The sequence below is a fragment of the Peromyscus maniculatus genome, chromosome 11, assembly GCF_049852395.1.
Source record: "Peromyscus maniculatus bairdii isolate BWxNUB_F1_BW_parent chromosome 11, HU_Pman_BW_mat_3.1, whole genome shotgun sequence".
NCBI lineage: Eukaryota > Metazoa > Chordata > Mammalia > Rodentia > Cricetidae > Peromyscus > Peromyscus maniculatus.
In genome coordinates this window covers 65,753,584-66,019,437 of record NC_134862.1, presented here as the reverse complement: position 1 = coordinate 66,019,437, position 265,854 = coordinate 65,753,584, and the positions used below count along the sequence as shown (strand labels likewise).

The following is a 265,854-nucleotide window of genomic DNA, read 5'->3' as shown; positions in this document are numbered from 1 at the left end:
CTCTCTGTGTCTCTCTCTGTGTCTCTCTGTTTCTGTCTCTCTCTCTGTCTCTCTCTCTGTCTCTCTGTCTCTGTCTCTCTCTCTGTCTCTCTCTGTCTCTCTCTGTCTCTCTCTCTCTCTTTCTCTCTCTCCCTGTTGCTGTCAGGCTCTCATACAGGCCTTCTCCCGGGGAGAAGATCTAGCTGCTGGTGGATGCACATCCTTGCAGCTTCCTAAGGAAGAAGGAAAGAAGGTGGGAAGGGGAAAGAATGGAGGAAGGGAGGGAGAAGAGAGAGAAAGAGGGAAATAAAGAGAAAGAAAGGAGGACAGGAAGGAAAAGAAGAAGGTGGGTGGGATGGGAAGCAGAGAAAAGCAAAAAGCAGAAGACCTGTCTTTCTCCAGCTGAAGTTGGACACTTCCTGGCAAAAGGACAGCTGGTCCTGGCTGGAACCTTGAGCCTGAAAGGACTGGTGGGTGTGTCCCAGGAAACGGAGGGCAGGGCTGGACTCTGCTCGGGCCATGTGTCTTTCCTCTGGAGCACTGCATGATTAGTATCTCCCTCCCCACAGCACGCCTGCTCGAGGAAAGTGTCTGTTTAGACAAACCAGATGCCAACTGCTCCATAGAGTCACATCAACCCTGACTCCTCCCGGGGCTGCTTTAGGCAGTAGTTATTCCTTAAGTACAGAGACTCATGGTTCAGTCAACGCTACCATGCAGGAGGCATTGCTGGGTTCTGGAAACACCCATTTATTAAGCCTCTCTCTTAGGTTCATGCTGAATCATCCAGACACAACAGTGAGGAAGACAGATGGGGTCAGATAAACTTTGTCACATAAGAACACAGAGATAAATAAAATGAGCCCAGGTTGTAAAAGGTTCCATTCCATGGTAAGAGAATAATGAGGGACAGGCATGGGAACTTAACAAGGTGAAGGTCGGACTCTCTGAAGGACTGACTATAGAACAGCCACCCAGCCTACTGGGATCTGCTTGGGGTTCTCCCATGGGCCCTAGCATAGAGGTTGAGCACACGATGATTTGCTAAATGAAAAGGAATATCCGGCTTAGTTTTTTGTTTGTTTTAAAGAATCAAGATTTTTAATTTTTAACTGAGGACTCTTGGTTAAAAGAGTCCATACTCTGTCAGGAGTTTCTGGTTGTTTGGGATTTTGTCTTTTTGGGTTTTTTTTGTTTTTTGTTTTTTTGTTTTGTTTTTTGTCTTTTGCAGAGAGGGATATTATTTAGCAGTCATTAAGAAAAAATGTGTCCACAGGCACTCACTGCCAAGCTCACGAGGTCTCAGTCCTCCTTTGACACGAGCTTCAGAAATAACAACCAAGTGTGTCACATATGGACAACCCGCTCAAACGCAGATCCACAACGACAGGAAAGAGCAAGGCTGCTGTGTGGCCCGTGAGCTGAGCTGTTGCTTTGGGTAATTTTCTCCCCAGGTAATTTTGTGCTAACTTATGAACAACAAATGAGAAACGTTTGTATTTCAGGACTGCTCTGAGCATGTGCATGCTGTCTAACCACACAGGATCACAAGCATGCTCTCTCGCGATGAGTGTACGCATGCAAACACACTTACAAATGTGAAGGCAGGAATGTGTAGGAGGGAGTATGGGTTTGGCTGGTTAGAACTGGCCCTCCATTCTCCTTCTACAATTCTCCTCGGCTGTGTGATTCTGAACAAGCTTATTTAGCCACTCAAGATCTCAATTTCCACCAGTAAAATGGAGATAACATTTTCATGAAATGGGATGTGTTGAATGCTAAGTGGTATGTAAAACAAACACACACTAAAGTGTATTTATTACAGCTGAGTATATTAGGCGTGGATCAGACATGATGGCTTGATTACGTTTATAGTCAATGAAATGGCAAATTTGGGATTTGTGTGTCTGTGTGATTCTGATACTAGAAATGTTTATGGGAAAGCAGCCTGTTCATAAATTGAAGCAGGCCCAGCTGTAAAATCGCCTGAAAGAGTTAGGTCAGACTCATGTGTAAACAGAGTCCTCCAAAGAGCGCTCTGTCACTCAGCCTTTCAGCACATTGGCACGTTGGGGAGTCGCTGTTGCTCCCTGTGTGTTCTGTTCTTTCTCATGTCCATGTTCTGGTTCAAGTGCTCTTTCACAGGCCTGGCCTCCACCTCCACCCATCTCAACCACATCCTTCTTAGATTCCTACTTACTACCTCTGCCATGATTGCTCTGTTTTTAAGAGAGAGGGGACTTGGATAGTTTTATTACTATTATTATTCTATAGTGAATAACAGTTACTTTTTTGTTTGTTTTTGTGAGGCAAGGTACCTGGCTGATCTGGAATTTGCTATGTAAGATCAGGCTGGCCTCAAACTTAGGGCAGTCTTCTGCCTCCGTCTCTTAAGTACTGGGATTATAAGTGTGTATCATCACCACCACCACCCCACCTTAGTCTTGAATGTCTTAACTTTTTCTAATCCTTCCTAAGGTACCTTCCACACTTGGTCACTTGGTTCAATCAGAGTACTGGCATCTTACAGTTGTTTAGGTCATATTCATAAAATAGAATTAGAAATAAAAATAGAAATCTTAAAACATCTTGCTTAAAGAGATGGAGTATCAGTTCTTTAAGAAACAGACATGTCCTCATTGAAAGGTATTTATTTTTGAATTTTGAAGGCGGCGTACAATCTCACATAACTTGAACCAGTTAGAGTCCTGGTTCTCCTGCCTGCCTTCCCCAAATGCTGGGATTTATAGGCACGTGCCACCATGCCCAACAGGTAGTTCTAGTCTTCAGAAAGCTTTTCATCAAACTATTCCCTGAGAGTAACTCCAGATGGTTCCGTTAGAGGGACATGAGAAGCTGGAAAGAACGTGAGAGGAAATTTCACATTTCAGTGTATACCTGTCTGTCTTGATTGTTGCTGTTCATTTGTTTTCTTTTGTGGGTGAATTGCTTAAATTTAATACAATTCTGATTGTTGGTGAGCTTTAACCACCGGGCATGGGGTTTCACAGATAAACTAATGCTTCTTCTAAACACCTCCAAACATTCAAAGAAAAATCCCTTAGCCTTTTCGTGTCTCTTCTTCCTCAAGGCAGGGAACTAACTCTCCTGGTTTTTAATGTTCTTCCTATAAGGAGGAGGTTGCTCTTCTTGGTTACTTCTGCATCCTCCATTTCTCCTTTTTTCTCCCCAAAAGTACTGATTTCCACGTGAGGCTCCAAGTGGACTGGAGGGCTGGGGGGACAGAACGTGTTGCCTGGACTAGTATTTCATTGTCTTGGATACAGTGATATCTTAAGGAATGCACAGTTGGTAAGTCAACCCAGGAAGAAAAAAAAATCTCAGGACCTCCTCTAGAAATGCTAGCTCTAAAGTATGAGATGAGGATGAAGATGGATAGAGTCTTGGGACCTGCTGACAGTCACCATAGACCATAAAGGAAGAGTCTATCTGAAGTCACCAATATTCAAAAGCAAGTGGAGATGAGGGAAAGTCTGAGTTTATCACAGCATGGGAACTCTCAGAGAAGCTCTGGGTGTGTGTTTGGGAATTTTTGCTTTGATTGTTTTTGTTTTTGTGATGGAGTCTGATTCTGTAGCCTAGCGTGGCCTAGAACTCACCATGTTGTTTAGACTAACTTCGAACTCTTAGTAATCCTTCTGGTTCAGCCTCCTAAGTGATGGGGTACAAGTATGAACCACCACATCTTGCTCCAGAAAAGCCTTGTTTAAAGATAGTTCTAGCCTGGACCTGGTGGTGTCCACCTGTGATCTCAGCATTGGGAGGGAGAGGCAAGGTGATTCAGAGTTCAAGGCCAGCCTCAGCCATATAGGGAGTTTGAGGCTAGCCTGGGCTACATGAGACCCAATAATAATAATAACAATAACAATAATAATAATTCAGAAATGTGTAGTTTAAATTATAGGTACATAAGGTTATTTCACTTGGCCCTAGCATTTAATCTTAATGCTTTGTTATTCACAATTTAAACTATCCTTACTGGCATAGAGAGCTGGTTCTTTCCCACGGTTGCCTTGATTTAAACAAACTCCAGTTTGTCGTGACCCCCTTCTCCTGTTCTCAAACAGAGCCCACGGTTAAGGACAGTGACAGGCCAGCACAGGGAATGAGCTTCTTTATGATCCCGGACTAGAATGCACTGTCCCACTGTACCGGGGGCTGCACACGGATCTTGAGTATCTCAATTCTAATGGCCCTCTCTGAAAACCACCTCAGTTTCCAAACTGTTGTGAACCCCAACACTAAACCCCTAGGAGCTTGAAGGAGAAAGTTATGTTTTAGAATATACTTACAGCCGGCCCCGTCCTTGTGAAAGGGCTCCGTGGCCCTTCGGGTTTTGCACTAGCTTTCAAAAGCAAATCCACAGCTCCTTCCTTGACTCAATTTTGTCACATGTATTTAACAAACTGAGCTTTTTCAAATGTAAATTTACTCTACATAAACACTACGTTTAAAAAAAGAACATTTTAGCCGGGCGTTGGTGGCGCACGCCTTTAATCCCAGCACTTGGGAGGCAGAGGCAAGTGGATCTCTGCGAGTTTGAGACCAGCCTGGGCTACAGAGTGAATTCCAGGAAAGGTGCAAAGCTACACAGAGAAACCCTGTCTCAAACAAACAAACAAACAACAAAACAAAACAAAAACATTTTGCTAAATAAATTGACCATGTTTTGCAAACATGTTGAATGGTCTCCACTCACAATGGAGTAATAACATCAGGGCTCTTTCATGCTGCTTGGCCCCCAGATGGCTCTGAGGTGAACTGTCCTTGGTAACTTTACCAAGGTGCAAGTTTTAGACCTCAGTTGGGCGTACTTGTAAAGTAGGCTTTGAGACTATATCTAGACATGCAGACTCAGTGGTCACCCCTCCCCTGCAACAGTGGATACACAAACCAAATACCACTGCATTTACTTTCTGGGAGGGGACAGACATCCTGCATCTCATTCAGAACACAGGTATCTGGAAGCTGGGTTAGTAATCAAGGGAGTTGCCTAATGAGCATGGAACTAAGCAGGGAATAGGTTGTCTGGAGGACTGCTTCCTCTGGGCCTTTGTGACAGTCTGATAAAAACAGATCTTCATGTACGGGAACTTGTGGCATGGTCCACAATGCCAAAGTTTTCTTTGCAGAATAATTAATATTTACATATGACAGTGCTTACCATGTGGCCAGTTGCTGTTCCAGACACCTTAACTATTAACCAACTTTATTTTATAATGACCCTTTGCAACTTGGGATATCACCCCCCCACACTCCACACCCCCACACATATTTTATAGATAGTAGTAGCACTGAGACATCAAGAGGATAAGTCAGTTGCCCAAAGCTGCATGGTGAGTTCAGGAGTGAGGTGGAGATTCCCAGGTGTCCTGGGGTCTGGACTCTATGATGTAAGCTGCCGTGCTAGCCTGCCGCTTGGATGTTGTGTTCAGCGTTGAAAAGCGAGATCTCTTGCTGTATTATACAGTGCATGTCAGTTGATGAATATCCTTGACATCACCTTCCAACAGGTCTAATTTCTTATGACATTATGTCTCTGAACTATTTTCCCTTTAAAATGTTATGTATAGATCCTGGAGATGCAGCGAAGTTGGCAGAGTGCTTGACCAGCACGCAGGAAACCCTGAGTTGGGCGCTACATAAAAGGTATGATGGCACCTGCCTGTGCTTCTGTCCGAGGCCAGCCTGAACCACATGAGACCTTTTCTCAAAAATGTGTGTGTGTGCGTGTACGTGTGCATGTGCGTGTGTGTGTGTGTGTGTGTGTGTGTGTGTGTGTGTGTAAGTAATAAATATGTCTATAATTATGATACAACTTTGTGGCCATAGACAATCCTTTACTGTTGCCTTCAGATGTCTCAACACAGCCCGGGAAATCGGAGCAAAATCAAGCTAGTGTGGGCTGTTGGCCAAGACAGGAACTTTGTTATGTTGAACTGGACAGCGTGATGATAGCTGTTAAAAACAGGCCGGTACCATACTTAGTCCTTCTCCAAAAAAGGAACTGCTTTGTCTCAGACAGCTAGTTAGTAGTCGCCACAAGAAATATTAGAGGGGAATGAGAAGCATGCGTTGGCTGGATGCTCCGGTGAGGGCCAACTGCTCCCACACAGCTGCTCCTGGCAGCACACCCTTGGCCATTCTGTCCTCAGATCTCTGCAAAAGGTTCAGGTTAGTTCTAGATCTTATTAAACTGGTTAGATCTGCTTGACAAGGATTGTATTTTAAAAGACCATAATCTTAAAGAGTACTTCATTATTTTCCTTTGTTTTTTGAGACAGGGTTTCTCTGCGTAGCTTTGCGCCTTTCCTGGAGCTCACTTGGTAGCCCAGGCTGGCCTCGAACTCACAGAGATCCGCCTGGCTCTGCCTCCCGAGTGCTGGGATTAAAGGCGTGCACCACCACCGCCCAGCTCATTATTTTCCTTTTTTTAAAAATTAATTTAAAATGAAACAGACGAAGCTTCATGATTCAAATGCCTCAATGTACAGAAAGAAGGTCCTGCAGTTTGGGAGTCTTCCCACGGAGCCCTCAGCCTGTGGTTCCCTCCTGGGAGGCAATTACCAGTTCCTTTTTTATCCTTTGGGGTGGCCTGTTACATTCTCTTCTAGTCGTGAATTTCACCCCTGGAGAGATGAATTTATGCCTTTTAATCTGAGTTTGCCATGTTTTCTTGACTTTCCCATCCAACAAAGACAAGGTCGGCCTTCTCTGGAGACTTTCCTTTCAGACGCCAATGTGTTGAAAGTTGATTTTGATCTTATTTCACTTTCAACTCTCATTTCTGTTCTAGCTGGGTATACATTTTTATATGACAGCTGGTGGCCCCAGTCACCTTCTGATGCATGATGGATGGGACCAAGAGGAACAAGTGTTCTCTGATATCATTAATTGCAAGATTTTTGCAAATTCAAAATCAAAGGAAGGACAGTTGTCTCCAACTGTTACCAGCTGTTCATTTGGCTGAGGTGGTAGGGACCAGAATGCCCTTCTGCAAACACTTTGGGGGCAGGCAGCTGCTGGCTCACTATGCATCTCTGTCATGCTCCATTCTGATTTAAAAAACACATCTTAAACCCATCCCATAGTCCCACTGTCTATTACCTAACACAAGACCTCGGAGGAGTAACTTAACCTTGGTACAATGCTCTTGTCTATGAAATGACGTCATAGCTGCAATGACCTTGCCGCCTCCACACAGAAGACTTCCATAGGAATGGGATCTAAGACTGTTAATTGCTGAATGTAATCCCAGTCCTTTACTCTTTACCTCAGAGAACTGTAAGCCTGAAGGACTGGAGAATTTGATCTTGACACCTAGCTGATACACCCCTGGGCAATTTGAGAGCAACCACTAAAGGGTTTGCTGTCATTTGTCTTAAAACTGAGTCTCCGTACTTACAAAAAAAGATTCCTGTCCTCATGCTATGGCTTGAATTTCCCCATGTTGAATTGAAATTCATGTTGAACTGTCAGCCCCATTGTGAGGTTTTAGGATATGGAAGTAAGTTGTTGTACCATAGGGATCTGCCCTTATGAATGGTTTGACTCGTTCATCAATCACCAGGTTATCCTGATAGTGAATCTGATATAAAAGCCCTTTGTGGGGCAGGGAGATAGTTCAATCAGTAGAGTGCTGGCCTTGTGGACATGAGGACCTGAGTTTGCTCCCCAGAACCCATGTAAAAGAGACAAGCTTGATGATACAGTGCAGGAGAGGTGGAGATAGGGAATCCCGGGGCTCATAGGTCGGCCAGCCTAAACTACTCAGCAATTTTCTGGCCCATAAGAGACCCCATCTCAAAAAGCAAAGTGGATGACTTCTGATGAAAGACACCGAAGTTGACTTCTGTCTCCAAATGTAAACACACACACACACACACACACACACACACACACACACACACCACTTCAGTTCTGTCTCTTGGTTTTCCCCTCACTGTGTGATATCTTTTTGGCCACCTGGATCCCAACAGCAAGCAAAGTTCAGTGGATGTGCCCCTTGACCTGGGAACTCCCAGTCTCCAGAACCTTGAACAACCCTTCATTCATTAATTAACGCTTTATTGATTATGTGTGCACTTATTTATTTTGTGTGTCGTGTATGTGATATGAACTTTTGGTATGGCTGTGTGCGTGTGTGGGTGCGTGCAGAGGCCAGAGGTTGATGTCTGGTGTCTTTCTTGGGCTGCTTCCCACCTTTGTTTTTTGAGACACAGGTTCTCACTGAACCGGAAGCTCATTGATTCACCTAGACTGGCTGGCCAGGGAGCTTCATAATCCATCTCTCTCTCCCCACCCCCCAGGCCTGAGGTTATAGGCATGTGTCACTGTGCACAGCTGTTTACATGGGTCTGGGCATCCAAACCCAGATGCTCTTTACCAGACGAACATCTTCCCAGCCCAGCCTTTGTTTTAATAAGTTACCCAGGGAAGGAAGTGAGAACATGACCCCTCCAAGGTATGGCTGAGTGGAAGGTTTTTATTGTAGATATGAGGGAGAGTACATCCTGCGGCATCTGGAAGAGTCCAGAGCAGGAAGAGAAAGTGGTACACTGAACATAGCCAGCGGACTGAACTGGGCCATGGCGGGAGGGGGGGGGGCGGGGGTTGTGGGGGTAGGAAGGGGAGGAGACAAGAGAGGAAGGAGCCAAGAAAGCGCATGGCTGAAATGGCAAGATTGTTATAGGAATGAGAAGGGGGGAGGGGGAGCCAGCCCTGTACTGGAGAGGTTTAGTGTGGGGGTAGGGTGAGAAGAGCTGAGAGGAGCCAGCCAGGCAGCATGAGACGCTGTAACAGGTATTTTGTGATACTGAGAGAGCCTAGAGGCCAGCACGTGCTTTGGTATGTTAATAGGCATCACAGTTAGCCCTTTGTCCTGAGTTTCTTTTGGATCTGGCAACCAGCCTGTGCCAGAGAAAATGAACTGACACCTGACATACTGGTAGATAATAAACATTTTTCGTAATTTTAAGTTATGAAAATGCTAACTTTTTTTTAAAGCTGTAACAAGGCAAGAGAAAAAAATTCATCTGTATAATGTCCAATTAATCTAAAATTTTTGCCCAACTTGAACATTATTCTGAGTTATCAGAGTCACAACTTGGGGGTACGTTTTCTGCATTAGATGCAACTCTGTGGGAAAGCGTATGCGGCTACCTCCACAGCGCCTGTGGGTGTTAGGTATTTCTGTAAGAATGGGCATTGGTGTCACATGTTCTGAAACACAGTTCTGTCGGGACACACTGAAGTATCAAGTTTTGGGATCCAGCTACACAAAGCAAACTCCCAAGAGTTTCAAACTGGATGAACAACGTATCTTTCTTCAGTGGGAGGAACCCTGGGTCTGCTGTGCGGTCGTGATCCTCTGTGAAGAGGAGCTTTCGGGGAATCGTCTGATCCCGAAGATATGATGAGACTGGAATCAGAAAAAGGAATTATACCAGGCGCTGGTAGAGAGAATGGACAATCCCTTTTGTACCAAAGAGAAGCCCAGACAATAGTGTCTCTCACGAGGCGTTTGTTCATTCAGCAAACACTTGTCAAGCCCGTGAGTAGATTTATTAAGTTTGGTTTGGCTTTTTTTTTTTCTTTTTTCTTTTTCTGAGACAGGGTTCCTTTGTGTAGCCCAGGCTGTCTTCAAACTCAGAGATTGGCTTGCCTCAGCCTCCCAAGTGCTGGGATTAAAGGCATGTGCCACCACTGCCTGGCTAGATTTACCGAGGTTTATAAAGCTTAAATTTTGGCCACACGTGGAGGCACATGCCCGGAATCTCAGTGTTTAGGAGGTGGAGGCAGGAGAACTGTGAGTTCGAGGCCAGTGTGGGCTACAGAACAAGAACCAGTCTCCAAATTCTACAGGCTGGGGACATGGCCGAAGGGTAGAGCGCTTTTCAGTGTGTACAAGGCCGTTGGTTCTATCCCATACATCACACACAGCAAAAGCTTAAGTTTCAAGACCCCTTACTACCGTCCCTTCCACACCATCGGTGGGACCTTGGTAATATGGTCACACATTTATGCATTTTTAAAGAATTTGCATAAAGCTGCTCTAAGTGCAACCTGTTAAGACTCTCACGCACATCCCTTTTAGTAGGGTGGAATTGAAGTGGTCTCGGGGCATCCGAGGATCTAGGAAAGGAGGAGTTGAGTTCAGGATACTTTTTTCTGGAGTTTGGTGGTTCACAAACACTTCTGTAAATAAACAAGTCACTTGTGGCCAGTCTATAGTCAACGGCTTCTGGAATGCTTCTACTGCCCACCGGGCAGCCTCTCCAGGTACTGAGGTTCTGGACCAGGCGCATGTTACAATATGAATGTGTCCTGGCACATTATGGTAGTAGTTTACATTTTCCTGTTGCACTAAAGTTAGGCATCTTTTCATGTGCTCACTGAGCATTTGGGCTTCTTTTGTAAAAGCTCTTTCTAAGGTGGCTTCGTTTCCGTATCTCTGATTTGCTTTGGAGATTTTCTTAATATTCTGGTTGTGAAGTAGTTGCCAGTTATGTTTTATAAATATCTTCCCCAAGTTTGTGGCCTTGGCCTTAATAATCAGGGATTTCGTTTCGACCAGGAAATTTTTTTGTGTGGTTAAACATTAATCATTTTCTTTCTTTCTTTCTTTCTTTTTTTTTTTTTTTGGTTTTTCGAGACAGGGTTTCTCTGTGTAGCTTTGGTGCCTTTCCTGGAACTCACTTGGTAGTCCAGGCTGGCCTTGAACTCACAGAGATCCACCTGCCTCTGCCTCCCGAGTGCTGGGATTAAAGGTGTGCGCCACCACTGCCCGGCAATCATTTTCTTTTTAGTTCGTGTTTTTCAAGACTTGTTCAAGCCAAGCTTGGTGGCAAATTATGTCTAAGCCCTGTACTTGAGAAGCTGAGGCAGGAGGATTGAAGGCTAGAGACCAGCCTAGGATACACAGCGAGATTCTGTCTCAAAAATAAGAAACAAACCAAAAAACCCGGTCTTACTCAAGAAATCCTTCTGTAGGCGGGCTCCTCTTAGTACTCTGCCTGCTGCTCTCTCTCTAGCCTGCCTACCACACAAACTTGCTTTCTCTCTCAAATAAAAAATAAGGTGGAGTAGGGAGAGGAGGAGGAGGAGGAGGAGGAGAGAACCCTTTGTCTACCCAGAAATCCTAAAGGCATTGATTGCCCTGAGTTATTTTCTAAACGTTCTGTAGTTGAGGCAGAGGACAAAGAAGCTGGAAGTAGAACTCAGTTGGTGAAGGGCTTGCCACGCCCTGAAATTCAGTCCCCAGCAGTCAATTAAAAAACAAAGAAACAATCCCAGCCCCAGCCGGGTGAGGCGTGTACCTGGGATCCCAGTGTTGGTGAAGCAGAGACTGGAGGATTTCTGGGGTTTGGCCAGCCAGTCTAGCCAAACCTATGAGCGCCCACTTCAATGAAACCTTCTCTCCGAGATCTACTGTTTCGACTTTTATCATTATTTGGAGTTTGTTTGGGTGTGTGGCAAAACAATGACTTCCAAATTAGCTCTTCTCTTATGGACAGATTGCCCTGTACCATTGCCTGCACTTACTGAATTCAACTCTGTATATCTGTGTGGTCTTTTTATGGGCTCTTCATTCCATTTTATGGGTCAATTTGTCTATTCTTGAGCTAAAACTATACTCTTAATTACTCCAGCTTTACAGGAAGTTCTGCTAATTTACAAGGGGACCTGTGCCTAGTCTAAAAATAGCTTATCAAATTCCAAGGAAACAAAACATGCCAAAATTTTGGTTGAACTCACACACATTGAATCTTGCACACGCAAGGTTCTGGGTTCAATTCCCAATACCACCACCACCACCACCCAAAAACAAAAACAAAAATAAAAACCCCAGCACGGTTCAAGTCTCATTTGACAGCCTAGCATGGCAATTAAGAGGGAGTGTCTGGAGTCTGAGTGTCTACTTGTCTGCATACCAAAGCCACCTGGATGGGAGAAGCAGCTGCCCCTGGGATGAGACACCCGTTCTCCAGTTGCCCTAAGAACCTCAGTATCCCAGGCCAGGGCTGACTCATTTATCATCACGCTGATGCTGTTGCCTTTCTTGATGTTTTTTGGTGCCTTTCTGTGAGAAATAGCAGCAATTTCTTTTTCTTGTCTTTGTTTTTGTTTTTTGTTTTTCTTTGCTTTGCTTTGTTTTTCAAGATAGGGTTTCTCTGTATAGTCTATATGACCCTGGCTGTCCTGGAACTTTCTTTGTAGACCAGGCTGGCTTCCCACTCAGAGATTTCCCTGCCTCTGCCTCCCGAGTCTGGGATGAAGGATGTTGGACACAGTGTCCAGCTCAACCGTTTCTTATATCTGTTTCTGTGCCGAAGCTGGGATGGGAAAGGTAGAGTGAAAGGATTAAGGTAATCAGAAGGTAATATGTGCCTTTAATCCCAGCACTCAGGAAGCAGAGAAGAGCAGATCTCTGTGAGGTCTGTGCAGTGAGTTACAGGCCAGCCAGAACTACATAGTGAAAAAACAAAAAAAAAAAAAAAAAAAAAAAAAACAAAAACAAAAACAAAAACAAAAAAAACAACCCGGAAAGAACGCTCCCCACCCCAGCTTGGCTGGAAGAGCATCCTCACATGTGCCTGTGGGAAGGAATGCAATCTAAAATACCATGGTGAACTGCATCTCACCTAACTATGCCTTGTAAACCTTTGACTTTTCCACCCAGGCCTGATGGCTGCCTAGCCCAGATTATCTTTTGGAAGCTACATAAATAGTTTCCCTTTCTCTTTGATGTTACCTGAACTAGAGAGATTCCTTCAGCTTAAGAAGCATTCCACTTTCAAGGTGCAGATCCTCTGGAAACGTTAGAATGAGGCCGTAGGGTCAGTCTCAGATTCACATCCCATCTCCATAAACTGAACACAGTGTAAAGGCGTAGGTCATTTAACTGATGCTTCCTGGTTTCATCTGAGATGCAGGTACTGATAGCTCGTCTCTCACTGGCTTGTTGAGGATCTAAAGAGTTGAGGCATGCTTGGAATAACTCCGGACACCCAAGACGCTCTCACTGAGCTTAGTGTTCGCAGATCATTTAAACCAGATTTCCTTCCTCACTAATCAGCTAAGGGCAACTCCACTTCGGGATGTTTGATGGGAAGACAGCCTAGGGGTAAGGTAGGGCAAGGACCAGAGAGGAGAGAGATGGAGAGATGGAGAAGGGAAGGAGGTGGGTGGAGGGTGAGAACTAAGAACTTTGCAGACTGAGAAAGGTCTGAATGGGATGCTATGATTGGAGCCCTCGGGTCCCTCCAGGAAAGGACGTTAATAAGATGGGGTGGGGGATGGGACAGGAAGTGGAAGAGTGCCCAGATGAGCAGCACACATGTTTCAAAGCTTTGTCTAGTATTCACTAGAATCCAGAATAGGAGGAAGAAGGTCTTTTCTCCCCTCTTGCTCTTAGACTAGTCTCATAATTTAACTACTCTATAAATGAAATAAATTGCTGTGGACAAAACCGAGGTCCCTGCCATCATTTATAATGGTACTCCAGTAGGGACGATTTTCTGAACTCTGAACAGCACGCAACTGTAGTCTTTTTGAACAGAACCTGTTTGTGAGTTGGGGCCTTCCTGTTTGCTGAGCGGGGAGGGTGCAGCTGGACAGGCCAGAGAGAGCTGGTGTTTCCCAATCAGATACTGGAGCTGTAGTGTAGACTTGTTTGGACAAGTGAGACAGGCAGAACTAGAGTCCTAGTCCCCAAATCCCTGTGTTTCCAGCTGGTGGCTTTACCTTCAGAACCAATGTTATTCCGTGAAATAAGAACAGTGCTGGGAGGCCGGGGGGTGGTGGCGCACGCCTTTAATCCCAGCACTCGGGAGGCAGAGCCAGGTGGATCTCTGTGAGTTCGAGGCCAGCCTGGGCTACCAAGTGAGTCCCAGGAAAGGCGCAAAGCTACACAGGGAAACCCTGTCTCGAAAAACCAAAAAAAAAAAAAAAAAAAAAAAAAAAAGAACAGTGAACAGTGCTGGGAATTTAACAAACCATACAGTACACACAGCAATACAGCCCAATAGATATAATATATACAGTACACACAGCAATACAGCTCAATAAATATAATATATATAGTACACACAGCATATACAGCTCAATAAATATAATATATACAGTACACACAGCACATATAGCCCAATAGATATGATATATACATTACATAAAGCACGGTAATACGGTATATATAGCTCAGGATATATAGCACAGGATACATAAAGTACATACAGCATAGTACATATAGCACTGTATACACAGTACATACAGCAGGTATAAACACTACACAACACAGTACATCTAGGACATACAGCACATTACATAGTACAGTACTTACGGCATAGTATACACAGTGCATGCCACACAGTGTGCTCTGAAATGCTAAACACTTTCAAAGGCAACTGAGTCTGAGTTCGGGGACACGATTGCTCAGCTAGAGACTGGTAATCGGAAACCGCCCTGTCTGTCTTCACACGAGCTGCTTAGCTGGGGGGTTGGAGGAAAGCAAAACCTGGATGGCATTTTGCTGTGCACCGTGGAATAATCCAGCATCAGGTGGGAGGAGGTAGAAGAAAGGGGGAGAATGGGGAGCCCCTCAAGTCTCCTCCAATGCAGGACTCTTTATTCTGTTCTTCCTAACTGTAGAACACAGCATAGTAAGTGTCAATCACATGGTCTTTTCCCCTTGAGAACTGCGACAACCCGCATCAGAGGAACTCCTCGGTGACAGGTCTGGCCCTGTGATCAGACCTGGTTTGTTAGGATAGGTAGTTATAAATGACTTTGCATCAGGAAATGATAGAGAAATTATACGTTCTTGACGTGTAAGAGGTATCCAAGGTCAATATTGTGACTGTTTTCTTTACGTAATAGCCGTGGGGCCATCACACAGCAGACTCTCTGGAGACACTGGGGGTTACAACAAAGATATGTGGCTCCATCAGAGGACCATCTTGACTTATTAACAGGGCACAGCCATTGTGATGATTTATAGTCTGATAAGTTTTAGCAACAGCCCTCCCCCCCCCACACACACACAATGACAAACCTATGAGTACCTCTATGTTGCAGAAATAACCATATGACCAAATGAACTAAAAGAATAACAGCAGCTACTATTAGTTGAGCACCTACTATGTTTCAGACATCATGGCAGCCACCTTGTCTACATCGTCTCTGAACTTCGTAGCAGCACCACACTTTCTGTGTGTTTTGTTTTGGGGGTTGAAACCAGGGTCTTGTGCATGCTAGGCAAGTACCACTCTGCTCTATTCCCATCCTCATTCTGATGGAGGTTTTATTATCCCTTGTCTTTCTGATGAAGGACTGAAGCTGGGAGAATTTCAGCGGCTTGCCTTCGTCCTACATCGGATGAGAGGCGGAGCCTGGGGTAACCTCCAGTAAATGCGTCCTTGCTGTCCTCTGGGATCAGCAGCAGCAGGGGGCCCTAGGATGGCATTCTGAGGTGTCTGCTACAGTCAAGAACAAAGCGTGACAAGATTGTGGTATCAGGGATAACCCAGTGATAGTATAATATTTCTATAAAGACGGAATGCCGTGATAACAGCGAGGACGCTGCTTTAGGTTACATTTGAAGCCTCTCAGGTGCCATAGAGTGGAGTCCTGAGCCCGTGACTCTGGAGCACAAGTGCCTCAAACCCAGATGCCGCCATCTTAGCAAAGCAGCCTTGATCTCCTGACTGGTCTGGTCCCTATCACGGAGGGTTGCGATGGCGGCTATATGATTAGATGCCGGTGATGTGTCCAGTAAGGGAAGAGAAATGTTTAGACAAGTGTATAAAACCGAAGGCTTGGTTCTCCACTTTCAAGGAGTTAAAAAAAAAAATCAGCTGTGAGAGAAAGCACCTGTTTATAATGTCACTTCTCAGCCTTTTGGCTAAGAGAAAAGGTCTTAGAAATGGGTACAGTACTAAAACCAGCTCCTTTAGTCAAGATGTAACTACAGTATCCCTACCTCCCCTCCAAAAAATTTGGGAAATAATAATCAAGGATACAAACAAGAAAGGTTTCTGGAGAGAGTGAGCTGTGGTGTACATTTTGAAGAAGCTGCGATTCATCACAATAGAGAGTTAAATGCAAGGAGACCACTAAGAGCATCCACTAATGCTGAGTCTTAGACAGGAAACGAAAGCCTCCTTTGTGCCGGACAGTGAGATGGGGCAGAGAGAATATCAACTGAAGACCTTTATGTTCAAGGAACTTAGAGTCTGTTATAAGAAGTTATATGTAGTCGAGTATGGTAGTGCATGCCTATAATCCCCGAGTTCTGAGACAGCGGGAACAGACGTCAGCCTGTAATAATGGGCAGAGGGGTGTGTGTTCTGTTTGGAAGGGCTCCTGGGACTTGGTCTTCCTTTTTTTTTTTTTTTCCTTCCTTGACTTTTCAGGATGAGAAATTACATCAGGTTGCTCAGAGCCTGGTGAGACCATTAGATGAGCAAGGGATGAATCAGAAGGAGAATTTATTAGACTGTCTAGTTGAACAGAACTGACCACCAATATGTCTCCTGATCCTCTTCCCTCCACCTTTCCTGATAGATCACTCAGAAAACAAATTTTATACCAAGAGATTGACATTGTCCACACTAAGAATATTTCAGTGCATGACCACTTTGTGTCTAGGGCTTCTCCCTTTGTGCTCTCTATTATGACACATTTTTTTTCATTTGAGGAAAGATGTCTTGCACGCTATAATCTCCAGGTTGCTGACTCATTTCACACTGGCTATAAATTTAGTTTCTTCCTGGTGACATTCATAGGAAACACTGAGTTTCTTATGGATGTATCTGAAATCTTGCTGTAGGAAGAAACATGTCGGAAGGCTTTCTGCAGAAAATGAATACTGTCCTAGCAGTTGAACCTTTGCTTTTCCTGGTCAGCATAGAGCCCAATGGCGGAACACTTGCCTAGCATGCACAGGGCTCTGAGTCCAATTCCCAGGACCTCAAACAAAATAATGATTTCTCTTCCTAAGGATTCCAACCTCAGGCTGACTTCGTCTCCGTTTCTTGTCCTGGCTCCTAAAGACTGTTTTTAGATGTAGACTTTTATTTGCTGGTTATAAATTTTATATGGTTAATTGAATAGGATTCATACCTCACTTAAAATCATAGCTGAGCACCCATGGGCTGTCCCTAGGGGGTTTATGAAACCTCAGAAAATCGTACTAGTGCCCCTGCCGAATGGAAACAATGTACTGCCCATCAAATTGAAATAATAAGCAAAGGAAAGGAAATAAAAAAGTTCTCATGGAAGAAGGGTGGGCTACAGCTTTGTCCTCGATGAAAGGGAATGGGTACTGAAAGATGGTTTTCCTGACACCCTTGCATGGCTGGTCTCCCTAAGACACCGAGGAGATGTGGCAGGAAATGTCGCAATATAAATTTGGAACCTAATGTGGGTTTCTCAAATGCATGGCTCTGGGAAGGATGAAGTGTGTTGACTAAATGCACCCAAGTAAGTGCATCTGGCTCTTTTTGCTAAGCAATGTGGGCCCATTCCCGTCTCCAGCAATCTGGCTTGGATGTGGGCATGACAGGGAGGGCCAGGGGTTGGGGATGCGGAGAACTGGATGTCCGAAAGGCAGTGTCCCCAGCTGAACCTGGGACAAGGCAAGAGCAACCTGGTCCAAACAGCTACCCAGTGGTCCGAGGCAGCAACGTGGAACCAACAGGAAGAAGATGGAGACATAGACCATGCAGGCTTGGTAACTTCGGGGTAGTGTCCAACATCCAAATTAACTTCAGCAATTGAAGGAGATGCTCAGAAATCAGCATGATGGCACACAACAAATAATAGTACCTGACGTCTGAAAATGCTGCTCCAAGTTAACGTTGCTTCTGTGCTATTATCTGATCATTGGAATGAAGAATAGGGAGAATGTTATCTAAATGTGAAAGTAAAAGAAGCTGGCTGGGGGAAGGAGGGTTGTTTACTGTGGTTTTCTGGGGGAACGATGACTAACTCCAAACTCACCAGGTTTCTACCATAATATTATTTCTACTGGGATAAACAATGGGGTTATTAACAAATAAAAGATCAGTTCTTAATGTGGGGGCTCAGAAGCAAGCATGTGCATCCTCGTTGATATTCTAGCTAGGGAACAGTTTAGTCAACCGAGTCACACCAGCTTGAGGTACAGGCATGGCGGACAGTGGCCAGGAATAAAGACAAGCCAGGCCGTGGGCCCAGGAGCTGTCTCCCACGCAGCTTTTCCGTCTTTGTATTCTTCGCTGGAGACAGACTTCCTTCCCCCTGCTAATTGATATCATTTCTCCCATATATTAAGAGGTTTGGCTCCCAGAGTTGGAGGACTGCTTCTTGTGACCCTGTGATTCCATACCCTGGGGAAAGTAGAAAGGTTGAGAGTATAGCCTAGCCTCTCTACTGGGAGCAGGGGAGGGATGTTTAGGGGTTCACAGTCACCTGGAGCCACCATTTTAGCCAAGACTACAGTGGTGGCCAAAGTAGAATTAGGAAACTTGTTATCGGACTGTGGGTGTAGGTCAGTGATATGGTGCTTGCTTAGCATTTGTGAGACCCCGGGTTCTGTCCTTAGCACTGGAAAATGTGTACACACACACACACACACACACACACACACACACACACACACACACGCATAACAAGATCCAACCAATAATTGACTACATTGGATGGCCTCCATTTACAATGGCTGTGACCTGGTTCCCTCCCCTCCCCTCCCCTCCCCTCCCCTTTCCTCCCTCACAGCTTAGTTTTAGTTTTTATTCTCAGTGGTGTTTGGTTATACACGGTAAGAAAGTGTTTGATGAATCATTTTTGCAAAGCAGGAGCCCCAATGCTCTAGAGCTATGGTGGGAATTTGGGTTAGTTCGCCCATTCTAGGTTGTTGGTTGCTGGATTCTTCTGAGGCAGTGGTTCTCAGCCTTCCTTATGCTTCGACCCTTTAATACACACAGTTCCTTGTGTGGTCGGTCGTGACCCCCAGTCACAAAACTGTTTTTGTTGCTACTTCATAACTATAATTATGCTATTATTACAAATTGTAATATAAATATCTGATATTCGATCCTCGTGAAAGGTTCGTTAGACCACAAAGGGGTTGCGCCCCACAGGTTGAGAACCACTCTTCTGAGGCCCCCTGGGTTTTCCTTTCACGTCTCTCAGAACTTTAGCAGAAAGGATGTGACGAAGATCCCGTCTAACTCTTGGACCAGTCTCTTCCGGTCAGCAGTCTAGACAGCAACACTGGGTTGCCCACATTTTCAGCTCAGTGTAGTGATATTGACTGCTCAGCTTTTAGTCCCTGAGAAACGTTTAGCAGTCTGCTAAGGTCTGCATGTTGGCTACTGTATCTTACGTTTATCGTTTTTTGTTGTTCCTTGTAACATTTTCACAGTATTCCTAGTCTAGTTAATGAATGCAACGTTACGTTCTGTAGATATTAGACTTTAAAATTTTCTCTTTTTTCCTGCATTCATTTTTACCTTTACTTTTAAGGGAGATGGAAGTTGAAGTGGGGGGGGGGGGCTCTGCCTATCATGTTAGGAAATTTCCCACAATGCCTGGTGGTCCTTAACTGCTTGCTAGTGCTTGAGAGTCAGTTCATCCTTCCTCAATCTCTTTGCTTCTCCGCAGAGAAAAGGTCCCTTTTACCTTTGGAGTAGGAGTAGGGTAGTACCTTGAGGTGGCACAGAGGTGGCATGGCCAACTCTTCTTTACTAATACTTAAAAAGAAAACCTAATGAACATGTAGGTGTGGAAATCCAATCTATGCAGGATTTTGTCATAATTATGAGAATCTCATGCTGAGTCTTTACTTAAATACAGTAAAAATGACAAAAGACACAATGGCTGATCTAACAGAGATACTTTAAAATGCTTTTGCTACTAATTTCTAGAAGGATTAAGAACATTTCATTCTGGAATATGAAACCACAGAGAAATTGCATCCCTAGAGAGATGGCCCAGTGGTTTTGCACTTAGTCCTTCCTATGAGCAACGCAATAACCAGCTTCATTAGTTTGGTAGAGAATTATCTTCTGCAACGTATTTTTTGAGGCGATTTGAGCTGAATTTTGTTTTTGAAATTAAAATATTACATAATTTCCCCCTTCCATTTCTTCTCTCCAACTCCTGCCATGTAACCCCCTTGCTCTCTAATTCTTGGCCTTTTTTCCTTTGTCGATGGTGTGTGTGTGTGTGTGTGTGTGTGTGTGTGTGTGTGTGTGTGTGTGTGTTTATAGACCTAATACATAACTACAACCAGCTCAGTGGGTAAGTTACTTGTATGTGACTTCTGGGCTGACGACCCGACACTGGATCACCACCTGGGGACCTCTTCCCTGTTTCTCCCACTCTCAGCAAAGCCTTATTGCCTGTGTTCCTTGTCTATGGCTGAGGACCTCTGAGATTTCCCTCTTCCATGTTAACATGTTCATTGGTGGTGTTCTTGTTCAGGTCTTGTTTGAGCAGCCACGCTGTTGAGACTTCATTTAGGTAGCTTTCCAGACACTTCTGGAAGGCACAGTCTTTCAGCAGACATCCTGTTCCTCTGGCTCTTAGTCTTTCTGCCCATTCTTCCTGGATGTCGCCTGAGCCTTAGGGGAAGGAATTGTTATAGATGTATCAGTTGTTGCTGGACACCAGCTGTTCACCTGCTCTCTGCATTTTGATTGGCTGTGGTTTTCTATAATGCTCCTCTTTTCCAAGGTTTTTTTTATTGAGGAGTGAGAGCTAACTTATCCTGCAACATTGTTTAAATACACTTGGGTGGACAAAATGAGAAGCTGGACCTAATCTCACTTTCTCCATTTTAATTGTGTGTGGGAATGGTGTGAGAATATGCATGAGTGTGCATCGGTATACCTGCATGTAGAGGCCGGAGCAGGACTTTGGACATCCCCCTCTACCACCCTCCTCTTTATTACCTCAAGACAAGGTTTCTTTCTTTTTGTTTTCTGAAACAGGGCTTCTCTGTGTATCCCTGGCTATCCTGGAATTCCATCTGTAGACCAGGCTGGCCTTGAACTCAGAGATCTGCCTGCCTCTGTCTCCTGAGTGCTGGAATTAAAGGCGTGTGCTGCCACTGCCCAGCCGAGACAGAACTGAACCGGAAGCTTTCTTTTTCATGTTTCTGGCCAACATGCTCTTGGGATCTGTTTGTCTCTGTTCTCCAATGTTGGGGTTACAAGGAGTTCAGCCATGTGGGTGCTGGAGATTCAAAGTTGGGGCTTTGTGTATACAGGGAAAGGAAGGGCGCTTATCCATGTAGCCATCTTTCTAATGCCCCATTTTATTTTTTTCTTTTATTCAAAAGGATTTTGAAGGCAATTCTACTCTTTTGAATTCTTAAGCTTTCATAACATAAGTAAATTATAGAAATTACTTTTTAAATTAAACATATGTTGGGTCTCTCTCATACATAGGACTGTTCATTGTGAGCATTCAGTATATTATATTCAGTATTTTCTAAGCCTCATCAACACATGTGACATTGTGCTATGATTGATAAAAACACATGTGAAGCAATTTTACTGGGAACAATAGACTATGGAGACATGAGTCACCATGCCTAGATCTGATGCCAGCTTTGCCATTTCCCACTGGCATGACCCTGAGCAAGCCATTCGACATTTTTAAGCTTTATTATGAAGACATATTTTTAAAAGACCGACTTTCCAGGGTCATCATGAGAATTAAACAAGGTGACATTAAGTAAAGCATTTGCTGTAATGCCTGTCTATTGTAAAAAGTGCTTCCAAAGAGAGACGTGGATAATGCTGTCCAGGAATTTATAGTCTATTGGGGGACTCAAGCTACAGTTAGTTTTCCCATTAACCCACTAACACCCTTCATTTTTTGCTTCCTTTAGGAAAAGACCCAGCCCAGTATCTCCTGTAACACTTAGTGTCACCCTCTGCCACTTTACAGCTTTTGTCTCTTATGGCATTAACATACCCAAAGACTCTGCACCCACCCCTTCACAGCCAAACATTGCTCGCTGGGGACTGAGCTGTCATTTCCCCGCTTAGATGTCACATCTCCAGAGAATCCTATCTGAAGGCAAATGATGTCTGTCTGTCTGTCCCTCATCTGTGATCCAACTGTGATTGATTGATTTTGCCCTTGTAGCTAATAAAGTGGATAATCTCACTAAGACGATGCAAGCATCTGGCTCCTCATCTACACTTCTTCCTAAATATTCACTGATGATTTTTCCCCACTCTACATATTCTACCTATGACGATTTGTTTCTATTTCTCCTTAATTAGTTCTTTTATCAGTGGTGGGGGATAAACGCAGGGCCCCATTTATGCTCTGTGAGTACTCTACCACTGACCTATATCCTTAGCCAATTTATTTCAGAATGGATGAATGAATTCCTTTTAAAAACTTGAACCTAGCCGGGTGGTAGTGGCACATGCCTTTAATCCCAGCACTCGGGAGGCAGAACCGGGCAAATCTCTGTGATTTTGAGGCCAGCCTGGTCTAGAGAGTGAGATCCAGGATAGGCACCAAAACTACACAGAGAAACCCTGTCTCGAAAAACCAAAAACCAAACCAAAACAAAACAAAAAACCTTGAATCTATTTGATACTTAGAAAGGAAACTGATGTGACATTGGACAAGGAATCTTTCTTTCCATTACATCTGAAAAGTTATACTTAAATTTCCCATAAGGGAACTAGAATGTAATTCACTTACTTGGAAAAAAAACCCTATCAGATAAATGCAATCATCCAAACTTAGAGGAAGACATGAAAATACACAAAAGGACTCTCTGTTAAATAAATGGTCCCAAAGTCAGAGCTGTTTTAGTATTTGGTTTTGTTTAAAATACTGTTTATTTGGTTTCCCAGGCTACTCTAACATGCTACACGGCAACTCAGGGTGTGTGTGTGTACATGACTAGAGTAGTGGGGACATAACAGGACAGCCGAAAACTCAGTTCTCAGTGCCAGAGCTGCGAGAAGCCCACAGGAACAGAAGGCTGCAAGAAGCCTACAGGAACAGAAGGCCGAGACTGTCCCCAGAATGGTTACAAGAGTAAGCATTGTAAGTTCCTGAGGCCATCTTGTGTCACAGCTTTTGATTTTAATCACATTACCGCAGCTGGGTCATCAGGAAAAGGTTCAGCTACACTGTGCTGTTTTCTTGTGATACCATAGATCAAACCCAGGGCCTAGAACATGCTAGGCAAGCACTGTACTTCTGAGTTACAAGCTGTATTATATTGTATTAGTTTAAAGCAAAATGTGGTGAAATTTCTAAGGAAAAACAAATCAATAAAAATGGTTTAAACCGTTTCTAGTACTTCAAGATGAAAACCCAGTTTATCTAGAATAACTAATTATAATCAACCTTCAATGACTCCTTCAATAACCATGTCAGACGGAGGAGGCGTTGCTGAAACTGCCTTTGATAGTGAAAACAATTTAGTTTTTTTTTTTTTTTTTTTTTTTTTTTGGTTTTTTCGAGACAGGGTTTCTCTGTGTAGCTTTGCGCCTTTCCTGGAGCTCACTTGGTAGCCCAGGCTGGCCTCGAACTCACAGAGATCCGCCTGGCTCTGCCTCCCGAGTGCTGGGATTAAAGGCGTGCGCCACCACGCCCGGCGTGAAAACAATTTAAAACACATTTATTTACACATAAACTTGCCCTAAAGGGACTTCCAGGGAAATATTAATCATTGAGTAAATAAATCTCTGCTGACGCATGCCCGACACAGAACTGCTCCTGTAGGGACCAAATAAGTTGTAAGTTCCTTAGTATGGCGCTCAATTAGAATGCTCTGTTTAGCCTTGTCCTTAGTACCCTGACTATGGCATGTCTTTCTCCACTGGGAGTCCGGCAGACTCTCTTCTATCTGTGCGTTCATTTTCTGCAGAACTACCTCTTCAAAGTCCTTTCTCCTATCTGCCCCTCATGGGAATTATGGATATTCTGTTTTGTCTATATTTTATATCAGAACGTTGGAAAAATAACTGATATGTCTCTTCAAGATGCCCGCCTGATTTGGTGTTGACAATGAGATGAATTGTTTGTTGATATGTTTTTTTGCTCTAACGGTGTCTTGCCTTTGGAGCACTCATTTTCTAGCTAAATGGGTCCCTTGGCTTACCCCTTGGACGTAATGTAATGCATAGTAATAAAACTGTTACACAATGGACACTCCCCCGAAATGACTTTTAAGCATATTGAATTCTTATCGATTTCTATTTTATATAATAGCATTTCTGTTGTCTCCATTAGCATTTTTTGTTCTAAGACTGTGCATATTTCCTCTTTTGGCAAAAGCAAATGGGACTCATAAAGCAACTTACAGAACTGTAAAAAAATAGTGCTCTGGTAAAGAAAATTTGTTGCAAGTAGTCACTGCTTTATTTACATATAAAAGGATGGGGAACACATTTTGAAATAACTCAGTTTATAAACAACAACAAAAACATAAAGCTTTTTCTTTCTTTTCTTTTCTTTTTTTTCTTTTTTCTTTTTTTTTTTTTTTTTATCGTTTTGGCTTTTGGAGTTGGGGTCTTGACTGTAGCCCAGGCTGGCCTGGAATTGAAGCCGTCCTCCCACCTCAGCCACCTGAGCCCTGGGATTACAGAGCAAGTACCACACCCAGCTTTCTTGTTTTATCATTTTCTGTGTGCACAGGTGGGCAGAGGGCCGCTCTCACCTTCCGCCTGGTTGAGGCAGGGTCTCTCATGTGCACAGCTGCATATTCCAGGCTGACTGGCCAAGAGCTTCCAGGCAAAAGTCTCCCGTTTCCACCTCATTTCCCTGCAGGAGTTCAGGGATTCCGAAAGTCTGTCAAGTTTTGGCTTTTGACTTGCCATCCAGGGATTGAACTCAGGTCCCCAGGCCTGCACGGTTAACAGTGCCTTTGCCTCCTTACTCATCTCCCCAGCGTCCACAGCTTTTTATTCATACAGGAATTCTCAACTTTATCAAGTTCAGAAAAATTTTTACCGAACTCTTAAGGTTAATAAAGTGTGACTTATGCAGGCTGTCAACAGGAGCAACAAACACACTGTGAGTGATGATTGCAAATCCAGACATTTTGTAGACACAGGCATCTACCAATGTACATGATGGACGAACTCTTGGGGTTTTCTCTTCAAAGCCTGAGCTATTGCTTTTACAGTAAACTGTGAAAATTACTGGCAGATGCAGACACATGGGCTCATTTGTTTTTATGAAGCCCCAGTTCAAGTTTAAACTAAGTGCAAGACATTTATACCAAAGAGAATTCCCAGATTTCCCCCAGTTTACTATTTTAAAAGCAGTTAATAACTTGGGATAATGGTGTATGTATATATAAAATTATATGTATTGTTGTTGGCACATAGCCAACCATTTTTTCCTTAATCTCTTTTTAAATCGGAAATTAGAACCTTTACTCAATAACTGAAAGGTCTTCCCCCCTCCAACAGTTACTTCAGTCTGCCCACTGTTTCTTGGGGACTGGAGGGAAATAGCATCCAGGGGGAAACTCCTGCATCCTCATGCACTTGAAGCATTCTTGCCAATCACTTGGTTCTGCTCCCCTCCGTGCCCCTTTCTTTAGTCTATTCTCAGCAGACATTTTCTGACAGTTTGTTTTTCTTCTTCTTTTCTGGTTTCTGAACTTCTCAGTGATTTCATCACTACTGGAGAGACTTTCAAAGTAAAATGGAATAAAATCCAACTCCAGGCTTTATTGCTTTTTCTTGCATTGTTTTTATCTTAACACCTACTTTTGCACGGGGAGGGGGGGGTGATTTAACCAAGGGGTAGAAGGAGGATTCTACCTTCTCCAACTTCATAAGACCTTCAGGAGGCAGTCAAAGGGGCAGTCGTTAGCTTTCTCCTGCATGAAAGAGCAATCCCTTCGGTTTTAGTTATTATATGGAGGAAGGAACAATTCTGGTCCCTTCACAATCTAGTCAGTGCTGCTACAGAATTGTAATCCCCCCCCCCCATTCTATTGCACGTTGCCTGGAAGAGGCCTGCATCTGTTCCAGAATGACCTAATGATACACCTAGGTGGCTCACTGAAAACCTTCCACTAAGTCACACTGCATCAGATGGTGCTAATTTTAAGTAGGCCACCTAGGTGCACCCTGCGAAACAACACCCTTCCCATCCCCTTTCATTCGCAGGAAAGAATTCACAAGGTCCACCTGGAACTCATCAGTCTGGGACGGGGGCGCGGGGGTGGGGGTGGGGGGGTGGGATGCCAAATTTCTATTGTTTTGTTCATTCAACCAAGGGCAGTCACCCCGCTTAGCACCTACAGAGGCCTACCCAACACTTCCGGCATGTTAATGTGCGAGAGTACTGACTCCATCATTTACGATCTCCTCCTCGCTGTGGGGTGGTGACTCTTCCCATCTGCAGCCCCTTCACTCGTCCTGCCGCGACAACTGAGGACGCCGCCTGCGTGGGCTGGGGTATCTGATCCCGGGACCCAGCAAACGTTTCCTGACTTTTTTTTTGTTGCTGTTGTGGTTGTTCTCGGGCCTCCTTAAAGGTGAGCTGCAAAAGCGCCCCCGAGACCCCGTGCGGGAGCGGCCGTGGGGGCCCCCCACCTGTCCGTCCTGAGCCCTGCGGCTCTTCCCTGCGGCCCCGCGCTGCGGCTGCGGTGGCTGCGGCGGCGGCGGCGCGCGCCGCGGACGCACCGGTACGGGCGGCGGTTGGGCAGGGCGGCCTGGGCCACAAGCCGGGCGTCCGCGGCGCGCGCCGAGACCCCGGCGACCCGGAGCTCCCGGCCGGCCGCGCGAGCGCGCTCGGTTGGTGCGCGCGCGCCGCGCCGCGCCGCCCCGCCCCGCCCGCCCGCCCGGCGCGCGCCCCCTGCGCGGCCCGGGGTGGATCCGGCGCACTCCCCTCCCCCGAGCGCCGGCGGCGGGCGCTGAATGAGAGACGCCGACTGCTCGGCTGGGCGAGCGCGCTGCCTCCCTCGGAGCTGCTGCGGGCGAAGCGGAGGCGACGGCCGCGGCTACACAGGTCGGCGTGGCGGGCGGGCGGGCGGGCGGGCGAGCGTGCGGGGAGGCGCGGGCAATGGCGGCGGCCGCGGTGCGCGGCACGGGAGGGAGAGAGGGCGGGCGGGCGGGCGGGCTGCGGGGCGCTCACGGTCCCGCGGTGGCGGAGGAGGCCCCGGCGTCGCCGCCGCCTCTCAGGTGAGCCGGACCGGGCCCCCCCCCTCCGTGCCAGCCACACCCCCCTCCCGGGCCGGGTGCAGGCTGCACCCCCGCAGCGGGCCGAGGCGGGGTGACCTGTTGCGGGGCCGAACCGCCCGCGGAGCGCGGGGTGAGCGGCGCTGCCGCCGAGGCTGCGCGCGGACACGGAGGTGGGGGTGGGTGGGTGTGGGATCCCGCACCGCCGCGCCATCGGCCCGCAGCGTCCGGAATTCCTGTGCAGTGTGGGCTTAGGCGGGCTCGTCAACACCGGGCTTGGGAGGTGATGGGGAGCTGACCTGGAAGGGAGCCCGGACCTGTGCTCTGCCGCGGCTCCCCGCCCCCCTCGAAGCGCTTTTCCTGCCGCCGTGTGCGGTGTAGACGCAGGCGGGTTTCAGGGTGCGTGGGCGTGTTTGGGAAGAAGCTGCGAGCTGATAGGAGGTACCTTAGTACGAATGTTAATTTGTTTGAGCTGGGAGGGGTGAGGGAGGAGGAAGAAAGGGCCCTGATGCTAGCTGTGGAGGAGGGGCGTTTGCAACCCGAAATCTCCCTGCAGAAAGCGCTCCACAGAAGCATCCCGTGCCTATTGTTTAAGATCGGAGGATGAAAACACGCGCAGCAGTTAATTGAGCCTTTCCCCGTAGGTGCTCTGTATTTTCTTTCTCTCCTAACGCTCAGGTAGCTGTAGAGCTTTGTTTCTGTACCAGTGTTTGTTTATGAGTTGACTTTGGTGGTGTGTGTGTGTTTAATGTTGACCATCCGGTGGACTCGGGTTCCTGTGTCTTTGAAGATGACCATTAGAATCTCGAACTTTTCGTTCCCTGCGTGTCGGAGTAACGAAGTGCCACAGTTGGTAACTTGCAAAGTATAAAGCCTGTCCCACCCAGATATGGTTGTTCCGGCTGTGGCATCACAAATACAGTAAGTGTAGTGCTGTTACTGCTGATGTAGGGTTTATAACCAAACAGAGTTGTTTTAATAGTAATAGCCTCTAGTGAACATGTGTAGCCATGAAGCTTCGAAATGTGGAAAATGACTTGTCTTAGCCACATCTGTAGATTGGATGTGTTTATTGAGTTCCTTGAATAACTTAAGTGTAGTTATTTTAAGCTTTAAATTCTGCCATAGTAATTTTGAAATACTAAGACCTATCTTCCTCCCCACCCCATTATATTCTACCTTTTCCTGATTTTAGGAACTACACTTTTTTTCAGTAATACTGTTCACCTTGTCGTTTCACGCCAGATGCATTAGAAGCTGAAAGATCTGTTTGTGTGTCAAGATCACAGTCTATTTTTCTGATATTACAGTATCAGGAAGGATACACCCAAAAATTCTGAGAGAAAAATACAATTTAAAAGTCAGCTGTGAATCAGATACGAGTGAGTAATGCAGTTTGTGTGCATTTAAATCCTTTTTAGTGTATCCTTTTTAGTTTATTGTGGCCTTACGTTGGGACAGTGGTTGTGTTGTGGTGAAAGGTGGCTTTGTTGGTGAAATTAATTTGCTTGCAATTTGAACCTTTTGTTTTGTTTTTGGAGACAGGGTCTCATTATGTAGCCCCAGCTGTCCTGGAATTCACTATGTAGACTAGGCTGGCCTCTAAACTCCCCGAGAACCGCCTGTCTGTGCCTTCTGAGTGCTAGGATTAAAGATGTGGACATCCCGACCAGGCTGCTTTCAAGCCTTTGTCCAGAGACTAGTTTATTCTATACACATTGAGTACCTGATGGGTGCTGTAGTATGAAAGACGTGGAGGGAACTCTGCAGGAAAAAAAATAGGTGTGTGCCCTGATGGAGATAAAGTGGTAAGTGGGCAGGTCTATTAGTTTAAAAATTGAAGAAGTAAAGATTCATGATGCCTTTTGAGTTAGGATAGTATTTGCATTTTTCCTTCTGAGAATAGAAGGAACTGTTAGGGAACAAAAGCACCAAGACAGTTGTCTTAAACTATGCTTATGTTTATACACATTGGGTATCTGGTTTCCAGACAAACTCAAAATACATCCTCTACTTGGAGTCAGGGGGTGTGTGGTTTATGTGTGGCTAAACAATTATGGTTTATATACTTAGATGAAATATTTGCTGATATTCTCTCGGTATTTATTTGTTTATAAGAGTCTTTAAGAAAAGTAAAACATCCCCCTTCCCCCAGTGAAGCAGCACTCTATTGTTCTTCTGTTGCTAAAAGAAAAATCTTACTGGAAGTGAAAAATCTGATGAGACATTATTAATAATCAATGTGGCACACATTGGTGTAGATCTTTCAAAGCTTTGAAAGTTTTATAAATATGTTGTTACTTCTTAGGACAGTCAGTAACTAACCTTTACCTTATGTAAGCATTATTCTCTCCATTTCAGAGTGGGAAATGAGCCACCAGTAATCACTCAGTGACCCCCCCCCCCCAAATCCAGACGGTAGCTCTTAGTGGAATGTGATGTTCCACCTCCGGAGTGCAGAGTATTTGTGAAGATGCACACCTGAACATTTAGTGCACTACTGGTCTCCAGGAAGCTTTTTGTTTGTTTGGTTTGGTTTGGTTTTTCAAGATAGGGTTTCTCTGTGTAGCCCTGGCTGTTCTGGAACTCTGTAGACCAGGCTGGTCTCGAATTCACAGAGATCTGCCTGCCTCTGCCTCCAGAGTGCTAGATTAAAGGTGTTCACCACCACCTCCAATCTCTAAGAAGCTTTTAAATGCTAATCTGTTAGTTGAAATTGACTGTTTTCTCTGAAAATCCTGTTTTTGTTTGGTATGTAAAATGAACACATACAAACTTTTGAGAATAAAATGCATTAAAATGGACCCTGTTTTCTGAATACAAGGTTTTTGCTGTCTAATGTTTGCTTTTGAAATAGTTACTTCTGTCTGGATTTCACACTTTTTAATAGTTATTTGGTTTTTAATAAAAATATAATTCAGATAGCTTGAAGTTATCTTAGTGTTAGTAGGTCCCTTGGAAAAGAGTGAGTTTATTGCATTACCCTATAATTACTTCCTTAAGTGTGGTTTAAATTCCCATTAGTTCCTCCTTAGTGAGAGAATGAAGATTGGATATGATAAAATTCCAGTATTTTTAAATCAATCCGCACTCATTCCTTTTTCATGCTTTATGGTTTTATTTCCTTTGGTTCCCAAGTTTTATTCAAGAACTCATTTTAAATAGTACAGATGGGTTTTAATCACCAACCCCCTCCCTCTTCCCCATTTCCCCTTCTCCCTCTTCCCTCTCCCTCATCCCTCTCCCTCTTCCCTCTCCCTCATCCCTCTCCCTCTTCCCTCTCCCTCATTCCTCTCCCTCCTCCCTCTCCTCCCTTCTCTTCCCTGATTCTTAGGAAAGTACCCGACACTTAGACAGTGTTCAGTTGTTGGTCAGAGAGTAAAGTAATTGATATTAAGTGATATGACCACTTTGTTCTTTTTTAAAAGTTGGTACTGGAATGCAGCGTACATGTAAGAAGTTACACCACATGACTTCAGATCTTTAGTCCCCTCCCTCGTCTCTGTGACCTTCCTCCTAGGTCCTGCCTAGCAGCAGGTTTTGACACCATAGCTGATACTCGAGTGCTTCTATTTTCTCGGGCGTGAGTGCATGCTGCTGCAGTTTTGTCTTTCAACTTTAGACTGCTCACAGGGGTTTTGCTTTAGGATTCCTATGCCACCCTGAACTTCCTCTGTTGTCTGCCCTGTATTGTGACAACACAGTTTTGATTACAAGTTCATTGTTTGTATTATCAGTTAAACCTTGCAGCATACTACGATTACATTTCTTGGGGTTAGATTGTTTTCTTTTGTATTTTTCCTTTTATTTGTCTTTCTTTTTTTTCTCTAGTCTGTCCAGATCTACAGACACATAAGATGGTAGGTGTTCAAACTTGTTAAGAATTGGGAATGTCTGGGAAGCCTCTGTTTTGCTCAGCTCTGCAGTGCCGCCCTGCACTTGGGACGCACTGCCTGAGTGTGGCCTCCCATCACTGTGCTCCTGACAGTGTGCTGTTCACGTGGGCCCTGTGCTCTCCGGACTCCCGTCCTCCTCCTTTTTCAGCTTACTTTCTTATTTGAGTAAGTTGCATCTTTCGTTGAAGAAAAAGATAGCTCACACTTATAATCCCAGCACTTGAAAGCTGAGGCAGGAGTTCCAGGTTGGTCTGGGCCAAAGTGTGAAACTGTCTTATAACAAACAAAATACGTATGGCAGGGTGAACTTTTTGAATTGTTGACGTAGCTGAAAATACTTTTTTCTGCCTTGATCATTGTCTGGGCTAGATTACAAATTAAGATGATAATTTCCACTTGAAATAGAAGGGAGCACTGTGAAATAGAAAGAAGGGAGCACTTTGAAATAGAAAGAAAGGAGCACTGTGAAATAGAAAGAAGGGAGCACTGTGAAATAGAAGGGAACACAGTGAAATAGAAAGAAGGGAGCACAGTGAAATAGAAAGAAGGGAGCACAGTGAAATAGAAAGAAGGGAGCACTGTGCAATAGAAAGAAGGGAGCACTGTGAAATAGAAAGAAGGGAGCACAGTGAAATAGAAAGAAGGGAGCACTGTGAAATAGAAAGAAGGGAGCACTGTGAAATAGAAAGAAGGGAGCACTGTGCAATAGAAAGAAGGGAGCACTGTGCAATAGAAAGAAGGGAGCACAGTGAAATAGAAAGAAGGGAGCACAGTGAAATAGAAAGAAGGGAGCACTGTGAAATAGAAAGAAGGGAGCACTGTGCAATAGAAAGAAGGGAGCACTGTGAAATAGAAAGAAGGGAGCACTGTGAAATAGAAGGGAGCACAGTGAAATAGAAGGGAGCACTGTGAAATAGAAGGGAGCACTGTGAAATAGAAGGGAGCATTGTGAAATAGAAGGGAATACTGAAGTAGAAAGTAGGGAGCTCTGTGAAATAGAAGGGATTGCTGTATGATTTCCTACCTTCAAGTTGTTGAAGTGTCTTAGTGCCATTCAGAGTTTTCTTCCTTTACCTGTGACATGGTCTTAAGATTTTTTTCCTTTGTCATTCGTCTGTCTGATGTAACCTTGGTATGTTATATGTGTCCTGTGAGTCTTCATTTCTTTTTTTGTTGGTTTTTGTTTTTTTTTTGTTTTTTGTTTGTTTGATTGATTGATTGATTGGTTGGTTTTTGGAGACAGGGTTTCTCTGTGTAGCTTTGCACCTTTCCTGGATCTCGCTCTGTAGACCAGGCTGTCCTCGAACTCACAGAGATCCGCCTGGCTCTGCCTCCCGAGTGCTGGGATTAAAGGCGTGCACCACCACTGCCCAGCAAGTCTTCATTTCTTATGCACAGAATTTAGTGGGTCATGTAGCCGGTGTGCTTTAAAGAGCTAAATTGTAAGTGGTGCAGGTAGAGTGAGCCATACAGTCTCTGTTCAGTGACACAGTTTGCTCTTGTGTGGAGTGTGAACGGAGCTGCGGGTGACATGCAGGTGGCGTGCCTTGTAGTGTGTAAGTCCTTGGTCTGGCCTTACCATTGCCTTACCAGTAGAGCATGTTCCAGAAATGGGAGAGAAGGCAGAACATGGGTAGAGACATGCTGGTGATGTCTCATCTGAGTGTTTCTGTTTACTTTATGGTGATTGGTCATCAGTGGACAGAAAGGAGGGGTCAGAGTGTGTAGCAGAGACTTGAGAAGACAATAAATGGCGTCGTCCGAGTGAAGGAAGAATATAGTAGCGCCTGTATGTAGTAGGATTGCCAGGCCCACCTGAAGAGAGAATTTCTTAATTTTATAAGTTCTTTGTGTGTGTGTGTGTGTGTGTGTGTGTGTGTGTGTGTGTGTGTGTGTATGTGTGTATGATGTATGTGCATGGCATGCACATGCCACAGCACGTGTGTGGAGGTCTTTGTTCCAGCCTTCTCCCAGGATTAAGACAGTATCTGTTTGTTGGCTGGTGCCTACCCCAGGCTAGCTGGCCTGCTTTTAGGGACTCTCCTGTCTCTGCCCCCATCTTTCCCTGCTCTGTGATCACAGATGTGCACTGCTGTGTTCAGCTTTCCATGGGTTCTGAGGATTTGAACTCAGGTCTTCACACTAGTGCTGCACGTTTTCCCATTGAGCCGTCTCTGCCACTCCATGGATTTCATGTTCAGAACTTAACAGGAACACTTGGTCAAGGTGTCTTCTTACTATTGATTTCTAACACGTAAGGTAGAAGACCCTTGCTTCCCAGGTCCTGCTGTGTCGTCCTGGATGACCTGGAACTTGCTGTGTAGACCAGGCCAACTTCACACTTCTGGCAGTCCCCCTGCCTCTTGAACACTGGGGTTCCAGGAGTGCTCCATCATGCCTGTAAGCATCTTTTTTTTTAAAAGTCTGACAGGAAGGATTGAGAAGCACTTCCTGGTGTCAGTGTTTGAAGTTTCTGAAGTCTGGTGTTGAGCTCACGAGTCTGTCTGTATCGCTGTAGGTAGTGAGACATCTTCTTGACTAGTTCCGGGATGTGTTGGGCTAGTGCTGCTTTCTGTTGAGTTTCCCGTGTTCCTGACTTCAGCCTCCACTGTAACTGGGACGCATCCCCAACCCTCCGCTGAATTTGCTCTGCCAGTGTCTTAGAGGTTTTTTCCTAAACCTACATCTATAAGATTATATGTGTGCATTTTGGTTTTCTTCAGAGTTTTGCTAAGTTCATAAACTAAATTGTAAAGCCTTCTCTTTTTTTCTGTTCTCTGAAATAGTTCCATAGGGGGTGTGTTCTCTGCCCAGAATGTGAAAGGTGAGCAGGAACTTTCTAGGACTGAGGGTGTGTGCTCGTGATGGGGTGCCCAAATGCACCTAGCATGGGCACAGCTCCGGGTGTGTTCTCCCTCATCCCCACTTCAAACCTGGAAGAAAAAATATTTACATGACTATAGTGATGAAAGTGGTTTTCTTATTTTTGTTTGTTTTTGTTTTTTATTTTATTTTATTTTTTTTAATAGAGCATGAAAAGTACTAGCCAGGAAAGTAAAGATTGATAGTGTGTCTTAACGGTATCTTGTAGCATGAATCTTAGCGAGTCTTATGAATTAAACAAACCCAGAGCCAGGTATGGGGGTGAACTAGAAGATCAGAGAACCAGAACAAGCCACAGCTACCTCACCTCTCCGGATCCTCAGCTGGTCTTGTTTCCTCAGACTGGAGGCCTCTGTGTCCTCATATCTGAATGGCTCTCAGCTGAACTGTGCTGCTCAAAACCTAAAAGCTTAACCAGCCAAATGCTTCTAGCTCCTGGTCTTCACGCCTTATATATCTTTCCTTTCTACCATCACTCCCTGGGATTAAAGACTCGCTTTCTGGGATTAAAGGCGTGAGTCACCATGCTTGACTGTATCCTTGAACAGATGGATCTCTGCCTCCGGAATGCTCGGATTAAAGGCATGAGTGCCACCATTTTCTAGCCTCTGTATCTAGTGGCTGTCTGTTCTCTGACCCCAGATAAATTTATTAGGGTGCACAATATTTTGGGGAACAATACCACCACAGTATCTACTCATCAAGTAATAGGATTAAGGGACCAAAAGGGCAAATGACAAATTAGAAATGTGTTTATAGCACTTGTCTCTGCCAGAGGGCTTGTTGGAGTGTGTTTTAAAGATAGGTCGTTGCTGCGTGAATGAATAGATGAACAATCTGAATAGGCATTTACAAAACAAAACATCCTAATGGCCAAGGCAACAGAGTGCTTGTCTGTCAAGTTCAGAGACACAGGTGAGTTTGAAATGATGATGCAGTACTGCCCACCAGAGTGGCATTGGTGAAAATGCCTGAAATGCAGTGTTGACCCGCCCAGAGAGAGGTGGAGACTCCGGTGGTGGCTTTGACTTGGGAGAGCCCCTTGGTGGCATCTGCTAAAACTCTGCCTCTGGGTTCTTTGGTCAGCTGTTTCACTGCAGAGTGTCTGCAACCTGGCAAAGCTAGAGCCCTTTGACTGCAGGTAGAAATCATGAGGAGGTGAGAAACTGTTAGAGTCGGACAAAGTCTGCTTGAGTGCCCAAGGCCTAGGAGCCGGAGTGGTAGACACGGAGGCCTTATAGCTCCAGTCTGAGCATTGCGTGCCCGTCACTCCATAAGCAGATGCATCTTTGGCTTCAAGCAATAGCAAGCGGCAGTGAGTGGCCACACTGGCTGCTGCTTCATTTACAGCTCCCGTCTAAGCTGTGGCCGTGCTTTGGGTACCGGGCCCCACAGTCCCTACAGTGGCTGGTGCCAACAGCGCTTGGTCCTACCTGGGCTGTCAGGACCCTTGGCCCTTAAGACTTGGCAGGTCCCTGAGCTCTAGCAACTGTGCCCTGCAGTTTCTGTCTCTGCTGTGCCCCCCCCCCCCCCGCCCCCCGCCCCCAGTCTGTGTGCCTTCCGTTGTTTCTGATGGTTGTGGCCCCCTCTGTTGCCTTGGCTGCTGCCGTGGCTCTGCTGCATTTTCTGCTGAGTCCTCTTGGTGTGACCAGCTCACCATGCTGAAAGAGTGATAATCATTATCAAAAGTAGCAAGGGAAGACCCCCTCTGGGCCTAATGCTGCGCACCAAAGGGTCCGCACAGGAGGGTGGCTCGTGGTTGACCCTACCGGGCAGTAGTCAGCTTCTGCCCGGAGGGAGTGTTTCCTCCAGTCACAGGCCTTCTGCTGAAGCGCTTCCACCTCCTCCCTCTGTGAGAATGGCTGCTAGGGCTCACTGGGACTTCCGGGGCAGCGTTGGGTAGAATAGTGCTCTAGAGGTCCAGAACTGTGTCTGGACAGCCACTGTTGCTGTGGCGGAGACTGCAAGGCAAACGTGCCTGAAGCAGCTAGGTTCTGTGAGAGCAGCCCCATGGCTGCCCAAGGGCTGATTGGCTGGCGGTCACCTGCTGCAGCAGGGCTCTAAGAACCGTCAGGGCATCAGATCGTCAGCCCTTCTGAACTTGTGTAAGAGACTAAGTATTCAGGGGGTGCTTACAGCAGAGTCCACCACTGGCTTCGGTGGTGCTTTACTGGTATTTACCTGTGCTCTAGTCGGAGCCAAGTGGAAATTGTATCGTTTTGTTGTCTCATAGACACAGTAGAAACCAGCCAGATTGTGTCTGTTAGTACAGGACAGTGAAAAGCACACACCCACACTCGGTGTTCTCGAGTGTTTAATTTGTCTTTAAAAATCAAGATGATTTGGGGGCTAGAGAGATTCTCAGTGGTTAAGAGCACCAGCTGCTCTTCCAGAAGACCCAGGTTCAGTTCCCAGCACACACGTGGCAGCTCACAACTGTCTATAACTCCAGTTCCAGGGGATCTGACACCTTCACACCAATGCACATAAAATAAGAAATCAGAATGATTTAACTTCTCTTAAAGAAGGAAAAAACGTTAGCTTAAGCTTAATGTTTTTACTTTCTTTTGCTGCTTTTATGCTTTGCCTCTTCAATTCACTCTCCATTTTTAGTAGACTTCTGGTGTCGTGTTTCTGGGTGCGTTTTTTGCTGGTTTTATTTAAGCTAACTTCGAACTTGATATCTGTCCTCTTGCCTCTGCCTCCCAAGTGCTGAGCTTGTGACTAGGCTCTGGGTTTTTCATGAGCATTAAGTGTACACATTACTGGATCTCAGTGCAGTACCACAGTGCTTGTATACATCATGCACTAATCAATCGAACCCCGTCTAGTTCCCCTGCCAACCTCTAGTAACGACTGTGGACGTTCAAGGGGACTTGGTATGTGTATGGGTTTTTTTTTTTTTTTTTGGTTTTTCGAGACAGGGTTTCTCTGTGTAGCTTTGCGCCTTTCCTGGAGCTCACTTGGTAGCCCAGGCTGGCCTCGAACTCACAGAGATCCGCCCGGCTCTGCCTCCCGAGTGCTGGGATTAAAGGCGTGCGCCACCAACGCCCGGCGTGTATGGGTTTTTTAAATTTTTTAATTACATCTTATCTATCGTGTGTGCATGAGTGTGTGTGCTGCTTTGTGTGTGCGCCATGGCAAGTGTGTGGCGGCGGTCAGAGGGCGTCTTCGGAGTCAGTTCTCTCCGACCGTTACGTGGATTCATTCCAGGGATTGAACTCAGGTTGCCCGTCTTGTGTGCCAAGCGTCCTTTTTTGTTGAGCTACCTCACCAGCCTTAATTTCCCTATTATCTTTTGTCACATGGCTTACTATATTTTATTGACCCTAAGTTGGCCTCTATTGTATGATTCACTGTTTAATGTACATTTAGGAATAAAAATGACAGCATCCTGACTAGAGATCTTAAAAGGTGAAAAAATGGATACCTTGAAATCAATGAAACCTGTTTTATTGTGTCTTAGGTTTTCTTTAGTCGTATCTTTTTGTTGTCGTTACTAATGTACATTGTAAAACAGATTTGCCTGGGCCTGGAGAGAGGCTCAGTGATTAAGAGCACTTGTTGCTCCTGTGGAGGACCCAGGTTCAGTTCCCAGCCTTCACGTGGCAGGTAACGACTGTGATTCCAGTTCCCGGGGATATGAGACCAGCTTGTGCACACACATACATGCAGGTAAAGCATTCATGAACATAAAATAAAAATAAATAGATCTAAAAAAAAAAAAGGCTTTTCTGTGTCAAAATGTATTACTGAGCCACATCTCAGTCCTAGTCTCTTTTTTTTGTAAAGTGAGCATAATAGTACCGCAATAGACTCACTGTAGAGCTAAATGAAACTGTGTTAGTGAAGTGTGTAAGACTGCTTCTCTCTGAATTTCCGAGATTTGATGTAGCCACAGCATAGTGTCTGAGATCACTCTGGATTTCTGGATTACTCTTCCAGTTCTGATATAGAGGAATAGTTAGAATTGTTTAGAGCTTTCCTGGCCTGGGATTAGAAAATCCCTGAATAGTCTGTGGCACCTCTGTGCATGTGCCAACACCTTTATAGACATTGTGGGGTTTGTAGGTGGGTGATCTCCAGTTTGATTGACAGAGCTCTTAGTCTGTGAGCGTCCAGAAGTTGTTTAGGAATGACTTCCGCTGCCTTTCTCTCACAGTTTGGCGTTTTTTATAGGGTTGTGAGGTTTGTGCCCTTACTCTTAAGTCAGGATGTGAGGGAGGGTGCTGAACAAATATCCTGAGGGTTTTACAGATAAGCAACTAACTTTAGCTCCTTTTAAGCAATGGTGTTTTTTGTTTTCTGTGTGAATAGTACTTGAGAATGTTATACAGGTATCTTTGTTTACAACTTGGTGAAAGACCGACTCTTACATGTGAAACCATAGTCCATAACATCAGATAATACATAATTATCCGTCAACTTGAAGAGTGCTGACATTTCACAGGGGGCGCGCACCGGAGGGGGTGTGGTCCTTAATGAAAGACGTACTGAGTACGCACTGAAGATAAGGCAGGAGGACTCAGTCCTCTTGGCACACTGTGTTGAAGGGCTTATTTGGGATGGGGCGGAAAGTGTGGTTGCGTTGGACGGGGTAGGGCTAGGTTTTGAAGCCCTGGAAAATGAAGCAGGACAGATGAGCACCGAGATAATATGTATTGTTAGCCTCTGACATGAGCTGCGTGCTCCATTTCCTTCTCAAGGCTGAAGAGAGTTAGTGATTGAAGACTGGAGAAATCTAATCTGCTTAGAATGAGTCTAAAAGAAAGATGTCTCATGAGTATGTTAGACAGCCTTCCTCAGAGAAGTGCTTTAAAAACCATTGTTAGAAAGGAGCCTTGCTGCGTTTGGGGCCGACTTTTTTCTTCTACTCCTGTTAACCAAGTCTATCAGAGAAAGGGGTAAATTCTTACTGCTAGTAAGAGAGCAGACGGTGGTTCAAGAATTCATATGCCAAAGTTTCCTTCCGTCCGTCCGTCTGTCCCTCCCTCCCTCTCTCCCTCCCTCCTTCCGTCCTTCCCTCCCTCCCTGCCTTCCTTCCTTCCTGGTCCTGGAACTCAAACTCAGTACTCTCACAAGTACTCTACAACTGAACTATAAGGCATGCCAGAGGCTTTTAAAGATCCCTCTCCGCGGTGTGAACTTGAGGGACTTCCTAACACCGCGGAACCTTCTTTTGCTCTATTTTGCTTCTCTAGCCAGGGCACAGAGAATTACCTGTAGTACCGAGTCTCATGGGGCCCGACAGCTGAGCTGTGGGAATGGAAATTTCATCCAGTTAGAGGAGAAATGGTAGTTGACAGGAAGTGTTCCTCCTTTTATTCCCTGGATAAGCATAGAAACTCAGAGTCAACAGTGGCTGCAGCAGAGACAGCGAGGTGGCCTGCCATCAGCCACGGACCCACGGCCCCGTGTGGTAGGAAGAGAGAGAACTGGTTCCCGCTTCTGCCAGGTGTCCTCTGACCTTCACATCGTCCACACTGTGCTTTGTGCGCCTACAAAACACACGAGTACAGATGAACGGTAAATACATAAAATGTAATTTTTAAAGACTGAAAAAGTACTAACTGTACCCCTGACCCATGTCTTAACTATGTGATGCTGCTGTGCATGATATGATCTCCTTAGTAACCACCAATGTGTATTTATAGCTGCTTAGTTACTGTAACTAAACAGATTAGAAAGACTGGCAGGTCGTTTGAGCTCCCGATTAGCAGTGGTTTATCTGACTCAGTGTCCCAGACATGCCGATTATAATTCTGGCCTGTCAGTAGTTCCTTTGAAGGAGATCTGCTTTTTCCACAGTACACAACAGACCTCCACAGCTGTGTGTTATGCCATATAAAACTGTGTTGCAACAGCTGGTTCAGCAGTGGACGTTTGATCCAGGGCCACTAAAAATGGCTAAAGCTATCTAACGATGTGGGGTTATTTGATTAGGAAAAGTGTAGTCCGTTATAACAAACATGGCGTTAACTTGCTGTTAGCCTAAGTGGACTGAAGCTGGAAGGCTGTGTTACGTCCGAGTCCTGTGAAACCTACTTTAAGGGGTGGAAGGTAGTTCTAATCAGAAGCTCTGAGTCACAGCACATTTAAAGGGCATGGGGAAACCGTTTGATAAGCAGAAAAGAATCGGGCCTGTTTGCCTAGACAAGACAAGTTCCACAGTCGGAGAGACAAGGTACAGAGCATGCGATGCGGTGTTCTGGCTTTATGTTACTATTCTTCACTGGAATGAACCAGTCTTGACTGCTTTTCTGTTGTTGTGATAGAACACTGTGACCAACAGCAGCTTGGGAAGGAAAGGTTGTAGTTCATTTACACTTCCAGCATCAGTCCCTCACTAAGGGAGGTCAGGACAGGAACCTGGAGGCAGGAACCTGGAGGCAGGAGCCTGGAGGCAGGAGCAGATGCAGAGGCCCTGGAGGAGTGCTGCTTACTGGCTTGTTCCTCAGCCTGTTTTCTTACACACACACAGGACCACCAGCCCAGGGACGGCACCACCCTCAGTGGCCTGGGCTTTCCTCCATAAGTCACTAGTTAAGAAAATGTCCTGCAAGCTTGCCTACAGACATATTTCATGGAGGCATTGTCTCAGTTGAGAGCCCCTCTTCTCAAAATGACTGCCTTGTGGCCGGCACACCTCTGTTCTTGAGACCACTTCAACTTCCTACCACCGCCCCCCCCCAAGATTTCAACTTTAATATCAGTTTTCGCTGTAAAATTCTGGTGCTGTCTTTTAACAACTATATTAAATGGGTAAAACGTTGGTTTAACTTTGTGAGTGACGGGGTCTTACTGTAGCTGAGGTTGGCCTAGAACTCACTGTATAGCACAAGCTGACCTTGGATTCAGGGAATTCTCCTGCCTCAGCTTTCCAAGTGGTGGGATTACAGGCATGAGCCACTCGCTAGTCTAGGCTCAGGTTATGAACTTCTGTCTCATTTCACACCTGCAGAACAAGCGTCCTTCTAATACTCCACTTCACACAGGTGACGTGAGGGTGGGGGGAAATATATATATATATGTAAAGCTCTTACAACAGTGCTGTGCACAAAGCAGTGTCTAGTAAAACAATGTGTATGTTTATATAATGCTGTTTGAGGTCATAGATCTCTCTTTTTTTGTGATCACCTAAAAGATTCTCAACTAGAGCTAATTTACCTGCAGTCACTTATTTCCCTCTAAGCCCACAGTGGGGCTGCTAAGATAAGTAGTATATACTATATGAAAAAGTAGGGTAAAATGTGACCACCAGTGGTTGATATTTATCGATAACTTAATAGATACATGGTTGTGGTCTAAGTGTTTAATTGATATTAGCTCATTGGGTCTTCATAGTAACTTGGTGACGTGTACTATTAGCTTTATTGGTGAAATTGAGGTATAGGATGAGAAGTCAGCTTGCCCAAAGTTATATAGCATGTAAATGGTACTGTGGTAAATTAGTTCTGTCAGCTTAAAAAGTATGTGGTCTTTTAGCCGGGCGGTGGTAGCGCACGCCTTTAATCCCAGCACTCGGGAGGCAGAGCCAGGCGGATCTCGATGAGTTCGAGGCCAGCCTGGTCTCCAAAGTGAGTTCCAGGAAAGGTGCAAAGCTACACAGAGAAACCCTGTCTTGAAAAACAAAAACAAAACAAAACAAAAAAAAAAAAAAAAAAAAAAAAAGGTGTGTGGTCTTTTGTTTCATGAATGAAAGACATATTGCAGAATGGGAGAGATTAAGAATCTAATTAAGGAGTTGTATCTATGTGTATGTAGAGATGCACAGCCTTTATATTAATGGGATTATTATTAAGCACTAGAAAAATGAAGATTGAAATCACAGTAAGCTACCACTGCGGAGCAAAAGGACCTTCATACCAAGTATGTGAAAGAAAACTAGGATCCTGTACATTGCCATTGGGACTAACATGGTACAACCCATAGGAGACAGTTATTTCATCCCCGGGTAGTTGTTGAAGATCCAGGGCCTTCACACTCCCGTCCGTGGCAGCCTTATTTATGGCAGCCCCACGTACCCGTGTGTGTGTGTAGATGAATGAGTGTACTACCAAAAAGCCTACAGTGCGCAGCAAAGTCCCCAGCAAAGAGCTAACCAGTCCCAGCTGCTAGTGCTACCACAGTTGAGGAGCCTAAGAAGGTGTCTGAAGTCGGTTTGGCTGCTTACCATCGGGCTCCTGCTGTCACCATTCCTGACCGAGTGTGTTAATTGTCGGAACAAGTCACAAAGTCTTTGGAGAAGCTTGTGTCTTAGGTCTGTGGGAGCGGATGAATAATGAGTGTGTGAGACCTGGAGTCATAGACTAGCCAGTGTCGGGCAGCTTGGCCGGATTGCAGTGTTTTCCTGTCTTGTGAGAAGCCTTAATGTCAGCCCTCACACATGCAGTTCCCCAGCCTTGGCCTACAGAGGCCCTCAGTACAGCTCCATCTTCAGCTATAGGCTGAGGGTTAATTGTTGTCTATGAAATAATTAATGACTGTGTCAAGTAGGAAACTTGTATTTGACACTGGTGAATTTAAAAGGCCTCTTTGGTCAAGTTTTTGCTGATATTTCATAAATAGGCCAAGACCTCATTCTCAGACCAGACGCTTTAGTAGTTTTACATGATAATACTTGGATCTTAGTAGTTGTTTTCTTTTCCATTTAAAAACTCCCAAGTTTATTTTTAACTGATCTTTAAAAACAAAAACTTGTACATATTTGTTGAGGTATCCTGGCATTTCAGTACATGTACACATTTGTATAAATCTGGTTACATCTATCATTTCTCTGTGGTAAAAATACCCAGACTCCTTTGCTCTAGCTTTTTGAAATGTAGAGTGCACTGCCATCCTTTTCCATTTTAAAAGAGCAAGGTAGTCTGAAGGGAAGATTGGGGAGGGCGATGCCATGGCGGAGGTTGAAAACATGGCAGTACGGAGTCTGTAGGTTCAGTTCGGCTGGGATCTAAATAGCTTGCTGCTGCTGCTGCGGCAGACTCAGCCGGCGCTCACACGGCAGGACTTGGCGCACCTGTGGGATAGTGCGTGTGGCCGTGCTCTGCCTGTTCCTCTCTTCTGTCACGTTCAGGCGGCGTTTGTTCAGACAGACCTTGCTGTAGCCCAGGAGTTGGCAGACTTTCTGTCAAGGTGCAGAGGTTACTGTGGACCTTGAAGACTGCACAGTCTCTGTGTGCTGTTGGGTTTTGCCTGTAGGGGAAAAGCTCTAAGGACAGTGTGGATGGGTGACCGTGACCGTGGCTGTGTTCCAGTCAGGTTTCGGGGCAGAACTGGGACTGGCTTAGGCCTGTCGGTTCCGGTTCTGTCGGGAGCGTTTCTTCTCTGTGGGTATTTCTGGCTAGTTCCCTTGAGGTGGACGTTTACAAATGGACTAGTTCCTTCACTCTAGCTGCTCTCGCTCTTAATGATGGGGATGTGGAGTGAGCAAATGGCATGGACTCTAAGGAGCATAACTGAGAACAGCCGTAGTTCCTTCATTTCCCACACAACCCACAATCAGATAGCAAATTCTGGCAAGTTTACCTTTGGAAATAGGCTTCCCTCAAAAATCATCTGTTGGCTTCCTTCCTCTGCCTTTGAGGTGCTCTCTCTCATTCATCAGCCACAAACGTTGCTTTCTAAAATAAAAGTACTATGGCATACTTCTCTCCCTCAGAATGCAAATCTTAGCTGATTTTTAACTCCTTATCCCCTTTAGGAAACCATTCTATAGCTGTGTATGCACTAACATAAAGCATTTTTTAAAATATGCATTTAGTACACGTTTTTTTTTTACATACTGGGTGATCCATGTCCTGGGCTCCCCTTGGTCTTTCAGTTAGGATGTGCTGGCTCGGAGAAGAGCGGGTTTCTTCCCATGATATCAGGAGCCTGTGTACATATGTGTGTCCTCATTCCCCTCTCCCCAAAGACTTACACATGCCGCTTCTACCCATTCTCAAGGCTTGGTCAAAAGTACTTCTCCTGCTGGCTGAGTGAAAAGAGGAGGAGGAGGAGGACTTGATGGCTCCTACTGGGGTGGAGGAGAAAGTTTATTGTAGATGTGAGGGAGAGCACCGCCAGAGGCAGACATCCGGGAGAGTCCGGAGTGAACAGGACCCTGAGCCGGGCCTAGGAAGACAGAGGGGAAGGAGGAGGGAGAGCCAGGAGACCAAGAGTCCAGAAGGGGAAAAGGACCAGTGTAGCTAAAATGGCTGGATTATACAGGGAAGAGCAGCTGGGGGAAGGGAAGCCCACCCCTGGGCTGGAGAAGTTTAGGGTAAGGGGTGGGGTTTGCCAGCCAGGAGGATCCTGTAACAGGTGAGACCTGAGGGATGCTGGGAGAACCTGGCAGCCAGTGTCCGCTTAGCTATGTTAATAGGCACCTCAGTTGGCCATCTGTCCCAGGTTTGAGACCAACACTGGGGTTCCCTTAAGCACAGATTTCTAGTTTGCACAGTTTCTCCTTGCCGAGACTCATCTAAGATGTAAGATTCTCTGTGAGTACCCTGACATTTTCTCTTTGGTGGACAAATCTGAAGGAGCTCTAGCAAATGGAATGTGAAAGAAAAGATGAAAAGTAGGAACTTTCTAGAGAATGTGTCTTTGCTCTTGAGAGAGCTCCTCCCCCTCTAAGCCCTGCAATCTCCACTTTCTCATTTGCTTGTTAGTATTTACCTTGGAGGGCTGTTACAGCCCATGAAGGACAGTGTTCCAGGGTCCAGAACACTTCGTTGCGTGGCCAGGAAGTTACTCAGGAGTAAACGCATCATCTGAGAACAGATTCTCAGTTCTCAGTAAAGTCAGTCTGGTGGAAAACAGGCTGAATTTGCTAGAGCATCATCTTGAAAAAGTTATAAACACCTAATGTGCTTGTAGTAGTATCAAGTGTGGTTTAATTTACATCTTCCTAATGAGTAATTGATAAACACTGTGGGTGGGTGTGTGCGTGCATACATGTGCTTATGTGGTGCATGTCGAGGCTGGCGTCAACTTTGTGTCTTCCCCACTTTCTCTCTTATTTTTTAAAGTGAGGTTCTCTCTCTGGCCAGGAACTCACTGGAGAAGCTGGGCTGGCTGACCAGTGAGCTCCGAGATCTGCCTGTCTCTGCCTTTCCTGTACTGTGTTAGAAGCATGCCTGGCTTTTGTGTGGGTGCCAGAGATCAGAACTTAGGTCCTCATGCTTGTGTGACAAGTGTGTTACCCCCCGAGCCAACTGTCCGTCCCTAGGACAAATCCCTCGGCTGAAATTATTTCCAGGGGCTTCTTTGTGCATGTGCATGCTTGCATTCATCTGTGTACACATGCATATGTGTACTGGGATTGTCCTTATGTAAACATAGTGATTCATTCCCTTAGTATTCACAGGATATTGGTTACCAAAATCTCCAGATCTTCAGGTACCTGTTTTAATTAGTGCAGTGGCTGGGCATGATGGTACAGGCAGTCCTGTAATCTCAGGTTAAAAAGTGAAGGTGGGAAGATCGTAAAGTCAGAGTGAATCTGGCAACATGGGAAGACTATTGATAGATAGATAAATAAATAAATAAAGTGTTAGAGTATTTTCATATAGCCTGTGCATATCTTCCTAATCTCTAGATTATTTATAATATTAGCCCAATGTAGATGCTACGTAAAATAGTGTTTTATTTGTTTTGTTTAGGGAGCGTATGTTTAGGGAATGATGAGAAAAATTACATGTCCAGTGCAATTTAATTCTTTTCTCAAATATTTTATAGCTGGTTGACTCTGGGCCATAGAAGCCACATTTATTTGGCAAACCAGTCACTTCCTCTGCCCCCCCCCCCCCCTTCCTTTTTTGAGACAGGTTTCCTACTTGAGCCTCTTACATAGCCAAGACTAGCTTTGGGACTCCTGTCTCCTGCCTGCCTCCCAAGTACTGGGATGATGGGCCTGGGCCAACACACCCCGTTTGAGTTGTTAATTTCAAATTAGTGGGGGGCGGTGGCTGTAGCCCAGTGGTAGAGTGCTCGCTTTGCATACCCGATGGATGCCGCAGGTTCAATCCCAGTACTGCCAGGAAACAAACACCCACCCCTAGTTAATGGGATGTTTCACGTTAGAGAATGTGATGTTTTGGCTAGTTAGATCCTGATGGAGTAGATCCCTGGCTTTCACAAATTAAGGCTGTGGTTTTCACTATTCTGCGAATGACCGGGAGAGTTTGTAATGTATGATAATTTGTAGTGAGTAGAGATTTGATACTAGTCTCCTACCCAGTAGGCACATTCCAGTGTGATTTATTAATATGTATGCTGTGTAATGACCTTTGTTACCAGCTGTTAGAGCTAATTCATAGTGACTGAAAAGAAATCTAGAAATATCTGTCATTTTAGACTTCTTAGAATCATTAACTGTTTGTAGTACTAAAAAGAAAATTAATTATGTCTTTATGTTTTGTGTGCCATAGTAGTATTTTCAAATGTGTGTGTATGGGGGTCTTTCAAGCTATTTTGGGGACAGATCCCTCATGGTGTCAAGGATTTATTGTACTTGAAGTTATCACAAAGGCATCCATTTGTTGAAATGTCTGAATTCTGTAGCTGACAATGTTCTCAGCCTTTTTAGCTCTGTATTTTATTTAACTCTCAAAGTCAAATTTGCAGAGCCTTCTCATTTAGCAATCCATTTATAAGCACCCGTCCTTTACTTGGGTGCAGGATAAGTCTGGCCTTTGTCTCACTGTGACAAACCTCACCCTTCATACCTACTTCTCCACACTTAGTTCGTGATAGTTGCAGTTCCTTTCTTGAATTCTGCTCTCTGCTCTGCTCAGACTCTTGGCAGTCTTCTAACAGGAAGGACTTTGCTCTCTCGGCCTTTGTTTATACATTGACTGCATTGCTTTGTTATTGTAATGAACTGCCATTAAAAGCTAGTTAGGTGTCTCCTGCCACTCCTCCGTTTTCACAGCAGCTGAACATTTGAGAAAGGATTGGTAAGACAAGATGGTCTGGCTATGCAGAATGCGCCAGAGATTAGCAAACAGATGCACAGTTAAAACCTGCCTGTCAGTAACCAGTTACAGGTTGGCTCCCGTGACTCCCGTGATCTCTTACCAGATTGATGCTCTCTTATCTAAAACTGCCAAGTGGAGTGGAGCATGGGGTTAGCAAATGTGCTTTTTTTCTCTACTATACTTTCTCATCACTTTACAGCAAGTTTCTGTAGCCATGATTCTCCATGGGGAGCAGGGGGAGGATTGAAGGGCCTTGGAGTGAGGGGGTATCAAAATGAGGAAAGATCTGGGATTTGAAATGCATCCAAAGATGAGATCTTTAAAATGCCTCCACCTTTTCAGTAATATTCATCTGATATTCTTTCTTTTAGCTTGAGGCAAAAATACACGTAGCTTAATCCAAAACACCATTTATGAACACATTTGGCTGTGGTTGTTACTGAACAAGTGACCTCTATCGCCATCTGTTGGTAAGAATTGGGATTTTTATTAGGCACGTAGCTGGTTTAGATAACTGAATTTTGCAAGTTAAAGAGCTTTGTAATTCAGAATTTAATTTCTCTTCATAATTGGTATTTTCAAATAGTTTCAAGTTAGCAGTGAGGTGGTAAGAATAGCATACCAGGATTCGCCATATATATAATACATTTAATGTGTGAACATGTATATGCATATATCCCTTGATAATTATACATGTATATATTTTAATATATGATTTCTTACAGATAGGAAAAGCCATTTTATACCTATATACACAATATGTATGCATGTATACACATTAACTAGAAAGTTGGCTCTGTAGTCACAGAGACTGAGAAGTCCCAAGATACTGTGCGCGTTTGGCAAGCTGGAGAACCTAGGAGTAATTCAGCTTTCCTCCCACGCCATTCTGTTCTCTCATCATTCCACAATAGCACACTTTTGCCACATAGTTAAATCTATTTCTGATTCATTGGGTTGTTTTCATGCTTCAACTGCTAATAGTATATAAGTATGTTTTTAAAAGTTACAAGTACATAGTATTGTGAGTTAAATGGACTTTTAAGAGTCAGTCTTGAGTAGAATGTAGAAACTCCCAGCAAAATGACATAAAACAAAATGTTTAGAGCACATTTAGTTAACCTATATGCGTATTTTGGTATAGAAGGTCAGAGTTCTTCTTTTTAATTATTTCCTTTTTTTGAGATTATAATTTCATTATTTTCCTTTCCTTTTACCCCTTCCAAGTCCTCCCATTATCCCTTCTTATTCTCTTTCATATTCATGGCCTCTTTTTTCATTCATAGTTGTTACGTGTGTAACATGTTACGTGTGTGTGTGTGTGTGTGTGTGTGTGTGTAAATTTCTAAATACACAAATGCAGTCTACTCAGTCTGTATATATTTTTTAAAAGTTTTACTTTTTTTGTTTGATTTTTGTTGTTTGTTGTTTTTGGTTTTTTGAGACAGGGTTTCTCTGTGTCCTGGAACTAGCTCTGTAGGCCAGACTGATCTTGAACTCACAGATTCTCCTGCCTCTGCCTCTTGAGTGCTGGAATTAAAGACGTGCGCCACCACCACTCTGGTTTGTTTTACTATTTTAAATTACATGTGGGTATGGGGTAGGTGCTTTTGGAAGCCAGAGGTGGCAAGTCCCCTAGAGCAGTGGTTCTCAACCTGTGGGTTGCGACTTCTTTGACAAACTGCTGTCTCCAAAAAAAAATTTACATTACAGTTCATAACAATAGCATAATTACAGCTAGGAAGTAGCAATGAAATAATTTTATGGTTGGGGGGGGGGGTCACTACAACTAAGGACCTGTGTTAAAGAGTCACAGCATTAGGAAAGTTGAGAACCACTGCCCTAGAGCTAGTTAGAGGTGGTTGTGAGCACTCCTCTTTGGGGCTGGCAACTTCTGGAAGACCAGCAGTAAGTGCTCATAACTGCTCATTCATCTCTTCAGCCCTGTCATCGATCTTTATAATTACTTAACTTGTTATCTTCCTGAATTTTCTACACTTAACCTTGACATACTCTATTTTGTAGTCCTGTATCCCCCTTGAGAGTTAAACATTTGAAAACTCCTCCTCGACACGTTAAATGGCACCTCCTGTGTACAGGCAGCTCAAGCTGGTTTGGAACACAGCATCTTCTTTCTTGTGCGTTCTCAGAGCTGTGTGCAGGCATACTGGACTGATGGAGCAGTGTTCCCACCCCCTTGCCTTTAATACGTACGCTCTTCTAGTTCAGTGAAGGCGGTAAATGGCTGCAGGGTAAATGAAATCCTTTGCTGCTGTCTTTATCACCTGATTCCTTCTACCTGAAGATGCTGAGTTAGTTTGTTTTGAAAATCTTCTTTCTCACACTTCTTAAATGTGTGCCTCAAGCATTTAGAAATGATAGAAAGTATAAATTGATGTTTTAGCTTAAACAACAGTTCAGTGAGTGAGTAAAGCTTCCTGGGAAATGATTTATTTAGATGTTTGATGCTCTAGACATCTAGCAGAGTCACTTAACATTACCAGTGTTTTTCCCTTTTCCATCTTGGGTGGTGTGTGAAATTGCTAACCCTGTCATTATGGTTGGCTTCAAGCTTTGGGAGTTTTTCCAGAACTCGTTTTCTCACAGTTTCAGGGTGTGTTCATGTCCATGTGAACTACTGCTGTTGTTTGAAATTCTTGCTACTCTCAGGTTTGAAATTAAGTATAGCTTATATTTTTACATCTTATGCTAAGGATAAGTGACCTTTTAGTTCTGAACTGAGGATACATTATATATATTTGAATAAGCAGTTAATGTTTGTTTAATTTATAGATACTAGATATCCTTAGAAAATTTGATATGCTTCAAAACAGGAAAGTTTTAAAGTTATTTAACTGGGAAGTTATTCAACCAGTATAGACTGCATAAATATTCCAAAATTTGAAAACCTGATATTTGGACTGTTTCTAATCCCCAGGCATTAGGGCTGAGGGAGTTCAGCCAGCACTTAGAAGTCGGTTGTCAACAGTAGAGGTTAGCACCCCAAGGGATCCTCATTAAAGCCATTGGTTTAGAATTGCAGATAGGTGTACTACATACTGAAGACTTAGTGTTTTTATTAATATGGAAATCATTTGCATTTATTAAATATGTAAATTCATATCAATGTGAATATTTAATGTAACACACTTGTCTAGACCTGTATTTGAGGTTCCACATCCCATGCTTTACACTGTATCATTTTATTCGCCCCTTAAGCAAGGAGGGCAATGGGAATTGTTCATGGATTCATGTGAATTGCATTTTTTTCTTTGTAATATCTATCAGAGACCGTTTTCTGTGTGACCAAGACTTTTGCACCAGGCTGGGTGATAATGGTTGAAGAGGATTGAAGTTAAAAGGCTAGAGTGTGAGCAGCGTGGTTTATAGGAAAAGCGTCTAAATGAGGGGCCCGGAGAGAAAAGGCCAGAGAGCTGGCCTGGGAAGGGCCTGCCTGTCATTTCAGATGCTCTGCTGGTTTGGTAGGAGGTGGGAAATGCCCCGTGTGTCAGGTAGTTTAAAGACAGGCACTGGTTACCTAAGATCATTTCCATATGGAAGCTGTTAGTGATTTCCAGTACCTGTCCCTTCTGGTCTGCCTTTCTCTGCCTGACTGTTGGGACTTCCGTGGTCCTGCTGCTTGGAGCTCTGCTACAGCTCATGGGTGTCTCTGTCTGGCAGGCCTGTGTGCTGAGTTGCATCTTCTCTTCACAGTGCCCTTCCTTTTAAATTTGTGTGTTTGTTTGTATCGTCTAGGACCTCATGGCTGTGCTTTTCTTCTTACTCTGCGGCTCTTTCTATTCCTAGATACCGACTTCTATAGAAACCACCTGATTCTTGAAGCAGAATCACATCCATCCCTGGATCTTTCATGGTTTGCTCCTTTCATTCCTAGCCATATTTTAAGTTTGACCAGAGTAGGAACACCTTTGAGGCTTCCTTCTATCTGTCCTCTCTTTGTTCTTCTCTTCAGGCTGTCCATCTCTACAGTGTAAACTTGGACAAGCTGTCCTCTTTAAAATGGTGTTGGATAACCAGTTATGTGCTCTGCCCTGGAGAAGACAGTTCTCCCACTCCCATCTCTCCTCAGCTGCCTCTAGTAGTCCCAGTGTAGGATGGACCCTCATGGTTCCCCACCCCCTTTGATTTCGGAGTCTGTTGTGGGTGTAGCTTCCGACATTTCCTAGAGACACAGTCTCACAGCCAGCTCTGACGCTCTGGCTCTTACAGTCTTCCTGACCCCTCTTCCACAAGTTCCCTGAGCCTTAGGTGCTGTAGTTGTGTTGTAGATGGATCCATTGGCACTGGGCTCCACAGCTCTGCATTTTGATTGGTGGTTGTTTTCTGAAATGCTCACCATCTGTGGCAAAGAGAAGTTTCCTTGATGTTAGGGTGGGGACTAAACCTCTCTGTAGGTGTAAGGACAAATTGGTTAGCCCTGGAAACATACATGCAAGTTACATTATATAGATTGAACAGGTTGTATTTGTGTATTTAGAACTATGTATGTATAGACATATACATTGTATGCAGCAACAGTTAATGAGGAAAGAGGCCATCAGCTTGAAAGTTAGCAAGGAGAGGTGTGAGGGGGTTTGGGGAGAGGAAAGGGGGGGTGCAATTATTGCACAATAAAATACATGATTAAAAACAGACTACTTCTCAAGTTGATTGAATATATTAGGGACAAGATACTCAGTGCGTGGCTTTCCTGGGAGAAAGCACCGCATAAATGTTGGCCTCATTTTTATAATGTGTGTTATACCACTGTATATGATGTTATACCACTGTATATGATGTGATCTGACACGGTATGATAAAAGAGTTGCTTATTCCTTCTTTATAAAAGCAGAATGTTGCTTATGAAAGGCTTGCACTAGGAGTTGATTGTGAATTTCTAAAACACTTTGGCAAAGCTCCGAAAATAGTAGTCATCTTAACAGTCATGGTTATGGTAGTTATTTCCATTCTTAAGTTTTCTCTCAGTTTGTATAAACTTAAATGGGAATGAGGATAGGTTTTTCTACTTTGGAAATTAATAGTTACTCATATTTTCCTACTATATGGACTATTTTCTCGTCCATGAATTTTTTGGAAATGTTTTTGCCCTCTCCCCCTCCAGCTGATGACCAAACCCAGGGCCTCGTGCTTGCTAGGCGAGCGATCTACCACTTAGTTAAATCCACAGCCCTTGTTCTCCCCCTTAAAAAAGTGTTTGGTTTTTAATTGTGTTTTTGTGTTTTTAATTGTGTGTATACCTGTGTGGTGGCAGGGGGCGGTATGTGTGTGTGAGTACAGATGTCTGGCAGCTGGAAGAGGAAGTGTGGGATCTGCTGAAGCTATAGTTAGAGGTGGTTGGGAGCTGTTCATGGTGGATGCTGGGAACCAGAACTCCTCACTGCCCAGCCAGCTCTTTGGGGGAGCGCTCCCTCCCTCCCTCCCTCCCTCCCTCCCTCCCTCCCTCCCTCCCTCCCTCCCTCCCTCCCTCCCTCCCTCCCTCCCTCTCCCTCCTTTTGATTGAGAAGCTAACTGGAGAGTTCTAAATTGATGGTGGTTTTCTCTTAGCACATTGAAGACCTTACTTTCGTGTTGGTGCTGTTGAGAAATTGTCAGGGTTGGGTTGTTTTCCCTAGATAAGTAATTTACCTCTACTTCACTCTTTTGTGAAAGAATTACTTGCCAGTTTAAAGTGATCCATGAGAAATGTGGTTCTTTTTGTGTGTCCTGGTAAGAAGAGGCACAGCTCTGAAGTTCTGGAGACTCTCCAGCCCTTATCTTTCCTCATCTCTCCTTTTGAACTGCTCTTAGGACTGTTGGGGTGTGCTCTGTTTTCCACTTCTTACATGCTCTTCATACTTCCCATCGGTGTGATACTTTGCTCTTTAGTTACTTCATGAATTCCCTCTTGAGTAGAGTTGATACGATGCTTCTGTAATGAATTTAATTTTGTTTAAAAGTTTTGTTTCTCTTTATGCTTTTCTTTCCTTTTTTTTGGGGGGGGGGGTACTGATTTCAGTCCTTTCCGTGATGTAGGCTGTATCTGGTAGTTTTCCGTGAGAAGTAATCCTAGTCATTGTTTCTTTAACTTACAGTAGACTGTGTTATGCTTACACAGCTGACAGAATTTGTGTATTGCGTTGTTGGTGGGGCTTTGTTTGACTGTCACATTACCTGTTCCTTGTTCAGATTTTGTTTCCACTGTCTGTCTTGGGTTGAAGGATTGTGACAGGTGTGGATTTTATTTTATTTTTAAGGCAGGGTCTATGTAGTCTTGACTGGCCTAGAGCCCTCTTTGTAGACCCGGGTGACTACACAGTCATGGAGATGTGCCTGGCCACATGAACATATTTTAATGTGGACTTCTTAGGTTGAGGATCTTGGGCCATGGTGTTAATATAAATTCAGATTCTGTGTCTCTGTGGTATTACCTGGAATAAGGATTGCAGGGGTAGATATTGTCTTCTAACCCCAAGCCCAGGCCAACAGAGATAAGTTTATTCATTTTCCTATGCCAAGACACATTTTCCCAGAGCATCTTCCCACTCTTGGGCCAGGCTTTGACCTCTCTGAGTCTACGTCAAATGGAGATGGGTGGGGATGGGGTTGGAAGGAGACAGTGATTGCCTACTCTGTTCTCTAGTGGCCCCGTCTCTGGGATGGGGTTGGAAGGAGACAGTGATTGCCTACTCTGTTCTCTAGTGGCCCCATCTCTGGGATGGGGCTGGGAGGAGACAGTGATTGCCTACTCTGTTCTCTAGTGGCCCCGTCTCTCCTCTTCTACTGGGATTAGAATTCAAGCTCTTATTCTAAGTTTCTCATGGATCGCAACGAGTTTTGAGACTATTTTTGTCAACTCTGTTGCTGAAATGGCCATCATACTGTGCTAACTAAATGACCTACCATCTTGTGATCTTATGTGTAATATTTGATCACCATTTTTATTAAGTAGATAATTGAGGTAAAATATACTATATGTACATGAATGCAAAAATGAAGAATAATAGTTTTTTATTTTCTTTTCAAAAATGTACGTCTTTAACATAAAAAAACTTAAAATTATCATTAAGGAATGATAATATAAACACTGTGAAAAGCCACTTTGTGGGAGATATTGGGCAGGAAACTTTCTATAATCCAGATATCTTCAGAACCATTCTTTTGAAATTTCTATCATAATAAATTGAGCGTTTTGTGAACTATAAATAGCAAAGATAATCACCTAGTACTGGACCAGAAATGGTTTTAAGAGGCCACTGCTTTTTTGTTAAACTTTTGCCATAAACAGTTCAGTATCAATTGTACTCAGCATTTTTAATGAATGACTAATCCTAAAAGCAAAGTATTGGAATCTGGAACTAATCTCATTTTCTTAGATTGAAAAAAGTCAAGTCACGTGGTAAGAGGAGACTTGGTTTAGTGCCTGAGCACATTCTGCTCACACCTTTGGGATTCCCACGAGTAGCTGGAAGTGTAGCTTTAAACATTATTTAACATAAATGTTGAAGGAAAACTAGCTGTCTGTCATAACTTAAGTACTAAAGAGTCTAAGAATGTCACCCTAAGGATTTGATTTCTCTTACTGAACTTGTCACTGCTGCCGTCATTTCTTTTTTCCTTTTTATTATTTGTGTGTGTGTGTGTGTGTGTGTGTGTGTGTGTCTGTGTGTCTGTGTGTCTGTGTGTCTGTGTGTGTCTGCCACAGAGCGAGTGAAGGTTGGAGGACAATCTTGAGGAGTTTGTTTCTCTCCTTCTACCTTTGCGTGGGTTCCTGGGATGGAACTTAAATTACTAGGTTTGTGTGGCGATTGCCTTTCCATCTAACCAGCCTCATTAAATTTTTTTTTTTTTTTTTTTTTTTACTTATAATGATCCATTTGAATGTTTAAAATGTAGGGTTTATTTTTCTGAAGCAAATACAATATTTTCTGAATCACGAGACATCATTTTACATAAATCCCATTAAAAGCTGCAGCCAGTTTGCCCAACCCCAGATGGCCTAACAAGTATTTGAGTCACACTGGGAATCACGGGACTTGCAGACTTCCATGAAGATAATGCACATGTGCCGCCACAGAGCGGTCATAATTATGGGAGAGATCATCCTGTAAAAAGAGCGACCCATATTTTTGTGATTCACAGATGCACAACATTTTAGTTGGTCAATGAATATAGTATGCACATGTTATTAACCACATGAGTAAGGGGTGAGGCTGACAGTTAATGGTGTTGAAGAATAAACATTGCCCCAGGCAATGGTGGTGGATGCCTTTAACCCCAGCACTTGGGAGGCAGAGGCAGGCAGATCTCTGAGTTCAAGGCCAACCTGACCTACAGAGCAAGTTCCAGGACACCCAGGGCTACACAGAGAAACCTTGTCTCAAAAAAGGGAAGAAAATTTAAAAAAAAACCAACAGTATAAACCAAAAGTCTTCTGTATAAAACTCCATACTAGAATCAAAATGTATCAACTTCAGCCAGAATAGCGATGGAAAAGGTAACAGAAGCCCCGTTAGATTGGAGTCTGGAGGCTTGTCTACTCAGAGTGTCAAAGCTTGACTTGGAGTAGGTGGTTCAAGAAGTAACCCCACAGTGGCTGTCCAGCAAACCCACAATGACATCCCGCTAGTCCTGTTCCCTAAGGAGAGTATTACAGTACAGCATTCAGCACAGAAGGGTGTGTATATAGCTTGGGTGCTAAAGGAAATAGAGTTTAGTTATATGCAAAGGCTATACAGTTACTTGTGGTTTTTACAGTTATCAGTGATATTTGGTTGTCCAAATAGTTCCAATGAAACCACACCAGTGAGTTGCATATCACGCCTAGTTTCCTTGTTACAGGAAGTTGAGTGACACCAGTACTATCTGTTTTGTGAAACAGTTAAGATGTCTGTAGGACTCGGCATAGGTCATCTCAGGAAAGAGCAAGCAGCTGTTCACTGAGATCAATTAGTAGTGAATTTTCCCAGCAACTTTAGTCCTTATTTGTTTATTAAAGGAAAAAAGGAAAAAAAAAAAAACAACTTGGTGTAGTTTTGGAAGTACTCTTGAAAAGATGGGCAGTTGGAGGCTAAATGCTTGATTGTCTGCAATTTGATGATACAATTTGTGAACTCAAGCAAGGATCTTAAGTCTGCACATTTCAGGGTTTCCTGGTTGGGGGCTTATATTGCTGATTGGAAAGAACCCGGCAGATAGCCAGAATAAATATCTTCAGAACTAGAAAAGAGAGTAAGTTGAAATTAGTGAACTTAACTAAGAAAATAGTTATTGTGATATTTGTAGTCATGAATGAGTGCGCCACTTTATTTTATTTTATTTTATTTTTTTTTTTGGTTTTTCAAGACAGGGTTTCTCTGTGTAGCTTTGCGCCTTTCCTGGGACTCACTTGGTAGCCCAGGCTGGCCTCGAACTCACAGAGATCCGCCTGGCTCTGCCTCCCAAGTGCTGGGATTAAAGGCGTGCGCCACCACCGCCCGGCCAGAGTGCGCCACTTTATATCCCTAGTAAAATGAAATTAACTAATATATATTTGTCTCATTTAATTTGTCTTGAGATGCATACCGAAAGAATAAATCATGTTTCTTCTAGTTCCCACATAATGGATTTTAATATAACTTGTTTTTATGAAATATTTTAATAACAAAAATTGGCAAAGCCAGGCAGGAGGCAGGAGACTTGCTATGAGTTTGAGGCCAGCCTAGGTTCTATAGGAAGTTCTAGACCAATCTGGATTATGAAAAGAATCTGTTTCAAAGTGTGTGTGCACACACACAGAGATTGAAAGCAAGCAAAGAAAACCTGATTCAAATGTATTAACCTTTATTCCTAGTTTGTATTTCCTTTATTTAGTAAATAGTAAAATTTATATATATTTAACATGTCAAATACGTCAATTGGACGATTTGATAATTAAGTCAAATTTTTTCTTAACACTAGGGGGCTCTCTAGACTTATAAATTCTTGTTACCTGCTACACACAGGATATGAAATGATTTGAAAACATTTTGTTACAAAATGTGCATTACCGACAGAGAAAATTAGAGGCCAGCTTAGGCTCTGTAGCCAGTTCTAGACCAGTCTGGTTTGCAGAGTAAGATTCTGATTCACCCCCCCCCCCCCCAGTAAAACTGAAAGTAAGCCAAGAAAACCTGATTCAAATGTATTACTGTATAATTACTTATAATCTGGGTTTTAAAATTTATTTATTTATTAGGATTGGATCTCACTATGTAGCCCAGGCTGTGAACTTACTGTGTAGCTCAGGCTGGTCTTGGGCTGTGATCTCTTTGACCTCACAGGGTTGGGGTTACAGGTGTGTATCACCATGTCCAGCACAAGCTGATTTTTAGTATAGCAGGGCAAATGGCAGCCTCGCCTTAGCAGTGTATTGTAAGGATAATGGAGCCCGTGCAGTGAGATAGTGTGAGCTAGAAGGAATTTCCGTGCTCTTGATTTTCATATTGATTTTGTAAATGGTTTCTACGTCCAATTAATTCAAATATATTTAAATAATTGTAGTATGATGTTCTGTTCCTAGAAGGTGATAAGGCTGATCTGAAGCAATGGAAATAATTTAACATGTGCTTGAAAGCTGCTGTCATTAGTTGTAATTTTGAAGCATTTGAAACCCCAGGGGCATGTTTGGGTCCATCTAAGAAGCAGATTCTTACCCCTGCATCTTAGGATTTTCATGGTGCTCACCAGATAGATGCTGATACCTAGCAGTGTATTTAAAGTTTCTGTCTTTATTTCTTTATTTAGAAAACTGCTACATTTAAACTTTATATTCATTAAGTAGATAGTGAAAAATTTTGCTTCCTCATTGCATTGTTGTTGGAGCATATTTACCATATGTAAATGCATATTGACTCAGTTTTCTCCACCACAGCTCTGTGAGTAGACACTTACTGTTGCCCGTTTTATATATGAGGAAACTACAGAAAAGTTGATGTGTTGCATTCATATGTAGCCTATAAGCTCATGATTTGCTGGGGAGGTGGTGGGGAGTCTGTACTGGGAACTGACCCTAGGTCCTTACACATGCATGTTCTACCACTGAGCTGTATCCCACCCACCTGCCAGCCTCACCTCTCCCTCTAGTCGGTGCCTGGTCTGCCCTTGGGCTGGTGGTCGTCCTGCTTAGACCCTGCCTCGCTGAGCGTGCAGGCTTATGTCCCCAGGTCCAGCGGAGCCTGCGCTTGTTACAGAAAGGAGACAGAATTGGTGGATTACCGTGGACATTGCAGACTTGTTTGTGTGGCAAATAGTGTAGAATACCTATCTTACAGTTTCTTCTGTGAAGAAAGATGCTTAAGTTTGGAAAGGGACGCGAAGTCTGTTTACCCCTGTCAATTTATGGAAAAGAAGGGATTGTTTGGGAAAACAGTAAAATCTCAAGTGAATATTCTGACTTTAGTAAAGTGGAAAGAAATAATGGTGTCATTGCGAAGACTGTTTGGCTGGAGTTTTAGATGTCTTGAGTCACGTTCCTCACTTACCTGCTGGTGTCCTGGAGACTGTCCTTTGTGTTGTGTGGGAATATAATGGCTCTGTCATCACTGCAGGTGCGGGGTTTCCTCTTCCCGTGTTCTCAGTGGGATAAGAGGACTGCGGATACTCACAGCCCTTAAAGCCCTGCACAGATGAGCAAGCATGTGCTGTGGTTTTGTGCCGTGTCCTCCCTCTTTATTCTGAAGTGTTGGTGCTGTCTTTTTTTTTTTTTTTTTTTTTGGTTTTTTCAAGACAGGGTTTCTCTGTGTAGCTTTGCGCCTTTCCTGGAGCTCACTTGGTAGCCCAGGCTGGCCTCGAACTCACAGAGATCCGCCTGGCTCTGCCTCCCGAGTGCTGGGATTAAAGGCGTGCGCCACCAACGCCCGGCGTGTTGGTGCTGTCTTAGTAGAGCAGTAATGGCAGGCCTCTTCAGTGCTGTTATCTAGAGGGGGCATCTGAACCTTGAATGTCACAGAGTTGGGGGTGTTTACTTTGCCACATTTCAAATACCTGTTATTTAGTTAAAACTAAAAATACAATGCAGTTCAGTTCTTTTCCCTCACAGTATTCACTTAATGAGTGAAGAAGCACTTTTATTTATTGACACACTTGGTATTTCTGATCCTTGGAACTCAGTGGCTTACTGAAAACAAGGCTCTTGGCAGACTGGCAGCCTTTCCCCAGCGTGGCCGGGGCATGGTTGTCTTTGTGAACTTAGCGGAAGACACACATTTTGATTTTTTTCTTTCTTTTTTTCCTAACAGGAATAATGTATTTGTGGCCTTGGACATGAAGTAGTCAGACCTGTTGCTGTTGCTATAGGACCAGGGACTGATGAGGGAAGCATGGACCTAATGAACGGGCAGGCAAGCAGTGTTAATATCGCAGCGACCGTTTCCGAGGTAAGACGTAACAACCTCAATGTAAAGTTCCTTGTCTGGCTTTCTAAAGTTCCAAGCATTGAGGTTGGGTACATTTTAAAATCAGTGCGAGCAAAAGACTAGCCAGCTTCTACAGCTTGTCTTTCCAATTCCTCTTCCTTAGTTATCGTACAGAATGATAGATTTTATTGTTATTATCTTTGTACCTCCCTCCTGTTTGTCCCTTCCCTCCTCTCCTGCTTGCTGGTCTCCTTCCTCCTTACAAACAGTCCCCTCTGCTTCGATCTCTCTCTGTCTCTGTGTGTGTCTCTCTTTGTGTCTCTGTCTCTGTCTCTCTCTCTCTCTCTCATACACACACCCACACCCACACACACCCTAGGTTCTATATATGAGAAAGGGTTTGTCTTTCTTCCTTCCCATTACCTTCTCTTACTTTCTCCTCCCTTCTCTTTATAGACATCTTATTCTCACTTAATAATCCCCATTCTACTTTCCTGTTGTACATAGATACATGTATATTTATATTTAAATACAGATTCTTCATAATCTGAGAAAAGCATGCAGTATTTGTTTTTCTGAGAACTATCATTTGTCTATGTGTGTGGGGCGTATGCACATGAGTGTACAGGTTCATATGTTCTGTCTGCCTGTGTATGATGTATGCACGTGAGTGCACACGTTATGTGCCTGAGCATGCCCGTGTGGAGGCTGGTACCCAACATTGGGTGTCTTAGCCTGCCACCCTTTGCCTGACTGCTGTGAGACAGTGCTGGGCTTGCAGGCATGTTGGGCCCTGCCCAGCTTTGTATGTGCTTTGTATGTGCTCCTTGGCAGTCTCCTCAGGGCCTCATGCCTGGAGAGCAAGCTCTCTTCCTTTCTGAGTTATTTCTAAGGGTGTGTGTGTATATGTGTGTGTTTGTTTTGAAACAGGGTCTCACTATGTAGACCAGGCTTGCTCAAACTCACTGTGTAGATCAGGCTGGAACTCACAGAGATCTGCCTGTTTCTACCTCCCAAGTGCTGGGATTAAAGTACATGAGTCACCATGCCCGACTTTAAAAAAACAAACAAACAAAAAAACTACTAAGTTTTGTCATTAACATGTTAATTGCATCATGCAAGTACTTTATCTACTTAAGATACTTTAAAAATAATAAATAATGATTACTGAGAACTCTTAGGATTCGTATTGAAACTGCATGGGGATATTCTTCTATGACATGACCCTTTAGGGTACTTTCTAGACCATGACTTTAAACCTCTTGGTGACCAGACCAGCTCAGTATAGGACAAGCTTGCTTTGCTGACGGAGCTTAGAGCTGAAATGGCCGTTAAGCCTGAACTAGGAAGCCAGTTCTTGCTTTCATGGGTTGCGACTTTATTTTTTCTCACCATTTTTTTTGCTATGTTTACAAATATTGAATACTTTCCTTAATAATTTTAGCATTTCCTACTTTTTGGGCCTAAGAGATCTGTAACACTCCTTACCCTTTCCTGGCTTCTGTGAATATGGACGGTCTCCTAGCTTCCTGTTGAAAGATGCAGATGTTTTTGCTGCTGCTGTTTTGTTTACTTGAGTTGCTTTGGGCACCACACCCTTTGGTCACAAGAGTCCAAGTCTGCCAACCAGCCCAGAATGACAACCTTCTGGGATGTGACCATGGAGGTCGGATCCCTTTTCCTGCATAGTCTCTTCGTTAGAAGCAAGTCATAGACCCTGCCATGCCGAGGAGCTGAAAATTGCTCAAGAATGTTTTTTATTTTAAAATGCCAGGTCTCATGAAGCCCAGGCTCATCTCTAGCCCACCTCCTGCCTTTGTTTCCCAAATGCTGGGATTATAGGCATGTACTGCCAGCCTGCCTCACTTTGTCTTTGTTTCTGGTCCATTTAACTGAAATTCAATAGCAATTAGCACTCTTTTCATTTCGTTTTGTTTTGTTTTTGTTTTTGTTTTTGTTTTTCTACACAGGGTTTCTCTCTGTAGCTCTGGAGCCTGTCCTGGATCTCGCTCTGTAGACCAGGCTGGCCTCGAACTCACAGAGATCCACCTGTCTCTGACTCCTGAGTGCTGGGATTAAAGGCGTGTGCCACCAACTACTCGAGGTGTATTCTTTTCTTTTATGAGCTATTATTATTATTATTATTATTATTATTATTATTATTATTATTATTAGTGTGTGTGTATGAATTCCATATGAGTGCAAATACCTTTGGAGGACAGAAGAGGGTGTCAGGTTGCCTGGAGCTACCATTATTATTATTATTATTATTACTTTGTGTGTGTGTGTGTGTGTGTGTGTGTGTGTGTGTGTGTGTGTGTGTATGAATTCCATATGAGTGCAAATACCCTTGGAGGACAGAAGAGGGTGTCATGTTGCCTGTAGCTGGAATTATGGGTGGTGTGAGCTACCCCAATTGGGTGCGGGAGCTGAACTCTGGAAGAGCAGAAAGTACTCTTTAACGGCTGAACTAGCTCTCCAGTCCCTAACTAATATTGTTTAAATACAACCTTTAAACTTTCCATTGTTGCCTACTAATTAACTTTAGATGCTCCCATCGCCAGCCTTTCATCCAGGACTTGCCTCATCCCTCCTTGGTCTATTGTGGACCTGTTTGTGTGTACACTGGTGCTCGTGGTATAGACCAAGGACAGTGTTGGCTGTTGTCCTGTGTCATGCTCTGTGTTTTCAGACAGGCTCTGTCCTGGTTTGCTTCCTGTCACTGTGTGAAGCCTCTTAACTAACTTGGGATAGAGAGGGTTTCTTTGGTTTACATGTCACAGTCCATCATTGAGGGAAGTAAAGACAGGAGCTTAAAGTAGAAACTGTGGAAGAAGGCTGCTTACTGGCTTGCTCCCTTGGCATTGCCCAGTTTGCTTTGGTCAGCTCAGGCCCACCTGTTGAGGGCTGATGCCAGTCTCGGTGGACTGGGCCCTCCCCCATAAATCCTCAGTCAAGACAATCCCTCACAGACATGCCCATATCTGACGTGGCAATTCCTCAGCTGACATTCCCTCTTCCCAAGTGACTCTAGCTTGTTTCTAGTTGGACATTAAGAGCTAACCAGCGGGCGGTGGTGGCGCACGCCTTGAATCCCAGCACTTGGGAGGCAGAGGCAGGCGGATCTTTGTGAGTTCGAGGCCAGCCTGGGCTACCAAGTGAGTTCCAGGAAAGGCGCAAAGCTACACAGAGAAATCCTGTCTCGAAAAACCAAAAAAAAAAAAAAATGTTTGGCCGGGCAGTGGTGGCGCACGCCTTTAATCCCAGCACTCGGGAGGCAGAGGCAGGCGGATCTCTGTGAGTTCAAGGCCAGCCTGGTCTCCAAAGCGAGTTCCAGGAAAGGCGCAAAGCTACACAGAGAAACCCTGCCTCGAAAAACCAAAAAAAAAAAAAAGAGCTAACCAGCATAGGGTCTTTCGCTGAGCCCTGAGCTCACAAATTCAGCTCAACTAGCTGGCCAGCAAGCTCCAGGACTCCTCTGGTCTCCATGGCCCCTGTGGCGGCTCCTGGGATCCGAGCTCAGTCTCATGCTGGCACAGCTGCCTCAACCTGCTGAGCCCTCCAGGTTTCCTTTCTAACGGACTCCACTCCCATTAGTACTCTATTTGAAATGTAGCGTTCTGTTCAGAGAGTATCATGTTTTGTTGATGTTTCCTAAGCATTTGGCTTTTCCCTCTTCTGTTACAACTTGCCTATATCAGTTTTCCCACGTGGGATTTTTCTTCCCTTCCAGAGCTTTCTTTTCTCACTGCACAGAAAAGAAATTTTGTCTTTCCAGATACATTTCAAATACTGTATTTTTAACAAGTTCTTTTCTAGTCCTATAAACAGATGGGAGTTAGTTTTGAAATAGTAACTTCAAAAAACTTATATTTTCTTGTGTAAATTTGTTCATTGCTTTTCTTCCTTGAGGCAGATTGTTTGTGTATTTACTTGGCATGTTGTAGCTGTATTTCTACATATGTCATGGGTATGTGGTTAGTGTGTTTGTAACTGTATCTAGAGACACCTGCTCTAGTTCACAGGAAGCACTGTAGAAGTATGTGTCAAGTAACATAGATATTTCCCTTGCACAAAAAATTGTTCTTCTCCTAAAAGTAAGTGAATTATGTTAGGCTTCAGAGTAATGTACTCTACTCTAAGAGAAGGAAGGTTAAAAAGGTCTGCCTTTTAAATAGTTCTGCTTTGGCAAGACAGAATTAAAAGCATGTTTCTCCACTTCATTTTAAGCTTTAGACTTGTTAACATATCAATGTAGATTTCCTTTAAAAATGATGTTTGTGGATAAAATACTTAACTTGAACCAACTGACTTCTTCCTTAATACCTCCTGTGGCTTTTAGTTCACCAGTTTGTTAACCAGGTCAGTCCATTATCTTTGAATTCTTTATTCAAGTTCTCAGGACGCAGGCAGAGCGCAGCCATGCTGTCCCCCACACTGCTAGCCCAGGTCTCCGCGGAGCGCTGCTCCCCTCCTGGCCTCGTGATCTGGGCCTCCACTGCTGTCTCCCCCAGGGTTCTTCCCTAGTCAGCCTGCGCTTGAGCAACCCACTCAGTTCTTCACGTTCCTCCCACAAAACAGTTACAGAGTCCTAATAGCCACAGTCGGAATCACAACATCGTACTCTTCTGGTGCTGTCTTCCACCTTAGTTCGTTTCCTGTCACCGTGATAAATACCTGGACAAAAGCAGCTTTAGGAGAAAGAGTTGACTCACGGTTCCAGATGACAGTCTGCCACTGTGGGGAAGTCAGGGCTGCAGGAGCCTGGAGCAGCTGATCACACTATGTCTCTAGCAAGAGCAGAGAGCAGTGAATTAACACACTCGTGCTCAACTCCTCCTCCATCTCACACTCAGGCTGTGCTCAGCTCCTCCTCCATCTCACACTCACCCTGTGCTCAGCTCCCCCTCCATCTCACACTCAGGCTGCGCTCAGCTCCTCCTCCATCTCACACTCAGGCTGCGCTCAGCTCCTCCTCCATCTCACACTCACCCTGCACTCAGCTCCTCCTCCATCTCACAGTCACCCTGTGCTCAGCTCCTCCTCCATCCCACACTCAGGCTGTGCTCAGCTCCTCCTCCATCTCACACTCACCCTGTCCTCAGCTCCTCCTCCATCTCACACTCACCCTGTGCTCAGCTCCTCCTCCATCTCACACTCACCCTGTGCTCAGCTCTTCTCCACTCTCCCACAGTCCAGAATTTTCTGCCCCAATGGCTTTTCCTGGCCTCTCCTCAGGGAATCCAGCCCTTCTCCACAGTGCCAAGCCTGGGATTCTCTGAGACTCTTTGGTCCCGGGGCTTCCACCGCAGTGAGGCTGCACCCTTACTAAAGGCCACTCCAGGCCTCTGCAAGAACTCCAGTCTGCCATCATGCCTTCAACCCCAGTTCCATGAGGCACTCTTACAGACTGTCATGTTCAGCTTCCAGCGTGAATTCAGCCTTGCCACACGCACTGTGTGCTGGCCTCAGGGAAATACTTCCCAGAAGATTTTGCCTGAATGATGTTATAATCACAGATGGTTCTTCAGCACAGGTTTATTTCCATAGATTCTTAATCCAGAATAGCACATGAGCAGCCCTGAAACGTCGTTAGCCAGACCTCCATCGTCTGCATTTTTGAAATCTCAGCATTCTTATCTTTTAAGCTCCTAGAGAACAGCCCTGACCTGTCGGTGGCCGGCCTGTGAGAACCACAGCCCCACCCTCTGACACCAGTTCTGCTGCACTGCTTTCTGTTGTGTGATGAACCCCGTGACCAAAAGCCACTGGGGGGGGCGCGCGGGGGCGGGGGGGGGGAGGCTTTATTTCATTTGACAGACTGAGTGAGCAGGAACTCACGGAAGCAAACTGGAGGCAGGAACTAAAGTGGACTCCTTGGAAAGCTGCTGCTTCCTGGCTTGTCCCAGGCTCTCCCTGTCAGCTTTCTCCTACAGCCCAGATCATCTCCCTAAGGGTGTTGCTTCCCTCAGTGTCTGGGCCCTCCCACCGTCAATTAGCAGTCAAGGAAATGCCCCGCAGACATGCCTGCAGCAGCAGTCTGGTGGGGCAGTTCCTCCTAAGTTCTCTCTTACTAGGTGTGGTAAGTTGACAACCGGACCAGCCATTAACATATACTAGCAAGTATGAATGGTTTATGCCACTGTTTAATACATGGAATTCTGAATATTTTCTTGGGGTTTATGTTACAAGAGTATTTTCTATTCTCCTAGTTTTAAAAGTTAACAAATGCAGTCACGCCTTGCATAATGGCATTTGGTCAATAGCAGCTTCATGTATAGTTATGGTGCCATGATCATGTCGTAGCCGTGGTAGATTGTGTGAGTAAACTGTGATAATAATTGACAGGATTGTTTAACAACACATTGACAGTGTCTGAATTGTTAAGTGATGCATGACTGTGGATGTACAGTGTTCTCTTTTCTTTAGCTCATACTAGAACTAGGTGAAGCCAGAATGTTGGTTTGAAGAAACATACAAAAGAGTGACTTACATAGGAACCTAAAAAAGTCAAAACTCAACATTAGCTTTAACATTTTCTGACTCTTTATATAGTACTCCTCCAGCTAAGCACCATGCTCTACCAGCTTTTCTGCGTCTTTTCTTACACAGTGCGCGTGCGCATGTGTGTGCGTGTGTGTGTGTGTGTGTGTGTGTGTGTGCGTGTGTGTGTGTGTGTGTGTGTGTGTTCGTGTTCATGTGGACACCAGCGGTCTTCATTCACTCTCCAGTTTATTGAGAGTGTCTGGCACTGAACCCAGAGCTTGTGATTCGGCTGGTCTCCTGGCCCCCACCCTCCATGGATCCGCTCGTCTCTGCGCTCTGCCCAGCACCGGGGCTATAGAGGAAGCATACTTTGCCAAGATTTTGCATGGGTGTTGGAGACTCCAACTTAGGTCCTCATGTTTATATAGCAGCCCCTTTACCAACTGTCCATGCCCTCCGCCCCAGGACTGTCTACTTGCTGTGACACAGGCGGAGGCCGTGTTTAAAGGCTGTGTTTTCTTCCCTGACAGAAAAGTAGCAGCTCTGAGTCGTTAAGTGAGAAGGGCTCTGAATTGAAGAAAAGTTTTGATGCTGTGGTATTTGATGTTCTTAAAGTTACGCCAGAAGAATACGCGGTAAGCTTTCTGCCTCTAGATTTCCAGTTTTTGCATGTAATTTATATACTTGTGTTGTTATTACTGAGTTAGAATTCCTGGCCTCAGTGGAGGAGGTGTTTTGTTTTTCAAGCTGGATCTAGGAATTGGAGGTTAACACAAGTATGGAGCAAGAGAAGGATGAGGTGAGAGGGAAGGACAACTTTTTTTAAAGGACAGTTTCTTTCTTTCTTTTTTTTTTTTTAATTTTTTTAAAGGTTTATTTATTTATTATGTATAGTGTTCTGCCTGCATGTATGTCTGCAGGCCAGAAGAGGGCACCAGATCTCATTACAGATGGTTGTGAGCCACCAAGTGGTTGCTGGGAATCGAACTCAGGACCTCTGGAAGAGCAGCCAGTGCTCTTAACCTCTGAACCATCTCTTCAGCTCCCCAGAAGGGCAGTTTCTTGTTACCCCTTCTGTTTGGTAAAAAAACTTGATCGCTGCCTTTGCTGACTCAAGCCACCTTATTATGTTCCAAAGTATTTTTTGCTGTTTTGTAAATTTCAAGGTAGGGAAATGTGATTTCCCAGTCATTGGAATATCAAGAATTTTCTAACACATCTTTTTAACGGGCATAAATGTTCATTTACTTAGGTCTTCGGGTTCCTTTTGTTAACTGAATAAACTGCCGGTTTGGTCTTGAACCACTCTTGTGGTCCAGGATAAAGTGCTCTGGTTTGTGCCGTGTGTTTACCCTTCCCTGATTGCTTCTCTTGTAAGTTTTGTTTGTTTGTTTTTTAATTCCATGCATTTGTTTATTTGTATGAGAAGGGGGCACGTGCACCATGGTGTGTGTGTGCTCAGAGGGCAACTTCAGAGTTGCTTCTCTGCCATGTGGGGACCAGGGATTGAACTCAGGTCCTGAATTTAGGTAATCAGTCTTGGCGCTGAGAGACCTTCTGATCCATCTAATGGATACCGTACCAAAATGTTTTCCTTTTCCAGGACTGAGATAACTAGGAGTAATGGCTCAAAGACTAAACTTTCTATTTTCTTGAAGTTCATGAAGACTGTGTATTCGGTAATTTAGTATGGAGTAGAAATTTTATTTATTTTACTTTGAATAAATTTTGTATCATAGGGTTCCAAAGAACTAGGCATTCAAAACAAAACAAAACCCCCTTTGTCTTTCAGGGTCAGATAACGCTAATGGATGTTCCAGTGTTTAAAGCTATTCAGCCAGATGTAAGTAGTTTTAAGAATATTTCTTGTAAATATAGAGAACAATTAACCATAGTATCTTAAGATGTTTAAGAAATTCAAATCATATTTCATATTAATCATTAAATGTCTAAAGCTTATAACTTATGTTTATTCAGTTCTTAGAGACTCAGATGGCATTCATCATAATACATTCTTTAATCATAAATGTGATGTTTGAATCCTTTGGGCTAATTTGATTTCATTGCTGAAGGAAATAATAGACTTACAGAAGTTAAATGATTTACTTGGGGCATTGAAGCTTTTTAATGGGGAGGTGAAAATTAGATATAATGTAGTAATTAATCTTTCCTTCTACCTTAATTTTATGTAATATGATGACTGTTATTTTATTTTAGCTTATTTAATTTTTAAAAATTATCGTGTGTGTTCACGTGATGTAAGTGATGGGGGGGGTGTGCAGAGTCAGAGAACAGCTTTTATGAAATCAGTTTTCTCTCTCCACTTTGTTGTGGAGCTTGACCTCAGGTGGCTAGGCTGGGCAGCCCTGTATGGACACTGTAGAGGATGATCAAGAAACACATTTTCCCCTTAAAATAAAGGGACGAATAGTACATGTCTACCCACTCGAAGTCTGTGTGTGTACGCATGTGTGTTATAGTTTATCTTTTTTGGGGGGGTTTTGAGACAGAGTTTCTCTGTGTAACAGCCCTGGCTGTCCTGGAACTTGCTCTATAGACCAGACTGGCCTCAAACTCACAGAGATCCCCCTGGCTCTGCCTTGTGAGTGCTAGGATTAAAGGCGTGTGCCACCATACCCAGAATATATTGTCATTTTTAAGGGCCTGTGTATAATACTTTTGCTTTATTGATGAGGGAATAGTAACAGTTATCTTTTATCTACAACTGTCTTAGTCTGTTTTATATTGCTGTAACAAAATGCCTGATGCTGGGTGCTTTATATAGAAGAGGTTTATTTAAATAATAGCTTTAGAGGCAGAAAGTCCAGGGCCAGGATGTATTATGTGTTGGGCCTTAAGTGAAAGAAAGCCCCATGGGCTGTCTCACAATGTGGCAGAAAAGTAGAAAGCAGAGTGGCCACGTGCACCAGGGGCCAAGCGTGGCTGTCTTTCTGACAGCCCACTTTTGGAGAGCGGCCTCACTCCTGTGTGCTCCTGTGTGCTGACTACTTCACACAAGGCTCCACCTCTTAATGGTTCGCCCATCTCCTTGCACTGGAGACTCGGCCTTAGCACATGTGCCTTTGGGAATACACTCCAGTTGGGTCTAAACTATAACAATAGGTCAGGGTGGACACTGGCTTAGATTCTGAGAAGATAGTTTTTACTCTGAGTGAGTAAGAATATAAACTTAATTTTTGTCTCCCAAACAAAGCCATTTTGATAATTCATGGTTGGTTCTTTTGGGAATAACAAGCAGTGTTTGTTGTGTTGTATATAAATCTATAGGGACCCAGAACACTATAATAACTAATAAATCCATTACAGCTGAGGTGTAAACAGGCTACTGTGATTTTTTTCCCTAAGTAGGCTACTTAGTGTGCTAATATCTCAAGTTTGCTGCCTGTCGAGGGAAGTGAGAGCTGCCTGCATGTCCTCTGGGCCCGTCACTTCCCACAATCCTGTGCTTGTCTTTCTCTACACTGCAGAGGGCTTCAGAAGGAGAGCCATTGGGTTAATAGTAGACAGAGAAGACTGTGTACTCTATAAATAATGGGCAAACAGAGAATGGCTTCTGTATTTCAATGATCAAAACAAAAAACCCTAGAGTGTTCATTTCTGTTATTTGTAGTCAGAAGTTTCTTGGTCCTGCCCAGCCCTGTGGTCCCATAGCCATTTATAAAATAAAATATTAATTATAAATTGTATGGCCTACGGCTTTAGTTTCTTGTTAGCTAGCTCTTTCATCTTAAATTAACCCATTCTTACCAATCTAGATGTTGTCACGTGGCTGTGGTGATACGGATCTGTTGGCATCTTGTCCTTCTTTTGGTGGTGGGCTGGCATCTCTCCTGACTCTGCCCTTCTTTTATCTGTATTTTTGTTTGGGTTTCCTGCCTGGCTGTAAACTTTCTTGCCATAGGCCAAAACAGTTTTATTTATTATCCAATGGGAGCCACATATATTCACAGCACATAGAAAGACATCCCATAGCATTTCCCCTTTTCTGTCTAATCAAAAAGGAAGGTTTTAACTTTAACATAGTAAAATTATATATATATATATAATATATATATACTTATATATATATAAAACAAAAGTTATCAAGCAGAAATTATAGTTACAATATCTAGTTTATTTGTATGTGGCAAAATTAAAGAAAATACTTGATCATCTATCCTATATTTGTGAGTCTAAAGTTTCATATCTAATTTACCTTTTATCATGACTAAGGAAAACTATAATTATATCTATCTAGTCTTCAACTCCATCATAGACCCCAGAAGGATATAATATTACCTGAGTAAACAGGAAGTGCATAGCAAGCAACTTCCATAATTCTAGGAAGAACAGAGACAGCTGGCTATGTGGACAGTCATCCAAAGTTCCTAGAGTCTCTGGCATAGCTTTTAGTGAAGTAGAAAATTTTAAGGACTGTTCCACCCATTCTGGCAAAGTTCATCAACTGCTTCTCCCCATGTCCTATAGAATGTCTGGCAGTTCGTTCTGCAAAGCAGGAACCTGAAGGACCATCTTGCCTTGCAAAGTTCAGTGGTCATCTTCCTATGGGTCCTGCATGTCCAGTTTATATAACGTCCTGTCAAGCAGTCGAGGCAAGGGCATTTTTCTGCCTAGTGGCTAACTTTTGCCACAAAGAAAACAAACTCCATAATGAATTTTTTGATGCCCATCATCCTCTTTGAAGTAATTGGTGCTGCCAGAAGCAGACGTGTCTCACTGTCCAGAAAAGTCTTCAGTTCTTAAAACATTTTAAATGCCATATTCTGTAGGTCTTTGAAGTGTTTGAAGATTAACTATCTAATTGAAATATATCTTTATATACCTAAAAAACTCACTAACATGACTATAAGTTTGATTATCATAGATGACTATTAATCTGTATTTCTTACTTATATCTTACAATTTTAAATGAATTACATAAACATAATAGCCTTAAACAAGAATAGAAATAAACATACAGTATAACAAAATTGATCTTAAATTTGTATTAATAAACCAAAATCTATACTAAAGTATTTTGAGATTTAACAGTTGTTTTTTGGATTAAAGTAGATTCAGTAATCTTCGTTTTTTCTCATCATTTTTTTGTTTTGTTTTTCGAGACAGGGTTTCTCTGTGTAGCTTTGCGCCTTTCCTGGCTTTGTAGACCAGGCCAGCCTTGAACTCACAGAGATCTGCCTGCCCCTGCCTCCCGAGTGCTGGGATTAAAGGCGTGTGCCACTACTGCCGGCTCTCATCATTTTTATATCTTATCTTCTTTTCTTTTTTTAGAAAGAACTTGACTGTGACCATTAACAATTTGTAATCAACCTCCTTAACAAAGACAAACATCCATAATCCATTTTTTTGGGAATGTGGGCATAGTGTTCTAATCCTGCTGATTGGGGGTGCTGTTAATCTGTCCTGACTGGAGTAGTCTGTGAGGCTGGATTATCTCAGCCAGTTGTCTTGAAGCTGATTTGAATGTTGGATCATCTGGAGACCTCTTAGGAGGTTTTCCTTGATGGAACCATATTAACCTGGAAGTCAAGGTACCTTTAAAAAAAAAATATATATATATATAGCTTTAACTCAGCAGCCTTTATAATCAAATGTCTGTCTTCAGTTAAAAATTCCAAAGACAACATAATCCAGATTCTCTGTGTAATTTCCATCTTTATGTGGTTTATTACATTTTTTATTATATAAAGTCTTAAAAATTAAATAATGTATTATTTTTTAAGACTTTATTTTTATGACTATCAGTATCCTTTTCTTCTCTCTCTCTCAAGCCTATGTATCTTTTACACACATTGTAAACCGTTTGGAGGTTTATTCCATCTGAACCTGTCTTATTGTGTCTCTAGTCCTCTTCCGACCAGAAGAGATTTTAAACTGTTGAGCTGCGTGGCTAGGGCGAAAGCCGCAGCCTTGCCTGCAGACTCCGCCCTCCTCAGCTTCCCAGCATGGCGGAGGTATGTTTATCCCTAGCTCTGGGAGCCATGCTCACCGCCAACTTAGGGAGGCAGTGGGTTTGTGCCTCCATCAAGCGCCTGTAGCCCAGAAGGCTTTTTTTTTTTTTTTTTTTTGTCTGTACTAGCAAAAGCTAAATCCACCATGCAGTGCGCTACGCAGCTTGGAGACACCTCTGTATACCTCTGTGGGAATCTGCCATGCTGTGCTCAAGCTCAGATGCCAGAGGTCTCTGTACCACAGCCTCTCTGTACTGCGGCTCCATGAGACATATGGACTAGGAAGCTGCTCTTAGCTCCGTTTTAGTAAGTTCTGTCAGGTTTTAGATGGATACTCTTGCCATCGTGTTTGGGCGCCAAATTGACAAAAATTACCCCCCCCCTCCAGTTTAAGTCTTCTAAGAATCATTTTTCTTTTGACTAAAATACATTTATTATTGCTGTTTCACCTGACTAGTGATAAGCCGTGGAAATCTAGTATCATTTATTTAACTGCATTATAAAGTAAAAAGGAATAGGTGAAATCAATAGGTGATTTTACTTAACCTACAACATCCAAAGTATTTCAGCTTGTAATCAGCGTAAGATTTTTATTGAGATATTTTATACTTTTTCCTTATGCTGTTTTCTGATCCCAGAGTTGCCTTTAGATTACTGCATGTTTTTACCTGGAGTAGCTCCCTTTGAGGTGTTCTGTAGGATTTATGACTAAGACTTAGACATTGTACACTAGGTTGTTTCTTGAAGACGTAGATTTACGTTCTGAGAGGATTTATTTCCCTTTGGACATTGACAGTACTTTGGAACCTTCACATTTCCCTTGACTTCATTTCTTTAGTAACTTGAGCACAGTCCCCTTGACTCCCACTCCCCCACTCTTTTTGAGACAAGGTCTTAGGTAGCCCAGGCTAGCCTCGAACTTGTATATAGCTGAAGACACAGACCGGGAACTCCTGGTAGCCTTTCTCCGCCTCCTAAGAGCTGGGGTTATAGGGTCCACTACCGCACCCAGCTCTGCCAATCTTCTGCCTTCATAAATACCTAGTTTTTCTATGGTCAGCACCCCGGTCTGAGAAACCATCCTTCCTCCTGAATCACAGCAGTGCCTACTCACTTGATCTATGTTTTCTTGTTCCTGTGCCCAAATACCCAGCAGAACCACTTCCTGGAGGAAATATTTGAGTGCGTGGTTGCGTGGTGGGGAAGGCATGGCGGGACAGAGTAGTTGATACCTTGTAGGCCTTAGAGCAGAGAAAGGGGAATGCAGCACTCCGCTGGCCCCTCCGCCCATGGTATGGTGCTCCCTCATTCCGAGTGGGTGGGTCTTTTAATCATTGTTAGAAACCCCTCATAGCCACACCTGGACATGTGCTCCGCCATCTTCTGAGTGACTTGAAATCCATTCTGCTGACGGTACAGATAGACCCTCACAGTGAGCTTCTGCTCTGTTCTGACCACTGCGGTCTGTTCTCTGTCAGGTAGCCATGGCAAGTAACATTGAAAATGTGCTCACGTGACTCCTGCTCAGACCACCTCAGTGGTTTCACTTGCTTTGAGGATGAAGGAAAACCAGGCCAACAGGACCTGTGAATCTCTTCATCCTGTTGCCTTTTTCTTGCTTCTGAACATGTTTTCTACTCTTTTCTGGTCTAGGAAAAGGACCTCCTTTTAATCCTTCATCACCGAGCCTGTGCCTCTCATGCTTAACTGCCTCTTCCCCCTTGAGCTGTCAGGTGAAGGTAGACGTTTTTGCTTTTCCACAGGCTCTCCTAACATCTTTTACTTGTCATCAAACAAGTGTTTATGGTGTAATGCAGTAAGTGTACCGAGTGCCTGGTGCGTGTTAGGACTGTTCAGTTGCTGGAGAACCAGCAGTAAACACTCACTGATATTTGTCCCCACAGATTGTACGTTCCAGTGAGGTGAGCTAAACGGTATTATGTGAAAAATAAAGGGAGAGAAGAGCAGAGGACATGAGGTAGAGGGGTTCCAGTTCTAGATTGGATCATCAAGAAGGCTTCATTGAGAAGCAAAATTCTTTTTTTGTTTGTTTTTTGCTTTTTTTCGAAACAGGGTTTCTCTGTGTAGTTTTGCGCCTTTCCTGGAACTCGCTTTGTAGACCAGGCTGGCCTCGAACTCACAGAGATCCACCTGTCTCTACCTCCCAAGTGCTGGGATTAAAGGCGTGTGCCACCACCGCCCGGCTGAGAAACAAAATTCTTAAGGAGGTGAGACTGCATACCTTGAGGACAGTGGATCATGACATCTTTTGGGGTTGAATGACCCTTTCATAGGGGTTGCCTAAGACCATTGGAAAACACAGATATGTACATTCATAACAGAAGCAAAATTACAATTAAGAAGTAGCAATTAAAATGATTTTGTGGTTGGGGGTCACCACAGCATGGGGAACTGTATTCAAGGGTTGTAGCATTAGGAAGGTTGAAATTAGGGTGTTTTAGGGAAATGTGTTCTAGTCCAGAACAGGTGAGCATTGGGTAGTGGATTGTGTTCTAAGCTAGGTGAAAGGGCTGTGTGCAAGAGACGGCAGTTGAGTGAGGAGATGGGTATGTTACCTTGGAGACGCTTACTCTGATGAAGGTGGTAAGCCATTGGGGGAGTTGTTTGTTTTAGTTGTGTGTGTTGATGTAGGTGCCCATGGAGTTCAGAAGAAGGTGTCAGGTCCACTAGTGTCGGAGTTAACAAGTGTCTGTGAGGTGTCTGACGTGGACGCGAGGAATCAGACTCGGGTCCTCGGCAGCAAGAGTCGTCCATACCCTTGACCACCGAGTCCTCTCCAGCCCGTCATTGGAGCGTTCTGAGCAGAAGATAACGTTTTCTGATTTAGACTTCAAGTAGCTCCAGCTGTTGGTAGGGAGGTGAGCGCAGCTGGGGAGGAGGGGCAGTAAGTAAGGAGGATGAGTCAAGGAGAAACTTGAGATGACATGTGCTTGCATTGGTGTGTGAGTGGAAAGGTAGGGAAAACTCGTCACACTGTGTATGCAAAGGGAGTCGGGGACACAGAGATTTTGTCTAACATCAGATTCGAGTAGCTGGTATTCTCTGGAGTGAGAAATTATAATGATGTCAGAATCATACCGTAGCTGGTATTCTCTGGAGTGAGAAATTGTAGTGTCAGTATCATACCGTAGCTGGTATTCTCTGGAGTGAGAAATTGTAGTGTCAGAATCATACCACTGCCGCATACAGAGTATACTGTGCAGTGCTGGACCAGGCGGGAGCAGCAGATTGCGCGGTAAGGGCAAGAGTTGAACTGTGGACATTATTAATTTTCGTGCCTCTGAAACTTTTCCAAGGAGACAGTTCAGCCAGGCAGTGTATACTGGCATGTGTTTGTAGTCTGAGCAGGAAGTGTAAATTTGAAAGGTATCAGTGTAGAGCTGCTATTTGTGGTGCACGTAAGGGCTGAGGATAGTTGTAGAATATGTGCTTACCGCCGGGCCTTGGGTTCAATCCCCTGTGCCCAAGTAAATAAAATATGGATAGGATTGCCAGGAAGTACATAAAAAAGAGCCCTGTGTAAGATGTGTGGGAACTGCCAAAAAGAGATGGCAGGGCAGCAGGCATCCCTCTGGGAGGGAAACTGGTGTGGTGTGGATACTGGTGTGTCTCGGGGTGGGCAGTCGCACACGCTGGTCTTGATCTTACGCCACTTGGCTGGGCTTCCCTCCCTTGACTTGAAGCTCCATCCAGGTGGAGACTGACAGTTGTTGTTTACTGTTTTGTCTGGATTTTAGTAAGAACTCAATGTCTAGAATAAAAAACTGAATGTAGTGTTTAGGGAAGATTCAAAGAGCGGAAGTTTGAACAGATTGATAGAAATAACTATTGGGAGAAATGTAACACTGAAATATTCTTGTTGGAGATTGGTTTTGCTGAATCACAAGATTACTTCAATCTGCCAGCATATATAGGATGTGTTGTGTGGCAGAAGAATGTTTGTTATTTTATTATGAAATATAAAAGACATATAACAAGGCTGCAAGAGCGGTAAGATAAGTTTCTGTGTGCCAGCCTATCCTGTTAAAGCCTTTCTGTACTTCCCACCCAGATGAACACGGTCCAGTGACAGACTGTATTATTCCTATCTAGTTGCTCGTGTTTTCCCGAGTATAGCTATTGCTTAAGAACAAGTTGTTTCAGGTGTCAGGTTTCCACACGTGGACGTCACGGCACTGCGTTGCTTTTGTTTGGCTTGCTTTGTACGCTCAGCGTTGTTGGCTAGCAGCATCTGCGTATGTGACTGATGTGTATGGGTCACTGGGCTGTTGTAGAGCACTAACATCTTTACAGTTATTGAATACCACTGATAGTTTCTGAAATATTACTACATTTCAGAAAACTTGAAGCTATGAGATCAGCTAATGTAATCTACTGGCTTTTTTATTAGCCTAAAGTGATATGTATTACTTAGATATGGAGTTAGAATACTAATCTCACTAAGGAGTGAAGAGCTTTCTTGTTAAACTTAAGCTAGTGGTTATCTCTGAGCTTAAACAACTGTATTTATTTTCCTTTGTCTGTTCGAAATTTGAATTCTACATATAGTGCTATACAAATTCTGCACATACTTATTTTCATGTGAAAGTTCATCTTTTGACTATAGCTGGCCCTTGTTGTAACCCCACCTTGTGCATGCCAAGCAAGCATTTTGACATTAGCTGCTAATTTGTAGGCTCAACCAAAGTTGGATAAAAAATACCTGGGGAAAAAAATGGGTCTAGAAACCATTGACATGACATGTATATTGTATTATAAGTAATCTAGGCATTGTTTAAAGTATATGGATGACATTTGTGAATTATATGCAGATATTGCCTCATTATATAAAGGGCTGGTATGCAGGGCCGCCTGTGGGTAATGTTATATGATTTATTTACATTCCCTCACCACTGTGATCTCTGTCATACAGAGTCAGGATTTTACTGTTCTCCCTGCTAGGTCATACCCCTTAGTGATGGTGAACGTTGTGACGTGGTGACCAGAGCTGTGAGGGAGGTTGTAACTCATCCATCTTCTGCCCCCCGTGTTAGCAGGGCCTTCTCTTCATCACAGTGGTTCTCTTCTCCCTCAGCACTTCCACTGCCAGCTGCCCCATGCTCTGCACTAACATCTTTACAGTTATTGAATACCACTGATAGTTTCTGAAATATTACTACATTTCAGAAAACTTGAAGCTATGAGATCAGCTAATGTAATCTACTGGCTTTTTTATTAGCCTAAAGTGATATGTATTACTTAGATATGGAGTAAAACCAAAATTTGGGCTGGAGAGATGGCTCAGAGGTTAAGAGCACTGGTTGCTCTTTCAGAGGTCCTGAGTTCAATTCCCAGCAACCACATAGTGGCTCACAACCATCTCTAATGGGATCTGGTGCCCTTTTCTGGCCTGCAGGGATACTGTATACATAATAAATAAATCTTAAAAAAAAAAAAGTTAGCTAGAGGGCTTTATATATTCATTAATTTCTGGTGCTCAGCTATTATTAAAGTTCCTCTCATATACATGGATCTCATTTCAAGGTCTGATTTCTCTTTGGATCATGAAGAAAGCTCTTACACATTCATAGGGCCTCCCTCCATGAGTGTTCTCATGTTGAAGAGCACTAACTGTGTTCTGAAAGTTTCCCATCAGATTCATTATTGTTTGTTGCTATGATAAAACTCTGTGACTAAAGAATTACAGAAGGAATTTATCTAGACTTACGGTTCCAGAGGGTTGAGAGTCTGTCTGGAGGGAGAAGCATTGGCAGCAAGCTGCAGGTGTGACTGTTGGAGTGGGAAGCTGAGGGCTCAGATCTTGAACTGTAAGCTCAAAGCAGAGAGAGCAGATTAGCAGTAGGTGAGCCTTTATTCTCAAAGCTTACCCCCTACCCCCATGGCACACTTCTATACCCATCCCACTCCATTATAGGATTGGAGTAGTTTTGTCTATTGTGGGCTCTCTGGTGTTCTACAAAGCTCGTATTCTTCTGAGGTCATCACTGCATTTATTGTGCTAGTGGAATTTGAGGGTGAGTTTTGTGTCATTCAGTGCAGGGTAAGTTATGCCAGAAAGCTAACTTAGAATCCGGTAGTGACTCTCTAATATGTCTGGAAGCCTTAATTAACGGTTGAATTGTATTTGAAATCTGCATTATAGTCATTTCTCGAGATAATGGTTCCTCTTACGAGGTGTCTGTTGCTCTGATAAAGCATTATCAAGGCCGCTTACAGAAGGGGGGGTTTTATTGAGACTTTGGGTTCCAGAGGAATAGGAGTCCACCACCAGCATGGCAGAAAGCCAGGTGGAAGCTGGCATTTGGAGTAGCTGCAGCTGAGAGCTCACATTGTGATGCACAGACGAAACAGAACACTCACTGGGAATAGCTGGAAGCTTTTGGAACCATAAGCCCTTCCCCAGTGACACACCCCAACAAGGCCACACCCCCAGTCCTTACCAGCCGAGGACCTAGCATTCAAATGCTTTATGGGCGACAGCTCATTCGAACTACCACATGGGGTTCTCAAGTATTCTTAAGGACAAGGTCTACCTAAAACTTTACTAACAAACATTCCACACTTTAATTCCAGCCAATCACAGAGCAGAAATATTCAGAAAAACAGATCTGTCTGTACTGTGCACATACAGACTTCTTTCCCTGACTTTGCTCAGTGCCACAGCTCAGTAGTCTGAACCTGAGATCTTAAGGAGTTTTGAGGTTTGTTTTTGGTTTTGTTTTTTTATATTTTCTGTTGGCAGATTAGATTCCTTCCAGAATCGGAAAACCAAATGTAAAACACTTGTTGCCTAAGCCTTTCATATAAGGCATATGATTAACCTGTATAAGTTGAAGCATGATCCATTGGTAACACCTCACTGTCACTGGGAATGTAAGTTTATTTAAGACTTTTGTAGTAGATTTAATACTATTTATCATTAATACTTATGCATTTCAGTATGGCATAAGGCTGAACAGACCTGCAGGTGCATTGTGTTAGGTGTTATAAGTACACTAGAGGTGGTTGGAAGTATAATGGAGGACATGCAGAGGTTGTACACAAGTCTCATAGTTTTTGTGATTTTGTTTTTAATCTGAGGGAGCTCCTAGAACTAGTCTCCCGGTGGGTACTCCAAACTATCAGTGAACACACATTATCTGCTAGGAATAAGGAACCTCATCTGTGTGACTGACACACTAAAAATTGTGGGAGAATGCTGGCCAAGTTAGCGGAAACACTTACTAGCTAATTATCAGTCTTACTAAAATATTTCTGAAAAATTTATCTTTTGACATATTTCTTTCTGGATGTATGAAAGGCTTTCTGTGCAGATATTTTTGTGACTGCCCAAAGACTATAATTCTAGCAACATACAAAATTCTAACAGAAATATCTCGTTTCAATAAAAATAATCATTGCATTAAAACGTGAGCAAATTGTGGACTTGGTGAGAGAAGGGAAGCTGGGACAAGCCTTGTACACTAGAGTAATGGACGCGTTCTGATAGAAGCAGGACACAGCCATGTGTGTATCACTGCTGTTCCTCACCTGGAGCTTCTTAGACTGGTCAGGGCAGGCTTCAGTCAGGACAGAAGGCATCTGTGGAAGTAGAAAGTAGCATCTGTCTTCATCCCTGATCTCATTAGAGGGGCAGCGCCCACATACTGGGAAGAGGGAAGTAAGAAAGCCTTGAGTACTTTAGGGGGGGGGGGCAGCAATTTTAACTTGCCCTGTTGCATAGTTTCAGTTTTGTCTTTTTGTTTTTATTACAAATGTAAGCATGAGTGGCATTTCATCTGTAGTAGTGACTTCTTTATAGCCATGTAAACTGGGTTCAGAGGGGTGCCGTTATCTCTTTAAAGCTTCCACTCTGAACACAAGCTACCTCAGCAGCATCAACCTTCTCCTGGACACCCTCTGTCCTAGTTGCTTCCCTCACCCCGTCTTTGGGATTCCACTGTTTCCTTTTCTCCCCCAGTCTCTGTCTACATGCTGGTCTATATTGGCCTTTTCTCTTCTTCTATCTATAGGTATCCCTACATCATCACCCTTAGAACAGTCCTTTTAAGAGTGTTGGAACCTCCAAGAGGAAATTTAGATCAAACCTACAAGACGTAAGAGAAGCTGTGACTCCTGTGAATTGAGTCATTCTCTCCTAGGGTAGGTAGTCATCAGTTGTGGGGGTTTTGTCTTCCCTGTGCTTCTGAAATAAATGCAACTGAAAATTGGTCTTCATAGTTAATGATTCCCAGTGAATCCATGCGTATTCTGAAATGCATTTTAGCAACTCTTAAGGTTGGTTTATATGTTTGAGGCATTATTTGAATATTCTCTTTACCTGCTGAGCTTAAAATTGCAAGTTTAGCATGTTAAAAGAAATGTTAGTGTTAGGGCTGCAGGATTTCATTGAGAAATCTTTGCTGAGAAGGAGTTTTACTTACTTATCACAGCCAAACAGCCCTGTCTGCCTTAAATTAGGCCTTACAAAGCATTGTTGGAGTCACTAAGTCACTTCAACGTTATGGTGTGCGAGTGAGATGCTTTAGTGTAGGCTCCTGTGGGACCAAGGTGTGCTGCAGTATAAAGAGGACAGTTAGAGCAAAACACATTTCTTGCATGATACTATAGTGTTTTTGTAGGAAGATCCTAGAGCTGAAACAAAAAGAGAAAAGAAGGTAGAGGGAAGTTTTAAATTTTCTGCTTTGCTCCGAAGAGGTCAGATAATTATAGTTTGTAAAATGACCTGACAGTATCCAGATTAAAAAGAGAACAGCCGAATAAATTGTTGCATGCAGAGTAACAGGCCCTTGCTGTACTGACTGAGCTCTCCTCAGCCACCAAATAGTCTTCTTTGGTACACCAGGTTGTTAACTCAGAGAGACTGTAGACTTGTACGTCAGAGAATGGTTCTGAAAGCTGTTTTTTGGAAGGAAGGGAGAGAAGAGAAAGAAAGGAAGAAAAGAGAAGAAAGAAAGCATTTGCAGGGTATGGTGGTGCCTGCCTATAATCCTAGCACTTGGGAGGCTGAGGCAGGGGAATTGTAGTGAGTTCAAGGCTATTTTTTTTTTTTTTTTTTACTTGAGAGCTAGCCTGGGCTGTGTAGCAAGATTTCCTCTCACAAATAATTTTTCAAATTGATCTATATTAGTGAAGTAAGTTAGGAGATGCTGTTGGCGTCTCCTACCTAAGATCCCTGTACTGCCTAAGTGTGCGAGCGGATGGAGGCCAGAGGTCAACGGCAGATGGCCTCTGCTTTGCTCTGCACTTTGTTTTTATGTGTATGGGTGTTTTGTCTGTACACCATGTGCATGCAGTGCCAGTAAAGGCCAGAAGAGGGTGTCCGGTCCCCTGGAACTGTAGTTACAGAAGGTTGTTAGCTGACATGTTGGTGCTGGGAACTGAACCCAGGTCCTCTGCAAGACCAGGAAGTGCTCTTAACCTCCGTGTCATCTCTAGCCCGCTGCACTCTATTGTTTTGACATAGGTGCCTGCTGCAGTGCCTGCCTGAAGCTGGCATTGAACTTGGGTCTTCATGTTGGCATGGCAGGTACTTTTCCAGCTGAGCCGTCTCCCCAGCCTCGTGTGGCGTATTATTGTCCCTCAAGATGGGGATTTTGCTCTCACATAGAAATTAAGGGGCTGATGGGAGGTAAGGTAGAGCATGTCAAAATTCCTTAGAGCCTGGGCAGCGGCTATACATGCAGGTCAGGATTAAGAAGAGAGTGGTGAGTTCTCATGCAGTTCTAGCTTTGTAATCTATTAAGTGGGTTTTTAATCTCAGTTTTTAAATACAGTGCTTTTAAGGTAACTATAGCACATAGGAAGTTGTAACAAAGTAATACAAATGTTAAAGATTTATGGGAAGTTGCACAACCTGTACAGAGAATCCCTGTACTTTCCCGAGTTTTCCCGTGGGTGCATCTTGATGGTACCTCATAGGAAGGTGCTGTCTGTGCTGTGCATGTCCGTGTGGTCCCGTGGTATTCTGTTGTGCCCGCAGACCTGTACTGACTCACACTCCAGAAACAGCTCTTCCTCGTGGAGCTTCCCTCCTGCTGTCTGTCCCATTCGGTCACCCTGCTCCTACTGCCAGCATCCTGCCCTCCTGACTGCTCCCTCCTCTCACGGACTCGCTGACCTCTGCTCCTGACTCTTCTAAGATCCCAGGATTACCCTTTACAGTTAATCGGGGGTTCCCAATTACATTTCTCCTGTGGTGGTTGCTCAGTTTGAAGATCTTACATCTTCTGTTTTCTTTATTGGTGTTGAGAACTGAACCCAGGGCCTCACGTGTGCTGGGCATAGGCTCTACCACCAAGCTACGTCCCCAGCTGCCCCCTTTGACTTTACTCTGTCCCTCCTTCCTTTCTCCCCACTTTCTGTCTTTAAAAAAATTATATTGTGTGTGTGTATGTGTGTGTGCACACTGGAGTATAAGTGTGTGTATACTCGTGTGCATACACACACTTAGGTGTGTGCATGCCACAAGCACTTGTGGAAATCAAAAGACAACATGCGGGCTTTTCTACCGTGTGAGATTGAACTCGGGGCAGCCAGTAAGCAGTGTTACCTGCCGAGGCCTCCACCTCCAGCTTGACCTACTAAAACCTCTCACCCCACTCTGAAGTTGTTGCTCTCAGTTGCCTAATATCATTCTCTCAAGGTATTTTGTACTTGAGTTTTTGTTGTTGGTTTTAATCTTTGTCTCCAGGGTCCTCTCTTTTTGGAAGCCTTGCTTTTCTCTCCCCCCGCCCCCCACTTCATCTATGTACTGAGCCATAGGAAGGCCAATTGTTATCTTTAAGCCATTTTCTTGAATTGCTATTTTCTTGGATCTCTTAATGTTCCTGTTATTTAGATGTTAACACATGGATTCTTAGTTAATGTCAAATTAGTATCTTGGTGAGTTTTGCCAAGTGGGTGTTGTATTAGTCAGAGTTCTCTAGAGGAAAAGATTGAATGAATCAATTTATCCGTCCGTCCATCCATCCATCCATCTCTGTCTAGAAAGGGTATGTATTAGAGTGTCTTACAGGCTGTGGTCCAGCTAGGCCCACAGTGGCTGTCTACCAGTGGAAAGTTCAAGAATTCAGGAATTGTTCTGTTCACACAGCTGGATGTCTTGGCTGGTCTTCAGTATAAGTTGAATCCCAAAGAAATAGCCTTTAATGCCGGTGAAGGACTGGACTTGCCATTGAGAGTGAGGGCAAGCAGGCAAAGAGCCAAAGCTTCCTTCTTCATGTTCTTTACATAGGCTGCCAGCAGAAGGTGGGGCCCAGATTCAAGTGGCTCTTCCCACCTCAGATTTGGACTAAAGGTAGATCTTTCCATGTCAAGTGATTTAATTGAGAAAAATCCCTCGCTTGTATACCTAGTTGCCTAGATTTTAGTTCATTACAGATGTAGTCAAGTTGACACAAAGAATAGCCATCACAAGTCCACCCCTTGTCAGCTTCACACAAAATAGATCTCCTCATATCATGCTTAATTTCCAAATAAAAATAACAACCAGGTAATAATTACACCTAACATGATACAGCTATCCCACATACAACTGCAAATGCGTTATAAATTTTAGAACAGGTGGCAATGTCCCTTGAGGAACATTCTTTTAGTATCTCAGAAATTAAAATCAATAACCACTGATACTCTCTTAATTGATGTTATACTATTTGATAAAGAAATCAACCAAAAAAAAAAAAAAAAAGCCAGGCGGTGGTGGCGCATGCCTTTAACTCGGGAGGCAGAGGCAGGCGGATCTCTGAGTTCGAGGCCAGCCTGGGCTACCAAGTGAGTTCTAGGAAAGGCACAAAGCTACACAGAGAAACCCTGTCTCGAAAAACCAAAAGAAAAAAAAAAAAAAAGAAAGAAAGAAATCAAGGAAATACACAGTTATCTGCACAAACATATTCTTAACAAAATATGACAGAGAAAATAGCTTTCCTCATCTATCTGGAGTACTGATGACATCTTTTTCTTTCTCAGGTTCCTTTTGTTGCCTACCCAAAGGGTTCTTTTCCTTTTTTTCTGTGGCTCCTTTCTTGGATGGCTTTTGCTGTATTGTAGAACCCTCTGATGGACTTGAAATCTGTGGACAGAAACTCTCCTTTAAATTCAGAGGAATTTGGTTCTATTAACATACAGTTAGTTATCAGAATATTTTTAAAGGTGATATTCATTAGCCATGTGTGTGCTTCATTAACATTCAGTAAGATATGAAGGTAATCATCATTTTGAAGCAGCGAGGCAGAAGTATTTTTAAACTATCAGTTGTAAAGTGATAGAAAAGTGTGATTTCTTTTGTATCACAAAGAGTACATCTATTGTACTGTACTTTGCAGCCTGTATTTGTAATTATAAAGGACTCAAATATTTTGTTTTTATTTTTATTTTTTTATTTTATGTGGAAAGATGTTTTGCCTGAATCCACATCTATATACCACTTGAGTGCCTGGTGCCCAAAGAGGCCAGAAGAGGGCATTGGGTCTCTTGGAACTAGCTTTACAGACAGTTATGAGTACCATATGGGTGCTGGTTATCAAACCTAGGTCCTTTTTAAGACCTGCAAATGTTCATAACTGCTGAGCCATCTCTCCAACACAGAATGGTTCATTTCAAGTAGAGGGCACTAGTATAAATTTTTTTTTAAAAAAAGTTTAATACAAGATCTTGAGCCATTTGAATTCTATTCTTAAACCATTGGTGTGATCAAGAACTTCTTTATTATTGGTATCTTCAAATACCTGAAGTCAACAACTGTCAGGTCAAAGGATAAGATTTTTAAAACCTTAATTGTGGGGCTGGGAGTTGGTTCATGGGACCTGACTTTGAATCCCCTCCACTGGTGTGAAAAATCAGACCAGTAACACCTGTCTGTAAACCTGAGCACTTGGTAGTGGGAAAAGGGACAGATGGAATCTGGGGTTGGGAATGGCTGGCTGTGGCCAGGCCAGTCTGGCTAAAATGGGAGCTCCAGGTTCAGTGAGAGACCATCTCAAAAAATGAGGTGTAGAATGATTGAGAAACACACCCAATGTCGGCCTCTGGCCTATATATCCACATTCTCATTAGCAAGCCCATAAACACATGCACACACATATACCACACCATACAAGTGTAAAAAGGAAGAAAGAAAAAGCTAATTGTGGGCCTCTGAGTGATTGAATGGGTTTGACAGTCAGTAGTATTTATTATGTGTTATGGCATAGTCAACTTTATCTCTCAGAAAACATTCCTTCATATTCTGCCTGTGAAATTCAAGTTTGCCCATATTCTTTTAGACAGTAATTTTATGCATATAATCTAATAAAATTTGTTTTTAGTTTTTACAGAATAATTAGTATTTATTAGATATTCTTATTGGTTGTTCCAGAACAGAACATACATAGTCTTTAATGTTTCAATTCCCTAATATAAGAAAACTGAGCTATTTCTTACATTTAATTTATGCTTAATTTTTATTTTAATCTTCTAGGAGCTTTCAAGTTGTGGATGGAATAAAAAAGAAAAATATAGTTCTGCACCAAATGCAGTTGCTTTCACAAGAAGATTTAATCATGTAAGTTTTGTTTATCGGGTGAGGAGGGGCGAGGCTGTGCCTGATTGTCCATACCCTGTGGAAGCCAGAGATTAACGTCTAGTGTCTCCTTGTATTGAATGTCATCAGCACCCCGTTTTTAAGACGGTCTGTCACTGAACTTGGAACACAGCAGTAGAACAGTGACTCAGACACTTGGGGTTGGTGTTTTTTGTACCTGTAGTTTGTTTACCGAGACACCCATTTTAAAGGAAGCAGGAAAGGTCTGAGGTCATCATCATCATGATTTAGTAGTTCTGAAGATAGTGAGTTGGAGTTCCATCATCATCAGATAGTAACCAGGCGGTTTTCTGTTTATGCCCTGTTCCTCTCTCCCCTTGGTTGTCACACTGTCCCATTTCAGCTGACAGGTGTGTTACAGCTGTCTCGTTGAAATCTCAGGAACTTACTGATACCTCAGGTTCTTGGGACTGGTTTTTCCTTTGTCTCTTCTGTAATATATCTGCATGTCCTTTCTTCTGTACCCTTGGTGTTCAAGAAACACAGTCCTGTAGCCCACCACTTGTTTCATCCCGTGTACTGGTTTGGTAACCAGTCTTAAGAATAGAATAGTAATAGCTGAATATTCCTAATCTGAAAGTCTAAGCCTGAAATGCTCAAAAACCCAAAACACACCAGTGTGACACCATGAGTTGACTTTTGTTCCTGACTTCACGTGTGATAGGTCACAGTAAGATGTAGGTGCATTCACAACTATTGAGTTTAATAAGTGAATTTAGTGTTTAGACTTGGGTCTCATTCCCAGTACATCTCATGTTAATACAAATACTCCAAAAGCTTAAAAATGATTTTGAATAAGGCATATTCAGCCTACACTGACAGCCAGCCACCACCATGACTGGAAAACAGTAGGCTTGCAGGTGCTCTCTCTGTCCTCACTGCCCGTTTTGATAGCCGAGCTCTGCACTGTCGGAGTGTGTTGTAGAGAGTGCTCTCTATTTTTATCTTAGTTCTGTGAAAAAGTATTCAGAGCTTATTCACACTGATGTTGATGCCTATCATCATTTTTATTGTTCAAAACTTGCTCTCAGGTAGCTCATTAGACAACAGTGCCTCAGTTGAGGCATGAAAGCAGATTTGCTTGTGTTCTTTATAGGTGAAAGCCAGCTTTATTGGACACAAGATCCTCGATTCCGTTTTCTTTCCTTTTTCTTTTTTTTTTTCTGGCTTATAGTGTTTGTTGCTGTTAGAAAGTTGGATGATAATCTTTTTCTTGAAAAATAATTTTCTCAGTTTTGTTTAGATGACCAGAGTCGTTTTTTAAGTCTAATTGTATCGAACTGTTTCTTATCCCTGGGTATTTTGTCAGTATCCTCAGAAATGATCAGCTTTAACTGGGACCATTGTAGTCTTCTTAGCATGGGATCCCAGTGTGCTGGGACTTCTGTAGCTCAGGGTCTCCAGGGAGAATATTCCAGCAATTGAGGCAGACACTCAGTGATCTGTTCAGACTTCATTCTGGAAGTCAGAACCGGCTTTGCTAATAACCTTTTCATGAAAGCCTCCCAGATTCATCAAGGTGTGTGATGGACAGCACAACTTTTGATAGAAGTGACAAATAATTTGGATTTTTAAAATCATATTTGTCTTAAAATGTGTCTAATATGAAATTTAATTAAGTCATTGATTATGGAGCTTAGATTTGAATTAATTGCTTATATTTGCTCAAGTTCCTATTTCAATATATTTAAATTGGTATTATAATGACTTTGTAAAATACATAATTTTTTATTAACCTAAATTCACAAAATACATGTAATTATACACACATGATGACAGCCATTTACAGGTGGGAATTCCAAGGAAAATCTAAGCTATTTGTCCTTTTTTCAAGTGAAAAAATACAAGCTATGGCATCATGACGACCCTTTCATTAAGACTCTTAGCCACATCTTGTTTTGAGATTAAAGTTTGAACTATATATCTAAATACTTAGATTCTATTTTTGCGGTACATGAATTAAAATGAATGTTGGTGTATAATTGTGTGTGTGTGTGCGCGCGCGCGTGCGCATTCCTATTTGAGTGCACACATGCTGTCCTGAATACCTGGGGGTGAGAGGAGGACCCGAGTTGACTCCCACCATGAGGTCTAGGGATCAAGCTCAGGTCGCCAGCCTTGCAGTGATAAGCCATCGTGTCAGCCTCTGGCAGTGTTTTTTGTTTTGTTTTGTTTGTTTTGTTTTTGTTTTTGTTTTTTAGTTAACGCTTCATTGAAATATAAAGCAGCACGAAACTTTTTAAGTGAGGCCTTTATTTTATATTTCATGGAATTTTCCTTTAGTCATAAGAAAACCATAGTCAAGGGCAGGAGAAAGTGCACTTTAAAAAATAACCATGGGAAACAGCATCAAGTAGCATTTAATGTCAGTTTTAATCTTGGTAAACCTGGCCCTTTGGTTATTTTCTAGTTTCTCTTTTCAGGTGAGCTTTTGGGTTGTCAGAGAGATCCTCCACGCGCAGACACTGAAGATAAGAGCGGAGGTCCTGAGCCACTACATCAAGACTGCTAAGGTGAGTGCGGTCTGTCCTGACACCCGCCCGCCTGCCCGCACTCAGAAATGGTTCGGGTGGCTTGACTGAGTCAGGAAACAGGGCCTGTTGAGTATATCGCATGCCTCTTTTCTCCGCCTTTTCCTTTGTTCTTGAACAGCCCTGCTTTTACAGATGGGTTAGTGTATGGTAAATTACAGAATTTGTAAAATACCCGACTGTGTTGAAGGTGATGGAGAAAGCCGTGTAGGATTAAGTTGGAAAATACATAGTAATTTTTGTTACTTTTTTGTTATATTTATTTATTTTTAATTATGAAATAAACCACCATCTATCTAGAAAATAAGACTTCACAGGCTGGAGAGATGACTTGGTGGCTAAGAGCTCGTGCTCTCTTCCAGAGGACCCAGGTTCACTTCCTAGGACCCATTGGTAACTTGATGCCTCCTTCTGACTTTCATGGGCACACAGACACACTTGTGTGTAAAACACTTACATACATAAAATAAAACTATAAATCTTAAGAAAAGACTTTAGTTTTGAAACAGTCTTTCAGTAGACAGGGCTGACCTTGAACTTACGCCCCCTACTTCTGACTCCTGAGTACTAAGATTGTAGGTGTGAGCCACCACACTCTCCTCGACTGTAGTTTAAATGCACAGTCCATGTGCTGCTGACAGGGCATGAAGAGTGACCGAGAGGCAGCGACAAGAAGTGTAATAGGAAGAGCAGCGTGGACTGACTGCGAGGGTAATCAGAATTCCAGAGAGAGCAGCAGGCTCTCCACAAGAAGATACTGAGATCAACCTGTAACAACTCCAAATTTAGGTTCACGTCACTAAATGTGATGATACATCCATGTTCATTCTTCATGATCCTTATAATAAACAGGTCTTATCTCACCTGTGCATTGAAAGATGGTGGAATAAAGAAAGCAGAGGTGTTCTGCTTATGATTGCAGTTGGAGTTCTTCCTGCATTTCCCTGAACATATGGACACAGTCTTGTTCTAACACTGTGGCACTAGGTGGCAGGACTGACCTTCCACATATGTGAGCTTTTACAGAAATGGTATAGGGGAGAGTTAGGTAAGCACTAGTTTTTAACTGAAGAAAGTAATGACTTTTCTCACAGATTCTGAATTTCTACTTTTTCCCGATATCTTTGGTAGTTTTTTTTTTATTTGTATGTTTTTGTCCATACAGTTTTAACCATTTTGCTTACCAGATAAATTAATTTCTGTCCACACTCTTACATTTCACAGCTTTTGCTTCTGTCACAAGCCCCAGTTCCCTAATATTTTCCTTATTACTGTTAAATCCTTATTCTGACACTCTGCTTTTTGTACTCAGAGGCTCGAATTGGTCTTTTCTTTAGTGCCTGTTTCAATCAGCGTTCTCTAGAGGGACTGAACCCACAGCATTCTGTATGAACATGTGTAAAGATTCAGACGTAAGATGTCTGACGAGACACATTGTTGCCGGGGCTTGCCATCCGGAAACGTGAGGCAATCATGCCCACAAGCTGCTGCAGACTCAGGCAGGCGTGGAGTGTCTAGATGCAGTTGCTTTTCCTTCTAGGTCCTCTGCATGCTTTAGCATGTCAATCTCAGGTGGTATTCAGTCCCTAATAAACATCTAATGCACACCCATGTAATGACTAGATTGTATAATCGCCTGTGAGAGTTTATAGCCTGTTTCATGCTCTTTTGTTTTTATTGGCTTCCTTTGGATTTTCAGTTAAATGTCCACCATAGGGCTTATCTGGTTGCTTGGGACAACTGTAAAGTGGCTTACATTTAGATAGCACTTTTAGGGTAGAAAAAGTATGACAAAATTTTGAGAAATTAGCCCCAGCAAATGTAAAGTTGGTTTCTTGGGAAATGAGTGGAACCTGCTATTCAATGTGTGCATACAAAAGAGCGACATCCCAGAATGGAGGGGAGCACCAAAGATGGCGAGTTTGAACTCTGACCCTGGGATAACGGGAGCACTGGGCAGGAAGCCAGCGTAGGGAGGCCCTTTCATGTGACTTGGACCACAAAGCAGACAACCAGTAACACTGCGCTGCAGAGGACGCAGCCGCTTCCAGAGCCGAGGGCATGGCCATTACGGACATGCCAGTTAACCCTGACGCCAACCCGTAACTCAGCTTGGAAAATATATTGCCCGTTTAGAGCTGGGTTTATTCCCAGAGCTTGGGTGAAAATACCAAGGTAGAATGTGGACGTTATATTGTGGGCCAAAAATAATGTATTGAGTATCCTAGAAGACAGTTCTCAATGATGGCAGTAATTAATTCCGGGATTCTACCAGTTGCCTAAATTGTGTTAATCTATATTTTCCTTCATTTATTTTCTTAAAAAAATTCTTCTCCCCCCTTTTCTTAAATCCTCAGAAACTGTATGAACTTAATAACCTTCATGCACTTATGGCTGTGGTTTCCGGCTTACAGAGTGCACCGATTTTCAGGTTGACTAAGACATGGGCGGTGAGTAACCCTTGGCAGTTTACTGAGAGAATTGACTTCTGTGCAAAGTAGAGATTTGATTAGTTTCTGTTGTAAGGCTTAGTGAGATGAATATTATGGGAATTATAGATAAGAATTCTGAAATGTCTTGCACTTTGTTATTTGAAGCTTACATTTAAGACTCCTTAAGCTTTGCACTGAGCTTAGGAGGTAATTTGTGGGTAGACTGAGGCCGATCCTTGGTTTTTGTGCTTTAGAAAATCATTTTGAATGCTGCTTTAGGCATGTCCGATGACTTCCTGTGTCATACTCACCTGATAATTTACACTTAACATTGTATATTTTATACTTTTGGTAAATTTGAAGATCTGAATCACAACCTTTAAAATTTGTATTAATTTCAACTTCTGTTATTTTAGCCATAAAACTTAAAAGTAGAAAAATCTCATGGCAAACATGGAATTATATGATATTGGTGACATTCTGTTGCAACAGTCATGAAATTGGGCTCTATTACTTTAACAAGGTTAGGGTATGATTTCTGGCATCTACCAGTGTATACTTTTATTTTTGAGTAGCACGATAACCATACTCAGTCTTTCTAGGTTGTCTTTCTTCTTTTCCTTTTGTTTTTTATTATGACACTAAGGCCTCCCCCCACAAGCACCATGTCTCTGAGCCACATCCCCAGACCACTTTTCATTGTCTTGACTTGTTGAGTCAGTGTCTTGCTGAGTCACTCAGGATGGCCTTGAACTTGGGGTCTTCCTGCCTTAGCCTATCAAGTAGCTGGAGTTACTGTCATACCAGCCTCTATGCAGGGTGCACACACACACACACACACACGCACGCACGCACGCACGCACGCACGCACGCACGCACGCACGCACGCACGTGCACACGCACACGCACATGCTTGTTTGCCCATGTTCATGTGTTAATGCATGTGTATTTGGAAACCAGAGGACAACCCCCAGGCCTGGGATTGTTCAGCTCAGGGCCTGGTGCTGCCAATGCAAGCACATTACTAAAGGAGCTTCCTCCCTGGCCCCTCACTTTGTTCATAATTAATCCAGAAAATGCTGCTCTTGCTTTTCCTGGTGTATAAGGGATAGGTTTTATCTGGAAACTATAGAGTTTTGATATTGGAAAATTATTAGTGTGAATAGCTTATATTCTTTATTTTCCCATTATAAATACCAGGTAAAGGATTTTCTATCTTAAAAAAAAATTTTTTTTAATTATGATGATCTCACTCTTTAAAATCTGAATTTCATGGAGGGGGCTGGAAATGACCCAAGTACAGTTCTGAACTCTGTCTTTAAAATTCCAAGGAAAGGCATATACTTTGGTTTATTTATTTATATATATATATATATATTTTATACTTTGGTTTATATTGTGATTTAGAAGTGAGATATATTTCCTTAAAATTAATTGTTATTTTCCTTGAAAATATTTTTGTTACCCCTATCTAGTTCTGTGAAAACAAGTTTTTTGTTTGGTAACAGTTCTACTAATTTATAATAAACTTAATAAGCTTAAAAAATTTCATTTGATAATCTACAATAAATAAATTGTATAGTAACAAATATCAGAAGAAAAATAGGATGAAAAGGAAAATAGGGCAGCATTTTTTTCAGTAGCATGAGGAGAGGATATCTCAGAGTTGGATGGTGTCAGCTTTCCAACACTAGCTAGATACCTAAGATAATCAATAAGGGAGGAAGTCATGGATAGGAGAAACAAGTGTTATAGGAAAACACATCATCTTTGCAAAACATTTCTGTAGGCTGAGTACAGGGAGAACTTTGAGGTGACGGTTGGATCTAAGAGTTGGAGAAGATGGATGATGTTGGCAGGGGTCTTGTTGGTGTAGTGGTGATGTTGGCAGGGGTCTTGTTGGTGTAGTGGTGATGTTGGCAGGGGTCTTGTTGGTGTAGTGGTGGTGTTGGCAGGGGTCTTGTTGGGGTAGTGGTGATGTTGGCAGGGGTCTTGTTGGTGTAGTGGTGGTGTTGGCAGGGGTCTTGTTGGGGTAGTGGTGGTGTTGGCAGGGTCTTGTTGGTGTAGTGGTGATGTTGGCAGGGGTCTTGTTGGTGTAGTGGTGATGTTGGCAGGGGTCTTGTTGGTGTAGTGGTGATGTTGGCAGGGGTCTTGTTGGTGTAGTGGTGGTGTTGGCAGGGGTCTTTTTGGTGTAGTGGTGATGTTGGCAGGGGTCTTGTTGGTGTAGTGGTGATGTTGGCAGGGGTCTTGTTGGTGTAGTGGTGATGTTGGCAGGGTCTTGTTGGTGTAGTGGTGATGTTGGCAGGGTCTTGTTGGTGTAGTGGTGATGTTGGCAGGGGTCTTGTTGGTGTAGTGGTGATGTTGGCAGGGTCTTGTTGGTGTAGTGGTGATGTTGGCAGGGGTCTTGTTGGTGTCGTGGTGGGCTGAAAAACTGATTGGAATTGAGAGTGGTGGCAGAGGGAGGACGAGGCCAGTAAGTGTAGACTGTGCCTGTGAGAAAGTCTGCTGTAGAAGGTTGAGGACCTGGCTACTGTCAGGAGAGGAATAGGAGACTGAAAGTTTGTGGCACAATGCTTTTGATTTTAGAGATGGGGTCTGTGACCAGGAAGGTTTGTGCTGGTAAAAATGATGTAATAGACTCGGGGAGCTGGTGAGAAAAAGAATAACTACTTCAGGTATATCTTTAGTTAGACAGAAAGGAATTAGTTCACTGTTTTGATTCATTAGAAACAAAGTCTTTGGTTGAGAATTTTGAAAGCTTTTGGAAGTTTGAAGAAAGAAAGACAGACATGTCATCCAGGAGAGTATGAAAGCACCATGTCTTGGGAGGCATGAAAGGTCGCTGAGCTTTAGAAAGATTTTTGCTCATAAATTTAAAGTGAAAGCAACCATCAATTACATACTTTCAGGCCCAGGCTCAGTATAAGTGTGGTATACTGTCGAGAATTATATTTAACCAAATGAGGTTTTTTACTCATGTTTGGACTAGAGTGATCTAGAGTAAGTAGCATGAGAGGTGAAAGAGAGAATGTAGGAGTTGTCTCATTGTACAATGAGGAAGCTAAGCCAAGCAAACAAAGGTGAGAAAAGGTGGGTGGTGAAAAGGAAGGAACACATGACAGGGACCATGAAAGTCCACTAGGCCATGCTATTTTAAGATGAGAGCAGTGGGAGAAGATGGCGGAAGTGGGATGGATAACTGGGAAAGAAGTGAGGAGAAGAGACTGGCGAGTGTTGCCACACATGGAGAACGTAAGCAGTGAGACCCATGATAAAGTAAGTGATGATAAAGTAAGTGATGGTTCATGGGCTCTTTTTTCCTGCTTCTAAAATCGCAAAGATATAGGGGGAAGTTACTGGTCGACCATAAATGACAGTAACCTAGAGTGTTCTCTGTCTCACACAGTGACACTGTTACTCAGTGTTCTCTTGTCTCACACAGTGACACTGTTACTCAGTGTTCTCTTGTCTAATATAGTAGCCGTGGGTAGCTATTAATTTTAAATCTAAGCCGGGCGGTGGTGGCGCACGCTTTTAATCCCAGCACTTGGGAGGCAGAGCCAGGCGGATCTCTGTGAGTTCAAGGCCAGCCTGGGCTGCCAAGTGAGTTCCAGGAAAGGCGCAAAGCTACGCAGAGAAACCCTGTCTCAAAAAAAAAAAAAAAAAAAAAAATTTAAATCTAACTCCAGTTCCTCAGCCATACTAACCACATTGCAAGTGCTCAGGAATGTTGGCTAGCAGCCATTGTTTGGACAGCACAGACATAGACCCCCATCATCACACAAAGTCTGCTGGACAGTGAATCAGTGTTAGAACATCATATATACTGAGGACTTGGAGGAGGAAAATGGAGTGATAAGCTTGGAGAGATTGTGAAGCTTGAAGAACAAGAATTATATCTAAGCCCCTCCCAGGCTTAAATTGAAAGGTTTATAATAAGAAAGGAAAAGATATTTGCTGAGGTCGATGGGGAAAGCTAAGGATGGAAGTTTTGTGAACGACCCTGAGTCACACTGGGTATAGATGGGAAGAGTAGGCTATTGCATCTGAACTTACGGGGTAGTGTAAGATCACAGATGTTTCATACCCATTTGTATTATGTTTTAGTGACTACAGTCTTGAGGGGTTTTGTTTGTTTTGAGGTTTTTAATTGATAAAAGGGACATGTTACAAAGCATTTACTATCCTATAATAGGTAAAACATTAGGAACATTCTCTCAATATGAAAGAAAAGGATGCCACTTTCACGTTACTGTTCAACACAGGGCACTTAGCTGCCATAACCAAATCAGAAAAGGATATTTTTTTTCTATAAGAAATGGGGTGGGGAGCTGGAGAGATGGCTCAGAGGTTAAGAACATTGACTACTCTTCCAGAGGTCCTGAGTTCAATTCCCAGCACCCACATGGTGGCTCACAACCATCTGTAATGAGGTCTGGTGCCCTCTTCTGTGTACATAATAAATAAATAAATCTTTAAAAAAAAAGAAATGGGGGGAGGATAATTTAGATTAATTTGCTTGTCTATAAGGGAAGCTTTAAATTATTTAAAAAGAAAGAAGTTATTAAAAACAATGAAAATGCCTCTAAGAATTAAGCAGAATTGCCATGCAGTGCAATAAGTTCCTCCTCTGGACATATGCCCAAAAGAATTGAAAGCTGAGTTATAAACATATTTTTGCATAAATGTTTATCGGAGCCAAAAAGTAGAAACAACCCAGGTGTCTGTACAGAGATGAATGGCGGATAAGTGTGATGTACTATACACATAAGAGTGCATTATTATTCAGCCCCACATGGGATACTCTGCAACATGTTATACCACAGACGAGCCTTACAGATGCACTGTGTGAAGTGAAGAGGCATAAAAGGACAAATAGGATCCATTTATTTGAGCTTCCTGGAGTGGTCAGACTCATAGAGATGGTAGAACAGTGGTAGCCAGAAACTGAGAGAGATGAAAATGAGGGGTTATTGGATAGTAGTATAGAGTTGTTACATGTAATAAGTTACCTTTTCCTGTTGCTGTGACAACATCTGATTTTGAAATAGCTTAAGAGAGAATTTGGCTCACAATCACAGATGGGGTGTGTCCACCATACAGAACAGTTCCCTGACTGCAGTAGTAGACAGCTGGAACTCCTTTGGAGCCTAAGTCAATACCAAAAGCAGGTCTAACCTTTAAGACTTGCTCCCAGCAACTTATTTCTGGCCAAGACATATGTCCCAAAGGTTCCACAACCTCCCCAAGTAGTACCAGTTGCTGGAGACCAGATGTTCAAACGAATTAGCCCATGAATGGGACATTTCAGACTTAACCTAAAGTGTTTTAGATTTTCAGTGTCTCCTGAAGGATCCTGTGGTAGAGGTCTTTTAGGAAGTAGTGACACCTTCTAGTGGCAGGAAGTTACATCCCTGCGGTAGTCTCTCATGGTCACATGTATCTCTAGACTTCCATGAGGTAAGCAGCCTGGCCTTGCCACATGTGCTCTGCAAGATGTTCTACCTCATCACAGACCAAAGCAACAGGACCACAGTTAAGTCTTTTCTTCCTTGTAAGTAGATTTATCCCAGGTCTTTGTCACAGTGATAGAAAACTGTACCTAAGGGTGGTCCCAAGAATCAAGATTGTTGCTGTAACTGTACCTGCTGATGTGGTTCGGAAAGCCTGTGGAATTAGTTTGTGGAGGAGTTTGGGAAATTGGAGGTGCATTGTAAACCTGTTCAGAAACCTGTGAGCAGAGCTTAGTGAGGCAGTTCTGGTTGCAGCGTAGAAGACGAGGGTAGAGATGCACGTTTGGACATAGGAGGAAAGCGTCTTGACAGGTCTGCACAGTTACGTTTGAATGTGACTCCCAAAGTGTAGGCAACAAAAATGAAAATAGACAAATGAAAGCAGTCTGTCAAAGCAGAACTCATAGAAGACAGTCGGCAGAGTGAGGGACGGTCTGTGGATGAGAAAGTATCTGCAGACTCCATCCGTGAAGAGGCGAATGCCCAAATACACAAGACATTCATTCAGTGCAGTAGCAAGAAAGTAATTCGCTTAAACATGATCAAAATACCTGTACAGACATTTTTCAAAAGAATGCACGCAAATAGCCAATAGGTATGTGGGGGATATTTAACCCCCCCTAATGATCAGGGTAGTGCAAATCCTGCTAGACTGGTTGCTACCAAAAAGATAAGAAGTCAAAAATGTTGGTGAGGGTATAGACATGAAAAGGAATTTGCTTACCAGTGGTGGGAATGAAATGGTGCAGTCATGATAGAGATAGAATAGGAGTTGAAAGCTCTGGTGTGGTCCAGCAGGTCATATGAGTCCATTTCCAAAGGAACTGACATGAGAAGGTTCAGGAGCTACCTGTGCTTCCCATGTTAGCAGTCACTCACCATCCCCGGGGTGTAGACCGTTCGCACCCACATAGATGAACCTGAAGACTCGAAGCCAGAGACAGAAATGTTGAATCAGATGTGTAGCATCCAAAGTTGAATTTGTAGATGTAGAGAATAGAATGAGCATTTTTCAAGGTGAGGGTAACTGGAAGATATCTGTAGTTCAATGGGTAGATACAAAGTCTAGTTTTATAGAATAAATTTTGAGATCTAAGGTACAAGCATAGTAACTACAGGTAATAATTTTATACTTGGAATTTGCTGAGAAAACCCATCTAAAATGTTGTTAGCTTAGGATCATATAGTGTGTGTGTGTGTGTGTGTGTGTGTTTGTGTGTGTGTGTATACCTTAAATACAGACAATTTTATCTTAGCATTTATTTATGTGCCAATACTATGGGGGTAAAGATCAGCTATAAAATTTTTAAGAAAATGCTAGGTTTAAGAAGGCAGAATATTAGCTGGGTGGTGGTGGCTCACGCCTGTAATCCTAGCACTCAGGAGGTAGAGGCAGGTGGATCTCTGTGAGTTTTGAGGCCAGCCTGGTCTACAGAGCTAGTCCAAGACAGGCACCAAAACTACAGAGAAACCAAACCTTGTCTCAAAAAAAAAAAACCCCAAAAAAACAAACAAACAAACAAACAAACAAAAAAAGAAGGCAGAATATGCCTGTAGGAGAAAGTGGGGTTTGAAGACACCAGCCTTTGCCTTCACATAAGATTATTGTATAATTTTGGCAATGTAATAGCAGATATATATGTATGTGTGTGAATATATCAAACTGTGATATATATCAAACTGAATAGAACTCAGAAATAGATCTTTGCCTTGGATCCCTGACATAGGACAGGGAAAGTATTATAAATTGGTATCTTACTTAGGGTTTCTGTTATTGTGATAAAACACCATGACCAGAAGTAACTTGGGGAGGAAAGAGTTTATTTCATCTTACAGCAGAGAAGTCAGGGCAGGAAGCCGAGGCGGGAACCTGGTGGAGGCAGGCACTGAAGCAAGGCCGTGGAGGAACACTGCTTACCATAGTCTTGCCCGGTTTATTTTCATAACAACTGAGGACTGCCTGCTGCATCCCACCGCATCCCACCGCACCCACCACACTCACCGCACCCACCGTGAGCTGGGTCCACCCACATCAACCATTAATCAAGAAAATGTACCACAGACTTGCCTACAGGCCAGGAAAGACTAGTGGATTAGGTGTCAGAATGTTCTGTTATCAGAACCAGTCTTTGAGACCCTGAGAAACAGAAGCACACAGCTGTGTAAGTGGGTGGCTGAGAGTGTTAGTACATTCTTCTACTTGCTAACCCTGTGACTGACTCTCATTCTCTGTCATCTCTAATAAAATACACAAGCTTTCTTGTTTACCTTAGAGCAGAATTAGATGACAATTTTGTAAGTGAAATGTTTGCATGCTGTACAAAGAGCCAGTATTTTAACATGTAATAAAGTCAAGTCTTGCTGTGTTGTGAGGAAATCGTAACCTCAGAGGTTTTAATCCACAGTCTTTGGAATGCTAACAGAACAGCACATCCAGGAGCTTTCACTTAGTATGGTGGGTACTAACCTTATTGTCTTTACCATCCTTGATTATTTGTAGTAATCTCAAAGGGCATGTACTAAAACTGTCTCTTCAAGCCACTTGAAACAGTCTTTTGGTAATGGTCTGTATGATAAAGCGCTGTTCAAGAAGAAAATTTGTTATCAGAAGTAAAAACTACGGGCGGTGGGAGTCTTCCCAGCTATTGTTAAGACCAGCCACAACTGGGCTTGTCAGAAAAGTTGTTACTTACATCACTTAAAATTGAGTGTTTCTTAGAGATTATGAAGGAATGATTTTTGAGGAGGCAGTCTTGGGCATTTGAGCTGAATGTATACATGTCATTATTTTAAGTTAGAAAAAAACAATAAAAATGGCTTAATTACATAAAGTAGTAAAGATTGTGTTATAGTTTACCACTTAGTAGGTTCATTTATGTGCATATAAAGGTGGTTTTATAAATACTTTGAGTTATTAATGCATGTGTCTGGTTTTGTTTTATTTATTTCCTACCATAATGAAATTAAGGAAAGTATCACTTTGAAATTAAAGTCCAGATTTGTGGTAAATACATCTCCCATTCAGTTCTTTGCTAAAGTAAGATGGCACTTGTAAATAACTTAGGCTTTTCTGTTTGTTTTTTAGTTATTAAGTCGAAAAGACAAAACTACCTTTGAAAAATTAGAATATGTAATGAGTAAAGAAGATAACTACAAAAGACTCAGAGACTATATAAGTAGCTTAAAGATGACACCTTGCATTCCCTATTTAGGTGAGTTACGCCACTGTGTGTTTGTCGTTCCCAGCTGTTGCTCTTTTGAATCTGTCGTGTTTTTTTTTTTTTTGTTTGTTTGTTTGTTTGTTTTATGAAACGCAAAGTAATTTTTAAAGTGCATGTGTAAGATTCTAAGCTGAAAAAAATTAGGTAAAGATGTGTTTGCCTTATTACTTGAAATGCTTTTCATATTAAATTAGCCCTTTGTCCTCAGGTTTTCCATAGAGTGTAACATGAACTTAGAAATGGGCCATGAGTAAATGATATGTTTTAGCTATATTAGTAATGGTTTTAATGACTGAAACAATGCCTTGTAGTGAAGCTTTATATATTAACTGAAGACATTGGTCCAAGCCTGATGTAGTAGACAGTTGGTGTGTGTGAATTCTGAGGAGTGGATTCAATCAGTTATCAGTATTACTGTTTGCCTAAATGAATTGAATTGTTTCACTGTGAAAATTAAGGTTAGTGCATGACAGTTTTGTATTTTAACATTTGATAAGAACTTAGATCTTTATATAAAATATCTTACAGTATTAATAAGTTCCAAAAATAATAAAATTGTAGATTTTTTTCACCAAAATATGAATAATGTTTTGTTGACTGTCTGAGATTTAAAAGGCCCCAAATAAGCTATCCTTTTAAATTTGTATGTAAATAAAGATACAGGAAATGCTGTAGATGATGCATATCCAAGGTGCATCAAAACAAGTTGGTTTGACTCTGTAGAAATGTATTAGATGATAAGCGATTGTTTCTCATCCTGCTGCCCATCTGCTCTCTACCTTTTAAGTAGTTATCTATAGTGGAATTACAGAGAGAAATTTCTGAGAGTAATTACAAGTGTGTTATTTGTTTTGGATATTTCAATGTCACCTTTAAAGTTTTTACATTATTAGTGACTAAAAGGCAGACTCAAAGGCTGTTTCGTAAACTTCCTTCTGTCATAGAGAACATCAGTCTTAGTTCACAGAGAAAACTTGACTAATAACATTGTCCTAAGACTCCTACGGTGGAATAGAGATATAGTCATACCCTATTGAAGGCATAGTAACCTAAAATGGAGTGTAGTTAATAGCCACTACTTTTTTTTAGATCGTAGCTTAGCTGTGCCCATATTTAGAAATGTAATTTGGGAAAAGAAAGAATAAAGGAGCTTTTAAAACTGTTGTCCTTGTGCTCATACAGAGCACAAATAAGCCTTTTGTTGTATAGGCTCATTGGACTGAGAATTGGTGGTCTTTGGTTCTAATGGGGCTTTTCTATGCTGAGCTTTCAATCAGTTTATTTCAATCTTCTATGCTTAGATTTCAGTCTATTTCCTTTGAAGTCCAGTGACATCCTTGCTCCACCTCCTTCAAAATTGAGAACCAAGCACATAGAGATGGAAATCTGACTTTGTCCTCTAAGAACTCATTTATAATATATCCACAGTCTAATGGGTCTATCTAGCTTGCTCCAATTATACCCACTAAACTCTCGAATTCAAAAATTTATGGATTCTATGATTGCCTTCTCACTGAATTACTTTTCTATATTAAATGCCATAATTTGTTATCTTCTTGGAAAAGTTGATTTTTTAATTAGCAATGAGAAAAACGACAAATGAATCATTATGCTGTGATTTCTAGTTCAGGGATCATTGTTCTACATTGTTTCATAGAGGAAACTTGGTACATAAGTTGAAACTGTGTATGCACATATGTACTTGTGTGTGCACAGAGTCGTGTATATATTCACGAACCTCTGTGCATACAGAGAAAAAGAAGGGAAGTTATTGAGTAGGATCTGGAAGGTTTTCTGTTGGAGACTGCCCCTTCTCTCCAAGCCTTGGGAACGGAAGCAGACAAGGCAAGCTCTGATGTGAAGATGTTAACTTGTAGAAAATACCAGGACCATTATCTTCACTGTGTGTTCTGGTTGGTCTTGAATGACCCCAGATTCCCTTTCCTTATACATGTTACTGTGTCTTGGAGCCTAACCTTTCACTGTCACCATGTACTTGAGGAGAAGAAACCCTGTTGTTGCCATCTGTCACTCAGTGTGTGATGGCTCTCGTCACCTACTTGGCCATGTCCCATAGCTTTCTTTTGTGTGCTTCTCAGACTTCATCTTAATTTTGTGGTTAAGGTGCTAATTACTTCTGCTCTTGGAGAGTCTTCCTGGACTCCCTTGGCCACCCCCTAAACTCCTGGGCCTCGTTTAATTGTCTGCTTTTTCTCTTAAATATGTAGTCATATAAAGATGTCTGTCTGCTTTTTTATACTATATGTCAGGTTTGACATACAGTATTTAATAACCTCAGCTCTAGGCTGGGCCTGTATGTCTGTCTACTTAATTTTCTGAAACTGAACTATCAAATCAGTTGACTTGAGATACTTCTGTTGACTTGTAGTTGAACATGTGCTTACATGAGCTCTTCCCCCTCTTGCAGATCTGATCTCCATCTCAGCTTCTATTTAGTTCACCTCTAATCTTATCTGTATCCCATTGTGTACTTTTGAACATTGCAAAGTAAGCACTTGAGTAGATCCTTTGTTTTGTTGAGACAGGTCTCACCATGTGTCTCTGGCTGGCCTGGAACCCACAGAGATCTATCTGCTGCTGCTTGATATTAAAGGTGTGCGCCATCACATCCTGCTGGAAGACACTTGCTTATTGCACTGGTTGCACTGCCCTTTCTGCCTTTCCCCGTTGTTCAGCAGTGCTGTTTTACTTGTGTTTGAATGTAATAATATACTTGTGTAGAATATTTGCATGACTCAGCTCTATAGCCTGCAGTTTTCTTTCAGTGCCTCAGCTGACACCAACATTTACTGAGCCAAAATGGACTCTGTCCCTCCCTTGTGGATTTAATATGGCTTGAATACAAACCTGTAATCTGAAGGTTTCTCCAGTCCTGCCCGGCTCCCCACAGTCCAGACAGATCTCTCTCACCCACAGTCCCGCAGCCGCTCAGACCCAAGTAAACACATAGAAGCTTATATTAGTTACGAACTGTATGGTCTATGGCAGACCTCTTGCTAGCTAGCTCTTATATCTTAAATTAACCCATTTCTATTAATCCATGTTTTGCCACATGTTCAGTGGCTTACCAGTCTGCTAACATGTTGTTCCTTGGGTGGCAGGCTGGCATTTCTTCCCTTCTCCTTTTTTCTTCCTGTCTGTCTGCTTGTATTTCCTGCCTGTCTATACCCTGACTCACCATAGGCCAGAGCAGCTTCTTTATTAACCAATCATAGCAGCACATATTCACAGCATACAGAAAGACATCCCACAGCACAGACCTGTGGTTTGCTACATTTCATCTCCTCCCCCTTCCTCTGCTTCTCATATAGTGTAAGCGAATGAGATGCATGTGTCTAAGAATTAAAAACCAAAGGAAGTCGGTTGTAGTGATAATACATATAATCTCAGCAGTCTGGAGGTGGACACAGGAGGATCATGAGTTAGAGGCTACCTTGGGTTATAGATCAGGGCCTGCTTCTAAAAAAAAATGTAGTTGGCAAAGAATTTAAAATGATTCTGTTGAGACCATATATTTCAGCAGCTATATGATTTAGTGTTGGTAAGTCCTCATGTGGCTCATCCTTACTTTGTTCTGTGAAGAACATCTATTCTAGAATGAGAAAGATATGGCATAAATACTTGGTAGACTTGACAGATGAAACTAGCCACATAAGTAATTATGATTCAGTTTCGTTTCCAGCTTAAAAATTGTCCTTTTCCTGAACTGACAGTTTGGTTTAGTAGCAAACCTTTTCAGTAAGCCTAATCTGTTCAAGCATGCCTCTTTTTTTTTTAAGTTGATTTGTGTGTACACGTGCACTCTACTTGAGTATACAGGTATGTGTGTTCAGAATGGTGTCAGATCCCTTGGAACTAGAGTCGCAGACGTTTTCAGATGCCAGCTCATCACGTAGATGCGGCATCCAGATTTCCATCCTCAGGTAGCACAGCAAACACACTAACCACTGAGCCGCCTCTCCAGCCTTCATACTTGATTTTCTTAAGAGAACAGGAAGTAAATCTCATATGACTACTGATTATTAGTTTACATGATAGACAAATGGCTCCGTGTTTGTTTTTTTTTTTCATTCCTGAGCTTTAGTACTGAAATGTGTTGAGAAGATTTGTTGCTAATTTACATCCTATACTGGCTTTTTCACATTTTATTTTCATTTGAAATTCATTAGGTCTTGAGCTTTCAAAATTTAACTTTCCTTGATTTTAAAATCCTTTTCTATTCATGTGAAAATAGGCCAGTTTCCAGAACCGCAAGCTCTTATAAGATACTGTACATTCGATGGGCAGAACTCAGCTGAGGGTGTTTGAACGCTAACACTCAATTCACTGTTCTTTTCATACTCAGTTTTCATACTGCTCCCCAGTCTCCATTTTGTCTGTAGATGTTCTTAGAGAAAGGATCTGTAGTGCATAGAGAAAGGGTAATTCCCAAACAGCTGTTCCCAACAGATGCTCTAAACTAGTAATGTTTTCAGTGCTGAAATAATCATCAAGGGCTCTCAGTGGCTCAGCAGACACATTCCTGTCACACAGTCCTGACAGTTCACTCTCCAGAACCCATGGCGAGGTGGAAAGGAGAACCACATCCTGACTTCTACAGACACACATGACACACACGTGTACACACACACACACACACACACACACACACACACACACACACACACACACACACACGTCATGCATTTTTAAAACTAAAAAACATTAAAAGTTAGTAATTAAAGCCAACCATTCATTGTAAAGATTTTCTGAAAGGGTCTTAGGGATTTATATATCAGTGCAGTTCTTCCATATTGTCAAAAAGTATCCGTACTTGAGTGTGGGTTCACTGTGAGGAAGTAGGAGCCCCTTTCTTGGCAGTCCACTCACCCTCTCTTGGAATGGTTTTCTGGGGTTGCACTCAAGGTCAAAAGTGGTCAGCTTAGACAGTGCAGTCAAAGCTCTTGAGACAAGGATGCACTTTGTCCAGGGAGGAGTAGTTTGGCAAATGTCAAGGACACGTTGTTGTGTGTGAGCTGTTGCTTTAGATCTGAAGCCCGTTAGCAGCGTCCGTTTGTCCTGCCCCTGCAGAGCGCTCTTGAAGGGCTGTGGACGAGATTGGCGGGGAAGTTCTGCTGTGCTGCAGAGGGAAACTAGAACATGGCTCAAAAGTAATTGAATTTGATGAAACATGGTAAATACTTCTCCATGTGTGCTTTCTGAACCTCATTTCTACTTAACTCACGTCATGGAAAAATGCAGTAGCGCGACCGAATTAGAATATGTCCTGAGAAAGGCTTACTGTGAGCACTGAAACTAAGTGAACCGTGATGCTGCTGAGGGAAGCAGAGAGACGTTTTTGTGAATTGCCCAGCCCTTTTGCAGACATCAAGTAACTGTCTTGATGTATGGAGATATAATTCCCTCAGTCTTCAAGAGATAGCTTTTTCCATGTTCTCCTTTATATTTCAACTGAAATATCACGTTTCCATGTGGGGAGTTTTTTTTTTTTTTGAAAAAGAATAAGAATGCTCTTACGATCTTTTGCAATGCAGTGTTCCATTCCCCTCCACTCCCTGCTCTCCAAAAAAAACCACCCTCTCTTATTTCTGTAATACATTCCCTTCTGACCAAATGTATAAGCCCGTGTCTTTGGGTTTCTTTGTTGTTGTTCGGCTGGTTGGGTTTGGTTTGGAGGTTTTTAGGATGTAAATAAAGGAAACATTTAACACATACTTGCTGATGCAGCTAACTAATCAAAGGATCCATTTCTGGGCCTTCCAGTTCTGGAAACTTTGTTTTAATCTCTTTTGTGAGATAGTACTATGTTCATGTAGTATGTTTACAGTTCCTTAGGCACCTGGTAGATCCTGTGCACGCACGCGCTCGCGCGCGCGCGCACACACACACACACACCATTTGTTTCTGGTGCTTCAGCTGACAGCTATAGTGACTCTGCACCATACTTAGGGCTCCTACAAGACACAGCTCGGAACGCAGTAGCTCTATCCCAGGGTACATGGTACTGAACATGGCCTTAACAACAAGGAATCTGGTTGATAGCCATACTTCACAAATGGCTTCGTTTCCTGTGTTAGAGGAGATGTGTATCATTTCTCACAATAGATTTGTAATCCATCATCACAGTTCATGAAAATTTTAAGGCATGCGTAAGTTTAAAAGAATCCTTAAACTATCTTTTTTTTTTTTTTTTGGGCCAGGAATTGATCTCAGAACATAGTTTTCAGTATGATGTTGGTTTTAAAAATGTCTGCTGTTTTAAAATTTTTAAAATTATTGTTCTGAATAATTTCTATTAAAGTAATTTCAGCAAGGTCCCAGGCTTTTTACAGTTACTTTTGCTGTTGTTTTGGGCTTTTGGAAGACATGGTCTTGGGTGTGTATGCTAGCAGCCTTGAGTTACACCATCTTCCTATCTGTTAATGCCATCTGTCTGTGTCCAGTCTCCCTCATCCCCTGTCCCCATGCCGAGATTACAGCTACACACCAATGGCTAATTGTCTCCCCTCCTGGTGTTGGGGATTGAACCCAGGTCTTCATAAGTGCTAGACAGTCTAACACTGAGCAGCCCACACTGCCAGTCCTGCCCTACACTTCTTTCTGTGAGGAACTAAAGAAAACTTGCCTTTTCCCTTTGGTGAAATACTACATAAAAGTCATTGACAGGGATATCAAAATCCCTAAGGGAGATTTTGAAAATATCAAAATAAAAAATATTTGATAATGAAAAATATAGGCATTTATATCTTAAGAATTTGATTCCATTTTCATTTTTTGGTTTAATAGATAATACACACTGGATTAATTTTACTTCCTAACTTTTTATATTTACTCATTTCTATTGGGAGGACATACAGAGGCTAGTGGACAGCTTGCAGGAGTCAGTTCTCTCCTTGTACTGTGTGGGTTCTGGAGAACAGACGCAGGTCATCAGGCTTGGCAGCAAGTACCTTTAGCCACTGGGCCACCTTGCCGGCTCTGTTATTTTGATTATATATTTTATTCTAAACAGCAGTAGAACACATTCAAGTCCTTTCCTTTTGGATTCTGAAAATGAACTCGGAGCAGATGGTACCTAGCTGTAGGTCTTTCCTTACCAGTATTTCAGCCTTGTTCTCCATTTCCTCGCATCCTTTTTACCCTCATTCTTTTGAAATATAAAGTTCCACTGATGTTCTTTTATTCTGTTGTGAGAGTTGGTTACTTTCAAAGACTTATGGCATAAATCAGTTGGATTAATATCATTCTTGTGCTTGTGGTTTTTTAAGAGCTTATTAATCTTTAAAAAAATAAAGCAGATAGTCTGAAGTAAATGCTGGCCACAAGTAGGATTTTCAGTTGTTGATACTTCCATAATTTGTTTTAGCATTTTTGCATGGCGTCAACAGAGAAATAATGTTAATAACTGCCAGCATGTAATCCTTTGTTCCTGTAAAACGTATGTCATCTTTAATACAGAACAGTAAGAACTATTCATGTGTGACAGATAAAGGGACCAAACACAAGGAAGAACAGGTTGCCTGGCTATGGATGGCCGCACTGTAACTGTATTGGTGTTGTGTATTACCTCCATATTTATGGAATCTGTGATCCGGTGGTTTGTCAACTATCCTGCCACTTTCTGTAGGAGCACGGCTTGCTAACAGTTACCCTCACGGTTAACCTGGGGAAAGAGCTTATTTTTAACTGATCTTTCAGTTTTCTTGTGGGTGGTCCTCGCTTTTTAAGTGGAATCATTTCTTTTTCCACTTATATCATGACTCAGTTAAGTGAACATGAATGAAAATTCATTTCAAGCTGTATTAGGGTTGCAGTCTATCCTGGAGTTTATTTTTTTATTACAAAATTTCAATCTTTTGTCTAATTTTGGAGTTATCTAAAATCTCAAATTTCAAATATCTCTTCAGAGAAGCCAAGCATTCCTGACATTGATGGCCTTCCATTGAGTGCTGGCAAAACTTAAAACTTAGATAAACTTCATTGCATATCTTAACAATAAGAAATAGTTTGGATTTGTTTTATGGTCCAAACCCAATCTGTATGTAGGCCAAATAACTCTTTTCTGAGTTAAGAGGGAGTTATAAGGCAGGATCTGGCCTTGAAGGTAGGATTATCTTGCCTCAGCCTCCTAAATGCTAGAATTGCAGATGTGTGCCTCTACAGCCTACTTATTAATAATACCTGCACATAATACCTGCACTCCTTTTGCCGTCTAAAGCTAACTTGAAGGCAGGTTTATAGAGTCCATTCTTACTGCAGGAAAGGCAGCCTTAGTTTTGGGTGTGTTTGTTTTAACTTTTTGAGACATCGCCTACCTCAATAGGTGGCCTGGGCCAGCCTTGAATTCTTGATCCTTCTGCCCCCACCGCCCAAATGCTAAGATTACAGGTGTGTGCCACCATGCCTACGTTGATGATTCCTAGACCTCCCACTAGTAACCTAACCTATTCTTCCTCAAGATTCTCTGTACTATTGCTGTTTATGCCTAACCTCTTTATTACTTTTAAAATTACTGCCTGACTCACTGTAAATTCATGCTTGAAAATACGGATATTTTCCAGTTGAAGACATCATTCACCCACCCACATACCCACACACCCACACACCCAGTCTGCACGGTGTCGCTGACAGTATAGACAGTATTCCGGCCACCTTTCTGGGAGCAGATCTGCACCAGCTGTGTGACAGTAGAATGCATTCATTCGTTAAGGGTTTGGGAGTTCATTCCGTTTGCTAGTTTGTATGTTCCTTTCTCCTTAGTCACTTCTAACTCTGTGAAGATTCTGTAGGATTTGTCTCTGGTGTCAGGTTTGGTAAAGTGAAGTGCTGGTGCATGGCAAAGCCGATGCCTGCACTGAGCTGTACTTTGACCGGAAGTTTTAAACTGCTCTGTGATACGGGAGAAGCGATGCTCTGGCTTGCGTTGTCTGAGTGGCCGTCCATGGTAAACCGCCTCTGTCTGTGGACAGCTTGCCTTGCTCAGTTTTAGTTCTTGTCGCATTTCCTTTTTAATTAAGCGTAAATCTCACATCTTTAAAATATTAGCTTCATGAGTGAGTCAAGGGTTAATCAGCTGTAAGAAGTGAATGTGTTATTGGGAGGAAGTTGCTAGAAGGCCAGTGATAAAGGTGTTGATTGAGAAGGATGAATTGGACGAAGGAGGACTGTGGTCTAGTGGCAGGTGCTGTAAAGTGGAATTTTCAGTGCGGACCTGCCAAGACCCTATGGATTTTGCTCTAAGGCTGTGTTGTAGCCTCACTGTTAGTAAAATGTCTTTAACCAAAGTATACAGTGGTACTTAGAAAGCTATCCAGTCTCTTTCACAAGTAAAAGGCAGACCCTATTTGTTTGTTTATTTATTGCCGCTGTCATGCATCAAGCTCAGGCCTTCATAAATACCAGGCACACATTGTACCACTGAGCTATACCCCTAGCATGTAGGTAGGTGTTTTCTATTAAGGTAAAGTTTAATAAATGGGACAGGGTGGTAATTGATACATTTAGAATCATAATTCAGATGTATATTAAAAGTGGTATACTGTCTGTTCTGTTTGGTGGTATCAGTATCCCACAGCTTTTGTCGTTATGACATGTGTATCAGGTGATTTTGGTAGTAGCATATCATGAATGTCAAGAAATTAATCTGTTTTTATGCATTTCCCATTTAAGTAATGAGGGTGTTAGTTATGCATTTTAAAGTGATTCATATTGTATTTTGTGTCCTAAATTACTGGTAGAAAATAATTACAAGTGAAAAACATAATTCAATTTAAAATTTTATTTTAAATTTTTATTCAATGGAAAAACATATTTTCAGTGGCAAAACTAGAGATCTTTCTCTAATTTCCTGTCTATATTTTCATAAATAAAATGAACTGCATGGCTGAAGTCTTAAAATTATTTTTTCATTGAACATTAGAGCAGTGTTACATTTTTTTAAATAAATCATTAAGTATCTTGATCATGTATTTGGATTTGATTCAAAATAAAGCTTTGTTTTACATCATGGCAGATATTTACATTTACCTGTATTCGGTCAATATAATTTTTAAAATAACAGATTTGCATACAAATAATCTTCTGTAGCATATTAAAGGAAAATGGAGCTATATTCACAGATACATTCTTATAGTCACAGTACAATTTATTTTACAAACTGGACTTGTAAAAACAAATTGTGCCAAGTAGCATGTAATGTTTACATTTGGGGAACTGAAAAGTGAAGTTCTGTGTAATTTATTTGGAGACTATCTGTCTTCAGTCAATACGCTTGATCATCATCTGAACGGCCCGCAAGGAGTATGACCCGCCTCTGTACTCAGCCCAGAAAATTCCATCTTGGTGCTTGCTTCTATAATGGCCTCCTCTGTACCATACTCCATTGAGGTTCGAGTGTGCACAGGCGTTGTACCACCAGCCTCCTTTATGAAAGTGCGCACAGTTTCCTGCAGAAGAAATACAGACACTGAAGTAAAGTTTTTCTGCATATGACACTTTGCAAGCTGTCGAGAACGTGTGCTTCCTTCCTTTAGAGCGATTTGAGTGACGCACCCCTGACTGACTCCAGTCATGTTCATCTTGGTCACTCACATCACTGGAACTACCTTATTCATTTCAGTTTTTGCCTACTTTACATTTATGCACATTCCATTTTCTGCCTAGTAGAGTAAATAAAATGCAGTGTTTGTGTGTAAGAAGTATACGAAGAGAAAGGAGAGAGAAACAGATTGACTAAGGAAGATGGTAGAGCTTGAGAGAAAATTGAAATCTAAAAATAGCCTAACTCGTAATTAAATGAGTTATGAGCAGAAAGGTGGATTTTCCTTCCTGTCTCTCTTCTTCTGCTAGTAGGGAATAAGTTAAAATAGTGCCCAGTGTGCTACTGGATGAGGTAATAACTGTTTAATAAGCTGTTCAGGAAAGGTTCTTATGAGATGTCATCATCTGAATCTCATTTTTAAACAACACTCATCCAAGGGTTTGATGACCGCCATACTCTGTTCCCTACTGCCAACTTGACATAATCTACATCACCTGGGAAGGGAGTCTCATTGGGGATTGTGTAGGTTAGTTTGGCCTGTGGACATGCTTAATTAAGACATGGATTGTCTTAATTAAGGTAATTGGGGTAGGAAGATCTGCCTGCTGTGGGTGGTTATCATTCCCTAGGCAGAGATCTGAACTGTCTTAAGAGTGAAGAAAGCAAGTTGAGCACTAGCGTGCATACTTTGATTGCTCAGTTTCCTGATTATGGGTGTGATGTCACTGACTCCCTCACGCTCTTGCCACATGACTTCCTTGTTACAGTGAACTGTGCCTTGGAACTGTGAGCTGAAATGAACCCCTTCAGCCTTTCCCTACGCCTTGGCTGTTTTTGTCACTGTTTTATCACAGCAAAGAACACGAAACCAAGAAGCATTACTTGGTTTCAGTTTTCTAAGAATATCTAGCAGCACCTAATAAATTATTTTGGCTCCTCTTGGAGGCAACCTCCAAAGGGCAGAAATTTAGTTCCTTGCTAAATCTCCAGATCTACATTTTCTGACATATGATAAGGGTTCAGCTAGTATATGAATGTTAGGCAGAGTTTCGTTTCCAAGCAGATGCAGCTTGGTTCTCTCAGATCATGTTCTTCCCGAAGAACATTGGGGTTGCCTTAGAAATCCTAAATATTCCCTTTGACTGTGTCCAAAATAACCTTTCTGAGATTTGGAAGCATATAATACACTTTAGTAACTTGACTCTTAATGCATACATAGAAGGTGGTAATTGTACAGCCATGCTTGTTTGTTTGTTTTACCTGTATACATATCTTTATCTCTGTCCAGTGTGGTGAATTGTTTACCATTATGCCACATCATAGAATCCCCTGCATTCCCCTGGTAAGTTCCCAAGCGCAGTCTGTAAGATTCACTTTCGGGTTCCAGACGAAAACTACTATACTCTGCATAGACCTTCTTATCACTCCAGTCTTCTAATTCAATCAGCAGCTTATAATTGTCTTGATTACTGAGCTTATAGATATTGTCCAGTCCAAGCCAATACTCTCCATCAATGTTTCCAAACCCTTTCTGTTAAAAAACACGGAAACAGAACGCATATAGATAAGTACAGAGATAGTAAATGTTACTACGGCTACAAGTTAAGTTTAGACCCTGAGTAGAATGAGGCTTTTGTTCATTCAGGGTAATTTGACTTCTGTGGTTTTAGGGAAGTCTTTTTGTTTTGCTTCTTTATCTTACTGTCAATACTAATTTACGTAGCTTCAAATGCTACAAAGAGTAAAAGCAGAAAACCACAGAATGTGTTGATAGCTACTAAAAACATTGACTGAACTCCCTCAGTCTTGATCACACCCTCATCCAAAGTTGTCAGTTCTCAAAGTATGTGTATAGAGAGAGTACATAAAATCACGACCATTGTTCAATCAAAATGATGGTGTGTTAAGACAAATAATTGTTTATTTTATTGTAAGTAAAAAAATAAGTATTGTAGTAATCTTTAAAGTTCACCCTTTGAAAATTATAAATTACTATCTGAAAGAATTGGGCTACTGTATTTTAATAAACATTTGACATGACATTGGAGATTTGCAGCAGAATAGATTTAGTAAACTTCATCTTAACACTGAAAGTTTGTCTTAAAAAAAAAACTGCAAGGAAGGTGTTGTGTGTGTGCATGTGTGTGTCCATTTGAAGCAGTTACTTGTTTAGAAATTTCCATCATTTATGACCGGATATATTAATGTTTCATCCTTAACTGGCAGTCAAATTTTCCTAATAATGAGTAAGCATGTGGTTACTTCACAGTTTTAAACAAGGAGTCAGCGCTCTAGAAAACCTTTTCTTCCCTGTCTAGTACCCTTAACTGATGACAGACATGTGTATATCTCACTCACAAATTACCATTATGAACATCAGAATTATCAACATACCAGTTGTTACTTCCACAAATTGATATCACATGATTTGGTTCAATCTAGGAATCTTATTGTGTTCCCTATGACCCATGTCATGATACAAACTTAAAGCATGGTTATTAAAAATAGTCCAAGAAGGGGGTCATTTTTTTAAAAGTTGTATACTTTGTTATTGCTTAAATACTACAATATTATAAACAAACAAGTAGTTGCATTCAGATGTGGAATTGAAGTGCTGGAGAGATGCTTAGTGGTTTGGATTCCCAGCACTCACACGGCAGCTCAGACACCTGGAACTCCAGTTCCAAGGGATCCAGTTCCTCTTCTGACCTCCATGGGCACTGTCTGTACATTGTGTACATAATAAATGCAAGCTAAACACACTCATACAAATAAATAAATAGATTTAAAATTATTAAAGTAGAATTAAGTTATCTTTGTAAAATGTGCATGTGTGTATAAGTTATCCATACTCAAAGGAGCATTTAAAAGGATATCTTACATTTTATTTTCACATTTTAATTTTAGCTGTACAACTAGAGGTGAGCATAAACCTTTTGCTAGATAAAGAAAATCATATGGATAGTTATGTTTTCAACTGCATGCCTTGTTTATTGCCTAGCATGGTCACTATTGCAAGACCTGCTTGGGTCCACCTTCCCTTGATGTGAACTCACTCGTTTACCTTATAATTTTCCCAGTTTCTGAAGAAGTTGACAGAGCCATCTGTCCTTTTCTGAATGACAGTCCAGCCCCCAGGATCCACACTGTTCTCACACCATAACTGCATCGGTCCATTGCTGTTCTCTGGTCTGATCATGTAGATCCCACTGGCTGAGTGCCCAGCTTCTTTTGCTTGCTGACAGTCTTTGAATGGCCCTGTAATTTAAATAGTCATGTTTGAGAAATGTAAAAGATAAGTATTAAAATAGTGTTTAAATTAAGATTCTTACCTTCATGTCTATCTTTACAAATGACCATACTTTATCTGCTGTGTACATAATGCTCTACAAAAGTTAAAGAAACTAAATTTAAAATATGTATTCAAACTAAAGGGGTGAAATCAGTCCCACTAGTCAGAGCATTCACTTGTTTCATCTCCCATTCTTCTCTGCTTTGTACTTTATAAATTTGCACTCGTAAAACACACAGAGCATCGTGTTGTCTTTTGTATTGGACAGATGTTTCCTTGAAGCCGTGATCTTCATTCTGACACTAGAGTAGCCACTGGTACTTCGGTTTTCTTCCTCTCTCATATGGACATTAAAGTTTTTTCTGATTTTGCTATAATTAATACTGTGCTAAATGACATCATCCTTACTAACCTTACCCTTTTTTTCATACTTAAAAAATGCTGAGGATTGATCTACTGGTATTACCAAACATATTTTCCTAGTGCCAGACTTATACAGTGTCTGACCTTTTATTTCAGTGGAACACACAGAGTTTGTATGTGTAGAGCACTCCAGTCTAGTAAGCTTTGTCAGGATTAAGTATTGTGTTTCCGTTTTGGAAACTTAGTCATGTTCATTCACTCATTCATTAAATGCTAAAAAGCCCTAAAATAAAGAAAATGGAATCTTCCCAAAATACGTAATCTTCACTTTCCTTCATATAAAAAAATACCCGTCAGGCCAGGTGTTGAGTCCAGTACCTTTAATCCCAGTACTCAGGAGGCTAAGGCCAGATGCTGGCCACAAGTGTAAGGTGAACACACTGAGTTCTGGACCAGTGTGGCTTCAGTGAAGACGCTGTCTTAAGGGTCTTCCTAAGATACTGAATTACGGCTAAAAATGATTTTCTTACCAAAGCTGCCCAGTGGCCCTGTGATGGCTTTCAGTGTTGTGCAGATAGTAGTTAGTTAAGGTCATGTGAGGTGGTGGTAAGCCCTTGCTCATGTGCTCCCTGGTAAATGTTTGAGTTGCTGGGAAATGTTTGTCTTTTTCTTTCATAGCACCAGCCGTTCGGTATTTTTAAATTTATTCTGTGCACACATGTCAGAGGACAGCCTGCAGGAGCAAGGTCTCTCCTTCCATCATGTAGGTCCTGGGAACTGATCTCAGGTTGTCAAGGTTGCTCACGTGGGCTCTTGCCTCCTAGACATTGTATCTTTAGCCAGTAAGATTTCAGCTTTTAAAAATGACAAAACCATGATGTTAAGTCATTTGGAATCTGATTTGTACATTGTGGGATCTGGAGAAAACACCCTCTAGTTCTGCTGAACATCCTTGAGTTCCATCCTACACCAGTGTTTCGGGCCTTTCATTTTAAGCATGCACAAATTATGACTCAGAAGAAAACACTTATGCTAAAATGAAGATACAGTTGAATAAGAGAAAGTTTTAAATCCATTTGTCGGTGTTTTTTTTTTTTTTTTTACTAAATACTTTTAAATTCTGGCATAATTTTTAAATATCTGAAAATAGTCAAAGTTCTTAAAAGAATTTCTGTTCTATAATTATAATAGGATTACTGGAATTTTGAGAAATGTGTTACATACATTGTGCTAAGAACATAGTGTTGCCCCATTGGATCTTACTAAGATAAGTTCATTTTATTATGTAAATACTGCAGCTTTTCTGTCATTGGAGGGGCTCCTGGGGAGTGTGAGCTCTTCCTTCTGGGTTGCCCGTGAGGGTGGAGACGCATGTGTTGTATGAACTTCACTTCTTCTGTTGTAACTGTTCGTCAGTCAAGTTTGTTAGTAAATGAACCAGTCTGTTCACTTTAAATAAAAGGAAATGGAAAGCTATAGGCAAAAAATGAGAGCGCCAGATTCTTTACTCCATATTTTTGTAGTTCATATATAACTTACAATTTTTTTTGTCAGTATCTATACCACAGATTACTAGTAAAAATAAGATAACCTGGAAAAAAACGTTCACAATGTTTAAACGTAAAAGTAAATATGTTTTAAAATAACATTAGGTATTGCTTTTCTTCTTCTTTTTTTTTTTTACTCTCAAAGTTTCATTGGCTTCTTTTTTCTTTTCTGGGATTTTCTCATCTTTGCATCTGTTAATGAAGGCCTCAGAGACAATTGCTTTAATTTTTTATTTTTTTTTTTAATTTTTGTTCTTTGCCTCCCTAGTTTGCCGAAGTCGTTTGTTTTTTATCTTGACGTGGGATTTCACCATGTAACCCAGGTGGGCCTGGGAGTGGTGGTGTGGTGCAAGCTTCTCTTAAACCACAGTCATCCTGTCTCAATCTCCCAGGTGCTGGAGGTCCAGCCCTTGTGGTCATAACTGGCTCAGTCATCTCTTTTCAAGTCATGAGTGGATTTGGGGGTCTCAGTCAAAGTATCCAGACATTTCCCTCCTTCTTCCCTTTTTTGAGACAGGCCTTGATTTCCAGATCCTCCTGCCTCAGCCTGCAGGGCTGGAGTTGGAATGTACGCAGTGTGCTGCCCTCTCCTCAAAGCCATTGTTAGCTCAGTGCTTAACTGAACTATCGTCAGAGTACCTGTCAGTAGTCCCTTTTTCTCTTCGTTCTGATCCTCACATGCAGAAGTAACGTCCTAAATTACTTCAGTACTTTATTTATTAATTCATACATGCTCATGAAGACATATTGAATGTCATTTCTACCACAGAGAGATAAGACATTACTGAAAACCCTCAAGTTATAAAAATTCATAAACTAAAAATAACACCTGATTTTAGCCATACACATACTCTGCATTCTGCTGAATTACATGTGGTGCAAAGCACTGCTACGCTTGTGGAAAATCCACGAATACTGATGTTACTTTTTCTCTTCCTAAATCACATAACAATTTCTCGGGCTAGTGAGATTGCTTAGTGGTTAAGAGCACTGACTGCTCTTCCATAGGACCCAGGTTTAATTCCCAGCACCCACATGGCAGCTCAAAACTGTCTGTAACTCCAGTTCCAGGAGATCTGGCAGCCTCACACATACATACAAGCAAAACACCAATGCACCAAGATAAAAACAAAAGTTGAAAAGAGGAACAATTGCATGATACAGGAGCGTATGTTGTAGTCAGGCCGGAGAAGAAGAATTACATTTCAGATAGAATGAAAACTTTAATTTCCAATCAGGGAGAGAAGTGTAAGGAAAAGTGAGGACTCCCAGCCCCATGCTTTGATTAGACTGCATGACACATGGTAATGTATTTGTTTATTCATAGACAGGGGTTTATCTTTGGCTGGGTATCCATGGTTTGAGCCCATTTGGGGACTCTCCTATATTTGTACCACATCATTTCTGATGGTAGTCATTTTCAGAATTTCATCGATTTTATATTTGTTTTAAGAAGTGTCTTTTCTGGAGGATGGAGGGAAGCTTTAGTCTGTAACTTCTTCCTGTCCGAAAACCTGAGTTTTCGGGGATCCAAATCCCCAGTGTTCCCATAAAAGCTGGGCATGTCTGTAATCCCAGCGCTGGCTTGGAGGTCAGAGACAGGAAGATCCTTTAGCTCATTGGCCAGCCAGTCTAACCAAATCAGTGAACTACAAATGTAATGGAAGACCTTATCTCAGAAAGGTGTACATCAGTCAAAGAGGACGCCCAGTGTCAACCTTTGGCCACATGCACACAAATGAAAAAAAGTTTTTAATTTAAAAGAATGGTCTTTTCTGAATCTAGTACAGGCTAGACTATTTCTAGGTCCAGAGATAACTAAACAACCTTGTGGTTAAGTGGGAGGTGAGAGACAATGGTAAGGAAAGGTTAGTTCCCTGCAGTGTGGTGAGCTTGGGATGAAGTGGTAAGGAAAGGTTAGTTCCCTGCAGTGTGGTGAGCGTGTGATGACGTTTCAGGCAGAACGTGTTGTAAGGATGTGAAGTGACAGCTGACGTTGAGCAGGAGTGTGTTGTCTTCCTGTGTCTCCGCCAAGCCGAAGAAATGAAAGTTGGGCTCATTGGGACTTTGGTGGCCTCACTAAGCCACATGCAGACAACATGCCAAAGTGTGTTTACTCTTACACAGCTCTTAGAGGTTTGTGTGTCTGAAATATAGATGACAGGATGCTGTTTACAGCCTGTCAGGTGGGCCAGAGACTTGGCTCAGTCATGTGCTTGATCGTTTTACTTGAAAAGTCCAGTCATGGTGGAACTTCTAGAGTTAGTCACATATTGTTCCTGAATTGTGCCTTTTAGGGAAGTTAGGGTGTCTAGGAGTGTATTTTATTATATTTTAAATTCTTATTTAAGGCCTGGTAGTATTTCTTTTACTGACACGGGGTGCTTTGTGGGCAGTGCACTTAGATACTGTTCCTGTCTAAGCAGGTTCCAGGTTCCCTTCCGGTTCCTGCTGCTTCTCCAACTTCGCCTCTCAGTGTTTACAGCATGCTCGCTTGAGTGCAGTGTGACCGTTCACATTCTGTTACAAACATATACTTAAAAGTGGCCCTTTTGATTAATGTAAGTTGTTGTAAAATATTTAGAAATGTCACAGTGTGGGATGGTGACAAATGCCAGGCTGAGTAGCCTCTGACTTCTGCCGGGACAGGAGGGTTCTGCACTGTGTCAGACTTGGGACTCAACTTGGCCATGGAAACCTTACTGCCAGCACTCAAACATTTCAGATTTCTAGGCAACTTAAAGATGGATAGATTTTTTTTTTTCTGCTGCTTAAAAGGTGCTTAAATGTTTAAACAAATTGAAGAATTCTAGGTTGTCTGAATCCAGTTTCCATTTGATAAAACTTCCAATACATGCAAATTTAAATTTCCCTTCAACTTTACTAATCCAACCTGTTTTTGACAGTGAACCTTGTGTTTACAGTTTAAGTATCTGTTTGGCTTAATTGATAGAAACCTCAGGAAATGGGAGCGCTGATTACTTTGTGGAAGACAAGGATAAGATAAGCAGTGCTTTTGCTCCTCCTTAGTAAAGACAGTAAATGTCAGAATTCAGTGCTTGCTTTTTATAAATACACTGTTAGCCCATTGTGTACTGTTGATCTTGACAGAAACATTTTCTCCTTGTTGCTTTACATGCCTTTTAAAATTGTTGTTCTAGAATTAGATGATAGTTTTTAAAGAAATTAACTTCTTTTTCTGGATCATATTTAACACTAATAAAAATTCTTAAAACTACTAGTAGAAAATTATCAGTTTTATTTTTTGAAAATCCAAATTAACTTAATGCTTTGCATATTATCAAACAAATTTACCCTGATTCAGAAATTTAGGGCTTCAAAGGTTATAGACAGGAAGACTATATACCTTCAAAGGGTATGGACAGGAAAACTGTATACCTTCAAAGGGTATAGACAGGAAAACTGTATACCTTCAAAGGGTATAGACAAGAAAACTGTATACCTTCAAAGGGTATAGACAGGAAAACTGTATACCTTCAAAGGGTATAGACAGGAAAACTGTATACCTTCAAAGGGTATAGACAAGAAAACTGTATACCTTCAAAGGGTAGGGACAGGAAAACTGTATACCTTCAAAGGGTATAGACAGGAAAACTGTATACCTTCAAAGGGTGTAGACAAGAAAACTGTATACCTTCAAAGGGTAGGGACAAGAAAACTTATACCTTCAAAGGGTATAGACAGGAAGACTGTATACCTTCAAAGGGTATGGACAGGAAGGCTATATATCTTCAAATAATTTCAAAGGGTATAGCCATTCCTCTAAAATCAAACTTGTATTAACCCTTTTCTTGCATGCAGTAATCTTGAAATAGGCTTCATTCATCTCCTATGATACACATTTTAATTTTTCTCAAAGCAGAAAAGATTTTGTGTGGTGAGTTTGACTCTTTGAGTTCCTCATGTAAGTGGAGTCACAGTCTTTGTCATTTTGTAGCTGAATGAATGCCCTTTAAGTAGTACAGGCTTTTGTGTCTCTTGCACTGTGCATGTAGAGACTCCAGCATAACTCCCTACATGTATAGTATAGTAATGATTCTCTTGGAGCCAGAACATGTGTGAGCATAATAGCCGTCTGTTGTTAATAATTTTGTATAACTGTCCAAACAGTATTAAACACTTTTCTCTAGAGTTGTAAAAATAATTTTATCATATTATATAAAGAGATAAAATAGTAGCCTTAGTAACTGTTGCTTGTAATAATGTATATTTGTTAAGAATGAGGCTATTAGAACTGTAAGGCACATGACAGGCATCTAGTCCATTCAGCACTAGTGTTACTCAAGGCATATAAAACAGGCCAAGTCACTTACCCAAGATCGGGAATGAGGGAAGTGGCACTTGTTATAATATAGCTGAGTGTATTCATAACTTTGTTTATATAGTAAAACAGAAGTAATGTTTACTGAAACTAATAGTGAAAAGGTTATCTCTGTGCTTTAATTTTTACATTAAAGACTGATTTCTTAGGACTGCTAGGTACACCATTGTTTTTGTGAACATGAACCACACATTAGGGATTGAGCATGTCAGATCCCTGGCATGGATTTAATTCCATGAGTTTTCTTGTACTGAAGTTCTGTGTATGAAAAGCCTACAAAATGATGCTTTCATTTTGTAAAGCATTTTCTTGGCTTGTTATATAAATAAATAAATATACACATCTTCATTTCTTCTAAAATTGATGATGCCATTGACTTAAATTTCAGGATCTACTTAGAAAACTCGACAGCAGTTGTTTCCAAACTTCTATAATTGTACCTCCCATAGCTTGATAAAATACACCTCAGTTATCTTTCTACAAATAACATATGAACTACTGTACTGATAAATCATATACTTTAAAAGCTTCATAAAACTTGTTTTGAAAAGGATAGGAAAGATGAATGTTTTTTCTTTTCTAAGTCCAGTGGATAATTTTGTACATGTTTTTGAAAATTAAGGGGCATGGGTTACTAATTAATGATCATCATTTACCTAATTTAATGATACCCTGATGGTTGCTGCTCTTAACACTTGTTTTCATGAAGACCCTTAGATTAACCACTTTAAGAGGCTCTGTGTTATCAAATCATCCAATGTTTTAGCACCAGCAATTGAGACATAGTATCCATCTGCCAGAAAGGAGCTTATATTTTAGAATGCATGTGGTGATATATTGTGTACCCTAATAAAATTTGTCTGAAGATCAGAGAACAGAACAGCCACTAGAATAAACATAAGACCAAGCAGTGGTGGTGTATACCTTTAATCCAAGCAGACAGGAGGCAAAGATCTGTTTGGATCTCTGTGAGTTCAAAGCCACCCTGGACTACATGAGATTGACTCAGTCTACGAGAGAAACAGAGCCAGGCAGTGGTGGCACACACCTTTAATCCCAGTATTTGGGAAGCCATACGCCTTTAATCCCAGCACTAAAAAGGAAGTAATACAGCTGGGTGGAGAAAGGTATATAAGGCGTGAATACATGGGAACTGAAAGCCTTTTCAGGCTGAGGCATCCTAGAGGTAAGACATGGCAGTGGCTTGTTCCTTTGTCTCTCTGGGGTTTTTATTAAAAGACTATTTAGCAATTTGAGCAACAAACGCATTTCTCTTAGATGTGCTGTGGGTTCTTGTAAAGGTAATATAATTCAAGAAATGTATGCAACACAGACAGTAGAGGTATTTGTGGAAATAAACAATAACTTGAGGCCCGTGGAAGTTTGACAAAATAATTATTTGGGGGCTTACTTATTCATTCCTCAAATACAGTTCTACAAGATGACATGCCAAACTTGGTCCAGCAGGGAGACAAACAAATCTCAGTAATTACATTGTAGTGTGGAGTAGAAGACAGATTCAAGAAATAGCCCAGGACTCGGAGAAAGAGCCGTTTAGTAATGTCTGTCTGAGTCTTGGAAGGCATAGCATTAGTCTTTAAAGCCTTGATGTAAACCTTGATCACCCATATTTCAGTAGAGGAAGCCTTGGCATAGGAAGTAATAGACTGTCCTAATGCAGGCGGCCAGCGTCTCTTAAACCAAAAGCCCAGGTGATCTTTGATATCTTGAGATGTGGGGGACCTCTAAAATACAGTGTCTTGAAGACAGCTCGTTCACATTGTGAACAAAGAAGATGTCAGTGGAAGACCAGGGAAGTTAGAAGACTCTAATGTGACAGTGTGACTCTTAAGGCTGAAGCAGAGGTCCCCACTGCTGCAGACAGCCACCTTGTGCTGTTTCTCTGGAGCCCTTCCTATCTCCTGCCTTTTCAGTTAGTAAATGGCTACTGTTTTCCTTCCGGGCGTCTGAGTTTTCCCTCCACCATAAGGAAGAAGTCATCTTATAAAAGGTTCAGGAGACGGCTCATGGGAAAATGGATGCACATGTGAACGTACTAAGTGAGACAAAGGAGTCTGCTTGTTTACTGGTCCCCCCAGAGTCCGGACTCAGAAAGTGAGAAGAGGAATTCAGACATTGAGGCCGAGCTCTCAGTATCAGTGTAGGAATTTTTAACGTTGACAAAACATCAGCCTTGGAAAATAGAACCGCTCTTTCTCCTGAGGTAACAGAGCTCGGTTATGTATAGATGTTTTGAAGTTGGAAAGAACAGGAGCCCAGGATCTGATTAGTCACAGAGCAGTGTTAGGGATCAGACTCTTGAGTCTGCGCAGGCTGGAGAAGGAGAGCAAAATTGTAAGTGTTCTTTTTGAAGAGGATGCGGGCAAGAGGAAGCAGAAAGGATTCTGAAGGGTGGGGAGGAGGTGGAGCTGGGGCTGCAGGCTCAGGGTGCAGAGCGAGTCTTCATAGTGTGTCTGTCAGTGGTCATCCCTCTCACTGACAGCAGCCTCCGTCATAAGAGTGTGGATGGAAGAGTGCTGTCTCACAGGGAAAAAACCCAAACTTTATATAAGCACCTAGAAACTTAGAGCAGGGAGAAGAGAGAGATTGTATATCAAATCCTACTACTACCTTTTAAAATTGAAATTTTAATTGGACGTGTGTAATGACATCCCCACACAAGAACAAAGGCTTATTAAGAGTATTGTTGCCTGAATTGTATAGCATGCTAACTCCTTTCTTCCATTGACCAGTAAGAGCTAACTCACCTTCATTGATGAAAGTTACTGCTGGAATCTTGAAAGGACTTTTGGTGGGAGCTGTTGCCAGGTCCGGTGGTGGCATTAAGTCTCTGGGATAGCCTGGATCCCTCTGTATCTCATTGCCTCCCAGCAGACCCGGTGTGTACTGGGGGCTGTTAGGAATGTGTCGGGGCACAACCTGGACAAGAGGGGGAGACACGTGGGTGTCTTGTCGGGAGAATATCCTCAAGCACTGTTCTTCCAACACCGTGATCATCACAGACTGGTTATTGACGAGGTCAGTCAGGGATGCATACTTCACCTCTAGTTCCCTGTACCTTGTCGCCATCTTCAGCATTTCCGTGGTGACATTGAGGATTTTGTTTTCCAGCTGAGAAAGCTCGAGTGAGTTATCTCTTTTCCGGATAATCTCGTGTAGTAGTTGCATATAGAGTTGGGTGACTCGAGAGTTCATGTTGCGGCTTTCCTTTCTCAGCAGCTTCACCTCGTTCACAATGTTCCCGTCTACATCCACCACCAGTTGCAGAACGTCAATCTCGCGTTTCTGCCTGGAGAGCACATCCTTGAGGTTCTCAAGGTCCATCCTGGTGACCATGTCTTTAATAGTGCCTGTATCTTGACCTTTGGTGTTGACACAGATGGGCCCTGTTATTTTTTGTTCAGGGACCAAGAATGTATAGGAACATTTCTTTGCTTCCTCCTTACCATCTGTGGCTCGGGGATACCTCCTTTGGGTTACTTTTTTCACTTTGAACTGTCCTCCTTTGCAATGACCAGTGCCCAGTAGAAAGAGCAGCACACCTAGGGTCCAAACAAAAGCCTTCATTTTGAAATGAAGTTGTACCACAGCGTCTTTTGGAAAGCAATTGAGTGAGGAGAAAACGTAGAAAGAATTAATGTCAATTTACATGCAGATCAAAATCACATTGAGATTTCATCTTATCCCTGCTAAAATGGCTATTATTAAAAACCTAACAGATGCTGGCAAGGGTGAGGGTGGAGGCCCTTTATCCACAAGTAGTGGGGATATAAACTAGTAAGGCCACTGTGGGAATCAATGTAGAGGGTCCTCAAACAGGAAGTAGAACTGCCAAGCCAGGTATTGGTGACACACGCCTTTAATCCCAGCACTCTGGAGGTAGAGGCAGGCTGGTCTCTGAGTTCGAAGCCAGCCTGGTCTAGAGAGCTAGTTCCAGGACAACCAAGGCTATACAGAGAGACCTTGTCTCGAAAAACACAGTAACAGAAAGAAAAGCAAGAACTAGAACTGCCCTATGCTTGGGCTGTTTCACTCCTGGAAATCTATCCGAAGGACACTTACGTCAACATACTTCAGAGGTGTTTGCTCACAGAGCTGAGTGATGGAATCAGCCTAGGTATCCATCAAGAGAAGAATGGATGAAGAAAATGTGGTATATATGCACAATGGTTCAACCATAAAGAACAAAATCAAGTCGTTTGCAGAAAAATAGATGGAATTGGAGTCTTCTTACTAAGGAAAATAGGCCAGACTCTAAAAAGCAAATATATGGAACCTAGATTCTTTATAGACATACATGATACTCACACCTGACTTGAAAATATGGAATTAGGAAAATAGGAACTTACTTGAGGAAAGGACAAGGAGAGATATTGGTGTATGAATATGGTCAAAATACATGATACACTTGAACAAAAATATTGTGAAGCCTGTTGCTTTCTACAGTGAATTTAAGCTAATCATTCTTAGATCAGTAATATTTTTTTAAATTTCTGTGTTAGTTACTTTTTTGTTGTTATGATATTACACCATGACCAAAATCTACGTATGGGAGAACCAAAGTATTCTGGTTTACCCCTCCAGAGAGATGAGAATCTCTCATGACGGGGAGGCGTGGTGGCAGGAGTCCATGAGGAGGGAAATCTCCAACAAGGACACCTCCTAAACCTCCCCCAACAGCGCCACCCACTGGGCCAAGTGTCTAAGTACGTGAGCCCGTGGGGGACAGTTCTCACTCTGCCCACCGCAGCATGTACAGGAACACTGAGGGGTCAGGACTAGTAAATTAGATTTGACTTGAATTCTTAAGTTCATTATTAAGTTAGAATTTTGATACTTGTTTAAAGATTAGATCCGCAGCTCTTGCAGCTGCCACCTTATATTGCATTTTTTTGTCCCAAGCTCATTAAATAGATTTGATCAGTGCCCATCCTGTGAAAGGCACACTTCAAGGTGCTATGAGAGCTTTTAAGACCAAAAAAGTACCTTCCTTTAGAAAGCTCACTCTCCAAAGACCGAAAACAGTACATAATGTGTCTAAGATAGTAGTTAAGGCATTGCTTGGTTAGTACTGCAGTCTAGGTAGTCTTACTGGTCAGTGTTGCAGAGTAGAATGATATCGTATAAGACCAGTTAAGTTGGTCTTCACTAAACACCATGACTTTTTTTGAACCTACCAAGTCAAACAGTTTTGCCATGACGTGTTTTGGCAGCATCTGCTTTTGAGACTGGAGACAGGCTTAAGAATGACAGGATGCTCACAGTCCTCGTGGGCAACTGTGTTCCCTGCACTGCAGGCACGCATGCGCTCCACGCCTACAGGCGATCCCCGGGTGTCTTCTGTTAGGAAAGTCTAGTGGGTTGTATTTAGGTAAAAAAAAAAAAAATCCTAATTTTCAACAGCATTACCAAATTGGCTATTGTGCAAAAGAACCTTTTTGTGCTCATGGTGTGTGGGAGGACAGAGACACTAATATTAGAACCAGGTCTAGATCTTGGGTTCCCTGGCCCTCAGTCAGTATCAGTGGCGGCAAGACTTAAGTCAGAATGTGTGCTTGGACTGTGTCCTGTTGGCTGTGGCCGAGGAGAAGTACCTGTTCTTTAGAGTCCAACACCGTAACTCTTTGCAGAGCCCAGAGCTCTCCCTTTCTCTTAGTGAATCCCAGCCGAGCAGTGCAGTGGAGTGAGGAAGTGTATTCATGTGATCAGGTTCGTGAGCAAGCCGGACGCATAGCAGCTTGATGCTGTCTGCTGTTGGTACGGCTAGCTGTGGGCACTCTGGGAGCTTTTCTTACCTGCTCCTCTGCCTGAGCCCTTGCTTCTTGAAGAGGTTAGACCCCACGTGGTGCACACAGGACTGACAGCCCAGCAGTGACACCCTGGGTCCCTGGTGGGTGCTCTTAGGGAGAGACCACTGTCTTTAGCCCCTTACCAAACCAGTGTAGTCACAACCCAGTGAGGCAGATGATTCTGATACTCCTTTTCACATGAACTGGCACCCCAGAGTGCCCATTATCACTGGTCACACAGCTGTTAAAAGGTAGAGCCAAGCTGGTGGTAGTGACCACGCCTTTAATCTCAGCACTCAGGAGGCAGAGGCAGGTGGATCTCTGAGTTCAAGGCCAGCCTGGTCTACAGAGTTCCAGGACAGTCAGGGCTACACAGAGAAACCCTGTCTCGAGGTAGAGCCAGAATTCGCACCCAGGCAAAAGACACTAGAGTTGATGCTTTTATTAACCACGCCATCATATGGCTCTGCTCTCCAAACTGCTCTCTGTCAGGAAACTAAAAGCAGTGTCTCACTTACGGAGAAGTCCCGGAGAAGAAAACACTCGGGTGGGATTCAAACACTAGACCTGCACTGTCGTGTCTGTCGTAACAAAAGGCACCTTGGCGGGTGTGGCTTGTGGCTTTCCCCGTCCTGTTCCTTTTTGTACAAAGCCCGTGCGGGTCATCCTGTGCCATCGCTGTCATTGTTTTTACACCCACACTTTGTCACTGACATTCCTCTGCCTGTGTGCACTCTGCCAGTTGGTGTTTGTGATTCACTAGAACGCACACACACACACACACACACACACACACACACACCACACACACACACACACCACACACACTCACTACACACACACACACACACTCACTACACACACACACACACACACACACACACACACACACACACACACACACACACAGGTTTCTTAGTGAAACATGGACTTGGAGCTGCTGTGAAGACTGCTGCCACCTGCTCTCAGAAAGCAAGTCTCCTCAGTTTGGGTATTTTTGGTTTAGTGCTGTGTTCAAAGAGGATAGATAATGAAAATAAGCAAAGAAGAGAAGAATGTGGGGAGAAGTTCTTTGGTGAAATCCTGACATTTACATCAAAGTCCTCTGTGCAGACTGGTGCAGAAGCACAGCACACAACTGTGTCCTGCTTCGCACTGTGACTTCTGACGCTGGGAAATACAATTCAGAGTCATCGTTTTCTCACAGAGCATCCTTTACGCTCCAAGAGTTACCTATACGAAAACTGATGGCAGATTTGGAGTTAGATTTACAGGAAATTCTTGGAATCGAAATGTAACTTTATTTAAAAAAGCAAACAAACAAACAGGGAACAATAAAAATAAATAGAAGCCATTAGCCTCTCATCAGAGATATACCCCTTTTCCTAAATCTCCTTTTATCATTTTAATAATAGAAAAGAAACTCTTGACTCAAAAATATTTAAATACTTTCTAGAATGAAATAAGCTACTGAGACAAGGAAATTTTAAATTTAAACATGAGGATTTTTGGTGTTTTGGTCAATTATCTGCCTTGCATCACTATGATTCAGAAAATCAGTCTTAAGATGATTAAAAAAAAAGTGGCAATTAAAAGCTCATTATGGTTATGGTGTTTGTTTTATGCTTCCTTTTTACAGCAGTGATGATCTCATTGTCCCTTAAAGCAGAGTTAGGCCCATTCTTAAGGAGTAGACTAGATACGTCATGAGCAAAGAACTGATTTTTAAAACTTGTTTACTATTACATTTTCTAAAAATATTCTCTTATATAATGTTTCCCCCATATGTTCAGTTTTAAAAGTGAAAGATCCATAAATCTGCATTACCTCGTAAAACCTTTCTATTTATGTTAAGTTTTTCCTAGGTCCCAAAAGAATGTTATAAATTAGTTAGAGCACACTGAAGCGTAAATCTGCGCCTTTGCCTGTAGTGGTTTTTAGAAAGAAAGAAAAAAAAATCTGTGCAGTTGTATTCATTTTCTTAGTTGTATTTCTCTTCGTGGTTGCTGTATTGCCAGCTGTAATAAGAAATAAATGCCTGGATCACTTCCTTTAGCTGTGCCTGAGATCTGAGGTTAGCTGTAAGAAGTACTAACCAGGGAGGTGAAGACTTTCCCGGTTGTCAGATGTGTTTGAGGAACTAACCTGAGAAAGCCCTAGAAATGGACCCCAAACAGACAAATCATTACCTGTGATTTGTGCGCGCAGACACACACACACACACACACACACACACACACACACACACACACACACACACACACACACACACACCCTACCTAAATGCCTACCTAAGGCATTGGAAGACCTGATGTTGAATGAAGTCCTGCTTTTATCTTGGCAAGCAGTAACAGAGATGATAGTGTTTCAAAATTGTGTATGACTTGGAAATTTTATCAGACGCTCCTGTAAAATATGTATTTAACAGAACTCTCAGAATTGAGAGTTTTAATGTTGAAGTAAAGTTGGAAAAAGTAGAGCTGAACATTATCATTATTTGTTAAAAATTCTTACCGCTAAAGATTAAAGGTCCAGGAATCTCTCATCGTAACAAACTTGGCTGTCTTTGGTGTTAAAGCTTGCTTTTGGTAAGCAGTAATTTCATAATTCTCAGGATTAACAGAGCTCCCAATAGAATATTGAAGGACACCTACGTCTTAGGTCTAGTTAAAACAGACTATTGACCTTTCCATTGCTTTTCAGTAGTTAAATCTTCTGAATTCTTATTGTTAATCCTTGTGACCCTAATACTTCTCAGTCCTGACCTTAGGTTTCATTGTTTGTTTGTATCAATAATTACTTTTGCAACTAATTCCAGTTAGAAGCAGTTTTAATCCAAAATGAAAATTTCCATTGTAGGTAAATTTAGGAAACTCTTTAAAATGATTAATTGTAACAAGAAATACCATAGATTAACTTAGTCTCCTAAAAGTTTTGTTCTGTTGTAATTGAGTTTTGTTGGAAACATTCAGCTAACCGGTTCTTAGCTTTGTTTTGTAGCCACACTTTGAGAGTCCCAATAGTTGATATACATCTTTACACATGCGCACGCACATGCACACGCACACGCACCCCATCGCCCAGAGGAGAAACTCGGCACGCGCACAATGGTTCTCTGTGGTTTACATCCTTTGTTGTTGACTGCTGTGCCGTAAGAGCTTAGGCATCGAGTGAGTGACTGTCACCTCTCCAGTGTCACTAGAGCGTTATTTTCAGAAACCCAGCATGTGTGGATAGTCGAGTCACTCTAGCTTGAACTTCAAGTAATACATTAATCATCCTGAAGAACTTCATGACTAGTTTTTACAGAAAGACACAAAACAAAACCTTCAGATTCAATCAGTAGCATCTGCTAAAACTCTTTGGTAGGTCTCTTAATTTCTAGTACAAAGGAAAATTACGCATTTGACAGAATTTTGAGTAAATATAAGAGAAACATTAAAGTACCTTTTGTGTCTGTTGAAAAATCAATCCAGAAACTTCGTCCTTCCCTGCTCTCTAAAAGATCAGTGTAGAAGTCTGTTCGTCTCTGACTTCAGGGGCAACTGCATTTTTGTTTCTGACCGTTGAGTCCAAGCAGTAAGGAACTTGTTTTTATAGCACTGTCGACTGAGTTTGACAGGCCACCTATGGAATTTGGGGCTGTCTGCGGACTTTCTCTACTCCAGCAGCGAATGCATTGTGGCTGTGCTGTCTGCTTCATGGAGAAGGGCTGTAACCAGCCGCAGCTGACAAACTGTCCGCAGCACAGTACTCCAAGAGTGATTCCCTCTCCTCCTCGGTAGACTCAAGTTCAGCCCACGTATTACGTCATTAGAAGACGGATGGAGCCTGGGGAGGGGGTGGAAATCTCCTCCTTAGGATTTCCTCTGTAGCCCTAAGTGGGGAGGGGGGGCTGGAGCTGCGGGAGGTTGAATAGCTCTGAACAAGGAGAGATTGTGTGCAGGTTGAAGGAAGGGCACCATCTGGAAACAGACTATCGTAGTTCAGCAAGCAATTATAAAATAAACATTGTAGTCTGCCGGCCACAGAGCTTTTGAGTTGAAAAAAACAGTACTCCGCTTTAGAAGTAGCGTCGCGCTGTAAGGAGCTAGACTTTCCCGGGAAGCAGCACCTAACATTCAACTCTGTACAGCCTCGGGAACATCTAAACATTTATTCTGGTGTCGCTGTTTCAGAACATTTTAAACCTTCAAGAAAATGTAACAGACTATTGTCAAGTTTCTTAAAACTGCTTTTATAGCTGAACCTTTAATCCCAGCACTTGGAAGGCAGAGGCAGTCGGATCCTTATGAATCTGAGGCCAGCCTAGAATGCACACAGTGAGCTCCAGGCCAGCCAGGGCTAGTGAGTGAAAACCTGACTCAAAAAAAAAAAAAAAAGAAAGAAAGAAAGAGAGAGAGAGAGAGAGAGAGAGAGAGAGAGAGAGAGAGAGAAAGAAAGAAAGAAAGAAAGAAAGAAAGAAAAATACACACACACACACACACAACTTGCTTTTATATGTAATCACTTAAAACAAGTGAAATTGAAGATAAATCTAGTGGGGTTTTTTTTTTTAATCTTAAATTCTGTGTTACATAATTAGTGCTTCTTTCCATCTCAAGTTCTGTGTTATGTAATGTGATTGTTTACAGAATTATCCCTGTCCTAGTTAGGGTTATTATTGCTGTGAAGAAACACCATAACCAAAACAACTTAGGGAGGAAGGGGTTTATTTGGCTTACACTTCCACGTCACAGTCCTTCATCAAAGGAAGTCAGACTGATGCAGAATCCGTGGAAGAGCGCTACTTACTGACTTGCTCCTTTTGTCTTGCTCAGCCTGCTTTCATAGCACTCACCAGCCCAGGGGGGCTAGACCCTCCCACATCAATCACTGATTAAGAAAATGTCCTACAAATCTGCTTACACCAGATCTTATGGAGGCATTTTCTCAATTGAGGCTCTCTCCTCTCAAATGACTCTAGCTTGTGCCAAGTTGACTTAAAACTAGCCAATATAATGCCTATTATTGTCTCTTATAATGCCTTATATTGTCTATACAAGGCAGTAACGAGGCAAAATGGATAAAACATTGAGTCAAACAAATGAAATACCATTTTATACCTATAAATTGGCACAAATTAAAATAGCGACTGTGAACACAGTGCATCAGTAGAAACTTGCACACTGTCAGTGTAAGTACGGATCGGTAGAGCTGCCAACCCTGCCGAGCTGTTGAGTCCCATCCCCAAGACTACTCACGTGGTAGGAGGAGAAGCCACTCCGCAAGCTGCCATCTGACCTGCATGTGTGCCACATAGCCTGTGCATGTATACGTACATACCCACATACGTACATACACACATGCATGCATGCATACATACATGAAAATAAATGTTTATTTAAATCTTCAAATATATAAAAGAATCAGGAAGATAACCATTTCAGTAGGTAATTCAAAGAAATACACATATAGGTAAAGAATACTGAAATGAGTGTACAAATAATTGCAAAATTAGTCAACAGTCACAGGGCATTAATCATTTACATATAATTCATCTGCATTGTTGTGGCCAAGAATGTCAGCAACTTAAGAGTATATAAAACAGCTTAGTCTCTAAAAGTATGCTCTGGAGATAGGTACCTAGGAGTGTTTCTTCCCCTCATTCGAAGTCTACCAGAATTTTTCCTGACCTATACAAACTGTGTGTGCATCAAATATTCCTTCAGAACAGACTAGATTACAGGATAAAATACCTGCACTGTTCTTTGCTCCCTTTGGGGATGTTTGTTGAAGGGGATTTGTTAAAGCAGGCAGCAAGGGCTCTTTCCGAGGAGGGCAGCAGATTGAGAGGAAAGGCTGCTTAGATTTCACATAGGGAGAGACAGGAGTGGGTATTGTGTCGGGGCAGGCTTCTTCAGAGAGGAAGTGATAGACAAGGCAGTGGAGGGATCTGGAAGGACACCGTAATAACTCCACCAAGAAACATCATTTGGACTTGGAAAGGAGAAGGGAGGGTCGTTTCCTGTAGGTAGGTAAGGTTTTTCTTGGATAGTAATTTTGATTAGATGGGCTCAGCTCAGTAGACATAGTCCAGTGCTTGTTTGAGATGACTGCTCACTCGCAAATGTAATGCAGTTTGAGCAACACTGCATTGTTATAACTCGAGGAGAAAGACCATTACATGCTAAGTTTATTTGTTTTAAAACTGCATATAAAGAATTTTCATCAGAGGTACACAATTATAGTACTTGTTTTTTTGCTAATTTTAAGGCATCATTAAGTTTAATGGTAAATACATATAAGAATATGCTAGCCGGGCGGTGGTGGCGCACGCCTTTAATCCCAGCACTCGGGAGGCAGAGCCAGGAGGATCTCTGTGAGTTCGAGGCCAGCCTGGGCTACCAAGTGAGTCCCAGGAAAGGCGCAAAGCTACGCAGAGAAACCCTGTCTCGAAAAACCACAAAAAAAAAAAAAAAAGAATATGCTTTGATTTATACTTTAACACTGTTTTCAAATACTTATTTACCTTTTATGTATTGGCATTCATATAAAAGAGCACATAATGACCCAAATGCAAGTCAGAACAATGAATTCTAGACTCTAAAACACTGTGCACAATTAAAAACAAGACAAAGTCAATGATGGCTTACTCAGTTTTAGCATAATTGAGAAAGTAGCATCAAAAGACTCATGATGCAGATAGTGCACATTCAAAAGTTAACATTTTGTTCTTTATAAATTTTACTTTTTTATGGTTAATACCTATAAACATGGTTCTTACGTCTCTTTTTAATTTTGTATATAAAAATAAAGTATCCTTAGCATTTCTGAGTTAACTTGTTTTGCAGATTATTAAGAGAATTACTAGTCATAGACTTACAGTCAGTCCCCAAATCACATGTGCACAGGGTGATGGACCGAATGCAGTGTTAGGTAAGGAATTAGAGGACAGTGCACTGAGCTGTATCTAAGAGGTAGAACCCTAGTCATTGTGTTAGAGAAAGATGAGGAAGACTGTAGGTGGACCTGCTCTGTCAGTGATGGTGCACGTGCATGTCTCATGAGCCTCAGAGAAGGTGCAGAAGGTGCCTGGTCTTTAGGCAATGGTCTTACTGGCCTTCGTTTTACATATACTATAGGAATTCCAAGAAAACTGAAGCGTTTTTAGCCAGTTACTGATCATACATGCTGTCTATCTCATTTAAAAAAAAAAACTCTAAATAAGAAAATATAAATTTCTAGTCTCTCAAGCGTGAAAGAAAGAGGGGGAGGGAGGGAGGGAGGGAGAGGAGGGGAGGATGTTTCTACCATACCGAGTATAAACTGTAAAGTTAATAGTTCTCTGGCATCATTTTTGGTGAAAGTGCAGGATGGTACATGCTCACTGTGGCTCAGTGAGCACTTCAGCAGCATGTAGATGCACTCTGTACCCACATTTGACTACTAATTCTAGTTTGTGGTACATTGAACATGATATTTAATTCTGTTTCTTCCTGAGAAGTTAAATTACTAGCCTTGAATAAAATTGTATTACACACTGATGTCTAGAAAGGCCGGGGGGGGGGGGGGGGGGGAGAGAGAGAGAGAGAGAGAGAGAGTGTGTGTGTGTGTGTGTGTGTGTGTGTGTGTGTGTGTGTGTGTGTGTGTGTGTGTGTGTTTGGCTTGTTTATATAGTGGGTGTTTAAATCTGGGACAGTTCTACTCCTTCAGTGTCAGTAAGTGATCAGAGGTCAAGTTGTGCAAGTTAGAATAAATGTGAATACCAGTGCTAAACCTTACAGTAGAGTATACATTTCCTGACTCTACCTGAGCATTTACAAGATAATTCAAAACAGTAACAGAAGAAATACCATATGAAATAAACAGTTTCTCCCAGTGAACTGAAAATGACCCATATGTAGGCTGCGACGGCAGGATGAACCCTCGGATTCTAGATACCGTGCTTCTATTGAGGTGAATTCTTTGTTTCAGGCCTTCCCATGTATATTATATCTCAGGGTCTGGGGTTTGGGCTTTGTTTTGTTTTGGTGTGTTGTTGTTTTGTCTGTGTTTCTGATAACTGGAGAACTTAGAAGGGAGCTGCTTATTTACAGCAGAGCCAGGTCCCTTCGTTAGTGATTCCCTCACTTCTGTTAGCAAGACCACTGGCAGATACTATAAAATACATGGGCTTATTTCATCTTCAATTTAATCTTAAAACCCTGCATTTTAGTTGGGGCCTAGACAAAATACAAACTATTCATAAACACCAACCACCCTTCACATAGGACATCTTTGAAGCATCACTTCAAAAAGACAAACATCTCCTAATTTTTATATTAATGTCTTTGCAGTTACCAAATGTCAGCTTTTATATTTGGGAAATATAGCCTAAGTATGCAGAACTAATGTTTTTGCTTTTTCAGATTGTTATATATTTGATTATAAAATTCTAGTCGGGCATGGTGGCACACACCTTGGAATGCAGAGGCAGGCGGATCTCTGTGAGTTCAAGGACAGCCAGGGCTACACAGAAACCTTGTTTTGAAAACAAACAAAAAAATCCCAAAAGTATTACTTCAGTAATATACTTCTATTTTTTAGAAGTGATACAGATGTAATAGAGAAAATCTGATGTAGTCAGTCCTTAATTACATAATTTTATAAGATTTTTAACCTTATATTTTAGAACTTTAATTAATTTATAACTGCCACATTTACAGAGACACTACTTGGTAAAAGCAAACTGGTTTTGTGTTATGAACAGTGTTCATTTATTTAATTCATGTATGCTAGTTGAGAAGGGTTGTCAAATTTAGGGAAATTATTATAGCTTCATTTAGTTAATCTTAAATTTTATATGATATTCCTGTTAGAACTTAAGTACAAGTGAGTCACTAAAATTATTGTCTGGATGTAAAGTGAAAATTTGCATTTCAGTTTTATATTAAAATTTTCCCAAAATTGTTTTGGGAAAAATTATTCATGATATCAACTAAAACTATGTAGAGTTTTCTCTTTTTCACGTTAAATAATCTATTTAGGACTTCAATAGAGTCGATTTCTAGTCTGTGGATAATTTGGTGGTCTTGGTAATAATGTCAACTATTCAGGTTTATTTGCTGAAAGTCTATTTAAAGATTAGAAAACATAGGGCTTAAAACTCCTAGATTTCCATTTCAACACGTCATGGGGAAAAATGTTTAAATAACTCAAAGAATACTGTAAAAACCAGTCTTGATCAGGAGTTGGTGAGGGAGTGGGAAGGAGAGGGGAGCGAGTTCTGGCAGGGTTAGCAGGCTGCCTAGGCCTTGTGCTGTATTGAGAACCAGCTCTTATCTAAGCATCACACAGGCTTTCTTTTTCTTAGAAAACAAAATAGAGCAACTCAAAAATGACTTCATAGTCTTGAACAAATGAGATAGGAGCAGGCTCAAAGCAGTTCTGCACTCATAAATGATAGGACATGGTAAAGGTCGGGATTCGAGGACTGGCAGTCCCCGACACGTCCCACGGTGGTGGCCCCGTTCTTTTCATCACTGTAGATTCAGGGTTTTCTCTGTGAAAACATGCTAAATAGTCTGTAAATTTCTTTCAGGAATTTATATAGAAACCAGGGACTGACACTGAGCTAGACTGGAAAGGTAAAAGGTTTGAATTAATGGACCTGTATCTAGAAAGTAATGGAAGAAAGTGGCCAACAGGTAAACCAGGGACTTGTGTAGAAGGCAGGGGCACAGGTCCTGAAAATTCATGGTCAATAAGGCGGAAACATATCTCTCCAATGGCAGTTTTCTTTTGCGTTTTCTATATAAATAGTGAACTCTTGGAAATATTTTTTGAAGGAGGAACTGCCTATGTTCAGGACTGATATGACTGAGAGATATATCATTCTTTCTGATTTCAGAAAACATGAAGTTGATTAGGAAGTTTCTGAAACCTTTTTTGTGGTCACAAAAAAGGTTTCAGAAACTCAGCTGCTGTTCTTTAAAACAAATAATGTACCTGAATTTAATTGATTGAAACACTCTTCATAGTTGAGGCTATCAGCTCAAAGCAAGGGTATGAGATGAACCTTAACTTCCCCATAGAAGGCATTGGCTCTGTCGACTTGTGGATGTTCCTTAGATAAAATAAAGACTGGGAACTGGTAATGGTTGAAACCATGTAATTACCAAGACTCAGAGAGTAAAATGACTGTCTCTGCCAGGTCAAGAACTCACCTCTTTGCCCTTTGGTGCTGAACTTTTGATTGTGGCCTTAGTCTGTGCTTGAAAAAAAAAACATGGGAGACTTCACAAGGAACATATGTTTGTATGGCTTGACCCCAACTCTAGAAACCAACTATGACATACTAGAAACATCTGTAAATTGGGTTTTGTTCCCTCTTGAGTCATTCAGATGCATGTGAGAGCTCTTTGTTCTGTTCCAGGTATCTATCTGTCAGACTTGACGTACATTGACTCAGCGTACCCATCCACTGGCAGCATTCTAGAAAATGAGCAGAGATCAAATTTGATGAATAACATTCTTCGAATAATTTCTGATTTACAGCAGTCCTGTGAATATGGTGAGTTAAAAGAATGTCTTGTAGAGTTAATTTCAGTTTTGGTGACATGTGGCCTTAGCTACCACCAGTTGTATTTTTCTCCTTAAGTTTCTAGTTACTATGTACTTGACTTAAATAATCCTTTGTCATCTTTTGCTTAGATATTCCCATGTTGCCTCATGTCCAAAAGTACCTGAATTCCGTTCAGTATATAGAAGAACTACAAAAGTTTGTGGAAGACGATAATTACAAGTAGGTCCATCTTCACATTTGGATACTTTGTCTAGTGCTCTGCTTTGAGCCTTCACCCTTTGGTCCAATGTGTTTAAACATCTAAGTACAATGTCTCTAGTTGTGCCTCCTCAGAGGTCTGTTAACAGTGGTAAGGGTAATTACATGCGCTTCTTTTAATCACATGATGTTAACCAGTATACAAATGCTTCAGCTTTATTTAAAAATAGTGTAGCTTTTAAGCCAGCAAGGAAGCCTGACAGTCGGAGCTCGATTCCGGGTCCCATATGAGAAAGGATCAAATCGCATAAGGTATCTTCCCCTCAAAAAATAAATACAGTAATTTAAACATGTTTTTGCATTCTTAGGCTGTAGAGAACAAGACATTTAATTCAAAGTAGAGTTTTTCCTTTTCCTTGTGTACTCAGGCTCTTTTCCTAAGGAAATTTCTATTTCTGTAAGCAGAAAAAAAAATTCATGCCATTCACAAAGTACAAAAACTATTCCTTCTTAAATGATTATTTTTAGACATGTCTTTGTAAGTGTTTCCAAGATTTGAGAGACTATTTAAACTTCCCATCCTGAGTCAAAGTACCACTGTAGTACCCTATTTAATGATATCATACTGTCTTCTAGTAAGGACCCTTAAGCTGGTAACCCTTTCTGGCTCCCTGGCCTGACTTCACCTCACAGCTGCCGGGGTAGAGAAGATGGTGCCTCTTGCTTTTCTTTTGGTTTCATTTGTTGATTTTTTTTCCCTTTGCTTTTTATGTGTGGTTTTCCCTGGGTTCCCAAGGTGTCCCCAACTGGTGGGCTCAGGCAGTTCTGTCTCCGACTGCTGAGGACCTGGACCTGTAGGTGTACACCACCTCAAATGGACATTGCTTAGCTTTATTATGCCATTTATTGCCAAGCTTTAAAGTTGAATTTTTGTCTTCAGCCCTCGCCCAATTCCCCGGGGCCTGTTTGAGCTGGCAAATGGCTCAGCTAGTAAGGGGTTTGCCTCCCAGCCTAACAACACGGAGGAGGAGAAAAGTGACTCTCTGTTGTTTGATAAAACTTTTCCTCGGGCAGAGTCCACACACACAGGTCTCCTCCCCCCAGATAGGGAACTCACTAAAGACACACCCAAGTCAACTTGGTAAACCAGTGGGTTTTATTGGAGTTATTTACAGGAGTGTAAATGACTCAAAGAGAGCTGTATCACCCAAGCCCACTCAGCATGGGTGACAGCTCACAGAGCTGGGAACCTGGGGCACAGTGCACAGCCTGCAGGCGGCCCAGTGGGTTGGAGAGTGTCCTGAGTGACTCTGTTTAAACCTCTTACCGGCAGCTCGGCTGGTTTCTGCCTCTTCCAGGGTGCTGGTCTGGTCTCTCTTGTCTGAGAGTGCATCTTAGCAATTTGGCTTGTTTACATCCTGGGAAGGAGGGCTTAGAGAATCTGGTCAGTTTCAGGGACTTTCTGAAGCTATTTTGAGTGGTTTACCTTCTGCTTAAGGAGCTTCCCATAAGGTTGGAATGTTTGAATATCAGAGCAAACTATTACAGAACATCCAGGGAAGTCATTCTCTGACTTTGTACACTTGTATCGTGGCTCCTGTGCATACAAGAATGAATGAATGAATGAATGAATGAATGAATGAGTAAAAAAATTCAAAGGCATGTTTTGAAAACATATCAAGATAGAAAAAAATCAGTGATTTTTTTCCCCCCAAGTATTAATGAAGTAGTATTTTCTTATCCCCTTTGATTAATGAAGATTGGCTTTTTACTTACAGCTTTCAACAGTCTTAATTCTGTGGAATAAAAGAATTAGTCCCATTGAAAACTAGAAATTCTAGAGTGTGATAAATTTTATTTTATTTTTTTTTAAAGATTTATTTATGTATACAGAGGAGGGCGCCAGATCTCATTACAGATGGTTGTGAGCCACCATGTGGTTGCTGGGAATTGAACTCAGGACCTCTGGAAGAGCAGTCAGTGCTCTTAACCTCTGAGCCATCTCTCCAGCCCTATAAATTTTATTTTGTTCTGATATTAAATATATTAAGCTCTGAAAATACTTTCATGTGTCTAAAATTGTATTGTTTGAAAATACCTTTATTATAATTTTCTTCCCCATATCATATCATTGAAATTTCTCTCTCAGCTTTTACACAAAATATTTATATATAGTGACTCACTTGATGTAATATGAGGCCAGTGTTAGCTTGCTAAGGCTGGAGTTTCACAGACCTTGGGCTATGTTGTAAGGGTCTTGAGTGGTCTGTGTCTTACTGTTTATCTCTTTTTCCTGTGCCTCCAGTTACTGCCTCTGGTATAAATAGAGAATTGACACTTGACAAACACATGTTGTCCAGGGAAATATGAACAATTATCTTGATGTTCTAAAATCTCAATACAAGTATCTATTAAAATCTGTCTTCTAGCTAAAGAAACGTACTGACTTAAAAAGAGTTACAATTGTTAGGGTCCTAGAGAAGTCCCATGAAAGACCATCATCCATGTATGCAATCAGCAAGAGCGTTTATTATTCCGGCATGCTGGGGCCTATCATCCCACAAAAAAGGAAAGATGGCAAAGACTCTGAGAGAGATGTGTGAGCTCCTTTTAAGCATAGCCAAGAGGAGGCCCTAAGGCAGTTAGGTTATTTTATCTACGATTGGCTTAAGCAAGTGGCAATCATATTACTATGTTCTAATTGGCCAGGACTAGTTAGAGGCTGGTCAAGGTACAGTTTTCCCATCTTTGAGCAAACCTGGACAAGTCCCTGGCTTTGTCCTTGAGCTGCTGTGGAGGCTGACTGGCCTAGCACACACTGACCATGGGGCCTGGCTCAGTGGCCCAGGCTTAGTGCGTCCTATCTCCCTTGTCCCTGTGGTCAGGGGCGCCAGTAATTAATTGTCCATTGTTCGTGGCTCTTACAGAAATTGCCGGTCCAGTCTCAGGAAACTGAAATTGAGAGGAGACTGAGCAGCCTGTTTTGGCGTCTGCTCGGTCCTCTCAACAGTATTATGCAGAAGAGCAGTCTTAAGTAAAACCTACACAATTACAATTACAGAGAATGGTAAACTTTTACTGACTATAGCAAGATTGTGATGGAGTTTGTATTAAAGCTAATTGTTTTGTTTGTTGAGATGGGTCCTCCATGTAGCTCTGGTTGTCCTAGAACTCACTATGTGGACCACTGACACTTGGAATAGCAGTTGATCCTGAAGTGCCTTTCATACTGCAGTTAGAGGCCATAGGTAGCATTGGGATGTAGTCAGCCAGCCCCTGCTCTGTTCCATCCTGAGAGGGTGCAGTGCTGGGAAAGGTAGACACTGCCCACAGAGGCATCTGCAGGGAATGCAGTCTGCTGCGCCCTTTGTCTGTGCTGTCAAGTAACTGGAATAGAACTGTTTCTTATTTTCTTAGGTTATAAAGGAAATAATTTTTTTTTTTTTTTTTTTTTTTTTTGGTTTTTCAAGACAGGGTTTCTCTGCGTAGCTTTGCGCCTTTCCTGGAACTCACTTGGTAGCCCAGGCTGGCCTCGAACTCACAGAGATCCGCCTGGCTCTGCCTCCCGAGTGCTGGGATTAAAGGCGTGCGCCACCACCGCCCGGCTAGGAAATAATTAAATACCTTCACTGGATTTGTTTTCAGTTTGCATGCTTCTTTATTTTGTGATTTCACTGAAACTTCCAGATAGAACATTCACCTAGTGTTTACAAGGCCCTTGATGAAGCCCCCAGCGCCACCAAAACAAAAGACAACTCACAAATTTTCAAATTCTTCAAGTCTTTACAAATTACACCAAAACATTTTCTACAATTTACTTCTTCAGTATTGTTTCCCAAATTGCTTCCACTAATAAAAATCAAGACATCTTTCTGTGATACTCAAAACTGGATGTGTAGACAGCACAAGTAACATAAATTCACAGCATTGACCCCACCACCACCAAGCCCAAACCCCATATGGCCTCAGATGATCAGGAGAGCAGTGAGTGTCTCCCAACACAAAGTCCTAAGCTTCCTTTAAAACGTTGTGAGATTGGTTAGTGTATGTCTTTTGAGTTTTGTTTTTGTTTTAACTTGATTGTGCAGTTTATAACTATGAACTTTGTAGATGGTGTATCATGGTGTGAAAAAAATTAGGCACACCTGTAAGGTGAGAATTGAAAAGCCATTTTGGAAACAATCTTTGTGTTGTATAGGCCTTTCTTTTCATAAGCTGTGTTACTTGATTTGTTGGGTAGTTCTGTAAAAAGTGTTTTGAAAATTTTCAGTATTAAAATCAACCCAATAGTTCATCTTACAGAGATTCTTTTTTTTTTTTTTTTTGGTTTTTCGAGACAGGGTTTCTCTGTAGACGAGGCTGGCCTAGAACTCACAGAGATCCGCCTACCTTGGCCTCCTGAGTGCCGGGATTAAAGGCGTGCGCCACCACTGCCCGGCATCTTACAGAGATTCTAGAAATAAATTATGTATTAAATAATACATGAGTATTAGTACATTCCTGAATTTGATTGTCATTTAGTTAAATGTGTGTCAGTACAAATCTAAATCATTTTTTGCTTCTTGGTTGGTTTGTGTGAGGCAGGATCTCAAACTATAGCCCAGGCTGGCCTGGACTCCATTGTGTAGCCCAGGCTGGCTACCATGTCCAGCATAATTAAAATCATCTTTTAGTAATTTAGTAAATGTCTTTAGCTGGAGTGAATTGTTTGGCACCTTTGTGTGGTAACTGAAGAGGTGTATGTGTTTAAATATAACATTTTGATGTTTTTTTCCTCTTCAGTATTTTGTAAAAGTAACTATAAGACTGGCTTATGAGAGAGATTTAACACCTGAATTAAAAATTACATTGAAAGAAAAATATATATTACAGCACACAATCTGTTAAAATATTGTTGGTTTTTTTTTTTTAAAGATTTATTTATTTGTATTTATATGTCTGGTGTTTAGTGTGCATGTATGTCTGTGCAGACATGTCTGCCTGGGGGCTGCATGGGCCAGAAGAGGGCGTCGTATCACCTGAAACCAGAATATGAATGGTTCTGAGCTACCCTGTGGTGTGAAAACTTGAACCCGGGTTCTCTGAAAGAACGTCTGATGCTCTCAACCACTAAGCAGTCTGTCCAGCTCCTCCCTATTGGGTTTTTTGTAAAGAAATGTGACTTTGATATTTTGCCAATGTTCATTGTTGCTTATGTTTTGCTTTTTAAAATATAGGCTCTCGTTAAAGATAGAACCTGGGACAAGTACACCACGTTCTGCTGCTTCCAGAGAAGACCTAGTAGGTTAGTCCATAGCTGTTGGTTGGTGCATGGTTGCTTGGTGAGGGTTTTTTCCAAGGCGAGGTTAATTATCAAACAGAGCAAATAACCTGATCTCATAAGAATTACACCTCAAAGTAAGTGAATACTTAGCATATCTCATACTGTCTACAAAAAATTACTTTGGATAGTAGAGTATATCAGTGCTGTCTGGATTTTCAGTTTTATTTTGGGTTCTAATTAAAAAGTTGTTTGTTGATTGTCAGTAATGTATAAATAAATGTTTCCCAATCAAGGAAAATACATATGATATAAACAGTAGATTTATAAATATTCTTTTTTAATTATTAAGAATACAGTTTATTGCCGGGTGGTGGTGGCGCACGCCTTTAATCCCAGCACTCGGGAGGCAGAGCCAGGCGGATCTCTGTGAATTCGAGGCCAGCCTGGACTACCAAGTGAGTTCCAGGAAAGGCGCAAAGCTACACAGAGAAACCCTGTCTCGGAAAACCAAAAAAAAAAAAAAAAAAAAAAAAGAATACAGTTTATTAGGCAATGAAGACATTTCTATGGTCAAAGCAAAAATTCTAATATGAATAATTATATAATTCAATTTTAGTGACTTAGGCTTTCTTGATACTTCAGTGCTGGAACACATACTAAAAATACAAACATCATACTTGCTTCTTTATTAATGGATTTACAACTGGTTTACAATGTACATAAATCACATCAAAAACCCAAACATTTAAGAAATTAATCACTAAACTAATTAATAAGTACCTTTTAAAAACTGCCAACATAAACCTTCAACCTAAGCTTCCTAATACTTACCTAAAAAAATCTTTGAAGTCCTGGTTCATCAGGTGGAGGAAATAAGCCTCATGACAGTGTCCAGAGGAAGACATTCCAAGCAGAAAATAATCCTGTCTGTGTAGCTAGAGTTTTCCTGCCTTGCCCACAGTCAGGACAAATCTTTGTCACCCGCCAGTCCCACAGCTGCTCAGACCCAACCAAGTAAACACAGAGACTTATATTGCTTACAAACTGTATGGCCGTGGCAGGCTTCTTGCTAACTGTTCTTATAGCTTAAATTAATCCATTTCCATAAATCTGTACCTTGCCACGTGGCTCGTGGCTTACCAGTGTCTTCACATGCAGCTTGTCCTGGTGGCGGCTGGCAGTGACTCCTTCTGCCCTCCTGTTCTTTCTTTTCTCCTCTCTGTTAGTCCTGCCTATACTTCCTGCCTAGCCACTGGCCAATTAGTGTTTTTTTCTTGACCAATCAGAGCAACACATTTGCCATACAGAACATCTCACAGCATGTCTGTCTCTTAAATGTGCTTTTTGTCCCTACTTTGTGCTGGCCTCTAACTTACCATCCTCCTGTCTCAGCCTCCCCAATGTGGGTTAATAGGTGCACACCACCATGCAGAGTTTGTTTGTTTGTTTGTTTGATTGTTTGTTTTTTGACATGGTCTTATTCACTGTGTAGGCCTGGCTGGCCTGGAGTTCACAGAAATCCACCTGCCCCTGTCTCTTGAGTGCTGAGATTAAAGGGATAAGGCCAGCAGCCTTTTTTTTTTTTTTTTTTTTTAAAGAGATATTTTGAAAGCTATACACTGAGCTGTTTTTTATTCCCATGAATCAGTTTAAGTGTCAGGCTGTGAGATAATAATTTCTAACTTGAGCATTTGACCTAGCCTACACATTTCTTTAAGAGAAATTCAAAGTTGTATATAAAAAAGCAGGGCATCAAATTGAAACCACTGAGTCAGAAGCCCTAGGTACTTAGTCTAGATTTTGTCTGTGAGTTAAGAGTCCAGCTGATCTCTTTTTCTCCAGTATAAATTAGGGAAATATTTATACTGCCTTTATTTAGAATATATAAGAGAAATAAAAATTGATAGATTTTTGTATGGTTGGAGATTTGTTTTAGAATTTGGAAGGTACATATTTCTTCAAGTCAGTTAACTAGAACTAACAATACACACTTTTATATCAGAGAGTTTGGTTTTGTTTCTGGTTTTTGGGGCTCCTTTGGAACCTCCTGACAGTGTCCTCTGTCCTGTCGTCTTAGGTCCTGAGGTAGGCGCCTCGCCGCAGAGCGGGAGGAAGAGCAGCGCGGCCGAGGGGGCGTTACTGCCCCAGACGCCCCCGTCCCCTCGGAACCTGATCCCGCACGGACACAGGAAGTGCCATAGCTTGGGTTACAAGTCAGCAGCTCTCATTTTGTCTTTCCAGTTTTAGTTGTTGGAGGATGGGTTTACTTTCTGTTCACTTTGTTAGCAGAACATGTTTCTATATTCTGTTTACTTAGTAAGTAGAAATTAGGTGCCTGTGTGATTGGTTTTGATAATGTCATCAGTCTTCGGGTTCAGTAAAATATATCTTGTTTGCCTGAAAGGATTTATTTTTCTCTTACCTGGATGTGGAAATGAGTGTTCCCAGCAATGCCTATATTCGAGGGAAATAAATCAGGAATGCAGAGAGCCATCGTAAATAAATCCAGAGGGCATATGCTGAAATTTTCCTTTTAAAATTGTAACCTTGTTTTCAAGAGCTATTATTTATCATAGCAAATACAAATAATAAATTAAGCTATAAAAAACTACTCTCTTTATTCCTAAATATAATGAAAAAAAGGCCGATTCTCATTTCGTGCCATTCATTGGTTTTGCAGTGTAGACTCCTGAAGGAGGAATGCATTCTCTGTGGACATGTTCTGTGCCAAAACAAACTCTGAACACAGTTTTGATTAACTTTTATGTCCTGAACTAGAAACATGGGAAGTTGTAAAGAGTGTTTCTCTCTGTTTCCAGTTTCATTCATAAGATGAACACGGCAGAATTTAAGAGTGCGACATTCCCAAACGCAGGGCCACGGCACCTGCTGGATGATAGCGTCATGGAGCCCCATGCACCATCCCGAGGCCAAGCTGAGAGCTCCACGCTTTCCAGTGGGATATCCATAGGTGAGAGACTCACTGGGGCTTCCAACTGTTGCAGTAAAAACAAGCAAACAAAAACAAAAAACCTTAGCTGCAAAAACATTCATTAACCTTAGGGCAGTGGTTCTCAGCCTTCCTAATGCTGTGACCTTTAATACAGTTCCTCATGTGTAGGGACCCCAACCATAAAATTACTTTGTTGTTACTTCATACCTATAATTTTGCTACTGTTGTGAATCATAATGTAAATTTCTGATATGCAGGCTGTCTCATATGTGGCCCCTGTGAAAGGGTCGTTCAAAAGCCCCAGGGGCGTAACCCTTTTCCCTAGCATCAATACAAAAAATTTGGTTTAAAACAAAGGCACAATTTATAGGGTAATGGTAATAGTTGTAAATTATTTTTAAAGCGCTAATCATTTTGACTCCCAATGAGAAAGCATTTGACAACTTTGAGACAAAACAGTAGGCTGCTTGACTTGATGAACTGCATGCAGTTGGGCTGAGGAAGGAGGAAAAGGAGGAAAGGAAGGGGTCAAGTGTGAGTCCCAAGTCATTTGAATGAAGCAGCTCACCAGCTGACGGGGATCTTCCATACGCAGGACCGGAGAGAACTGTGTCTGACTGGTGACATATTTATTGAAGGCTGGCTGAATTTGGCAAGTCAAGACTCTTGTTTTGAACTTGCTTGGTCTTTAATAGAGATGTCAGGTCCTAGAATGTACAAATCTGGACCTCACTTTGGGTGATGTCAGATGTGCAGCTGTGTGAAAATTATTACTGTATTTGTAGTATTTCCAACTATAAGACTTGTTTAGGTCACCCAGGTATAGTATACATAAGTAAGACATTCTCACATATCGATATTTATAGAAATTATTTTTAATAGAAGATGGATTAACAAAGGGAGCCATTCAGGGGAGAAACCAGATGTGCTGTCACAGAAGCCAGTTGTCTTGAAGAGGAAAATTGTTTTGTATGCATGTGTGTACATACCACATGTGTGGAGGCCAGAGGTTATCATGGGATCTCTTCCTCTAGCACTCTTTAACTTATATTTGAGATAGAATCTTTCACTGAACCTGAACACACTACCAGCCGACCTTCAGATCCTCTGCCTCTTCCCCAGTACTGGATTTTACATTTTCACTATTTCTATAATATATTTTTTATATATTAATTATATATAAAATATTTTTTTCCTTTTTGGTTTTTCAAGACAGGGTTTCCCTGTGAAGCTCTGGCTGTCCTGGAGCTCTCTCTGTAGACCAGGCTGGCTTCGAACTCCTAGAGACCCACCTCCCTCTGCCTCCCGAGTGCTGGGATTAAAGGTGTGCACCACCACCACCTGACCACTGTCAATATTTTATGTACTTATCCACCATCAAAAAAGAAGAGGAGAAAAAAAAAAAGAAGAGGAGGAGGACAGGAAAAAAAAACAGCCAAAAAGAAAACCTCTCTCTTTGGATTGTGTATCACCTGCATTCAGTCCCTGTCACCAAGTATTCGCCCTGTCTTGTTTCCCTTTCTACGTGTTATACTGTGCATTGTTTACGTATTTCATATATTACAGGCGAGGATCCACATATGAGAGGGAGAGAACAGAGAATATGGCAGGTTTTTTTCTTTGTGAGATTGTATGGCCTCAGTATTACACATTCTAGGTCTATCCATTCACCTGAAAACTTGGTGGTTTCATTTTTCTTTAGAACTGTATTCCTTCATATATATGTGCCCGATTTTCTATTCATCTGTTGATGGAAGGCTAAGCTGGTTCTTGCTATAGAATAAAGCAGCAGTAAACATGGGGTGCAGATACCTCCGTGGTAGGGTGTGGTGTTCTCTGGGTATATGCCCAGCAGTGAAGTAGCTGGGTCATATCCAAACTGACTTCCATAATGGCTGTAATTTGTACCCCCACCAACAATGAATAAGGGTTCTCCACATCCTCTCCAACATTCGCTGTCAGATTTCTTGGTGGCAGCCATTCTGATGGATAAGAGGGATCTTGAAGAAGGTTTAATTTGAAGGGTGGCTTTTGATTATAGCTTCAGTCTCATTGCTTGTGATGGATCTGTTTATGTTGTTTATATCTTCTGAGTTCTGGTAGATGATAGGCATTTAGAAATTCCGGGTTTTTCAGCTTTCTATAGAGTATAAGTCTTCATAGTAATCTCTAATAATGTTCTGTTGTGGTTCAGTTGTTATGACCCTTTTGAACTCTAATTTTGTTAATTTGGGTCTTTAACCTCTTGTCAAATTGTGTAAGGGTTTGTCAATCTTTCTAACTTTTCTCAGCCCTCTTTGGTTGGTTTTGTTGATTACTCCTTTAATCTACTTCATTCATTTCTTCTTTAACTATTGCCATCTACTGTGGGGTGGGGGGTTGGGGGGTAGCTGCCTGTTTTTGTGAGCTCCGAAGAGGTTTGTTCCCTCTCCGATGTTTTAATGTGAGCACCTCGCTGCTGTAGACAGTCCTCTTGGGACTGCCTCGGCTGGATCCCAGAGGTTCTGATAGGCTGTGTTTCCTTTATCGTTTGTCTGTAGGCATTTCTTTTTCACTTGAACTGCTCATTCAAAAGTGTGTTGTTTAGTTTCCGAGGATTTTTGTGCTTTCTTATTGTTGATTTCTAGTGTACTCCATTGTGGTCTGACACAATACAAGGAATTATTTCAGTTGTTTTAATGTGTTGAGACTTGATTTATATCCTATATAATAGAGTTTGAAGAAGGTTCCATGTGCTGCTGTTGATTGTTTTACTTCTTTAAGTGTTTATTTGGTTTTGTTCTTTGATTTTTCAAGACTGTTTCTCTGTGTAGCCCTAGCAACCTGGAACTCTCTCTGTAGACCAGGTTGGCCTCGAACTCAGAGATCCAACCTGCCTCTGCCTCCCGAGTGCTGGGATTAAAGGGGTATATATGTACTACCACCACCCGGCTTGTTTTAAGATTTTTATAAATCATGTCTATGCATGTGCATTTACATGTGCCTTCCACATTATGTGCCTGTATAAGTGCATGGCCAGCAGAATCCAGAAGATAGTCAGATCTTCTGGAATTGGAGTTACAGGTACTTGTGATCCACTTAACATGAGTGCCGAGAACCAAACTAGGGTCCTCTAAAAAAGTAGTACAGTTTTCATTTTAGCCCCTGAGCCATCCTTTCGAGCCTGTTTTTACTTGTCTTTAATTATGTGTATGCATGTGTGTCTGTTTGTGAGCATATGCACATGAGTACAAGTGCCCCCAGGAGACCAGAGGCAGAGGCCTCAGGTACCCCTGGTGCTGGACTTGAAGGCATTTGTGAGCTGCCCAACATGGTTTCAGGAAACACGACTTGGGTCCTCTGCAAGAGCAGTACAAGCTCTTAACTGCTGAGCCATCTCTCCAGCCCCTTATTTTTACTTAAGCATTATTTCTTTTTATAATTAGAAACTATATCCATAGTATGCTCAGTTGTTGTGGTTTTAATACAGAGAAAAAGATCTGATTGTCACATTGCTCAAGGGCCAAGCTGTATTGTTGCTATAATCTCAATGTCGAAGTCAGTAGAGATCCATCATCTGAGCATACTGGCTCCCTTAGCCTGAGAATTCCCTAAACATAGACCCGCTCTGAACCCTCCAGTGCCACCCAGCCCTTATTTACGCTGGTGCTCTCCTCTTGTACAAACACTGTTAATTAAACGACAGAAGACAGGCTGTTACCTGAACTACCTCTTTATTAATGTTCTGAGCAGTCCATGTGCAGCATTAACCTCAGTTAAAAGTTTGTTCTACCTATGGAATCTAGTATGTTCCCTAAGAGAAAAGATTCCATATATATATATATATTTGTATGGATTAAAATTATTCTCTAGTTTAGCTGTAGCTTTTACTCTTTTGTGTGTAAGTGTGTCTTGTCAGAAACATCAGTGAATCTCCACAGAGTCAGGATTTATTGAACAGCAGATTCACAGGTACTGCCATTTCATGGCAGCAGTTTGCCAGATATTGCCACTTTCCTGGATCAGCTTAGCCAAGGCAAACATGGGTTCTCTTATTCTAAACTTAATTGCTATAACTCCACATCAGATATTACATACCACACAGGTGGGTTACAGAATGGCTACAAAGAGCAAAGGAGGCCGCAAGGAACCTCAGCTGGAAACCGGCAGAAAGGCTGATGGCTGTGGGGTGAGGTAACACCCCAGCAGGAGGTCTGTGGTTGGGGTTCTGCAGCTGCTCTCTGGAATCTGCTGGCTACAGGATCAGAGTTGAGTCCAGGGACAAAGGCAGGGCCAAGTCCAGAGGGACACAGATAGATGGACAATACAACCAAACAGATAAATAGGAAGACAGACAGGCAAATTTGAATAAGTCGTCTCAACAGTAAGAGCAGAGCTGAGCTGACTCCCCTGAGAGTGAGGGATTCTCTGCCTGTCGGTTCTTTATGTGGGTTGAATAAGCCCATGTACTCTTACAGTCCCAAGTCACACTGGTAGGTTTATAGGATGGCACTGTTTCTACTCCCCTGAGACACTTGTCCAAAATGCTCAAGGTGCTGAGTCTGAATCCCAGCACTGAAAAAGAAAAATCCTGAAAGGAAAATGGCTGAAGCGTATATTCCTAATTTGAAGTAAGGATGCAATAATCTACTATTTGCCTACATAACAGCCTTGAGAGAACTAAGAAAATAAACACAAAGGCCAGGCCTGAAAACATGGAGTAACTAAATGGTGTAGTCAGTTGACTTCCTGTGCTTGCTAGGACAGCTGTGGGAAGTTGTTACAGTCAGCCTGTGCCCGGGCTTAGCTTCTCTGTTGTGGAATACAGTGATGTTCAGATGATGCCATGCCCTGGGAGACTCGATTTCAAATTTCATTAAGCTTTTTATCCTTGTCATATATTGGTTTCAAAACAAGAAGTTAGTATGTCATGAACTTCTTTGGGTTTCAGTAAGGAAAAGTCTTTGCTCTGGACATTTTGAAGGTAGAAAATGTTTCTTTTTGTTTTTGTGGTGTTGAGAGTCTAACTTGGGTAGACAAGCACTCTATCAGTAAACTACATCTTCAGCCCTTGTACTTTTTTGTTATCGCTGTGTGTTTGTTTTTATTTTGAGACAGAGTCAAATATTATCTGACCGAGGCTCTCTGTGAACTTAAAATCCTCTCATCTCCACCTTTGAAGTACTAGGATTACTAGCATGTGCCACGAGAAAATTCCTTTTTAAAATAGAAAATATTAACTGGGAAAATTACCGATAGAGCAATAATAGAACAACTCTTGATTTTAGGGAGCAGTGACGGCTCTGAACTAAGTGAAGAGACCTCGTGGCCGGCTTTTGAAAGGTAAGAGAAATCAGTCACTAAAATTGCTTTGAACTTTGGCCTCTCTTAGAAGATATAACGAATATGAATTTGAAGAGCTTGTTACATATCACTAAGTGATGAATCTTTTTAGTGGCCAGAAGAAATCACAGATAGATACTTAATCCTGGAATTGTACATGAGAATGGCTGTTATGATCTTTACATATGTTGATTTGGTGTTTTTATATGTGTTTTGAATTTTTGAAATTGTAACATGGATTTTTAATAATAAATTTTTAGTAAAAATTTTAAATAACCATAATTAACTTCTGTGTTTTAAAATGAGATTATCTCCATAGGTCTGGGTAATCTAATTGTAAGACATTTATTTAACTTGTTCTTCCTAAGGGCAGAATGACAGCTAATTTTAAATTACAAGTAAAGGTTAGCATTTCACATTGAAGGTCTGTGTATGTGTCGTGCTTTGTGCTGACCTGCTGTGGGATCATGCTGTCTTCTTGTTGAATTAAGCTATAAACTCTGTCATCTATGCAGAGATAGTGCGCCGTATTAATCATAGCACTCTCCTGAGACTAAGGAAAAGTTATTCGAATAGGTATTTGCCAGGCGTCCATTCAGACTCTTAAGTTATCACTTCAGCACTAATATCCTCTGGCTCAAGACATTTGCCTGGGCAGAAGTAAGTGCTTCACTTTTACGTGTAAACCAAGATGGGAACTTGTAAGCAGAAAGCGAGCTGGGGAGGTGGGGAGTGGTGCTTGTTCTGCAGTGCTAAGGGCTTGAACCCAGGGCCTTCTACCGAGCCCTCAGATCATCGTTTAGATTAAATCTTAGTGTTACATGAACACTCCAGAGCAGTCACCTTTAAACAGGAACATTGGAAATTATATTTGAATCATCTAATTTCAAACTGCTTATTGGAAACTTCCTCTTTAAAGATTTCTCCTGAATATGTTATTGAGATCTCACTTATATACTCTGTATGCTTTGATCTTTTCTACACTGAGTGTTTCCAACTTTTGTTTTCTCTCTTGGGGAGTTTGTAACAATTTGTTTTCATGTATTATTTTCTGAAGTTTTACTTTCATTCTCTCTCTTTTTTTTAAAGATATGTATTTTGTGCATGTAAATATGTTTGCCTGCATGTATGTCTGTACCACCTGCATGCCTGGTGCTTACAGAGGTCAAAAGAGGGTGTCAGATCCTCTGGTGTAAGCCAACATGTGGGTGCTGGGAATTGAACCTGCGTCCTCTGGAAGAGCAGCCAGTGCGCTTAATGCTGAGCCATCTCTCCAGCCCCAACTTTCATTCCTTTAATTGAGTTTCCCTGAAATGCAGAAAACACAAAAGTTGCGTTTGGCTTGTTCTCTGAATTTGTTTTTTAAAAAAATCTTTCCCTCTGGAAAAGTTGTAATACCATCGGTTATTATTAAGGCATAATTTTTAGATTAACCATATTGTTAGTAGTTGTTTCTTAGGTTGTTTAAACTATAAATGCATAACCCAGTGTAGCGCTGCATTAATCTCTCTTCATCCCAACAGGTTACCTATGAAGGCAGTTTGTAATGTGTTAACCTTCATACCTCAAAAATAGCGTTTTTCTTGTGTGGCACAGTTTGTTTTATGTATATTTGCAGCTAAAACATCTGTACTTGCGCCAGGTTTGAAACAGTGGTTCTTCAAACATTTTGAAAACAGCTAAATAAATGCAGCCCAAAAAGATTCAGACTTGAAATAGTACTGAGCCACACAAAATAGTACTGATCCACACCACACCAAGTGCCCTGAACCAAGCTTGGGGCGCTAAGTAGGTAGCAAACGTTGCACAGTGAACTATCTCCCCAGTCTCTGAATCATTGTCTGAATTGTAACCACTGTTTTCTCCTCTTATTTCCTACATTAAGTATCATGTATCACATACTTTTGACTTTCCTAAACAAAGAGATACCATTGTTTCTGGTTTTATTTCCAGTATCAAGTACAATGTGATTTGGGGTGAATACTGGTTCATAACATTCTTATCATTTTATTGGCTTTGACAGTTGATAGAAAAGAAAAACAAAAACAAAAAACAACGCCTATATGTACTCCTCAGCTAGTCTCTACTAGCTACTTTTCTTTGAGTTAGGGTAAGAGGTTTTCCTCATTCATTTTAAGTTTATAAGCCACATTGCTTTTAGGTGTCTTCATAGGGACATATGATAAAATGAATTATTTATATAAGTCCATATGACATATTTAAACTGGAAGCCAAGAAGAGCAAAGGGTTTTTGGAGCATTTTCAAGTTTCCAAATTATTTGGCCATAAATAGTTCTTTAATCTTTTGACAGATGTATGAAAATGAGTGCATGTATAATTGTGTAGTATAGTGTGTTCTTTATACCGGTGTTTCTAGAATCAATAGAAAAATATTTTAATTATGTTGCATGTTTTAAAAAAGAATCATATCTTATCCTTTTTAAGGATTAATATAGAAAGCTAGATTACAAACTAGTATACTATTCTAGGTATTGATGATTCTATGAATAAAAATATATGTAATATATACAATTTATAATGGAATCCAACAGGAACAGATTATACCATTCTCTCGGCCCGGTGACAAGAGTGCCACGAAATGGCTATGGAAGCCACACGAAGGCCAGCAGGTACAATTCCCCTGCATCAGGGGCCACAGAACTCCCTTCTGGTGTTGGTGGCTGGCTCATTATGGGTGTTGTCTGGCATTTTTTTCTCTTCTTTCTCAGCTGATTGGTTTTAAAGCTAAACAAATTGCCCATGAAAACTTTCTTTCCAAGACTTAATATAGTTTAAATTTGAACTATTCTTTCTAAGTCACGGGGCTAATTATTAAAATTTGCATCTTTAGGTCACATTTTTAAAATGCTACAAAGTTGTTAGCCCTTTAACCACACACTTTCTAATGCTGCTAATTACAGCTGAGCTGTGCAAAAATCAATTTGTTACTCTTAAGTTGCAATCAAAGTGTTTCTTTTGCTAGTAAGTTTATATTCAATTTGTCCTTTTTAAGTAAGGTGTTTTTTTCTCCCCGATAAACCATAGGGCCTGAATTTAGATGAGTGTGTTTCATTAAATAATTTTTTTTTACTTCTCTACTTAGCTGGGCCTCTCTGCACTATCTTATCTGTGGAAGTACCTAAAGTTGATACATGCATGGGGGGAGGGTCACTCATGACAGGCAGTCAACTCAGAACAGCAGACCAGCTCTTCAGAAGCAAACCCTGTCAGCTCGATGGTGTGTCCCCTCCTGAAAGTTCTAGGTTGTCACTTTGAAGACACCTAAATAATCGTGAAGAAACTTGAAATGTCTGCATTCTTTGCTGTGTTCAGAGTTCTACATCTCATAACCCATCACCAGAGATTGGCGTTGAAATCATTCTGTTTTAAATCTAGGCTCTAAAATCAACTGAGGAAAGACATTAAAATGATTGCTAAAATATGTGAAAAGGGAATCCTGAGTATGGGGTTCTTTGTTGTTAGAGATCTGTCAGGCATCGGTAGATGGAATGTCACTAAAACCCACCACAGAGAGCCAGTTTCTAAAAGTATGTTAGTGACGGTTACTTTCATTTCTATTCTTTAAAATTAAGTGTGAGTCTTCTGGGGTTTTTGCCAGTTTTTCATTTTGTTTTTGCTCAGAGCTTGTTACTGCATTTTCTGTTTTGTATTCTTAAATATTTCTAACAGAATCCTTGTCTCTTGCCAGCAATCAGTTTCTGATGGGTTACCACAGTGATGTACTGTGGCATGTTAAGAAGGGAAAAAAAAAGCTTTAAATTTTTTAACTAATCTTGGTTCAAGTGAATTCCTGCTTTCTTTCTAAATTGTATTTGTTGAAATATGTGATCGAATGTGTGTTTAAACATGTGCTGACTGTAATAACTCCTCATTAACTTTATGACAGCTTCTAAATCTCAAATCAGTATGTCTTTAAAATCCTCAGTGTCTTACCAGCTCTCAATAAAGTATCAAGGTTTTAAACTTAAGAATAATGGGATTCACTTACCGACCCTCTCATTGACTGCTGCAGACACACGCTTAGCTGCTTCCCGCTTGGTCTCGTTGTTACAGTTCTGCGGAGTCGGAGGACTTGGCCGTGCACCTGTACCCAGGAGCTGTTACTATTCAAGGTGTCCTCAGGAGGAAAACGCTGTTGAAAGAAGGCAAAAAACCCACAGTAAGATTTCTTCTATTCCAACATAGGTCTGAAGGTACACCAACGCCCCAGAAGCACTTAAGAGTTTAAAAAGAAGCAGATCCATAGTAGACTTGACCTCACTTAAAATACACACTGTCCTCATTATGGTTGTCTTTGGTTTGGTTTTTTTTTTTGGGTTTTTTTTTTTTTTTTTGGGTTGTTTTTTTTTTTTTTTTTTTTTGGTTTTTTTAATCCTGGACAAGAAGAACTTTACTCTTAATCAAGAAGGTGAGCACATGGAGACAGGAAGTGCACTTGGTTTTCATTGTGGGGTATTCACCAGAGAAGACTGCTTGGATCTGGGTTGTTATTAGCTTTATCAGGTGGGTGTTGGAGATCCTGGGCCTTTCTCAGAGTGAGCTTTTAAGCACAAAAACCATGTTCTGGGTGGACATGTTTCAGTTAACAAGTTAGTCAGAAGCAGAACTACAGAAGACAGAAAGCAAGGTTAGCACTTGAGATTCTTTCCCAGAACTGCGGAGTTTGATGGATTGGACCTTTGCTTGAGCCTTGGGAGCTGGTGCTGTCTGTGTGCTGACTTTGATGGCCTGGATCAGGGTCCTTCCCCTTCCTCCTTCCCCTCCTCTGCACAAATAACCTTAAGACTAAGACTGCTCAAGCCAATGGGAAACTGCAGTAACCACCCGAGTTAGATTAAAACTGCAAGGAGGCCCCAGCACAACCAACTCCACATGGAAGTACCATCCAGGCTACATCATGTTCATGTGCTTAAATCAAATAATCCTGTACTCAGCTTCGAAGGTAATTCTTACCCAAAAATACTTTTTAATGAACCCTGAAAATACATTAAGAGTTGACAGTAGGAAGCTGGGTATGGCGGTACACACCTTTAATCCCATCATTCAGGAGGTAGGTAGAGTTTACTTAGTGAGTTCCAGGCAAACTAGGTCTACACAGTGAAACCTTGTCTCAAGAGAAAGAGAGTAAATCGTAATGTTTAGAAAAATTGAAAGTGGAATAAAACCTAAGAAATAGAATAATTTTGTTCCATCAATTTTTATTTCAACTTTGTAACGTCAAATCTACCTTTGAAAACAAAAAGCTTACAGGACAGAACCTTTAGTATCTAGCAAAAAAGTTTGTTTTTCCTCACAGCCTATTAGTTTGACTACTAAGAAAAGTTTTTTTTCTTTTCTCAAATCACAGGATAGTTTAATTTAAAATATATATCCACTAGGTGATAGTGACACATGCCATTAATCCCAACACTGGAGGCAGAGGTAGGTGGATTTCTGAGTTCAAGGCCAACCTGCTCTAAGGAGCAAGTTCTAGGACAGCCAGAGCTACACAGAGAAACTCTGTCCTGGAAAGAAAGAAAGTAAATGAATGAATGAATGAATAAAGTGTGTATTCTTTGGCACATATCTACACTTACAGCTTTTGAAGGTCTAAGGCCCTCTTAAGACTAAAGATGATTTACATCTAGTCATCTCATCTTGCTTTGTACTTTACGTTAAACCAAAGACACACACATTCAGAAAACTAGCTCTGCTCTGCTCCTCAGTGACCTTAGAGTCACGTGTGTGCTGAGAGGCTTATAGCTGTTACCTGCAAGGTGCTAGAGGTCCAGCAGTGAGCATGCTAAACCAAGTGCCTGCCTTGTGGAGAGTATACTCCCCTGAGGAAAAAGGAGAGTGCATGGGTAGCATACAGATGGTCTTCAATGGTGGGACTGCATGGGTAGCCCCATGAGGAGTCACCAGAAATAGATCTGTCCAGCATCAAAGCCCTGAGTTCATGACCTTCTGCCTCAGCATACTGGGTTATGGGTGTGTTACTGTGCATCGTCCACTCCTTCCCTTGGTGGTGGTAGATTTTATTTGTTTGTTTTTCAACTCACTCTGTAGACCAGGCTGGCCTCGAACTCAAGAGAGATCCGCCTGCCTCCACTTGCCTAGTGCTGAATTAAAGGCATGTGCCACCATGCCCGTGAGAGGTCAGCCCAGAGTCAGCACTGCTAAGGGTGACTGATAAGGACGGATTGATAAATGTCAGTGGGCAGTGATCTTAAAGACAGTCCCTAAGCCTGGAATCCACGGGAAGGAAGTTGAACAGGAAATAGGAAAGACAGAAGTAGAGGCAAGAGTGAGAAACCTTGCAGGAAGTTATGCGGTGAAAAGAACTAAGAGCTGGATGATGTCAGGAGGGCAAAGGAGACTTAAGGAGTGAGCTCTTCAGGTTCATTATCTAAGTAGGTGGAAGAGAGAGGAAATTGAGATGCAGTGAGAGAGGAATTACTGCAAAAACAAATTAAGAAAGAGGAACTAGAAGTCCAGAGCATGAATAGTTAATGTTTGTAGTTGGGTAGTGGTTCACGTCTTTAATCCCAGCCTGGGCTACAGAGTGAGTTCCAGGACAGGCAGGGCTACACAGAGAAACCCTATCTCAAAAAAACCAAAAAAAAAAAGATGAGAAAGGAAGAAAAAAGAGTTGAGTTTGTCTTTAGACAAGATTGACAAAACCTTTGTAGCAAGAAAAAAGGCTGATTTTTCGAGTTTGCAAACAAGCAGTTATAGAATATGTGCTGAAAATAGGGGCTTTTATTTTTAAGCCAGACTTAAAAATATCTATTTTGTATAAGAATTATGTAATGACATCATAGGATAGTATAATAGAACTTTGAGGAGTGGATATGAAATAATTGTCTATAGAGAAAAAGAGTACAGCGACTTGATTGAGTAAAAAAATTTTAAAAAATACTATGAGATTGGTAAACACAGTCTTACCAGTTGGCATAACTGGGTGCCCTCCCACAATACTCTGCTTCTATAATATGGTGCTAAGTAATCAGATGCAACTAGAGGTTGGCATTTTATCAGGAGAATTGGGGAGAGGGCACAGGATTAAAAGTGTTTAGAGACCGGATAGAGTATTTGACTGTGGGATGTAGACCAGACAGGAAGAATGGGGCAGAGGATATGGTATTGGGGCGAGAAGGTGATGTCACTACAGTATAACAGTCGATGGTGATATGATTCATCTGTGAGTGTGTACATACTCATGAATTTGAAGTGTGCACACAAATGCACATTCTGCATGCGTGTGGCCAGTATTGAATGCCTTTTTCTATTGCTCCACCTTATTTTTTGAGACAGGATCTCTCACTGAACCATGAACTCACTGGCTAAACTGGATGGCCAGCAATCTGCCCGTCTCCGCTCCAGGTGTATGCTACTGAACACAGTTTTTCCATGTGCTGGGGATCTGAACGCAGGTCTCCATGCTTGCACACAGCAGCAAACATTTGACTGGCAGGGCCATCTTTTCAGCACCCAAAAAGTGACAGGATTCTTGATGAAATCTACAGTTCTTTGAATGACTACTAAAGTGTCCACTGAAAGTCATAGCCGTGTCTGAGATGCAGATTTTAGAAGTGCTGTAACTGACTAACAACTGAAGTGAGGTTAGAGTATCGTCACTAGAAGGTCAGGTCAAGCCTTTCAGTAGTATTCATGGGGTTCTTTTCTCCAGGTAGCATCTTGGACAAAGTATTGGGCAGCCTTGTGTGGAACACAGCTTTTTTACTATGCTGCCAAATCTCTGAAGGCTACAGAAAGAAAACATGTAAGTATTCCGCCTCGAAATTGTTAGCTTTGTTTCACAGCCTCTTCCTGGTTGTCAAGAAAATATCCCTAATAGGATACAAGACCACGTTTCTCATCAGCATCTCTCACACTTACTCCCGGTGTGCACGTTATACTTGGAAATGCGTTTAAGCGGCCATTCCAAGGAATGCCTTGGAATCACTTTTGTGTTTTCAAGTTTTTCCATTGCAAATGTGAAAATGGCACATTACAAATATCTGTCTTGGCATCAGACCTTTCTCAGCTCTGCCTTGGGTCAGATGATGGCTCAGAACCCCTGCCTTGTAGCCTCAGTTCCTAGTATTTAAATGTGAAAATGAAAACAATACAGATCTGGGCATGGTGGCCCACACCTTTTATCCTAGCCCTCAGAGGCCACACTGGCGAGTTCCAGGACTACATAGAGAGACCCAGTGTCACAACGACAACAGCAACAAACCATCTCAGACTCCGGTACAGCAGTTTTCCCAACAGTGAAGAGGCATGTGGGCACAGTGGTCACAACAGTGTGCTGTCTTTCCTTCCATGTTTCTTTATAAGCCTCTTGAAGCTCTTTCTCTGTCTACAGTCTTTTAAATTATGGGATGTTTACTTTGTAATTAGTATACCAAGGATTAGATTTTATTATGGATTTTATTATGGTATTTCAAACACGATTTTGTCCTGTTGACCTTCCTTCCCCCATCTTTTCCCACTGCCCCCAGCCTATCCCCTTTCTCCCCTAGAAGCCTCTTGTCCACTTTAAGTCACATGTTCTGCCCCCCTCCCCCAACAGCCCTCTCCTCCTCTGGTCCCCTTTCTGGCCTCTACCCAGACCCACATCTACACATACATAAACATTGAAGCTAGGATCTGCACACGAATGTGGGTTACCTCCTTAAATATTTTTCAGATCCATCCAGTTCCTACATTTTCATTTTGTTTTCCTTTGTGACTGAATAAAATTCTATTGTATATGTAGCCACATTTCTATTATCCATTCATCTGTTGATGGACATCTAGGTTGGTTTTATTTGCTTAGGACTGTGGATAGAGCAGCAATAAACATGGAAGTGCAAGTATCTGGTGTGGTAGAATGTCCATAGGTGTGTGCCCGGGAGTGGTACAACCTAAGACCTGGGTTTGGTGGGTCTTATTTCCATCATGGCTGGACTCGCACCCACAGTGAAGAAGGCTTCCTCTTCCCACATTCTCACCGCACCTCTTGTCTTGCTCTAGACTAGAGGGAGGTGGAATTTCAATGTGGTTTTCATTTGCATTTCCCTAGTGGCTAAGGATGTTGATAACACATTTCAGAATATTTATTAGTCATTTGTGTTTTATGCTTTAATAACTGTCTGTTCCTTTCAATAGCCATTTATTGCCTGGCAATTTGGTTCATATTGTGTTTAATTTTTTTTTTAATTTGAGAATTTTGTACATGAGTGTGTGAGTCATTTCTGCCCTCAACTCCTCTTGTGTCTCTCCTCTCGAAGTCATGACATTACTTTTTGTTTGTGTATATATATATACACACTCTGTATCAAAGATCCACAACCTACTGAGTCCAGTGAGTGTTGCCCTGGTTCACATGTGTTTAGACTGACCACTTAGGATTGGGATCTTGTCCCTGTGGTTGCTGAGGAGGGACTGAGGCAAGAAGATGACAGTGAGTTCAAGGCCAACCTAGACCACAGTGTGAGCCCTAATCTCAAAAAGGAGGGAGGAGAGAAGAGAACAAAAATACTTGGCAACCATATGCCATGTGTATACCCAAATTGGAGTTATTATTTCTTGGCCTATGAAGAATAAACTTGGAAAGAAAGAAGGGATACAATTTTGTTATGTCTCTGTTTTTGAATGTTTAAAAATGACAGCATACTGATTATATAAAAAGTTTTGGTTGAAGTGTATTCATTGCAAAAAAAAACAACTACAGCTATGTTTAAATGTATCACTACATGGTAATGCTTAAACAAATGTGTTTGATTAGTTAAATTTTAAAAACCAGACCTGTACTTGGGGGAGAAAAAGCTGTGGTATTTATTAAAAAAAAAAAAAAATGAAATGGAAAAGTAGAACAGGGAAATGGATGGAAGGTAAAATGCATTAACTAACCAACTTGATTAAATGACCACTCATTAGACAAAAGGTAAAGATGGATGATACTGTAGTGAGTGTGACGTAGGGATACATGTGGTCAGAGACTTCGTGGGGGGGGGTGGCGCGTACACACACGTGCGGGGGGGGGGGGGGGGGCGCCCTGTCGGGTATTTCCTTTAATATGCTGCAATTCCTCATCTAAGAAAAATCTCTCCCATTATCTTTGAACAAGTGCACAGAGATATCAGTAGAAGAATATTCCTGTAATGGTTACAATAACAGAACTCTTAAAATACACAAAATAATTATCAGTAAGGAAACAGTTATTGATCATTTAAAACCACCGTCACAGTATAAATATACCCAGTTAGCATGAAAGTGTCAGTAATAGCACGAAAAAGCCCTGATTCCAAGCATAGGAAGAAGTCAGGGAAGGGGCGTCACTCCCCAGACATGACTGTGCACACGTGTGGGATATCACTTCATTTATATCTCATCCCTCTTTGCTATGGAGCTTATATCGCGTGCTAATGCAGCAATGGTTAGGAAGAGCATATTAGAAAAGTGTGCTGTTTGTTTTGAAGTAAGTTATGAATGGACAGGTGTACGTGCCATTCTGTGATGTTGCCCATCTTTCTAGCCTCCTGGTTTCCTTTTCATTTTTGTGCTTCTCACATTACTGTCATACTCTATTCATTCCTTTCCCGTGACTTTTAACTGTGGAAGATATATAGTAAACAAACCTATTTAAGGCCTCCCTCCCGCTCCCTGCCAGCACAAGAAACAGCACATTCCGGACCTGTCAGTGCTCTGAGGGGGCCGGTCTCAGTCGGCCACCAGCTTATGTTTTAGTCATGGCCTTGTTTTCCTCCAGTTTTACCATACGTGTTTGCCCTTAGATAAAAGTTAGTTTACTTCCTAACTGTACTTGAGGGCGCTGCATATACGTTCTCTTTTTCCTTTTTTTTTTTTTTTTTTTTTTTTTGGTTTTTTCGAGACAGGGTTTCTCTGTGTAGCTTTGCGCCTTTCCTGGAGCTCACTTGGTAGCCCAGGCTGGCCTCGAACTCACAAAGATCCGCCTGCCTCTGCCTCCCGAGTGCTGGGATTAAAGGCGTGCGCCACCACGCCCGGCATCTCTTTTTCCTTTTTTTAAAGTCAGGGTCTCACTGTGTAGCCTGTCTGTCCTGGAACTCACTATGAGACCTGGCCTTGAACTCACAGAGGTCCTCCTCTCCTCCTCCTCCTCCCCTGCCTCGGCTGGGATTAAAGGTATGCGCCACCACATCTGGCTGCATGTGTATTTGTAAGACTGAGTGCCTTTGCTTTATACCGTTGAAAGTCATTGGTGATGCCTGTAATTATCATTTATTCCTCTTCATAGCTGAAGAGTCTTCTCTTTTCTGCGTTTCCCATTATTTATTATCTTTCTGTTGGTGAATATTTGACAGGTTCATTTCCTCCCGATTTCCAATACTTTTCTTGGATATTTTTGTGCACAGGTTCTCTGGGTTTTATATCTTAAGTTTCCTGGTCTCGGCTGCTCCTGTGAATCAAGCGTGGCTGTGCATTTTGTATTTGTGTGCTGTCGGTTCCTTAATGAGCTTCACCCTTTTCATGCTTTTTCTTCTGCAAAAGTCCTATGTGGAGCTGTTGCTTATTCTTATTTTAATAAATAAAGTTCAGCGTTTAACCAGGCCACACTCACTGGCAATTAAATGGTGGAAGTCTTCTGCTGTAGCTGGAGGGCTTCTCTCCAGGTTCCACTTAAGCCCCACAGTCCCACAATCCACGTATAAAATAATCACTCAGATGCTTATATTACTTACAAACTGTATGGCCGTGGCAGGCTTCTTGCTAACTGTTCTTATATCTTAAATTAACCCATTTCTATACATCTATACCTTGCCACGTGGCTGGTGGCTTACCGGCATCTTTACATGCTGCTTGTCCTGGCGGTGGCTGCAGTGTCTCTCCCCCCTTCTTCCTGTTTCCCCAATTCTCCTCTCTCCTTGTCCCGCCTATACTTCCTGTCTGGTCACTGGCCATCAGTGTTTTATTTATATAAAACAATATCCACAGCATTCTGAAGTCTGACTTTTTCTCTGTAATGTGACTTCTGACAGCTTTTTTTTACACACTGCTAGCTTTGAGTTTTCAGTATTTTTAACATTCTTTACTTCTGGTACTGAGATTAACCTTATCTTCTGCCCTTTATAGCACCCCTTCCCAACAGAAAAGAGTAGCTAACTATGAAAGTAACCAGCATGCTGAAATACCCCCCCCCCCTTTTTTAAATCTTTCTTGGTTGTGTGAAATACAAGGAGGAATTGTCTGGTAGCCTCGCTGGCACGAAATCGTCAGGCTGAGGAAGTGCAGCTGTTAGGAGGCAGCTGTGTCTGCGAATCAGCACTTCTCCACCTGTGGGTTGCACGCCCTTTGGGGGTCACCTAAGGCCGTGGGAGAACTCGGGTGTTAGCATTACAGTTCACAACAGTGGCAAAGTTAGTTACGAAGTAGCAACAAAACAATGCGATGGTTGGGATCACCTTATGTGAGGAACTTTACTGAAGGGTCGCAGTTAGGAAGGTTGAGAACCACTGCTCTGGGCGGTAACCCTGTGACTAGGAGAAGGAGCAGTCACAAGCATGCTTTGCAGAAGTGGACAGCGGTTGTAATGAAACCTTGACACTGGGGATGACTGGAGAGTGGGGGGCATACCGAGCTGACCTGGGTCAGCAATAGGTCAGTCATCTTCTCTCTCCTAAGGACAAACTGAAAATAAGCTCTCTGACACTCGACCTTCACTGGGAACTAGCTCTAACAGTCACTGGTTATCACTGTTTTTTTCTGGTTGTCTTCCATCTCAGTTCAAGTCAACGTCGAATAAGAATGTGTCTGTGGTGGGATGGATGGTAATGATGGCTGATGATCCAGAGCATCCAGACCTCTTTCTGCTTACTGACTCGGAGAAAGGTGAGTTGCTAGACAGATGGGATCAGAAGGACTGCGGACACTAACTCCTGAGCCCTGATCTTGGTTCTGCTGTATTAACAGCAGGAAAGCATTTCAGGAATCATGTCTGTTGGAGTCCTTTTGTTCCATACTGTATTTGAAGCCTAAATTAAAAGCCCAAGGAATCCAACTCATGGAGTCAGTGCTCTATAACTTTGAACAAAGGCTCAATGTGCATAAGTTAGTACATCATTGACTGATACACAGTAAGGGGTGAGGGGAGACTGGAGAAGCTTCCCAGTGATTTAATGAACACTTAGGGAACCACAGTCACCTTTACTGTGCCCACGGTAGGAAGGTGACTTTCTAAATGTAAGATCCCATGAGCGTGTGGCATAGAGTTCTACATTGGGAAACAAGATTGCAAGTGAATAGAATTCTGAAACTGAGCACTGTAGTCTATTTCATTTGGTCTTCTCTGTCTGGCAGGAATGTTGGGAGGTATTATCTTTGTAGTTATTGTTTTCTACTTGCTTTGGTAATTTTAGGAAATTCTTACAAGTTTCAAGCTGGCAGCAGGATGAACGCAATGCTGTGGTTTAAACATTTGAGTGCGGCCTGCCAGAGCGACAAGCAGCAGGTGAGTGCTCCTCCCCTCCTCCTTCCTCCCCCTCCCCCTCCCCCTTCCCCCCTCCTCCCCCTCCACCATCTGTAGCTTTCACATTCTTACTTACGTATTCTAGAGATAGGCGTTCATAACATAATAATTTAGGCTGGCCTAGAACTCAAACATGTGATCCTCCTGCCTTAGCACTAGTGTTGTGGGATTTAATGTGTGCACTACCACACGCAGCTGGATACTTGTCTTGGTAGTGTTTCCTTTTCGTTGTTTATAGCAGTCAGTGAGGTGTGGAGTCCATATTTTAGAAAGAAAATAAGTAAACAAAACTGCAATACAGAGAACAGAGAAGAGAGACTGGTGGGTAAGGCAGTGTGTGCAGCTGAGCCTTCCCAGAGACGGTGATGCTGACCTGGGTGATCGGAAGGAACAGGCTGTGAAGAGAGAGTGTGGGCCAATCTGGGGAGCAGCAGGTGTGTAGATAAAGCTCTACAGAAACATGGCCAGTGTCTGAGAAAACGACAGCTCAGAAGGGAAAAACGGAGGTGGTGCTTGAACAGCTCTGATTCTCTTGGATAACAGCTTGAAGTGGGTTCCTGTGGTTGCAGTGAAACCACGATGGTCTAATGGAAAGGGGGTCTCTGTAAAGGGGCGGGTCTCTATTGGTGAAATTAGTAAGGCCACTCCACGTAGTTAAAAGTTATTTTGTGGGATAACTTACAAATGAAGGGATAGGTAACAGGGTCCAGGAAAGGTGTAGTGCAGTCCAGCGGTGTTCTCTGGAGAACTCTGCACGGTCTACCTCCAGCGTCCAGGGTCCAGGAAACAAGAGAGGGCGGCCCATCCGGATCTCGGGTCTTCAGCATTCTCTCTCGGCCCCGCCTTGTAGGCGTGACAGTTACCGAAGCCTCAGTGGGGGTTGGAACTTCCAGGTCAAAGCTGGAATGGCTACCCACTACAGTTCTCTGTTGGGCAGTTTTCCCTGGGCCCTCTTGCCGAGATGCCCTGAACCACAGATTGGCGGACAGAAAAGGCAGCCACAGTTGTGGCAATTGCTGGAAGCTTTTCTAGTTACACATATTTGGAAATCACAAATTCAGGCTTTACAGCATGCATTTGCATCATCAGTGCCTATCAGCAGACGCTGTTGTGCACTATAAATTTAGAGGGCTTAAATTGCTTTGGTTTTTGCCCTGTTATATCAGGTTATCACAACTTTTCATAAATAAGAAAACAAGCTCAAAGACACTAATGACTTCACACAGTCAAAAGTACAAATGCCTTTAACCCAGGTGCCGTTTGCTTTTCCTTTGTAAGTGTTGTTGGAAGGGCTTTTTTCTATCGCAATTATTTTAGGGGAAGAGAGAAAAAAAGATTGGTACAGCCTTTAACAACTCCTTGAAGTACTTAAAATACAAAGGTTTTTGCTCATATTAACTTAGTGTCTGGGGCAGAATGAAAGAAATGTCCTTTATTTTGCCGAAGATAATAAATAAGGCTTTCAGAGTTCTCTTTCATGCCATGCATTTTCTTTAAATATAGTCAGAGGTATTTTTAATTTATAAAGAATCTCAGATTCCAGGTGGCTGGTAGTGCTGCATGCCTTTAATCCCAGCACTTGAAAGGCAGAGATCTCTGAGTTCAAGGCTAGCCTAATGTGCAAAGTGAGTTCCAGGATAGCCAGAGCTACACAGAGAAACACTGTCTCTACAAAACAAACAAACAAAAACCCCTCAGGTTCCAAGATTAATCTTGGAGTATACTCATACCAGCATAGAGAAAGACGTACATTTTTACTGTGTTATAAGCCTTCCTAATATCACACAGCATGCAAAAATGGTTTTGTTTCTATTTATTTTGTTTTTAACAGTCAGAGTGTTAGCAAATTTTAAATAGAACCTGTGAAGACCCTAACTCAAATGCAAAACACCTTAAAACACATTTGGGTGATTTAGAAGTGAGACTCCCTTTGTTAAAGATTTCATACCACTAAACCTGGGATTTTAAGCACATGAGCATTTGAGTTATAATTCAGTTACGATACTGCCTCGTGGAATTGTTCATACAAAAGCTAGCGCGTGAGGCTGAGGCTAGGGAGATTGCTTAGTGGTTAAGAGTGCTTGCTGCTCTGGCAGGGTTCGGGTCCTGTCACCCACATCTGGTGACCAGCTCTCTCTATAGCTCCAGCTCCAAAGGGGAACAGGTTTCAGAGAAAGAGTCTGTGGCCTGGGAGAGCTGCTGCATCACTCTAAGAGGGAGGAAACCACTGGCCAAGCAGCTGGGAGGCTGTGCCGACTGACCCTCTGCAGCCCTTGGTAGAGAGGAGTTGGATTTTGGAGGCTGGAGTTGTACCCCATGGTGAAATATCTAACCAGCATACACAAGGCCCTGCCTGAGTTTCATACCCAACCCCACCATAAAAACTTTTTAATTCACACTTAAAAGAAATCAAATTAAGTAAGTATGGTCCCCAAGTGGTAACCTGTGTAGATTAATTTCTAAATGGATAATAATAAAAATAAAAATAAAATAAAATAAAAACATGGAGCCAAATAAAATAAAAAACATGGAGCCAAATATAGGGATGAAAGCCTTAGAGCAATCAGGGAAATAGGGAGAGCCACCAGCCAACCTTACCTCACCCACTCTGCAGCTTCCAAATGTAAGCAACTTCCTGTCTTACCCACGCCTTTATTGCCCTGCTATTCTGCCCTCTCATCGGCTCTTAGCCCAGCTACCTCACTTCCTTGTCACTGTCTGTCTGTACAGACCTCCAGATCTCTATGGTTGGTACTGGGGTTAAAGACGTGTGTCACCATGCTTGGCTCTGTTCCTTTGAACACACTGAGACACTGTCTGATAAGTGATCGGATTAAGGCCGTGTGCTGCCTGACTTCTTGTTTACTTAAAATGGCTGGCCTTTTCTCCTGATCTCCAGGCAAGCTTTATTAAAGCACAAATAAAATATCATCACAGACCTGTTCTCTATAACCTGTTTATTTTTCAGTCAGAAAGAGTGAGATAAATTTAATAACAGTAAATTTGACTTAGTATTTCTGATGTTTATATAGAGAAGTCCTTCGTGTTTGCAATAAAGCTCTCAGTGTAGCTCTGCTAATGTACATAGAGAAGTGGGTGGTGATGTGTGCAATTCCGCTCTACAGAGGTCTGCCATACTTCTTTAATTCATCTTATTTGAGTCAACAGCCATTAGACCCCAGTAAGACACGAACACACCTGTGCCCTTCCTCCTGTCCAGGCATACCTACTTGAAAGAGCTTATTAACTCAGCGATTTTCTAAAATGACCCAGCACGCTAGACTCACTGTTATTAATCCCCGAGGCTATCGAACTCCTTTTAAAGCACATTTAAACTGTGGGGCTCCTGCTTGCATCCCCAGCACTAACAAGTTCAAGGTTGGCCTGCACTGCAAAGTTGAAACCTTGTCTTGAGAAAGATGCGAAGGTCAGAATGATTTGGGTTTAGCTAAATAACAAGACAAAACACATTAGTTTTTAATTTAGTTTATTAAATCTTATATAAATTGTTGAAAACAGCTATTTAACAAGAAACCTACATTTTGTGTATAGTAATATAATTTATATGTTCAGTTTTGAGTTGCAGAACCCTCATCCCAGAGTGAATTGGAGGGGCGGCCGGGAAGATCACTTTAGGCCATTGTGAGAGACGCATTCAGGGACTAGGAAAACCACTTTGAAGCAATGTGTTTGGAACGTCGCAGTTAGTGTGGGCTGCCGCTTGTCTTGTAGGTTCCTACAAACCTGATGACATTTGAGTAGAGCCTGAGAAAGAGGAGGTGCACCATTGTTCCCATCGCGTGGAGCAAGGACCTGCTGAGGGCGGCCAGCTGCACATCCCGTGCCAGGGAGAGCCCCCAGGCTCCAGCCCAGCCTCCCTCCGGAGCTCAGAACCAAAAGCACTCATTTCAGGGAATGAAGAGAGATTCCCAGAGAACACAATGGAGTTGCAAAACAAACTGCCATGAACTACGCTTCTTATCTCCGAACTGACCTGTGGAAACCACTGCCTTAACAGAGTGAGAGAAAACCAACACCAAATAGTGTGTGTGAATCTTCTGGCGGTGCTGTGCTTGGAATAAATTGTAGCTAATTTGCGTTTCTTTTAACTTTGTACTAATTCAGAGGGGAAACCATCTTTTTTTTAGATACACTTTCAAAAGGAAAAGCGTTTCTTACGGATTCCATCAGGAGCTGTTTTAGGTGCAGTGAGAAGTCCATGAGGAGCTGGCCAACAGCCCACCTGCAGGGTCTGCACAAGCAGCCTCTGGGCCTGGCTTCCTCAGTTTCCCCACAGCAAGACTGGGGTTTGAGTGGTGACAGTGCAGGCTGTGGCGTTGTGTTTGGAGCAGGGGAGGGATCTAGTCAGACACTACGCTTTGGAACTCAGCGCTAGAAGGGTTTCCTGAAGGAGGCACAAAGGCCGAGTGTCCACATGGCAGCAGGCTCCAGGAAACACGGTTGCTTCTACCTGGGTTTAATTCTCTGTATGAATCCACTGTTGGGCTGTAAATCTGCACAGGAGGAAGATTACCCCAAGCTGAGGTTCCTGTAGATTTTTCTCAAGTCAAGTGGATTCTCCGGCTACAGGTGTTCATCATCGTGGTGAAGACCCGGGGGGTTACCAGAGCCTTGACCTTGCAGTGTTTAATGTGCATTATGCCAGACTTATTTTTTATTAAATTTGTTTTTGTTCAGTATCAGATTCAAGAGCATACTTGTTTAAAAGATTCTTCATATATATATGTATGTATATACATACATACATACATATATATGGTGTGTATTTTATTGTAAGACAAAACCGTTTTAAGCAGAATAAAAGCAAAGTTTGCAGCTCTAGGAATTAAAAATATAAAACCTCTTCTCTGTATGACTTTCAGAATGTGCCAGGACATTTGTTTAGAAAGTTGACTGTCGGACCCAACCTGAAAACCATGTTTTCTTAGTAACTGGCTAAGCAGTTCTGAGAGTGCTCTCCTAGGCAGTAACACGTTTAATTTTTAAAATGAATGTTGGACTTGAGATAGCCTAGAACTTTAACCAAGAATAGCACTTGAGTAGACTGCTGTGGGCCACAACATGCAAGGTCTTGACTTACAGCTCCAAGCAAACAGTTCTTTCTTTGGGTATCACGTAAAATTTCTCACATTTGTATCCTCAAAGAATTGTGTGCTTTCTATCAGAAATATTTTTATCGTCAAGTCCATTGAGCTTAACTAGGAAATACTGTATGTACAATAATCAGCTAAAAAAGAAATCAGTCCAAGAGAAAGCAAAGAACTTTTATGAGTGTCTCTAATTTAGATAATTCAAACATGACAGAAATACATTATTTGGGGTCTCATTGATAAGCAAGGGAAGGCAAATGTTGCCTATATGGAATGATTTTTCAAATAATGGTCTAAGCTTAACCCATGTTGGGTATACGGACAGACATTACTGAGTAGCTAGCAGTATTATAGTATAGACTGTGCACATCTTACTTTTGGTTTGCCTATTTTTAGCAACCCCTTAGTTTATTTTGCTCCTGAAATAATGTTTTAAGTAGTGTGCACGCTGTTTTTGAGATACTGTAAATGAGAACCTGTGGCTTTTTTATTACCACTTTATCATGAGTAAGCTAAAGCCGTTACGTTGTAGGTGACTGGCGTCTGTGGAGATGGTGTCTAGCAGAGGCTGACTTCACAGTTTTGCCAGAGGAAGCAATGAGGTGGAAGACGTGTTTGATACACCCAGCTCTAGACACTTCTGGGTGTGTAGGGAAAAACCGTGTTCAGATTTGATGAGCCAGTCTGAAGTAGCACTGTGGCCTCTGGCTGAAACTAAAACTATTTTTCTACCCTAAAATTTGCTCTAAACAGCAGTCATTGCATTTTAGGATGATTTTAGAAACTGTGAGAGATGAGTTATGTAGAGTTGGTTGAGTTTTTTGATCAGTAGTTCACAAAATGGTATCAGATTATAATTGAAGCAAAGAAAACATTGCCAAACTTTATTAAACATTTGAGTACTTTATTTATTGGACAATGAATCCTGTTACACTAACTCTCAGTTGTAGAGGGACTCACAGGCTCATTTTCCATGAACATTAGAGCTCAGTTGTTTCTATCATAGCCAAGGAGAACTCTTTAGAAATTCGATTAAAACATATACTTAAGCTAGTTTATAAGCAGACTGAATAGGATATTCTATGGCCTGGCGCAATCACGTGTTTTGCTAGTCATATCTCATTTGACAACCCATTTGGACATAAAGGCTTGTTTTTCCGAATTCCGTTTTTACAGTGTACTATAGAGATGACTGCATAAAGCCCCAGCACTGTTCCGCACCTTGTGTGCTTAGTTTCCAGGATCCTTTCACTATAGTGTCTAGGCTGTAAGGGTCAAAAGAGAATTGATGAAATACACCTCTCTGTTTGGTTTTGTTCAGTGTGTATTTGTGTAAACAATTCAAAAAAGGATCCAATTCCGGAGTATTTTTTCTCTCTCCCCTTAGCATATGTTTCAGTGGTGATTATTTTTCCTGTGTAAATCGGTACCATCTTCTACGTAGTCTGTTGCTATTGGGTATCAATGTTGAGTCAGTCAGGATGCTCATAGCTGCAGAGTTCTGATAATTGGCTTCTTTTCCTCCTCGGGATTTATAAAGAATCTGCCCAGCAAGCAGCATGGTTCTCTGGGAGGAATCACACTTGGACCCCTTGGTAGCTGAAATGTGGCCCTGTAAACACAGCTTGATCCGCTCTGGGGGTTATTAGCATTTAGCTGTCCAAATGACTTAAGCATCAAGTCTTTTTCATGAGGTAAAATCTGTAAATTACATAGATTTAAAACGGTGAGGCATTGCATTGATTGGAAGTCAGTACCAACAGACTCAATCCATTGGCTTTTAAAGAGAGCACACCTTCTGTTGGCTTCTTCCCTGTTTATTGAGACACATGCCTTTCTAACTGGGCTTTGAACTATCCTGTTAGCTTCCACAAACAAGAGGTACCAGTGTGGCTTAATGGAAGATAAGCTTTCATAAGAAGAATTCCTCTGCCCCCAAGACTTAAAAGAATTGCATCCTGGCGAAAAAGAAGCTGACCGTCATTGTCCAGGGCTGTAGCAGTACTGATGTAGCAGTACTGAATGGTGATGGAGCAAGTGCGGGGGGGGGGGGGGGGGAGACACTTTAGCCTCCTTTTAGGGCTTGCTTCATTTTCGCTTCTTTTATTTCTCAATACCATCTTGGTTTTACAGCCAGGAAGCTATTGTTTTTTCTAAGCCCCCGAGACAGAAATTGCTGTTAAATACTGTTGATCATAAATTACATGTGAACCCTTTAAAAATGATTTAAGTACCTTTTGGGTTTGTTTCCCTAAAAATGGCTTGTGTCTAGAGTGACTTTTCAATTTGAGAATTCTACTGAAGAGATGCTTACACTCCAGTTTTTCAGCTCAGTGAAGGGAATCGCATTTTACCTATATCCAGCCATAGTGTGGGGGAAATTGGATCAGTGCCTTATCAATTTGAAAACAATGTTAGGGCATTGAGGGTGGCTGTAATTATCGGTCCTCTTGACCCTCTGGCTTGAGGGGTGTGCCATCCCTTTCCACCTGCTTAATCTCACAGCAACCCGAAGAGGACTGCGTGGGCGTTTGGATACTTGCAGTCCTCCGGTCTTGATTCTTTCTCAAGTGAGCCTTGCTCCCTCCTGCTCTCTTGTCTGGGTGGGTTAAAATAAATCCACTCACATCAGCCTTTTGGTGAGCACTCTGAGTGCTGGCTGAGTGGATTTGTATTTGGTGTCGTTTCCAGCTTAGGTTTAGTGACAGGCCCTGTTGGAGAAATCCCTAACAGAGGAAGAAGCACACAGAAGGAGTTGTTTCCGTTCTGCTAAGACTGCTAAAATACTGTGATGGCGGCAGTCCCTCCGTCCAGAAATGAAATGTATTTCAGTTTCTCATCTAAGACACAATGAACAAGCGTCCCTCACCTTGCTGGTTATTGCTTACTTGAAAATACACAAGAAAGAGACAGCGCTATTAATAAATCAGAGGCAAGAAACTAAGTGAGGTTTCTCGGCCAAAGCAAAGTTTGGAAATATTTTGCTTAGGACATTGGAAGGCCAGGAGATACTGTCATCTGAGTAGAAATGCTGGTTTTAGAGTCCTTAGAAAATAGACACATAGACACACACGGTCTATGGAGCCAATGAAAGGGTTAGCAGGTCCTTGGGGTTATTAGCAAAATTTAAAATCTGATTCCAGCCAATTGGTGTGCAAAACAGAGTTAAAGGAGTTCATGGAGTACTTGGGGAAAGGAAAGCAGAAAATGCCAGATATCAGCAGGAAGTTTCGAATTTCTGTATCAAGTAACCAATGTCATGTCCTTGAAGATGTCCGCTGAGAGAACTCACACACAGTGTGGTTCCAAGAAGTGTTGAGTTAGTGGATGTGGCTAAGGTAGCTGGTGGAACACCAGACTCTCAAGTTCCTACACCTTGATGGTTGATGTTCATTCTGACAGCCCCCGAAGGACCTGGAAGGAGGAACCCAAACATCTGTAGGGATAAGTACCCAAAACTAATAATACAACAGAGTGAGGGAGAAAGAAAACCTTCACAAGCCATTTCCAGTCTTGTCCCAGTCAACTCGAGGTACTTAATGATGAAGCGTTCGCTTGCACTATGACCTCCTTGAGTGATGTGCAACTTGGTTCCTCTCTGCTTTTGTTTCTTTTTAATATGCAGAAGTGAGTGTGTGACCTTCGGTGTGTTTGCATAAGCTAACTTAAGGTGAATTTAAGAACAGTTTTCTGACATATTTCTATTGAAATAAATGACTTAAAATGATAGACTGTGTGATGTTTTGTTACTGTATGTCTCTGAAATGCAATCAGCCTTGTTGGTTTGGTGTGGGGTTTTTTTTTTAACCTTTCAAGAGAGATGAATAAGAACAGTTGCTGAGGGCTGGAGAGTTAAGAACACGGACTGGTCTTCCAGAGGACCAGGGTTCAATTCCCAGCAACCACATGGCAGCTCACAACTGTCTGTAACGCCAGTTCCTTAAGAAAAAAAAAAAAAAACAAAAACAAAAACAAAGAACAGTTGCTGCAGAGAATGTTCTGAGTGACTAAGCCCAGAATGAGAGTGTGCTCCGGCATTTAGTGTATACAAAGGGGTCTTTACTCCCCCGCTGAACGTGAGCAGTCTCTGGCATTTAGTGTATACAGAGGGGTCTTTACTCTGAACATGAGCAGTCCCCCACAAGACCGCATTGCTCAAACTGTCCCATAGGTTCTAAGGCACAACTCTGCCTCCAGGACTAGGTAGTGAACCTGGGACGTCATGTATGCTAGACAAGCATTCTGTCACTGAGGTGTAGTCCCATCTCTTAAGACAGAATCTCAGTAAATTGCTTGGACTGGCTTTGTAATCCAAGTAGGCCTTGAATTTGAGATCCTTCTGCCTGGCCCTCCCAATTAGTTGGGGTTACCATGAGGCCAGGTAAGACTTCAGTGTGTGTGTGGTGGGGGTTACGTGTGTTAAATGGACTCCATTGCCCAGCCTGTGAAGCTTGCAGTCAGCAGAAGTACAGAAGCACCTGTATTGAGTTAAGCCATCCCTTAAGAATTCTTCATGAGCTCTGCCTTATAAGTGTTTTGGGAAGTTTCTCAGGGCAATATTGCTGCTGGACCAGCCCTCAGCAGCTCAGGAAGTGAAGGAGAGCCAGAGTCAGCAGACGAATCACTCAGTTGACTTTTCTGAGGGAGTAAAACTTAATTCTCTGGGGCCGGTGAAAAAGGGAAACACACACACACACACACACACACACACACACACACACACACACCTCCAACATGTCAGGAGCTCACCTAGGGTGCTGACGAATGGCGAATCTTCAGCAGGTCAGAGACTCTGAAGAGGAGACTCAGAGCAGGCGACCTACTGAGCAGACAGACACATGAGGACTTTTCTGGGAGCCAAAGCTTGGTTCATCGTTTTCTTATTGTCTGTTGTCTGTTCTGCTTTACTCCTTTTCTGTCCAGTTCTTCTACCCTGATGTTTCCCTTCTGTCTTTCTTGATGACTTCCTTCTTCTTTATTTGCAGCTTATCTACCCCAGCAAAATCTTTCAAGCAATATAAAAATTACAGTGTGGTTACATTCTATTTTTCAAGTGAATGATTACGATGAATACAGGTTAAAAAAAAAACAGCAATCACTTAACCATATCATTTACATGATTAAATATTTTACATACTACAGGTAAAAAAGAAATTATCCCCAAGAACCTACATACATTCATGTCCAAGCAACTTGTTGTAGATTAATAAAGTGTAAGCAAGCAAGATATTTTTCTTAGTTCTTTTACTGGCAGGCTGCATTTTGTGGTTTCAAAGAAAGGACTGGTCATTTTATTATTTATCTCAAAAGGTAACCTTAAGAAAATATCTTAAAAGAATCACAAATATAAACTTTTATATATGAAAAACGGTCATTTCTACTTGAAGTCCTCAGGGTGCATACCCACTCATGAACAAAGAAGTCAAAGACAAAATGTATAATTCTGTAAATACAATTTGTACTCTTTCTTTCAAAATGCAGGGTGGGTGTTCCGGAATGCAGGGTGAAGAAAGGAGAGAGGTGGCCCAGCGGTTGAGAGCAGTGACTGATGTTCCAGAGGAACTGGGTTCAATTCCCAGGTCATCTGAAGTCCAGTCATGCCAGGATAAAAAATAACTACAAGGAAGGAGGGACTGTGTGACCCCTTTCCCTTTCCTTTTAAGAGGTCAGGTACCCAGGCAAGAGGTCACGTAAGCAGGCAAGAAGTAAAGAAGTCACATAAGGGGGCAAGAAGCACCTCTTTCGGGCTGGGTAGCCAAGGTCATGGGCGGAGCAAATACCACGACAGTCCAGTGTAATGGAAACACTGCTGTGGCGTTGTTGGGCTTTGGGCTATAGATTAGTTTGAGAATTAACGTGTTTTTAAAGCTTATCTGTTCATCTGTCCATTTATTTAGGGATTTTACTGCCCCTTCAATATTATTTCTGTTTTCTTCTTGGTGGTTTTATATATGTTTTTATTAGGTTAAATTTGTTTTTGACTTTTTTGTTCATTTTCTCTTAATTTCTGAGAATGCTGTTGACTTTTAGGTGCTTATATCCAGCAGTCTTTTTGAAAGTCAGTTATAATAGCTTGTCCTTAAATTTTTATTGGAATCTAACTACAAACAGAACAGTGTTGCCTCTTACATCCTGTCTTTTGCTGTGTATGTTTGTGTCTGTCTCTCTGTCTGTCTGAGTTGTCTCATTTGGTTTGGACTAGGGTACAGTGCTGGGTCAGATACAAGGATGGCGTTTCAAAGAATTTACTCCCTGGTCTTCTCAGCTGCCCTCCAGAGTGTGGGAGATGGGGCAGAGCCCCGGCGGCCCCAGAGCTGGTTTGCTAGCTCAGCCCTAGTGTGATTCTGCTTGGCTTCCATTTCCCTTTTTAAGTAAGCTAATTTTCAACTTTAGTTTCTGCTTTTTCTTGTGATTCATTTTTATAAACTCAGGCCATTTACTCTGAGCTGCCACTGATAACTCACTACTAAGTAGAATGCTGACCACGGGGCATTACAGTCTGGAATCAACATGCAGTTTCTGCCACTGTTTCTGAACAGTTTTGTCCCCCAGGAGATAATTGCCTAAAGAAACTTGGCACAGCTGGGAAAGGGTTCTTTGGGCACCCAGCAGGTAAAGAGCCAAGGGCTGTTGCTAAACACACTACAGATGATCTGCTCAGTGTCAGTGGGGCCCAGACTCAGAAACCCTGGTCTCTGTGTTATTATGTCTCATAAATTCAATATGTTGGTCTTGCTTATGGGAAAAGTTCAGCTTATGTCTGGACTTTTAACTCTCCCCTTCCTCACAGAAGTTCAGCCTACTGTATCTAGAAAGACATAACCTGAATTAACACGACAAGAACATGTTCATGGCCTGAGCCATAATGAGCTAAAGTATTTGGTGAGTGCTAAAGAGCAAGGAGCTGGAGTCCTGTCTGAGGAAGATCAAAGTCCAGAAAGGCAAATAAATCATCATCTGTAGCTCATGCAACCAAGGTGTCTATTCTGTTCAGCAACCACAACAAAAACGTGTTTGAGCTAAAATAAAGCAAATTGATTGAGAAGATACTAAATGAGCATGTCAGCAAGTAACGCCTTCCTCTCTGGCCCTTGTATCCAGAAGGATTGTCCTACAGAATTGGCCAGCAGTGTGTTAGACTGCCTCAGCTGTTAAATAAATCTGTCAGTTAAACCAGAGGCTATTTTCTTTTTGTGATGGTGTGCAAGTATTATAAAAACATCCTCATTGGAAAAAATCGAAGCAATACAAAAAGCTATCGGGTGGAGGTTGCCCGTCCCACCTGCCAGACATCCCCTCCATAGTTAATAAAACCATTGTCCTTGAATCAGTTCCTAGAGTCGTTTCTTTCTGACTCAAGCTCTGGGAATGTATTGTCTAACTCTCGGAAGCAAACGTCCAGCTCAGGACCCTCACAGCTATTCCAGCACTCGTACAGCAAGAGCTTGCAGACGACAGTGCTGCCCCAAAGCCAGCAGGTTACACAGGTGGGTTGCTTTGTCTTTATCTTAGGGGATTAGACGCAGCATCCTAAAATGACATCAAAAGGCTTTCTTGCACAAAACAGGTTACATAAAGAGTTTGGATGCTGAGTAAACTAGCTGGCATTTTCCACTTTCCTATAACAGATAAGTAGCTCCAGATGTCGGATTCCCTCAGCCCACGCCTCTAGTAGATGAGACACGAAATTGTCTGTATTAACCACTTTGGGCCTATAAGATGATAATTTCATGGATCTTTTTCTAATATTTTTCTTAAAGAACCAAGCAGGTCAAGAATCACCATTTATTTCAGGTCTTTAAAAAGCAATCAGTATTGGTAAAGTTTGGCCACATAAACACAAGTCCTCTGGGTTTAGGAAAAGTAAACATTTTTCTGGTGTTGAGGAAATTTTTTAATATTTTGACATTACAAGGGACTAAAAGTAGTTCATCTTCTAAAGATATATATATATATATATATATATATATATATATATATATATATATATATATTATCCATATGTATGTGTAAGCCTGAATGAGTATGTGCATCATGTGTGTGCAGTGCCCAGAACGGTCAGGAGAGGGCGCTAATTCCACTGGAACTGAAGTTACAGGTGGTTGTGAGCCACTATGTTCTGAGAACCAAACTGGGTCATCTGTAAGAGCACAGCCATCTCTGCAGCCCCTGAAAGTAGCTCACGTCAATTTTAATTTTAAGAGACTCACTTTTTCTCACCAATTTTCCTTTTCACCTCATTTCCATTCTCTTGTCATTGAAAATGTTCACAGAGGTGACCTGTGTTCCATGGTGGTTCCGTTTGGATTCCTTTAGTTAAAATACACTACCAAAATTAACTAGCCATGGAAGAGGACCCTGGGGAGAAGTGGATCCCAGCAATGTGTCACCCAACGAGATAAAAGCTACATTGGTGGAAGCTTGCAGTACACCATGTGGCTTCACTGTCAAACATAGTCTGAAAATAGTCAATGGAAAGTTCCAGAAAGTGCATGCCAGTCTGAGGAACATAATGAAATTGTGCACAGTCTCTTGCCATTCTGCCCAGGGTGTGAGTCACCCTTTTGTGTAGTGGATCCACACTGTGTGTGCTGCTTGCCCCATAGTCATTTAGTAACTGCCTTGGTTGTGTATATTGTCATCATATGTTCATGTAATGCTTGTTTCACTCTAGTGGCCCCCAAAATGGGAGAGTAATGGCACTAGAAATTCAGATCAGTCAAAAAAGTGGTAAAGTGAAAGTGAAGAGAAACAAAATGATGGGGTTCTCTAAGCTCTACATTAAGAACACATTTTTGAAATCATGAAAAATTTGCAAACTTTGATACCAAATCTGCAAAAGTCATGGCCATTGTACAAAACACCATGGACAATATACACCTTCCCAGTAATAACTGAATATTAATGTCTCAATTACTTCATCAAAAGAGACTAGTCAGGCATGATGGTGCACACCATTAATCCCAGCTCTTATGGGGCAGAGGCAAGTAGGCCTCTGTGAGTTTGAGGCCAGCCTGATCTAAATAGTTCCAGGACAGCTAGGACTACATAGAGAGACCTTGTCAAAAGAGAGAAGCCGGCAGATGGATTAGAAAACAGAATCCCTCTTTTTGCTGCCTTAAAAAAAATGCTACCATCAAATGAATAATGAGTCTTTTCTTTGTCCTGTCAGCCAGCTCCCAAATAATGACACAGAGACTTCTTTTTAATTATGAAAGCTCAGGCTATAGCTTAGGCTTGTTCCTAACTAGTTTTTATAACTTAACCCATTTCTGTTAATCTACATTCTAACACAAGGTATTACCTCTCTTCCATCTTGCACCTCCTGTTTCCTCTGGCAACTCTGCATTTCTTCCCAGAGTCCTCTCTGTCTCCAGAAGTCCTGCCTAACCTCTTCCTGCTTCACTGTTGGTCATTCAGCTCCTTATTAAACCAATCAGAAGGTGGTTTGGCAAAGATACATCTTTACAGTGTAAGCAAATACTGCACAACAAAGATAAACCCCATCTTAAGGTGACAGGATGAAAGAAGGTATCCCAAGCAAATGGGACTGGGAGACAAGTAGGCATAGCTTGCTTCTAATATCTGACAAAATAAATAAATTTTAAAATCAGTCAGAACCAAGTGAGGCCAGGTAACCTCTCAACAGAATACATACTAGGGCACAAAGTAAGTCTCAATAAATATAAGAAAATTGAAGCAACAACCAGTATTCTATCTGACCACAGTGAGAGAAAGCTAGTAATCAACATCAAGAAAAACAGCAAAAAATATATAATTTCTCAGAGATTAAACAACACTATTAAATGATAAAGAAGACCCAATTAATAGTAGATGAAAAGGGAGACAGAACAGACACGTAGGAAATTCAGAGTCATAAGGTCATGCTTTAAAATAGTATATTCCACCAAATAGGAAAAAATCTAAAAGACATGGATGAATTTCTAGATGCATATGACCTCCAAAGTCCAACTGAGATGTATTGCATTATTTAAATATATCTATTATAAGCATCAGGATAGAAGAAGTAATTTAAAATCTAACTTAAAAAAAAAAAAAAGCCCAGGGCCAAATGCTTGTCAGATGAGTCATTAAGATCGAAAAGGAACACTTCCAAACTCTTCTTCAAAGCCATTATTACCCTGATACCGAAACCAGATAAAGCCTCTACAAGAGAGAGGGGCAAAGGGAGAAAATTACAGCCTAATCTCCCTGGTGAACACGGACACAAAAAATACAAACCAAATTTAAGGACATATTCATGATAGAGTTATCATTCGTCTAAGAATGCAGGAATAGTTCAACATACCGCAAATCAAGACATGTAATTCCCACATAAATGGACCCAAGGACAAAAATTATATGACCACCTCAACACAGAAAAGGTCTTGGGCAAAATCTAACATCTTTTTATGGTAAGAAAAAAATCCAGAGACTAAAAGGAAACCGGCATAATAAAGGCTAACATATGACAAACCTGTAGCCACCATCATGTTCATGGAGAACACCACAAAGCATTCCAGCTATGATCAGGAAAAGCCGAAGGTGTCCCCTTGTCACCTATTCAGTAGAGTACCTGAAGCCCCAGCTAGAGCAATAAGGTGAGATGAGGAAACAAAGGGGATACAAGTCAGAAAGAAAGAAGTCAAAACATCCCTATTTTCAGATCCTATGTCTCAACACTTTCCACAGTGACCGGTTGACAGGTTCAAATTTAGCATATTCAAATCAGTAGCCTTTCAATATACCAAGACAAAAATGCTGAGAAAGAAATCAGGGAAATGATCCCATTCACAAAAAACAGCAAAAAAACTTCATAGTGAACCTTCCCAAGGAAGTGGACTATTATAGAATGAAAGCAATTAAGACGCCAGAAGATAGAGTGGCCCACCCCACCCCCATGCTCAGGGATGGGTAGAACATGACGGTCCTACCAAAGCCAATCTGCAGACTCAATGCAATTCTCATCAAAATTCCTATGCAATTTTCACAGAAAGTGAAAAACAATATTCACTTAGAAATTTAAAAGACTCCATACAATCAAAACAATGCTGAAGGTATCACCAGGGATGATTTCAATGATATCACAAAGCCATATGGTAAAAACTACACGGCTCTGCTAGAAACATCTACCATATGACCAACCAGCTGTATAATTCCTGGACCTACATCCAAAGGATTTTATATCCTACTATAGACACAGAATCAATGAAGTAAAAATGTAGAATCCAGATATAATTCCATGTACCTATATCTACCTGAATTTTTACAAAGATGCTTAAAATACACACTGGAAAAAAGAGCCTCTTCAACAAATGTGCTTAGAAAACTATCCATGTGTAGGAAAATGAACGATACTTATCTCTCACCCCGCACAAAACCAATTCCTAGTGGATCAGAGAGTTGAGTATTAGACCTAAAACTCTGAAACTTCTGGAGGGAAGAGGAGGGAGGATACTTCCAGAAAAAGCTCAGAGAAGGACTTTCTGAATAGGACCCAGGAAATAGGACCAAATATTCATATAGAGGCCAAGTGTGGTGGTGCACAACTTTAATCATAGACTTTGGGAGGCAGAGAGAGGCAGGGCTCTGTGAGTTCAAAGCCAGCCTGACCTAGGTAGTGCAATCCAGGCCAGGAAGTTATGTAATGAAACGCTGTCTCAAAAAAAAAGAAAGAAAGAAAGAAAGAAAGAAGGAAGGAAGGAAGGAAGGAAGGAAGGAAGGAAGGAAGGAAGGAAGAACTAGAGCTACCATATGACCATCTATACATCTCTTGGGCATATATCAGAAGGACTCTATATCCTTTTACAGGGATATATGTGCACTCAAGTTCATTGCTTTGTTAATCACAGTAGCTAGGAAATGGAGGCAACCTAGATATCTGTTGATAAGTAGGTGATGAAAATATGTCACGTATGCTGTCTTAGGGTTTTGTTGCTGTGAAGAGACACCATGACCATGGCAACACTTACAAAGGAAAACATTTAACTGGGGCTGGCTTACAGTTCAGAGGTTTCATTCATTATTGTCATGGCAGAAGCATGGCAGCATGCAGGCAGATATGGTGCTGGAGAAGGAGCTGAGAGTTCTACATCTGGATCAGCAGGCAGCAGGAAGTGCAAGTGAGCCACTGGTGCTTGCTTTAGCTTCTGAATCTCAAAGCTCACACCCTGTGACACACTTCCTCAACAAGTCCACACCTCCAGTAGTGCCTCTCCCTATGGGCCTATGGAGGCCATTTTCACTCAAACCACCACATGTACACAGTGGGATTTTATTCAGCTATAAAGAAAGATGAGCCAGGTGGTGGTAGCACCATGTCTTTAATCCCAGCACTCAGGAGGCAGAGGCAGGTGGATCTCTGAGCTCAAGGCCAGCCTGGTCTACAAAGTGAGTTCCAGGACAACCAGAGCTGTTACACAAAGAAACTGTCTGTTTTGAAAAAAAAAAAAAGAAAAGAAAAGAAGCCAGGCAGTGTTGGCACACGCCTTTAATCCCAGCACTCGGGAGGCAGAGACAGGCGGATCTTTGTGAGTTTGAGGCCAGCCTGGTCTACAGAGCGAGTTCCAGGACAGGCACCAAAACTACACAGAGAAACCCTGTCTCAAAAAAAAAAAAAAAAAAGAAAAAAAGAAAAACAAAAAAAGAAAAGAAAGAAAGAAAGAAAGAAGGAAAGAAGGAAAGAAAGAGCTCCAGGTGGGGCAGCCCAGGCGCAGATGGACGCAGCCAGACCTTGGCGTTGCCCGAGCGTTGGGGGGGGGGGCGCCCAGAGATGCAGGTTTGCCTGCAATGAGATTTTACTCTCTACACCTAAAGAACGTTCTTTCTGAGCTGCTGTGAATACATTTGGAATGATACTGTCTTATTTCAACTAATGGAGAATTAGCTGTGTCTTTACAAGGGTTGCTGTACTGGACAACTTCAGAACATCCTTCATAATGTCATCAAACAGGAGTCAGAATCCCCATGGACTGAAGCAGATTGGTCTTGACCAGATCTGGGATGACCTCAGAGCTGGGATTCAGGAAGTGTACACCAGACAAAGCATGGCGAAGTCCAGATACATGGAGCTCTACACTCATGTTTATAACTACTGTACTAGTGTGCATCAGTCCAACCAAGCCCGGGGAGCTGGAGTCCCTCCTTCCAAGTCCAAAAAGGGGCAGACTCCTGGGGGCGCTCAGTTTGTCGGCTTGGAGTTATATAAGCGACTGAAGGAGTTTTTGAAGAATTACTTGACAAATCTTCTCAAGGATGGAGAAGACGTAATGGATGAGAGTGTACTGAAGTTCTACACTCAGCAGTGGGAAGATTACTGCTGTGGGATGTTAATGTATGTCCTGTGGGAGCCCTTCTTGGGTTCCTTGTGGCGTTACCCAGCAGGTTTGCATAGAGGATGATTAGGACCATGGGCCTGAGTGCAGGTGTCTGAGATGGTCTGCACTTGGCTGTACTGGGGGATGGTCTGTATGTCAAGTTGCTCTGATTGGTCAATAAATAAAACCTGATTGGTCGTGGCTAGGCAGGAAGTATAGGCGGGACTAACAGAGGAGAAATAAAAGAACAGGAAGGCAGAAGGAGACGCTGCCAGCCACTGCCAGGACAAGCAGCATGTGAAGATGCTGGTAAGCTACGAGCCACGTAGCAAGATATAGATTTGTAGAAATGCGTTACTTTAAGATATAAGAACAGTTAGCAAGAAGCCTGCCACGGCCATACAGTTTGTAAGCAATATAAGTCTCTGTGTTTACTTGGTTGGGTCTGAGCGGCTGTGGGACTGGCGGTTGACAGAGATTTGTCCTGACTGTGGGCAAGGCAGGAAAACTCTAGCTACAGATTACCGATTCGCCAGCAAAGTGCTGAATGGGATCTGTGCCTACCTCAATAGACATTGGGTTCGCCGCGAATGTGATGAAGGACGGAAAGGAATATATGAAATCTATTCACTTGCGTTAGTGACGTGGAGAGATTGTTTGTTCAGGCCACTGAATAAACAGGTAACAAATGCTGTTTTAAAACTGATTGAAAAGGAAAGGAATGGCAAAACCATCAATACGAGACTGATTAGTGGAGTTGTACAATCTTATGTGGAATTGGGGCCGAATGAAGATGATGCATTTGCAAAGGGCCCTACGTTAACAGTGTATAAAGAATCCTTTGAATCTCAATTGTTGGCTGACACGGAGAGATTTTATACCAGAGAAAGTACTGAATTCTTGCAGCAGAACCCAGTTTACTGAATAGATGAAAAAGGCTGAGGCTCGTTTGCTGGAGGAGCAGTGGAGAGTGCAGGATTACCTCCATCAGAGCACACAAGACGAACTAACACGGAAATGTGAGCAGGTCCTCATCGAAAAACACTTGGAAATTTTCCACACAGAGTTTCAGAATTTGTTGGATGCTGACAAGAATGAAGATTTGGGCCGCATGTATAATCTTGTATCTAGAATTCAGGATGGCCTAGGAGAATTGAAAAAACTCCTAGAAACACATATTCATAATCAGGGTCTTGCAGCGATTGAGAAGTGTGGAGAAGCTGCTTTAAAGGACCCCAAGATGTATGTGCAGACAGTTCTGGATGTTCGTAAAAAGTGCAATGCCCTAGTAATATCAGCATTCAACAAGGACACTGGCTTCCTGTCCTCAATCAAGTGATGGTGGTCTTCAAGTACATCGAGGACAAAGATGTGTCTCAGAAGTTCTATGCAAAGATGCTTGCCAAGGGACCGGGGCATCAGAACAGTGGAAGTGACCATGCCGAAGCAAGCGCGATCTCCGAGTTGAAGCAAGCTTGTGGTTTTGAGTACATCTCCAAACTTCAGCGAATGTTTCAAGACATTGGTGTAAGCAAAGATCTCGATGAACAGTTCAAAAAGCACCTAACGACTTCAGAACCCCTGGACTTGGACTTCAGCATCCAGGTCCTCAGTTCCGGGTCGTGGCCCTTCCTGCAGTCTTGCACGCTTGCCTTGCCGTCAGAGTTGGAGCGCAGTTATCAGCGGTTCACAGTTTTCTACGCCAGCCGCCACAGTGGCAGAAAACTGACGCGGTTCTATCAACTGTCCAAAGGCGAACTAGTCACTAATTGCTTCAAAAAACAGATATACTTTGCAGGCCTCCACATTCCAGACGGCGATCCTGCTTCAGTACAGCACAGAAGACGCCTACACTGTGCAGCAGCTGACGGACAGTGCGCAGATTAAGATGGACATTATGGCCCAAGTCCTACAGATTTTGCTGAAGTCAAAGTTGCTGGTCTTGGAAGACGAAAATGCAAATGTTGATGAGGTGGAATTGAAGCCAGACACCCTAATAAAGTTATATCTTGGTTATAAAAATAAGAAATTAAGGGTTAACATCAACGTACCAATGAAAACTGAACAGAAGCAGGAACAAGAGACCACACACAAAAATATAGAGGAAGACCGCAAACTACTGGTTCAGGCGGCCATCGTGAGAATCATGAAAATGAGGAAGGTCCTGAAACACCAGCAGTTACTTGGTGAAGTCCTCACTCAGCTGTCTTCCAGGTTCAAACCTCGGGTCCCAGGGATCAAGAAATGCATTGATATTCTCATCGAGAAAGAATATTTGGAACGAGTTGATGGTGAGAAGGATACCTACAGTTACTTGGCCTAACCCTTCTAGAAGGGTCTGTGACCCACAACATAGTCCACTGAATAGAATGGAAGCAGCTCACGTTCATAGCAGCCAGCCTGCCGCCATTTGAACCTCCATTTTTAACGCTGAGACCACAGTTCCCACCAGCTGGTCTCAGGCTACAGCCGGACTGCTCAGGACTGACACATTTCAGTCAGTAAACAGACGCCAATGCCATTTACCCTAAATTATGGACAGAGGGGACCCGAACCTTCCATGCTGAGGCTGCATGCTACTGCACTTAAATCAGTACGTTGGCCCCTGGTGAACAGCTGTCTTCTGGGGCAGCACTTGAGAGGAGTCTGAATGGACCCATGTGTGATCTGCTATGAAAACCATTTGTATAGTGTGTTTCGTTTTTTTAATGTGTGAAAATAAAGAAAATTAAAGGAAAGAAAGAAAGGAAGGAAGGAAGGGAGGGAGGGAGGGAGGGAGGGAGGGAGGGAGGGAGGGAGGGAGGGAGAGAGAGAGAGAGAGAGAGAGAGAAAGAAAGAAAGAAAGAAAGAAAGAAAGAAAGAAAGAAAGAAAGAAAGAAAGAAAGAAAGAAAGATGAAATTATGAACTTTGCAGGTAAAGGTAAAGAATTATACTGATGTAATCCAGGCCCAGGAAGACAAATACCACATGTTCTGTCTTACGTGTGGATCCTTGTTTTAAATCTTTTGATTTGTGTGTTTTACTTGGAGTATCTGTAAGTCAGGACACTAAAAAGGGGCTTCTGACGTGGGAGAGACCGACAAGGGGAAGGATAGAAGAACTCATAGCATGAAGGGGAATAAGGAGGGAGGTTTAAGTGAGGAGAAGGATGGAATGGGACGGCAGAGGCAGGGGTATGGGAGGGATAACTCTAAGCAGGTTTGAGAGAGCCATATGGAAATATTTTAGAAGCTTCCTGGGGGAAAAACATGTCAAGCATATTTATGTTTATATATCTATCATATAAGCCCAGTGCTAGGTATGGGATACTGCCCTGCAAGTATCCCACCATACAGGATATTGCCCACCAGAATGTGATGGTAAGGCTCTGTTGCTGAAGACACCCCATACTTTGATCATGGGACATGGATAAAGCAAGCCGGTACTGATAGGAAGGTTTCTTCCCTGTGTGGATAGCTTTCATAGTACCTGAAGGTGCTATGCTGGTTTCGGGGTGGGGGGGTGGGGGGGTGGGGGGGTAGGGGGGTGGGGGGGTGGGGGAGTCATCAACAGTCTTACCCAGCTACAAACCTTGCAAGCTATAATAACGACCAGCATGCCAAGATGCGTTCAACAGTGGCGTAAGCGTTAAAGGGGTAACCAGCTGCTCTTTTGTTGGATTTAAGACCCACTCCACAGAAGGAAAGTCATGTCTAATACTATGAACCTGGCCAGCAATCTGTGGCCCTAGGGGAGGCCCTGATGTTATTACCAGGCTTAATGAACATGGCGCCAAGCTGCCTTCTAAATATTCATTGCCACACTCAGAGATCAGCGCGGCTCTCAGTCCTTGTCAGAGGAGATTCTTTCGGCTGTGCATAGTGTTTAACACAGAGAAACCCGCAATGAGTCAAGGTGCAGAGCATGTGTCTGCAGGGTGTTCAGCTGTAAATGGGACATCTGTATCACACACAGAGAGGGGAGTTACGGAGGAGGAGGAGATGTGGGGATGCGGATGTGGGGGGCAGATCTGAGAGGATTTGGAGAGGTGAGTTGGATCAAAGGACACTGTATACAAAGGGTTAATTACCTGGGCTGGATGAGCTGCTTTGGAAAGTTTTCTCAGGAAAGTTGACTTAACAGATGACCCCCCCACCCCCACCCCCCACCCCACCCCCCCGTGGAAGCTTCTGACGAGCTGGGACCTACCACTTCCAGACTGTGGGGGGAACTGACCTGCAGATGGACTCTTCCATCCCCAAAGTTCCCCCTTCCGGTTCTGTAGAACCCCAAGACCCCTGTGGCACGTGGGCAGCCTCCACTTTTGCAGAGATGGCCCTTCTGCTGTTCTGATTACAAGAACAATTCTGCTTTGGAGATGTCTGCCTGTTCTCTTTTTCTTCCAAGTCGCCTGCATCAATTCCAGTCGAACAGTGTACGTGTAAATCTCGTCAATCCCGATCCAACAGTGCATGTGTACATAATTCTCAAAAAAAGAAAAAAGTTAGAGTTCCAATCTAATAGGACAAATCTAAAACAGACAGACAGACAGATGGGGGGGGCGCGGTGGGGGTGAATTTCCACTTGTTAAGATGAGCAGTTCACCCACCTGGGTTAAATGGGGGAAGGGCTGCTCAAGACTTGAAAAGCCACCCCACATCCGCTGAAGCAGGAGCTGGGGCTGCCTGGAGTACCCGGAAAGCTCAGTGTCCCTGACTCTGCCTTCAGCTCAGGTTGAGTGACCGCCATAAATGGCTAAACTTTCTCCATCACTGCCGGATCGTCAAAGCCAAGCTGGTCAACCCATTTAGGCTCCAAGACCAAGATCCGTGTTAACTGCTGTAGAAGAAACACAAACAAGCGCGGCTATTTTTGGTGCCAGGAACTGCTCTGAGATGTTAATGGGAAAACAGGACCCTTTCCTTCAGATGGGGAAGAAACGCTCCAACGGGCAAACAAGGAACTGTAGGTCCAGTCACTGAACCTCTGCCAGCCGTGGTCCTCCGGGGGCCATGTGTTACGGCTTATGTAACCTGAATCATGTTCAGCCACACAAGCATGAGGTTATAATTTCCATTTTAAAAGACAAATCACTATACTTGTGTGATCATGTCTGCCTGGAACTTGGAGTTCAGGAACAGGCCAGAGCATTTGATTTTTTTGCCGTGATTTGAAATGAAGCCTGAATCTAGCCGGACCTTCATTTCCAAACTTGTAATCGGCTGCACCTGGGACTCACACCGTCCACTCAATTCCTTGCATTTGCACGCACGTGTGCCCATTTGAAGGCTGTGCATACCCGGGTGTCTTCCTTAATCACTTCTGCATCTTATTACTTATTTATTTTATGGGGGGGGGTTGCATGTGCCATGGTGCATGTGTGGAGGTCGAGTGGGCCCTGGGAAGCAAATTCAAGCAGTCGTCTTGGTGAGAAATGCTTTTACATGCTGGGGCAACCTGCTGACTCTGGCCCTTATCTTTGGAGTCAGGTCTCTCACTGAGCCTGGAGCTCATTGCCTGGCTAGACTGGAGGGTCTGCAAGCACCAGGCATCCGGCTGCCTTCACATCAGCACCACGGGGACCTGAACTCAGGTCTTCATGCTTGCATGCCCAACACGTTTCTGACTGAAGCATTTCCCCTGCCCCTCCTTGATTTTCCTGAAATCAAAACGGCTTCCACCCTGACAGTATGTTTTTCTTCTTTAAAAAAAAAAAAAAAAAGAGGCGGATATTCTATTTTCACTGTTAGCTAAAATGGCCCTTGCATGGCTTTGGTTCTTTAAAAGAGTGGAGGAAGGCCTCGGCATTCCAGTGACTTCCATGGGACATGGCTGTTTCTGCCTCACGTGATCAAGCATTAGACCTCCTCCCTGCATCTGAACTCCCAGGGTGTGAGGGAAACACACCAAAGATGAGGATGTTCCATAACACTTTAAAGCAGTGGGGAGGATTTTTCCAAGGGCAACAACCCGCAGAAATGTAGACGTCCTCTTCAGAAGGAGGTGAAAGGATTTCCAGCTTCCTGTAAGTCGTGGGAGGGAGCTATTCCCGCAAGTATCTAATCCAAATAGACGCTCCCAGTTCTGTTTTTAAAGTACACTCTATTAACATTTTTTTTCTTTTTCCATTCCGTGTTAGGTTGCTTCTGTTTGATCTTCGGTGGTACAATTCTCTCCCTAGGGATTCATTTAGATCACTGGTTCTCAATTTTAGTCGAGAGTCACCTGAGGAACTGGTCAAGTCCCAGGTGCACAGGGGACCACGAACATCAGAAGTTGGGAGCCTGGGGAGGACCCAGAAATTGCTCAGTTTTGCAAGCTCGCTGTGGGACTTGACGGTATATCTGGGAGGAGAATCCTCGATTGCCGGTCTCTAAATATTTGAGTGCTTCGTGTAAGCAGAGGTTCTTAAACTTCAGAAGGCACCAGAAGCCCTGGAGGGCTGCTGAACAGTTTGCTGGGCCCCACTCCTAGGCTCTGATTTAGTAGGATTGGGGTAGAGTCTACAGATTAACGTGCCTAACAGGTCCCCAGGCGACATCACTCAGGAGGACAGTAGACATCAGAAATGAGCAGACAAGGGGCACACTCGAGCAGCCACCCTACTGTGTGAAGTAAGGAGGGCACCATGGAGAAAGCCAGCTTGTGAGCTGGTGACAGGCGGACACAAAAGGAGCAGCCTCCACCCCAACCTTTGCTCGCCTGGGGACTTGACTGTGGTGACAGAGCTAAAGACTGGGCAGGGCCAAGTTGCCCCGTAGCAATGGAGGCCCAAGAGGAGGCTGGGACCGAGAAGCTCTGTACCCCTGCTGAACCTGGGCAGGTCACCGCACCTCCCTAATGCACCCTTCCGCCTCCTGCAAAACTGGAAAGAGCCAAGCTCCACCTGTTTGCAACAACCGATGTGAAGGAATCCTGGGGGGGGGGGGGGTGTTGGGGAGTGTTTTCTTTTCTTTTCTTTTTCTTTTTTCTTTTTTTCTTTTTCTTTTTTTTTTTTTTTTTTTTTTTTGGTTTTTTGAGACAGGGTTTCTCTGTAGCTTTGGAGCCTGTCCTGGAACTCACTCTGTAGCCCAGGCTGGCCTCGAACTCACAGAGATCCGCCTGCCTCTGTCTCCAGAGTGCTGGGATTAAAGGCGTGCGCCACCACCGCCCGGCGGGAAGGGTTTTCTATGAGTGCCATAGGCGGGGCCGTGTCTACTCACCAGTCACTGTCACTGTTTCGTCCCCAAGCCAGATGCTGTAACAGCGTGCTAAGAACCAAGACTCCATTTTACAGGCAAGAAGGAAGTTAGCCCTCGTGCAGAGCCGGTCCTGTGCCAACAAGAGGAGAAACCGGAAAGAGCTTAGGTCCTCCAGGGCTCCCTATGCTGTCGGAGGAGCCACATGGGAGGAGCATCTCTCTGGCCTTTCAGATATCACAGCATCCTTTTTCTAAATAGGAAGAGAAAAGAAAACCAGGGAAAGGGAAGGGGGAATGTAAAGAGAAAAAACAAAACAAACAAACAAAAAAACAGGAAAGAAAGAGAAAAAAGGAAGGGAAAAGGGAACAAAGGAAGAAAACAGCCAAAAAAAAAAAAAGGCAGGCTGTTTGAAAGAATTCTACACATCTGGGGGCTTGCAAGATGGCTCAGTGGTGAAAGAGACAGAGATCAGGGAGGGTTGCTATAGAACAGTGTCTGCCAGACACAGCAGGACAGTCCCCCACACAAACCCACAGCCCCTGTATGTACAAGACCTGCACAAGATCACAGTTAAAACCCTAGCATGGAGGGGAAGGAGGTCCCAAAGTCCCACCCTTCGCTGAGGAGCTATTGGTAACTGATGGCGACCAGGAGGGGGAGAGTCAGTTTTCTTTAGGGATTCAGTCCCTGAGAAGGTACCCACGCTCCAGTAGATGTACCTACAGGCATGAACATACAGACAGTGGATTCAGGGAGAGGAGGAGGAGGAGAATGACGTATAAAAGTGGGGAGGGAATAGTTATGGTGAAGATAGGGAAGCTATTAGAGAAGAAGAATGGGGCTTGAACATGATCAAAACACATTATTGTGCCTGTATAAGATAATCAATAAAAACTCAATAAAAGGAAAGAGAACAATTTACAAATGTTGATGCCGGCAAGATGGTTCAGTGGATAAAAACACGTGTTATGCAGGCCTGACTACCTGAGTTTGATTCCCAGAACCCATGTAAAGGTGGAAAAAGAACCAACTCCAATAGTGAAATGGGAGACGGAGACAGGAAGTGATGGAAGCTAGCAGGCCACCTGGCCTGCAGAGCAGCAGGCGCAAGAGAGACCCTGCCTCAGTGCAGAAGGGGAGACCTACCTCCTGCGAGGTGATCTCTCCAGCACGCATGTGTCATGGCATACGTGCTTCCGTCTTCACACACATGCCCACACACGGTAGTAAAAACAGTCATTTAAAGATACTTTTATAAATGCGGGTAAGTGTGGGGGCCCAAATTACTCAAGGTCAGAGAATCTGAGCTTGCTTTACCCAGCAGGGCTACATAATGGGATGATTTGCCCATGGGCATGGTTACCAGGTGTTTTGAAGGGTCTACATTTGGCTGTACTTTGTGCTTTGATCTAGAAGCGGGGAGGTCTTTTGCCTCTCCCCTGGGTAGTGCTTAAAAGGTCCATTGGAATAAATCTCGAGGTGACTGGGTATCGAGCCAGGGCCTTCCTGAAGCTGTCCTGTGTCTCTCTCTTTCTTTCTGTCTCTGTCTACAGTTCTATCATTTCCTCATTCCTCTTTCCTCCCCCCAAGAACCCTTCGACAGGGCAGAGCTGGACTCCGGCAGACTCCCACAGGTAAAGATATATGATTGCAAAAAAAAAAAAAAAAACTTGGGAGCTTGGCAGATGGAGTGCGCCCACAATCCCAGCATTTGGGAGGCTAGGGTGGGAGGATCAGAAGTTCAAGGCCAGCCTTAGTTATATAGGGAGTTTGAGGTCAGGCAGCCTGGGCTACTGACCCTGTTTGGGGGGAAAAAAAGGCTCTCCTGTGATTTTTGCCTGTAAACTTAATAATTCTGGAAAGCATAACCAAGTCGTGTTGATTATTGGACACAAAGAAGGGGAGAGAAATATCTATTATGATCTGTTGTCAATATTATGACTTATTCTTATGCCCACAGACAAGTATAGTTCTCGCTCTTCATCAAAGAAGCTTCTTTCTGCAACATATTGAGACTACTACAGAGATCTACAGCTGACCAAAATGCAATAAGGGACTGTGGGGTTCCAGCCTCAGCTGACACATCTACAATGCAACCCCCACACCTAAGGCTCTGGAAAAATTGTAGGAGAGGGGTCGGTCAGAAAGACTGTAAGAGCCAGAGGACCAGGATGCTGCTGCTAGATAGTGTCTACTAGACAGGGAAGCTGCACCCATGAAATCCTAATAATATGGTGATGCACACAAGACCTGCCTAATGGCAACACTAGGTGACATGCCAATGTCGGGGGGGGGGGGGGGGGCGTCACAAGGTCTCGCCTCTAGATGAAGAACTACAGGTAATCACTATCTGGTAGAAAGGATCAGTCTTCTCCAGGGACAAGTCCCTAATAGGTTAGCCAATTCCAAGTGGTCAGCCCTAAACACGTATTCATATGAGCAAGACTAAATGGACTCATCAGATTATATTCATGTGTGTGTATATATGTATGTGTATATTTATGCAACAATAATTAAAGAAGCCATAAATTAGAGAGGAAGTTTGGGGACATGAGAGGAGCTGGAGAGGGGAGAAGTGGTAGAATCATGTAAATAAAGTACTTATGTATGAGATTCTAAAAAGGTTTTTAATTAAAAAAATTCATGATGGCTGGAGAGGAGGCTCAGAGGTTAAAAGCACAGGATGCTCTTCCAGAGGACCTTGTTGTGGAATATTATTTTAACCAGGCAAAGATGTGGTACATGTCTTTATGCTGCATTTGTTTAATTATGTAAAGATGTGTTGCTGTTTCACCTTGCCTGCCCAAGGCACCTGATTGCTCTAATAAAAAGCTGAACAGCCAATAGCTGGGCATTGGAGGGACAGGCAGGGCTGGCTGGGCAGAGAGAATAAGTAGGAGGGGAATCTAGGCTCTAAGTAAGGAGGAAAGAGCAAAGAAAAGAGAGGGAGAGATGCCTAGAACCAACCAGCCAGCTGCCAGCCAGAGACAGAGCACCCAGTGAAAGCAGGACATACAGACTGAAAGGCAAAAAGTCCCAAGGCAAAACACAGAGGAAGAGAAACAGGTGAAGTTATAGGAGCTAGCAAGAAACGAGCATAAGATAAGGCCAGGTATTCATAACTAATAACAAGTCTCCGTGTTTTGGGAACTGGTTGGTGGCCCAAAAGAAAGCCTGCTGCAGGACCTGGGTTCAATTCCCAGCACCCACGTGGTGACTCACAATCATCTGTAACTTCAGGCCTAGGAGATCAGGTACCCTATTCTGGTCTCCTTGGGTAGTAGACATTCACTTGTGCACAGGCATGCATGCAGAAAAAATATCTATACATGATGGATAGATGGATAGATGGATGATAGATAGAGGGATGACAGGTAGAGGGATGACAGATAGATAGATGGACAGATAGATAGATGGACAGATAGATAGATGGACGATAGATAGAGGGACGATAGATATAGAGGGACGATAGATATAGAGGGATGACAGATAGAGGGATGACAGATATAGGGATGACAGATAGATAGATGGACAGATAGATAGATGGACAGATAGATGGACGATAGATAGAGGGATGACAGATAGAGGGATGACAGATGATAGAGGGATGACAGATGATAGAGGGATGACAGATGGATAGATGGACAGATGGATAGATAGATGGATAGATAGATGATAGATAGATAGATAGATAGATAGATAGATAGATAGATAGATAGATAGATAGATAGATAGATGGATAGATAGACGGATAGATAGACGGATAGATGGACGGATGGATAGATGGACGGATGAATAGATAGATGATAGACAGATGATAGATTGATAGATAGATGATAGATAGATGATACATACACACATACACACATTGATGCACACACAAATAAACCATGAAAAGGCTGACAAAGCTGCTCAGCAGGTAAAAACTGTTCAACACCTAGCCTGACAGCCTGAATTTGACCCCCGGGACCCACATGGTAGACGGAGACAACTGACTCCACAGCTAGTCTTCTGACTGCTGGAGTCATGGTGTACATACAACACATAAATAAACAAAATAGAAACATTTTTAAAGGAGAAGAAATGGGGCCTTTGCAGAACACAAGAGTAGAACTTCCCAAACCAAACAGATGCACTGGGAAAGTAATAGGACGCTGGCCAGCTGTCTCCTTTGCCACCTGGAGCAGGGCTGGGGCCCCTGATCTACCTCCTGCCCTGGAGCCCGTCTGGCAGCTCAGTAGAAAAGGAATTCTGTGTTTACCAACTTTCATAAGTCAGCCCGGGGTCAGCTGGTTCCCGGGTCACCTGGGAGATAGGCATACTGCCTCTAGGGGTCAGTGGGGAGTCATAGGGGCCCCAGGGCCGCAGCCCACCCCTCCGCTCCTTCCTCCAGTTCATTAGTTAACAGCTCAACTTGTTCAGCGACGCTAGACTCTCCCAAATGGTTAAAGCCAGATTGTTCCCCTCTTCGCTTTTGTTTTGATGTGTCTTAAAATAATTATGCTTTTACCCTCAAGTGTTTCCATTCTGTTACAGGCTGAGCGGCACCTCTCCCACAGCACACGAGGGCAAGGCGCTGCGGCGGTCCAGTAAACAGTTACCAAACAAGGCTGGTCCTGCTCAAGTGAGAGATCGCGCTCTCGTTTTTACCCATCCTTCCATCTATGCTGAGCTATGTAATTACTGTCAAAAACCGTGACCCCTGAGCCTCCCTGCAGGATTGAAGAAAAGCAGCCAGCCCCTCACCCATTGCCAAGGACTTCTTCGCAACATCTAAGTTGTCCATTTGCTGGTTAGAACACCCATCTAGAAAGAAGCCCTGCATCTTTTATTCTTAGAGAATCTGCATTTAGGAATGTTTAATAAAACCAAGATGTGGGGCTGGGACGATGGCTCAGTGGGCAGATGGCTCAGTGGGCAAAGTACTTGCTGGATAAGCATGAAGATCTGAGTTCAAATCCCCAGCACCTACCCTCCCCCCCCCCCCAAAAAAAAAAGGCAAGATTGACAGTGCATGTCCATAATTCCAGTGCAGGAGGAGACAAACAGGAGTATGAAGACACATGACCCTGACTTCTGGTTCTCTACACTCTCACATGAGCATGCACACCCATGAACATACACATGTTGCACAAGTGTGAGCACACACACACACACACACACACACACACACACACACACACACAATGGCTGAATTCTGGTCCTGTGGCAGATTTGGGGGAATTGGAAGTCAGGCTCTCAGAGTCATCAGGGGCAGGAGACAGGAAGTGGGAGGGGCCACCTGCTCGACTCAGGCCTAGTGTGTTACCCAGCAGTTCAGTGAGACCAAAGAGTATACTCAGCAGCTGCAGGGGAAATTATCAACCTTCCCCATCTGGCGGCAGATGCCAACCATCACCCATCCTACATAACCAGGGTGACCCGATTCTTGTCTTTGAAAAGGGAAGGATTCAGTTGAGAGGCGCAGACTGTTTTAGTTAACAGAACAAAGCAAGCTCTCCGAAGGAGTGCTCCCACACGGGCTGGGCTGCAGAACGGTGGCTTCTTTGTGGCAGGTTTGAAGGACATTGTTTTGAATTTTAATGAGGTAGATGGCATATTCACGGAGTTAACTCTTTACTCCTCCCAAACCATGGAGGACTGGTTCACCTGTCGAGTATCTCCTCCCATGATCCTCTAGAAAAGACCACATTTCATTAGTGTACACATACGGCAAAATGCCCAGGCACCTTAGTTTTTGAGAGAATGGGAACAACTGATACAGCCTCAAGAGCGTTTAACCACAAAGGGGGTTCCTGGCTGTCAGGAGACACCACGACCGTGACACAGTTTTCTTGGTTATCTCATCCTAACTCCTTTTTGAGAATGCTCAAGGTCCCATGTTGATCTTACGGTCATCAGCTGGGAAAGCTGAGACTTTATAAGGAAAGCTGGGCCTGGGATTTACAACAGACTGGTGGGCTGCACTGTGGGACCAGAGCCGAGGCTGTCTGTGGGTCCCCCTTCTCCTAGCTCTGCTGCCCAGATTCCTCTTCTGCCTGGTACCTGCACAGAGAGCTTAACCTCACTGCAGAAAAGGTGACTAAGCCATTGGTCTCCTGCCTACCTGACCTCTGGTTCTACCTTGTGTCTCTCCGAAGGTCCCTCCAGACACCACTCAATGTTCCCAGTGCATTTTCTGAAACTTAACCAGTTTAACACAGACTATCACTTATTCCTTTAAATGACCCTCTGACGGTTGTTTCGTGTGAATCGAGAATAGTTACCCTAAAACTCAGAGAGGTTAAGGAATTCACCTCTAGCCACCCAGCAAGCAGGTAGAGTCAGGATTCAAGCCCCAGTCTCTCAACCCCAGAGAACAGTGCCTTTCAGGGCACGTCACCTTCAGTTTTAGTGCCCAGAGCTAGTAGCTCAAAAGTCCTTGTGACGAATTATGTAACTGAAGGGACAACCCAGATGTGGCTAAGGATGCTTTCTAATGGAAAGACGCTGTGTATGCTGTCAACATGTCTAAGGGACTCTGTTTTTCTGTCTGTGCTGGGGCACTGCCTCCCTGTGGGCCTCAAACCATGGTGCATCTGGTCCCTGGCATTTGGCAACTTTACCGCCAACACAAGGCACAGAGGACACAGCACAAACAGTCCCAAAGGCCTGAATGTGCTGCTGCCCATATTGGACAGGGATGGTCCAAGCATGCTTACTCAGGCCAAGTGCTGTGGCCTACAGAGGCTGGGGAGGCTGGAAGGGAGCAAGCAGGGAGATTTGAAGCTGGAGGGCGGGATTAAGGACCACAGGAGAAGGGACTGTGCAAAGTAGAAGGGAGCAGTTGAGGCTGGGAGGAGTTGGCAGTGATGGGAGAGGGTGATGTTGGGAAAGGGATTAGACCCAAATCACTTAGGACTTCAGCTGCCGGGATGGGGACTTGAGAGAGGACGCTGGAGACCAGGCTGAAAGTGACTGTGGTCCAAGGGAGAGAGAACTGGTGTGTCCCCGCCTGAGATCAGTAAGGGAAAGGGCGACAGGTGTTCGGATTGAGGTCCTCTTCTATTCCCTCCCCTCATAGCTGCAGTCAAGGAAACCACAGGCTCCCTACTGTGGCCCTCTCCGAGTCTGTAACCCTCACGTCTCAAAGGACAGTTACTCAGCTCCCTAAGCCATTGAGGCTACAGGTGGCATCGTCCATAAGCTGGACACACATGAACTAAAGGGCTGATCTTGCTTCCCTCCCTCTGATGCGCTGGACTCAGAAGTAACCTGATCGAAAGCCCTCGATACGGGCTACTCATCAACTGCATGGTATGGACCAGCCCAGCCTCTCTGAAACCTGTAAGAAGAGATCCCTGCTTTCTTTGGGGGGGGGGCACACTCTTCAGAACCCCTACCATGCTGCCTTCTGTGGCATTAAGATCTCCCCTAATAAATCTGTTACCCACAAGAACAGTCTGCCCCAGCGTCCCTCTTGAGCCCCTAATCTGAAGACTTACATTCTTCCTTCAAAATGCCTCCTGTGTCTCTGGCCCGCATGCCCAGGCAGGACTACTCCTGCTCGTTAGCCCATCTGTTGGCAGGACACCCTGGCCCTTGCAGATCACACAGTGCCCCGTTCGGAGAAAGAGGGGCCCAGCCCCACCCCCATACTCCCAGGAGCCCCCAACTTGGCATCCACGTCACTCAACTCCTCCGGTCTCCGTTCTTCACCTCACTGGCCTGCCTCCTCGTCTGTAGAAACTGCACCAAGACAGTTCCTCCTTCCAGAGGTGACCTGGGGTTGAATAAGATACCACGTGGACAGTGGCGGGGGGGGGGGGTCGCTGATGCTGCAGCCCCGCAGCAGGCGGCAGCCGCTAGCCTGTGTCAGCAAGAAATGACACCCACAGAGCCGTCCGTCCGTCCACATGATTGTGAGGACCTGCCATGATTAAACGCGGCTGGCTACTGTGCCCCGACAAGCAGCTGAAGGAGAAATCCAGCAAATCTGAAGTGGGATCCTCCTCGGGGGAGTAAAGTCGGACAACTTTCCAACAGAAGGGCCAGAAGCTGCTCCGTCCTGACAGCGAAGTGTGACTCATAGATCCTTAAAGTTATAACTCTGCTGTCACGGACTGCTCTCCCGCCCTGTTCATACTCGGGTGTCCGACATCCATGTTATAACGGAGGCCCAGATGGGAATGTGGGGGTCCTGCTGGGATCCCTTCAGTAAGAACTGAGAACTGAGAACACGAGAGGAGCCCTTCCCACAAGCGTTCCATCATTCCGAAATCCCCCTGCGCACTGGGCGCGGAGAGCAGAAACTTTACCATCTCCACATGTGCCCGACAGCTGTGCATTTTGACATATGCTATGGTATTCCACCCTCACGCCCATCCCATAAAAGAGGAATGGCTGTCCACACACTTAAAATGAGAAAATAGAGTCTTGGTTAAAGAACCTGGCCCAAACTCATGCATTCAGCCAGCACTTCCATGGAAAGTGGCACTTGGCTGAAAGCTGTTTCCAACACACACACACACACCCCTCCTACAGCCCCATGGTAAGCCTGCTGCTGCTCTCACTCGCACTTCCAAAATCAGCGGTTTTTGTTTGTTTGTTTGTTTTTTGAGTTTTTCAAGACAGGGTTTCTCTGTGTAGCTTTGCGCCTTTCCTGGAACTCACTCTGTAGACCAGGCTGGCCTCGAACTCACAGAGATCCGCCTGCCTCTGCCTCCTGATTGCTGGGATTAAAGGCGTGCGCCACCACCGCCCAGTTTTGTTTGGGTTTTTGGTTTTGGTTTTGGTTTGGTTTGGTTTTTCCCACAGCATGATTAAGGGCCTGTGGTTCCATAGGGTGGCTGGCTAGAAAGCTTGCCTTTAACTATGTAACTGGGACTAAATTTAAGCACTGCGAAGCTCCACCCAGCCTGGAACAGCATCGTATTTAGTGGCAGGTAGAGGGCAGCTAAATAAAAACAGAGGCTGTGGGTCAGAGCACAGAAAGGTGCGGCAAGTGGTGTTCTGTGTTTGTTGCTGAAGAAAGTGCTATGGGATGGAGAGTCCAAAGTATATGCAACAAAACACAACAGTTTTAACTTTTTATTTGTTTATTTTATACCAATTAGTGTTTTACCATGGGGTGTCCGATCCCCGGAACTGAAATTACAGGCAGTTGTGAGCAGCCATGTGGGTGCTGGGTATTGAACCTAGGTCCTCTGGAAGAGCAGTCAGTGTTCTTAACCACTGACCCATCTCTCCAGCCCCATGTTTTAACTTTTTTTTTTCTTTTGGTTTTTTGAGACAGGATTTCTCTGTGTAGCACTGGAGCCTGTCCTGGAACTCACACTGTAGCCCAGGCTGGCCTCGAACTCACAGAGATCCTCCTGCCTCTGCCTCCTGAGTGCTGGGATTAAAGGCGCACCGCTGCCGCCGCCGCCGCCACCACCACCACCACCACCACCCGGCTGTTTTAACTTTTTAACGTTAGAAAGGTAAATCAGTTTTATCGGTACTTGTCCCCATCACAGATCTATTCCCTTACAATGCTGCTCCATTCACTGAGGCCCCCTGTGGCCGGTATCCTGCCCAACTGATGTACAGAGGGGAGAGAGGGTGCCCTGCAGCAAACCTCGCCTTCAGAGGGACGAAAAGGCAATGGATGGGATGGTGTCTGTGAAGGTGGGTTTGTGGCATCCCCTGACTAGTGCTGCCAGATCAAGCGAGTCTCAAGGGGCATCTATGCTGGTGCCTGCCTGGAGCTGTTAGCAGTCAGGCTTCAGAAACCCCTGCAGTCAGTCCTTACAAGGCTGACCAGGCTACAAGCAATGGATCCTTGGCTAACTAAACTCACACAGCAGGATGCCGGGAAAACAAAATGCCCTTGGGCCAATGGACAGTGGAACATGTCTTTCCAAAGCTGGGATCTCTAACTCTCTGTCCAGTGTGTTCCAGAGAAAGTGGATTCACATCGGAAAACTGCTTGGTTAGCAGGATCAGAAAAAAAGTGTCGGGGAGATGTGTAGCTCACCCCCAGATCATCACCAGCCGGATTCTTACTCTTCACCTCTTTCTAAGGTATGCATGGAGTCTTCCATGCCTATCCAATTAACTCTTACCAGGTCACATGGCTTATACAACTCATACTTCATCTCTATGTCATGTGTCTGAATCTCTCAGTAAATGTGGTATCATCTAGTCTTGATGGAGTAACCCATGAAATCTTCAGCCATGTGCTCCCAAAACCTCCACAAAGGTGTGGTGTGTCTGCAGGTGATGAATCTCAATTATGTTGTGAGGGTGCTTGCAGCTTCTTCCTCCAAAGCCAGAGACCCTTGCCACTTACCCCCAAATGCTGGAGGTGCTGGCAATTGCCCATACATGCAACAAATGTTATAGATTCCACAAGTACTAGAAGAATCTGGAAGGAGAAAAGAAATTCAATTCCTATTGGTGTGAAATAGAATGCAGCTGAGCTTGGCCCACACAATGGGGACCAAGAGCAGCTCAGCTGTATAGATACCTCATTCTTGGGCACTAATACAAAATACCAGAGGCTAGGTTGCTTAAACAACAAAGAGAGTTCTCATGGTCCTGAGAATGCAAAGTCTAAGATACCAGCAGATTCTGTTCAGCTAAATGCTTCTTTCCTGCCTTATAGGCGGCCATCTTCTCTGTGTCTTCACATGACAGGGGCCGTGGAGAGGCCCCATCTTTGTGACTTCGTCTAAACCAAAGGCCCCACTTCCAATACCTTTGGGCTTCGGCACTTGAACTTGAGGGGTCTTATGCACTTTAACAGCTGCTGACTTCCTTCATACGTCAGGGTCTCTGCTAAGTGGGGGAAGAAAGGTGAGCAGTTTTCAGAGCCGTTTGGAGAGAGCGCCCAAATGGCGGGGTGAGGGATTCTTACACAGCCGGTTATCTGAGTTTCTAGTAATGAGTAAAGGGGGAGTGACATCCTCCATGCTGGGACACAGTTTGACTGACAGCTATCCAGGGTCCTTTCAGGCCACAATGAGACACAGGACCAGACCTTTCCACCCTTCATCTGCTCTGCTGGACTCCGAAGCATCGCCCTCCTCCAGAAAAGGAAAATTAAAAACAAATTCTCAAGTGGGTTGCTAGGATTTCAGCCCAGCAAATTCTACTTTCCATTAGAAGTCACCAGCTGTCATGTGCTCAGCTTCGAATGGAAAGTACTTTCTCTCAAAGAACCTTTCTCGGTTGATGTCACTTACGAGTTTTATTTTCTTCTAATGAAAAATGGATTTGCCTTAGTGCATCCGTAGTGACAGGAAGCCCCTGGACACAGGCCGTCTGCCTTGGTGATCTGCCCTGCCCTGAGGAAAACTAATTGCTTTGGCAGCCAGCTTAGCAGATTGACGCTGTGGTCAAGACAGGGCGTAGAGGGGTGGGGGGCAGAGAGAGCAGGAGGATCCTGGCCCATCTTCTTTCAGTGAGAACCCCACAGAGCTTCTCCCCATCGAGACAAAAAAAAAAAAATAGTTTCTTTCAATAAACAGTGCTTTTAAGTGTTGAGGAGGAGGTCTTGGAAAGGGGAGTGAATAGTTTGATGTGATTAACGATTTCCAAGTAGGCAATTCCTCAGCGCCTCAGACACACGTGTCCCTGGAACCCACTGCTGAAGAGGCTCAATCCTCACCAGAGCTCTGCTCGAAACAGGCCCCTCAGTGGCCTCCGTGTGTGAATAATCTCCTAGGGTCTCGGGTCTGTGGCAATTGGGATGATCTCTTCATGCCTCTCAGAAACAAAACAAGACTTGTGGTAATTGTCCTTCTCCCATCAGAAGGTTTAAACAGGAGTGAGAGATCGAGGGCAGCTTGAACCAGACAGTCACACTTCTCCAAAGCAAATAAAAGAAAATCATCAAAACAAGAGCATTAAGACAACAGCAGGAAGAGAAAGACAAAACAAGGCCCTAGGATGAACTCCACTGGCTGAACTACTACCAGGAAGGAACCTGGTGCCTCCTGTCCGGAGCCCCCCAACCTGGAGCCTGCATATAAACTTGAACAGCACTCAGAACAGCTCCTGCCCCCCTGGCCTCTCCATTCAAGATGCTATACACACAACCACTGCACACCCATCTCTTAGAAGATCTCCATGAAAACGGTACCCAGGCTCCAGGCCGGCCCAGGCGAAAGTCCCCTCCCCCAGGTCCATTCCCCTCTCCAGCTCGCAGCAAGGGCTTAGACGCGTCCAAGATTTTGTGAATAATGTTTCTGACAGACACTACAGCTTTTTCCTCCTGCTGCCTGTGGAGAGCTCAGGCTGCCCCCAGGGAAGACTCCCCTGGCAGTTCCCCGTCAAGCTGCTGGCTTCGGCTCCGGGAACACTAAATTCTGGCTGCCTTTCTAGCCAGGCCTGGTTACTTTAGAATCCCTGTCCTCCAGTCTTTTCAAGCTGGAGCCAGCCAAGGTATTCGTCATATTTCCGAGCTACCCTGCTGGTTGATTTATGTACACGCAGGGTAGAGGCCAGGAATCGAGGAGCTGGAGAGCTGGGCTCTTCCGTCATCCCAGGGGTCACCAAAAGGGTGACCCTTAGGATCAACCCTTCATTCAGCTCAGGGCGGAGGACGGCACAGCCACCATGGCCCAGGGAGCAGAGACAAGCTCTCGCTTTCAGCTTTCATTCTGTGTATGAGATGTCCATTAAAGGAGAGCAGCCTCATGTGCCTTTCACTGGGCTCCACCTAAAAAGCCTTTCTGAAAAATTCCAGCCTTCTCCTTCAGGACGCTGGATGTCGTCTCTTTGGCTAAAGAGAAAACGAGTAACAGATGGAGCTCTCGTGGACACGCGGGGAGGCCAAAACCGAAATGTTAATCACCTCCAAATATGCGCGGCTCCCTCCAGCCTCCCTGGCTCTCCTCGGAAGATCCATGATTGGAGACTTTTCCCAGGGGCAGGGGACTGGCTGCAGACATTCGGAAACTCATCCGAAGGTCCAATTGCACCGACAGGGTAATTGCTGGGCGGTGTGTTTAATGTGCCTGCGAGTGATTTTGACTGGCTGGAACACCGGCTGTTGCTCTAAGTTCAAATGAGACTCCAGCACTCCCGCAAGATTGGCCGATGCTGTCATCCAAAATGAAAAAAAAAAAAAAAGACTTTTTATTCCACTGCATATAAAAGCATGAGCTCATTGGAATATATTTGGAGCCGGACTTGGCAACCTGTGTGTGTTTACAGTTCCTGGACTCGGGGCTCTGGTGTGTATCAGAAACACTCTTACCTCTTCACCTTCCCTGTGAAGGTGAACACCAATTCCAGAGCCTAAAATCCCTTCCTAACATTGACTTTGCTAAGGGACCGACTGCCTCCGAAAGACCAATGGCCAGTGAGAAAGCCAGAGTTGCTGGGTGTGCCGGTAAATGTGTGAACCCTGGGGACGTGGGGGGGCTCAGCCCCTCCATCACAACTCAGTCCAACCTTTTCGGTAGAAGATTAAAATGTCTATGCTCCTGGACTCGTTACTGCTAATCTGGGTTCCTTCCGAGGCCTTCCAAGACAGTATGGAACCACACAAGCTGCCTGTACTCCCCTTCCAGGCCCACAGGGAAGTTTTAAAACACCCTGATGCGTGGTCTCCGGCCCCAGGGAGTCTGTCTGTACTGACCTGGGGTCCAGCCAAACAACAGAAGCTTTACAAAGAATCAGACTTTATTCCTATTGGTTCAAAAATTACATTTGCATTTTTAAAATGGGGAGAACATTCACAAATACATTCATAGACTATCTCTAAGTAGCAGAATTAGGGGGGATTTTAATTCACTTGCACATTTCCGGTTGTGTCCCCAATCTTCTCCAACAAAGTGAATCGCAATGAAATAAGTTATTAGTATGTGCGTGCCAGGGTGGGATGGGGGGGTGTTGAAGTTACTTCCCACTGAAAAGACATTCGGCACACCCAGAACAGAATTCTCCATCTTCCTGTCCAGCCTGATCTTCGCCCTCCATCCTCAGTTCTGAAGAGGGCAACCAATGCACGCTCCTGCCCGTGCACCGCAGCCTTCTCCTACCTCCCTAAGTCCATTTATCTCATTGCTCAATGGCAGCACTCAGCTTCTTAATACTTCTCCACTCTGTCTCCTCCTGCACCACAGGCACCATCCACGCTGCTCCCCCAATTTGGGCTCTGTATTTGCCTGCTCCCTTCCATTCTGATGAAGTGGCTGCTCCTCACCGAGTTCTCTGGCTTGGAGGCTAAGGAATGAACATGGTCCCCACATCAGGCATTGTAGTCACGGTGTTCACCTCTGCACTCCAAACCTGTTCCTGTCAATCACCTGCTTAGCAAAATTCCAGTGACACATTCTCATTCCCAGAGCACACTCTGAGCATGATTTAAGAGGCCTCCATGGAGCCAGGTGGTGGTGGCGCACACCTTTAATCCCAGTAGTTGGGAGGCAGAGGCAGGCAGATCTCTGAATTCCAAACTAGCCTGGTCTACAGAGCAAGTTGCAGGACAGCCAGTGATACACAGAGAAACCCTGTCTTGAAAAACAAAACAAACCAACAAAAAGAGGCCTCCATGCTCTGACTCTGTCACGTCCTTCATCTCTGGTCTCACAGCCTCTCAACCTACACTTCCTGTCCACCATGTACAACAGACGGAGGTCTTCAAATGTGCCCCAGGCTCTGTGACTCTCTCTGAGCCTCTGCCTGGGATGCTCCTGATGTGGAATGCCATCAATTCTACCTATTTTCCCCAGAATGACTCCTGTCCTGCAAGAGTCCTCTGGGGCTTCCTCCTCCAGCATCTTCAACACCTGGCCCTCAACATCTCGTCTCCCCGGTGTTCCCACATGTTTTCATGCTTGTTGTGGCCTCACAGGAGTTATTCTGGTCTGTCTGACTGAACATCGTGGTTTTCCTTGCCAGTGAGGAAGTTAAATTCCTATACATGGTACCATCCACTCTGCCTGCCATTTCCCAAGCATTCAATCATTGAGTTAAGCAGTGAATTAATGATATTAATTCTTTACATGTATGCAGCTCTGCATAATTCTCCAAAGTATTTTGTATGTGTGTTTCGGGTTGTATTTTGTACACACACACACACACACACACACACACACACACACACACACCCAGCCACTGCATTTGTAAGCATGCCTCCACCATCTGCATTCTCACTTTGGTCCCAGGCCAAGCTAGGAGTCAGCAGAAGCAGTGAAGATGTGACACAAAGTGATCAGGGGACCCTGTTGTCCCCGTCTCACAGGCATGCAGGGAAAGCTCAGTAGGCCTGAGTCTTTTGTGCCCGAGTCTCAAGGACCACCACCAACAACAACACCCCCGCCAGCAAGACCAGCACAGAGCTGATATCTGATGCAAAACACACAGGGGTTTATTGATACCAAGCAAGCCCGGCCTGGTCCGTGTCCAACACTCGACACAGCGGGTGGAGGAGGACGGCCCTGAGCTCTCAGGGTGAGGGATTTTAAAGGGAAAAACCGCAAGCAGGGTGTTACAAGCTTTTGCGTTATGTGATTGGGTGAGGGTGTGTAACTTTGAATTTACTGGTTTGGGGGTTACAGTTATCATTTAGGGGCAGGCCTCGATAAGTCCCTTGCTCTGTCCTTGAGTTGCCATGGAGAATGGCTGACCTAGCATGTACTGACTGTGGGGGCTGACTCAGTGGCCCAGACTGTCCTTGAGCTGCCATGGAGGCTAGCTGGCCTCGCACGTTCACATTGACCCATGCACGTAGCTCTAAGTTGGTGAGGGATCCCAGACAGTAAACAATTGGCTGAACCTTGAGCAGTCAGAGTATGAGTACATGCAGAAAGGGGGCTACTGCAAGGACTGTGTCTTTTGTTCATGACCCTCCCAGAAACTGCTTGCTCAAGTCTCAGGAAACTGAAATTGAGGCCTGATCTCTGAGAGAAGACTGAGCAGCCTGTTATGGCGTCTGCTTGGTCCTTTCAAGTCCTGAGCTCTCTCTCACCTCATTTCTCTAGCAAACTAACTCCCTTAGGCTTGACCTAGAGTGTGTGCTTGACTGTGGCCCACAAAGAAATGGGGATTGTCAACCCCTTATAATCTGGCCTTCCTCCGTTTTCTGTACACATTTTCAAACCAGGAGTTATGAAGCAGAAGCCGTGGTTCTGTGTGGTTTCTGATCAGCTGCTCCAGCCACGCAGTCTTCTAAACTAACGTTTTCTAGAGTGGAAGCAGACTCGGTGTGCATAGGTTTCCAGCGTCTGGAAAGAGCAGAAATCCATTAATCCTTTCCACTTTAATCAAGTCTTGGAGGAGCGGGCTGCCAAGGGACCCTTTCCAGAATGAAATCAGCCGACACACGAAGCCACCTGCCTTCTGACTCGCTGGCCGGCAGATCTTCTCCCCAGACCTTTCAAAAGGCAATGACCAAGCTTGTGGCTCGTGTCCCTGCTGACCAAGCCATATTAGAGGGTCATTTCTCTGTGGTCAAGTGGCATGAAGAGGACCCTGTCCCTGGTTCATCTGTGGACCATCCCCACTTTAACTTCCACTCGGTCTGCCTCAAAGAGGACTCCTGCCCCGTCTCCACTTAAGCCGGAGAGACGTAGCCTGATCAACCTTTCCAGGATCGTGCAAGGGTGGGGCTGTGAGGGTGTGAGAATTCCCTGGCCACCCCACTCAGATGATTCTACAAGCTAGACTGTCAACTGCTGGCAGACACTGCCCTCCGAGAAGCAGGAAGTCACAACAGAGCTCCATGAGTCTTAACCAGTGCCTGCAACATGGCCGGCTGCTATGGTAAGAGCTGGTCAGGTAAACAAATGTTAGACGTGACTCCCTGATCCGACAGACGCGTGAGGTTGCGTATACACATACCCAAGACGGCTAGAAGAGGGAACAAGAAATACAGATGAAGTACTTGGGGACTCAGCATTGTAGCCAGTTGGCGAGCCAGTTGGCTTCCTGGAGAAGGTGGTACCAGTCAGGCTGAAACTTGAGAGGACGGTTTGACCAGAAAGAGCACTGATTAGAGTGAGGAGAGACGGAATCAAGGCAGGAAATGCATTCTAAGTAGCAACGACTATTATCAGGTTGAGTTGTATAAAACAGCCAATAGGCGATTGGTTCGGGCCCTCGGCTGGCTAGTTTAATGCCAATTTGACACAAGCTAGAATCACCTGAGAGGAGGGAATCTCGATTAAGAAACCTCCATAAGATCAAACTGTAGGCAAGCCTGTAGGGCGTTTTCTTGATTACTGATTGATGAGGGAAAGCCCAGCCCAGTGTGGGTGGGGCCACCCCTGGGCTGGTGGTCCTGGGTTCTATAAGAAAGCAGGCTGAGCAAGCCACGAGGAGCAAGCCAGTAAGCAGCACCCCTCCACGGCCTCTGCATCAGCTCCTGCCTCCAGGTTCCTGCCCTGCTTGAGTTCCTGCCCTCACTGCTTTGGACAATGAACCGTTATATGCAACTGTGAGTGAAATAAACCCTTTCCTCCCCAAGTTGCCTTTGGTCATGATGTTTCATCACAGCAATAGTAACCCTAACTAAGACAGACCCATAATAAGGACTTCAGAAGAGCCAACATAAATCTTAGCAGCTACAGTAGGGCCGAGAAACACAGGCTGGAAAGCTGGGCAGAGGTAAGCCAGCCTGTCGGCAGCTGCTAAATGTTACGCTGGGTTTATCCTTTGGACGACGGAGTGATAGAAATTCCCCAGGGATGGCATGTCCTACTTCCAATAAGGACCGATACAATAATATCTGTCTTTTGTCCATAGACAGTCCAAGTTTGACTTTGGATTTTACAGTCAGACTGAAAAATTGCTCTTTCTAATCACAGGAAGGCAGGATCCCACCTGGACTCTGAGAGACGTGTGTTTAAAATTCAACTCTACCACTTATGAGCTCTGTCACCGGCTCCGTAAATGGGAGTCTTCCCCCCCCCACCCCCGTATGGAATATGATCTTAATGATAACCCCCCACAGCTGGGCATGGTGGCGCATGACTGCCGTCACCAGCACTTGGAAGGCAGAGGCAGGAGGATCACCACGAGTTTGAAGCCAAGATAGCGAGAGGACTGTGGCCTCACAGTTTCAGCACCAGCTCCCTTCTTCAGTAGAAATGGGAAGAGGCCATGAGAAACCGTGAGGTTCATGGGTTTCTCCAGCCAGAACAAGGGTAATAGGAAGCCCAGCACGATCCTCGTAAACCACGGGTTGCTCTCAGCCCTGGCCTGGACCACTAAGGAGTTCCACATGGTCAGGTCTGCCCTGGCAGCTGCGCCTGGCTTCGAGATGGATTCTTTCTTCTACCTAGTCAGCCACGGCAGAGTGGTTCCTAGGGAAGCCCTGGTTGATCGACAGTGGGTACCAGAGGCTCAGGAAACACAGGCTGTGGGCTTTCCAGGAACTGAAATCTTGGCCAAGCCCGGGAAGTCTAAAACCTGAGAGGTTAAGTGAGTCTTCTGATAATGCCATTCCTGACCCAGAAGACTAGGCTGCTTCTAGAATCTAGAGTCTAGATCGTTGGTTCTCAACCTATGGGTTACGACCCTTTGGGGTTTGAATGACCTCTTCACGGGGTCGCCTAAGACCATCAGAAAACACAGATATTTACGTTACACATTATTTATATTATGATTCATAACAATAGCAAAATTACAGTTATGAAGTAGCAACAAAAATAGTTTTGTGGTTGGGGGTCCCCACAACATGAGGAACTGTGTTAAAGGGTAGCAACATTAGGAAGGTTGAGAACCGCTGATCTAGATGAACAAGGCAGATGAGTTTATTTGTCACAAAGCACTTTCCTGCTGGATTGGAGACAGTGTCCTACACCACTGTTAGCAAGACCGGTTTGTGTATTTTCAAGTCATTGTCAGTAAGAAAGTTTAACTGGTACCGAGTTCTAAGGAAGCAGCTGTTGGGATGGGTACTCTCTGAGTAAGAAACAGCATCTCAGAATATTCTCCATCGGCTCCACCTCACTCTCTCGATCCTGCAGGACCCCCTACTGCCCTTGCTGTCTTAGAATGCTCCGGAGGGTCTACTGGCTCTAATCACCCCCACTTTTCTCGTCTCTTTATGTGCCTTCGTCTAAGGAACTGAGAGGGGAGGGGCAGGCCTAGAGGCCCTGGGCCAGCATCAGTGGCCTGGGAAGAAGAGAACCTAGTTAAATCTCCATGAGCAGCTGGCTTCGCTTCTGCCCTAAAAATGACCCCTCCGATCTCAGCTTCTCCTTCAAGTCTCCATTTCAGTCCTGCTGACAGGGTGAAGAGCAGCCCCAGCTGGAGGCAGGAGCAGGGACAGCTGGTGGCTGAGGCCTCAGCCTGGTGTGCTGACCCCTAGAGACCAGTGCACACTGGGGTTGGTGTCTCGCTCCCCAGCAGAAGGGACCACTGGCCAGAGCTCCTGCCATGTGGGGTGAGGCTTCAGGTTTCAGCATGGGGGGGGGCGAGGAGGGGGGAGCCCTTTTCAGTCCCTGTCCTTGTCGGCAGGCTCCTCTCTTGAGGGCCAGTCACCTCGGCTCTCCACAGAAGCTCTGCAGTGCTTACCTAACTTCCGGTTTGTGACGTCACCAGCACCGGCCTCACAACACCAACCCCACCTCTCTCTTCCCTAACCCATTTCCACCATCTTGGCTTTGGGCTCCTGCTTTGAACCCACTCTCTCCAACCTTAGTTGACCTCTTCCCTTGACCTAGCCCTCAAAACCCTTTTATTCCAGGGGCTGGGAAGATACCTCCACTGGTAAAATGCTTGTGTGCAAGCACAAAGACCTGAGTTCAATCCCTGGCACCCACGTAAGAAAACTGAGTGTGGCAATACAAGCTTTTGATTCCAACACTAGGGAGGCAGAAGCTGTTGATCCCTGGGGTTCGCTGGCCAGCCAGCTTAGCCTGATGAGTGAACCCCTGGGGAAAAGCCTGCCTCCAAATCCAAGGTGGACAGCTCCTGAGAAATGACTGACCCTTGAGACTGACTGCTGGTTTCTACATATATGCACACACACTGTCCCCCATGAACGTGTGAGTGTGTGTGTGTGTGTGTGTGTGTTTTGGAAGTTTGGTAGGAAGGGGTGGCTGTTTTGAGTTTTGTCTTTAAGACAGTCTCACAACATAGCCCTGACTAGCCTGGAGCTTGCTATGTAGACCATCCTGGCCTCAAACTTTCAGCAATTCCTCTGCCTCTTTGAACATGCTCAGATTACAGGTGTACACAACCACACCTAACTCCTAATTATTTATATCTGGATTAATCCTTTGACTCTCTTAACAATCAATCTTCCTCTAAATATTTACATGCATAGCTAATAAGAACAATGTTTACTCCAAGCACTCCAACTTATACTTCTAAGTATGATCGGAATCTAAAGCACCCAGTGACAGGGAAGGTGTGAAGTAACAGGGACTTGCGGTCATGACTTGAGGGACGTCAAATGGTCCAGCCACTTTGGAACGCTGCTCAAAGCTCTTGCAAAACTAAATAGACCTGTGCAAAGGACCCAGGAGGCATGCTCCTGAGACTTTCCCAAATGAACTGAAAACTTTTTATAGACATGAAAACCTGACAAAGGATGCTTATAGCCATTTGTACAGATTTATGTGGAACTGTCAAAACTTAGAAACAACCATCATGCCCTTTAGGTAGGTAAGTAAAACACCCACACCGTGGGGTATTATCTAGTGACGAAAAGAAATGAACCATCAAGCTATGAATGCACATAGATGGTGGTTTGAATAAGAATGGCCCCCATAAGCTTATACATTTGGATGCTTATTTCCCAGTTAGTGGAACTGTTTGAGAAGGATTAGGAGGTGTGGCCTTGTTGGAAGAGGTATGTCACTGGGAGTGGGCTTTGAGGTTTCAAAAACCATGCAATTAGTTCTCTCTGTCATGTGCTTGTGGATCAAGATAGAAACTCTCAGCTACTACTCCAGCACCATGCCTCCCTGCCTGCTGCCATGCTCTCCACCATGATGGAGAGCTCTGACCCTCTGCGACTGTAAGCCCCAAATAAATGCTTTCTTTTCTAGGTCAAAATACCTTACCATATTAGAAAAGTAGCTATAATATAGAAGAAAGTTACATGCATATTCCTAAGAGAAAGAATCCAACTTGAAAAGGCTTCAAATGCTGCAGGATGCAGCTATGTGTGACATTCTGGGGAAAGCAAAATGATGAGCATAGTAAAAAAAACAAAAACAAAAACAAAAACAAAAAAAAAAACCCATGGGCTAGTGGGGAGAAGGGGGAAGTAGGGGAAGCTTTCCAAACAGTGTTTTAAGACCCAGAAATAATTTCGTACAATACTAGGTGGAGGACATATGTCATCACACATTTGTCTAAACCCACAGCAGGCACTCCAAGAGTTCGCCTCTTTGTGAGCTATGGACTCTAGGAGATAAGTACATTTTGTCAAGGCACCACTGTGACTGATAATTGTAGGAGAGGTCATGAGCATATGAGAGTAGGGGCATTTATAGCCACTCCACTTTCTGCTTAATTTTGTTATGACCCTATAACTGCTCTACTGGGTCGTTTGGATTTTTTTTTTTTATATATATTTGTTCTGTTTTGTTCGTTCTCAGTACATCAGCCTGGCTGGCCTAGAACTCCATACATGGACCAAGTTGGCTTGGAACTTACAATGTCTCTGCCTCTGTGTGCTGGGACTACAGATGTGTGCGACCCCATAGATGCTCTTAAAACTGTTCTAAAATATAACTCATACCAGGTCTGGTGACACATGACTATAATCCTAGCACTCAGGGTACTTAGGCAGAAGGATCAGAAGTTCATAGCCAGCCTGGGCTACATAGTGAGATGCAAAAAAAAGAAAAAAAAAAAGGAAAGGGGAATCTATTAAAAATGTATTAAAAAATGTCATATATTCAGTAAATTGAATTTTCACAAATATTTAACATTTATTGCAAATTAAACACCTCCAAGCATTTAATTAAATTCATAAATAGCAGTTTCACTTAAAGACTTGAAATATGTTAAACATATAAACAAAATCACCATGATTCATCCCAAAGCTGTTTAATACCCTTGTGCCAAAACCAGCCATAAAACTCCTAAGACTATGTAGATTTTACTCTTTCTTACCCTAAATTCCACACCTTCCCAGGGTGCCAACTTTAACACCTTCCTAGGATTTCAGTGACTTTTACCAAATACTATTTTTTGCCTTCTTAGGGATTTTTTAACAACCTTACCAGACCACAAGAAGAAAAAGAGTCGCCTCAAAGTGTCGGGGCTGCAAAGTCTGGGAGGCGGGGCTGTTGACTCTGGGTCAGGATATGAAGCTGGGCTGCAGAGTCCAGGGAGGGTCCCTCGGGGGCAGCTTCCCATATGCAAGTAAACTTGGTTGCTTCAGGAAGACTTTAAAAATCCCTACGGTTAGGGAAGGTATTGGTAGCATCAAACATCCCCCACGAAATGAGGTTAGTAGAGTCCGGTTGGCCACCATCTCCCACCCATTGCTCTGTAGTCACGATGGACTGGGAGCTGTTAGCATAATTATAGTCGAGTGTCTCTTTAATGGGGTTTCATCATAACTCAAAGGCCTACTGTAGACTCTAATTGCCTAAGGGAGGAGGCAGACATCCATCTGGGTCATTAGGGTTCCTTGTAGGCCCCTGGAAACACATGAAGGGCCCTTCTTTACTCGGTCACCAGACCCCCAAGGCTAGGAAGCCCCGTCCTGGGACAGTGCCAAACTGTTTACACATGATTTCTCACATCTGTTCTCGCTTGCTTGCAGACAGAAATGAATGTAAGTCCTTTAGAAAAACGTATATACTAGAAAAAAGGTCTATTTCTGCAAAATGTCCCATGTATCGCAGTGATGATAGAAACACGCCCCATTATATCCACACTTTTTTTTATCCTGCTCCTCCCATAGAGTTTGAGTGTTTTAATGAATCCACTAGCTTTCTATGTCTCAATTTTGTTCAATTAATGCCCAAACTGTTGAAGTTTGACCTGGAGCCTCTGGTTAGCTCCTCTGTCCTTGCAAAACTGCCCCTAACATTCCTTTAAAAAATTATATAATTTGTTCGAGTGTTTTGCCTGCATGCATGTATGTGCACCATGTGCATTATTAGGTCAGGAAAGGGCATCAGATCCCCTGGAACTGGAACTACAGATGGTTGTGAGCCACCACGTAAGTCCTGGAACAGAAGCTGAGTTCTCTGCAAGAGTAACAAGATACTCTTAACCACTCAGCCATCTCTCTAGTCCCACTGCCCCCGGTATTCTAGAAAGCATTCTGACTGGCAACAAGAACATATTCCAGGCTCATCTATTTTTTCCCCGCCCTAACACATGAAATCAGCCTGGGGTGAGGAGGTGTGGAGACAGGCAGACTTTGAAGGTTCACTGACTAGCCAGTCAAACAAAAAGGAAGTTTCAGGTTCAGCAAGAGACCCTGTCTGAAAAAGTTAGATGAAGAGCAATAGAGGAAGCCTCCCAATGGGCATACACACATGCACACATGGGCATATACCCCATACTCCAAAAAACCAAAGTTGGACATTCTGAGTACTTGGTGGTACTGTGAACTTGGGGGGATGTGGGGATGGACACTGCTTGGCTGGTGACAGAGACCAGAGGCTACTGGTCAAGGTCGTGGTTTGTATGCTATCAATTACTTAACACTGTAGCTTCCACCCGCTTTTCTTACCAGATGAGTCTTCAGTGACCCCTAATACTGTGTCTAGGCTGACCTATACAATCCACCACAGAACTGGCTCTTGCCTCTTTTCCCCATCCTTTGTGATAGGGAAAGGAGCTGGCCAGACCTACTTCCCAACCGACCAGCGCGTCACCACCTCTAAGAAGAACACACCCTGCAAGACTGGCTTTCCACTATTCCCTCCAGAACACACCATGAGAGAATGAGGCAGTGGTCCATTTTGTATTTAGAGTCTCCTGGTGGGATGGTTTTGAGGATGGATAGGGTGTAGGCGAGAAGATTGTGGACGTCCTTAGTCCTTCTGAACAAGAATTTTGAACCCAGGAAGCAGCACCAGAATTAGGGGGGTGGACTCCATGCTGGGGGGCACTCAGGGTCTGGATTACAGAGCCATAGATATATGGGGCAGCCTGTTTCTGTTCTCTGGGTGTGTGATGGTACTGGAAATTCAGATGTGCCTGGGGCCTGGGCAAAGTTTGTATTTGACCTGTTGAGTAAGAGGTGTTTCCTTTCGGATGGAAACATCTAGAGCCTGTTGCATGCATCAGTTAGCATTTCTAACATGAACCACAGGCAGAGGAAGCCTCCCAAGTTTGAGGCAGGTGGTGTGGACTGCCTCCTGCCAAGGGGTGCTCTCCAGAGGTTTCCGGGCTTGGGCTGCTGCTGCTGGCTTAGAACACTTGGGAAGACTTGGGGACTCTTCTGTTTTCCTAATTCTCAGTTTGTCTGAGTCATTGCCAAGGTTTCCCTGATGTTTTTACTTAATACCAGAATTCCAACCAAAATTAGCAAATAGCCCAGGAGCCTGGGCCCCAGAGCAGGGGCTGATTCTTCTCCCCTTTGCCAGCCCTAGAGAGCAAGGAAGGGTAGTGGATACGTGGAACCATGGCTCTAAAGTCTCTTCAGCAAGTCCTGGCCATTCCAGAGGACTATCTCTGCCCCCCCCCCAACTTTTTTTCTGGCAGACTTTAAGTCTCTGAACAAACAGCAGAGGCCAGGGAAAGAGAAAGTCCCCCCCCCAAAAAAAAAACCCCTCCTCTCCCACTCCCCAGCATTCCCCTGGTATTCTGTGGGGGCAGGTCTGGCCTGATCATCACTTGCCCCCAGGCGTTAGCCTTACCTCAGGCAGTGACATGCCCCATCCTCAGAAAGACTCTGCTGTGGCCCTTCAGGGGCAGCTGCCCAGGTCTGGGCTCAGCTGGGATGACACACTTGAGTGAGACAGTGAGGCCGTCTGTTTCCACTCAGAGCCTGGCCACAAGAGCTTGGAGCTTGTTTGTTTACCTAATTTAGTGTTAGGTTATTTTTCTTCCTCCTTTCTTGATTGCAAGAAAGTGCCAAATGCAATCAGCCCCTTGCACCACACCACTGTTCCCGGGACCGAGCCAGAGAAAGTCAGCCTGGAAAAAGGATTACTCCACGGGCTAAGGCTACACCAGAGGGCCCGTCTGAAGGCTGATTCCGCATGGTTCTGTACCACAGACCCCACCCACTGAGTTTGGGCTTCTGACGCACCCTGTCCCTTCTCACCTCCACCCTTGCCTTGAGTCGCCCTTCACATTTCTCTCTACCAGCTGGGATCCCACCCAAATCTCAAAGTTGAGCTGGGCTGCCATTGTTTCTAGTCCGCAGCAATGGGGTACTGCTCATCAGTTCTCAAGACGGAGGGAAGATGTGAGTCAGACCCTGCCTTCCAAAACTGCTGGTACAGAGACAGGAGGTAGACGTTAAAAAAGACAATTAGCCTACCGTGAAGAAGTGAGAGGTGCTGGAGGTGGGGCCCATTTACTTGATCAGAGCTTCACATAATGAACTCATACCCATAAGTATGTACGGTTTTTAAGTATCGGTTAAAAACAAAAAGAACTTCAGTCAGGAGGGAAGAGATAGTCCTCTTGAGTACATACAGGAAGTCCTCAAGTAAAGTGGGCCCTTGGCCCCCCTCAGGTCTCCCAAGAGCACCTGCCTGTCACCTCATCATCCCCGTACTACTTTGCCACCCCAGCGTCTTTCCACCTGGGCTGGGATATGAGTCCAAGTTGACCCCTGTGTGCCAAGCGCTTCCCGGGGCTGTCCAGAAATGACACTTTCGCTATGTTAAGTAGGGTCAGAGTGGCAAGCACATTTTCAGCTCCCCATGCTTTTTCTGGAAAGGACACACACACTGGTCTAACTCCCTGGCTACACGGTGTTCTCAGCTGCCAACAATGTGTGTGAGTCCCCGGTTTCTAGATGTTGGGAATCGGTAGCATATCTAGGAGGGACCATGGAGCTTCCTGGTGGGCATTCAGCTCCAGGGAAGAAGGGGTAGGAAGCAGGACTTGGGCAACTTGTCCTACGGAGACGGGAGGCGTTGAACATCTGGAGAATCCTGCAGGAAGGCTGAGACAGGAACAGTGCCGTGACTGCCCAGGACCCTTTGTAGGCCTCCAGAAGCATACTACTGAGAGCTACTGATCTCTCAGGCCACATGAGATACAGTATGGAGAGACATCTAGTGCCCCAGGTCCCTTCTTGGGCTCCAAGGCACACTCAGAAGTGAGCAAACTTGCAGGGAGCGTGTGCACGCTGACACACTCCCATAGACTCTGAGTTGTAGGCGGTTCATGGTCGTGGATAGAGGCCCACAGAGAAGGGCTGCTCATCCTATCATTGTGACCTTAATTGATCACACTTCAAACTCACGTGCATGGGAAGCTGCATCACCAGGATGAGGCTCAAAGCCCCGAGGACAGCATCAAGGCACAGCTGGGTCCTTTCTATCCTTTCTAGGGACATCTTCCTGCTGCCGCCACCCACAGCTCTACCTCTTCGCCCAACTTCTTACAGGGCCTGCATGTCCCTCTCTCTTTCTTCCTGCCAATCATCTCCACAGACACCAGGGACACATGGGAAACAGCCCTGAAGTCTCAGTTGGGCTCCACCACAAGCTTGGCCTTTTCTGGTCTGTTTCAATATGATGTACCCCTCACTGCTTGTGAGGTAGCCGGCCCCAGCAAGTACAGCCAGCTCCTTCAAAGCAGGGATGGCATCTGATGCAGGTTCAGCAGACTGCATGGTGAGTGATGGTGAGAAGCTTGAGTAAAGTAAATAAATAGTAAATAAAGTAAATGAACTAAAGAGAATCCCATATGACCATATCACTGCAAGGTATATGTATCTGAAGATGCCTAAGTCAGCATACCACACCCATGTCTGCTTCAGTGTTGGTTGCAATAGCCAAGTTACAGAATCTGCCTAATGTCCACTGACAGACGAATGGGCAAAGAAAATGTGATGTACGTACATAAGAGTTCGATTCAGCCATACGGAAGAATGAAATTGTGTCATTTGCTGGAAAAATGGATGCAACTGGAACTCATCATACTGAGTGATATAAGCCAGACTCTGAAAGATAAAAGTTATGCTTTCTCTCTCTTGTGGATTCCAGACTTTATATAGATACATAAAATCATATATATGAGACCTTATATATGTGTGCGTGTGTGCGCGCGCGCACACACACACACACACACACACGCATACACCATGAAAGCAACAAGACTGACTGTGTGAAGGAAGGGGACTAGTGAGAGGCCAGGACTAGAGAGGAGAGGATGTGAGAGGGTGAATATATCTACACAACCCACTTCTCACAATGCACGATGAGCATGCACCAATTCAGACAATCTCTTCATGTGAGTTAAACTGAGCATCATGGTCACCCATTTGAGAGACTGAGATAAGAGGCTCACTGCAAATCTGAGGCCACAGTGCTATGCAGAGCTACAGTGAAATCCTGTCTCAAAAAAGCAAAAGGCAGGAGTGGAGTGATGGCTCAGTGGTTAAGAGCACAGGCTGTTCTCCCGGAGGACAAGGGTTCAAATCTCAGGCACCCACACGGCGGCTCACAAACTGTAACTCCAGGTCCAGTGGGTCCAGTACCCTGTTCTGGTCTCTAAGAGCACTGCATACACACATGCATTCTAGTAGAAACACCCGTATACACAAAATAATAAAGTAATTTTTAAAGCAAAATAAAAAGTATATTAACAAGGAAAGGGACTTCCCCAGGATTGCTCAGCATTAGTCACCGGGTGAGGAAAGCTTTGTGTCTTGACTCTTTCTGTGCTGCTGCAAGAGGCATGATGACCCCAGGCACATAGCCCTACCCAGCTGGCTGCCACTCATCTGTCCCAGGAGGCAGGGCAAAGGCACTCAGTGTCACTACAGACAGTCCCATCAATTAGATCTAGTAGAGTTTATTTAGCAAAACAAAGTGGTGAGTTGGGCTAGCTTCAGAACAGTATCCTCAGGGGGCATCTGCAGGAAAACAGGAGGGAGGCACAGAGGACCACTTAACCTTGCTACAGCTTAGCTAGCCAACCCATCATCAGTTACATCAGTTACACCCTCACACCCTCTCCTCCTACTCCTTGCCCCACCCCTGTGTACACTAGTCCCCTTCCTTCTTCACACAGTCTGTCTTTTGCTTTCACACCATGCATACATATACACACACATATACGTATATATGTATATATACACACACATACATCAGTTACATCTTAGCAATCTATGGTGCCTCCTGTAACCACCCAAAGCTTAATCATGATTAAACTCCACATTAGTTTTGCCTCTTAGGCTCAGTGCCAGTAGCCAGCTCCTTTCCCATTCTGGCTTCTGGCTATTTACTTCACAGATGATGTATATGGAGAGTCCACTTGACCATTCATTTCACAGTTCAGGGGGTGGGTTAGCCTGTTTAGTCAAGAGGTGGTCAAATCACCCTTGGCTTTATCAAGAGCTTGAGTAAGACAACTGCTGTACTCTCTCTGACCTTGACAATCCATTCCCAAAGAGCACGGTCTTTGGGATAGTACCTGATTCTGAGAGGACAGATTTAGAGTTCCTGTGACATAGATCACAATATGGACCGTGATGATGAAGCATGAACTTGTAAGGGGTTAAAATCATGAAGCAAGAATATCCTGGGTGGCACACCTGTTCTAGAGCCTACCTTCTGGGGTTCCTATGCTTTCTTCTTCTTCTTCTTCTTCTTCTTCTTCTTCTTCTTCTTCTTCTTCTTCTTCTTCTTCTTCTTCTTCTTCTTCTTCTTCCTCATCCTCCTCTTCTTCTTCTTGTGGTAATGGGCTCAAACCCAGGGCCTTGGACTTGCTAGGCAAGTGCTCTATGACTGGGCCCCATTCCCAGCCCCTCTGTGCCTCTTGCCATAATTCATAGTGCTCTCCCCATCTCTTTCATCTTGTGGTTCACTGGGAACATCATGGACTTGGAAAGAGTCTGCCTGGTTTCCTTCCAGCCCCACCAAAAAGAAGCATTGGAAACAAAGACAGTGTCTTACAAGCAACACTGTACTTTTGGGTCCTTGACTGCCTCCCATAGTCAGGTGGGAGTCATTAAATGCCAATTTTACAGAATGGGAAACTAAGGCTGGAGAGACGAATGACTCGTCCTGAGACACTTGGCTAATACATGATAGGGACTGCGAACTCCATTATTCCTCTGCTGAGCACACTGACTCCCATCCTGGGGCTCACCCTCTGACATGTCTCAACTCTTCTCCCTTCTCTCTTGAGGTCTCAGTGCCTCTCCCCTTGCTGTGGTAACCTACACCACAGACTGGACTGAGCTTGAGCTGTCTACCAGCTCCATGAAATGGGGCATCCAGAAACTGAAGACCAATCGCCACAGGCCATTGGCTCCTTGGGAAGCTGGGCCCTGGAATAAGGCTGGGAAATGTGATGGCTTGTTTTTCAACCACTGGGGTCTGGGAGGAAACATGGCAGGAGCTGGCTTGCACCACTCTGCCTGCCCTGGACAATTCCTCCACCACCACCACCACCACCACCACCACCACCACCACCACCACCACCACCCCATCTCCTAGAGTTTGTTCTGCCCAATAGGAGGTCTCATTGGGCTGGAGAGGTGGCTCGGTGTATAAGAGCACTTAATGCTCTTGCAGAGGACCCAGGGTCACTTCCCAGCATCCATCTGGTAGCTCCCAACCGTCCATAACTCCAGTTCCAGAGGATCCAATGCACACATGTGGTGCACATACATACATGCAGGCAAAATAAATAAAATATTTTTAACAAGAGGTCACCTTCCCCGGAGCCTTCTTCCTTGATCCAAATTGACAACCAGGAGAAAGTAACCTCAAGCCGTGACACATTTGACATGAACTTGCTTGGAATGGAACAGTAGTGTGGTGCTTTTAATTTTATATGACATTTTTATTGACGTGATTTTTACAATAACATTAGAAGAGTTTAAAGGAAAAAAGCCAATGTGTAATCCTACCTGTTTCTCTCTCAGAACCATTTTCCTTTTTTTCTGGCCCTCAGTAATCTTCAGCTAGAAATACTCATTCTTTTCTTAGTTCTAATCAGAGTGTTTATAAGTAATTTTGTGTTCTATTTATTTTACTTAGAACTAGCTTATAAACACATTTCTACACTCCTGCGTGTTCATGTTGGTCCCTCCTGACATCTGTAGACTTTTTAATGCTTTGTGTGTGTGTGTGTGCGTGTGTCTGTCTGTCTGTCTCTGTGCATGTGCGTCTGTGTGTCTGTCTGTCATGTGCCATAGCTACTTCCTAATAACTGAACATTGAAGTTCCTTTTATAAGCAATTGTGCTATGAACATCTTTGTGCAGAACTTTTTCTTTTCCTGAACTTTTTTTTTTTTTTTTGAGCAGGCCAGGCTCTTAAGCATTGAGATTTAAGCATCAAATGAGATGTAGCATCTCTTCCGCAACAGCGCTAGTAGCTGTCAGCCTCTTACAGCATCCGGGACATTTTCTCACTAGACTTGTGACTTTGAGGTAGGACCACTGTCCCTTTCCACAGATGAATGAGAGGCTCAGAGAGATGAAGCCATTAGTCTCGCTTGTGGATCTAGGACAAAGAATCTGAATCCAAATTTCCTGGTCCAGAAAGCTGTTGGCCACATCCAGCTGCTGACAACATTTCTAAAACTATGAAGCACTGCTCTACAAAAGCCAGGCACGAATAATTATTATTACTTCCACCTCCTGGAGCTTGGCTGGAACCCCTACACAGCTGACACCTCAGACCTGCTACACCGCACACTTGGCCTCCGTGAAGAGCCCTTATTGGGAACACTTGTGAGACCCCTGGGCCCAATCTCCAGTTCCCAACACAATGTGAGTCTCGATTGGATCCCACTGCCTGACCCCATCCTGTGTGCACAAAGAGACAGTAAGGCCCTGCACACTGTCTGCAAGTAACCCTCCTGGAGCAGGACAGTCCTGGGACAAATAGGAGCCTCCAGCTTTTCTGAGTATGCGACTGAGAGGTGACAGGCCTTAGGGTGCCTCTTAGGGCACGTTGAAGGCTCAAAGCCATTCAGGACTGTGGGGTTATAACCGTAGTATTGCCCTGGCTGTTTGGTTGATCCAACATGAATTCCTGGTCTTAAAGCACTGGGGGAGAAGGGATGGTGCCGGAGACAGAGGAAGGAAATGGGGGGCGGGGGGAGAAGGGTCTAAAGTCTCTGGAAGTCAAATACTCCCCAAGAAACATTTCAATGTATAAAAGGCTGAGAAACATATGGATTGAATTTTCCCAAAGTGTACACATGGATGCAAAAATGTAATAGTCAGGGTGGGGGTTGGGTTCTTGTTTGGTGATTGGGTATCCCCCCTCCCCCCCGCCCCCGCCCTGCCTTCGAAGCACATTTCAGGGACTTTCACTGACAGCCAAACAACTTAAAACATCCGGAGATGTTAAGCAGACATGGAGTCATCCAGGTGACCTGGCACCCAGTTTGCTGTGATAGAGCTATCTACCGTGTCTCTGCCACAGAGCACACATTCTTGCTCAGTCTGTTCACTCTCTGTCCCAGGATGGCACTTGTAGCCCCAGAGGATGTCACCAAGGCCTTGCCCTACTACACACTGCCACAGAGGCCTCCAGAGGCTGCTTGCCTGGGCGCAGCACTGGGAGCTGCAGGATGTTGATTAAAACTAAATGGAGTCCAGCCCTGACATTAGTCTCTTCTTTGGATCACGACTTTCTCACCTGGAAAATGGGACTGATCACAACATGGATCTCACAGAGATCTGCCTGGCTCTGCCTCCCGAGTGCTGGGATTAAAGGTGTGCGCCACCACCACCTGGCTAAAAGGGTATTTATTAAGGAACTACTGTATCAGTCAAAAGATCAAGCAACTTATTCCCCAATATCGCAGTGTCTCAAAGGATGCCATCTTTGCCAGTCAATGCTCCCCACGCATCTCAGGCTGCAAAGGTTCTGCTTCGCCTGTCTTGACTGAGGGACAAGGGCTGATAAAGCTGCCACCACCCTGGGAGGAGCTGCCAACCCCAGTGTGGTGGCAAGTGAAGGTAGAATAGTGGTGAGTCCTGTACCATCTCCCCTACCGCTCCATTGGACAACAGCACATGCTGCGTGTGTGGTGTGTGGGATGCAGTAGACAAGATGCTTTCCTTCAACAGGAAATATGGCAGCAAAGGTTGTAGACCTCTCTCCACCATAGCTTCTCTAGGAGCACATGTCACTTTTATTTACTGTTCCTAGCAAAGGACATAGTAAGTTCAAAGACATCAAACACACACACACACACACTGGACATAGTGGCATACACCTTAAAAGAGCATAGCATATTGCCACATGTGATTAATTCCAGAACTCAAGAGGTAGAAACAGGCAGATTTCCATTAAATAAGGCCATCCTGGACTACAGAGTAAGTTCCTGGCCAGTCAGAGCTACACAGTAAGTCCTTGTCTCAATAAATAGATAAATAGATGATAGATGGGTAGATAGACAGACAGACACATAAGCCTGGGGGTACTGTCAATCAGGCTCTGTTCTGGGAGTCAAAGCAAGTCACATGACCCATGAGCTCCTCTCTTGCCCATTCCACTGTAATAGTTCTAGCTACGTTTCCGCAGGCATGTCCTGTGTAATCCTGCAAATTAATCAAGTATTGAATGGGATAAGAGCCACCCCACGAACATCAGTTGAGGTCCGCCGCTGTGATCCTTGCCCCCACCCCATGACAGAGTTCCTTAACAATCCCTCTCTGAGCACTGGCTTTGAAGCAGCTACAGTCCCATCTAACCAGCTGTTGACTGGACTTTCTCTAAGCAGCCTCACATTGGTGAGGTCATGTTAGAGCCCTGACTGTCCCTGAGTGTAACATCTCCTGGGTCCTCCAGTCTGATGGCTCCACTACTAAAAAAAACAAGACCATCATCAAGCTTGGGGTCTGTGTTTGAAATTTCTTCTTCTTCTTTTTCCCCCCACTTTAAAAAACTTGGCTTAACATCTGCAGGGCTCCTGGTATCTCCTTCCTTCTCCAAGCCTTCTCCCAGAGGAATGGGAGTTTGGACTCATATTTTATTTCATGTTTATTGGTGTTTTGCTTGTGTGTTTATCTCTGCACACAGAGACCAGAAGAATGTAGTGGGTTCCCTATAACTGGAGTTACAGAGTTGTGAGCTGCTATGTGGATGCTGGGAATTGAACCTAGGTCCTCTGGAAGAGAAACCAGTGCTCTTGACCACTGAACCATCTCTCCAGCCCCCAACAAAGTAACTCCTTAAAACATGAATATGAGTATCCTCTCACTGAAATGTAGTAACCTCAAGAGGGTGAAGGCAAACTAGGTTCTTACATATACATATATATACATAAACATATATATGTGTGTGTGTGTGTGTGTGTGTGTGTGTGTGTGTGTGTGTGTGTGTGTATGTATGTATCCATTCTCTCTCATGGGAGCATTCTGCCCAGCAAGAACCACACAGAAGTACCCACTTAACTCTCTATTCCTGGCAGTGGCTAAAAAGGCTCTAAGTATTTTTAACGGCAACCGAATTCTCAGAGTCAAAAATCAAAGATAAATTAGAAATCACTCTAAGTGGGAGGAAGCAGCTGGGCAGCGCTGAGGCAGTGGCTGTGTGGTGCCTCAGGGTGGGGGCTGGGAGGTGGCGACAATTGAGGCACTAATGGCCAGCAACAACATCCATACTCCACCGAAACAGAGAAAGCCTTCAAGGGGCCACTCTGGGTTTGAACAAGGGTGCCAGTCACCATACTATGCTGGTGTGGTGAGAGCTTGAGCGAGTTCTGGAATCACTGTGGGGCTCAGTCCCCTCGAGTGTAAAATAAGAATGATGGCTGTGTCGGGCAGTTGAAAGGGTTAAGGGAGTCACAGCTCTAATACTTACAACAGTGCCTGGCACGCAGCATTGTGCCGTCCCTGGTGGTGACTGATCGGTTTGTGGACCCTGGGTTCTGGGAAAGAGACAGTCTTGGTAATAATTTAAACAGGATTTCCTGCCAAGCTGGCAGGGTAGGAACTTGGATTCAGGCTGAAGTCAACTGGAAGAAAACAGAGAAATATGACCTTTCTTCCACGTGTGAACCTGTGAGCCAAGAGTCTCATCCGCTAAGCTATCTCCTCTACCAGAGACAACTGCATCTTAAAACTGTTTGGAGCAGATGGGCTCTGATATCTCCTAACAGTTACCTCTTTCCCCAAAGCAGTCGATTTAGCCTTCCATATCCATCTTTCCTATTAATCTTCCAAACAAAACTGTGGCCTCTGAAAGATGTTTACATATAACCCTCAGAATCTGTGAATTCTGAATATATTTCATGGCAGAGTATGTGCATGGGATTAAGGAAGTCAAGGTTGTCTTTACTAGGGATCTTATTCTGGACCACTCAGACATGTCCACAAAGGACCTGCAAAGCAGAAAAGAGAGAGTCAGAGAGGGCAGCATGAGAGGGTCATGGCTCCACAGTCCTGCTCTTTATGATGGGGAAGGGGCCACTAGCTGATGACTGTGGGCAGCCTTGTTAGAAAGTAGAAAAGGCCAAGAGGCAGGCTGTCCCCATGGAGTCTAGATAAGGATCCAGATCTGACCTGCCAACACCTTGATATTAGCCCAGTGAAACCCAGGCTGGACTTCCAATCTCTGAACTGTAGGAACCAAAATCTGCGTTGTCTTAAACTTCTCAGTCTATTAGTTATAATAGCAATACAAAAAAGACAAAAATAATCCAGTGAAAACAGTTGGAGGAGACCTCACTTTTTGCTTTCCTGAAGCATTCTCTCCCTTCCCACAAGCCCATGCTTGTCCTAGCCCTCTCCAGGGATAAGGGATCTTTGCATTAGATCAGGTAAGCACTGGGTGAGTGGCTGTGTGACTCTGTTCCTTCAGCCATGTCCCTCCTCTTCACTGAGGTCACCACCGCTGTCCCCTGAGATCTTCCATAGCCTGGGGCCTGGGTCCCATCTGCCTTTTTCTAGACTTTCCAAAATCTTTTCCAGGAGCCAGGTGCCTTTGCATGTGACCCATTAAAACCAAGAGCTGCCAAGGCCACCAAAATGGAGTCACTCATAAGCCATTGGTGGAAACACACAAAAATTGTCTTTTTAGATCTCAACGCCAAACCAAACATCAGACACCTATCAATAAATCATGAAATTTAACCTAGGGCAAGGGAGGGCGTTTAATAGGTAAAAGTGAGACCACCACATCACCTGATGACCTAAGTTCAGAGCCCCAACATCCTAGTAAAAGCCAGACACAGTGACAGTGGCATGCATCTGTTATTCCAGCATTCCTCCTAGGAGATGTGAGATGGGGGCCGTTCTCCGGAGGCGTGAGCACCAGCTCTCCTGAGGTAGACAGTGCAGACAGCAGGAGAGACTGCCTCAAACAGGGTGGCACGTGAGGAGCGAAGCCCAAGTCTGTCCTTGCTGTGGCGCCGATGTGCAGCCTGCCTCACCCGGAAATGCTTGCCCTCCTCCCAGACTTGCAAGTTCACAGGTGCTAAGGCCAAAGAGGTCCAGGATGTGGCCACAAAAATCTGCCTCCCAAGGTGGGAATGGCGAAGAGGCTCCACCTGCCTGTGGAGTGACCAAGGGATGTACAGAGACAGCGAAGGCCATGCCAGGGACAGGAAGCAGAACGGCCCAGTGAAGGGGACCCAGTGAGCCAGGCCTGTATCACCGCAGAGAAGAACCTAGTTGGTGTGCTCAGCAAGTCCCCAGGGTAGAGGTCATTCAGGTTTTGTGCTCTGTGCTCCCTCGTGCCCTAGGACTTCTTCCAGCTTGGCCACACTCTGCTCCAGCTGCAATTTCTAGGCCAGACGCAGACAGACCTGCCTCACCCAGGGTCACACAAATAGAACTGGGAGTCCATGCCCCACACAGGCAGCCAAGCAGCTGCAGAAAACCTAGAGACGAGACAAAGTTTCTGTTAGGCTGTCAATTTCATCAGAAATCAGTTCCAGAAAATGGCCCAAAGCTCAGTGTGTGTGTGTGTGTGTGTGTGTGTGTGTGTGTGCCCTCCAACACCATTACAGGGTCACCTGAATCCTAAGAGGTGCAAAGTGAGGCTGGGAGGGAGTGGGTGCCCCGGGAAGCGGTGCTGATGATCTGAGGCTGGAGGAGATGTAAGGTACAGGGCTGCCTGCAGGCCTTGGCGGGCAGCCCTCACCTCTGGAAATGAAGCTCAAATATTTCTGCCTCTCTCCTCCTGGGGCTTCCTGTTTCCTATTTGGTCTCTGGTTTCCAGGCAACAGTGAATACCCCGAAACTCCTGACTCGCATGGGTCCCTCTTGCTGAAGCTTGCATCTCTAATGAGTTTCCCATCTGCTAGGTCTCCCAGGGCAGCCCATCCATTCTGCTGTCTCCCAAGGACAAAAGCAATTGAAGACTCTGTGTGGTTAAGGCTGGGCACGTTTCTCCTTTTGTAGGTACCTCCAGTTTAATGACTCTTCCTGCAAAGTCAGCTTGCCTGGCTTGGGGCATGGGGGGGGTAGGGGGGTGGGCAGGGGTGGAGGATTTAGGGTTTTTGCTTTGATTTGGAAAAGCACTGAATCTGGAAGGCGCTCCCAACTCAGAAAGGAGGTGGGGGAGTCGGCATGGGGCTCATGGGGAAGCTGCTGGCAGCGGCAGCTTCTCTCCTAGAAGTGGGGAGAAAGGTGGCTTTCTGCATGCTTCAAGTGGGCTCCAGAAGAGTCTGGCACTGTCTTAGATGCCTGGTGACCTGATCTCCAAACACAGAGGGCCTGGTGGGAGTGCAATATAAAATTGAGAGAAAGCAGAGATTTTGAACAACTGGCATCGATTTTTATAGTGTTATATAGTTATGCATAATTGTCTTAGTTTGGGTTTTTACTGCTGTGAAGAGACATTGTGACCACAGCAACTCTTATAAAGGAGAGCATCTAATTGGGGTGGCTCACTTACAGTTTCAAAGGTTCACTCCATTATCATCCTGTTGGGAAGCATAACAGCCTGCAGGCAGAGATGGTGCAGGAGCCAAGAGTGTGCATCTTGCAGGCAACAGGAAGTCGACTGACTGTCACACTGATTGAGACTAGAGCAAAAGAGACCTCCAAGCCCGCTCCCACAGTGACACACTTCCTCCAACAAGGCCACACCTCCTAATAGTGCCGCTCCCTTTGGGGGCTATTTTCTTGCAAACCACCACAATAATTTCATAGTTTCCGAAGTTAAATATTACTTCAAAGCATAAAACACAAACAACGGTCTCACTAGTGTGTTCCCCCTGAGACTCAACTCCTGGGGCAACCTCTCTACTTCCTTTGCCCATTCTTAAAATTTGAGCTGCACACTTTAAAAGGCTATTGATCTTGATCTGCTTTTCTCTTTAGACATTCTTTATTGACTCTTGCCGGGAAAGATGAAGATTTATCTCCCTTATATACACCTTCCTGATTCTCAGACACACATGTAACATGAATTTCTAATAGGTCTTTTAATAAAAACTCAGTGCCTGATATTGGGGTGAAAGCTGAAAGATCAAAGAAGCAGAGCAAGCCACAGCCACCACCTTTTACCTCACCACCTCCTCAGCCTGAAAGAGCTCCAGCCGAAAGGGACGCTTTCTGCTGAAAAGCCTTTAGTTCCTGTCTCCTCAGGCCTTATATACCTTTCTCTACCCAGCCACTACTTCCTAGGATTAAAGACATGTGTGCTTCCCAAGTACTGGGATTAAAGGTGTGTGCCACCACTATCTGGCTCTGTTTCTCTCCTAGACTGAATCAATCTCATGTAATCCAGGGTGGCTTTGAACTCACAGAGATCCAGACGGATCGCTGCCTTGTGAGTGCTAGGATTAAAGGTGTGTGCCACCACTGCCTGGCATCTATGTTTAATCTAGTGGCTTGTCCTGTTCTCTGACCTTTGGGCAATTTTTATTAGGGTACATAATATATCACCACACACACACACACTTCCACTCACCCCTTTAACCATCAGCTGTACGACAGTAGAGACAAAGTGGAGAGCAGGTTTCAAAGCACAATTGGTGTGTGTGTTGGGTGTGTGTGTGTGTTGGGTGTGTGTGTGTTGGGTGTGTGTGTGTGTTGGGTGTGTGTGTGTTGGGTGTGTGTGTGTTGGGTGTGTGTGTGTGTTGGGTGTGTGTGTGTTGGGTGTGTGTGTGGATCTCGCGTCCTGTAGCACAAAAGAGCAACCGAGTCTGCGATGATTAATTATGTATTTCAAAGTAACCAGAGGAAAAGAATTTGAAAATTTCAACATACAAAAATGATTCAATTTAAGATAGAAATGGTAAATACAGGCTAGGTGTGGTAGTGCATGCCTTTAATCCCAGTGTTTGGGGGGAGCCGAGGCCTGGTCTACGTAATGAGTTCCAGGCCAACCAGTGCTACAAAGTGAGACCCTGTCAAGAGAAAGAGACAAGGCAGAGAGAGACAGGAGATTACAACATGTTATATATGTGTGTAGGTATGCAGTGTGTGTGTGTGTGTGTGTGTGTGTGTGTGTGTGTGTGTGTGTGTGTGTGTGTGTGTACGCCTCTGGAGGCCAGAGGTTGGTACTGGAAGTCTTCCTCAGTAAGCCTCCATCTTATTTTGACACAGGATTTCATACCTAGAGCTTGCTATTTTACCTTGCTTGGCTACACAGCAAGTCCTAGAGGGTCCTCCCGTCTCCACCACCAGCTCCTGCGCTGGGATTATAGGCATGTACTCTCACGTCTGACTTTCTTTTTTATGTGAGTGCTTGGGATCCAAACTCAAATCCTTGTACTTGCACAAGTACTTTATGGATTGAGAGAGCTCCCAAACCTAAAATCAAAACATTTTAAAATTAAAAATAAAAAAAGTTAAAATATTCAGTACACGTTGTATTAAAACAAGCCATGCCTGAATACATATAATCAGTTCATATCAATCAAAAAAGTAATGACAAAAAGAAAATCCATACTTAGTATTTATATTGTTTCTAGGTAAATACTACTTCAAGCCAAGTCCAGATTCATTTTCTTCCTTGTGGAGTCCCCACCCCATCCCATCCCAATCCCAATTAAGGATTGCCTTTATGGGACTGGAGAAAAGACCACGTGATGCTCTTCCAGAGGAACAGATTTCAGTCCCCAGTCCCCATGTCAGGCAGCTCACAACCTCCTGTAACTTCAGCTCCAGGGGATCTGACCTCTAAGGACACCCCCACACATGGCGTGCACAGAGAGACAGACCTGAGAACATATAAATGAATCTTAATTTTTAACAATAACTGCCTTTATTACTTTGCCTTATTCTCCATGTAATCTGTCATTCATCTCTCTCCACGTCACCACCCCCTATGACCCAAACCCACAGTGGGTTGCTTTTTGTCGTGGGATATTTGTACACTGTATATATTGCTGTGGTTGGTTTAATAAAGAGCTGAATGGCCAACAGCTAGACAGGAGGTATAGGTGGGATTTCCAGGGAGAGGACGAGAAAGGAAGAAGAATTGAGGGGCAGGAGAAGTCAGTAGACACAGAGGGGAAACAGGAGGTGCAAAATAGAAAAGAGCTAACACCACGTGATAGAATGTAGGTGACTATAATTGGGTTAACTCAAGTTATAAGAGCTAGTTGAGACTAGTTGAGACAAGCCTAAGCTAAAGGCCAAGCTTTCATAATGTAAGTCTCTGTGTCACTACTTGGGAACTGGCTGGTGGGACAGAGAAAGACTTATTACAGCTTTCTTTTTCCTCTGAGACATCCCCCTCTTCCTAGATGTTTAGTTACTTTTCTATGGCTTCCATAAGACACCATTCAAGACAACTTACAGAAGGGTTAAATTGGGCTCACGGTCCGAGGGCTCATGTTCCATCATGATAGAGGGGAACAGCAGGAGGAGGCAACCATGGCTGCAGGGACAGGAAGCTGAGAGCTCACATCCTCAACTACAGGCATAAGCAGAGAGGGCACACTGAAAATTTGCAAAATTTGAGCTCAAAGCCTGCCCCTAGAGATGTACTCCCTGCAACCAAGCTGCACCACTTCAAGCTCCCCAAACAGCGCCACCAACTGGAGACCAGATGTTCAAACACCTCAGACTGTGAAGCACATCTCTTACGCTAACCACAGCACCAGCTCTCGGCCTCTGGCTCTCATCCGGTCCTGCTGTGCTTCCCTTCAGCACCATTCTGGAGCTTTCCATCTCCCTCCTAAGTTCCTTTTTGGTCCTACATTTCTCTACCTTGATCTACTTCTCATTTTGCTGGAGTTGCTGTTCAGCATGGTCCCGAGCAAAAAGGGTGTATAAGTCTAAGTTGTCAGGTCCGAAAACACCCTCCTTCTGTCTTCAGAAGGTGCCGAGCCTGGCCTGGACTGATTCAGGACTGGAAGGCATTTCCCCACCACTTGGAAGGCACTGTTCCTTGTCCCCGGGCTTGTGTACTGGTCAGAAGCCTCACTGTTGCCCTCTGTGTGTGACTTCGCCTACCAGCTCATCTCTGTGTTCCTGATGCTCAGACAACTCAAGATTAAGTACCTGGCCGTGGGTCTCATTTCTCCACAATGCCTTCACACCGGTGATTTATGACCTTGGCACAGAAAATCTTTCTAGTGTGTTTAATTGATAATGTGCTCACATTCTCTGGTCTTTCTCACTAAAACTCCTGCAGTATGGATATTTGACCTTTCTTATTTTCTTTGACTTTTTTTTTTTTTTTTGGTTTTTTTGAGACAGGGTTTCTCTGTGTAGCTTTGTGCCTTTCCTGGAGCTCACTTGGTAGCCCAGGCTGGCCTCGAACTCACAGAGATCCGCCTGGCTCTGCCTCCCGAGTGCTGGGATTAAAGGCGTGCGCCACCACCGCCCGGCCGACTTTTTGTTTTATTCCTGGGAGATTTCCACAAATTGGCATTCACAATCCCCTACAGGATATAACTTATTAGTTTCCTAGTGTGGCTTCTTATTCATTCGTATCCCTTGCTTTATATGACACCCTCCTCCTTCTAAAAAACAAAAACAAATAAAAAATTGGACTGTAAGCTGGGCATGATAGCACAGAAGCAGGTAAATCTCTGTGAGTTCGAGACCAGCCTGATCTACATAGGCAGAGCTATATAATGAGATCTTCTCAAAACACCAAAAGAAAAGCAGAAAAAAAAATTAATCCCCCCCCAAAAAAAAAGAAAAGAAAAAAGCCAGGCGGTGGTGGCACACGCCTTTAATCCCAGCACTCAGGAGGCAAAGCCAGGCAGATCTCTGTGAGTTCAAGGCCAGCCTGGTCAACAGAGCGAGATCTAGGACAGGCACCAAAACTGCATGGAGAAACCCTGTCTTGAAAAACCAAAAACCAAAACAAACAAACAAACAAAAAAAAAAAAAAAAAAAAAAACCTAGACCTTGATCTTCCTAGGATCACTGTTAATTGTTTTAAGGGATTTCTCTGTGTCTCACATTCCCTTTGTTTCCTGAATTCTTTCTCTGCTTATTTATTTATTTTTGGCACCTGTCTTTAACATTCAAACGTTGTGTAGTATGGCTGAAAAAAGTACAGAAGCTGGGGCAGGGTTGGGGAGACCCCCAATGAAATATAAAAAGCCTCCTTGCAGAAAAAAAAAATCCCCTTTAAGGAGACAAAATTCTGGTATTTTTCTTTTGTAACTCAGTAAAATGCTTTGCTAGGTAAATTCATTAATATAAAATGAAAAATCTCAAATTAGATTAGATTTTGCTGTGCATTGTACTTTCTGAACTATATTTTAAAAGCTTCTGGTACCTGAAGAATAATAAAGGCATTAGTTTGCATTAATTCTTGTTTTTACTAAAAAAAAAAACTGCATAGCATCATGTCCATTTTTGAATTAGTTACCATTTGTGAAACTGATAGCAGTTTATTGAAAGAAAAGAGCCTTTCCAAGCTCTTGGGATTTAACTAAGGGCACAAGGGTCCCAGACAATCAGATAATAACCAAAGACACCCCAAGCCAGTGGACCCCAAGTTTCTTGTCTCACAACCAAGGAGAAAAAAGGAAACACAGATAAGCAGTAATCAGAGCAAACACAGATTAATTGGGGAAAGATGAGAAATAACTTGCCATAGTTAGTTTCAAGGTGGCACAAACCTGGAGTCACCCAGGGAGAGGGACTAAAAAAAAAAAAATTGCCTCTATCAGATTGGCTTGTGGGAAATTGTCTTAATTGCTATTTAATGTAAGAGGGCTCAGCCTACTGTGGGTGAATCCATCCTTAAGCAGGTGGGGCTGGGCTGAACGAGAAAGCGGGCTGAACAAGTCGTAGGGATAAGCCGGGAAGCAGCATTCCCCCATGGCCTCTGCTTCGACCCTGGCTTCCCTTGAAGATGAACTATAACTTGGAAGTCAGAGAAACCCTTCCTTCCTCCAAGTTGTTTTAAGTCTGTGTTTTATCACAGCAGTAGAAAAGCAAACTAGAACAGAACCCCAAGAGTGAGGGGGGCTCCACAGATGGAGTACCCCATCTTGACCTGCCATGGGCTCTTATGGGCCTCACGGTAGGAACTGGGATCTGAAGTCTCTTAAGTAGGCCTGGTCATTTTTGAGCTCACAGGGGGCAGAGCAGTAAGGAGTCCATATGTCTCACCCACGCTCTCTTGGCTCAGTAAGAGTTACTTGTCCATTCAGGTGAGGGAAGGGTCACATGTACCACAAGACTTCTTTATCAAGGACCTTGCCTTTACTATCTAACGTGGGGAGGGGATCTCTAACACACACACACACACACACACAGAGAGAGAGAGAGAGAGAGAGAGAGAGAGAGAGAGAGAGAGAGAGAGAGAGAGAGAGAGAGAGAGAGAGAGAGAGAGAGGCTCTCAACCACCTGTAACCCCAGTTCTGGGGGATCTGACTCTCTCTTGTGGGTTCAGTGGGCACCAGACACACACATGGCACCCAAACATATGCAGACAAAACACACAATGCATAAAACAATTTTTTAAATATTTTAAGAACCTGATGTATAATAGTACAATCACTATAAACCCACAGCTGTGGATAATAGTAACGATTTCTCCTAGGAATGTGGATCTTAGAACTCAGTACATACTCCCGACACCTGTGAATTCTACTTGCTCGTTTATGCTGCACAAGAGTGGAAGCTGTTTTGAACCTGAAAGTGTTAGTAAAGTCAAGTTTAGTTTGCTGGTTTGTTATGCTTTTCTCCCATGCTGGAGGCCCCGGGCTGTCTAGGGTTGAGCGGGGCTGCCCTAAGCACAGGGACAGGGCACAGGGACAGGGCATAGGTCCTGCGGGTGTCTATACAGCATAGCCAGGCCTGGCGCCTGCTTGTTTTGTTGCCTGAATTCAAATTTCAATAGCTATGGATCTTCTTCTCTTCGGGGACCGCTTTTCACAGAGGAACCCTACAGTACCCCCCCCCCCCGGGCTGCTCCACGTAAAGACTAGAGGGAACCAGCGCCACAAAACTGTCCTCTAACCTGGCGCAAATTGTGGCACAAGACCTGGGCCCTCGGCAAGTCACCTATCGGTCATAGCGCCACTTCTCCCGGAAGTCCGTGATGCCCATGGTAGCCGCCAGTTTCCAGGATGCTTTGCAGTGTGTGGTCCTCCATCCTGTATTGAGCCTGCACCCTGGATACCAGCTCTACCTGGTCTGTCTCTCCAAAGGGTGCACTTCCTGTCTCTTCCACCGGAAAGGGAGAGGTGGGCTCTGCTGCTCCGGAGCCAACTTCGCCCTCCTCTGCTGTCTTTACTGCCTGGTGAGGGAGCTGGCACCCGCTTCAGTTCGCTTTCTTCTCACTGGCCAGTTTCCCCTCTCTCCATTTCATCTTCTAAGCAGCTCTTGGTGTCTCCTGCTTGGTCCTTGGGAATTCACACCTTTCTTAGGTCGTAAAAGTTCTGGGATGGAATTTGGGGAAGGAGGAGAAAGATGTGCATGTTCAATGCATTCTGTTCAACCCAAAGTTCTTGTTTTTTCTTTTCTGAAGACAGGCAGTGAGGCTTAATGTCAGGCCGCAGTCCTTTTCAAAAGTCTCCCAAAGTGCTCATCCATGCGCTCTGCTCTGTTTACCTAGCTGGTGTTCCTTTAGTGCCCCCACCCTGTCCTCCCAGCCAGAGGGACACTCTCGAAATCAGATCTGTCAGGGTCCAGCAAGATAAGACTTCTAATTGGCAGATCCCAGAACCCAAAGCTAGGTTTTAAAATCGGATCTAGAACTCTTTCTGTAGGAAAAATTACAGTCTGGCACAAATCTCTTGCCAGCTAGGAATCAAGAATTCCAACACAAATAACATTTGCTGTGAAGGTTGCCGACCCAGGGATGATATTTCTTCTATAGAGAGACATTTTGAGGTGACAGTATTAAGAGAGCCATGAATTGTAACTAAACCCTAATCATATTTGGCCTTTGCCTTTTCTCAGCTATAAAGCTGCAATTTTCTAGGAATTTCACAAGAAAGCCCATTTACTTATTTAAAAAAAAAAAAAAAAAAAAAAAAAAAAAAGCCTGAGCCCCCTCGTGGAAACCTTGTGGTTCTTATCAGATTCTCCAAGTCACACTATAGTCTTACTTACCGAAAAGGAGGGGGAAGGCAACACTTTGGTGTGTCATTTGAGAGCTACCAAGATGGTACATGTGACTGATAAGATGCTTGAGTCTGGGCACACTCTCCCCTGAGGAGCCACACCCACGCTTTCTGCTGGGTCTTACTTCCCTAAGCTCCCGACCTGAGAAAGACTGAAAACTGCCTGGGAAGAGGCAGGAACTGGGCATCATGGGTAATGAAAGCAGCTATGTGGCCATCTGTTACGAGGGTTCTAGATGACCCCCAGGGTTCTCTCCAATCCCCAGCTTCCCGATTCAGTGATTGCAAGCTACCAATCCAAACTCCGTTACACACTCAGGACCAGGATGTCCTTGGGAACAGTATTTTCCAGGAGACGCTGAAGTGGCCCAACAAAGCTAGCGTCTTTATTGCATAAAAATTGATTTACTCAGTCCCTGATTCAGAATGGGACCTTCATGGAGGCTGGAGCAGTGCTTCCAAATCCCTCACAGATGCCTTCCACCAGGAATCAGAAATCAGAACTCCTGGGAATTCTAAGACATTCCCCCAAGTCACACTTATTATCAAAATATTTCCAACATTCTTCATAATCTTTGCTCATTAATATATGTCTTAGTTTGTATGATATATAATAAACATTAAGTTTAGGGCATTTACACAAAACTGCTGCCTGTAAGGAAACATGAACACTGGGAAAGGTCAGTGAACATCGCTTGGGAAATACTTTTTTTTTTTTTGGTTTTTCGAGACAGGGTTTCTCTGTGCAGCTTTGCACCTTTCCTGGATCTCGATCCATAGACCAGACTGGCCTCGAATTTAACAAAGATCCGCCTGCCTCTGCCTTCCGAGTGCTGGGATTAAAGGTGTGTGCCACCACCACCTGGCAAGGGAAATACTTTGATAATATACTATTCAGCTCTCCGGCAAAGGGAACAGCACTACACAGCACTACACTTCCATGGTTTGGAACTGTCAATTTTGGGGCTTCCTTTTTTTTTTTTTTTTTTTTTTAAGATTTATTTATTTATTATGTACAGTGTTCTGCCTGCATGTATTCCTACACGCCAGAAGAGGGCGCCAGATCTCATTACAGGTGGTTATGAGCCACCATGTGGTTGCTGGGAATTGAACTCAGGACCTCTGGAAGAACAGCCAGTGCTCTTAACCTCTGAGCCATCTCTCCAGCCCAGAACTTTTTTTTTCTTTTTAAATCTACTGTACTTTTTATTTTGGTTGTGTTTGGTGTGTGGGTACACACACTGTGGCAAGTGTGTGGAGGCCAGAGGACAACTTGTAAGAGTCGGTTCTCTCTTCTGCCACCTAAATCTCCAGATTAAACATGGGTCATCAATCTCCAGATTAAATGTGGGTCATCAGACGTGGTGGCGGCTGCCTTTACCTGCTGAACAATCTTTCCAGCCTCTCAGATTTGTTTTTGCTTTCAGGTTTTGCTGTTTCTTGGAACTCCACCCATAGATTTTTTTTTTTTTTTTAACTAGGGATACTAGGCAAAGTCCAGCACTAAGCTATATACTTGGCATGTTCTTATTTTTGAGACAGACTCACTTAGCAGCCCAGGCTAGCCCTGAACCCACTTTTTTCATGAAGCAAACCTGTAAATTACAATTCTGTCTTAGAAGCTGGGGTTCCAAACCTGAACCAGACAGACCCAGCCAACTCACAGGACTAGGGGAATGGCCATACTGTATGTATAAACTTATTGCTCATTTATTTTACAGCAGTTCACAGCACCAGAAGAGATCCCAAATGCTCATGATAACCCAACAGCTACAGTGAGAAGACTACACAGTGACATCTCTCTTCTGTGGCCTTTGTCATTGTCCCCAAAGTGTCAACCTTCAACTTCTAGTTGTCACATGTGTAACTGCTCAGGACTGGATGTCAGCCGAGTCCTCAAACTCCTGGGGTCTCTGTGGTGGTGGTCAAGCTTTGGTGCTCACGGGAGAATTAGAATTTTTTTTCTCGTTTTTCCCAATTGATCTTTCTTAGGAGCCAAGACTTGGAATGCATTTCTTCATGGAAATGCTAGCTGGAGGTGTTCTTTGTCTAATTGCTAAGACTCTTAGTAAGCAAAGTAGCATCCAGTCCGCTCTTCCTAGAGAGCTCCAGGCCAGCCAGAGCTACATAGTGAGACTCTCTCTCAAAAAACAAATAAAAACAAAAAAATTCATGGACAAGTGCATGGATAGAGTGGTCCCCTGGCCCTCACATGCTCATAGCCACTGAGGTGCCATGCTGCCCAGGGGGCTACCCGAGAGCTGTCAATCACCCAGTCCTGTTCTGGTTTTCAGCATCCATCCAGCACCATCTGGATGTACCAAGGGCTGTGCTAGAGATTGGTGACGCATAGATAAATAAGGCACAACTTCTGCCCTCAAAAGATAGCTGCATCAAAGCAGCAATCCAGGCCCAGTCTGATGGGGCCTAAGGAGAGGGTGGCCATGACCCCAGGCTCTCTCCCATCTCTTCATACTAGAGCTTCAACTCCACCTCCAGGAATAAAAGCTGCTTTCCTCTGAAATGTGACAACAGTGTCTAGACAGCCCTTTGTTCAGAGCTAAAGATGTGCCATCTCTCAGTGTGGGCTACACTCGTTCTGTGGCACCCAGAGGAGGAGCAGGCTAGATAACAGCGTTGCATCCACATCTATTTTCTGGCTGTCCAGTCTTTAGAAAGCCACATGATCCTGGAAGGAGAGACGATGCCCCGGAGAGGCTGGGGACTGAGATTTGCTGTTTTTCCTTTGGGAGGAGTTGAAAGGAGAGGCAACTCCTTCCCCAGAAGTCCTAGAAGTTGGGTAGCAGAGAGCAGAGATGGTGAGTCAGTTCCTGGAGGAGGAAGGAGGGGAAGGGAGGGAGGGAGGGGTGCCGGGTCCCATGCAAAGGTAGATCTTACACAGCGCTAACAGGGGTCAATTAAGCCTGAAGACACCTCACTTGCAAGTGTAAGGATTCTGTCCTTAATTACGTCATCAGCCTGACATGATGTCCCAGCCTAAAAAGCGGGTGGGCCCTCTGTGCGTCCCTCTCTTTCCCTTCCGCTCCTTCCTTCCATCTGTCCTCTCTCCCCCCTCCCCCTTCTTCTCTTTCTGCTCTCTCCTTCTATCTGTCCCCCTTCCTCCCTCTCTCCCAATAAAGCTCTAAAAAGGTAACCATGGCTTATGATTCCTCCTCCAGCACTCTCCTCCATCGGCATGGCCGCCGCTGGCCGTGGCCAGCCAAGAGCAGCGCTGTTTAACCAACAGCAAGGATGCTCCTAACTTTCCAGAAGAGACCCCAAGACAACTGGTTTTACACTCACTTAAAAAATTCAGAAGTGGCCAGGCAGTGGTGGTGCACGCCTTTAATCCCAGCACTCGGGAGGCAGAGCCAGGCGGATCTCTGTGAGTTCGAGGCCAGCCTGGGTTACTAAGTGAGTTCCAGGAAAGGCACAAAGCTACACAGAGAAACCCTGTCTCAAAAAAAAAAAAAAAAAAAAGAAAAGAAAATCAGAAGTGTTAATATATTAGCCACAATAAACTCTTGTTCCATTCTACAGCCTTAGTCACACTTCGAGCTGAATGGAAATTGGAAAGGCTGTAGTCATTTTTAGCCTCTGGCTAGAGAGAAACTGAGTTAAGAATATGTTTATTTATACAAGGTGCAGTCATTTCCGTCCAACTAAAAGCATGCCCTGTGGTGCCGCTGTATTTAAGTCATTACATAGCAAACTACAACCTAATTTGGTTTGTTACCCCCCAAAGCTAACTTAGGGGTCCCCTGAGTCCTGTGGCAACTTCAGTCAGTCACAGGTGACCCCTGGTTTGAATATGGCAAAATACCAAGTGATCACTAAATAATCCATTTTTTTTACATCACGTCTGTTTCTGTCCATTCAGTGTTATCTGAATATATTAAGGATACAGCATTCTGATCTCAAGGTCCAGCCAAGTACAGAACCAGGAACAAATGCTAGTCAAGATCTTTAAATTGCTTGTGATTTTATCTTTTGACACCCTGACAGCAGCCCTCTTTCAGTGTGTGAATGACTTCCAGGACTGTCCTTCCTGGCTACCACTTATGGAGCCTGTGCAGTGTGAATGTGACCTTCCACAGCCAGCACCGGAAGTGGACGGGAAGCATAAGAGAAGCGAAGCTCAAACCTGCTCTGAGTCAGAAGCCAGTGTGTGAAAAGTCTTTTCATCCACGGTGAATGTAAAAGCAGGGCTTGCCCTGCCAAGATCAGCTCTCGTGGGGAATACATTCAACCATGCAGTGTTCACAGGTGAGCACAGCATACTTTTTCTCTGTTGGGGTAGACAGGGCATGATGTGCTCAATCTGTCTCGAATCTGTAAGCAAACAGTGGCGCTACAGGTTTAAAAGCAACACAACATAAATTTTTGATCAACCGTCTTGTAGAAAAGACTGCACTAGCTAGCTAGTCTTCTTCTTTTAGACAGAAAATGGCACTGTGGGCATATGAATTGCAGCTCAAAGCCGGGACATCCCAAAGCGAATGGAAAAACATTACAATGGTGTGCTAGTTTAAAAATGTTAATTTTTTGATTTTATGATGTTTGATTTAAAAATTTATAAATTGATAATGACATGTTTTCTCGTCCTAAAAAGTGTTTACGTGTACACCTTAAGTTTCGGTGCTTTGTTTCTCTCTCTCTCTCTCTCTCTCTCTCTCCCTTTTTAAGGTTTTTTTTTTTTTATTTTCCTTTACATACATGGGTGTTTTGCCTGCATGTATATCTGTGCACCATGTGTGTGCGATGAGGCCCGAGGAGGCCCCGGAATTGGAGTTACTGACTGTTGCAAACTGCCATGTGGGTGCTGAGAGCCAAACCTAGGTCCTTGGGAAGGGCGACACGTGTTCTAAACCGCTGAGGCACCTCTCCAGCCCCCAGATTTCAAACCCTACAAAATCTAAGTCTGTGTGTGCCCCAGGTATTGGCCAGAGCTGAATGCTAACAACCAACACTGGCCTTCAGAGCTCCATCTGTTCCCTAGGCCATGCCTTCTCAAAGCCCCTACCCTAGCCCTCATCTCCCAGGCCCTGGAAGCCATCTTCATCTAGAGGCTGAGGAACACTTGCCCTTGGGCAGAAAGAGAGAGCACATGGGCCAGTGAGACGTTCATTTGCTGGTGGGCCTCTATATGTTTTCCCTCCGAAAAGCTCTGTGTGGCAGGGTGGCTGGCCATTGAATTAGCACCGCCCACTTTCTGGTATAATCTAAGTAAGTCCCAGAGCTATGGCCTGGCTAAGTCTCCTGTCATCACTAAAATCCGGACTAGAGTCTTGGAGATGGTTCTGCGGATAAAAGCACTTGCCACCCGATAATGAGCTGCACATGATCCCTGGGAACCCATGGAAAGATGGAAGGAGGGAACCAACTGTTGTCTACAGAGAGAGAGAGAGAGAGAGAGAGAGAGAGAGAGAGAGAGAGAGAGAGAGAGAGAGAGAGAGAGAGAGAGAGAGAATCAAACAAATAGGACCAGTAGGAACAGTCTGTGGTAGGCTGGGACCCCAGGTGAACCATAGAGGCATATGGCTGCATATTTCAGTCTTGCCTCCCTGTTGTGACAGACCCTCCTGCCTATGCCGTGGTAGCCCAGGTGAGTTCCGACAGAGCCAGCCAGTGCTGCCCCCGTGGCTCCCCTCGGGAAAGCCGTGTGCGTTCACCACTCCATAAGCTCTGCTCCCTCGCTCTCTCACTCTTGGGCCCTCCTGCCCAAGGCGTCTAAGAGGCCATGTTGGTCCCAGTCTCAGGGAGGCTTTTGCGGGTTATTTCAACTCTGCAAAAAGACCTCGGGGAAAGAAAGCTGTGGGGCCCAGGACCGGCCCCATCGCGGCTCTCCTGGTCAACCCTAAAAGGACAGTGACCCCATGTGGCCGTACATAGAGGTGCATCAGGGAGAGAGGAAGAAGGTAAGAGGCCTCTCATAGGGTTCTCTTCCCCTTTACCTGAGCCAAGGGACCCCTTCCGTTCTCATTCTCCCTGAGCAATCCAGCTCTGTTCCCAGCCACAGCATGGAACCCCAGGGGAGAGACCCAGTCCCCTCAGGGCCTGCTGATTACCAACACATTCCAAATCTGAGCTGCTCCGGGGCCATGACTTCACAGGTCGCCTGAGCTCATCTAGGAGAGGGGCAGCTGGGTTTGATGGAGGGTAACTCAAAGGGCACGATGGGATTTTGATAGGCTGAGAGGGAAAGGTGTCTGTGTCTCGCTCATCTTCAGGCCTCCTTGAGGGCCAAGTCCCCCAGTAGAGAGTGTTCTGTTAGTAACATGGAATAGGCGGGCGCGTGTGTGCATTCCTGGATTGTAGGTGTTGGCCGGGGCCTGCGCAGAGGCGGGATGATGGAGAGCACACAGTAGGGCAGAGAAGGCAACTGCTTCTCAACAAGGGTTCCAGTTAGGCCAAGCGTGAGTCCCCAGCCCCAATTCTGTGCTCTCTCCCTGACCACAAGTTGCCTAGAAGGAAGTAGCCCTGCATTCTACCCTCGGGACAAGAAGGGGTCTGGAGAGACCAGAGCATTTGCCTGGTTCCCGACTCCATCTAACTCCTCACACGTTCTTGTCAGCTCTCATTCTAGGCCTTCTGTTTCCTCCAACACTGTGACTGAGCTTCCATAAGAAGGTGTCATGCCTGGGACAGATGAGGAAAGGAAGGCTGGGGAGATGTGAATTGCTGTCTCACATCACAGCCACTGAGGTATAAGAAGTCCGCCTGGGGGTTGAACAATACAATAAAAACACACCAGGCAAAGCCATTGGCCCCAGAGTCTATACACCAGCCTTGGCAAGCCACAGTTTCCAAAAAAACAAATGCCTAGCAAGCTCCTGTCTTACCTACCTTAATACACCTCACACATACACACACACACCATGAAGCAGAGCCACTGCCCCAGCACACACACACAGACACACACACACAGGCACACACACACAGACACACACACACACACACACACACACAGACACACACACACACACACACACACAAGCCATCCCTGCCTAAAACTTTCTCTGGCATCAAAATAAAGACAGCATAATTGTTTTCACCTAAGGCTACTTGTTTGTTTACTTGAGTTTTTTGTTTGTTTTGTTTTTTTATCATTGTTGAGACAAGATCTCATGTAGCCCAGGCAAACTTTGAACTCTCAATTCTCCTGCCTCAACCTCTTAAAGAGGAGAATTATGTTAGAACACTGGTCTGTACCTTTAGGTCAGATCCCACAGCCTGGATCAGGCCACGCCTCCCTGCAATTCTCTCTGGGACAGAATTAAGAAATAATCTATGATGTGACTCGACAGCTCTTTATTTGCAATATCTGGGTCTCCACAGTTGCCATGTACGCTATGTTGAGCTCAGTCACGTGGTATGAAGCTTCTTGCCGCTCCTAAAAGGTTATACTTTCAGAATTTTTTTCCTTTGTTCATAGGATTGGTCCAAAGGAGACTTCTTAGGGGTGTTGCCCCAGGACATAATATAAAGGCTACTTCCTAAAGAGGCTCTGCCCCTCCCCACCCCCACCACCCTCAGTCACAACTATCTCTCTCTCTCTCTCTCTCTCTCTCTCTCTCTCTCTCTCTCCCTCTCTCTTTCATTCATATTCTTCCATAAAAGATGCATTTCTATTATTTTTAATTTTGTGTACAGGTATGTGCATGGGGCCTTTGGAGGCCAGAGGTGTCAGTTCTACCTGGAGCTGGAGTTACAGGTTGTGAGACACCCAGCATGGGTACTGGGAACCGAACTCGGGTTCTCTGTAAGAGCCATACGTGCTCTGACCACTGAGCATCCCTCCCACCTCCTCGTTCTTACTCTGAATGAAGCTAGCTAGCTTCTCTACAGGCTTTAAAGGGAAGCCTCTCCTTCCCTCTAAGGCCCTGTCATGTGTAGATCTCCACATACTGCATTATATCTTTCTAATGCTCCAGGAATCCTCAGCAAGGTCACTGGATTCCAACAAAGACTCCAGCTCTTGAGGGAATAAGTGTCAATGGTTAAGAGGAGAGCAAATTTAGACACTGGGGCTCTGTTTAGGGAGAAGGGTGAAAACACGAAGTAATGGTTCGTAGAGTTACCCAGTCAATATTAATTCGGTGTCTGGGATTTGTCTGCCATACTGAAGACACCTTTTCTCCAAAGCAGCCGTTTGTATGAACTTAGAGAGTGGAAGCCTGTGCTTGCCTACAAATGAAAGAGGCAGGGGTTGTGGTTGAGGACACCCGCAAAGAAAGAAGAGAGAATCCGGGCAGTGAGGACCCCTGCAAAGAAAGAAGAGGGAATCCTGGCAGTGAAGACACCTGCTAAGAAAGAAGAGGGAATCCTGGCAGTGAGGACACCCGCAAAGAAAGAAGAGAGAATCCGGGCAGTGGGGACACCCACAAAGAAAGAAGAGAGAATCCGGGCAGTGGGGACACCCACAAAGAAAGAAGAGAGAATCCGGGCAGTGAGGACCCCCGCAAAGAAAGAAGAGAGAATCCGGGCAGTAGAAGAAATGGAAGGCGATCTGAACCTCACCCCAGCTAAGCCTAAGGATAACTTCTTATTTCTTTCATTGTTATTGCTTTGATTTTATGTGCACGGGTGTTTCGCCTACATGTTCATGGTTCCTGAAGGCGCCAGACCCTGGCAGCGGATGCTCTGGATCTGGAGTTACAGAAAGTTGTGAGCCACCATGTGGGTGCTAGGAATCAAACCAGGTCCTCTTGAAGAGCAGCCAGTAAGTACTCTTAATCGATGAGCCATCTCTCCAGTCCCAAGGGAAAGTTCTCAATTCAAACTGGATTCAACCCGTGTGCACCGCAGGAAAGCAGTGAAACATGTGGAGACATAGAATGCAGCACTGCTCAGTAATGCAAAAGATACTGCAGTGCAGCAGCATGCAGCAGCTGGATGAGCGTCTCACAGTGTGAATGGAATGGAAGCTAGATTTGAGGGGGACATGCTGAGGACCCCACTTACATGAAGCTCTAAAATGAGCAGCACTTGGTATTAGGACTGAGCCAAAAGTGTGAACATAGGAGATTGTTTGGGGCCCTGGAATTGTCCTTATCTGCTTAAAGTGACATTTACAGGAGTCCATGTGTATAAAATGCATACCATTTGCACCAGAAAGTTAATTTTCCTATATGCAATCGATTTTGATATTTTGTATTTGTAGACTATTTGAAACAAATTTTTGTGTTGATTTTTTTTAAGATTTATTTATTATATATACAGTGTTCTGCCTGCATGTGTCCTTGCAAGCCAGAAGAGGGCACCAGATCTCATTACAGATGGTTGTGAGCCACCATGTGGTTGCCGGGAATTGAACTCAGGACCTCTGGAAGAGCAGTCAGTACTCTTAACCACTGAGCCGTCTCTCCAGCCCCAGTTTTTTTTTCTTGTTTGTTTTTTGTTTTGTTTTTTGTTTTTTTGGACAGGACCTCATATAGCCCAAGCTGGTCTCATATCATGTAGATGAAGATGATCTTGCACTTCTGATTTCAGATTCTCCTGCCTCCATTTCCCAAATGCTGAGATTGCAGGAGTGTGCCAACACACCTGGTTTATATTGTACTGGAGTTTTGCACACGCTAGGAAAGCAATCTAGTAATCGAGTTACCGCCACACACACATTTTTAAAAAAGAAAAATAGTGCCAGGCAGTGGTGGTGCACGCCTTTAATCCCAGCACTCGGGAGGCAGAGCCAGGAGGATCTCTGTGAGTTTGAGGCCAGCCTGGTCTACAGAGTGAGATCTAGGATGGGTACCAAAAACTACACAGAGAAACCCTGTCTCAAAAAACCAAAAAAAAAAAAAAAAGAAAAAAGAAAAAGAAAAAGAAAAAAAAAGAAAGAAAAAGAAAAATAGCATACCACCAAAAGCAAATCTGACTGTCCTTGTGAGCTCTGACCTTCACTCTCTGAGCAAAGGACAGACATCTGGAGGAGACTTCCTAAGAAGTCACAAAGCAGGCATTCGTAAACTTATTTTCTCAGCCTTCTGTCCAGGTAGCTGTCAAGTGACCGCTGTCCTATGGGACACTCTCAGCTCACCACCCAGCCTTGAGTCCTCGCTTTTCAGTCCTTGGACCTCATCACACTTGGAAAGAGTTGGGTCTGCCTTATGACTCCCCAAAGTCATAGTCAGTGCAAATTCTCTTCTGGTCACAGAGGAGAACTGACGGGCCTGTCTTACTGTTCTCTTGCTGGGAAGAGACACCATGACCAAGGCAACTTAGAGAAGAAAGTATTTAATTGGGGGATTGCTTACAGTTTCATAGGGTTAGTCCACGGTCATCATGGTGGGGAGTGTGGGGACAGGAGCTGGCATGGTGCTAGAGCAGTAGCTGAGAGCTTCATATCTGATCCACAGACATCAGAGAGAGGGAGGAGGGAGAGGGGGAGAGGGAGGGAGAAGGAGAGGGAGAGAGAGAGGGAGAGGGAGAGGGAGAGGGAAAGAGAGAGAGAGAGAGAGAGAGAGAGAGAGAGAGAGAGAGAGAGAGAAGCTAGGTCTGGCATGGGTTTTTGAAACCTCAGATCGTACATTCAATGACACACTTCCTCCAACAAGGCCACACCTATTCCAACAAGGCCACCCCTCCTAATCCTTCTAATCCTTCTCAAACAGTTCCACTACCTGATGATTAAGCATCCAAATCTACAAGCCTGTGGGGACCATTCTCATTCAAACCACCACCTGGCCCAATAGATGGATCCATTTTACTTACATTACCCAATTAACAAAGACCTTTCTAACCTATGGCCCCTGGCTCCTCCCTGCTAGGCAGGGAAGTACAGAGCAGGCTTTTACTGTGTACCCACCATATGGATGTGTGTTTGCTCTGCTTACAGCTACTTCCTCCCTGCCCATGGTCCTGTGCCTGCCCACAACACTGCCCTTGACCGCCTTGGGACTCTGCTGGCACATCACTCTCTGCCCCTCAACTGAGGCAAGAATGACCATCTTTTCTTCAGTCTACAGTCCCACTGGCTCTCTATCTTAAATGCCACAATGTCCTCCTCCCCCTGAGAACCACCATCCCCTGCCTGGGTCAGACTCACAATTCAATGTACCACTCTCATCTCAAAGGGAACAGAGATAGTTTATTCTGGGGCTAAACATGGTTGCCATGGCCCAGGCATGTGAATTCAGGCTGTCCCAAATACCACGTTTCAACATGACCATGATTTCACGGAGTTGTTATGACTACAGAACAAAAGGCAGTCCCAAATCAAGGCATTAAAACACACACACACACACACACACACACACACACACACACACACACACACACACACACATTGGTGGGACGCTCATAGGTGGGTTACAGCAAAACAGGAAATCTATGCTATGGGTTGCAGACACTATCTCAGGGCATTCTCAGCATTGGGGTTGGTGGAAGCTAATGGTTAGGTCTGTTAAAACATTCAGAACTGCTTCTTGCAGCTGTTAGGTCAGACAACAGTGGGCACAGATCTGGACCATTCCAACTCTTCACAGTCAAGCGTTCTAACCAGTTCACGTGACCCTCAGCTTTCCTCACCTAGAGTGTCTTACTGCTGCAGGGGAGAACTCCGGGCTACTTTCCCGGGGAAACCTCAAGCTTCAATACCCCCCTCAAGGCCTTCCTCGCTTCTCTCCTCTGGGGAAGGCACACAGGAACCTGCATGGCCACGCTCCCGCCACTCTCCCAACACATCCTGACAATTGATGGACACAGGCCCTCTGTTCTCCCATTCCACCACAACTCCAGGGAGGGGAGTCTCCTTCCCACGGCTCTGTCTTCTCAACTAACACTGATTTTCCTTAAGGTCTTACTCCAGTGTCACATCCTGTGAAGGCTTTCCTGACGGCCACACCCTCCTGTCTGGCCCCGGAGCGGTCATTTGTCTAATACGTAGTCAGCATCCTTGCTAGGAATTAGGACAGTGAGTGATGGGGGACTCTGCCCTTCGAGAGCTTCCGTTGTCCTGGGAAAGGCTGCTGATAATACATAAATGCAGAAACAGCTTCAGGATAATTAAGGTGAGAAGCCATGAGTGACAAGACAGACATGGGGGGCAGTGAAGCTGTCGCTCTCCCAAGGGCAGGGACTACAGGCAAGCACCACCATGCCCTGAATGGCCTGTTCATGCAGTGCCAGGCCTGGCACCCAGGGTTTTCTGTGTGTTGGGCAAATATTCTGCCAACTGAAGGACATCCTCAGCCTCATACCTTGTATTCTTAACGATGTCCTGGGCAGGCTTGCCGGATCTAGCAAACGAAAATGTTGCAGAGGACATCCTTATTTTAAAACTGTCCTCTGTCTGAAATGCAAGTAGCCTATTTTGAGGATCCCGCTGCCCTGTGAGTGCGGAGAACAAGGACCCAGGGCACAGCCCTGTGGCCTGCCGTCTGTAGACGCTCAATAAACACAGAAGGACAGTTTCACCAGACCGTGAGTGGCACTCGGGGGCTGCAGTGTGACTGCCAGTCTGCCCACACAGGGCCTGCGGAGGGGATTGTGCTAACTGCATGTCCCCTCTTGATCCCAAGGGATGAGAAAATAAGAACGTGGCTGGGGAGATGGCTCCGTAGGTGAACTGCTGGTTGTCCCAGCGTTAGGACCTGAGTTCAAGTCCCCAACACCCACATGAAAAGCTTGATGTGGGAGGGGAGGGAAGCAGAGACAGGTAGATACCAGAACTCACTGGCCAGCCTAGCCAATCACTGAACTCCATGTTCAAGGAGAGACTGTCTCAGAAAAATAAGGTAAAGAGAGGCAGACACCCAACACTAACCTCTGGCCGCTACATGAACACACATGGTCATACGCCCCCTCACACAGCAAAAAAAAAAAAGAAAAGAAAAGAAAAGAAAATTTTAGTGTGGTGATATATGATCTAACACAGAAACGGGCATTTTCTGAGTCATGCACACAGGACATAAATGAAAGTGTCTTTGGAAAGCACTTCCCTCTCCCTTCCTGAGCACCCTGCCTGCCCTGTTCCCTCCCACCTGGCAGGCTCTCTCTCCTAACCTCTCCTCTATTGGAACCACGCAGCTGGCATGTAGACGATTGTTCCATGAGTGATTGACATGAGAAGGTTGTGTTGAGACTCTGGGATCCATGTCTAGCTCCTGCTGGACCAGAGTCCTCGAAAGCTGTCATCAGCTCGGAAATGTTTCAAGAGCAGCCACAGAGACTCAGGATCAGAGCTCCCATCTCGGCACCTCCCATAGTGGATGTTGGTTTCAGACCCACACCCCACATTGCCCTCCGGAGGGTGAGCCAGCCCTCAGGGCCCAGCCTCTTCCAGGATTGTAGATGGAGCCCTGGAGAGTGTGACGTTCAACTGCCCCCTAGACCCCATGAATAAGCTCAGTCTTCACTCCAGTTCATGAAAGGAACTCTGTCCCGCACCGCCCTGGTCCCTGCCGCTCTCAACCCCAAAGGCTTCTGTTGTTGGGTGACCTTCTTTGAGCTCTGACAAGGACAAGGAAAGGCTCTGTATGCAGTGTTTGACTTCTGGGTGTGGGTTTTTTTTCCCCCTTTCATGACTACCAACTATAGGCTGTTGAAAAGTTTTCATTTACTTGTGAATTGCCTGTCTGTGTTTGCAGGCGGAGGAGGGCCAAGACTTGAAGGGTCAAACTTGTTTGCAGTTTCTGTGTAAGTTTCTCCAGCGCTCAACATTACGTTGAGTATCCCCTTTTTAGTTCTGCGCCGTTACATCATCGTTGGGCACATTTTATAACCTGAGGCGTACAGAGCTGCCTTCCTGCGTGCCACAAGCCGGAGCCCGAGGGTGAGACATCATGTAACACCCACTAGAAGTGAGACCATGATCCCGGATGAAGCCAGCTCAGCTCTGCGGAGGCACACAGAAACGCTCTGTGTTACAGCGACGGAAAGGAATTCAAGGCAGAACTTCATTTCCCACACTATTTCCTTGTAAGCAAGAGAAACCTGTGACAGATTTATGTCATAGATCAAAAGCAGAATTAGATGTAAAATGCAAGAGAAAGAAAGGAAAGGACCAAAGAGGGTTCCATGTTGAACGGATCTTACTGAGTTCAATTCCCAGAACCCACGCAAAAGTGAGGAGAGAACCAAGTCCACAAAACTGTCCTCTGACCTCCAGGCATGTGTCATAGTACACGTGTCCACAGGCACATCATGCATACGCGTGTGCCCTCACACACACAGACACACACACACACACAGAGAAAGAGAGAGAGAGAGAGAGAGAGAGAGAGAGAGAGAGAGAGAGAGATATTGATTAAAATAATGAGCATTGCATTTCCTTGGGTCCACTGCTGCTTAGCTGGCATTTGGATGCTCTCTCCTAGACAGCTGGGTGGGGCATGAACGCAAGTAACTCCAGTTGTTTATGAATTCTTCAGAAGCCCTTGGGAGTGAAGCGTGCTGTATATGTGACAAGCTGCCTCTGGGTTACTTCTGGCAGGGTCCTGGGAGGGCACCTCCATCTCTATGCAGGCCTACCTATGACCTTTATAAAATTCTCAAGAGCAAGCAAATGTAATCAACCTAGATTTAAAAAAAAAAAAAGGTACAAGTTAAATGAATTCTATCATATCCTCAGCATAAACTAGCAAAGACATTTTAAAATGTGAAAGTAATTTAAGAAAACATTGTAATAAGATGGGCCTGGTAGTGCACACCTGCAATCCCAGGACTTTAGAGGCCAGAGGGTCATGAGTTTGAGGCCAGCATACGCTATCTAGTAAGACTGTCTCAAAACAGGGAGAGAGAGAGACAGAGAGACAGAGAGCTCACAAAAGAACATGTATGATTGACACAATATTAAATTAAAAATCAAAAGTAGATTTTTAGGACGGGGGGTATAACTCAGTGGTGGAACACTTCCCTAGCATGTGTGGAGGCCCTGAATTCTATCCCCAGCACTGAAAAATAAAAAATAAAAAGTAGATTTCAAAAGAATACACATAGGATTCCTGGGGTAGACAGCAGAATAAACACCTGTCTACCTTTGGCTCTTCTCCAAGACCCAAATGAAACGAGCTTTTCTTTCTTTCTTTGTTTAGTGACTGTAGCCCAGGGTGACTTCAATTCTCCTGCCTCAGCTCCCCACATGCTGGGATTATAAGCATGTGCCAACCATTCCCAGCTTCAAAGGATATTTGTAAAAGTATATACCTGCAAAAAAAAATAGATAAAATATATTAAAAAAAAAAAGTGCCGGGTATGGTGGCACATAACCTGTAATCTCTGCACTTGAGAGGTAAAGTCAGGAAGATCAGGAGTTCAAGCCAGCCTGGCCTACGTGTGACCCTGTCTCAAACAAAACAAAGATAAAATGTGGGTGAACATGAGTGAATGATCCATACAAAGAGTCCCAGCATGCCGCTGGAGGCACACCCCAGGTGTGAGTCGCCCACAAGCATGGAGAATGCAGGACAGCCAGTCTGTGTAGACAAGTCAGAAAACCTCAAGAACAGGCTGCTTAAAAAGGTGAAATTGGATGGGTGTGGTCTCATGCCCTTAATCCCAGCGCTAGGGCTGGGGAAGGCAGAGGGATCTCTGAGTTGCAGGCAGCTGGTTTACACAGCAAGTTTAAAAAAATAAAATAAAATCTCAAAATAACAAAATTTAGAATAACTGATGTTCGAGTTTGTAAGGAGCTACAGTCAATTGTCCCAGCCAATCAGATGGAAATAGTGACGTCAGAAACTCCACACAGGAGAAAGAAAAACAACTCCCTATGAAACAAAATGAAAGCCTCCAAAGGTGAAGAGGAAAAGGCATCTTAATTAAGGTTCAGTCAGAAACCGCAGAGCTCCCTCCCACTGGGGCAGGGCTGCCATGTGCACCTTGAGATGCACACGGTGGAGAAGGGTCCTGGTTCAGAGTGGCAGAGAAGTCGAGGTGGTGAGCAGATGGAGGTGCATGCTGGAAATCCCTGGTGTGCCTCAACTCCACCCTTTGGAATACTAGAGAAGATCACCGATGAAGAGGTGACTCAGCGGAGGTGTGAGGAGGAGGAGAACCCGGGAAGAGGCGAGACAAGCCTGACACTAGAGATCTGTGTGTGGGTCGGATGGTTGAGAGAAGCCCTCCAGGACTAAGGACAGTTCTGCGGGTAGTGCCTCTCCAGCGCCCTCAACTGCCAAAATTTAACATGGTGCCACTTAGCCCAGCCTTCGGGATCCATGGACAATCTGTAGATTTGATCAAGAGTGAGTCAGAAAATTTAGGACAGTTATACCTGTACTGAGCATCTGTAGACTTTTTTTGGTCCTTATTCTATAAACAATACAATGCAATTATTTACATATCAATTATTTAAATATTGTACTATATGACATAAGGTATATGGGTAGGACATTTGCAAATTCCATATCCTTTTGTAAAAGGGATTTGAGCACCTGCAGATTATAGTATCCAAAATCTGGTATGGCAGGGACAGGGGGTCTCACAATTGATTGCCTACAGACACCAAGAGATGGCTCTGCTTCTAAGGGCCAACATCATTTTCACTGAGCAGGTAACAAAGGGTAGATTTAGAGCAAAGGGGCTGTGAATTAAAATAGGTGCAAGATCTTCTAGGTGAATAGAAAATGAGATCACAGACATAACATCCTTGGCACAGGCCTTGCCGAACAATTGTAGTCACAATAATGGGTGATCACTTAGCTTTCTGCTTTTTGGGCAGCTAAATGGGTTCTCAAAGAAGACAGCTCTGGTTGATTGTTGGATCCTCTGGAAGACCACTGGAGTTTGACTGTGAGGTACATATGGCAGTTAGTACTGTGGGTGGTCTGAAGGCAATACCAGATCTTGGGGGAGCTTCGGGTGAGTAGTCTGTCATCAGCAGAGTATTTGATAGTCCAGGGCAAGCCTAGATGAGTGGAGGTACGTGGAAATGAGCAAACTGTGAACCACTCCCGAAGAAGTCACTCGGGCCCTGCTCCCATCATCCTTAGCCGTGGCAGGGAGCAACCCAGCAGGCTTGAAAGAAGCTAGGCCTTAAAGGGCAATGGACCTTCCCTCACAGAGTCCCTTATTAGCTGAGAAACGTTGGGCCGTGTGTGACGGAAACTCTCCAGCAACTGCTTAAACACCCAGTGTGAGTTAGGAGTTCCAGACCTGGTTTTTCCGTGGCTCAGAAGGACCTAGGAGTCAAAAACATAGAGATAGAGCATGTTCGTATGTTACTGGTGTGCATCTAAATTGGCATCCCCCACTTTGGAAAACTGTCTAGATTCTGTAATGGTGAACACAGGCACACCCAGAGACCCAGCAATTGTACTCCTAGGTACATCCAAGCATTCTTCAGAGTAGAAATCACTCACAGGATCACTGTTTTTAATAGCCCAAATTAGGAAACTATCTACATGCCTGTCAAGAATCAAAATGGATAAATTACAGCATAATGTCCAAATAAAATTGTATTCAATGGTGAGAATGAGTGATCTGCAATGATAGAAAACATGACTGAATCCCACAGACATATTAAAAGAAAAACACCAGATCAGAAGTGTGCTGTATGTTTAGGAAAGGGCTGTGTCCATCAGAACCAGCTGGGTTCTGTCTGTACAAAGCCCTAAGACAGGAAAAGCTGTCTGCAATGTCAGATGTTAAGACGGTGTCTGTCTCTGCGTACAAACAGTGAAGAGATGTTAGTTACAGAAGGATGTTTTATCTGTGACCTTTCACTATGGTGTGTGCTTGCAGTTTACTACATGTTAGCTACATTTCCAAAAGTGAGAGAGTGAGTCCCAGGCATCCTCTGTAGCTCCTTGTTCATCGTTTGGCCTCATCTTCAGGTTTCTACCCTCATGGTTATAAAGTTGCTGCCAAACTACATACATAACTTATTCGCCGAGCTGCATCTAGCAACAGGAAGTAGGATGCCTTAAGCTCTCATCTTTCTCTTTTCTTATGAAAACAGTCAGGACCATTCTCGGTGTGTACTGCAGCGGTATTAACCATACCCAGAATGCTGTGCGATCACTGTCAGCGGCCGTCTCTACACCATTTTCTTACAAAACTGGAACTCTGACCCTGTTAACTTCAATTCTCACCTCTCCCCAGCTTCCGGTAACTTCCATTCGACCGTCTCACTCAGAGGTTTGGGTGAATCTAGGTTCTCATATAAGTGCCATTCTTCTCTTTAATAAAGAGGAAACCTTTGCCAGAAGCCCTGACAAGGGTTTCTCCTCAGGTGCCATGGGTTGGAATAGGTTAAAAACATATGTTCTAACTAAATCATCTGTCTGGCGTGTCCAGTTCCTATCAGAGGCTGCTCCACCAGAAGTAATGACTCCAGTGTAGAAACAAATGATTATACCATTTTGTAAGAGTCAGGCATGTATGCTGCTGTGAGTTAATCTGAACCAGACCAGAGAGGCTATCTTAACTCCTTTCTCATAGAGACTAAGCAAAGAAAGAAAGTGTCTCTAGGTGACCAGACAGCAGCATCCAGTGGGCATTATGGAGGCCTTGTCTTGGGAATTCAAGTTCTGATTCTGAAACCACTCATTAGCTGTGCTGTTGTGGGCAAGTTATTCTAATTCTGCAGCTGTTGTGTGTTTCCGCACCAGTAAGATCAAGACACTGGGCTAAATCCGAAGCTGCTCCATCCTTGCCTGTGGCTTCATCACTTTGAGGTTCTCGAATGGAGGACATGGAACGATATTACTAACATTAGACAATGTTGCCCGAGTGTCATTATTCAGTGCCCTTCTCTTTCCATGTTTCTGGGTTAGTTTGCTTCTTCCTGTAAACGCGTTTAAAATCACCATTCTCGTAACAATGCTCCTCACGGTACTCCTTTATCTGCCTCCCTCTACCTAGCTGACCAGACCAGGGACCAGCTCATCCCCAGCACGTGCATGGGAAGCAGATACTGGGAAGCAGATTCTCAACATCATGCATGTTGATGTAATCAGTACCTCCTTAGGGCTGGTAAAGAAGTAGATCTGCCCCGAGAATAATGTTGTTACCCGACTACTAGCTGACTCCACTAAACAGGACTAGGAAGCTTCACAATTGTCGAGGACATAAAGTCGGTTTGACCAATTTTATTTTTTATTCTTTTCTCTTTTTTTTTGTGGGTACAGTGAACTTTATTGATGGTGTTCTAGAGAGTAGGGCTCCCTAAGTCCCTCCTGTTATTCTGGGGGTCTGGGATGGGAACTGTGTGTGAGGGAGATGCTCAGTGTCGGGGGCTGAGTTGGGAAAGGGACTCCTCAGCAGCCGAGGGCTTCTCCCTTGCTTTCCTGTCCTTGCTGGGGTGGGTGGTCTAGGGCTTCTTCTTCCTTGGAGGCCACGTAGGCCATGAGGTCCACCACCCTGTTGCTGTAGCCATATTCATTGTCATACCAAGAAATGAGCTTCACAAAGTTGTCATTGAGAGTAATGCCAGCCCCAGCATTAAAGGTAGAAGAGTGGGTGTCACCACTGAAGTCACAGGAGACAACCTGGTCCTCAGTATATCCCAGGATGCCCTTTAGTGGGTCCTCTGATGCCTGCTTCACTGCCTTTTTTTTTTTTTAATTAAAACTTATTTATTATGTATATGGTATTCTGCCTGCATGCCAGAAGAGGGCGCCAGATCTCATTACAGATGGTTGTGAGCCACCATGTGGTTGTTGAGAATTGAACTCAGGACCTCTGGAAGAACAGCCAATGCTCTTAACCACTGAGCCATCTCTCCAGGCTGTTCACCACCTTCTTGATATCATCATACTTGGCAGGTTTCTGCAGGCAGCTTGTCAGATCCATGATGGACACATTATGGGTAGGAACATGGAAGACCATGCCCGTGAGCTTCCCGTTCAGCTCTGGGACGACCTTGCCCACAGCCTTGGCAACACCAGTAGATGCAGGGATGATGTTCTGGGCAGCCCCACGGCCTTCATGCCACAGCTTCCCAGAGGGACCATCCACAGTCTTCTGGGTAGCAGTGATGGCATGGACTGTGGTCATGAGTTCTTCCACAATGCCAAAGTTGTCATGGATGACATCGGTCAGAGGGGCTAAGCAGTTGGTGGTACAGGAGGCACTTACTGACAATCTTGAGTAAGTTGTCATATTTCTCGTGGTTCACACCCATATCAAACATGGGGGCATCAGCAGAAGGAGCAGAGATGATGACTTTTTTGGCTCCACCCTTCAAGTGGGCCCCAGCCATCTCCATGGTGGTGAAGACACAGTAGATTCCACAACGTACTCAGCACTAGCGTCACCCCATTTGATGTTGGCGGGATCTCACTCCTAGAAGATGCTGACGGCCTTCCCATTGATGACGAGCTTCTCATTCTCAGCCTGAATGTGTTGTTGAACTTGCCATGGGTGGAGTCATACTGGAACATGCAGAGCATGTAGTTGAAGTCAGTGAAGGGGTCATTGATGGTAACAATGTCCACTTTGCCAGACGTGAACTAGGGGTTCAATAGTCCAAACCCTCTCAACTCTGTCGTGTCTCAGGCATGAGGCCGCACTGCACAAGAAGATGTGACTATCTCTGGAACAGAGAAGAGCAGAGAGCAACCAATTGTGTTCTTATTCAGAGAGCTAGTGAAAGGTCTCTAGATCCAAGTGGTGAGTGTTCATTTCACTTTTACAAGCAAAAATTTATTGAGTTTCTTGCCGGGCGGTGGTGGCGCACGCCTTTGATCCCAGCACTCGGGAGGCAGAGGCAGGCGGATCTCTGTGAGTTCGAGGCTGGCCTGGGCTACCAAGTGAGCTCCAGAAAAGGCGCAAAGCTACACAGAGAAACCCTGTCTCGGGAAAAAAAAAATTATTGAGTTTCTAATGATATGGCCAGTTCTAGCACTGCTATGAAGAAGACACACCCCATGCCATCAGAGCTTCCTGTTGATGTCGGACACAGATCATCTCAATGTAAGATAGAGAAAAACAATGTACATCTGTGTTGATGGGCGCATAAACACATGAAAGTATAACATATACAGTGTAACAGCACCAAGAGTCAACTCAAGGCCAGCCTGGGAACTTAGCAGGACTCTTCTCAGAACAGGACGTTAAAAGGGGATTGACGGTTTAGCTCAGTGGTAGAGCACTTGCCTCGAATGCCTGTATTAGTTACTTTTTGGTGCTGCGATGAAAAACCTATGACCAAAAGTGACTTACGGAAGAGTTCATTTTGGGCTTACAGTTCCAGAGGGTGAGTCTATGACAATAGGAGAGGCATGGTGGCAGGCAGTGGGAGCAGGAAGCTGAGGGACCACTTCTTCAACAACACACAGAAAGTAGAGACAGAAAGCTGGAAGTGGGGTAAAGGTATAAACTCTTAAAGCTCACCCCGCCTGGTGATGTGTTTACTCCAGTAAGGCTGTACATACTGAAAGTTCCATAACCTCCCCAAAGAATGCTACCAACTGAGCCGGGCGGTGGTGGTGCACACCTTTAATCCTAGCACTCAGGAGGCAGACAGATCTCTGTGAGTTCAAGGCCAGCCTGGGCTACAGAGTGAGTTTCAGGACAGGCTCCAAAGCTACACAGAGAAACCCTGTCTCAGAAAACCAAAAAGTGCTACCATCTGGGAACCAAATACATGAACCTATACATAAAAGTCCTCTTTCAAACCAGTACAATGTAGGAAACCCTGGGTCCTATCACCAGTACCACAAAAGAAAAAAACCAACCAAACAGCAAACTCACTCACAAGCTCATAGACCTATATGCTAGGAGAAGTGATTAAGCATGGGGAAAAAAAACAACTGAAGAACAAAGGAGTGTCATAAGGCACATAGAAAACATACCAAATTGATCTACATAAATTTCAGCTTATACCAAGTTACACTGGTAGTATTGGATACTCTAATAAGGAAGACATTGACAGGATGCATAAAAAGCATGATCTGACCATATTATATCTATAAGACACATCTTTAGATTCAGAGACACAAATAGTAAAAAGTCAAAGAATGGCAAAAAAAAAATGCAAATAGCAATCAAAAGAGAGCTTGAGCGGCCATGCTAGTTTCAGATGTTTCAGCAAAAAATACTTCAAGGGACAAAGAAGGCCATTTTATAGGGACAAAGTGTCAATCTATCAAGAAGATGTAGTGGTACATGCCTCGCCTCTAGTCCCAGCACTCAGGAGGCAGAGGCAGGTGGATCTCTGTGAGTTCGAGGCCAGCCTGATCTACATAGTAAGTTCCAGGACAGCCAGGGCTACACAGAGAAACCCTGTCTCCAAAAACCAAAAACAGAAAAAAGAAAAACAGAAGATGTGAAATTGATAAACATGTACGCAGCCTATCATAGGAACCCCAAATACATCAAGCGAAAACTGACAGAATTGAAAGTCCAATGAGACAATGTAACAGTCATTGTTGAAGATTTCAAAGCCCCCCTTTGAATACTAGATAGAACAACCAGACAGATGCACCAAGAAGAAATAAAGTCAATAACGACTTAGTCAGTGGACCTTGAGTTCTGTTGTATCCAGCAACAGAATTAGACTTCTTTCTCAAGGTCACTAGGAGTGTTTCCCAGGATGGTTCATGTGTTAGACCATAAAATGGGCCTCAAAAGATTTAAAAGAAGTCAAGCATGTTTCCTGACCACAGTGACACATAACTTGAGTTCATTAACAAGAGGAAAAATTGAAATTCCTACATGTGGAAACTAAACAGCACACTCCTAAATAACCAGTGGATGGGGAATAAATCTCCAGCAAAATTAGAAGCTACTTTGCGATAAATTAAAACAAAATCACAAGGTACCAAAATGTATAGGATGTAGCTAAAGTAGCACACATAAGAAACCTATAGCGGTAAATGCCTATGTTTAGAAAAGAATGTGCCAGATCAATAGAAGGGAGAGGGGTGCGTAGGTTGCTAGGGGAATTGAGAGGCAGGATACTTAGCTTTCCAGCAAAGATGACATTTGAAAGGATGAGTAAGGCTGGAGGAAAGTGGGAAGGGAATTCCTAGCAGAATCAAGAGCCTTCAAAAAGGCGGAGACAAGAACTGGCCTGGAGTGTGCAGCGCTCTGCGGAGCTCATGTAAACTACATGGGAAGGAGAAGAAAGCCGCAGGGCCAAGTGGGGCCTTGAGGATTCCTCTGAAGAGAACGTGGCCTTTGTCCTTTGGGGCACTAAAGGATCATGAGCAATGTGTGATCTGGGTAAGGTTTCCTTCTAGAAGAAGCTTTCGAGATGAAGTTTGCTATGAAGGTATCTGGATTGCAGATATGAGCTGGGAATGAGCTGGGGACTGGGAGACCAGATGGAATCAGTCAGTTTAGGCTAACAGAACATCGTAGAGAGTTTAAACAGCATAATTCTATCTCTCACTTTCCGGAGGTTGAGAAATACAAAGGGAAGGTGCTGACAGACGTCAGGTGCCTGCTGCAGGCCTGCTTCCTTATTTCCAGATGGCCATCTTGCTTGGTTCCGCCATGGCAGAGAGCAGAGATGGAACCTCTCTCTCTCTCTCTCTCTCTCTCTCTCTCTCTCTCTCTCTCTCTCTCTCATGACTCTTCTCTTAAGGGCTCCAGCCCCATTCATGAAAGCTGCACATTTATGACCTAATTGTTTCCCAAAGTAGTACTATCACATTAAGGTTGTAGCTGGAACATGTGAACAGGGGTGGGGGGGGAGCACATTCAGCCTGTACTGTTAAATTTGCATTAGTCAGGGTTCTCTTGGAAGACAGAACCAATAGGATTAATCTCCCCGAAACCTCTGCTGCATGCACACACACACACACACACACACACACACACACACACACACACGTGTTTGTGCGTGTGTGTGCGTGTGTGTGTGTGTGTGTGTGTGTGTGTGTGTGTGTGTGTGTGTTCTATTGCTGTGAAGAGACACCATGACCAAGGAAACTCTTATAAAAGAATTTAGTTGAGGGCTTGCTTACAGTTTCAGAGGTTTAGTCCACCATCATCATGCTGGAGCATGGCAGTGTGCAGGCAGACATGGTGCTGGAGAAATAGCTGAGAGCTTCACATCCTGATCTGCGGGCAGCAGGGAGAGAGAGAGACACTCAGCCTGGCATGGGCTTTTGAAACCTCAGAGCCCACCCCCAGCAACACACTCCTCCAACAAGACCCTGAGTCCTAATCCTTCCCAGACGGCTCCACTAACTGGGGACCAAGCGTTCAAAGTCTATGGGGGCTAATCTCATTCAAACCACCACAATATGGATATATAAAATCCTTAGTAAGAGGCTAATTATAAGGTATTGGCTCATGCAATGGTGGAAGCTGAGGATGACTACAGTCGCGGTCTGCAAGCTGGAGACCCAGGCAAGCCCGTGATGTAGTCCAGATGCCTGAGAGCTGTGCTGCTGATGGTGCATTCTAGGCCAGATCTGAAGACCTAAGATCAAGGAACAGAGAAGATCAATGTCTCAGCTCAGCAGCCAGGCAGAGGGCAAATTCGATCCTCTCCACTTCTATTCTATGCAGACTCTCTGGAGCAGGGAGATCAAGGCCGATGCAGCTCACCCGCATGGTGGAGAGTTACGCGCTCTACTTGGATCCTTCATTCAATTGCTGATCTATTCTGGAAATATTTCCTAAGACAGATCCAGAAACATTGTTTAACCAGATTGTCTGGGCATTCTGTGGCCCATCAAGTTGGCACAAATTGAGCTACTGGCATAATTCAGGGGTGAACTTAGCAACGGTGGGGTGGGAAGAGGGAGGAGCTGGATACAAAGAAATTTAGGTACTATCTTTAAAAAAAATCTCCCCCCTCTCTCTTTCTGTCTCTCTCTGTCTCTCTCTGTCTCTCTCTCTGTCTCTGTCTCTGTCTCTCTCTCTCTCTCTCTGTGTGTGTGTGTGTGTGTGTGTGTGTGTGCATGTGCATGTGTGTGAGGGAGAGAGAGTGAGTGTGTATAGGGCATACAGTGTGTGTATGTGTGCATGTGGAGGTCAGAGAAGAAGTTGCTAGAAGTTCGCTCCTTCCACTAAGTGGGCCATCAGGTTATCGGACTTAGCGGCAAATGTCTTTATTGTAGAGACACCTCCCTGGCCCTTAGGTATGCTCTTAAGCTGCCCTTACCCCTTTGGTTGTGCGTTGTCACGAAAGAAGTGTCAATTTAGTATTATTGCTGTCAGGGATTTGCTACTGCCAATGAAAATCCTTGCCCACACCATTCATGGGTCCTCTGTACTTCCTGTCTCAGGGACCTCCCTGCCACACCTCATCACCTCCTTTTTACTACAGGATCCCTGAAAGGTACACCAGGTACGTCAGTGAGGTAATGCTCCTTTACCTCAAGCTTATAGTCCCACTGTGCCAAGCACCTTGTACTCCTTTCCGGGCCAATTCCTTGTTCCACCGGTACCTATCCTCTAGGAGATGATCACAGACTAGAGGAAAGGGGCCTGCTCTATATTTAAAGATCTATATCTGTATATCTACAGTCATGTGCCACACAATGACATTTCATTCAATGACAGCCTGCATCTACAGGTCGTGTTCCGTACATTATAACGAAGCTAAAAAGTTCCTATTACCATCTTTGAGTAAGTGCGCGCTCTGATTTGATTGGCACAGTGATGAAATTGCCTGATGATGAATTCATCAGATCATATTTCATGAAGCAGTGTGTGTGTGTGTGTGTGTGTGTGTGTGTGTGTGTGTGTACACCTAAGTTTAGCAAGTGGCTGTGCGGTTATCTTATCCTGGTCTACTTTGCTCTCTTCCCTTTGTGCTCCACAGCCCCAGGTATTTGAAAGGTCAGGCCTCCCTGGAAACAACCGTGGGGATCTGGTCCACTGAGAGGAGGCAGCTGAACCGCACAGAGCGCTGGCTTCCCGCCCATCTTCCTCATCCTTGCTCACTGCAGGCTGTAATTCCCTAGAGAGAAATGATTGGTTTCTTGTAGAGGGTCTTCTGAAAACCAACCCACTTACTCCAAACCAGCCATAATCAGCTTGCACTATATATAAAATCACCAGTTCAACTTATCCTTGTCCTATGATGAGGCCAACCTTGCACAATTCAGACTAGGAATGTGATCCTGACTTAGCCATTAGTAAGACAATGATTGTCAGCTTTGGTTACAAGGTAGAATAAACTTAGAACTTGGCAAAAAAAAAAAAATCTTTCTAGGATCCCACCCATGGTAATTAAATTCCAATCTTCGAGTACAGGGGCAGGTATAAAGATGCGCGTTGACTGCCTATGCAGCCTGCTGGAGAATTGCAGCTCTAGAAGATTTCAGAAGGTCCATAAGAGAGGCTCAAGGCACATGTTACTGTTCATGGTAGATGCTTGCTGGTTTTGAAAACGTATGAAGAACCCAGGCCGACCATGTAACTGCAAGTACTTCATGCAGTAAACTGAGTTCATAAAAACCAAAGTATTTGGGTGGGGCATGGTGATGCACACCGTTAGTCCCGGCAGGCAGAATCAGGTGGATCTCTGTGAGTTTGAAGCCAGCCTGGTCTATATAGTGAGTTTCAGGTCATCCAGGGCTATAGAGTGACACACTGTTTAAAAAAACAGAAACAAAAACAAAGAGCTTCTCTGCTTCCTCTAAATTGACACAGCAGCTATTAAATGAAACACTCAGGGCATGTGCTGCTGATTTGGCCATTACAGAGTCTCTTCCTTTGAGAATTGGCAGTCGGGATTTGTAGAATTATCTCTGCTCAAACAGCAGAAGAGCCATGTGTGGTACTAGAGAGAGCCACAGCAAACTGGAATGTGTTCAAAGATATGGCCCTGGACATTTACTGAGGAGTACACACCACAACATAGCATACAACTTGGTCTTTAAAGTGCTGTTGCTACACAGGGCAATTAAGGGAATCACAGCTGTGACAGCTGTGGTCCTCTGTGTTCTCATTAACCAAAGACTTTCACTCTCTTATTATTGTTTTTCCTTTTATGTGCATATTTTAAAAATAGAGCTAAACAGATTTTACAGTGAGGGAAAATGGTCCCTACTGTCTTGGGAGTGATGATAATATTTTAAAATCCAGGTATACTAATGTTGAATCAACTCTGTAAATATACTAAAAGGCAGTGAATCATATGCTTTAAACGTATATCTCAATAATGCAGCTATTTAAAAAGCATTGCAAGAGTAGAAAAAATAACTGGAAGATTTCTATGCCTTTCAGAACATGTGGCCTGAATCTCTCAGCAAAGAAGCTGCAAAGGCAGTGCATGATGCTGCCTTGGGACATGAATGACTTACTCAGGTGGTACCGGTAGAGGTGCCCTGTGCAGGGTTAGGTGGGCAGTCTGCTACCATCAGAATGGAGAGGGCTGAGAGCAACTCTGCAGAGGTGTTAACAAAATGAAAGAAAGATATCTGCTCTATTGGGAAAGAGAGGCAGAAGCTACTGTCTGGTGTTGTGGGATAATGCTCTTGTACACTGTAAGATTTGTCACTTGAATTGGTTTAATAAAACACTGATTGGCCAGTAGCCAGGCAGATGGATAGGCAGGACGAGCAGACTAGGAGAATGCTGGGAAGAGGAAAGGCAGAATCAGGAGCTGCCAGCCAGATGCAGAAGAAACAAGATGAGAATGTCAAACTGAGAAAAGGTATCAAGCCACGTGGCTAAACATAGATAAGAGTTATGGGTCAATTTAAATGTGAGAGCTGGTCAGTAATAATCCTGAGCTAATGACCAAGCAGTTATAATTAATATAAGCTTCTATGTGGTAATTTGGGAAGCGACTGTTGGGTTTTGAGATTTGTTGGTCGAACAGAAACTTCTGCCAACAAATGGTGCCCAACATGGGACAACTACATCCGCATAAAACCTGAAGGAACTTGGGAAAGGATTCTAAACACATAAAAACAGAGTCAAATGCAGCTTCTTGGTAACCACGTTTTCTCCAGTGGGCTCAGTTTGCTGGCAGCGAGCAGAGGCATGGCTCCTTTAAGAGACGGTTTCCTAGCCGGGCGGTGGTGGCACACATCTTTAATCCCAGCACTCGGGAGGCAGAGCCAGGCGGATCTCTGTGAGTTCAAAGCCAGCCTGGTCTACAGAGTGAGATCCAGGACAGGCACCAAAACTACACAGAGAAACCCTGTCTCAGAGAGAGAGAGAGAGAGAGAGAGAGAGAGAGAGAGAGAGAGAGAGAGAGAGAGAGAGAGAGAGAGAGAGAGTTTCCTGACTCAGCATTAGTAGGAAAAACCTCACTGCTCTTTCTGCTCTTTTTTTTTTTTTTTTTTTTTTGGTTTTTCGAGACAGGGTTTCTCTGTGTAGCTTTGCACCTTTCCTGGAACTCACTTGGTAGTCCAGGCTGGCCTTGAACTTGCAGAGATCCGCCTGGCTCTGCCTCCCGAGTGCTGGGATTAAAGGCGTGTGCCACCACCACCCGGCACCTCACTGCTCTTTTAAGAGGCCCTGCTGCCAAACACTTAAATGGTGTTTATGAGCAGCAGGCAGCACAATAATCAGTGGTGGTGTGGACCTAAAACCTCCCCAGAGTTGGGGGCGATACATGTGGTTCCTGCAGTATCTCTGCCATGAAGCTAGACTCTCAGAGAGCCAAGGAGTGGGGTGGAGACGGCCATTTTAATCTAGCTGCTTTAATCATAGCCACACCTGTTTAGCAGATTAAATGCTATGTGGTCAGGAAAAGATAAAGATATGCAGTAAAGACAGATTCAGAAAACAACAACAACAACCTCTAAACAGTTTACAATGTGTTTACAAATACATGTAGGCTTGGGAGAGTAAAGAGAAGGTATAGACAGTCATAAAAAAGAAATATATAGTTTTAAAATAATAAAATGCTTAAAAAGGGAATAAAGTAATGTAAAAAAGCCATGTAAAGATGGAAAATACACAGAGTGTCTGGATACTGTATGTTATTATGTTGTTTTTGAGTTGTTTGACTACTGAGGAAAGAGCAACAACTGCCAAGAGACATTTGATTATAAATGTTGCTGAATTAATCCAACCTATATGTTTTGAAAATGCCTTGATTTCAAAATTTAAGTCAAAAGACGTGTTACTTTGGAGGGGAGTTTGTGCCTTTATTTCCACAGGAATGAGAGGCTGTAGATTCATTCTGTGTAAAGAAAAATCAGATTTGACCAATGAAGATCTGAAAAAATTCTAGTGGGAACAGATGGCACAGATGATCCAATGTTTCAGAGCACCTCTGTTACAGTTTCCTCTGAGTTCTGAATCCAGAAAGGCTTCAAGGCTGCTGGCTGAGATGACCCAGCCTTACAGACTACTCCAGTCAGGACTTGACTATAATCCTAAATTTTCTCAGGGTCCCCATAAGATTAACAGTGCCCCCAATCAGCAGGAAGTAGCCTAGAAAACTATGCCCACATTCACAAAAAATGGATTATAGATATTTGTTTTTGTTTAGGGGTTTTGGATACAAATTGTTATTGGTCATAATCGATCTCTTTCTAAAAGAAGAAAGGGGGTATGATATAAAAATGATGAGAAAAAAGGGTAGATTATTAAATCTACTTTAATCCAAAAAACAACTCTTAATCTTACATATTTTACATCAATATGGATCTTAGTTTATTGATGGCAAATTTAAAGTTAATTTTGTTATACTGTATGTATATTTCTATTCTTATTTAGGTGCAACACATTTAAAATGTAATATATAATTTTAAAATATGGATTAATAATCATCTATAATTGCAAACTTATGGTCATACAAGGTCATACAGAGATATATTTCAGATAGATAGTCAATCTTCAAACACTTCAAAGACCTACAGAATATGGCATTTAAAATGTTTTAAGAACTTAGACTTTTCTCGGCAATGAGACACATTTGCTCCTGGTATCACCAATTACTTGAAATAGGATGATGGGCATTGAAGAAACTCCTTATGGAGTTTGTTTTCTTTATGGCAAAAGTTAGCCATGTGGATAAAGAAAGTGCCCTTGCTCAACTACTGACAATATGCTGTACAAACTGGACAAGAGGGACACAAAAGAAAGTGACTGCAGAACTTTGCCAAGATCAGGTGGGACAGCCCTTCAAAAATCCTGCTTCACAGATAAGTCTGTCAAATATGCTAGGCCTGTAGGCTGAAGATGCATGCCCCGGCATTGCAGAGGAACTTTGGGTGATTGTCTGGGCAGCCTGATGTTCCTGTCATTAAGTAACATTACATCCTTCTGGAGTCTTTGATTGAGTTGAAGACTAGATAGTTATAGTTTTCTTTAGTTATAATAAAAGATAAATTAGATACAAAACTTTTGACTCACCAAGATAAGATAGATCATTAAATATTTTCTCTAATTTTGTCAAATGCAAATGAATTGGATAGTGTTACTATAATTCCTACTTAACAACTGTTTTTGTTTTACTATATTAAGGTTAAAACCTTCCTTTTTAACTAAACAAAAAATGAGAAATGCTGTGGGATAATGCTTTTGTACACTGTAAAGATTTGTTACTCGAATTGTTTTAATAAAATGCTGATTGACTAGTAGCCAGGCAGGAAGTATAGGTGGGTGAGCAAACTAGGAGAATGCTGGGAAGAGGAAGGGTGGAGTCAGGAGTCACCAGCCAAATGCAGAGGAAACAAGATAAGAATGTCAAACTGAGAAAAGGTATCAAGCCATGTGGCTAAACATAGATAAGAATTATGGATTGCCAGGCAGTGGTGGTATATGCCTTTATTCCCAGCACTTGAGAGGCAGAGCTAGGTGGATCTCTTTTGAGTTCGAGGCCAGTCTGGTCTACAGAACTAATTCCAGGACAGGCTCCAAAACTACACAGAGAACCCTGTCTTAAAAGAAGAAGAAGAAGAAGAAGAAGAAGAAGAAGAAGAAGAAGAAGAAGAAGAAGAAGAAGAAGAAGAAGAAGAAGAAGAAGAAGAAAAAGAAGAAGAAGAAGAAGAAGAAGAAGAAGAAGAAGAAGAAGAAGAAGAAGAAGAAGAAGAAGAAGAAGAAGAAGAAGAAGGAGAATAATTATGGGTTAATTTAAATGTAAGAGCTAGTCAGTAATAAGCCTGAGCTAATGGCCAGTTATAATTAATATAAGCTTCTATATGGTAATTTGGAAAGTGGCTGCTGGGTATTTGGGAGTTGTTGTTGGAACAGAAATTTCTGCCAACAGTCCAGGGAGAGCCTCTTGCAGAGAACAAGACTTGCTAGAGGCAGCTGAGATGGGCACTTGTTCCTGGCAGGGAATGGCAGAATCCGTGTGTGCTCTATCCCTCCCTAACCTTCCTTACCACTCTCCCCGGGCTCGTAGACAGTTTTCTGAGTTTTGCTCTCCTCAGCTAGCTTGATGTAGAATTCGCCTATCAGTTTCAAGGGGGAGCCATTATCGTGGATGTATTAAATAGGTTCAAAGAAACAATGTGTGCTGCCTTTGTGTGTGCAGGGGCTAGAAGAAAATGCTTCCCTAATACCTCACGTTTTCTGGAGGCCCGGGACTTGACAAATTGACCGAGGCTTGGAAGTTCTGAAGCGGTTTTTAGAAAATGGTTAAAATGACATAGGGAGCAAGCGCCGGGCACCCGGTCCTACGCGATCTGCTGTCCTGGAGCTTCTCTTTAAAGGGGCATGTCTAAACATCCGTGAACGGTGCTGACACTACAGAAGACACAGGGTTCACCACAACGCTTTCTTGGGCATTGAAAGGCTTTGTACCCATGGGAATGGTGACTGAGAAATCCCCCAAAGCCTCAATAAACCATGCCATCAGAGAGGTCCAACCAAGGCACTGGGCTCCCAAGAGGTTCAGAAAAGGAAACACAGCCGGAAAGCCCATGAAAGGTCAAATGGCATGAAGAGATGTTTAGCACTCCCGAGGCTGGGTGAGGGAGGAGTCAGTCTCACTGACAGGGAAAGCTGCCCTAGTGAACCCTGTGGGAGGAGTTTAAGGAACACACTAGAGAGGAACGCTGGAACTGCGTATACCAAGCAGGAAGGTTCCTGGTGAACTGTGCAGGCCATAGGCTAGCCTCTGCTAGCAGTCCACACTTGGGCTAGTCACTACCATTCCTCCGCTGAGGGTGGTCCGCTGCTCTCCGTGGGAGAGGGACAACCCATTTCCTGCTCCGGTTTCAACTCAATGAGCTGTGACGTAAAGTCACAGTTTGTGGCTTTAAGAACCTTGCAGCCTGGGGGCCCGGGAGAGAAATTTCGGCCAAGAGGAGATTAACTGGATACTTAAAACCATAGTCCATCCCGTGACTGGGGAAAGGAATACAACTCTACAAATGATCTGAATCCCAGAAGGAGCGCCACTGAGCCTGAAAGCTTCTCGGAGATGGGGCTGGGGCCCTCTTCCTCTCTGCATGGTTGAAGTTTAGTCTGATGCCTGGCACTCGTGTTCAGTAGATGAATGAATGTACAGAGAATGAATGAATGAACACATCTACCCTGTGTTATCTGCCCAGGATATCAGTTATAACGTCTCATAACACTGCACAGCGTTGGGTTCATATTGTTATTCTCTGCTCCCACCCATATTTTGCCCACCTCAATCCTTCTTCCCTGACAGCTCCAGCCCACACTCTTCCCAGACTCTGAATCAGAGTCTGTGCTGCATAATTTAGGTGTCCTGTCTCCTCGCAGCAGTTTCCCGTATACTAGTCACTCGTATTTCGACAATCACATTCCTTACAACACTGAGACTATATTGACTGTGGGTGCTGTTACAGGCCCGAGGGTGTCATGGAGTGTCCGGCACAGTGCTGGTGTGGTGTACGCAGGCGCAGAGAGCCTCAGTAATGCAGCCTGGTGACAGGAAAACAGAGACAGACTAAGTGTTCTGTGTGAAAGCCTGTGATACAGAGATTTTGAACCCTCTGAGGAAGAAGAGTGTTTTTACTGCAGTATGTGGGATGGATGTGAAATTAAGCACCTGACTGGATTGTCTCCACGGGCCAGGAACCCTCCTTCAGAGAAGCATCATCTCCAGGAAGCTAGGCTTCGGGATGAGCCAGCCTTCCCCTGAGTAGTGATAGTGGCAGAGTCCATCCTCGGTGTCATTAGAATGACAGAGAAGAAGGGATATTTGGGGGTGCAGTGTTTGAGAGGAACTGTTGACTTCCTTGAAGGGTTCTTGGGGGGAGGAGAGAAGAAATGAGGAACTATTAGAAATATAGGCTTAGATGG

General features: G+C 43.7%; 2 protein-coding genes and 1 pseudogene across 22 annotated transcripts; 2 read left to right on the top strand and 1 right to left on the bottom strand.

Moving 5' to 3' along the window:
- The first annotated feature begins 26,193 nt into the window (after positions 1–26,193).
- Ralgps2 (Ral GEF with PH domain and SH3 binding motif 2) lies at positions 26,194–166,826 on the top strand. 20 transcript variants are annotated; one of them, XM_076547744.1, is made up of 21 exons: positions 28,000–28,085; positions 28,379–28,546; positions 59,163–59,300; positions 66,296–66,400; positions 67,558–67,608; positions 85,215–85,298; positions 87,761–87,850; positions 90,226–90,318; positions 98,899–99,025; positions 135,346–135,483; positions 135,624–135,714; positions 140,910–140,977; positions 143,034–143,169; positions 143,776–143,927; positions 149,177–149,231; positions 151,784–151,861; positions 153,306–153,411; positions 156,925–157,017; positions 161,987–162,092; positions 162,620–162,711; positions 166,462–166,826. In XM_076547744.1, the coding sequence occupies exons 3-21, from the start codon at positions 59,244–59,246 to the stop codon at positions 166,489–166,491; spliced, it is 1,752 nt and encodes a 583-aa protein (XP_076403859.1). In that variant the 5' UTR covers positions 28,000–28,085; positions 28,379–28,546; positions 59,163–59,243; the 3' UTR covers positions 166,492–166,826. The 20 variants fall into 20 exon arrangements, with proteins under 20 accessions (XP_076403868.1, XP_076403861.1, XP_076403858.1 ...); XM_076547746.1 differs by lacking the exons at positions 28,000–28,085; positions 28,379–28,546 and adding an exon at positions 26,198–26,521; XM_076547743.1 differs by lacking the exons at positions 28,000–28,085; positions 28,379–28,546 and adding an exon at positions 26,819–26,994.
- Positions 108,819–128,758, bottom strand: Angptl1 (angiopoietin like 1). 2 transcript variants are annotated; one of them, XM_006973803.4, is made up of 5 exons: positions 128,397–128,758; positions 121,908–122,753; positions 112,660–112,853; positions 110,856–111,126; positions 108,819–109,500 (listed from the first exon to the last, which is right to left on the bottom strand). In XM_006973803.4, the coding sequence occupies exons 2-5, from the start codon at positions 122,725–122,727 to the stop codon at positions 109,313–109,315; spliced, it is 1,473 nt and encodes a 490-aa protein (XP_006973865.1). In that variant the 5' UTR covers positions 122,728–122,753; positions 128,397–128,758; the 3' UTR covers positions 108,819–109,312. The 2 variants fall into 2 exon arrangements, with proteins under 2 accessions (XP_006973865.1, XP_076403875.1); XM_076547760.1 differs by having other exon boundaries at positions 121,908–122,702; positions 128,397–128,696.
- Positions 166,827–180,644: 13,818 nt separating the features above from the next.
- On the top strand, positions 180,645–183,555 carry LOC102909875 (cullin-1-like; annotated as a pseudogene).
- The last annotated feature ends 82,299 nt before the right edge of the window (positions 183,556–265,854 follow it).

Bases quoted from the DNA above. Each gene is read 5' to 3' on its own strand.
- Ralgps2 (XM_076547746.1), top strand. From the start codon at position 59,244: ATGGACCTAATGAACGGGCAGGCAAGCAGTGTTAATATCGCAGCGACC. The intron at 140,978-143,033 runs GTTAGTCCATAG...CTGTCGTCTTAG, and splicing joins TTCCAGAGAAGACCTAGTAG to GTCCTGAGGTAGGCGCCTCG. The intron at 143,928-149,176 runs GTGAGAGACTCA...TCTTGATTTTAG, and splicing joins TTCCAGTGGGATATCCATAG to GGAGCAGTGACGGCTCTGAA.
- Angptl1 (XM_006973803.4), bottom strand. From the start codon at position 122,727: ATGAAGGCTTTTGTTTGGACCCTAGGTGTGCTGCTCTTTCTACTGGGC. The intron at 111,127-112,659 runs GTAAACGAGTGA...GTTTTTTAACAG, and splicing joins GAAACTGGGAAAATTATAAG to AAAGGGTTTGGAAACATTGA. The intron at 109,501-110,855 runs GTAAAACAAACA...TTTCTTCTGCAG, and splicing joins AGATAAAGATATGTATACAG to GAAACTGTGCGCACTTTCAT.